The following is a 288,358-nucleotide window of genomic DNA, read 5'->3' on the forward strand; positions in this document are numbered from 1 at the left end:
TACGACCTTTTATATTCACCCAAATGTATTGTAAAGACGTGTTTTAGATGTAAAATAATGTGAACTTAACGATAAAAATATAAAAAGTATGATTAGTTCAATACAAATGACTTAAGACGATATTTAGCGGTTTCATCACCTGTATTTCAAAATTTTTTTACGACCTTTTATATTCACCCAAATGTATTGTAAATACGTGTTTTAGATGTAAAATAATGTGAACTTAACGATAAAAATATAAAAAGTATGATTAGTTCAATACAAATGACTTTAAACGATATTTAGCGGAATTATCACCATTTTTTACCCAATTTTTTCCCAAATTTTTTTTCTATTTTTTGTATTCATCCAAATGTATTGTAAACACGTGTTTTAGATGTAAAATAATGTGAACTTAACGTTAAAAATATAAAAAGTATGATTAGTTTAATAGAAATGACTTAAGACGATATTTAGCGGATTCATCACCTGTATTTCAAAATTTTTTTACGACCTTTTATATTCACCCAAATGTATTGTGAAGACGTGTTTTAGATGTAAAATAATGTGAACTTAACGATAAAAATATAAAAAGTATGATTAGTTCAATACAAATGACTTTAAACGATATTTAGCGGAATTATCACCATTTTTTACCAAATTTTTTCCCAAATTTTTTTTCTATTTTTTGTATTCACCCAAATGTATTGTAAATACGTGTTTTAGATGTAAAATAATGTGAACTTAACGATAAAAATATAAAAAGTATGATTAGTTCAATACAAATGACTTTAAATGATATTTAGCGGAATTATCACCATTTTTTACCCAATTTTTTCCCAAATTTTTTTTCTATTTTTTGTATTCATCCAAATGTATTGTAAACACGTGTTTTAGATGTAAAATAATGTGAACTTAACGTTAAAAATATAAAAAGTATGATTAGTTTAATAGAAATGACTTAAGACGATATTTAGCGGATTCATCACCTGTATTTCAAAATTTTTTTACGACCTTTTATATTCACCCAAATGTATTGTAAAGACGTGTTTTAGATGTAAAATAATGTGAACTTAACGATAAAAATATAAAAAGTATGATTAGTTCAATACAAATGACTTAAGATGATATTTAGCGGATTCATCACCTGTATTTCAAAATTTTTTTACGACCTTTTATATTCACCCAAATGTATTGTAAAGACTTGTTTTAGATGTAAAATAATGTGAACTTAACGATAAAAATATAAAAAGTATGATTAGTTCAATACAAATGACTTTAAACGATATTTAGCGGAATTATCACCATTTTTTACCAAATTTTTTCCCAAATTTTTTTTCTATTTTTTGTATTCACCCAAATGTATTGTAAATACGTGTTTTAGATGTAAAATAATTTGAACTTAACGATAAAAATATAAAAAGTATGATTAGTTCAATACAAATGACTTTAAACGATATTTAGCGGAATTATCACCATTTTTTACCCAATTTTTTCCCAAATTTTTTTTCTATTTTTTGTATTCACCCAAATGTATTGTAAACACGTGTTATAGATGTAAAATAATGTGAACTTAACGTTAAAAATATAAAAAGTATGATTAGTTTAATAGAAATGACTTAAGACGATATTTAGCGGATTCATCACCTGTATTTCAAAATTTTTTTACGACCTTTTATATTCACCCAAATGTATTGTAAAGACGTGTTTTAGATGTAAAATAATGTGAACTTAACGATAAAAATATAAAAAGTATGATTAGTTCAATACAAATGACTTTAAACGATATTTAGCGGAATTATCACCATTTTTTACCAAATTTTTTCCCAAATTTTTTTTCTATTTTTTGTATTCACCCAAATGTATTGTAAATACGTGTTTTAGATGTAAAATAATGTGAACTTAACGATAAAAATATAAAAAGTATGATTAGTTCAATACAAATGACTTTAAATGATATTTAGCGGAATTATCACCATTTTTTACCCAATTTTTTCCCAAATTTTTTTTCTATTTTTTGTATTCATCCAAATGTATTGTAAACACGTGTTTTAGATGTAAAATAATGTGAACTTAACGTTAAAAATATAAAAAGTATGATTAGTTTAATAGAAATGACTTAAGACGATATTTAGCGGATTCATCACCTGTATTTCAAAATTTTTTTACGACCTTTTATATTCACCCAAATGTATTGTAAAGACGTGTTTTAGATGTAAAATAATGTGAACTTAACGATAAAAATATAAAAAGTATGATTAGTTCAATACAAATGACTTAAGATGATATTTAGCGGATTCATCACCTGTATTTCAAAATTTTTTTACGACCTTTTATATTCACCCAAATGTATTGTAAAGACTTGTTTTAGATGTAAAATAATGTGAACTTAACGATAAAAATATAAAAAGTATGATTAGTTCAATACAAATGACTTTAAACGATATTTAGCGGAATTATCACCATTTTTTACCAAATTTTTTCCCAAATTTTTTTTCTATTTTTTGTATTCACCCAAATGTATTGTAAATACGTGTTTTAGATGTAAAATAATTTGAACTTAACGATAAAAATATAAAAAGTATGATTAGTTCAATACAAATGACTTTAAACGATATTTAGCGGAATTATCACCATTTTTTACCCAATTTTTTCCCAAATTTTTTTTCTATTTTTTGTATTCACCCAAATGTATTGTAAACACGTGTTTTAGATGTAAAATAATGTGAACTTAACGTTAAAAATATAAAAAGTATGATTAGTTTAATAGAAATGACTTAAGACGATATTTAGCGGATTCATCACCTGTATTTCAAAATTTTTTTACGACCTTTTATATTCACCCAAATGTATTGTAAAGACGTGTTTTAGATGTAAAATAATGTGAACTTAACGATAAAAATATAAAAAGTATGATTAGTTCAATACAAATGACTTTAAACGATATTTAGCGGAATTATCACCATTTTTTACCAAATTTTTTCCCAAATTTTTTTTCTATTTTTTGTATTCACCCAAATGTATTGTAAATACGTGTTTTAGATGTAAAATAATGTGAACTTAACGATAAAAATATAAAAAGTATGATTAGTTCAATACAAATGACTTTAAACGATATTTAGCGGAATTATCACCATTTTTTACCCAATTTTTTCCCAAATTTTTTTTCTATTTTTTGTATTCATACCAAATGTATTGTAAACACGTGTTTTAGATGTAAAATAATGTGAACTTAACGTTAAAAATATAAAAAGTATGATTAGTTTAATAGAAATGACTTAAGACGATATTTAGCGGATTCATCACCTGTATTTCAAAATTTTTTTACGACCTTTTATATTCACCCAAATGTATTGTAAAGACGTGTTTTAGATGTAAAATAATGTGAACTTAACGATAAAAATATAAAAAGTATGATTAGTTCAATACAAATGACTTTAAACGATATTTAGCGGAATTATCACCATTTTTTACCAAATTTTTTCCCAAATTTTTTTTCTATTTTTTGTATTCACCCAAATGTATTGTAAATACGTGTTTTAGATGTAAAATAATGTGAACTTAACGATAAAAATATAAAAAGTATGATTAGTTCAATACAAATGACTTTAAACGATATTTAGCGGAATTATCACCATTTTTTACCCAATTTTTTCCCAAATTTTTTTTCTATTTTTTGTATTCATCCAAATGTATTGTAAACACGTGTTTTAGATGTAAAATAATGTGAACTTAACGTTAAAAATATAAAAAGTATGATTAGTTTAATAGAAATGACTTAAGACGATATTTAGCGGATTCATCACCTGTATTTCAAAATTTTTTTACGAACTTTTATATTCACCCAAATGTATTGTAAAGACGTGTTTTAGATGTAAAATAATGTGAACTTAACGATAAAAATATAAAAAGTATGATTAGTTCAATACAAATGACTTAAGACGATATTTAGCGGTTTCATCACCTGTATTTCAAAATTTTTTTACGACCTTTTATATTCACCCAAATGTATTGTAAAGACGTGTTTTAGATGTAAAATAATGTGAACTTAACGATAAAAATATAAAAAGTATGATTAGTTCAATACAAATGACTTTAAACGATATTTAGCGGAATTATCACCATTTTTTACCAAATTTTTTCCCAAATTTTTTTTCTATTTTTTGTATTCACCCAAATGTATTGTAAATACGTGTTTTAGATGTAAAATAATGTGAACTTAACGATAAAAATATAAAAAGTATGATTAGTTCAATACAAATGACTTTAAACGATATTTGGCGGAATTATCACCATTTTTTACCAAATTTTTTTTCTATTTTTTGTATTCACCCAAATGTATTGTAAATACGTGTTTTAGATGTAAAATAATGTGAACTTAACGATAAAAATATAAAAAGTATGATTAGTTCAATACAAATGACTTTAAACGATATTTAGCGGAATTATCACCATTTTTTACACAATTTTTTCCCAAATTTTTTTTCTATTTTTTGTATTCATCCAAATGTATTGTAAACACGTGTTTTAGATGTAAAATAATGTGAACTTAACGTTAAAAATATAAAAAGTATGATTAGTTTAATAGAAATGACTTAAGACGATATTTAGCGGATTCATCACCTGTATTTCAAAATTTTTTTACGACCTTTTATATTCACCCAAATGTATTGTAAAGACGTGTTTTAGATGTAAAATAATGTGAACTTAACGATAAAAATATAAAAAGTATGATTAGTTCAATACAAATGACTTAAGACGATATTTAGCGGTTTCATCACCTGTATTTCAAAATTTTTTTACGACCTTTTATATTCACCCAAATGTATTGTAAAGACGTGTTTTAGATGTAAAATAATGTGAACTTAACGATAAAAATATAAAAAGTATGATTAGTTCAATACAAATGACTTTAAACGATATTTAGCGGATTCATCAGCTGTATTTCAAAATTTTTTTACGACCTTTTATATTCACCCAAATGTATTGTAAATACGTGTTTTAGATGTAAAATAATGTGAACTTAACGATAAAAATATAAAAAGTATGATTAGTTCAATACAAATGACTTTAAACGATATTTAGCGGAATTGTCACCATTTTTTACCCAATTTTTTCCCAAATTTTTTTTCTATTTTTTGTATTCACCCAAATGTATTGTAAACACGTGTTTTAGATGTAAAATAATGTGAACTTAACGTTAAAAATATAAAAAGTATGATTAGTTTAATAGAAATGACTTAAGACGATATTTAGCGGATTCATCAGCTGTATTTCAAAATTTTGTTACGACCTTTTATATTCACCCAAATGTATTGTAAATACGGGTTTTAGATGTAAAATAATGTGATCTTAACGATAAAAATATAAAAAGTATGAGTAGTTCAATACAAACGACTTTAAACGATATTTAGCGGAATTAACACCATTTTTTACCAAATTTTTTCCCAAATTTTTTTTCTATTTTTTGTATTCACCCAAATGTATTGTAAATACGTGTTTTAGATGTAAAATAATGTGAACTTAACGATAAAAATATAAAAAGTATGATTAGTTCAATACAAATGACTTTAAACGATATTTAGCGGAATTATCACCATTTTTTACCTAATTTTTTCCCAAATTTTTTTTCTATTTTTTGTATTCATCCAAATGTATTGTAAACACGTGTTTTAGATGTAAAATAATGTGAACTTAACGTTAAAAATATAAAAAGTATGATTAGTTTAATAGAAATGACTTAAGACGATATTTAGCGGATTCATCACCTGTATTTCAAAATTTTTTTACGACCTTTTATATTCACCCAAATGTATTGTAAAGACGTGTTTTAGATGTAAAATAATGTGAACTTAACGATAAAAATATAAAAAGTATGATTAGTTCAATACAAATGACTTTAAACGATATTTAGCGGAATTATCACCATTTTTTACCAAATTTTTTTTCTATTTTTTGTATTCACCCAAATGTATTGTAAATACGTGTTTTAGATGTAAAATAATGTGAACTTAACGATAAAAATATAAAAAGTATGATTAGTTCAATACAAATGACTTTAAACGATATTTAGCGGAATTATCACCATTTTTTACACAATTTTTTCCCAAATTTTTTTTCTATTTTTTGTATTCATCCAAATGTATTGTAAACACGTGTTTTAGATGTAAAATAATGTGAACTTAACGTTAAAAATATAAAAAGTATGATTAGTTTAATAGAAATGACTTAAGACGATATTTAGCGGATTCATCACCTGTATTTCAAAATTTTTTTACGACCTTTTATATTCACCCAAATGTATTGTAAAGACGTGTTTTAGATGTAAAATAATGTGAACTTAACGATAAAAATATAAAAAGTATGATTAGTTCAATACAAATGACTTAAGACGATATTTAGCGGTTTCATCACCTGTATTTCAAAATTTTTTTACGACCTTTTATATTCACCCAAATGTATTGTAAAGACGTGTTTTAGATGTAAAATAATGTGAACTTAACGATAAAAATATAAAAAGTATGATTAGTTCAATACAAATGACTTTAAACGATATTTAGCGGATTCATCAGCTGTATTTCAAAATTTTTTTACGACCTTTTATATTCACCCAAATGTATTGTAAATACGTGTTTTAGATGTAAAATAATGTGAACTTAACGATAAAAATATAAAAAGTATGATTAGTTCAATACAAATGACTTTAAACGATATTTAGCGGAATTGTCACAATTTTTTACCCAATTTTTTCCCAAATTTTTTTTCTATTTTTTGTATTCACCCAAATGTATTGTAAACACGTGTTTTAGATGTAAAATAATGTGAACTTAACGTTAAAAATATAAAAAGTATGATTAGTTTAATAGAAATGACTTAAGACGATATTTAGCGGATTCATCAGCTGTATTTCAAAATTTTGTTACGACCTTTTATATTCACCCAAATGTATTGTAAATACGGGTTTTAGATGTAAAATAATGTGATCTTAACGATAAAAATATAAAAAGTATGATTAGTTCAATACAAACGACTTTAAACGATATTTAGCGGAATTATCACCATTTTTTACCAAATTTTTTCCCAAATTTTTTTTCTATTTTTTGTATTCACCCAAATGTATTGTAAATACGTGTTTTAGATGTAAAATAATGTGAACTTAACGATAAAAATATAAAAAGTATGATTAGTTCAATACAAATGACTTTAAACGATATTTAGCGGAATTATCACCATTTTTTACCTAATTTTTTCCCAAATTTTTTTTCTATTTTTTGTATTCATCCAAATGTATTGTAAACACGTGTTTTAGATGTAAAATAATGTGAACTTAACGTTAAAAATATAAAAAGTATGATTAGTTTAATAGAAATGACTTAAGACGATATTTAGCGGATTCATCACCTGTATTTCAAAATTTTTTTACGACCTTTTATATTCACCCAAATGTATTGTAAAGACGTGTTTTAGATGTAAAATAATGTGAACTTAACGATAAAAATATAAAAAGTATGATTAGTTCAATACAAATGACTTTAAACGATATTTAGCGGAATTATCACCATTTTTTACCAAATTTTTTTTCTATTTTTTGTATTCACCCAAATGTATTGTAAATACGTGTTTTAGATGTAAAATAATGTGAACTTAACGATAAAAATATAAAAAGTATGATTAGTTCAATACAAATGACTTTAAACGATATTTAGCGGAATTATCACCATTTTTTACACAATTTTTTCCCAAATTTTTTTTCTATTTTTTGTATTCATATAAATGTATTGTAAACACGTGTTTTAGATGTAAAATAATGTGAACTTAACGTTAAAAATATAAAAAGTATGATTAGTTTAATAGAAATGACTTAAGACGATATTTAGCGGATTCATCACCTGTATTTCAAAATTTTTTTACGACCTTTTATATTCACCCAAATGTATTGTAAAGACGTGTTTTAGATGTAAAATAATGTGAACTTAACGATAAAAATATAAAAAGTATGATTAGTTCAATACAAATGACTTTAAACGATATTTAGCGGAATTATCACCATTTTTTACCAAATTTTTTCCCAAATTTTTTTTCTATTTTTTGTATTCACCCAAATGTATTGTAAATACGTGTTTTAGATGTAAAATAATGTGAACTTAACGATAAAAATATAAAAAGTATGATTAGTTCAATACAAATGACTTTAAACGATATTTAGCGGAATTATCACCATTTTTTACCAAATTTTTTTTCTATTTTTTTTCTATTTTTTGTATTCACCCAAATGTATTGTAAATACGTGTTTTAGATGTAAAATAATATGAACTTAACGATAAAAATATAAAAAGTATGATTAGTTCAATACAAATGACTTTAAACGATATTTAGCGGAATTATCACCATTTTTTACCAAATTTTTTTTCTATTTTTTGTATTCACCCAAATGTATTGGAAATACGTGTTTTAGATGTAAAATAATGTGAACTTAACGTTAAAAATATAAAAAGTATGATTAGTTTAATAGAAATGACTTAAGACGATATTTAGCGGATTCATCACCAGTATTTCAAAATTTTTTTACGACCTTTTATATTCACCCAAATGTATTGTAAAGACGTGTTTTAGATGTAAAATAATGTGAACTTAACGATAAAAATATAAAAAGTATGATTAGTTCAATACAAATGACTTTAAACGATATTTAGCGGAATTATCACCATTTTTTACCAAATTTTTTCCCAAATTTTTTTTCTATTTTTTGTATTCACCCAAATGTATTGTAAATACGTGTTTTAGATGTAAAATAATGTGAACTTAACGATAAAAATATAAAAAGTATGATTAGTTCAATACAAATGACTTTAAACGATATTTAGCGGAATTATCACCATTTTTTACCAAATTTTTTTTCTATTTTTTTTCTATTTTTTGTATTCACCCAAATGTATTGTAAATACGTGTTTTAGATGTAAAATAATATGAACTTAACGATAAAAATATAAAAAGTATGATTAGTTCAATACAAATGACTTTAAACGATATTTAGCGGAATTATCACCATTTTTTACCCAATTTTTTCCCAAATTTTATTTTTATTTTTTGTATTCACCCAAATGTATTGTAAACACGTGTTTTAGATGTAAAATAATGTGAACTTAACGTTAAAAATATAAAAAGTATGATTAGTTTAATAGAAATGACTTAAGACGATATTTAGCGGATTCATCACCTGTATTTCAAAATTTTTTTTCTATTTTTTGTATTCACCCAAATGTATTGTAAATACGTGTTTTAGATGTAAAATAATGTGAACTTAACGTTAAAAATATAAAAAGTATGATTAGTTTAATAGAAATGACTTAAGACGATATTTAGCGGATTCATCACCTGTATTTCAAAATGTTTTTACGACCTTTTATATTCACCCAAATGTATTGTAAAGACGTGTTTTAGATGTAAAATAATGTGAACTTAACGATAAAAATATAAAAAGTATGATTAGTTCAATACAAATGACTTTAAACGATATTTAGCGGAATTATCACCATTTTTTACCAAATTTTTTCCCAAATTTTTTTTCTATTTTTTGTATTCACCCAAATGTATTGTAAATACGTGTTTTAGATGTAAAATAATGTGAACTTAACGATAAAAATATAAAAAGTATGATTAGTTCAATACAAATGACTTTAAACGATATTTAGCGGAATTATCACCATTTTTTACCCAATTTTTTCCCAAATTTTTTTTCTATTTTTTGTATTCATCCAAATGTATTGTAAACACGTGTTTTACATGTAAAATAATGTGAACTTAACGATAAAAATATAAAAAGTATGATTAGTTCAATACAAATGACTTAAGACGATATTTAGCGGTTTCATCACCTGTATTTCAAAATTTTTTTACGACCTTTTATATTCACCCAAATGTATTGTAAAGACGTGTTTTAGATGTAAAATAATGTGAACTTAACGATAAAAATATAAAAAGTATGATTAATTCAATACAAATGACTTTAAACGATATTTAGCGGAATTATCACCATTTTTTACCAAATTTTTTTTCTATTTTTTGTATTCACCCAAATGTATTGTAAACACGTGTATTAGATGTAAAATAATGTGAACTTAACGTTAAAAATGTAAAAAGTATGATTAGTTTAATAGAAATGACTTAAGACGATATTTAGCGGATTCATCACCTGTATTTCAAAATTTTTTTACGACCTTTTATATTCACCCAAATTCATTGTAAAGACGTGTTTTAGATGTAAAATAATGTGAACTTAACGATAAAAATATAAAAAGTATGATTAGTTCAATACAAATGACTTTAAACGATATTTAGCGGAATTATCACCATTTTTTACCAAATTTTTTCCCAAATTTTTTTTCTATTTTTTGTATTCACCCAAATGTATTGTAAATACGTGTTTTAGATGTAAAATAATGTGAACTTAACGATAAAAATATAAAAAGTATGATTAGTTCAATACAAATGACTTTAAACGATATTTAGCGGAATTATCACCATTTTTTACCAAATTTTTTTTCTATTTTTTGTATTCACCCAAATGTATTGTAAACACGTGTTTTAGATGTAAAATAATGTGAACTTAACGTTAAAAATATAAAAAGTATGATTAGTTTAATAGAAATGACTTAAGACGATATTTAGCGGATTCATCACCTGTATTTCAAAATTTTTTTACGACCTTTTATATTCACCCAAATGTATTGTAAAGACGTGTTTTAGATGTAAAATAATGTGAACTTAACGATAAAAATATAAAAAGTATGATTAGTTCAATACAAATGACTTTAAACGATATTTAGCGGAATTATCACCATTTTTTACCAAATTTTTTCCCAAATTTTTTTTCTATTTTTTGTATTCACCCAAATGTATTGTAAACACGTGTTTTAGATGTAAAATAATGTGAACTTAACGTTAAAAATATAAAAAGTATGATTAGTTTAATAGAAATGACTTAAGACGATATTTAGCGGATTCATCACCTGTATTTCAAAATTTTTTTACGACCTTTTATATTCACCCAAATGTATTGTAAAGACGTTTTTTAGATGTAAAATAATGTGAACTTAACGATAAAAATATAAAAAGTATAATTAGTTCAATACAAATGACTTTAAACGATATTTAGCGGAATTATCACCATTTTTTACCAAATTTTTTCCCAAATTTTTTTTCTATTTTTTGTATTCACCCAAATGTATTGTAAATACGTGTTTTAGATGTAAAATAATGTGAACTTAACGATAAAAATATAAAAAGTATGATTAATTCAATACAAATGACTTTAAACGATATTTAGCGGAATTATCACCATTTTTTACCAAATTTTTTTTCTATTTTTTGTATTCACCCAAATGTATTGTAAACACGTGTATTAGATGTAAAATAATGTGAACTTAACGTTAAAAATGTAAAAAGTATGATTAGTTTAATAGAAATGACTTAAGACGATATTTAGCGGATTCATCACCTGTATTTCAAAATTTTTTTACGACCTTTTATATTCACCCAAATTCATTGTAAAGACGTGTTTTAGATGTAAAATAATGTGAACTTAACGATAAAAATATAAAAAGTATGATTAGTTCAATACAAATGACTTTAAACGATATTTAGCGGAATTATCACCATTTTTTACCAAATTTTTTCCCAAATTTTTTTTCTATTTTTTGTATTCACCCAAATGTATTGTAAATACGTGTTTTAGATGTAAAATAATGTGAACTTAACGATAAAAATATAAAAAGTATGATTAGTTCAATACAAATGACTTTAAACGATATTTAGCGGAATTATCACCATTTTTTACCAAATTTTTTTTTCTATTTTTTGTATTCACCCAAATGTATTGTAAACACGTGTTTTAGATGTAAAATAATGTGAACTTAACGTTAAAAATATAAAAAGTATGATTAGTTTAATAGAAATGACTTAAGACGATATTTAGCGGATTCATCACCTGTATTTCAAAATTTTTTTACGACCTTTTATATTCACCCAAATGTATTGTAAAGACGTGTTTTAGATGTAAAATTATGTGAACTTAACGATAAAAATATAAAAAGTATGATTAGTTCAATACAAATGACTTTAAACGATATTTAGCGGAATTATCACCATTTTTTACCCAATTTTTTCCCAAATTTTTTTTCTATTTTTTGTATTCACCCAAATGTATTGTAAACACGTGTTTTAGATGTAAAATAATGTGAACTTAACGTTAAAAATATAAAAAGTATGATTAGTTTAATAGAAATGACTTAAGACGATATTTAGCGGATTCATCACCTGTATTTCAAAATTTTTTTACGACCTTTTATATTCACCCAAATGTATTGTAAAGACGTGTGTTAGATGTAAAATAATGTGAACTTAACGATAAAAATATAAAAAGTATGATTAGTTCAATACAAATGACTTTAAACGATATTTAGCGGAATTATCACCATTTTTTACCAAATTTTTTCCCAAATTTTTTTTCTAATTTTTGTATTCACCCAAATGTATTGTAAATACGTGTTTTAGATGTAAAATAATGTGAACTTAACGATAAAAATGTAAAAAGTATGATTAGTTTAATAGAAATGACTTAAGACGATATTTAGCGGATTCATCACCTGTATTTCAAAATTTTTTTACGACCTTTTATATTCACCCAAATGTATTGTAAAGACGTGTTTTAGATGTAAAATAATGTGAACTTAACGTTAAAAATATAAAAAGTATGATTAGTTTAATAGAAATGACTTAGACGATATTTAGCGGATTCATCACCTGTATTTCAAAATTTTTTTACGACCTTTTATATTCACCCAAATGTATTGTAAAGACGTGTTTTAGATGTAAAATAATGTGAACTTAACGATAAAAATATAAAAAGTATGATTAGTTCAATAAAAATGACTTTAAACGATATTTAGCGGAATTATCACCATTTTTTACCAAATTTTTTCCCAAATTTTTTTTCTATTTTTTGTATTCACCCAAATGTATTGTAAATACGTGTTTTAGATGTAAAATAATGTGAACTTAACGATAACAATATAAAAAGTATGATTAGTTCAATACAAATGACTTTAAACGATATTTAGCGGAATTATCACCATTTTTTACCAAATTTTTTCCCAAATTTTTTTTCTAATTTTTGTATTCACCCAAATGTATTGTAAATACGTGTTTTAGATGTAAAATAATGTGAACTTAACGATAAAAATGTAAAAAGTATGATTAGTTTAATAGAAATGACTTAAGACGATATTTAGCGGATTCATCACCTGTATTTCAAAATTTTTTTACGACCTTTTATATTCACCCAAATGTATTGTAAAGACGTGTTTTAGATGTAAAATAATGTGAACTTAACGATAAAAATATAAAAAGTATGATTAGTTCAATAAAAATGACTTTAAACGATATTTAGCGGAATTATCACCATTTTTTACCAAATTTTTTCCCAAATTTTTTTTCTATTTTTTGTATTCACCCAAATGTATTGTAAATACGTGTTTTAGATGTAAAATAATGTGAACTTAACGATAAAAATATAAAAAGTATGATTAGTTCAATACAAATGAGTTTAAACGATATTTAGAGGAATTATCACCATTTTTTACCAAATTTTTTTTCTATTTTTTGTATTCACCCAAATGTATTGTAAACACGTGTTTTAGATGTAAAATAATGTGAACTTAACGTTAAAAATATGAAAAGTATGATTAGTTTAATAGAAATGACTTAAGACGATATTTAGCGGATTCATCACCTGTATTTCAAAATTTTTTTACGACCTTTTATATTCACCCAAATGTATTGTAAAGACGTGTTTTAGATGTAAAATTATGTGAACTTAATGATAAAAATATAAAAAGTATGATTAGTTCAATACAAATGACTTTAAACGATATTTAGCGGAATTATCACCATTTTTTACCCAATTTTTTCCCAAATTTTTTTTCTATTTTTTGTATTCACCCAAATGTATTGTAAATACGTGTTTTAGATGTAAAATAATGTGAACTTAACGATAAAAATATAAAAAGTATGATTAGTTCAATACAAATGAGTTTAAACGATATTTAGCGGAATTATCACCATTTTTTACCAAATTTTTTTTCTATTTTTTGTATTCACCCAAATGTATTGTAAACACGTGTTTTAGATGTAAAATATTGTGAACTTAACGTTAAAAATATAAAAAGTATGATTAGTTTAATAGAAATGACTTAAGACGATATTTAGCGGATTCATCACCTGTATTTCAAAATTTTTTTACGACCTTTTATATTCACCCAAATGTATTGTAAAGACGTGTTTTAGATGTAAAATAATGTGAACTTAACGATAAAAATATAAAAAGTATGATTAGTTCAATACAAATGACTTTAAACGATATTTAGCGGAATTATCACCATTTTTTACCAAATTTTTTCCCAAATTTTTTTTCTATTTTTTGTATTCACCCAAATGTATTGTAAATACGTGTTTTAGATGTAAAATAATGTGAACTTAACGATAAAAATATAAAAAGTATGATTAGTTCAATACAAATGACTTTAAACGATATTTAGCGGAATTATCACCATTTTTTACCAAATTTTTTCCCAAATTTTTTTTCTATTTTTTGTATTCATCCAAATGTATTGTAAACACGTGTTTTAGATGTAAAATAATGTGAACTTAACGTTAAAAATATAAAAAGTATGATTAGTTTAATAGAAATGACTTAAGACGATATTTAGCGGATTCATCACCTGTATTTCAAAATTTTTTTACGACCTTTTATATTCACCCAAATGTATTGTAAAGACGTGTTTTAGATGTAAAATAATGTGAACTTAACGATAAAAATATAAAAAGTATGATTAGTTCAATAAAAATGACTTTAAACGATATTTAGCGGAATTATCACCATTTTTTACCAAATTTTTTCCCAAATTTTTTTTCTATTTTTTGTATTCACCCAAATGTATTGTAAATACGTGTTTTAGATGTAAAATAATGTGAACTTAACGATAAAAATATAAAAAGTATGATTAGTTCAATACAAATGAGTTTAAACGATATTTAGAGGAATTATCACCATTTTTTACCAAATTTTTTTTCTATTTTTTGTATTCACCCAAATGTATTGTAAACACGTGTTTTAGATGTAAAATAATGTGAACTTAACGTTAAAAATATGAAAAGTATGATTAGTTTAATAGAAATGACTTAAGACGATATTTAGCGGATTCATCACCTGTATTTCAAAATTTTTTTACGACCTTTTATATTCACCCAAATGTATTGTAAAGACGTGTTTTAGATGTAAAATTATGTGAACTTAATGATAAAAATATAAAAAGTATGATTAGTTCAATACAAATGACTTTAAACGATATTTAGCGGAATTATCACCATTTTTTACCCAATTTTTTCCCAAATTTTTTTTCTATTTTTTGTATTCACCCAAATGTATTGTAAACACGTGTTTTAGATGTAAAATAATGTATACTTAACGTTAAAAATATAAAAAGTATGATTAGTTTAATAGAAATGACTTAAGACGATATTTAGCGGATTCATCACCTGTATTTCAAAATTTTTTTACGACCTTTTATATTCACCCAAATGTATTGTAAAGACGTGTTTTAGATGTAAAATAATGTGAACTTAACGATAAAAATATAAAAAGTATGATTAGTTCAATACAAATGACTTTAAACGATATTTAGCGGAATTATCACCATTTTTTACCAAATTTTTTCCCAAATTTTTTTTCTATTTTTTGTATTCACCCAAATGTATTGTAAACACGTGTTTTAGATGTAAAATAATGTGAACTTAACGTTAAAAATATAAAAAGTATGATTAGTTTAATAGAAATGACTTAAGACGATATTTAGCGGATTCATCACCTGTATTTCAAAATTTTTTTACGACCTTTTATATTCACCCAAATGTATTGTAAAGACGTTTTTTAGATGTAAAATAATGTGAACTTAACGATAAAAATATAAAAAGTATAATTAGTTCAATACAAATGACTTTAAACGATATTTAGCGGAATTATCACCATTTTTTACCAAATTTTTTCCCAAATTTTTTTTCTATTTTTTGTATTCACCCAAATGTATTGTAAATACGTGTTTTAGATGTAAAATAATGTGAACTTAACGATAAAAATATAAAAAGTATGATTAATTCAATACAAATGACTTTAAACGATATTTAGCGGAATTATCACCATTTTTTACCAAATTTTTTTTCTATTTTTTGTATTCACCCAAATGTATTGTAAACACGTGTATTAGATGTAAAATAATGTGAACTTAACGTTAAAAATGTAAAAAGTATGATTAGTTTAATAGAAATGACTTAAGACGATATTTAGCGGATTCATCACCTGTATTTCAAAATTTTTTTACGACCTTTTATATTCACCCAAATTCATTGTAAAGACGTGTTTTAGATGTAAAATAATGTGAACTTAACGATAAAAATATAAAAAGTATGATTAGTTCAATACAAATGACTTTAAACGATATTTAGCGGAATTATCACCATTTTTTACCAAATTTTTTCCCAAATTTTTTTTCTATTTTTTGTATTCACCCAAATGTATTGTAAATACGTGTTTTAGATGTAAAATAATGTGAACTTAACGATAAAAATATAAAAAGTATGATTAGTTCAATACAAATGACTTTAAACGATATTTAGCGGAATTATCACCATTTTTTACCAAATTTTTTTTTCTATTTTTTGTATTCACCCAAATGTATTGTAAACACGTGTTTTAGATGTAAAATAATGTGAACTTAACGTTAAAAATATAAAAAGTATGATTAGTTTAATAGAAATGACTTAAGACGATATTTAGCGGATTCATCACCTGTATTTCAAAATTTTTTTACGACCTTTTATATTCACCCAAATGTATTGTAAAGACGTGTTTTAGATGTAAAATTATGTGAACTTAACGATAAAAATATAAAAAGTATGATTAGTTCAATACAAATGACTTTAAACGATATTTAGCGGAATTATCACCATTTTTTACCCAATTTTTTCCCAAATTTTTTTTCTATTTTTTGTATTCACCCAAATGTATTGTAAACACGTGTTTTAGATGTAAAATAATGTGAACTTAACGTTAAAAATATAAAAAGTATGATTAGTTTAATAGAAATGACTTAAGACGATATTTAGCGGATTCATCACCTGTATTTCAAAATTTTTTTACGACCTTTTATATTCACCCAAATGTATTGTAAAGACGTGTGTTAGATGTAAAATAATGTGAACTTAACGATAAAAATATAAAAAGTATGATTAGTTCAATACAAATGACTTTAAACGATATTTAGCGGAATTATCACCATTTTTTACCAAATTTTTTCCCAAATTTTTTTTCTAATTTTTGTATTCACCCAAATGTATTGTAAATACGTGTTTTAGATGTAAAATAATGTGAACTTAACGATAAAAATGTAAAAAGTATGATTAGTTTAATAGAAATGACTTAAGACGATATTTAGCGGATTCATCACCTGTATTTCAAAATTTTTTTACGACCTTTTATATTCACCCAAATGTATTGTAAAGACGTGTTTTAGATGTAAAATAATGTGAACTTAACGTTAAAAATATAAAAAGTATGATTAGTTTAATAGAAATGACTTAGACGATATTTAGCGGATTCATCACCTGTATTTCAAAATTTTTTTACGACCTTTTATATTCACCCAAATGTATTGTAAAGACGTGTTTTAGATGTAAAATAATGTGAACTTAACGATAAAAATATAAAAAGTATGATTAGTTCAATAAAAATGACTTTAAACGATATTTAGCGGAATTATCACCATTTTTTACCAAATTTTTTCCCAAATTTTTTTTCTATTTTTTGTATTCACCCAAATGTATTGTAAATACGTGTTTTAGATGTAAAATAATGTGAACTTAACGATAACAATATAAAAAGTATGATTAGTTCAATACAAATGACTTTAAACGATATTTAGCGGAATTATCACCATTTTTTACCAAATTTTTTCCCAAATTTTTTTTCTAATTTTTGTATTCACCCAAATGTATTGTAAATACGTGTTTTAGATGTAAAATAATGTGAACTTAACGATAAAAATGTAAAAAGTATGATTAGTTTAATAGAAATGACTTAAGACGATATTTAGCGGATTCATCACCTGTATTTCAAAATTTTTTTACGACCTTTTATATTCACCCAAATGTATTGTAAAGACGTGTTTTAGATGTAAAATAATGTGAACTTAACGATAAAAATATAAAAAGTATGATTAGTTCAATAAAAATGACTTTAAACGATATTTAGCGGAATTATCACCATTTTTTACCAAATTTTTTCCCAAATTTTTTTTCTATTTTTTGTATTCACCCAAATGTATTGTAAATACGTGTTTTAGATGTAAAATAATGTGAACTTAACGATAAAAATATAAAAAGTATGATTAGTTCAATACAAATGAGTTTAAACGATATTTAGAGGAATTATCACCATTTTTTACCAAATTTTTTTTCTATTTTTTGTATTCACCCAAATGTATTGTAAACACGTGTTTTAGATGTAAAATAATGTGAACTTAACGTTAAAAATATGAAAAGTATGATTAGTTTAATAGAAATGACTTAAGACGATATTTAGCGGATTCATCACCTGTATTTCAAAATTTTTTTACGACCTTTTATATTCACCCAAATGTATTGTAAAGACGTGTTTTAGATGTAAAATTATGTGAACTTAATGATAAAAATATAAAAAGTATGATTAGTTCAATACAAATGACTTTAAACGATATTTAGCGGAATTATCACCATTTTTTACCCAATTTTTTCCCAAATTTTTTTTCTATTTTTTGTATTCACCCAAATGTATTGTAAATACGTGTTTTAGATGTAAAATAATGTGAACTTAACGATAAAAATATAAAAAGTATGATTAGTTCAATACAAATGAGTTTAAACGATATTTAGCGGAATTATCACCATTTTTTACCAAATTTTTTTTCTATTTTTTGTATTCACCCAAATGTATTGTAAACACGTGTTTTAGATGTAAAATATTGTGAACTTAACGTTAAAAATATAAAAAGTATGATTAGTTTAATAGAAATGACTTAAGACGATATTTAGCGGATTCATCACCTGTATTTCAAAATTTTTTTACGACCTTTTATATTCACCCAAATGTATTGTAAAGACGTGTTTTAGATGTAAAATAATGTGAACTTAACGATAAAAATATAAAAAGTATGATTAGTTCAATACAAATGACTTTAAACGATATTTAGCGGAATTATCACCATTTTTTACCAAATTTTTTCCCAAATTTTTTTTCTATTTTTTGTATTCACCCAAATGTATTGTAAATACGTGTTTTAGATGTAAAATAATGTGAACTTAACGATAAAAATATAAAAAGTATGATTAGTTCAATACAAATGACTTTAAACGATATTTAGCGGAATTATCACCATTTTTTACCAAATTTTTTCCCAAATTTTTTTTCTATTTTTTGTATTCATCCAAATGTATTGTAAACACGTGTTTTAGATGTAAAATAATGTGAACTTAACGTTAAAAATATAAAAAGTATGATTAGTTTAATAGAAATGACTTAAGACGATATTTAGCGGATTCATCACCTGTATTTCAAAATTTTTTTACGACCTTTTATATTCACCCAAATGTATTGTAAAGACGTGTTTTAGATGTAAAATAATGTGAACTTAACGATAAAAATATAAAAAGTATGATTAGTTCAATAAAAATGACTTTAAACGATATTTAGCGGAATTATCACCATTTTTTACCAAATTTTTTCCCAAATTTTTTTTCTATTTTTTGTATTCACCCAAATGTATTGTAAATACGTGTTTTAGATGTAAAATAATGTGAACTTAACGATAAAAATATAAAAAGTATGATTAGTTCAATACAAATGAGTTTAAACGATATTTAGAGGAATTATCACCATTTTTTACCAAATTTTTTTTCTATTTTTTGTATTCACCCAAATGTATTGTAAACACGTGTTTTAGATGTAAAATAATGTGAACTTAACGTTAAAAATATGAAAAGTATGATTAGTTTAATAGAAATGACTTAAGACGATATTTAGCGGATTCATCACCTGTATTTCAAAATTTTTTTACGACCTTTTATATTCACCCAAATGTATTGTAAAGACGTGTTTTAGATGTAAAATTATGTGAACTTAATGATAAAAATATAAAAAGTATGATTAGTTCAATACAAATGACTTTAAACGATATTTAGCGGAATTATCACCATTTTTTACCCAATTTTTTCCCAAATTTTTTTTCTATTTTTTGTATTCACCCAAATGTATTGTAAACACGTGTTTTAGATGTAAAATAATGTATACTTAACGTTAAAAATATAAAAAGTATGATTAGTTTAATAGAAATGACTTAAGACGATATTTAGCAGATTCATCACCTGTATTTCAAAATTTTTTTACGACCTTTTATATTCACCCAAATGTATTGTAAAGACGTGTGTTAGATGTAAAATAATGTGAACTTAACGGTAAAAATATAAAAAGTATGATTAGTTCAATACAAATGACTTTAAACGATATTTAGCGGAATTATCACCATTTTTTACCAAATTTTTTCCCAAATTTTTTTTCTAATTTTTGTATTCACCCAAATGTATTGTAAATACGTGTTTTAGATGTAATATAATGTGAACTTAACGATAAAAATGTAAAAAGTATGATTAGTTTAATAGAAATGACTTAAGACGATATTTAGCGGATTCATCACCTGTATTTCAAAATTTTTTTACGACCTTTTATATTCACCCAAATGTATTGTCAAGACGTGTTTTAGATGTAAAATAATGTGAACTTAACGATAAAAATATAAAAAGTATGATTAGTTCAATACAAATGACTTTAAACGATATTTAGCGGAATTATCACCATTTTTTACCCAATTTTTTCCCAAATTTTTTTTCTATTTTTTGTATTCACCCAAATGTATTGTAAACACGTGTTTTAGATGTAAAATAATGTGAACTTAACGTTAAAAATATAAAAAGTATGATTAGTTTAATAGAAATGACTTAGACGATATTTAGCGGATTCATCACCTGTATTTCAAAATTTTTTTACGACCTTTTATATTCACCCAAATGTATTGTAAAGACGTGTTTTAGATGTAAAATAATGTGAACTTAACGATAAAAATATAAAAAGTATGATTAGTTCAATACAAATGACTTTAAACGATATTTAGCGGAATTATCACCATTTTTTACCAAATTTTTTCCCAAATTTTTTTTCTATTTTTTGTATTCACCCAAATGTATTGTAAATACGTGTTTTAGATGTAAAATAATGTGAACTTAACGATAAAAATATAAAAAGTATGATTAGTTCAATACAAATGAGTTTAAACGATATTTAGCGGAATTATCACCATTTTTTACCAAATTTTTTTTCTATTTTTTGTATTCACCCAAATGTATTGTAAACACGTGTTTTAGATGTAAAATAATGTAAACTTAACGTTAAAAATATAAAAAGTATGATTAGTTTAATAGAAATGACTTAAGACGATATTTAGCGGATTCATCACCTGTATTTCAAAATTTTTTTACGACCTTTTATATTCACCCAAATGTATTGTAAAGACGTGTGTTAGATGTAAAATAATGTGAACTTAACGATAAAAATATAAAAAAGTATGATTAGTTCAATACAAATGACTTTAAACGATATTTAGCGGAATTATCACCATTTTTTACCAAATTTTTTCCCAAATTTTTTTTCTAATTTTTGTATTCACCCAAATGTATTGTAAATACGTGTTTTAGATGTAATATAATGTGAACTTAACGATAAAAATGTAAAAAGTATGATTAGTTTAATAGAAATGACTTAAGACGATATTTAGCGGATTCATCACCTGTATTTCAAAATTTTTTTACGACCTTTTATATTCACCCAAATGTATTGTAAAGACGTGTTTTAGATGTAAAATAATGTGAACTTAACGATAAAAATATAAAAAGTATGATTAGTTCAATACAAATGACTTTAAACGATATTTAGCGGAATTATCACCATTTTTTACCCAATTTTTTCCCAAATTTTTTTTCTATTTTTTGTATTCACCCAAATGTATTGTAAACACGTGTTTTAGATGTAAAATAATGTGAACTTAACGTTAAAAATATAAAAAGTATGATTAGTTTAATAGAAATGACTTAGACGATATTTAGCGGATTCATCACCTGTATTTCAAAATTTTTTTACGACCTTTTATATTCACCCAAATGTATTGTAAAGACGTGTTTTAGATGTAAAATAATGTGAACTTAACGATAAAAATATAAAAAGTATGATTAGTTCAATACAAATGACTTTAAACGATATTTAGCGGAATTATCACCATTTTTTACCAAATTTTTTCCCAAATTTTTTTTCTATTTTTTGTATTCACCCAAATGTATTGTAAATACGTGTTTTAGATGTAAAATAATGTGAACTTAACGATAAAAATATAAAAAGTATGATTAGTTCAATACAAATGAGTTTAAACGATATTTAGCGGAATTATCACCATTTTTTACCAAATTTTTTTTCTATTTTTTGTATTCACCCAAATGTATTGTAAACACGTGTTTTAGATGTAAAATAATGTGAACTTAACGTTAAAAATATAAAAAGTATGATTAGTTTAATAGAAATGACTTAAGACGATATTTAGCGGATTCATCACCTGTATTTCAAAATTTTTTTACGACCTTTTATATTCACCCAAATGTATTGTAAAGACGTGTTTTAGATGTAAAATTATGTGAACTTAATGATAAAAATATAAAAAGTATGATTAGTTCAATACAAATGACTTTAAACGATATTTAGCGGAATTATCACCATTTTTTACCCAATTTTTTCCCAAATTTTTTTTCTATTTTTTGTATTCACCCAAATGTATTGTAAACACGTGTTTTAGATGTAAAATAATGTGAACTTAACGTTAAAAATATAAAAAGTATGATTAGTTTAATAGAAATGACTTAAGACGATATTTAGCGGATTCATCACCTGTATTTCAAAATTTTTTTACGACCTTTTATATTCACCCATATGTATTGTAAAGACGTGTTTTAGATGTAAAATAATGTGAACTTAACGATAAAAATATAAAAAGTATGATTAGTTCAATACAAATGACTTTAAACGATATTTAGCGGAATTATCACCATTTTTTACCCAATTTTTTCCCAAATTTTTTTTCTATTTTTTGTATTCACCCAAATGTATTGTAAACACGTGTTTTAGATGTAAAATAATGTGAACTTAACGTTAAAAATATGAAAAGTATGATTAGTTTAATAGAAATGACTTAAGATGATATTTAGCGGATTCATCACCTGTATTTCAAAATTTTTTTACGACCTTTTATATTCACCCAAATGTATTGTAAAGACGTGTTTTAGATGTAAAATAATGTGAACTTAACGATAAAAATATAAAAAGTATGATTAGTTCAATACAAATGACTTTAAACGATATTTAGCGGAATTATCACCATTTTTTACCAAATTTTTTCCCAAATTTTTTTTCTATTTTTTGTATTCACCCAAATGTATTGTAAATACGTGTTTTAGATGTAAAATAATGTGAACTTAACGATAAAAATATAAAAAGTATGATTAGTTCAATACAAATGACTTTAAACGATATTTAGCGGAATTATCACCATTTTTTACCAAATTTTTTTTCTATTTTTTGTATTCACCCAAATGTATTGTAAACACGTGTTTTAGATGTAAAATAATTTGAACTTAACGTTAAAAATATAAAAAGTATGATTAGTTTAATAGAAATGACTTAAGACGATATTTAGCGGATTCATCACCTGTATTTCAAAATTTTTTTACGACCTTTTATATTCACCCAAATGTATTGTAAAGACGTGTGTTAGATGTAAAATAATGTGAACTTAACGATAAAAATATAAAAAGTATGATTAGTTCAATACAAATGACTTTAAACGATATTTAGCGGAATTATCACCATTTTTTACCAAATTTTTTTTCTATTTTTTGTATTCACCCAAATGTATTGTAAATACGTGTTTTAGATGTAAAATAATGTGAACTTAACGATAAAAATATAAAAAGTATGATTAGTTCAATACAAATGACTTTAAACGATATTTAGCGGAATTATCACCATTTTTTACCAAATTTTTTCCCAAATTTTTTTTCTAATTTTTGTATTCACCCAAATGTATTGTAAATACGTGTTTTAGATGTAAAATAATGTGAACTTAACGATAAAAATGTAAAAAGTATGATTAGTTTAATAGAAATGACTTAAGACGATATTTAGCGGATTCATCACCTGTATTTCAAAATTTTTTTACGACCTTTTATATTCACCCAAATGTATTGTAAAGACGTGTTTTAGATGTAAAATAATGTGAACTAAACGATAAAAATATAAAAAGTATGATTAGTTCAATACAAATGACTTTAAACGATATTTAGCGGAATTATCACCATTTTTTACCCAATTTTTTCCCAAATTTTTTTTCTATTTTTTGTATTCACCCAAATGTATTGTAAACACGTGTTTTAGATGTAAAATAATGTAAACTTAACGTTAAAAATATAAAAAGTATGATTAGTTTAATAGAAATGACTTAAGACGATATTTAGCGGATTCATCACCTGTATTTCAAAATTTTTTTACGACCTTTTATATTCACCCAAATGTATTGTAAAGACGTGTGTTAGATGTAAAATAATGTGAACTTAACGATAAAAATATAAAAAGTATGATTAGTTCAATACAAATGACTTTAAACGATATTTAGCGGAATTATCACCATTTTTTACCAAATTTTTTCCCAAATTTTTTTTCTAATTTTTGTATTCACCCAAATGTATTGTAAATACGTGTTTTAGATGTAATATAATGTGAACTTAACGATAAAAATGTAAAAAGTATGATTAGTTTAATAGAAATGACTTAAGACGATATTTAGCGGATTCATCACCTGTATTTCAAAATTTTTTTACGACCTTTTATATTCACCCAAATGTATTGTAAAGACGTGTTTTAGATGTAAAATAATGTGAACTTAACGATAAAAATATAAAAAGTATGATTAGTTCAATACAAATGACTTTAAACGATATTTAGCGGAATTATCACCATTTTTTACCCAATTTTTTCCCAAATTTTTTTTCTATTTTTTGTATTCACCCAAATGTATTGTAAACACGTGTTTTAGATGAAAAATAATGTGAACTTAACGTTAAAAATATAAAAAGTATGATTAGTTTAATAGAAATGACTTAGACGATATTTAGCGGATTCATCACCTGTATTTCAAAATTTTTTTACGACCTTTTATATTCACCCAAATGTATTGTAAAGACGTGTTTTAGATGTAAAATAATGTGAACTTAACGATAAAAATATAAAAAGTATGATTAGTTCAATACAAATGACTTTAAACGATATTTAGCGGAATTATCACCATTTTTTACCAAATTTTTTCCCAAATTTTTTTTCTATTTTTTGTATTCACCCAAATGTATTGTAAATACGTGTTTTAGATGTAAAATAATGTGAACTTAACGATAAAAATATAAAAAGTATGATTAGTTCAATACAAATGAGTTTAAACGATATTTAGCGGAATTATCACCATTTTTTACCAAATTTTTTTTCTATTTTTTGTATTCACCCAAATGTATTGTAAACACGTGTTTTAGATGTAAAATAATGTAAACTTAACGTTAAAAATATAAAAAGTATGATTAGTTTAATAGAAATGACTTAAGACGATATTTAGCGGATTCATCACCTGTATTTCAAAATTTTTTTACGACCTTTTATATTCACCCAAATGTATTGTAAAGACGTGTGTTAGATGTAAAATAATGTGAACTTAACGATAAAAATATAAAAAGTATGATTAGTTCAATACAAATGACTTTAAACGATATTTAGCGGAATTATCACCATTTTTTACCAAATTTTTTCCCAAATTTTTTTTCTAATTTTTGTATTCACCCAAATGTATTGTAAATACGTGTTTTAGATGTAATATAATGTGAACTTAACGATAAAAATGTAAAAAGTATGATTAGTTTAATAGAAATGACTTAAGACGATATTTAGCGGATTCATCACCTGTATTTCAAAATTTTTTTACGACCTTTTATATTCACCCAAATGTATTGTAAAGACGTGTTTTAGATGTAAAATAATGTGAACTTAACGATAAAAATATAAAAAGTATGATTAGTTCAATACAAATGACTTTAAACGATATTTAGCGGAATTATCACCATTTTTTACCCAATTTTTTCCCAAATTTTTTTTCTATTTTTTGTATTCACCCAAATGTATTGTAAACACGTGTTTTAGATGTAAAATAATGTGAACTTAACGTTAAAAATATAAAAAGTATGATTAGTTTAATAGAAATGACTTAGACGATATTTAGCGGATTCATCACCTGTATTTCAAAATTTTTTTACGACCTTTTATATTCACCCAAATGTATTGTAAAGACGTGTTTTAGATGTAAAATAATGTGAACTTAACGATAAAAATATAAAAAGTATGATTAGTTCAATACAAATGACTTTAAACGATATTTAGCGGAATTATCACCATTTTTTACCAAATTTTTTCCCAAATTTTTTTTCTATTTTTTGTATTCACCCAAATGTATTGTAAATACGTGTTTTAGATGTAAAATAATGTGAACTTAACGATAAAAATATAAAAAGTATGATTAGTTCAATACAAATGAGTTTAAACGATATTTAGCGGAATTATCACCATTTTTTACCAAATTTTTTTTCTATTTTTTGTATTCACCCAAATGTATTGTAAACACGTGTTTTAGATGTAAAATAATGTGAACTTAACGTTAAAAATATAAAAAGTATGATTAGTTTAATAGAAATGACTTAAGACGATATTTAGCGGATTCATCACCTGTATTTCAAAATTTTTTTACGACCTTTTATATTCACCCAAATGTATTGTAAAGACGTGTTTTAGATGTAAAATTATGTGAACTTAATGATAAAAATATAAAAAGTATGATTAGTTCAATACAAATGACTTTAAACGATATTTAGCGGAATTATCACCATTTTTTACCCAATTTTTTCCCAAATTTTTTTTCTATTTTTTGTATTCACCCAAATGTATTGTAAACACGTGTTTTAGATGTAAAATAATGTGAACTTAACGTTAAAAATATAAAAAGTATGATTAGTTTAATAGAAATGACTTAAGACGATATTTAGCGGATTCATCACCTGTATTTCAAAATTTTTTTACGACCTTTTATATTCACCCATATGTATTGTAAAGACGTGTTTTAGATGTAAAATAATGTGAACTTAACGATAAAAATATAAAAAGTATGATTAGTTCAATACAAATGACTTTAAACGATATTTAGCGGAATTATCACCATTTTTTACCCAATTTTTTCCCAAATTTTTTTTCTATTTTTTGTATTCACCCAAATGTATTGTAAACACGTGTTTTAGATGTAAAATAATGTGAACTTAACGTTAAAAATATGAAAAGTATGATTAGTTTAATAGAAATGACTTAAGATGATATTTAGCGGATTCATCACCTGTATTTCAAAATTTTTTTACGACCTTTTATATTCACCCAAATGTATTGTAAAGACGTGTTTTAGATGTAAAATAATGTGAACTTAACGATAAAAATATAAAAAGTATGATTAGTTCAATACAAATGACTTTAAACGATATTTAGCGGAATTATCACCATTTTTTACCAAATTTTTTCCCAAATTTTTTTTCTATTTTTTGTATTCACCCAAATGTATTGTAAATACGTGTTTTAGATGTAAAATAATGTGAACTTAACGATAAAAATATAAAAAGTATGATTAGTTCAATACAAATGACTTTAAACGATATTTAGCGGAATTATCACCATTTTTTACCAAATTTTTTTTCTATTTTTTGTATTCACCCAAATGTATTGTAAACACGTGTTTTAGATGTAAAATAATTTGAACTTAACGTTAAAAATATAAAAAGTATGATTAGTTTAATAGAAATGACTTAAGACGATATTTAGCGGATTCATCACCTGTATTTCAAAATTTTTTTACGACCTTTTATATTCACCCAAATGTATTGTAAAGACGTGTGTTAGATGTAAAATAATGTGAACTTAACGATAAAAATATAAAAAGTATGATTAGTTCAATACAAATGACTTTAAACGATATTTAGCGGAATTATCACCATTTTTTACCAAATTTTTTTTCTATTTTTTGTATTCACCCAAATGTATTGTAAATACGTGTTTTAGATGTAAAATAATGTGAACTTAACGATAAAAATATAAAAAGTATGATTAGTTCAATACAAATGACTTTAAACGATATTTAGCGGAATTATCACCATTTTTTACCAAATTTTTTCCCAAATTTTTTTTCTAATTTTTGTATTCACCCAAATGTATTGTAAATACGTGTTTTAGATGTAAAATAATGTGAACTTAACGATAAAAATGTAAAAAGTATGATTAGTTTAATAGAAATGACTTAAGACGATATTTAGCGGATTCATCACCTGTATTTCAAAATTTTTTTACGACCTTTTATATTCACCCAAATGTATTGTAAAGACGTGTTTTAGATGTAAAATAATGTGAACTTAACGATAAAAATATAAAAAGTATGATTAGTTCAATACAAATGACTTTAAACGATATTTAGCGGAATTATCACCATTTTTTACCCAATTTTTTCCCAAATTTTTTTTCTATTTTTTGTATTCACCCAAATGTATTGTAAACACGTGTTTTAGATGTAAAATAATGTGAACTTAACGTTAAAAATATAAAAAGTATGATTAGTTTAATAGAAATGACTTAGACGATATTTAGCGGATTCATCACCTGTATTTCAAAATTTTTTTACGACCTTTTATATTCACCCAAATGTATTGTAAAGACGTGTTTTAGATGTAAAATAATGTGAACTTAACGATAAAAATATAAAAAGTATGATTAGTTCAATACAAATGACTTTAAACGATATTTAGCGGAATTATCACCATTTTTTACCAAATTTTTTCCCAAATTTTTTTTCTATTTTTTGTATTCACCCAAATGTATTGTAAATACGTGTTTTAGATGTAAAATAATGTGAACTTAACGATAAAAATATAAAAAGTATGATTAGTTCAATACAAATGAGTTTAAACGATATTTAGCGGAATTATCACCATTTTTTACCAAATTTTTTTTCTATTTTTTGTATTCACCCAAATGTATTGTAAACACGTGTTTTAGATGTAAAATAATGTGAACTTAACGTTAAAAATATAAAAAGTATGATTAGTTTAATAGAAATGACTTAAGACGATATTTAGCGGATTCATCACCTGTATTTCAAAATTTTTTTACGACCTTTTATATTCACCCAAATGTATTGTAAAGACGTGTTTTAGATGTAAAATTATGTGAACTTAATGATAAAAATATAAAAAGTATGATTAGTTCAATACAAATGACTTTAAACGATATTTAGCGGAATTATCACCATTTTTTACCCAATTTTTTCCCAAATTTTTTTTCTATTTTTTGTATTCACCCAAATGTATTGTAAACACGTGTTTTAGATGTAAAATAATGTGAACTTAACGTTAAAAATATAAAAAGTATGATTAGTTTAATAGAAATGACTTAAGACGATATTTAGCGGATTCATCACCTGTATTTCAAAATTTTTTTACGACCTTTTATATTCACCCATATGTATTGTAAAGACGTGTTTTAGATGTAAAATAATGTGAACTTAACGATAAAAATATAAAAAGTATGATTAGTTCAATACAAATGACTTTAAACGATATTTAGCGGAATTATCACCATTTTTTACCCAATTTTTTCCCAAATTTTTTTTCTATTTTTTGTATTCACCCAAATGTATTGTAAACACGTGTTTTAGATGTAAAATAATGTGAACTTAACGTTAAAAATATGAAAAGTATGATTAGTTTAATAGAAATGACTTAAGATGATATTTAGCGGATTCATCACCTGTATTTCAAAATTTTTTTACGACCTTTTATATTCACCCAAATGTATTGTAAAGACGTGTTTTAGATGTAAAATAATGTGAACTTAACGATAAAAATATAAAAAGTATGATTAGTTCAATACAAATGACTTTAAACGATATTTAGCGGAATTATCACCATTTTTTACCAAATTTTTTCCCAAATTTTTTTTCTATTTTTTGTATTCACCCAAATGTATTGTAAATACGTGTTTTAGATGTAAAATAATGTGAACTTAACGATAAAAATATAAAAAGTATGATTAGTTCAATACAAATGACTTTAAACGATATTTAGCGGAATTATCACCATTTTTTACCAAATTTTTTTTATATTTTTTGTATTCACCCAAATGTATTGTAAACACGTGTTTTAGATGTAAAATAATTTGAACTTAACGTTAAAAATATAAAAAGTATGATTAGTTTAATAGAAATGACTTAAGACGATATTTAGCGGATTCATCACCTGTATTTCAAAATTTTTTTACGACCTTTTATATTCACCCAAATGTATTGTAAAGACGTGTGTTAGATGTAAAATAATGTGAACTTAACGATAAAAATATAAAAAGTATGATTAGTTCAATACAAATGACTTTAAACGATATTTAGCGGAATTATCACCATTTTTTACCAAATTTTTTTTCTATTTTTTGTATTCACCCAAATGTATTGTAAATACGTGTTTTAGATGTAAAATAATGTGAACTTAACGATAAAAATATAAAAAGTATGATTAGTTCAATACAAATGACTTTAAACGATATTTAGCGGAATTATCACCATTTTTTACCAAATTTTTTCCCAAATTTTTTTTCTAATTTTTGTATTCACCCAAATGTATTGTAAATACGTGTTTTAGATGTAAAATAATGTGAACTTAACGATAAAAATGTAAAAAGTATGATTAGTTTAATAGAAATGACTTAAGACGATATTTAGCGGATTCATCACCTGTATTTCAAAATTTTTTTACGACCTTTTATATTCACCCAAATGTATTGTAAAGACGTGTTTTAGATGTAAAATAATGTGAACTAAACGATAAAAATATAAAAAGTATGATTAGTTCAATACAAATGACTTTAAACGATATTTAGCGGAATTATCACCATTTTTTACCCAATTTTTTCCCAAATTTTTTTTCTATTTTTTGTATTCACCCAAATGTATTGTAAACACGTGTTTTAGATGTAAAATAATGTGAACTTAACGTTAAAAATATAAAAAGTATGATTAGTTTAATAGAAATGACTTAGACGATATTTAGCGGATTCATCACCTGTATTTCAAAATTTTTTTACGACCTTTTATATTCACCCAAATGTATTGTAAAGACGTGTTTTAGATGTAAAATAATGTGAACTTAACGATAAAAATATAAAAAGTATGATTAGTTCAATACAAATGACTTTAAACGATATTTAGCGGAATTATCACCATTTTTTACCAAATTTTTTCCCAAATTTTTTTTCTATTTTTTGTATTCACCCAAATGTATTGTAAATACGTGTTTTAGATGTAAAATAATGTGAACTTAACGATAAAAATATAAAAAGTATGATTAGTTCAATACAAATGAGTTTAAACGATATTTAGCGGAATTATCACCATTTTTTACCAAATTTTTTTTCTATTTTTTGTATTCACCCAAATGTATTGTAAACACGTGTTTTAGATGTAAAATAATGTGAACTTAACGTTAAAAATATAAAAAGTATGATTAGTTTAATAGAAATGACTTAAGACGATATTTAGCGGATTCATCACCTGTATTTCAAAATTTTTTTACGACCTTTTATATTCACCCAAATGTATTGTAAAGACGTGTTTTAGATGTAAAATTATGTGAACTTAATGATAAAAATATAAAAAGTATGATTAGTTCAATACAAATGACTTTAAACGATATTTAGCGGAATTATCACCATTTTTTACCCAATTTTTTCCCAAATTTTTTTTCTATTTTTTGTATTCACCCAAATGTATTGTAAACACGTGTTTTAGATGTAAAATAATGTGAACTTAACGTTAAAAATATAAAAAGTATGATTAGTTTAATAGAAATGACTTAAGACGATATTTAGCGGATTCATCACCTGTATTTCAAAATTTTTTTACGACCTTTTATATTCACCCATATGTATTGTAAAGACGTGTTTTAGATGTAAAATAATGTGAACTTAACGATAAAAATATAAAAAGTATGATTAGTTCAATACAAATGACTTTAAACGATATTTAGCGGAATTATCACCATTTTTTACCCAATTTTTTCCCAAATTTTTTTTCTATTTTTTGTATTCACCCAAATGTATTGTAAACACGTGTTTTAGATGTAAAATAATGTGAACTTAACGTTAAAAATATGAAAAGTATGATTAGTTTAATAGAAATGACTTAAGATGATATTTAGCGGATTCATCACCTGTATTTCAAAATTTTTTTACGACCTTTTATATTCACCCAAATGTATTGTAAAGACGTGTTTTAGATGTAAAATAATGTGAACTTAACGATAAAAATATAAAAAGTATGATTAGTTCAATACAAATGACTTTAAACGATATTTAGCGGAATTATCACCATTTTTTACCAAATTTTTTCCCAAATTTTTTTTCTATTTTTTGTATTCACCCAAATGTATTGTAAATACGTGTTTTAGATGTAAAATAATGTGAACTTAACGATAAAAATATAAAAAGTATGATTAGTTCAATACAAATGACTTTAAACGATATTTAGCGGAATTATCACCATTTTTTACCAAATTTTTTTTCTATTTTTTGTATTCACCCAAATGTATTGTAAACACGTGTTTTAGATGTAAAATAATTTGAACTTAACGTTAAAAATATAAAAAGTATGATTAGTTTAATAGAAATGACTTAAGACGATATTTAGCGGATTCATCACCTGTATTTCAAAATTTTTTTACGACCTTTTATATTCACCCAAATGTATTGTAAAGACGTGTGTTAGATGTAAAATAATGTGAACTTAACGATAAAAATATAAAAAGTATGATTAGTTCAATACAAATGACTTTAAACGATATTTAGCGGAATTATCACCATTTTTTACCAAATTTTTTTTCTATTTTTTGTATTCACCCAAATGTATTGTAAATACGTGTTTTAGATGTAAAATAATGTGAACTTAACGATAAAAATATAAAAAGTATGATTAGTTCAATACAAATGACTTTAAACGATATTTAGCGGAATTATCACCATTTTTTACCAAATTTTTTCCCAAATTTTTTTTCTAATTTTTGTATTCACCCAAATGTATTGTAAATACGTGTTTTAGATGTAAAATAATGTGAACTTAACGATAAAAATGTAAAAAGTATGATTAGTTTAATAGAAATGACTTAAGACGATATTTAGCGGATTCATCACCTGTATTTCAAAATTTTTTTACGACCTTTTATATTCACCCAAATGTATTGTAAAGACGTGTTTTAGATGTAAAATAATGTGAACTAAACGATAAAAATATAAAAAGTATGATTAGTTCAATACAAATGACTTTAAACGATATTTAGCGGAATTATCACCATTTTTTACCCAATTTTTTCCCAAATTTTTTTTCTATTTTTTGTATTCACCCAAATGTATTGTAAACACGTGTTTTAGATGTAAAATAATGTGAACTTAACGTTAAAAATATAAAAAGTATGATTAGTTTAATAGAAATGACTTAGACGATATTTAGCGGATTCATCACCTGTATTTCAAAATTTTTTTACGACCTTTTATATTCACCCAAATGTATTGTAAAGACGTGTTTTAGATGTAAAATAATGTGAACTTAACGATAAAAATATAAAAAGTATGATTAGTTCAATACAAATGACTTTAAACGATATTTAGCGGAATTATCACCATTTTTTACCAAATTTTTTCCCAAATTTTTTTTCTATTTTTTGTATTCACCCAAATGTATTGTAAATACGTGTTTTAGATGTAAAATAATGTGAACTTAACGATAAAAATATAAAAAGTATGATTAGTTCAATACAAATGAGTTTAAACGATATTTAGCGGAATTATCACCATTTTTTACCAAATTTTTTTTCTATTTTTTGTATTCACCCAAATGTATTGTAAACACGTGTTTTAGATGTAAAATAATGTGAACTTAACGTTAAAAATATAAAAAGTATGATTAGTTTAATAGAAATGACTTAAGACGATATTTAGCGGATTCATCACCTGTATTTCAAAATTTTTTTACGACCTTTTATATTCACCCAAATGTATTGTAAAGACGTGTTTTAGATGTAAAATTATGTGAACTTAATGATAAAAATATAAAAAGTATGATTAGTTCAATACAAATGACTTTAAACGATATTTAGCGGAATTATCACCATTTTTTACCCAATTTTTTCCCAAATTTTTTTTCTATTTTTTGTATTCACCCAAATGTATTGTAAACACGTGTTTTAGATGTAAAATAATGTAAACTTAACGTTAAAAATATAAAAAGTATGATTAGTTTAATAGAAATGACTTAAGACGATATTTAGCGGATTCATCACCTGTATTTCAAAATTTTTTTACGACCTTTTATATTCACCCAAATGTATTGTAAAGACGTGTGTTAGATGTAAAATAATGTGAACTTAACGATAAAAATATAAAAAGTATGATTAGTTCAATACAAATGACTTTAAACGATATTTAGCGGAATTATCACCATTTTTTACCAAATTTTTTTTCTATTTTTTGTATTCACCCAAATGTATTGTAAATACGTGTTTTAGATGTAAAATAATGTGAACTTAACGATAAAAATATAAAAAGTATGATTAGTTCAATACAAATGACTTTAAACGATATTTAGCGGAATTATCACCATTTTTTACCAAATTTTTTCCCAAATTTTTTTTCTAATTTTTGTATTCACCCAAATGTATTGTAAATACGTGTTTTAGATGTAAAATAATGTGAACTTAACGATAAAAATGTAAAAAGTATGATTAGTTTAATAGAAATGACTTAAGACGATATTTAGCGGATTCATCACCTGTATTTCAAAATTTTTTTACGACCTTTTATATTCACCCAAATGTATTGTAAAGACGTGTTTTAGATGTAAAATAATGTGAACTAAACGATAAAAATATAAAAAGTATGATTAGTTCAATACAAATGACTTTAAACGATATTTAGCGGAATTATCACCATTTTTTACCCAATTTTTTCCCAAATTTTTTTTCTATTTTTTGTATTCACCCAAATGTATTGTAAACACGTGTTTTAGATGTAAAATAATGTGAACTTAACGTTAAAAATATAAAAAGTATGATTAGTTTAATAGAAATGACTTAGACGATATTTAGCGGATTCATCACCTGTATTTCAAAATTTTTTTACGACCTTTTATATTCACCCAAATGTATTGTAAAGACGTGTTTTAGATGTAAAATAATGTGAACTTAACGATAAAAATATAAAAAGTATGATTAGTTCAATACAAATGAGTTTAAACGATATTTAGCGGAATTATCACCATTTTTTACCAAATTTTTTTTCTATTTTTTGTATTCACCCAAATGTATTGTAAACACGTGTTTTAGATGTAAAATAATGTGAACTTAACGATAAAAATATAAAAAGTATGATTAGTTCAATACAAATGACTTTAAACGATATTTAGCGGAATTATCACCATTTTTTACCAAATTTTTTCCCAAATTTTTTTTCTATTTTTTGTATTCACCCAAATGTATTGTAAATACGTGTTTTAGATGTAAAATAATGTGAACTTAACGATAAAAATATAAAAAGTATGATTAGTTCAATACAAATGAGTTTAAACGATATTTAGCGGAATTATCACCATTTTTTACCAAATTTTTTTTCTATTTTTTGTATTCACCCAAATGTATTGTAAACACGTGTTTTAGATGTAAAATAATGTGAACTTAACGTTAAAAATATAAAAAGTATGATTAGTTTAATAGAAATGACTTAAGACGATATTTAGCGGATTCATCACCTGTATTTCAAAATTTTTTTACGACCTTTTATATTCACCCAAATGTATTGTAAAGACGTGTTTTAGATGTAAAATTATGTGAACTTAATGATAAAAATATAAAAAGTATGATTAGTTCAATACAAATGACTTTAAACGATATTTAGCGGAATTATCACCATTTTTTACCCAATTTTTTCCCAAATTTTTTTTCTATTTTTTGTATTCACCCAAATGTATTGTAAACACGTGTTTTAGATGTAAAATAATGTGAACTTAACGATAAAAATATAAAAAGTATGATTAGTTCAATACAAATGACTTTAAACGATATTTAGCGGAATTATCACCATTTTTTACCAAATTTTTTTTCTATTTTTTGTATTCACCCAAATGTATTGTAAACACGTGTTTTAGATGTAAAATAATGTGAACTTAACGTTAAAAATATAAAAAGTATGATTAGTTTAATAGAAATGACTTAAGACGATATTTAGCGGATTCATCACCTGTATTTCAAAATTTTTTTACGACCTTTTATATTCACCCAAATGTATTGTAAAGACGTGTTTTAGATGTAAAATTATGTGAACTTAATGATAAAAATATAAAAAGTATGATTAGTTCAATACAAATGACTTTAAACGATATTTAGCGGAATTATCACCATTTTTTACCCAATTTTTTCCCAAATTTTTTTTCTATTTTTTGTATTCACCCAAATGTATTGTAAACACGTGTTTTAGATGTAAAATAATGTGAACTTAACGTTAAAAATATAAAAAGTATGATTAGTTTAATAGAAATGACTTAAGACGATATTTAGCGGATTCATCACCTGTATTTCAAAATTTTTTTACGACCTTTTATATTCACCCAAATGTATTGTAAAGACGTGTTTTAGATGTAAAATTATGTGAACTTAATGATAAAAATATAAAAAGTATGATTAGTTCAATACAAATGACTTTAAACGATATTTAGCGGAATTATCACCATTTTTTACCCAATTTTTTCCCAAATTTTTTTTCTATTTTTTGTATTCACCCAAATGTATTGTAAACACGTGTTTTAGATGTAAAATAATGTGAACTTAACGTTAAAAATATAAAAAGTATGATTAGTTTAATAGAAATGACTTAAGACGATATTTAGCGGATTCATCACCTGTATTTCAAAATTTTTTTACGACCTTTTATATTCACCCATATGTATTGTAAAGACGTGTTTTAGATGTAAAATAATGTGAACTTAACGATAAAAATATAAAAAGTATGATTAGTTCAATACAAATGACTTTAAACGATATTTAGCGGAATTATCACCATTTTTTACCCAATTTTTTCCCAAATTTTTTTTCTATTTTTTGTATTCACCCAAATGTATTGTAAACACGTGTTTTAGATGTAAAATAATGTGAACTTAACGTTAAAAATATGAAAAGTATGATTAGTTTAATAGAAATGACTTAAGATGATATTTAGCGGATTCATCACCTGTATTTCAAAATTTTTTTACGACCTTTTATATTCACCCAAATGTATTGTAAAGACGTGTTTTAGATGTAAAATAATGTGAACTTAACGATAAAAATATAAAAAGTATGATTAGTTCAATACAAATGACTTTAAACGATATTTAGCGGAATTATCACCATTTTTTACCAAATTTTTTCCCAAATTTTTTTTCTATTTTTTGTATTCACCCAAATGTATTGTAAATACGTGTTTTAGATGTAAAATAATGTGAACTTAACGATAAAAATATAAAAAGTATGATTAGTTCAATACAAATGACTTTAAACGATATTTAGCGGAATTATCACCATTTTTTACCAAATTTTTTTTCTATTTTTTGTATTCACCCAAATGTATTGTAAACACGTGTTTTAGATGTAAAATAATGTGAACTTAACGTTAAAAATATAAAAAGTATGATTAGTTTAATAGAAATGACTTAAGACGATATTTAGCGGATTCATCACCTGTATTTCAAAATTTTTTTACGACCTTTTATATTCACCCAAATGTATTGTAAAGACGTGTTTTAGATGTAAAATTATGTGAACTTAATGATAAAAATATAAAAAGTATGATTAGTTCAATACAAATGACTTTAAACGATATTTAGCGGAATTATCACCATTTTTTACCCAATTTTTTCCCAAATTTTTTTTCTATTTTTTGTATTCACCCAAATGTATTGTAAACACGTGTTTTAGATGTAAAATAATGTGAACTTAACGTTAAAAATATAAAAAGTATGATTAGTTTAATAGAAATGACTTAAGACGATATTTAGCGGATTCATCACCTGTATTTCAAAATTTTTTTACGACCTTTTATATTCACCCAAATGTATTGTAAAGACGTGTTTTAGATGTAAAATTATGTGAACTTAATGATAAAAATATAAAAAGTATGATTAGTTCAATACAAATGACTTTAAACGATATTTAGCGGAATTATCACCATTTTTTACCCAATTTTTTCCCAAATTTTTTTTCTATTTTTTGTATTCACCCAAATGTATTGTAAACACGTGTTTTAGATGTAAAATAATGTGAACTTAACGTTAAAAATATAAAAAGTATGATTAGTTTAATAGAAATGACTTAAGACGATATTTAGCGGATTCATCACCTGTATTTCAAAATTTTTTTACGACCTTTTATATTCACCCAAATGTATTGTAAAGACGTGTTTTAGATGTAAAATTATGTGAACTTAACGTTAAAAATATAAAAAGTATGATTAGTTTAATAGAAATGACTTAAGACGATATTTAGCGGATTCATCACCTGTATTTCAAAATTTTTTTACGACCTTTTATATTCACCCAAATGTATTGTAAAGACGTGTTTTAGATGTAAAATTATGTGAACTTAATGATAAAAATATAAAAAGTATGATTAGTTCAATACAAATGACTTTAAACGATATTTAGCGGAATTATCACCATTTTTTACCCAATTTTTTCCCAAATTTTTTTTCTATTTTTTGTATTCACCCAAATGTATTGTAAACACGTGTTTTAGATGTAAAATAATGTGAACTTAACGTTAAAAATATAAAAAGTATGATTAGTTTAATAGAAATGACTTAAGACGATATTTAGCGGATTCATCACCTGTATTTCAAAATTTTTTTACGACCTTTTATATTCACCCATATGTATTGTAAAGACGTGTTTTAGATGTAAAATAATGTGAACTTAACGATAAAAATATAAAAAGTATGATTAGTTCAATACAAATGACTTTAAACGATATTTAGCGGAATTATCACCATTTTTTACCCAATTTTTTCCCAAATTTTTTTTCTATTTTTTGTATTCACCCAAATGTATTGTAAACACGTGTTTTAGATGTAAAATAATGTGAACTTAACGTTAAAAATATGAAAAGTATGATTAGTTTAATAGAAATGACTTAAGATGATATTTAGCGGATTCATCACCTGTATTTCAAAATTTTTTTACGACCTTTTATATTCACCCAAATGTATTGTAAAGACGTGTTTTAGATGTAAAATAATGTGAACTTAACGATAAAAATATAAAAAGTATGATTAGTTCAATACAAATGACTTTAAACGATATTTAGCGGAATTATCACCATTTTTTACCAAATTTTTTCCCAAATTTTTTTTCTATTTTTTGTATTCACCCAAATGTATTGTAAATACGTGTTTTAGATGTAAAATAATGTGAACTTAACGATAAAAATATAAAAAGTATGATTAGTTCAATACAAATGACTTTAAACGATATTTAGCGGAATTATCACCATTTTTTACCAAATTTTTTTTCTATTTTTTGTATTCACCCAAATGTATTGTAAACACGTGTTTTAGATGTAAAATAATGTGAACTTAACGTTAAAAATATAAAAAGTATGATTAGTTTAATAGAAATGACTTAAGACGATATTTAGCGGATTCATCACCTGTATTTCAAAATTTTTTTACGACCTTTTATATTCACCCAAATGTATTGTAAAGACGTGTTTTAGATGTAAAATTATGTGAACTTAATGATAAAAATATAAAAAGTATGATTAGTTCAATACAAATGACTTTAAACGATATTTAGCGGAATTATCACCATTTTTTACCCAATTTTTTCCCAAATTTTTTTTCTATTTTTTGTATTCACCCAAATGTATTGTAAACACGTGTTTTAGATGTAAAATAATGTGAACTTAACGTTAAAAATATAAAAAGTATGATTAGTTTAATAGAAATGACTTAAGACGATATTTAGCGGATTCATCACCTGTATTTCAAAATTTTTTTACGACCTTTTATATTCACCCATATGTATTGTAAAGACGTGTTTTAGATGTAAAATAATGTGAACTTAACGATAAAAATATAAAAAGTATGATTAGTTCAATACAAATGACTTTAAACGATATTTAGCGGAATTATCACCATTTTTTACCCAATTTTTTCCCAAATTTTTTTTCTATTTTTTGTATTCACCCAAATGTATTGTAAACACGTGTTTTAGATGTAAAATAATGTGAACTTAACGTTAAAAATATGAAAAGTATGATTAGTTTAATAGAAATGACTTAAGATGATATTTAGCGGATTCATCACCTGTATTTCAAAATTTTTTTACGACCTTTTATATTCACCCAAATGTATTGTAAAGACGTGTTTTAGATGTAAAATAATGTGAACTTAACGATAAAAATATAAAAAGTATGATTAGTTCAATACAAATGACTTTAAACGATATTTAGCGGAATTATCACCATTTTTTACCAAATTTTTTCCCAAATTTTTTTTCTATTTTTTGTATTCACCCAAATGTATTGTAAATACGTGTTTTAGATGTAAAATAATGTGAACTTAACGATAAAAATATAAAAAGTATGATTAGTTCAATACAAATGACTTTAAACGATATTTAGCGGAATTATCACCATTTTTTACCAAATTTTTTTTCTATTTTTTGTATTCACCCAAATGTATTGTAAACACGTGTTTTAGATGTAAAATAATTTGAACTTAACGTTAAAAATATAAAAAGTATGATTAGTTTAATAGAAATGACTTAAGACGATATTTAGCGGATTCATCACCTGTATTTCAAAATTTTTTTACGACCTTTTATATTCACCCAAATGTATTGTAAAGACGTGTGTTAGATGTAAAATAATGTGAACTTAACGATAAAAATATAAAAAGTATGATTAGTTCAATACAAATGACTTTAAACGATATTTAGCGGAATTATCACCATTTTTTACCCAATTTTTTCCCAAATTTTTTTTCTATTTTTTGTATTCACCCAAATGTATTGTAAACACGTGTTTTAGATGTAAAATAATGTGAACTTAACGTTAAAAATATAAAAAGTATGATTAGTTTAATAGAAATGACTTAGACGATATTTAGCGGATTCATCACCTGTATTTCAAAATTTTTTTACGACCTTTTATATTCACCCAAATGTATTGTAAAGACGTGTTTTAGATGTAAAATAATGTGAACTTAACGATAAAAATATAAAAAGTATGATTAGTTCAATACAAATGACTTTAAACGATATTTAGCGGAATTATCACCATTTTTTACCAAATTTTTTCCCAAATTTTTTTTCTATTTTTTGTATTCACCCAAATGTATTGTAAATACGTGTTTTAGATGTAAAATAATGTGAACTTAACGATAAAAATATAAAAAGTATGATTAGTTCAATACAAATGAGTTTAAACGATATTTAGCGGAATTATCACCATTTTTTACCAAATTTTTTTTCTATTTTTTGTATTCACCCAAATGTATTGTAAACACGTGTTTTAGATGTAAAATAATGTGAACTTAACGTTAAAAATATAAAAAGTATGATTAGTTTAATAGAAATGACTTAAGACGATATTTAGCGGATTCATCACCTGTATTTCAAAATTTTTTTACGACCTTTTATATTCACCCAAATGTATTGTAAAGACGTGTTTTAGATGTAAAATTATGTGAACTTAATGATAAAAATATAAAAAGTATGATTAGTTCAATACAAATGACTTTAAACGATATTTAGCGGAATTATCACCATTTTTTACCCAATTTTTTCCCAAATTTTTTTTCTATTTTTTGTATTCACCCAAATGTATTGTAAACACGTGTTTTAGATGTAAAATAATGTGAACTTAACGTTAAAAATATAAAAAGTATGATTAGTTTAATAGAAATGACTTAAGACGATATTTAGCGGATTCATCACCTGTATTTCAAAATTTTTTTACGACCTTTTATATTCACCAAAATGTATTGTAAAGACGTGTTTTATATGTAAAATAATGTGAACTTAACGATAAAAATATAAAAAGTATGATTAGTTCAATACAAATGACTTTAAACGATATTTAGCGGAATTATCACCATTTTTTACCCAATTTTTTCCCAAATTTTTTTTCTATTTTTTGTATTCACCCAAATGTATTGTAAACACGTGTTTTAGATGTAAAATAATGTGAACTTAACGTTAAAAATATAAAAAGTATGATTAGTTTAATAGAAATGACTTAAGACGATATTTAGCGGATTCATCACCTGTATTTCAAAATTTTTTTACGACCTTTTATATTCACCCAAATGTATTGTAAAGACGTGTTTTAGATGTAAAATTATGTGAACTTAATGATAAAAATATAAAAAGTATGATTAGTTCAATACAAATGACTTTAAACGATATTTAGCGGAATTATCACCATTTTTTACCCAATTTTTTCCCAAATTTTTTTTCTATTTTTTGTATTCACCCAAATGTATTGTAAACACGTGTTTTAGATGTAAAATAATGTGAACTTAACGTTAAAAATATAAAAAGTATGATTAGTTTAATAGAAATGACTTAAGACGATATTTAGCGGATTCATCACCTGTATTTCAAAATTTTTTTACGACCTTTTATATTCACCCATATGTATTGTAAAGACGTGTTTTAGATGTAAAATAATGTGAACTTAACGATAAAAATATAAAAAGTATGATTAGTTCAATACAAATGACTTTAAACGATATTTAGCGGAATTATCACCATTTTTTACCCAATTTTTTCCCAAATTTTTTTTCTATTTTTTGTATTCACCCAAATGTATTGTAAACACGTGTTTTAGATGTAAAATAATGTGAACTTAACGTTAAAAATATGAAAAGTATGATTAGTTTAATAGAAATGACTTAAGATGATATTTAGCGGATTCATCACCTGTATTTCAAAATTTTTTTACGACCTTTTATATTCACCCAAATGTATTGTAAAGACGTGTTTTAGATGTAAAATAATGTGAACTTAACGATAAAAATATAAAAAGTATGATTAGTTCAATACAAATGACTTTAAACGATATTTAGCGGAATTATCACCATTTTTTACCAAATTTTTTCCCAAATTTTTTTTCTATTTTTTGTATTCACCCAAATGTATTGTAAATACGTGTTTTAGATGTAAAATAATGTGAACTTAACGATAAAAATATAAAAAGTATGATTAGTTCAATACAAATGACTTTAAACGATATTTAGCGGAATTATCACCATTTTTTACCAAATTTTTTTTCTATTTTTTGTATTCACCCAAATGTATTGTAAACACGTGTTTTAGATGTAAAATAATTTGAACTTAACGTTAAAAATATAAAAAGTATGATTAGTTTAATAGAAATGACTTAAGACGATATTTAGCGGATTCATCACCTGTATTTCAAAATTTTTTTACGACCTTTTATATTCACCCAAATGTATTGTAAAGACGTGTTTTAGATGTAAAATAATGTGAACTTAACGATAAAAATATAAAAAGTATGATTAGTTCAATACAAATGACTTTAAACGATATTTAGCGGAATTATCACCATTTTTTACCAAATTTTTTCCCAAATTTTTTTTCTATTTTTTGTATTCACCCAAATGTATTGTAAATACGTGTTTTAGATGTAAAATAATGTGAACTTAACGATAAAAATATAAAAAGTATGATTAGTTCAATACAAATGAGTTTAAACGATATTTAGCGGAATTATCACCATTTTTTACCAAATTTTTTTTCTATTTTTTGTATTCACCCAAATGTATTGTAAACACGTGTTTTAGATGTAAAATAATGTGAACTTAACGTTAAAAATATAAAAAGTATGATTAGTTTAATAGAAATGACTTAAGACGATATTTAGCGGATTCATCACCTGTATTTCAAAATTTTTTTACGACCTTTTATATTCACCCAAATGTATTGTAAAGACGTGTTTTAGATGTAAAATTATGTGAACTTAATGATAAAAATATAAAAAGTATGATTAGTTCAATACAAATGACTTTAAACGATATTTAGCGGAATTATCACCATTTTTTACCCAATTTTTTCCCAAATTTTTTTTCTATTTTTTGTATTCACCCAAATGTATTGTAAACACGTGTTTTAGATGTAAAATAATGTGTACTTAACGTTAAAAATATAAAAAGTATGATTAGTTTAATAGAAATGACTTAAGACGATATTTAGCGGATTCATCACCTGTATTTCAAAATTTTTTTACGACCTTTTATATTCACCAAAATGTATTGTAAAGACGTGTTTTATATGTAAAATAATGTGAACTTAACGATAAAAATATAAAAAGTATGATTAGTTCAATACAAATGACTTTAAACGATATTTAGCGGAATTATCACCATTTTTTACCCAATTTTTTCCCAAATTTTTTTTCTATTTTTTGTATTCACCCAAATGTATTGTAAACACGTGTTTTAGATGTAAAATAATGTGAACTTAACGTTAAAAATATGAAAAGTATGATTAGTTTAATAGAAATGACTTAAGATGATATTTAGCGGATTCATCACCTGTATTTCAAAATTTTTTTACGACCTTTTATATTCACCCAAATGTATTGTAAAGACGTGTTTTAGATGTAAAATAATGTGAACTTAACGATAAAAATATAAAAAGTATGATTAGTTCAATACAAATGACTTTAAACGATATTTAGCGGAATTATCACCATTTTTTACCAAATTTTTTCCCAAATTTTTTTTCTATTTTTTGTATTCACCCAAATGTATTGTAAATACGTGTTTTAGATGTAAAATAATGTGAACTTAACGATAAAAATATAAAAAGTATGATTAGTTCAATACAAATGAGTTTAAACGATATTTAGCGGAATTATCACCATTTTTTACCAAATTTTTTTTCTATTTTTTGTATTCACCCAAATGTATTGTAAACACGTGTTTTAGATGTAAAATAATGTGAACTTAACGTTAAAAATATAAAAAGTATGATTAGTTTAATAGAAATGACTTAAGACGATATTTAGCGGATTCATCACCTGTATTTCAAAATTTTTTTACGACCTTTTATATTCACCCAAATGTATTGTAAAGACGTGTTTTAGATGTAAAATTATGTGAACTTAATGATAAAAATATAAAAAGTATGATTAGTTCAATACAAATGACTTTAAACGATATTTAGCGGAATTATCACCATTTTTTACCCAATTTTTTCCCAAATTTTTTTTCTATTTTTTGTATTCACCCAAATGTATTGTAAACACGTGTTTTAGATGTAAAATAATGTGAACTTAACGTTAAAAATATAAAAAGTATGATTAGTTTAATAGAAATGACTTAAGACGATATTTAGCGGATTCATCACCTGTATTTCAAAATTTTTTTACGACCTTTTATATTCACCAAAATGTATTGTAAAGACGTGTTTTAGATGTAAAATAATGTGAACTTAACGATAAAAATATAAAAAGTATGATTAGTTCAATACAAATGACTTTAAACGATATTTAGCGGAATTATCACCATTTTTTACCCAATTTTTTCCCAAATTTTTTTTCTATTTTTTGTATTCACCCAAATGTATTGTAAACACGTGTTTTAGATGTAAAATAATGTGAACTTAACGTTAAAAATATGAAAAGTATGATTAGTTTAATAGAAATGACTTAAGATGATATTTAGCGGATTCATCACCTGTATTTCAAAATTTTTTTACGACCTTTTATATTCACCCAAATGTATTGTAAAGACGTGTTTTAGATGTAAAATAATGTGAACTTAACGATAAAAATATAAAAAGTATGATTAGTTCAATACAAATGACATTAAACGATATTTAGCGGAATTATCACCATTTCTTACCCAATTTTTTCCCAAATTTTTTTTCTATTTTTTGTATTCACCCAAATGTATTGTAAATACGTGTTTTAGATGTAAAATAATGTGAACTTAACGATAAAAATATAAAAAGTATGATTAGTTCAATACAAATGACTTTAAACGATATTTAGCGGAATTATCACCATTTTTTACCAAATTTTTTTTCTATTTTTTGTATTCACCCAAATGTATTGTAAACACGTGTTTTAGATGTAAAATAATTTGAACTTAACGTTAAAAATATAAAAAGTATGATTAGTTCAATACAAATGACTTTAAACGATATTTAGCGGAATTATCACCATTTTTTACCAAATTTTTTCCCAAATTTTTTTTCTAATTTTTGTATTCACCCAAATGTATTGTAAATACGTGTTTTAGATGTAATATAATGTGAACTTAACGATAAAAATGTAAAAAGTATGATTAGTTTAATAGAAATGACTTAAGACGATATTTAGCGGATTCATCACCTGTATTTCAAAATTTTTTTACGACCTTTTATATTCACCCAAATGTATTGTAAAGACGTGTTTTAGATGTAAAATTATGTGAACTTAACGATAAAAATATAAAAAGTATGATTAGTTCAATACAAATGACTTTAAACGATATTTAGCGGAATTATCACCATTTTTTACCCAATTTTTTCCCAAATATTTTTCTATTTTTTGTATTCACCCAAATGTATTGTAAACACGTGTTTTAGATGTAAAATAATGTGAACTTAACGTTAAAAATATAAAAAGTATGATTAGTTTAATAGAAATGACTTAAGACAATATTTAGCGGATTCATCACCTGTATTTCAAAATTTTTTTACGACCTTTTATATTCACCCAAATGTATTGTAAAGACGTGTGTTAGATGTAAAATAATGTGAACTTAACGATAAAAATATAAAAAGTATGATTAGTTCAATACAAATGACTTTAAACGATATTTAGCGGAATTATCACCATTTTTTACCAAATTTTTTCCCAAATTTTTTTTCTATTTTTTGTATTCACCCAAATGTATTGTAAATACGTGTTTTAGATGTAAAATAATGTGAACTTAACGATAAAAATATAAAAAGTATGATTAGTTCAATACAAATGACTTTAAACGATATTTAGCGGAATTATCACCATTTTTTACCCAATTTTTTCCCAAATTTTTTTTCTATTTTTTGTATTCACCCAAATGTATTGTAAACACGTGTTTTAGATGTAAAATAATGTGAACTTAACGTTAAAAATATAAAAAGTATGATTAGTTTAATAGAAATGACTTAAGACGATATTTAGCGGATTCATCACCTGTATTTCAAAATTTTTTTACGACCTTTTATATTCACCCAAATGTATTGTAAAGACGTGTTTTAGATGTAAAATAATGTGAACTTAACGATAAAAATATAAAAAGTATGATTAGTTCAATACAATTGACTTTAAACGATATTTAGCGGAATTATCACCATTTTTTACCAAATTTTTTCCCAAATTTTTTTTCTATTTTTTGTATTCACCCAAATGTATTGTAAATACGTGTTTTAGATGTAAAATAATGTGAACTTAACGATAAAAATATAAAAAGTATGATTAGTTCAATACAAATGACTTTAAACGATATTTAGCGGAATTATCACCATTTTTTACCAAATTTTTTTTCTATTTTTTGTATTCACCCAAATGTATTGTAAACACGTGTTTTAGATGTAAAATAATGTGAACTTAACGTTAAAAATATAAAAAGTATGATTAGTTTAATAGAAATGACTTAAGACGATATTTAGCGGATTCATCACCTGTATTTCAAAATTTTTTTACGACCTTTTATATTCACCCAAATGTATTGTAAAGACGTGTTTTAGATGTAAATTTATGTGAACTTAACGATAAAAATATAAAAAGTATGATTAGTTCAATACAAATGACTTTAAACGATATTTAGCGGAATTATCACCATTTTTTACCAAATTTTTTCCCAAATTTTTTTTCTATTTTTTGTATTCACCCAAATGTATTGTAAACACGTGTTTTAGATGTAAAATAATGTGAACTTAACGTTAAAAATATAAAAAGTATGATTAGTTTAATAGAAATGACTTAAGACGATATTTAGCGGATTCATCACCTGTATTTCAAAATTTTTTTACGACCTTTTATATTCACCCAAATGTATTGTAAAGACGTGTTTTAGATGTAAAATAATGTGAACTTAACGATAAAAATATAAAAAGTATGATTAGTTCAATACAAATGACTTTAAACGATATTTAGCGGAATTATCACCATTTTTTACCCAATTTTTTCCCAAATTTTTTTTCTATTTTTTGTATTCACCCAAATGTATTGTAAACACGTGTTTTAGATGTAAAATAATGTGAACTTAACGTTAAAAATATAAAAAGTATGATTAGTTTAATAGAAATGACTTAAGACGATATTTAGCGGATTCATCACCTGTATTTCAAAATTTTTTTACGACCTTTTATATTCACCCAAATGTATTGTAAAGACGTGTTTTAGATGTAAAATAATGTGAACTTAACGATAAAAATATAAAAAGTATGATTAGTTCAATACAAATGACTTTAAACGATATTTAGCGGAATTATCACCATTTTTTACCAAATTTTTTCCCAAATTTTTTTTCTATTTTTTGTATTCAACTAAATGTATTGTAAATACGTGTTTTAGATGTAAAATAATGTGAACTTAACGATAAAAATATAAAAAGTATGATTAGTTCAATACAAATGACTTTAAACGATATTTAGCGGAATTATCACCATTTTTTACCAAATTTTTTCCCAAATTTTTTTTCTATGTTTTGTATTCAACTAAATGTATTGTAAATACGTGTTTTAGATGTAAAATAATGTGAACTTAACGATAAAAATATAAAAAGTATGATTAGTTCAATACAAATGACTTTAAACGATATTTAGCGGAATTATCACCATTTTTTACCAAATTTTTTTTCTATTTTTTGTATTCACCCAAATGTATTGTAAACACGTGTATTAGATGTAAAATAATGTGAACTTAACGTTAAAAATGTAAAAAGTATGATTAGTTTAATAGAAATGACTTAAGACGATATTTAGCGGATTCATCACCTGTATTTCAAAATTTTTTTACGACCTTTTATATTCACCCAAATGTATTGTAAAGACGTGTTTTAGATGTAAAATAATGTGAAATTAACGATAAAAATATAAAAAGTATGATTAGTTCAATACAAATGACTTTAAACGATATTTAGCGGAATTATCACCATTTTTTACCAAATTTTTTCCCAAATTTTTTTTCTATTTTTTGTATTCACCCAAATGTATTGTAAATACGTGTTTTAGATGTAAAATAATGTGAACTTAACGATAAAAATATAAAAAGTATGATTAGTTCAATACAAATGACTTTAAACGATATTTAGCGGAATTATCACCATTTTTTACCAAATTTTTTTTCTATTTTTTGTATTCACCCAAATGTATTGTAAACACGTGTATTAGATGTAAAATAATGTGAACTTAACGTTAAAAATGTAAAAAGTATGATTAGTTTAATAGAAATGACTTAAGACGATATTTAGCGGATTCATCACCTGTATTTCAAAATTTTTTTACGACCTTTTATATTCACCCAAATGTATTGTAAAGACGTGTTTTAGATGTAAAATAATGTGAAATTAACGATAAAAATATAAAAAGTATGATTAGTTCAATACAAATGACTTTAAACGATATTTAGCGGAATTATCACCATTTTTTACCAAATTTTTTCCCAAATTTTTTTTCTATTTTTTGTATTCACCCAAATGTATTGTAAATACGTGTTTTAGATGTAAAATAATGTGAACTTAACGTTAAAAATATAAAAAGTATGATTAGTTTAATAGAAATGACTTAAGACGATATTTAGCGGATTCATCACCTGTATTTCAAAATTTTTTTACGACCTTTTATATTCACCCAAATGTATTGTAAAGACGTGTTTTAGATGTAAAATAATGTGAACTTAACGATAATAATTTAAAAAGTATGATTAGTTCAATACAAATGACATTAAACGATATTTAGCGGAATTATCACCATTTCTTACCCAATTTTTTCCCAAATTTTTTTTCTATTTTTTGTATTCACCCAAATGTATTGTAAATACGTGTTTTAGATGTAAAATAATGTGAACTTAACGATAAAAATATAAAAAGTATGATTAGTTCAATACAAATGACTTTAAACGATATTTAGCGGAATTATCACCATTTTTTACCAAATTTTTTCCCAAATTTTTTTTCTATTTTTTGTATTCACCCAAATGTATTGTAAATACGTGTTTTAGATGTAAAATAATGTGAACTTAACGATAAAAATATAAAAAGTATGATTAGTTCAATACAAATGACTTTAAACGATATTTAGCGGAATTATCACCATTTTTTACCAAATTTTTTTTCTATTTTTTGTATTCACCCAAATGTATTGTCAACACGTGTATTAGATGTAAAATAATGTGAACTTAACGTTAAAAATATAAAAAGTATTATTAGTTTAATAGAAATGACTTAAGACGATATTTAGCGGATTCATCACCTGTATTTCAAAATTTTTTTACGACCTTTTATATTCACCAAATGTATTGTAAAGACGTGTTTTAGATGTAAAATAATGTGAACTTAACGATAAAAATTTAAAAAGTATGATTAGTTCAATACAAATGACATTAAACGATATTTAGCGGAATTATCACAATTTTTTACCAAATTTTTTCCCAAATTTTTTTCTATTTTTTAAATTCACCCAAATGTATTGTAAATACGTGTTTTAGATGTAAAATAATGTGAACTTAACGATAAAAATATAAAAAGTATGATTAGTTCAATACAAATGACTTTAAACGATATTTTGCGGAATTATCACCATTTTTTACCAAATTTTTTCCCAAATTTTTTTTCTATTTTTTGTATTCACCCAAATGTATTGTAAACACGTGTTTTAGATGTAAAATAATGTGAACTTAACGTTAAAAATATAAAAAGTATGATTAGTTTAATAGAAATGACTTAAGACGATATTTAGCGGATTCATCACCTGTATTTCAAAATTTTTTTACGACCTTTTATATTCACCCAAATGTATTGTAAAGACGTGTTTTAGATGTAAAATAATGTGAACTTAACGATAAAAATATAAAAAGTATGATTAGTTCAATACAAATGACTTTAAACGATATTTAGCGGAATTATCACCATTTTTTACCAAATTTTTTCCCAAATTTTTTTTCTATTTTTTGTATTCACCCAAATGTATTGTAAATACGTGTTTTAGATGTAAAATAATGTGAATTTAACGATAAAAATATAAAAAGTATGATTAGTTCAATACAAATGACTTTAAACGATATTTAGCGGAATTATTACCATTTTTTACCAAATTTTTTTTCTATTTTTTGTATTCACCCAAATGTATTGTAAACACGTGTATTAGATGTAAAATAATGTGAACTTAACGTTAAAAATATAAAAAGTATGATTAGTTTAATAGAAATGACTTAAGACGATATTTAGCGGATTCATCACCTGTATTTCAAAATTTTTTTACGACCTTTTATATTCACCCAAATGTATTGTAAAGACGTGTTTTAGATGTAAAATAATGTGAACTTAACGATAAAAATATAAAAAGTATGATTAGTTCAATACAAATGACTTTAAACGATATTTAGCGGAATTATCACCATTTTTTACCCAATTTTTTCCCAAATTTTTTTTCTATTTTTTGTATTCACCCAAATGTATTGTAAACACGTGTTTTAGATGTAAAATAATGTGAACTTAACGTTAAAAATATAAAAAGTATGATTAGTTTAATAGAAATGACTTAAGACGATATTTAGCGGATTCATCACCTGTATTTCAAAATTTTTTTACGACCTTTTATATTCACCCAAATGTATTGTAAAGACGTGTTTTAGATGTAAAATAATGTGAAATTAACGATAAAAATATAAAAAGTATGATTAGTTCAATACAAATGACTTTAAACGATATTTAGCGGAATTATCACCATTTTTTACCAAATTTTTTCCCAAATTTTTTTTCTATTTTTTGTATTCACCCAAATGTATTGTAAACACGTGTATTAGATGTAAAATAATGTGAACTTAACGTTAAAAATATAAAAAGTATGATTAGTTTAATAGAAATGACTTAAGACGATATTTAGCGGATTCATCACCTGTATTTCAAAATTTTTTTACGACCTTTTATATTCACCCAAATGTATTGTAAAGACGTGTTTTAGATGTAAAATAATGTGAACTTAACGATAAAAATATAAAAAGTATGATTAGTTCAATACAAATGACTTTAAACGATATTTAGCGGAATTATCACCATTTTTTACCAAATTTTTTTTCTATTTTTTGTATTCACCCAAATGTATTGTAAACACGTGTATTAGATGTAAAATAATGTGAACTTAACGTTAAAAATGTAAAAAGTATGATTAGTTTAATAGAAATGACTTAAGACGATATTTAGCGGATTCATCACCTGTATTTCAAAATTTTTTTACGACCTTTTATATTCACCCAAATGTATTGTAAAGACGTGTTTTAGATGTAAAATAATGTGAAATTAACGATAAAAATATAAAAAGTATGATTAGTTCAATACAAATGACTTTAAACGATATTTAGCGGAATTATCACCATTTTTTACCAAATTTTTTCCCAAATTTTTTTTCTATTTTTTGTATTCACCCAAATGTATTGTAAATACGTGTTTTAGATGTAAAATAATGTGAACTTAACGATAAAAATATAAAAAGTATGATTAGTTCAATACAAATGACTTAAGACGATATTTAGCGGATTCATCACCTGTATTTCAAAATTTTTTTACGACCTTTTATATTCACCCAAATGTATTGTAAAGACGTGTTTTAGATGTAAAATAATGTGAAATTAACGATAAAAATATAAAAAGTATGATTAGTTCAATACAAATGACTTTAAACGATATTTAGCGGAATTATCACCATTTTTTACCAAATTTTTTCCCAAATTTTTTTTCTATTTTTTGTATTCACCCAAATGTATTGTAAACACGTGTATTAGATGTAAAATAATGTGAACTTAACGTTAAAAATATAAAAAGTATGATTAGTTTAATAGAAATGACTTAAGACGATATTTAGCGGATTCATCACCTGTATTTCAAAATTTTTTTACGACCTTTTATATTCACCCAAATGTATTGTAAAGACGTGTTTTAGATGTAAAATAATGTGAACTTAACGATAAAAATATAAAAAGTATGATTAGTTCAATACAAATGACTTTAAACGATATTTAGCGGAATTATCACCATTTCTTACCCAATTTTTTCCCAAATTTTTTTTCTATTTTTTGTATTCACCCAAATGTATTGTAAATACGTGTTTTAGATGTAAAATAATGTGAACTTAACGATAAAAATATAAAAAGTATGATTAGTTCAATACAAATGACTTTAAACGATATTTAGCGGAATTATCACCATTTTTTACCAAATTTTTTCCCAAATTTTTTTTCTATTTTTTGTATTCACCCAAATGTATTGTAAATACGTGTTTTAGATGTAAAATATTGTGAACTTAACGATAAAAATATAAAAAGTATGATTAGTTCAATACAAATGACTTTAAACGATATTTAGCGGAATTATCACCATTTTTTACCAAATTTTTTTTCTATTTTTTGTATTCACCCAAATGTATTGTAAACACGTGTATTAGATGTAAAATATTGTGAACTTAACGTTAAAAATGTAAAAAGTATGATTAGTTTAATAGAAATGACTTAAGACGATATTTAGCGGATTCATCACCTGTATTTCAAAATTTTTTTACGACCTTTTATATTCACCCAAATGTATTGTAAAGACGTGTTTTAGATGTAAAATAATGTGAAATTAACGATAAAAATATAAAAAGTATGATTAGTTCAATACAAATGACTTTAAACGATATTTAGCGGAATTATCACCATTTTTTACCAAATTTTTTCCCAAATTTTTTTTCTATTTTTTGTATTCACCCAAATGTATTGTAAATACGTGTTTTAGATGTAAAATAATGTGAACTTAACGATAAAAATATAAAAAGTATGATTAGTTCAATACAAATGACTTTAAACGATATTTAGCGGAATTATCACCATTTTTTACCAAATTTTTTCCCAAATTTTTTTTCTATTTTTTGTATTCACCCAAATGTATTGTAAATACGTGTTTTAGATGTAAAATATTGTGAACTTAACGATAAAAATATAAAAAGTATGATTAGTTCAATACAAATGACTTTAAACGATATTTAGCGGAATTATCACCATTTTTTACCAAATTTTTTTTCTATTTTTTGTATTCACCCAAATGTATTGTAAACACGTGTATTAGATGTAAAATAATGTGAACTTAACGTTAAAAATGTAAAAAGTATGATTAGTTTAATAGAAATGACTTAAGACGATATTTAGCGGATTCATCACCTGTATTTCAAAATTTTTTTACGACCTTTTATATTCACCCAAATGTATTGTAAAGACGTGTTTTAGATGTAAAATAATGTGAAATTAACGATAAAAATATAAAAAGTATGATTAGTTCAATACAAATGACTTTAAACGATATTTAGCGGAATTATCACCATTTTTTACCAAATTTTTTCCCAAATTTTTTTTCTATTTTTTGTATTCACCCAAATGTATTGTAAATACGTGTTTTAGATGTAAAATAATGTGAACTTAACGATAAAAATATAAAAAGTATGATTAGTTCAATACAAATGACTTTAAACGATATTTAGCGGAATTATCACCATTTTTTACCAAATTTTTTTTCTATTTTTTGTATTCACCCAAATGTATTGTAAACACGTGTATTAGATGTAAAATAATGTGAACTTAACGTTAAAAATGTAAAAAGTATGATTAGTTTAATAGAAATGACTTAAGACGATATTTAGCGGATTCATCACCTGTATTTCAAAATTTTTTTACGACCTTTTATATTCACCCAAATGTATTGTAAAGACGTGTTTTAGATGTAAAATAATGTGAAATTAACGATAAAAATATAAAAAGTATGATTAGTTCAATACAAATGACTTTAAACGATATTTAGCGGAATTATCACCATTTTTTACCAAATTTTTTCCCAAATTTTTTTTCTATTTTTTGTATTCACCCAAATGTATTGTAAATACGTGTTTTAGATGTAAAATAATGTGAACTTAACGTTAAAAATATAAAAAGTATGATTAGTTTAATAGAAATGACTTAAGACGATATTTAGCGGATTCATCACCTGTATTTCAAAATTTTTTTACGACCTTTTATATTCACCCAAATGTATTGTAAAGACGTGTTTTAGATGTAAAATAATGTGAACTTAACGATAATAATTTAAAAAGTATGATTAGTTCAATACAAATGACATTAAACGATATTTAGCGGAATTATCACCATTTCTTACCCAATTTTTTCCCAAATTTTTTTTCTATTTTTTGTATTCACCCAAATGTATTGTAAATACGTGTTTTAGATGTAAAATAATGTGAACTTAACGATAAAAATATAAAAAGTATGATTAGTTCAATACAAATGACTTTAAACGATATTTAGCGGAATTATCACCATTTTTTACCAAATTTTTTCCCAAATTTTTTTTCTATTTTTTGTATTCACCCAAATGTATTGTAAATACGTGTTTTAGATGTAAAATAATGTGAATTTAACGATAAAAATATAAAAAGTATGATTAGTTCAATACAAATGACTTTAAACGATATTTAGCGGAATTATTACCATTTTTTACCAAATTTTTTTTCTATTTTTTGTATTCACCCAAATGTATTGTAAACACGTGTATTAGATGTAAAATAATGTGAACTTAACGTTAAAAATATAAAAAGTATGATTAGTTTAATAGAAATGACTTAAGACGATATTTAGCGGATTCATCACCTGTATTTCAAAATTTTTTTACGACCTTTTATATTCACCCAAATGTATTGTAAAGACGTGTTTTAGATGTAAAATAATGTGAACTTAACGATAAAAATATAAAAAGTATGATTAGTTCAATACAAATGACTTTAAACGATATTTAGCGGAATTATCACCATTTTTTACCCAATTTTTTCCCAAATTTTTTTTCTATTTTTTGTATTCACCCAAATGTATTGTAAACACGTGTTTTAGATGTAAAATAATGTGAACTTAACGTTAAAAATATAAAAAGTATGATTAGTTTAATAGAAATGACTTAAGACGATATTTAGCGGATTCATCACCTGTATTTCAAAATTTTTTTACGACCTTTTATATTCACCCAAATGTATTGTAAAGACGTGTTTTAGATGTAAAATAATGTGAAATTAACGATAAAAATATAAAAAGTATGATTAGTTCAATACAAATGACTTTAAACGATATTTAGCGGAATTATCACCATTTTTTACCAAATTTTTTCCCAAATTTTTTTTCTATTTTTTGTATTCACCCAAATGTATTGTAAACACGTGTATTAGATGTAAAATAATGTGAACTTAACGTTAAAAATATAAAAAGTATGATTAGTTTAATAGAAATGACTTAAGACGATATTTAGCGGATTCATCACCTGTATTTCAAAATTTTTTTACGACCTTTTATATTCACCCAAATGTATTGTAAAGACGTGTTTTAGATGTAAAATAATGTGAAATTAACGATAAAAATATAAAAAGTATGATTAGTTCAATACAAATGACTTTAAACGATATTTAGCGGAATTATCACCATTTCTTACCCAATTTTTTCCCAAATTTTTTTTCTATTTTTTGTATTCACCCAAATGTATTGTAAATACGTGTTTTAGATGTAAAATAATGTGAACTTAACGATAAAAATATAAAAAGTATGATTAGTTCAATACAAATGACTTTAAACGATATTTAGCGGAATTATCACCATTTTTTACCAAATTTTTTCCCAAATTTTTTTTCTATTTTTTGTATTCACCCAAATGTATTGTAAATACGTGTTTTAGATGTAAAATATTGTGAACTTAACGATAAAAATATAAAAAGTATGATTAGTTCAATACAAATGACTTTAAACGATATTTAGCGGAATTATCACCATTTTTTACCAAATTTTTTTTCTATTTTTTGTATTCACCCAAATGTATTGTAAACACGTGTATTAGATGTAAAATAATGTGAACTTAACGTTAAAAATGTAAAAAGTATGATTAGTTTAATAGAAATGACTTAAGACGATATTTAGCGGATTCATCACCTGTATTTCAAAATTTTTTTACGACCTTTTATATTCACCCAAATGTATTGTAAAGACGTGTTTTAGATGTAAAATAATGTGAAATTAACGATAAAAATATAAAAAGTATGATTAGTTCAATACGAATGACTTTAAACGATATTTAGCGGAATTATCACCATTTTTTACCAAATTTTTTCCCAAATTTTTTTTCTATTTTTTGTATTCACCCAAATGTATTGTAAATACGTGTTTTAGATGTAAAATAATGTGAACTTAACGATAAAAATATAAAAAGTATGATTAGTTCAATACAAATGACTTTAAACGATATTTAGCGGAATTATCACCATTTTTTACCAAATTTTTTTTCTATTTTTTGTATTCACCCAAATGTATTGTAAACACGTGTATTAGATGTAAAATAATGTGAACTTAACGTTAAAAATGTAAAAAGTATGATTAGTTTAATAGAAATGACTTAAGACGATATTTAGCGGATTCATCACCTGTATTTCAAAATTTTTTTACGACCTTTTATATTCACCCAAATGTATTGTAAAGACGTGTTTTAGATGTAAAATAATGTGAAATTAACGATAAAAATATAAAAAGTATGATTAGTTCAATACAAATGACTTTAAACGATATTTAGCGGAATTATCACCATTTTTTACCAAATTTTTTCCCAAATTTTTTTTCTATTTTTTGTATTCACCCAAATGTATTGTAAATACGTGTTTTAGATGTAAAATAATGTGAACTTAACGTTAAAAATATAAAAAGTATGATTAGTTTAATAGAAATGACTTAAGACGATATTTAGCGGATTCATCACCTGTATTTCAAAATTTTTTTACGACCTTTTATATTCACCCAAATGTATTGTAAAGACGTGTTTTAGATGTAAAATAATGTGAACTTAACGATAATAATTTAAAAAGTATGATTAGTTCAATACAAATGACATTAAACGATATTTAGCGGAATTATCACCATTTCTTACCCAATTTTTTCCCAAATTTTTTTTCTATTTTTTGTATTCACCCAAATGTATTGTAAATACGTGTTTTAGATGTAAAATAATGTGAACTTAACGATAAAAATATAAAAAGTATGATTAGTTCAATACAAATGACTTTAAACGATATTTAGCGGAATTATCACCATTTTTTACCAAATTTTTTCCCAAATTTTTTTTCTATTTTTTGTATTCACCCAAATGTATTGTAAATACGTGTTTTAGATGTAAAATAATGTGAATTTAACGATAAAAATATAAAAAGTATGATTAGTTCAATACAAATGACTTTAAACGATATTTAGCGGAATTATTACCATTTTTTACCAAATTTTTTTTCTATTTTTTGTATTCACCCAAATGTATTGTAAACACGTGTATTAGATGTAAAATAATGTGAACTTAACGTTAAAAATATAAAAAGTATGATTAGTTTAATAGAAATGACTTAAGACGATATTTAGCGGATTCATCACCTGTATTTCAAAATTTTTTTACGACCTTTTATATTCACCCAAATGTATTGTAAAGACGTGTTTTAGATGTAAAATAATGTGAACTTAACGATAAAAATATAAAAAGTATGATTAGTTCAATACAAATGACTTTAAACGATATTTAGCGGAATTATCACCATTTTTTACCCAATTTTTTCCCAAATTTTTTTTCTATTTTTTGTATTCACCCAAATGTATTGTAAACACGTGTTTTAGATGTAAAATAATGTGAACTTAACGTTAAAAATATAAAAAGTATGATTAGTTTAATAGAAATGACTTAAGACGATATTTAGCGGATTCATCACCTGTATTTCAAAATTTTTTTACGACCTTTTATATTCACCCAAATGTATTGTAAAGACGTGTTTTAGATGTAAAATAATGTGAAATTAACGATAAAAATATAAAAAGTATGATTAGTTCAATACAAATGACTTTAAACGATATTTAGCGGAATTATCACCATTTTTTACCAAATTTTTTCCCAAATTTTTTTTCTATTTTTTGTATTCACCCAAATGTATTGTAAACACGTGTATTAGATGTAAAATAATGTGAACTTAACGTTAAAAATATAAAAAGTATGATTAGTTTAATAGAAATGACTTAAGACGATATTTAGCGGATTCATCACCTGTATTTCAAAATTTTTTTACGACCTTTTATATTCACCCAAATGTATTGTAAAGACGTGTTTTAGATGTAAAATAATGTGAACTTAACGATAAAAATATAAAAAGTATGATTAGTTCAATACAAATGACTTTAAACGATATTTAGCGGAATTATCACCATTTCTTACCCAATTTTTTCCCAAATTTTTTTTCTATTTTTTGTATTCACCCAAATGTATTGTAAATACGTGTTTTAGATGTAAAATAATGTGAACTTAACGATAAAAATATAAAAAGTATGATTAGTTCAATACAAATGACTTTAAACGATATTTAGCGGAATTATCACCATTTTTTACCAAATTTTTTCCCAAATTTTTTTTCTATTTTTTGTATTCACCCAAATGTATTGTAAATACGTGTTTTAGATGTAAAATATTGTGAACTTAACGATAAAAATATAAAAAGTATGATTAGTTCAATACAAATGACTTTAAACGATATTTAGCGGAATTATCACCATTTTTTACCAAATTTTTTTTCTATTTTTTGTATTCACCCAAATGTATTGTAAACACGTGTATTAGATGTAAAATAATGTGAACTTAACGTTAAAAATGTAAAAAGTATGATTAGTTTAATAGAAATGACTTAAGACGATATTTAGCGGATTCATCACCTGTATTTCAAAATTTTTTTACGACCTTTTATATTCACCCAAATGTATTGTAAAGACGTGTTTTAGATGTAAAATAATGTGAAATTAACGATAAAAATATAAAAAGTATGATTAGTTCAATACAAATGACTTTAAACGATATTTAGCGGAATTATCACCATTTTTTACCAAATTTTTTCCCAAATTTTTTTTCTATTTTTTGTATTCACCCAAATGTATTGTAAATACGTGTTTTAGATGTAAAATAATGTGAACTTAACGATAAAAATATAAAAAGTATGATTAGTTCAATACAAATGACTTTAAACGATATTTAGCGGAATTATCACCATTTTTTACCAAATTTTTTTTCTATTTTTTGTATTCACCCAAATGTATTGTAAACACGTGTATTAGATGTAAAATAATGTGAACTTAACGTTAAAAATGTAAAAAGTATGATTAGTTTAATAGAAATGACTTAAGACGATATTTAGCGGATTCATCACCTGTATATCAAAATTTTTTTACGACCTTTTATATTCACCCAAATGTATTGTAAAGACGTGTTTTAGATGTAAAATAATGTGAAATTAACGATAAAAATATAAAAAGTATGATTAGTTCAATACAAATGACTTTAAACGATATTTAGTGGAATTATCACCATTTTTTACCAAATTTTTTCCCAAATTTTTTTTCTATTTTTTGTATTCACCCAAATGTATTGTAAATACGTGTTTTAGATGTAAAATAATGTGAACTTAACGTTAAAAATATAAAAAGTATGATTAGTTTAATAGAAATGACTTAAGACGATATTTAGCGGATTCATCACCTGTATTTCAAAATTTTTTTACGACCTTTTATATTCACCCAAATGTATTGTAAAGACGTGTTTTAGATGTAAAATAATGTGAACTTAACGATAATAATTTAAAAAGTATGATTAGTTCAATACAAATGACATTAAACGATATTTAGCGGAATTATCACCATTTCTTACCCAATTTTTTCCCAAATTTTTTTTCTATTTTTTGTATTCACCCAAATGTATTGTAAATACGTGTTTTAGATGTAAAATAATGTGAACTTAACGATAAAAATATAAAAAGTATGATTAGTTCAATACAAATGACTTTAAACGATATTTAGCGGAATTATCACCATTTTTTACCAAATTTTTTCCCAAATTTTTTTTCTATTTTTTGTATTCACCCAAATGTATTGTAAATACGTGTTTTAGATGTAAAATATTGTGAACTTAACGATAAAAATATAAAAAGTATGATTAGTTCAATACAAATGACTTTAAACGATATTTAGCGGAATTATCACCATTTTTTACCAAATTTTTTTTCTATTTTTTGTATTCACCCAAATGTATTGTAAACACGTGTATTAGATGTAAAATAATGTGAACTTAACGTTAAAAATGTAAAAAGTATGATTAGTTTAATAGAAATGACTTAAGACGATATTTAGCGGATTCATCACCTGTATTTCAAAATTTTTTTACGACCTTTTATATTCACCCAAATGTATTGTAAAGACGTGTTTTAGATGTAAAATAATGTGAACTTAACGATAAAAATATAAAAAGTATGATTAGTTCAATACAAATGACTTTAAACGATATTTAGCGGAATTATCACCATTTTTTACCCAATTTTTTCCCAAATTTTTTTTCTATTTTTTGTATTCACCCAAATGTATTGTAAACACGTGTTTTAGATGTAAAATAATGTGAACTTAACGTTAAAAATATAAAAACTATGATTAGTTTAATAGAAATGACTTAAGACGATATTTAGCGGATTCATCACCTGTATTTCAAAATTTTTTTACGACCTTTTATATTCACCCAAATGTATTGTAAAGACGTGTTTTAGATGTAAAATAATGTGAAATTAACGATAAAAATATAAAAAGTATGATTAGTTCAATACAAATGACTTTAAACGATATTTAGCGGAATTATCACCATTTTTTACCAAATTTTTTCCCAAATTTTTTTTCTATTTTTTGTATTCACCCAAATGTATTGTAAACACGTGTATTAGATGTAAAATAATGTGAACTTAACGTTAAAAATATAAAAAGTATGATTAGTTTAATAGAAATGACTTAAGACGATATTTAGCGGATTCATCACCTGTATTTCAAAATTTTTTTACGACCTTTTATATTCACCCAAATGTATTGTAAAGACGTGTTTTAGATGTAAAATAATGTGAACTTAACGATAAAAATATAAAAAGTATGATTAGTTCAATACAAATGACTTTAAACGATATTTAGCGGAATTATCACCATTTCTTACCCAATTTTTTCCCAAATTTTTTTTCTATTTTTTGTATTCACCCAAATGTATTGTAAATACGTGTTTTAGATGTAAAATAATGTGAACTTAACGATAAAAATATAAAAAGTATGATTAGTTCAATACAAATGACTTTAAACGATATTTAGCGGAATTATCACCATTTTTTACCAAATTTTTTCCCAAATTTTTTTTCTATTTTTTGTATTCACCCAAATGTATTGTAAATACGTGTTTTAGATGTAAAATATTGTGAACTTAACGATAAAAATATAAAAAGTATGATTAGTTCAATACAAATGACTTTAAACGATATTTAGCGGAATTATCACCATTTTTTACCAAATTTTTTTTCTATTTTTTGTATTCACCCAAATGTATTGTAAACACGTGTATTAGATGTAAAATAATGTGAACTTAACGTTAAAAATGTAAAAAGTATGATTAGTTTAATAGAAATGACTTAAGACGATATTTAGCGGATTCATCACCTGTATTTCAAAATTTTTTTACGACCTTTTATATTCACCCAAATGTATTGTAAAGACGTGTTTTAGATGTAAAATAATGTGAAATTAACGATAAAAATATAAAAAGTATGATTAGTTCAATACAAATGACTTTAAACGATATTTAGCGGAATTATCACCATTTTTTACCAAATTTTTTCCCAAATTTTTTTTCTATTTTTTGTATTCACCCAAATGTATTGTAAATACGTGTTTTAGATGTAAAATAATGTGAACTTAACGATAAAAATATAAAAAGTATGATTAGTTCAATACAAATGACTTTAAACGATATTTAGCGGAATTATCACCATTTTTTACCAAATTTTTTTTCTATTTTTTGTATTCACCCAAATGTATTGTAAACACGTGTATTAGATGTAAAATAATGTGAACTTAACGTTAAAAATGTAAAAAGTATGATTAGTTTAATAGAAATGACTTAAGACGATATTTAGCGGATTCATCACCTGTATTTCAAAATTTTTTTACGACCTTTTATATTCACCCAAATGTATTGTAAAGACGTGTTTTAGATGTAAAATAATGTGAAATTAACGATAAAAATATAAAAAGTATGATTAGTTCAATACAAATGACTTTAAACGATATTTAGCGGAATTATCACCATTTTTTACCAAATTTTTTCCCAAATTTTTTTTCTATTTTTTGTATTCACCCAAATGTATTGTAAATACGTGTTTTAGATGTAAAATAATGTGAACTTAACGTTAAAAATATAAAAAGTATGATTAGTTTAATAGAAATGACTTAAGACGATATTTAGCGGATTCATCACCTGTATTTCAAAATTTTTTTACGACCTTTTATATTCACCCAAATGTATTGTAAAGACGTGTTTTAGATGTAAAATAATGTGAACTTAACGATAATAATTTAAAAAGTATGATTAGTTCAATACAAATGACATTAAACGATATTTAGCGGAATTATCACCATTTCTTACCCAATTTTTTCCCAAATTTTTTTTCTATTTTTTGTATTCACCCAAATGTATTGTAAATACGTGTTTTAGATGTAAAATAATGTGAACTTAACGATAAAAATATAAAAAGTATGATTAGTTCAATACAAATGACTTTAAACGATATTTAGCGGAATTATCACCATTTTTTACCAAATTTTTTCCCAAATTTTTTTTCTATTTTTTGTATTCACCCAAATGTATTGTAAATACGTGTTTTAGATGTAAAATAATGTGAATTTAACGATAAAAATATAAAAAGTATGATTAGTTCAATACAAATGACTTTAAACGATATTTAGCGGAATTATTACCATTTTTTACCAAATTTTTTTTCTATTTTTTGTATTCACCCAAATGTATTGTAAACACGTGTATTAGATGTAAAATAATGTGAACTTAACGTTAAAAATATAAAAAGTATGATTAGTTTAATAGAAATGACTTAAGACGATATTTAGCGGATTCATCACCTGTATTTCAAAATTTTTTTACGACCTTTTATATTCACCCAAATGTATTGTAAAGACGTGTTTTAGATGTAAAATAATGTGAACTTAACGATAAAAATATAAAAAGTATGATTAGTTCAATACAAATGACTTTAAACGATATTTAGCGGAATTATCACCATTTTTTACCCAATTTTTTCCCAAATTTTTTTTCTATTTTTTGTATTCACCCAAATGTATTGTAAACACGTGTTTTAGATGTAAAATAATGTGAACTTAACGTTAAAAATATAAAAAGTATGATTAGTTTAATAGAAATGACTTAAGACGATATTTAGCGGATTCATCACCTGTATTTCAAAATTTTTTTACGACCTTTTATATTCACCCAAATGTATTGTAAAGACGTGTTTTAGATGTAAAATAATGTGAAATTAACGATAAAAATATAAAAAGTATGATTAGTTCAATACAAATGACTTTAAACGATATTTAGCGGAATTATCACCATTTTTTACCAAATTTTTTCCCAAATTTTTTTTCTATTTTTTGTATTCACCCAAATGTATTGTAAACACGTGTATTAGATGTAAAATAATGTGAACTTAACGTTAAAAATATAAAAAGTATGATTAGTTTAATAGAAATGACTTAAGACGATATTTAGCGGATTCATCACCTGTATTTCAAAATTTTTTTACGACCTTTTATATTCACCCAAATGTATTGTAAAGACGTGTTTTAGATGTAAAATAATGTGAACTTAACGATAAAAATATAAAAAGTATGATTAGTTCAATACAAATGACTTTAAACGATATTTAGCGGAATTATCACCATTTCTTACCCAATTTTTTCCCAAATTTTTTTTCTATTTTTTGTATTCACCCAAATGTATTGTAAATACGTGTTTTAGATGTAAAATAATGTTAACTTAACGATAAAAATATAAAAAGTATGATTAGTTCAATACAAATGACTTTAAACGATATTTAGCGGAATTATCACCATTTTTTACCAAATTTTTTCCCAAATTTTTTTTCTATTTTTTGTATTCACCCAAATGTATTGTAAATACGTGTTTTAGATGTAAAATATTGTGAACTTAACGATAAAAATATAAAAAGTATGATTAGTTCAATACAAATGACTTTAAACGATATTTAGCGGAATTATCACCATTTTTTACCAAATTTTTTTTCTATTTTTTGTATTCACCCAAATGTATTGTAAACACGTGTATTAGATGTAAAATAATGTGAACTTAACGTTAAAAATATAAAAAGTATGATTAGTTTAATAGAAATGACTTAAGACGATATTTAGCGGATTCATCACCTGTATTTCAAAATTTTTTTACGACCTTTTATATTCACCCAAATGTATTGTAAAGACGTGTTTTAGATGTAAAATAATGTGAACTTAACGATAAAAATATAAAAAGTATGATTAGTTCAATACAAATGACTTTAAACGATATTTAGCGGAATTATCACCATTTTTTACCAAATTTTTTCCCAAATTTTTTTTCTATTTTTTGTATTCACCCAAATGTATTGTAAATACGTGTTTTAGATGTAAAATAATGTGAACTTAACGATAAAAATATAAAAAGTATGATTAGTTCAATACAAATGACTTTAAACGATATTTAGCGGAATTATTACCATTTTTTACCAAATTTTTTTTCTATTTTTTGTATTCACCCAAATGTATTGTAAACACGTGTATTAGATGTAAAATAATGTGAACTTAACGTTAAAAATATAAAAAGTATGATTAGTTTAATAGAAATGACTTAAGACGATATTTAGCGGATTCATCCCTGTATTTCAAAATTTTTTTACGACCTTTTATATTCACCCAAATGTATTGTAAAGACGTGTTTTAGATGTAAAATTATGTGAACTTAACGATAAAAATATAAAAAGTATGATTAGTTCAATACAAATGACTTTAAACGATATTTAGCGGAATTATCACCATTTTTTACCCAATTTTTTCCCAAATTTTTTTTCTATTTTTTGTATTCACCCAAATGTATTGTAAACACGTGTTTTAGATGTAAAATAATGTGAACTTAACGTTAAAAATATAAAAAGTATGATTAGTTTAATAGAAATGACTTAAGACGATATTTAGCGGATTCATCACCTGTATTTCAAAATTTTTTTACGACCTTTTATATTCACCTAAATGTATTGTAAAGACGTGTTTTAGATGTAAAATAATGTGAACTTAACGATAAAAATATAAAAAGTATGATTAGTTCAATACAAATGACTTTAAACGATATTTAGCGGAATTATCACCATTTTTTACCAAATTTTTTCCCAAATTTTTTTTCTATTTTTTGTATTCAACTAAATGTATTGTAAATACGTGTTTTAGATGTAAAATATTGTGAACTTAACGATAAAAATATAAAAAGTATGATTAGTTCAATACAAATGTCTTTAAACGATATTTAGCGGAATTATCACCATTTTTTACCAAATTTTTTTTCTATTTTTTGTATTCACCCAAATGTATTGTAAACACGTGTATTAGATGTAAAATAATGTGAACTTAACGTTAAAAATGTAAAAAGTATGATTAGTTTAATAGAAATGACTTAAGACGATATTTAGCGGATTCATCACCTGTATTTCAAAATTTTTTTACGACCTTTTATATTCACCCAAATGTATTGTAAAGACGTGTTTTAGATGTAAAATAATGTGAAATTAACGATAAAAATATAAAAAGTATGATTAGTTCAATACAAATGACTTTAAACGATATTTAGCGGAATTATCACCATTTTTTACCAAATTTTTTCCCCAATTTTTTTACGACCTTTTATATTCACCCAAATGTATTGTAAAGACGTGTTTTAGATGTAAAATAATGTGAACTTAGCGATAAAAATATAAAAAGTATGATTAGTTCAATACAAATGACTTTAAACGATATTTAGCGGAATTATCACCATTTTTTACCAAATTTTTTCCCAAATTTTTTTTCTATTTTTTGTATTCACCCAAATGTATTGTAAATACGTGTTTTAGATGTAAAATAATGTGAACTTAACGATAAAAATATAAAAAGTATGATTAGTTCAATACAAATGACTTTAAACGATATTTAGCGGAATTATCACCATTTTTTACCAAATTTTTTTTCTATTTTTTGTATTCACCCAAATGTATTGTAAACACGTGTATTAGATGTAAAATAATGTGAACTTAACGTTAAAAATGTAAAAAGTATGATTAGTTTAATAGAAATGACTTAAGACGATATTTAGCGGATTCATCACCTGTATTTCAAAATTTTTTTACGACCTTTTATATTCACCCAAATGTATTGTAAAGACGTGTTTTAGATGTAAAATAATGTGAAATTAACGATAAAAATATAAAAAGTATGATTAGTTCAATACAAATGACTTTAAACGATATTTAGCGGAATTATCACCATTTTTTACCAAATTTTTTCCCAAATTTTTTTTCTATTTTTTGTATTCACCCAAATGTATTGTAAATACGTGTTTTAGATGTAAAATAATGTGAACTTAACGTTAAAAATATAAAAAGTATGATTAGATTAATAGAAATTACTTAAGACGATATTTAGCGGATTCATCACCTGTATTTCAAAATTTTTTTACGACCTTTTATATTCACCCAAATGTATTGTAAAGACGTGTTTTAGATGTAAAATAATGTGAACTTAACGATAAAAATTTAAAAAGTATGATTAGTTCAATACAAATGACATTAAACGATATTTAGCGGAATTATCACAATTTTTTACCAAATTTTTTCCCAAATTTTTTTTCTATTTTTTGTATTCACCCAAATGTATTGTAAATACGTGTTTTAGATGTAAAATAATGTGAACTTAACGATAAAAATATAAAAAGTATGATTAGTTCAATACAAATGACTTTAAACGATATTTAGCGGAATTATCACCATTTTTTACCAAATTTTTTTTCTATTTTTTGTATTCACCCAAATGTATTGTCAACACGTGTATTAGATGTAAAATAATGTGAACTTAACGTTAAAAATATAAAAAGTATTATTAGTTTAATAGAAATGACTTAAGACGATATTTAGCGGATTCATCACCTGTATTTCAAAATTTTTTTACGACCTTTTATATTCACCAAATGTATTGTAAAGACGTGTTTTAGATGTAAAATAATGTGAACTTAACGATAAAAATTTAAAAAGTATGATTAGTTCAATACAAATGACATTAAACGATATTTAGCGGAATTATCACAATTTTTTACCAAATTTTTTCCCAAATTTTTTTCTATTTTTTAAATTCACCCAAATGTATTGTAAATACGTGTTTTAGATGTAAAATAATGTGAACTTAACGATAAAAATATAAAAAGTATGATTAGTTCAATACAAATGACTTTAAACGATATTTTGCGGAATTATCACCATTTTTTACCAAATTTTTTCCCAAATTTTTTTTCTATTTTTTGTATTCACCCAAATGTATTGTAAACACGTGTTTTAGATGTAAAATAATGTGAACTTAACGTTAAAAATATAAAAAGTATGATTAGTTTAATAGAAATGACTTAAGACGATATTTAGCGGATTCATCACCTGTATTTCAAAATTTTTTTACGACCTTTTATATTCACCCAAATGTATTGTAAAGACGTGTTTTAGATGTAAAATAATGTGAACTTAACGATAAAAATATAAAAAGTATGATTAGTTCAATACAAATGACTTTAAACGATATTTAGCGGAATTATCACCATTTTTTACCAAATTTTTTCCCAAATTTTTTTTCTATTTTTTGTATTCACCCAAATGTATTGTAAATACGTGTTTTAGATGTAAAATAATGTGAATTTAACGATAAAAATATAAAAAGTATGATTAGTTCAATACAAATGACTTTAAACGATATTTAGCGGAATTATTACCATTTTTTACCAAATTTTTTTTCTATTTTTTGTATTCACCCAAATGTATTGTAAACACGTGTATTAGATGTAAAATAATGTGAACTTAACGTTAAAAATATAAAAAGTATGATTAGTTTAATAGAAATGACTTAAGACGATATTTAGCGGATTCATCACCTGTATTTCAAAATTTTTTTACGACCTTTTATATTCACCCAAATGTATTGTAAAGACGTGTTTTAGATGTAAAATAATGTGAACTTAACGATAAAAATATAAAAAGTATGATTAGTTCAATACAAATGACTTTAAACGATATTTAGCGGAATTATCACCATTTTTTACCCAATTTTTTCCCAAATTTTTTTTCTATTTTTTGTATTCACCCAAATGTATTGTAAACACGTGTTTTAGATGTAAAATAATGTGAACTTAACGTTAAAAATATAAAAAGTATGATTAGTTTAATAGAAATGACTTAAGACGATATTTAGCGGATTCATCACCTGTATTTCAAAATTTTTTTACGACCTTTTATATTCACCCAAATGTATTGTAAAGACGTGTTTTAGATGTAAAATAATGTGAAATTAACGATAAAAATATAAAAAGTATGATTAGTTCAATACAAATGACTTTAAACGATATTTAGCGGAATTATCACAATTTTTTACCAAATTTTTTCCCAAATTTTTTTTCTATTTTTTGTATTCACCCAAATGTATTGTAAACACGTGTATTAGATGTAAAATAATGTGAACTTAACGTTAAAAATATAAAAAGTATGATTAGTTTAATAGAAATGACTTAAGACGATATTTAGCGGATTCATCACCTGTATTTCAAAATTTTTTTACGACCTTTTATATTCACCCAAATGTATTGTAAAGACGTGTTTTAGATGTAAAATAATGTGAACTTAACGATAAAAATATAAAAAGTATGATTAGTTCAATACAAATGACTTTAAACGATATTTAGCGGAATTATCACCATTTCTTACCCAATTTTTTCCCAAATTTTTTTTCTATTTTTTGTATTCACCCAAATGTATTGTAAATACGTGTTTTAGATGTAAAATAATGTGAACTTAACGATAAAAATATAAAAAGTATGATTAGTTCAATACAAATGACTTTAAACGATATTTAGCGGAATTATCACCATTTTTTACCAAATTTTTTCCCAAATTTTTTTTCTATTTTTTGTATTCACCCAAATGTATTGTAAATACGTGTTTTAGATGTAAAATATTGTGAACTTAACGATAAAAATATAAAAAGTATGATTAGTTCAATACAAATGACTTTAAACGATATTTAGCGGAATTATCACCATTTTTTACCAAATTTTTTTTCTATTTTTTGTATTCACCCAAATGTATTGTAAACACGTGTATTAGATGTAAAATAATGTGAACTTAACGTTAAAAATGTAAAAAGTATGATTAGTTTAATAGAAATGACTTAAGACGATATTTAGCGGATTCATCACCTGTATTTCAAAATTTTTTTACGACCTTTTATATTCACCCAAATGTATTGTAAAGACGTGTTTTAGATGTAAAATAATGTGAAATTAACGATAAAAATATAAAAAGTATGATTAGTTCAATACAAATGACTTTAAACGATATTTAGCGGAATTATCACCATTTTTTACCAAATTTTTTCCCAAATTTTTTTTCTATTTTTTGTATTCACCCAAATGTATTGTAAATACGTGTTTTAGATGTAAAATAATGTGAACTTAACGATAAAAATATAAAAAGTATGATTAGTTCAATACAAATGACTTTAAACGATATTTAGCGGAATTATCACCATTTTTTCCCAAATTTTTTTTCTATTTTTTGTATTCACCCAAATGTATTGTAAACACGTGTATTAGATGTAAAATAATGTGAACTTAACGTTAAAAATGTAAAAAGTATGATTAGTTTAATAGAAATGACTTAAGACGATATTTAGCGGATTCATCACCTGTATTTCAAAATTTTTTTACGACCTTTTATATTCACCCAAATGTATTGTAAAGACGTGTTTTAGATGTAAAATAATGTGAAATTAACGATAAAAATATAAAAAGTATGATTAGTTCAATACAAATGACTTTAAACGATATTTAGCGGAATTATCACCATTTTTTACCAAATTTTTTCCCAAATTTTTTTTCTATTTTTTGTATTCACCCAAATGTATTGTAAATACGTGTTTTAGATGTAAAATAATGTGAACTTAACGTTAAAAATATAAAAAGTATGATTAGTTTAATAGAAATGACTTAAGACGATATTTAGCGGATTCATCACCTGTATTTCAAAATTTTTTTACGACCTTTTATATTCACCCAAATGTATTGTAAAGACGTGTTTTAGATGTAAAATAATGTGAACTTAACGATAAAAATTTAAAAAGTATGATTAGTTCAATACAAATGACATTAAACGATATTTAGCGGAATTATCACAATTTTTTACCAAATTTTTTCCCAAATTTTTTTTCTATTTTTTAAATTCACCCAAATGTATTGTAAATACGTGTTTTAGATGTAAAATAATGTGAACTTAACGATAAAAATATAAAAAGTATGATTAGTTCAATACAAATGACTTTAAACGATATTTTGCGGAATTATCACCATTTTTTACCAAATTTTTTCCCAAATTTTTTTTCTATTTTTTGTATTCACCCAAATGTATTGTAAACACGTGTTTTAGATGTAAAATAATGTGAACTTAACGTTAAAAATATAAAAAGTATGATTAGTTCAATACAAATGACTTTAAACGATATTTAGCGGAATTATCACCATTTTTTACCAAATTTTTTCCCAAATTTTTTTTCTATTTTTTGTATTCACCCAAATGTATTGTAAATACGTTTTTTAGATGTAAAATAATGTGAACTTAACGATAAAAATATAAAAAGTATGATTAGTTCAATACAAATGACTTTAAACGATATTTAGCGGAATTATTACCATTTTTTACCAAATTTTTTTTCTATTTTTTGTATTCACCCAAATGTATTGTAAACACGTGTATTAGATGTAAAATAATGTGAACTTAACGTTAAAAATATAAAAAGTATGATTAGTTTAATAGAAATGACTTAAGACGATATTTAGCGGATTCATCACCTGTATTTCAAAATTTTTTTACGACCTTTTATATTCACCCAAATGTATTGTAAAGACGTGTTTTAGATGTAAAATTATGTGAACTTAACGATAAAAATATAAAAAGTATGATTAGTTCAATACAAATGACTTTAAACGATATTTAGCGGAATTATCACCATTTTTTACCCAATTTTTTCCCAAATTTTTTTTCTATTTTTTGTATTCACCCAAATGTATTGTAAACACGTGTTTTAGATGTAAAATAATGTGAACTTAACGTTAAAAATATAAAAAGTATGATTAGTTTAATAGAAATGACTTAAGACGATATTTAGCGGATTCATCACCTGTATTTCAAAATTTTTTTACGACCTTTTATATTCACCTAAATGTATTGTAAAGACGTGTTTTAGATGTAAAATAATGTGAACTTAACGATAAAAATATAAAAAGTATGATTAGTTCAATACAAATGACTTTAAACGATATTTAGCGGAATTATCACCATTTTTTACCAAATTTTTTCCCAAATTTTTTTTATATTTTTTGTATTCAACTAAATGTATTGTAAATACGTGTTTTAGATGTAAAATATTGTGAACTTAACGATAAAAATATAAAAAGTATGATTAGTTCAATACAAATGACTTTAAACGATATTTAGCGGAATTATCACCATTTTTTACCAAATTTTTTCCCAAATTTTTTTTCTATTTTTTGTATTCACCCAAATGTATTGTAAACACGTGTATTAGATGTAAAATAATGTGAACTTAACGTTAAAAATGTAAAAAGTATGATTAGTTTAATAGAAATGACTTAAGACGATATTTAGCGGATTCATCACCTGTATTTCAAAATTTTTTTACGACCTTTTATATTCACCCAAATGTATTGTAAAGACGTGTTTTAGATGTAAAATAATGTGAAATTAACGATAAAAATATAAAAAGTATGATTAGTTCAATACAAATGACTTTAAACGATATTTAGCGGAATTATCACCATTTTTTACCAAATTTTTTCCCCAATTTTTTTACGACCTTTTATATTCACCCAAATGTATTGTAAAGACGTGTTTTAGATGTAAAATAATGTGAACTTAGCGATAAAAATATAAAAAGTATGATTAGTTCAATACAAATGACTTTAAACGATATTTAGCGGAATTATCACCATTTTTTACCAAATTTTTTCCCAAATTTTTTTTCTATTTTTTGTATTCACCCAAATGTATTGTAAATACGTGTTTTAGATGTAAAATAATGTGAACTTAACGATAAAAATATAAAAAGTATGATTAGTTCAATACAAATGACTTTAAACGATATTTAGCGGAATTATCACCATTTTTTACCAAATTTTTTTTCTATTTTTTGTATTCACCCAAATGTATTGTAAACACGTGTATTAGATGTAAAATAATGTGAACTTAACGTTAAAAATGTAAAAAGTATGATTAGTTTAATAGAAATGACTTAAGACGATATTTAGCGGATTCATCACCTGTATTTCAAAATTTTTTTACGACCTTTTATATTCACCCAAATGTATTGTAAAGACGTGTTTTAGATGTAAAATAATGTGAAATTAACGATAAAAATATAAAAAGTATGATTAGTTCAATACAAATGACTTTAAACGATATTTAGCGGAATTATCACCATTTTTTACCAAATTTTTTCCCAAATTTTTTTTCTATTTTTTGTATTCACCCAAATGTATTGTAAATACGTGTTTTAGATGTAAAATAATGTGAACTTAACGTTAAAAATATAAAAAGTATGATTAGATTAATAGAAATGACTTAAGACGATATTTAGCGGATTCATCACCTGTATTTCAAAATTTTTTTACGACCTTTTATATTCACCCAAATGTATTGTAAAGACGTGTTTTAGATGTAAAATAATGTGAACTTAACGATAAAAATTTAAAAAGTATGATTAGTTCAATACAAATGACATTAAACGATATTTAGCGGAATTATCACAATTTTTTACCAAATTTTTTCCCAAATTTTTTTTCTACTTTTTAAATTCACCCAAATGTATTGTAAATACGTGTTTTAGATGTAAAATAATGTGAACTTAACGATAAAAATATAAAAAGTATGATTAGTTCAATACAAATGACTTTAAACGATATTTTGCGGAATTATCACCATTTTTTACCAAATTTTTTCCCAAATTTTTTTTCTATTTTTTGTATTCACCCAAATGTATTGTAAACACGTGTTTTAGATGTAAAATAATGTGAACTTAACGTTAAAAATATAAAAAGTATGATTAGTTTAATAGAAATGACTTAAGACGATATTTAGCGGATTCATCACCTGTATTTCAAAATTTTTTTACGACCTTTTATATTCACCCAAATGTATTGTAAAGACGTGTTTTAGATGTAAAATAATGTGAACTTAACGATAAAAATATAAAAAGTATGATTAGTTCAATACAAATGACTTTAAACGATATTTAGCGGAATTATCACCATTTTTTACCAAATTTTTTCCCAAATTTTTTTTCTATTTTTTGTATTCACCCAAATGTATTGTAAATACGTGTTTTAGATGTAAAATAATGTGAACTTAACGATAAAAATATAAAAAGTATGATTAGTTCAATACAAATGACTTTAAACGATATTTAGCGGAATTATTACCATTTTTTACCAAATTTTTTTTCTATTTTTTGTATTCACCCAAATGTATTGTAAACACGTGTATTAGATGTAAAATAATGTGAACTTAACGTTAAAAATATAAAAAGTATGATTAGTTTAATAGAAATGACTTAAGACGATATTTAGCGGATTCATCACCTGTATTTCAAAATTTTTTTACGACCTTTTATATTCACCCAAATGTATTGTAAAGACGTGTTTTAGATGTAAAATTATGTGAACTTAACGATAAAAATATAAAAAGTATGATTAGTTCAATACAAATGACTTTAAACGATATTTAGCGGAATTATCACCATTTTTTACCCAATTTTTTCCCAAATTTTTTTTCTATTTTTTGTATTCACCCAAATGTATTGTAAACACGTGTTTTAGATGTAAAATAATGTGAACTTAACGTTAAAAATATAAAAAGTATGATTAGTTTAATAGAAATGACTTAAGACGATATTTAGCGGATTCATCACCTGTATTTCAAAATTTTTTTACGACCTTTTATATTCACCCAAATGTATTGTAAAGACGTGTTTTAGATGTAAAATAATGTGAACTTAACGATAAAAATATAAAAAGTATGATTAGTTCAATACAAATGACTTTAAACGATATTTAGCGGAATTATCACCATTTTTTACCAAATTTTTTCCCAAATTTTTTTTCTATTTTTTGTATTCACCCAAATGTATTGTAAATACGTGTTTTAGATGTAAAATAATGTGAACTTAACGTTAAAAATATAAAAAGTATGATTAGATTAATAGAAATGACTTAAGACGATATTTAGCGGATTCATCACCTGTATTTCAAAATTTTTTTACGACCTTTTATATTCACCCAAATGTATTGTAAAGACGTGTTTTAGATGTAAAATAATGTGAACTTAACGATAAAAATTTAAAAAGTATGATTAGTTCAATACAAATGACATTAAACGATATTTAGCGGAATTATCACAATTTTTTACCAAATTTTTTCCCAAATTTTTTTTCTATTTTTTAAATTCACCCAAATGTATTGTAAATACGTGTTTTAGATGTAAAATAATGTGAACTTAACGATAAAAATATAAAAAGTATGATTAGTTCAATACAAATGACTTTAAACGATATTTTGCGGAATTATCACCATTTTTTACCAAATTTTTTCCCAAATTTTTTTTCTATTTTTTGTATTCACCCAAATGTATTGTAAACACGTGTTTTAGATGTAAAATAATGTGAACTTAACGTTAAAAATATAAAAAGTATGATTAGTTTAATAGAAATGACTTAAGACGATATTTAGCGGATTCATCACCTGTATTTCAAAATTTTTTTACGACCTTTTATATTCACCCAAATGTATTGTAAAGACGTGTTTTAGATGTAAAATAATGTGAACTTAACGATAAAAATATAAAAAGTATGATTAGTTCAATACAAATGACTTTAAACGATATTTAGCGGAATTATCACCATTTTTTACCAAATTTTTTCCCAAATTTTTTTTCTATTTTTTGTATTCACCCAAATGTATTGTAAATACGTGTTTTAGATGTAAAATAATGTGAACTTAACGATAAAAATATAAAAAGTATGATTAGTTCAATACAAATGACTTTAAACGATATTTAGCGGAATTATTACCATTTTTTACCAAATTTTTTTTCTATTTTTTGTATTCACCCAAATGTATTGTAAACACGTGTATTAGATGTAAAATAATGTGAACTTAACGTTAAAAATATAAAAAGTATGATTAGTTTAATAGAAATGACTTAAGACGATATTTAGCGGATTCATCACCTGTATTTCAAAATTTTTTTACGACCTTTTATATTCACCCAAATGTATTGTAAAGACGTGTTTTAGATGTAAAATTATGTGAACTTAACGATAAAAATATAAAAAGTATGATTAGTTCAATACAAATGACTTTAAACGATATTTAGCGGAATTATCACCATTTTTTACCCAATTTTTTCCCAAATTTTTTTTCTATTTTTTGTATTCACCCAAATGTATTGTAAACACGTGTTTTAGATGTAAAATAATGTGAACTTAACGTTAAAAATATAAAAAGTATGATTAGTTTAATAGAAATGACTTAAGACGATATTTAGCGGATTCATCACCTGTATTTCAAAATTTTTTTACGACCTTTTATATTCACCCAAATGTATTGTAAAGACGTGTTTTAGATGTAAAATAATGTGAAATTAACGATAAAAATATAAAAAGTATGATTAGTTCAATACAAATGACTTTAAACGATATTTAGCGGAATTATCACCATTTTTTACCAAATTTTTTCCCAAATTTTTTTTCTATTTTTTGTATTCACCCAAATGTATTGTAAATACTTGTTTTAGATGTAAAATAATGTGAACTTAACGTTAAAAATATAAAAAGTATGATTAGTTTAATAGAAATGACTTAAGACGATATTTAGCGGATTCATCACCTGTATTTCAAAATTTTTTTACGACCTTTTATATTCACCCAAATGTATTGTAAAGACGTGTTTTAGATGTAAAATAATGTGAACTTAACGATAAAAATTTAAAAAGTATGATTAGTTCAATACAAATGACTTTAAACGATATTTAGCGGAATTATCACCATTTCTTACCCAATTTTTTCCCAAATTTTTTTTCTATTTTTTGTATTCACCCAAATGTATTGTAAATACGTGTTTTAGATGTAAAATAATGTGAACTTAACGATAAAAATATAAAAAGTATGATTAGTTCAATACAAATGACTTTAAACGATATTTAGCGGAATTATCACCATTTTTTACCAAATTTTTTTTCTATTTTTTGTATTCACCCAAATGTATTGTAAACACGTGTATTAGATGTAAAATAATGTGAACTTAACGTTAAAAATGTAAAAAGTATGATTAGTTTAATAGAAATGACTTAAGACGATATTTAGCGGATTCATCACCTGTATTTCAAAATTTTTTTACGACCTTTTATATTCACCCAAATGTATTGTAAATACGTGTTTTAGATGTAAAATAATGTGAACTTAACGATAAAAATATAAAAAGTATGATTAGTTCAATACAAATGACTTTAAACGATATTTTGCGGAATTATCACCATTTTTTACCAAATTTTTTCCCAAATTTTTTTTCTATTTTTTGTATTCACCCAAATGTATTGTAAACACGTGTTTTAGATGTAAAATAATGTGAACTTAACGTTAAAAATATAAAAAGTATGATTAGTTTAATAAAAATGACTTAAGACGATATTTAGCGGATTCATCACCTGTATTTCAAAATTTTTTTACGACCTTTTATATTCACCCAAATGTATTGTAAAGACGTGTTTTAGATGTAAAATAATGTGAACTTAACGATAAAAATATAAAAAGTATGATTAGTTCAATACAAATGACTTTAAACGATATTTAGCGGAATTATCACCATTTTTTACCAAATTTTTTCCCAAATTTTTTTTCTATTTTTTGTATTCACCCAAATGTATTGTAAATACGTGTTTTAGATGTAAAATAATGTGAACTTAACGATAAAAATATAAAAAGTATGATTAGTTCAATACAAATGACTTTAAACGATATTTAGCGGAATTATTACCATTTTTTATCAAATTTTTTTTCTATTTTTTGTATTCACCCAAATGTATTGTAAACACGTGTATTAGATGTAAAATAATGTGAACTTAACGTTAAAAATATAAAAAGTATGATTAGTTTAATAGAAATGACTTAAGACGATATTTAGCGGATTCATCACCTGTATTTCAAAATTTTTTTACGACCTTTTATATTCACTCAAATGTATTGTAAAGACGTGTTTTAGATGTAAAATTATGTGATCTTAACGATAAAAATATAAAAAGTATGATTAGTTCAATACAAATGACTTTAAACGATATTTAGCGGAATTATCACCATTTTTTACCCAATTTTTTCCCAAATTTTTTTTCTATTTTTTGTATTCACCCAAATGTATTGTAAACACGTGTTTTAGATGTAAAATAATGTGAACTTAACGATAAAAATATAAAAAGTATGATTAGTTCAATACAAATGACTTTAAACGATATTTAGCGGAATTATCACCATTTTTTACCAAATTTTTTCCCAAATTTTTTTTCTATTTTTTGTATTCAACTAAATGTATTGTAAATACGTGTTTTAGATGTAAAATAATGTGAACTTAACAATAAAAATATAAAAAGTATGATTAGTTCAATACAAATGACTTTAAACGATATTTAGCGGAATTATCACCATTTTTTACCAAATTTTTTTTCTATTTTTTGTATTCACCCAAATGTATTGTAAACACGTGTATTAGATGTAAAATAATGTGAACTTAACGTTAAAAATGTAAAAAGTATGATTAGTTTAATAGAAATGACTTAAGACGATATTTAGCGGATTCATCACCTGTATTTCAAAATTTATTTACGACCTTTTATATTCACCCAAATGTATTGTAAAGACGTGTTTTAGATGTAAAATAATGTGAAATTAACGATAAAAATATAAAAAGTATGATTAGTTCAATACAAATGACTTTAAACGATATTTAGCGGAATTATCACCATTTTTTACCAAATTTTTTCCCAAATTTTTTTTCTATTTTTTGTATTCACCCAAATGTATTGTAAATACTTGTTTTAGATGTAAAATAATGTGAACTTAACGTTAAAAATATAAAAAGTATGATTAGTTTAATAGAAATGACTTAAGACGATATTTAGCGGATTCATCACCTGTATTTCAAAATTTTTTTACGACCTTTTATATTCACCCAAATGTATTGTAAAGACGTGTTTTAGATGTAAAATAATGTGAACTTAACGATAAAAATTTAAAAAGTATGATTAGTTCAATACAAATGACTTTAAACGATATTTAGCGGAATTATCACCATTTCTTACCCAATTTTTTCCCAAATTTTTTTTCTATTTTTTGTATTCACCCAAATGTATTGTAAATACGTGTTTTAGATGTAAAATAATGTGAACTTAACGATAAAAATATAAAAAGTATGATTAGTTCAATACAAATGACTTTAAACGATATTTAGCGGAATTATCACCATTTTTTACCAAATTTTTTCCCAAATTTTTTTTCTATTTTTTGTATTCACCCAAATGTATTGTAAATACGTGTTTTAGATGTAAAATAATGTGAACTTAACGATAAAAATATAAAAAGTATGATTAGTTCAATACAAATGACTTTAAACGATATTTAGCGGAATTATCACCATTTTTTACCAAATTTTTTTTCTATTTTTTGTATTCACCCAAATGTATTGTAAACACGTGTATTAGATGTAAAATAATGTGAACTTAACGTTAAAAATGTAAAAAGTATGATTAGTTTAATAGAAATGACTTAAGACGATATTTAGCGGATTCATCACCTGTATTTCAAAATTTTTTTACGACCTTTTATATTCACCCAAATGTATTGTAAAGACGTGTTTTAGATGTAAAATAATGTGAAATTAACGATAAAAATATAAAAAGTATGATTAGTTCAATACAAATGACTTTAAACGATATTTAGCGGAATTATCACCATTTTTTACCAAATTTTTTCCCAAATTTTTTTTCTATTTTTTGTATTCACCCAAATGTATTGTAAATACGTGTTTTAGATGTAAAATAATGTGAACTTAACGTTAAAAATATAAAAAGTATGATTAGTTTAATAGAAATGACTTAAGACGATATTTAGCGGATTCATCACCTGTATTTCAAAATTTTTTTACGACCTTTTATATTCACCCAAATGTATTGTAAAGACGTGTTTTAGATGTAAAATAATGTGAACTTAACGATAAAAATTTAAAAAGTATGATTAGTTCAATACAAATGACATTAAACGATATTTAGCGGAATTATCACAATTTTTTACCAAATTTTTTCCCAAATTTTTTTTCTATTTTTTAAATTCACCCAAATGTATTGTAAATACGTGTTTTAGATGTAAAATAATGTGAACTTAACGATAAAAATATAAAAAGTATGATTAGTTCAATACAAATGACTTTAAACGATATTTTGCGGAATTATCACCATTTTTTACCAAATTTTTTCCCAAATTTTTTTTCTATTTTTTGTATTCACCCAAATGTATTGTAAACACGTGTTTTAGATGTAAAATAATGTGAACTTAACGTTAAAAATATAAAAAGTATGATTAGTTTAATAGAAATGACTTAAGACGATATTTAGCGGATTCATCACCTGTATTTCAAAATTTTTTTACGACCTTTTATATTCACCCAAATGTATTGTAAAGACGTGTTTTAGATGTAAAATAATGTGAACTTAACGATAAAAATATAAAAAGTATGATTAGTTCAATACAAATGACTTTAAACGATATTTAGCGGAATTATCACCATTTTTTACCAAATTTTTTCCCAAATTTTTTTTCTATTTTTTGTATTCACCCAAATGTATTGTAAATACGTGTTTTAGATGTAAAATAATGTGAACTTAACGATAAAAATATAAAAAGTATGATTAGTTCAATACAAATGACTTTAAACGATATTTAGCGGAATTATTACCATTTTTTACCAAATTTTTTTTCTATTTTTTGTATTCACCCAAATGTATTGTAAACACGTGTATTAGATGTAAAATAATGTGAACTTAACGTTAAAAATATAAAAAGTATGATTAGTTTAATAGAAATGACTTAAGACGATATTTAGCGGATTCATCACCTGTATTTCAAAATTTTTTTACGACCTTTTATATTCACCCAAATGTATTGTAAAGACGTGTTTTAGATGTAAAATTATGTGAACTTAACGATAAAAATATAAAAAGTATGATTAGTTCAATACAAATGACTTTAAACGATATTTAGCGGAATTATCACCATTTTTTACCCAATTTTTTCCCAAATTTTTTTTCTATTTTTTGTATTCACCCAAATGTATTGTAAACACGTGTTTTAGATGTAAAATAATGTGAACTTAACGTTAAAAATATAAAAAGTATGATTAGTTTAATAGAAATGACTTAAGACGATATTTAGCGGATTCATCACCTGTATTTCAAAATTTTTTTACGACCTTTTATATTCACCCAAATGTATTGTAAAGACGTGTTTTAGATGTAAAATAATGTGAACTTAACGATAAAAATATAAAAAGTATGATTAGTTCAATACAAATGACTTTAAACGATATTTAGCGGAATTATCACCATTTTTTACCAAATTTTTTCCCAAATTTTTTTTCTATTTTTTGTATTCAACTAAATGTATTGTAAATACGTGTTTTAGATGTAAAATAATGTGAACTTAACGATAAAAATATAAAAAGTATGATTAGTTCAATACAAATGACTTTAAACGATATTTAGCGGAATTATCACCATTTTTTACCAAATTTTTTCCCAAATTTTTTTTCTATTTTTTGTATTCAACTAAATGTATTGTAAATACGTGTTTTAGATGTAAAATAATGTGAACTTAACGATAAAAATATAAAAAGTATGATTAGTTCAATACAAATGACTTTAAACGATATTTAGCGGAATTATCACCATTTTTTACCCAATTTTTTCCCAAATTTTTTTTCTATTTTTTGTATTCAACTAAATGTATTGTAAATACGTGTTTTAGATGTAAAATAATGTGAACTTAACAATAAAAATATAAAAAGTATGATTAGTTCAATACAAATGACTTTAAACGATATTTAGCGGAATTATCACCATTTTTTACCAAATTTTTTTTCTATTTTTTGTATTCACCCAAATGTATTGTAAACACGTGTATTAGATGTAAAATAATGTGAACTTAACGTTAAAAATGTAAAAAGTATGATTAGTTTAATAGAAATGACTTAAGACGATATTTAGCGGATTCATCACCTGTATTTCAAAATTTTTTTACGACCTTTTATATTCACCCAAATGTATTGTAAAGACGTGTTTTAGATGTAAAATAATGTGAAATTAACGATAAAAATATAAAAAGTATGATTAGTTCAATACAAATGACTTTAAACGATATTTAGCGGAATTATCACCATTTTTTACCAAATTTTTTCCCAAATTTTTTTTCTATTTTTTGTATTCACCCAAATGTATTGTAAATACTTGTTTTAGATGTAAAATAATGTGAACTTAACGTTAAAAATATAAAAAGTATGATTAGTTTAATAGAAATGACTTAAGACGATATTTAGCGGATTCATCACCTGTATTTCAAAATTTTTTTACGACCTTTTATATTCACCCAAATGTATTGTAAAGACGTGTTTTAGATGTAAAATAATGTGAACTTAACGATAAAAATTTAAAAAGTATGATTAGTTCAATACAAATGACTTTAAACGATATTTAGCGGAATTATCACCATTTCTTACCCAATTTTTTCCCAAATTTTTTTTCTATTTTTTGTATTCACCCAAATGTATTGTAAATACGTGTTTTAGATGTAAAATAATGTGAACTTAACGATAAAAATATAAAAAGTATGATTAGTTCAATACAAATGACTTTAAACGATATTTAGCGGAATTATCACCATTTTTTACCAAATTTTTTCCCAAATTTTTTTTCTATTTTTTGTATTCACCCAAATGTATTGTAAATACGTGTTTTAGATGTAAAATAATGTGAACTTAACGATAAAAATATAAAAAGTATGATTAGTTCAATACAAATGACTTTAAACGATATTTAGCGGAATTATTACCATTTTTTACCAAATTTTTTTTCTATTTTTTGTATTCACCCAAATGTATTGTAAACACGTGTATTAGATGTAAAATAATGTGAACTTAACGTTAAAAATATAAAAAGTATGATTAGTTCAATACAAATGACTTTAAACGATATTTAGCGGAATTATCACCATTTCTTACCCAATTTTTTCCCAAATTTTTTTTCTATTTTTTGTATTCACCCAAATGTATTGTAAATACGTGTTTTAGATGTAAAATAATGTGGACTTAACGATAAAAATATAAAAAGTATGATTAGTTCAATACAAATGACTTTAAACGATATTTAGCGGAATTATCACAATTTTTTACCAAATTTTTTCCCAAATTTTTTTTCTATTTTTTAAATTCACCCAAATGTATTGTAAATACGTGTTTTAGATGTAAAATAATGTGAACTTAACGATAAAAATATAAAAAGTATGATTAGTTCAATACAAATGACTTTAAACGATATTTTGCGGAATTATCACCATTTTTTACCAAATTTTTTCCCAAATTTTTTTTCTATTTTTTGTATTCACCCAAATGTATTGTAAACACGTGTTTTAGATGTAAAATAATGTGAACTTAACGTTAAAAATATAAAAAGTATGATTAGTTTAATAGAAATGACTTAAGACGATATTTAGCGGATTCATCACCTGTATTTCAAAATTTTTTTACGACCTTTTATATTCACCCAAATGTATTGTAAAGACGTGTTTTAGATGTAAAATAATGTGAACTTAACGATAAAAATATAAAAAGTATGATTAGTTCAATACAAATGACTTTAAACGATATTTAGCGGAATTATCACCATTTTTTACCAAATTTTTTCCCAAATTTTTTTTCTATTTTTTGTATTCACCCAAATGTATTGTAAATACGTGTTTTAGATGTAAAATAATGTGAACTTAACGATAAAAATATAAAAAGTATGATTAGTTCAATACAAATGACTTTAAACGATATTTAGCGGAATTATCACCATTTTTTACCCAATTTTTTCCCAAATTTTTTTTCTATTTTTTGTATTCACCCAAATGTATTGTAAACACGTGTTTTAGATGTAAAATAATGTGAACTTAACGTTAAAAATATAAAAAGTATGATTAGTTTAATAGAAATGACTTAAGACGATATTTAGCGGATTCATCACCTGTATTTCAAAATTTTTTTACGACCTTTTATATTCACCCAAATGTATTGTAAAGACGTGTTTTAGATGTAAAATAATGTGAACTTAACGATAAAAATATAAAAAGTATGATTAGTTCAATACAAATGACTTTAAACGATATTTAGCGGAATTATCACCATTTTTTACCAAATTTTTTCCCAAATTTTTTTTCTATTTTTTGTATTCAACTAAATGTATTGTAAATACGTGTTTTAGATGTAAAATAATGTGAACTTAACGATAAAAATATAAAAAGTATGATTAGTTCAATACAAATGACTTTAAACGATATTTAGCGGAATTATCACCATTTTTTACCCAATTTTTCCCAAATTTTTTTTCTATTTTTTGTATTCAACTAAATGTATTGTAAATACGTGTTTTAGATGTAAAATAATGTGAACTTAACAATAAAAATATAAAAAGTATGATTAGTTCAATACAAATGACTTTAAACGATATTTAGCGGAATTATCACCATTTTTTACCAAATTTTTTTTCTATTTTTTGTATTCACCCAAATGTATTGTAAACACGTGTATTAGATGTAAAATAATGTGAACTTAACGTTAAAAATGTAAAAAGTATGATTAGTTTAATAGAAATGACTTAAGACGATATTTAGCGGATTCATCACCTGTATTTCAAAATTTTTTTACGACCTTTTATATTCACCCAAATGTATTGTAAAGACGTGTTTTAGATGTAAAATAATGTGAAATTAACGATAAAAATATAAAAAGTATTATTAGTTCAATACAAATGACTTTAAACGATATTTAGCGGAATTATCACCATTTTTTACCAAATTTTTTCCCAAATTTTTTTTCTATTTTTTGTATTCACCCAAATGTATTGTAAATACTTGTTTTAGATGTAAAATAATGTGAACTTAACGTTAAAAATATAAAAAGTATGATTAGTTTAATAGAAATGACTTAAGACGATATTTAGCGGATTCATCACCTGTATTTCAAAATTTTTTTACGACCTTTTATATTCACCCAAATGTATTGTAAAGACGTGTTTTAGATGTAAAATAATGTGAACTTAACGATAAAAATTTAAAAAGTATGATTAGTTCAATACAAATGACTTTAAACGATATTTAGCGGAATTATCACCATTTTTTACCAAATTTTTTTTCTATTTTTTGTATTCACCCAAATGTATTGTAAACACGTGTATTAGATGTAAAATAATGTGAACTTAACGTTAAAAATGTAAAAAGTATGATTAGTTTAATAGAAATGACTTAAGACGATATTTAGCGGATTCATCACCTGTATTTCAAAATTTTTTTACGACCTTTTATATTCACCCAAATGTATTGTAAAGACGTGTTTTAGATGTAAAATAATGTGAAATTAACGATAAAAATATAAAAAGTATGATTAGTTCAATACAAATGACTTTAAACGATATTTAGCGGAATTATCACCATTTTTTACCAAATTTTTTCCCAAATTTTTTTTCTATTTTTTGTATTCACCCAAATGTATTGTAAATACGTGTTTTAGATGTAAAATAATGTGAACTTAACGTTAAAAATATAAAAAGTATGATTAGTTTAATAGAAATGACTTAAGACGATATTTAGCGGATTCATCACCTGTATTTCAAAATTTTTTTACGACCTTTTATATTCACCCAAATGTATTGTAAAGACGTGTTTTAGATGTAAAATAATGTGAACTTAACGATAAAAATATAAAAAGTATGATTAGTTCAATACAAATGACTTTAAACGATATTTAGCGGAATTATCACCATTTTTTACCAAATTTTTTCCCAAATTTTTTTTCTATTTTTTGTATTCACCCAAATGTATTGTAAATACGTGTTTTAGATGTAAAATAATGTGAACTTAACGTTAAAAATATAAAAAGTATGATTAGTTTAATAGAAATGACTTAAGACGATATTTAGCGGATTCATCACCTGTATTTCAAAATTTTTTTACGACCTTTTATATTCACCCAAATGTATTGTAAAGACGTGTTTTAGATGTAAAATAATGTGAACTTAACGATAAAAATATAAAAAGTATGATTAGTTCAATACAAATGACTTTAAACGATATTTAGCGGAATTATCACCATTTTTTACCAAATTTTTTCCCAAATTTTTTTTCTATTTTTTGTATTCAACTAAATGTATTGTAAATACGTGTTTTAGATGTAAAATAATGTGAACTTAACGATAAAAATATAAAAAGTATGATTAGTTCAATACAAATGACTTTAAACGATATTTAGCGGAATTATCACCATTTTTTACCCAATTTTTTCCCAAATTTTTTTTCTATTTTTTGTATTCAACTAAATGTATTGTAAATACGTGTTTTAGATGTAAAATAATGTGAACTTAACAATAAAAATATAAAAAGTATGATTAGTTCAATACAAATGACTTTAAACGATATTTAGCGGAATTATCACCATTTTTTACCAAATTTTTTTTCTATTTTTTGTATTCACCCAAATGTATTGTAAACACGTGTATTAGATGTAAAATAATGTGAACTTAACGTTAAAAATGTAAAAAGTATGATTAGTTTAATAGAAATGACTTAAGACGATATTTAGCGGATTCATCACCTGTATTTCAAAATTTTTTTACGACCTTTTATATTCACCCAAATGTATTGTAAAGACGTGTTTTAGATGTAAAATAATGTGAAATTAACGATAAAAATATAAAAAGTATTATTAGTTCAATACAAATGACTTTAAACGATATTTAGCGGAATTATCACCATTTTTTACCAAATTTTTTCCCAAATTTTTTTTCTATTTTTTGTATTCACCCAAATGTATTGTAAATACTTGTTTTAGATGTAAAATAATGTGAACTTAACGTTAAAAATATAAAAAGTATGATTAGTTTAATAGAAATGACTTAAGACGATATTTAGCGGATTCATCACCTGTATTTCAAAATTTTTTTACGACCTTTTATATTCACCCAAATGTATTGTAAAGACGTGTTTTAGATGTAAAATAATGTGAACTTAACGATAAAAATTTAAAAAGTATGATTAGTTCAATACAAATGACTTTAAACGATATTTAGCGGAATTATCACCATTTTTTACCAAATTTTTTCCCAAATTTTTTTTCTATTTTTTGTATTCAACTAAATGTATTGTAAATACGTGTTTTAGATGTAAAATAATGTGAACTTAACGATAAAAATATAAAAAGTATGATTACTTCAATACAAATGACTTTAAACGATATTTAGCGGAATTATCACCATTTTTTACCCAATTTTTTCCCAAATTTTTTTTCTATTTTTTGTATTCAACTAAATGTATTGTAAATACGTGTTTTAGATGTAAAATAATGTGAACTTAACAATAAAAATATAAAAAGTATGATTAGTTCAATACAAATGACTTTAAACGATATTTAGCGGAATTATCACCATTTTTTACCAAATTTTTTTTCTATTTTTTGTATTCACCCAAATGTATTGTAAACACGTGTATTAGATGTAAAATAATGTGAACTTAACGTTAAAAATGTAAAAAGTATGATTAGTTTAATAGAAATGACTTAAGACGATATTTAGCGGATTCATCACCTGTATTTCAAAATTTTTTTACGACCTTTTATATTCACCCAAATGTATTGTAAAGACGTGTTTTAGATGTAAAATAATGTGAAATTAACGATAAAAATATAAAAAGTATTATTAGTTCAATACAAATGACTTTAAACGATATTTAGCGGAATTATCACCATTTTTTACCAAATTTTTTCCCAAATTTTTTTTCTATTTTTTGTATTCACCCAAATGTATTGTAAATACGTGTTTTAGATGTAAAATAATGTGAACTTAACGTTAAAAATATAAAAAGTATGATTAGTTTAATAGAAATGACTTAAGACGATATTTAGCGGATTCATCACCTGTATTTCAAAATTTTTTTACGACCTTTTATATTCACCCAAATGTATTGTAAAGACGTGTTTTAGATGTAAAATAATGTGAACTTAACGATAAAAATATAAAAAGTATGATTAGTTCAATACAAATGACTTTAAACGATATTTAGCGGAATTATCACCATTTTTTACCAAATTTTTTCCCAAATTTTTTTTCTATTTTTTGTATTCACCCAAATGTATTGTAAATACGTGTTTTAGATGTAAAATAATGTGAACTTAACGATAAAAATATAAAAAGTATGATTAGTTCAATACAAATGACTTTAAACGATATTTAGCGGAATTATCACCATTTTTTACCCAATTTTTTCCCAAATTTTTTTTCTATTTTTTGTATTCACCCAAATGTATTGTAAACACGTGTTTTAGATGTAAAATAATGTGAACTTAACGTTAAAAATATAAAAAGTATGATTAGTTTAATAGAAATGACTTAAGACGATATTTAGCGGATTCATCACCTGTATTTCAAAATTTTTTTACGACCTTTTATATTCACCCAAATGTATTGTAAAGACGTGTTTTAGATGTAAAATAATGTGAACTTAACGATAAAAATTTAAAAAGTATGATTAGTTCAATACAAATGACTTTAAACGATATTTAGCGGAATTATCACCATTTCTTACCCAATTTTTTCCCAAATTTTTTTTCTATTTTTTGTATTCACCCAAATGTATTGTAAATACGTGTTTTAGATGTAAAATAATGTGAACTTAACGATAAAAATATAAAAAGTATGATTAGTTCAATACAAATGACTTTAAACGATATTTAGCGGAATTATCACCATTTTTTACCAAATTTTTTCCCAAATTTTTTTTCTATTTTTTGTATTCAACTAAATGTATTGTAAATACGTGTTTTAGATGTAAAATAATGTGAACTTAACGATAAAAATATAAAAAGTATGATTAGTTCAATACAAATGACTTTAAACGATATTTAGCGGAATTATCACCATTTTTTACCAAATTTTTTTTCTATTTTTTGTATTCACCCAAATGTATTGTAAACACGTGTATTAGATGTAAAATAATGTGAACTTAACGTTAAAAATGTAAAAAGTATGATTAGTTTAATAGAAATGACTTAAGACGATATTTAGCGGATTCATCACCTGTATTTCAAAATTTTTTTACGACCTTTTATATTCACCCAAATGTATTGTAAAGACGTGTTTTAGATGTAAAATAATGTGAAATTAACGATAAAAATATAAAAAGTATGATTAGTTCAATACAAATGACTTTAAACGATATTTAGCGGAATTATCACCATTTTTTACCAAATTTTTTCCCAAATTTTTTTTCTATTTTTTGTATTCACCCAAATGTATTGTAAATACGTGTTTTAGATGTAAAATAATGTGAACTTAACGATAAAAATATAAAAAGTATGATTAGTTCAATACAAATGACTTTAAACGATATTTAGCGGAATTATCACCATTTTTTACCCAATTTTTTCCCAAATTTTTTTTCTATTTTTTGTATTCACCCAAATGTATTGTAAACACGTGTTTTAGATGTAAAATAATGTGAACTTAACGATAAAAATATAAAAAGTATGATTAGTTCAATACAAATGACTTTAAACGATATTTAGCGGAATTATCACCATTTTTTACCAAATTTTTTCCCAAATTTTTTTTCTATTTTTTGTATTCACCCAAATGTATTGTAAATACGTGTTTTAGATGTAAAATAATGTGAACTTAACGATAAAAATATAAAAAGTATGATTAGTTCAATACAAATGACTTTAAACGATATTTAGCGGAATTATCACCATTTTTTACCCAATTTTTTCCCAAATTTTTTTTCTATTTTTTGTATTCACCCAAATGTATTGTAAACACGTGTTTTAGATGTAAAATAATGTGAACTTAACGTTAAAAATATAAAAAGTATGATTAGTTTAATAGAAATAACTTAAGACGATATTTAGCGGATTCATCACCTGTATTTCAAAATTTTTTTACGACCTTTTATATTCACCCAAATGTATTGTAAAGACGTGTTTTAGATGTAAAATAATGTGAACTTAACGATAAAAATATAAAAAGTATGATTAGTTCAATACAAATGACTTTAAACGATATTTAGCGGAATTATCACCATTTTTTACCAAATTTTTTCCCAAATTTTTTTTCTATTTTTTGTATTCAACTAAATGTATTGTAAATACGTGTTTTAGATGTAAAATAATGTGAACTTAACGATAAAAATATAAAAAGTATGATTAGTTCAATACAAATGACTTTAAACGATATTTAGCGGAATTATCACCATTTTTTACCCAATTTTTTCCCAAATTTTTTTTCTATTTTTTGTATTCAACTAAATGTATTGTAAATACGTGTTTTAGATGTAAAATAATGTGAACTTAACAATAAAAATATAAAAAGTATGATTAGTTCAATACAAATGACTTTAAACGATATTTAGCGGAATTATCACCATTTTTTACCAAATTTTTTTTCTATTTTTTGTATTCACCCAAATGTATTGTAAACACGTGTATTAGATGTAAAATAATGTGAACTTAACGTTAAAAATGTAAAAAGTATGATTAGTTTAATAGAAATGACTTAAGACGATATTTAGCGGATTCATCACCTGTATTTCAAAATTTTTTTACGACCTTTTATATTCACCCAAATGTATTGTAAAGACGTGTTTTAGATGTAAAATAATGTGAAATTAACGATAAAAATATAAAAAGTATGATTAGTTCAATACAAATGACTTTAAACGATATTTAGCGGAATTATCACCATTTTTTACCAAATTTTTTCCCAAATTTTTTTTCTATTTTTTGTATTCACCCAAATGTATTGTAAATACTTGTTTTAGATGTAAAATAATGTGAACTTAACGTTAAAAATATAAAAAGTATGATTAGTTTAATAGAAATGACTTAAGACGATATTTAGCGGATTCATCACCTGTATTTCAAAATTTTTTTACGACCTTTTATATTCACCCAAATGTATTGTAAAGACGTGTTTTAGATGTAAAATAATGTGAAATTAACGATAAAAATATAAAAAGTATTATTAGTTCAATACAAATGACTTTAAACGATATTTAGCGGAATTATCACCATTTTTTACCAAATTTTTTCCCAAATTTTTTTTCTATTTTTTGTATTCACCCAAATGTATTGTAAATACTTGTTTTAGATGTAAAATAATGTGAACTTAACGTTAAAAATATAAAAAGTATGATTAGTTTAATAGAAATGACTTAAGACGATATTTAGCGGATTCATCACCTGTATTTCAAAATTTTTTTACGACCTTTTATATTCACCCAAATGTATTGTAAAGACGTGTTTTAGATGTAAAATAATGTGAACTTAACGATAAAAATTTAAAAAGTATGATTAGTTCAATACAAATGACTTTAAACGATATTTAGCGGAATTATCACCATTTTTTACCAAATTTTTTTTCTATTTTTTGTATTCACCCAAATGTATTGTAAACACGTGTATTAGATGTAAAATAATGTGAACTTAACGTTAAAAATGTAAAAAGTATGATTAGTTTAATAGAAATGACTTAAGACGATATTTAGCGGATTCATCACCTGTATTTCAAAATTTTTTTACGACCTTTTATATTCACCCAAATGTATTGTAAAGACGTGTTTTAGATGTAAAATAATGTGAAATTAACGATAAAAATATAAAAAGTATGATTAGTTCAATACAAATGACTTTAAACGATATTTAGCGGAATTATCACCATTTTTTACCAAATTTTTTCCCAAATTTTTTTTCTATTTTTTGTATTCACCCAAATGTATTGTAAATACGTGTTTTAGATGTAAAATAATGTGAACTTAACGTTAAAAATATAAAAAGTATGATTAGTTTAATAGAAATGACTTAAGACGATATTTAGCGGATTCATCACCTGTATTTCAAAATTTTTTTACGACCTTTTATATTCACCCAAATGTATTGTAAAGACGTGTTTTAGATGTAAAATAATGTGAACTTAACGATAAAAATATAAAAAGTATGATTAGTTCAATACAAATGACTTTAAACGATATTTAGCGGAATTATCACCATTTTTTACCAAATTTTTTCCCAAATTTTTTTTCTATTTTTTGTATTCACCCAAATGTATTGTAAATACGTGTTTTAGATGTAAAATAATGTGAACTTAACGATAAAAATATAAAAAGTATGATTAGTTCAATACAAATGACTTTAAACGATATTTAGCGGAATTATCACCATTTTTTACCCAATTTTTTCCCAAATTTTTTTTCTATTTTTTGTATTCACCCAAATGTATTGTAAACACGTGTTTTAGATGTAAAATAATGTGAACTTAACGTTAAAAATATAAAAAGTATGATTAGTTTAATAGAAATGACTTAAGACGATATTTAGCGGATTCATCACCTGTATTTCAAAATTTTTTTACGACCTTTTATATTCACCCAAATGTATTGTAAAGACGTGTTTTAGATGTAAAATAATGTGAACTTAACGATAAAAATTTAAAAAGTATGATTAGTTCAATACAAATGACTTTAAACGATATTTAGCGGAATTATCACCATTTCTTACCCAATTTTTTCCCAAATTTTTTTTCTATTTTTTGTATTCACCCAAATGTATTGTAAATACGTGTTTTAGATGTAAAATAATGTGAACTTAACGATAAAAATATAAAAAGTATGATTAGTTCAATACAAATGACTTTAAACGATATTTAGCGGAATTATCACCATTTTTTACCAAATTTTTTCCCAAATTTTTTTTCTATTTTTTGTATTCAACTAAATGTATTGTAAATACGTGTTTTAGATGTAAAATAATGTGAACTTAACGATAAAAATATAAAAAGTATGATTAGTTCAATACAAATGACTTTAAACGATATTTAGCGGAATTATCACCATTTTTTACCAAATTTTTTTTCTATTTTTTGTATTCACCCAAATGTATTGTAAACACGTGTATTAGATGTAAAATAATGTGAACTTAACGTTAAAAATGTAAAAAGTATGATTAGTTTAATAGAAATGACTTAAGACGATATTTAGCGGATTCATCACCTGTATTTCAAAATTTTTTTACGACCTTTTATATTCACCCAAATGTATTGTAAAGACGTGTTTTAGATGTAAAATAATGTGAAATTAACGATAAAAATATAAAAAGTATGATTAGTTCAATACAAATGACTTTAAACGATATTTAGCGGAATTATCACCATTTTTTACCAAATTTTTTCCCAAATTTTTTTTCTATTTTTTGTATTCACCCAAATGTATTGTAAATACGTGTTTTAGATGTAAAATAATGTGAACTTAACGATAAAAATATAAAAAGTATGATTAGTTCAATACAAATGACTTTAAACGATATTTAGCGGAATTATCACCATTTTTTACCCAATTTTTTCCCAAATTTTTTTTCTATTTTTTGTATTCAACTAAATGTATTGTAAATACGTGTTTTAGATGTAAAATAATGTGAACTTAACAATAAAAATATAAAAAGTATGATTAGTTCAATACAAATGACTTTAAACGATATTTAGCGGAATTATCACCATTTTTTACCAAATTTTTTTTCTATTTTTTGTATTCACCCAAATGTATTGTAAACACGTGTATTAGATGTAAAATAATGTGAACTTAACGTTAAAAATGTAAAAAGTATGATTAGTTTAATAGAAATGACTTAAGACGATATTTAGCGGATTCATCACCTGTATTTCAAAATTTTTTTACGACCTTTTATATTCACCCAAATGTATTGTAAAGACGTGTTTTAGATGTAAAATAATGTGAAATTAACGATAAAAATATAAAAAGTATGATTAGTTCAATACAAATGACTTTAAACGATATTTAGCGGAATTATCACCATTTTTTACCAAATTTTTTCCCAAATTTTTTTTCTATTTTTTGTATTCACCCAAATGTATTGTAAATACGTGTTTTAGATGTAAAATAATGTGAACTTAACGTTAAAAATATAAAAAGTATGATTAGTTTAATAGAAATGACTTAAGACGATATTTAGCGGATTCATCACCTGTATTTCAAAATTTTTTTACGACCTTTTATATTCACCCAAATGTATTGTAAAGACGTGTTTTAGATGTAAAATAATGTGAAATTAACGATAAAAATATAAAAAGTATGATTAGTTCAATACAAATGACTTTAAACGATATTTAGCGGAATTATCACCATTTTTTACCAAATTTTTTCCCAAATTTTTTTTCTATTTTTTGTATTCACCCAAATGTATTGTAAATACTTGTTTTAGATGTAAAATAATGTGAACTTAACGTTAAAAATATAAAAAGTATGATTAGTTTAATAGAAATGACTTAAGACGATATTTAGCGGATTCATCACCTGTATTTCAAAATTTTTTTACGACCTTTTATATTCACCCAAATGTATTGTAAAGACGTGTTTTAGATGTAAAATAATGTGAAATTAACGATAAAAATATAAAAAGTATTATTAGTTCAATACAAATGACTTTAAACGATATTTAGCGGAATTATCACCATTTTTTACCAAATTTTTTCCCAAATTTTTTTTCTATTTTTTGTATTCACCCAAATGTATTGTAAATACTTGTTTTAGATGTAAAATAATGTGAACTTAACGTTAAAAATATAAAAAGTATGATTAGTTTAATAGAAATGACTTAAGACGATATTTAGCGGATTCATCACCTGTATTTCAAAATTTTTTTACGACCTTTTATATTCACCCAAATGTATTGTAAAGACGTGTTTTAGATGTAAAATAATGTGAACTTAACGATAAAAATTTAAAAAGTATGATTAGTTCAATACAAATGACTTTAAACGATATTTAGCGGAATTATCACCATTTTTTACCAAATTTTTTTTCTATTTTTTGTATTCACCCAAATGTATTGTAAACACGTGTATTAGATGTAAAATAATGTGAACTTAACGTTAAAAATGTAAAAAGTATGATTAGTTTAATAGAAATGACTTAAGACGATATTTAGCGGATTCATCACCTGTATTTCAAAATTTTTTTACGACCTTTTATATTCACCCAAATGTATTGTAAAGACGTGTTTTAGATGTAAAATAATGTGAAATTAACGATAAAAATATAAAAAGTATGATTAGTTCAATACAAATGACTTTAAACGATATTTAGCGGAATTATCACCATTTTTTACCAAATTTTTTCCCAAATTTTTTTTCTATTTTTTGTATTCACCCAAATGTATTGTAAATACGTGTTTTAGATGTAAAATAATGTGAACTTAACGTTAAAAATATAAAAAGTATGATTAGTTTAATAGAAATGACTTAAGACGATATTTAGCGGATTCATCACCTGTATTTCAAAATTTTTTTACGACCTTTTATATTCACCCAAATGTATTGTAAAGACGTGTTTTAGATGTAAAATAATGTGAACTTAACGATAAAAATATAAAAAGTATGATTAGTTCAATACAAATGACTTTAAACGATATTTAGCGGAATTATCACCATTTTTTACCAAATTTTTTCCCAAATTTTTTTTCTATTTTTTGTATTCACCCAAATGTATTGTAAATACGTGTTTTAGATGTAAAATAATGTGAACTTAACGATAAAAATATAAAAAGTATGATTAGTTCAATACAAATGACTTTAAACGATATTTAGCGGAATTATCACCATTTTTTACCCAATTTTTTCCCAAATTTTTTTTCTATTTTTTGTATTCACCCAAATGTATTGTAAACACGTGTTTTAGATGTAAAATAATGTGAACTTAACGTTAAAAATATAAAAAGTATGATTAGTTTAATAGAAATGACTTAAGACGATATTTAGCGGATTCATCACCTGTATTTCAAAATTTTTTTACGACCTTTTATATTCACCCAAATGTATTGTAAAGACGTGTTTTAGATGTAAAATAATGTGAACTTAACGATAAAAATTTAAAAAGTATGATTAGTTCAATACAAATGACTTTAAACGATATTTAGCGGAATTATCACCATTTCTTACCCAATTTTTTCCCAAATTTTTTTTCTATTTTTTGTATTCACCCAAATGTATTGTAAATACGTGTTTTAGATGTAAAATAATGTGAACTTAACGATAAAAATATAAAAAGTATGATTAGTTCAATACAAATGACTTTAAACGATATTTAGCGGAATTATCACCATTTTTTACCAAATTTTTTCCCAAATTTTTTTTCTATTTTTTGTATTCAACTAAATGTATTGTAAATACGTGTTTTAGATGTAAAATAATGTGAACTTAACGATAAAAATATAAAAAGTATGATTAGTTCAATACAAATGACTTTAAACGATATTTAGCGGAATTATCACCATTTTTTACCAAATTTTTTTTCTATTTTTTGTATTCACCCAAATGTATTGTAAACACGTGTATTAGATGTAAAATAATGTGAACTTAACGTTAAAAATGTAAAAAGTATGATTAGTTTAATAGAAATGACTTAAGACGATATTTAGCGGATTCATCACCTGTATTTCAAAATTTTTTTACGACCTTTTATATTCACCCAAATGTATTGTAAAGACGTGTTTTAGATGTAAAATAATGTGAAATTAACGATAAAAATATAAAAAGTATGATTAGTTCAATACAAATGACTTTAAACGATATTTAGCGGAATTATCACCATTTTTTACCAAATTTTTTCCCAAATTTTTTTTCTATTTTTTGTATTCACCCAAATGTATTGTAAATACGTGTTTTAGATGTAAAATAATGTGAACTTAACGATAAAAATATAAAAAGTATGATTAGTTCAATACAAATGACTTTAAACGATATTTAGCGGAATTATCACCATTTTTTACCCAATTTTTTCCCAAATTTTTTTTCTATTTTTTGTATTCAACTAAATGTATTGTAAATACGTGTTTTAGATGTAAAATAATGTGAACTTAACAATAAAAATATAAAAAGTATGATTAGTTCAATACAAATGACTTTAAACGATATTTAGCGGAATTATCACCATTTTTTACCAAATTTTTTTTCTATTTTTTGTATTCACCCAAATGTATTGTAAACACGTGTATTAGATGTAAAATAATGTGAACTTAACGTTAAAAATGTAAAAAGTATGATTAGTTTAATAGAAATGACTTAAGACGATATTTAGCGGATTCATCACCTGTATTTCAAAATTTTTTTACGACCTTTTATATTCACCCAAATGTATTGTAAAGACGTGTTTTAGATGTAAAATAATGTGAAATTAACGATAAAAATATAAAAAGTATGATTAGTTCAATACAAATGACTTTAAACGATATTTAGCGGAATTATCACCATTTTTTACCAAATTTTTTCCCAAATTTTTTTTCTATTTTTTGTATTCACCCAAATGTATTGTAAATACGTGTTTTAGATGTAAAATAATGTGAACTTAACGTTAAAAATATAAAAAGTATGATTAGTTTAATAGAAATGACTTAAGACGATATTTAGCGGATTCATCACCTGTATTTCAAAATTTTTTTACGACCTTTTATATTCACCCAAATGTATTGTAAAGACGTGTTTTAGATGTAAAATAATGTGAACTTAACGATAAAAATATAAAAAGTATGATTAGTTCAATACAAATGACTTTAAACGATATTTAGCGGAATTATCACCATTTTTTACCAAATTTTTTCCCAAATTTTTTTTCTATTTTTTGTATTCACCCAAATGTATTGTAAATACGTGTTTTAGATGTAAAATAATGTGAACTTAACGATAAAAATATAAAAAGTATGATTAGTTCAATACAAATGACTTTAAACGATATTTAGCGGAATTATCACCATTTTTTACCCAATTTTTTCCCAAATTTTTTTTCTATTTTTTGTATTCACCCAAATGTATTGTAAACACGTGTTTTAGATGTAAAATAATGTGAACTTAACGTTAAAAATATAAAAAGTATGATTAGTTTAATAGAAATGACTTAAGACGATATTTAGCGGATTCATCACCTGTATTTCAAAATTTTTTTACGACCTTTTATATTCACCCAAATGTATTGTAAAGACGTGTTTTAGATGTAAAATAATGTGAACTTAACGATAAAAATATAAAAAGTATGATTAGTTCAATACAAATGACTTTAAACGATATTTAGCGGAATTATCACCATTTTTTACCAAATTTTTTCCCAAATTTTTTTTCTATTTTTTGTATTCAACTAAATGTATTGTAAATACGTGTTTTAGATGTAAAATAATGTGAACTTAACGATAAAAATATAAAAAGTATGATTAGTTCAATACAAATGACTTTAAACGATATTTAGCGGAATTATCACCATTTTTTACCCAATTTTTTCCCAAATTTTTTTTCTATTTTTTGTATTCAACTAAATGTATTGTAAATACGTGTTTTAGATGTAAAATAATGTGAACTTAACAATAAAAATATAAAAAGTATGATTAGTTCAATACAAATGACTTTAAACGATATTTAGCGGAATTATCACCATTTTTTCCCAAATTTTTTCCCAAATTTTTTGTATTCACCCAAATGTATTGTAAAGACGTGTTTTAGATGTAAAATAATGTGAACTTAACGATAAAAATATAAAAAGTATGATTAGTTCAATACAAATGACTTTAAACGATATTTAGCGGAATTATCACCATTTTTTACCCAATTTTTTCCCAAATTTTTTTTCTATTTTTTGTATTCAACTAAATGTATTGTAAATACGTGTTTTAGATGTAAAATAATGTGAACTTAACAATAAAAATATAAAAAGTATGATTAGTTCAATACAAATGACTTTAAACGATATTTAGCGGAATTATCACCATTTTTTACCCAATTTTTTCCCAAATTTTTTTTCTATTTTTTGTATTCAACTAAATGTATTGTAAATACGTGTTTTAGATGTAAAATAATGTGAACTTAACAATAAAAATATAAAAAGTATGATTAGTTCAATACAAATGACTTTAAACGATATTTAGCGGAATTATCACCATTTTTTACCAAATTTTTTTTCTATTTTTTGTATTCACCCAAATGTATTGTAAACACGTGTATTAGATGTAAAATAATGTGAACTTAACGTTAAAAATGTAAAAAGTATGATTAGTTTAATAGAAATGACTTAAGACGATATTTAGCGGATTCATCACCTGTATTTCAAAATTTTTTTACGACCTTTTATATTCACCCAAATGTATTGTAAAGACGTGTTTTAGATGTAAAATAATGTGAAATTAACGATAAAAATATAAAAAGTATGATTAGTTCAATACAAATGACTTTAAACGATATTTAGCGGAATTATCACCATTTTTTACCAAATTTTTTCCCAAATTTTTTTTCTATTTTTTGTATTCACCCAAATGTATTGTAAATACGTGTTTTAGATGTAAAATAATGTGAACTTAACGTTAAAAATATAAAAAGTATGATTAGTTTAATAGAAATGACTTAAGACGATATTTAGCGGATTCATCACCTGTATTTCAAAATTTTTTTACGACCTTTTATATTCACCCAAATGTATTGTAAAGACGTGTTTTAGATGTAAAATAATGTGAACTTAACGATAAAAATTTAAAAAGTATGATTAGTTCAATACAAATGACATTAAACGATATTTAGCGGAATTATCACAATTTTTTACCAAATTTTTTCCCAAATTTTTTTTCTATTTTTTAAATTCACCCAAATGTATTGTAAATACGTGTTTTAGATGTAAAATAATGTGAACTTAACGATAAAAATATAAAAAGTATGATTAGTTCAATACAAATGACTTTAAACGATATTTTGCGGAATTATCACCATTTTTTACCAAATTTTTTCCCAAATTTTTTTTCTATTTTTTGTATTCACCCAAATGTATTGTAAACACGTGTTTTAGATGTAAAATAATGTGAACTTAACGTTAAAAATATAAAAAGTATGATTAGTTTAATAGAAATGACTTAAGACGATATTTAGCGGATTCATCACCTGTATTTCAAAATTTTTTTACGACCTTTTATATTCACCCAAATGTATTGTAAAGACGTGTTTTAGATGTAAAATAATGTGAACTTAACGATAAAAATATAAAAAGTATGATTAGTTCAATACAAATGACTTTAAACGATATTTAGCGGAATTATCACCATTTTTTACCAAATTTTTTCCCAAATTTTTTTTCTATTTTTTGTATTCACCCAAATGTATTGTAAATACGTGTTTTAGATGTAAAATAATGTGAACTTAACGATAAAAATATAAAAAGTATGATTAGTTCAATACAAATGACTTTAAACGATATTTAGCGGAATTATTACCATTTTTTACCAAATTTTTTTTCTATTTTTTGTATTCACCCAAATGTATTGTAAACACGTGTATTAGATGTAAAATAATGTGAACTTAACGTTAAAAATATAAAAAGTATGATTAGTTTAATAGAAATGACTTAAGACGATATTTAGCGGATTCATCACCTGTATTTCAAAATTTTTTTACGACCTTTTATATTCACCCAAATGTATTGTAAAGACGTGTTTTAGATGTAAAATTATGTGAACTTAACGATAAAAATATAAAAAGTATGATTAGTTCAATACAAATGAGTTTAAACGATATTTAGCGGAATTATCACCATTTTTTACCAAATTTTTTCCCAAATTTTTTTTCTATTTTTTGTATTCAACTAAATGTATTGTAAATACGTGTTTTAGATGTAAAATAATGTGAACTTAACGATAAAAATATAAAAAGTATGATTAGTTCAATACAAATGACTTTAAACGATATTTAGCGGAATTATCACCATTTTTTACCCAATTTTTTCCCAAATTTTTTTTCTATTTTTTGTATTCAACTAAATGTATTGTAAATACGTGTTTTAGATGTAAAATAATGTGAACTTAACAATAAAAATATAAAAAGTATGATTAGTTCAATACAAATGACTTTAAACGATATTTAGCGGAATTATCACCATTTTTTACCAAATTTTTTTTCTATTTTTTGTATTCACCCAAATGTATTGTAAACACGTGTATTAGATGTAAAATAATGTGAACTTAACGTTAAAAATGTAAAAAGTATGATTAGTTTAATAGAAATGACTTAAGACGATATTTAGCGGATTCATCACCTGTATTTCAAAATTTTTTTACGACCTTTTATATTCACCCAAATGTATTGTAAAGACGTGTTTTAGATGTAAAATAATGTGAAATTAACGATAAAAATATAAAAAGTATGATTAGTTCAATACAAATGACTTTAAACGATATTTAGCGGAATTATCACCATTTTTTACCAAATTTTTTCCCAAATTTTTTTTCTATTTTTTGTATTCACCCAAATGTATTGTAAATACTTGTTTTAGATGTAAAATAATGTGAACTTAACGTTAAAAATATAAAAAGTATGATTAGTTTAATAGAAATGACTTAAGACGATATTTAGCGGATTCATCACCTGTATTTCAAAATTTTTTTACGACCTTTTATATTCACCCAAATGTATTGTAAAGACGTGTTTTAGATGTAAAATAATGTGAACTTAACGATAAAAATTTAAAAAGTATGATTAGTTCAATACAAATGACTTTAAACGATATTTAGCGGAATTATCACCATTTCTTACCCAATTTTTTCCCAAATTTTTTTTCTATTTTTTGTATTCACCCAAATGTATTGTAAATACGTGTTTTAGATGTAAAATAATGTGAACTTAACGATAAAAATATAAAAAGTATGATTAGTTCAATACAAATGACTTTAAACGATATTTAGCGGAATTATCACCATTTTTTACCAAATTTTTTCCCAAATTTTTTTTCTATTTTTTGTATTCACCCAAATGTATTGTAAATACGTGTTTTAGATGTAAAATAATGTGAACTTAACGATAAAAATATAAAAAGTATGATTAGTTCAATACAAATGACTTTAAACGATATTTAGCGGAATTATCACCATTTTTTACCAAATTTTTTTTCTATTTTTTGTATTCACCCAAATGTATTGTAAACACGTGTATTAGATGTAAAATAATGTGAACTTAACGTTAAAAATGTAAAAAGTATGATTAGTTTAATAGAAATGACTTAAGACGATATTTAGCGGATTCATCAACTGTATTTCAAAATTTTTTTACGACCTTTTATATTCACCCAAATGTATTGTAAAGACGTGTTTTAGATGTAAAATAATGTGAAATTAACGATAAAAATATAAAAAGTATGATTAGTTCAATACAAATGACTTTAAACGATATTTAGCGGAATTATCACCATTTTTTACCAAATTTTTTCCCAAATTTTTTTTCTATTTTTTGTATTCACCCAAATGTATTGTAAATACGTGTTTTAGATGTAAAATAATGTGAACTTAACGTTAAAAATATAAAAAGTATGATTAGTTTAATAGAAATGACTTAAGACGATATTTAGCGGATTCATCACCTGTATTCCAAAATTTTTTTACGACCTTTTATATTCACCCAAATGTATTGTAAAGACGTGTTTTAGATGTAAAATAATGTGAACTTAACGATAAAAATTTAAAAAGTATGATTAGTTCAATACAAATGACATTAAACGATATTTAGCGGAATTATCACAATTTTTTACCAAATTTTTTCCCAAATTTTTTTTCTATTTTTTAAATTCACCCAAATGTATTGTAAATACGTGTTTTAGATGTAAAATAATGTGAACTTAACGATAAAAATATAAAAAGTATGATTAGTTCAATACAAATGACTTTAAACGATATTTTGCGGAATTATCACCATTTTTTACCAAATTTTTTCCCAAATTTATTTTCTATTTTTTGTATTCACCCAAATGTATTGTAAACACGTGTTTTAGATGTAAAATAATGTGAACATAACGTTAAAAATATAAAAAGTATGATTAGTTTAATAGAAATGACTTAAGACGATATTTAGCGGATTCATCAACTGTATTTCAAAATTTTTTTACGACCTTTTATATTCACCCAAATGTATTGTAAAGACGTGTTTTAGATGTAAAATAATGTGAAATTAACGATAAAAATATAAAAAGTATGATTAGTTCAATACAAATGACTTTAAACGATATTTAGCGGAATTATTACCATTTTTTACCAAATTTTTTTTCTATTTTTTGTATTCACCCAAATGTATTGTAAACACGTGTATTAGATGTAAAATAATGTGAACTTAACGTTAAAAATATAAAAAGTATGATTAGTTTAATAGAAATGACTTAAGACGATATTTAGCGGATTCATCACCTGTATTTCAAAATTTTTTTACGACCTTTTATATTCACCCAAATGTATTGTAAAGACGTGTTTTAGATGTAAAATTATGTGAACTTAACGATAAAAATATAAAAAGTATGATTAGTTCAATACAAATGAGTTTAAACGATATTTAGCGGAATTATCACCATTTTTTAACAAATTTTTTTTCTATTTTTTGTATTCACCCAAATGTATTGTAAATACTTGTTTTAGATGTAAAATAATGTGAACTTAACGTTAAAAATATAAAAAGTATGATTAGTTTAATAGAAATGACTTAAGACGATATTTAGCGGATTCATCACCTGTATTTCAAAATTTTTTTACGACCTTTTATATTCACCCAAATGTATTGTAAAGACGTGTTTTAGATGTAAAATAATGTGAACTTAACGATAAAAATTTAAAAAGTATGATTAGTTCAATACAAATGACTTTAAACGATATTTAGCGGAATTATCACCATTTCTTACCCAATTTTTTCCCAAATTTTTTTTCTATTTTTTGTATTCACCCAAATGTATTGTAAATACGTGTTTTAGATGTAAAATAATGTGAACTTAACGATAAAAATATAAAAAGTATGATTAGTTCAATACAAATGACTTTAAACGATATTTAGCGGAATTATCACCATTTTTTACCAAATTTTTTCCCAAATTTTTTTTCTATTTTTTGTATTCACCCAAATGTATTGTAAACACGTGTTTTAGATGTAAAATAATGTGAACATAACGTTAAAAATATAAAAAGTATGATTAGTTTAATAGAAATGACTTAAGACGATATTTAGCGGATTCATCAACTGTATTTCAAAATTTTTTTACGACCTTTTATATTCACCCAAATGTATTGTAAAGACGTGTTTTAGATGTAAAATAATGTGAAATTAACGATAAAAATATAAAAAGTATGATTAGTTCAATACAAATGACTTTAAACGATATTTAGCGGAATTATTACCATTTTTTACCAAATTTTTTTTCTATTTTTTGTATTCACCCAAATGTATTGTAAACACGTGTATTAGATGTAAAATAATGTGAACTTAACGTTAAAAATATAAAAAGTATGATTAGTTTAATAGAAATGACTTAAGACGATATTTAGCGGATTCATCACCTGTATTTCAAAATTTTTTTACGACCTTTTATATTCACCCAAATGTATTGTAAAGACGTGTTTTAGATGTAAAATTATGTGAACTTAACGATAAAAATATAAAAAGTATGATTAGTTCAATACAAATGAGTTTAAACGATATTTAGCGGAATTATCACCATTTTTTAACAAATTTTTTTTCTATTTTTTGTATTCACCCAAATGTATTGTAAATACTTGTTTTAGATGTAAAATAATGTGAACTTAACGTTAAAAATATAAAAAGTATGATTAGTTTAATAGAAATGACTTAAGACGATATTTAGCGGATTCATCACCTGTATTTCAAAATTTTTTTACGACCTTTTATATTCACCCAAATGTATTGTAAAGACGTGTTTTAGATGTAAAATAATGTGAACTTAACGATAAAAATTTAAAAAGTATGATTAGTTCAATACAAATGACTTTAAACGATATTTAGCGGAATTATCACCATTTCTTACCCAATTTTTTCCCAAATTTTTTTTCTATTTTTTGTATTCACCCAAATGTATTGTAAATACGTGTTTTAGATGTAAAATAATGTGAACTTAACGATAAAAATATAAAAAGTATGATTAGTTCAATACAAATGACTTTAAACGATATTTAGCGGAATTATCACCATTTTTTACCAAATTTTTTCCCAAATTTTTTTTCTATTTTTTGTATTCACCCAAATGTATTGTAAATACGTGTTTTAGATGTAAAATAATGTGAACTTAACGATAAAAATATAAAAAGTATGATTAGTTCAATACAAATGACTTTAAACGATATTTAGCGGAATTATCACCATTTTTTACCAAATTTTTTTTCTATTTTTTGTATTCACCCAAATGTATTGTAAACACGTGTATTAGATGTAAAATAATGTGAACTTAACGTTAAAAATGTAAAAAGTATGATTAGTTTAATAGAAATGACTTAAGACGATATTTAGCGGATTCATCAACTGTATTTCAAAATTTTTTTACGACCTTTTATATTCACCCAAATGTATTGTAAAGACGTGTTTTAGATGTAAAATAATGTGAAATTAACGATAAAAATATAAAAAGTATGATTAGTTCAATACAAATGACTTTAAACGATATTTAGCGGAATTATCACCATTTTTTACCAAATTTTTTCCCAAATTTTTTTTCTATTTTTTGTATTCACCCAAATGTATTGTAAATACGTGTTTTAGATGTAAAATAATGTGAACTTAACGTTAAAAATATAAAAAGTATGATTAGTTTAATAGAAATGACTTAAGACGATATTTAGCGGATTCATCACCTGTATTCCAAAATTTTTTTACGACCTTTTATATTCACCCAAATGTATTGTAAAGACGTGTTTTAGATGTAAAATAATGTGAACTTAACGATAAAAATTTAAAAAGTATGATTAGTTCAATACAAATGACATTAAACGATATTTAGCGGAATTATCACAATTTTTTACCAAATTTTTTCCCAAATTTTTTTTCTATTTTTTAAATTCACCCAAATGTATTGTAAATACGTGTTTTAGATGTAAAATAATGTGAACTTAACGATAAAAATATAAAAAGTATGATTAGTTCAATACAAATGACTTTAAACGATATTTTGCGGAATTATCACCATTTTTTACCAAATTTTTTCCCAAATTTATTTTCTATTTTTTGTATTCACCCAAATGTATTGTAAACACGTGTTTTAGATGTAAAATAATGTGAACATAACGTTAAAAATATAAAAAGTATGATTAGTTTAATAGAAATGACTTAAGACGATATTTAGCGGATTCATCAACTGTATTTCAAAATTTTTTTACGACCTTTTATATTCACCCAAATGTATTGTAAAGACGTGTTTTAGATGTAAAATAATGTGAAATTAACGATAAAAATATAAAAAGTATGATTAGTTCAATACAAATGACTTTAAACGATATTTAGCGGAATTATTACCATTTTTTACCAAATTTTTTTTCTATTTTTTGTATTCACCCAAATGTATTGTAAACACGTGTATTAGATGTAAAATAATGTGAACTTAACGTTAAAAATATAAAAAGTATGATTAGTTTAATAGAAATGACTTAAGACGATATTTAGCGGATTCATCACCTGTATTTCAAAATTTTTTTACGACCTTTTATATTCACCCAAATGTATTGTAAAGACGTGTTTTAGATGTAAAATTATGTGAACTTAACGATAAAAATATAAAAAGTATGATTAGTTCAATACAAATGAGTTTAAACGATATTTAGCGGAATTATCACCATTTTTTAACAAATTTTTTTTCTATTTTTTGTATTCACCCAAATGTATTGTAAACACGTGTTTTAGATGTAAAATAATGTGAACTTAACGTTAAAAATATAAAAAGTATGATTAGTTTAATAGAAATGACTTAAGACGATATTTAGCGGATTCATCACCTGTATTTCAAAATTTTTTTCGACCTTTTATATTCACCCAAATGTATTGTAAAGACGTGTTTTAGATGTAAAATAATGTGAACTTAACGATAAAAATATAAAAAGTATGATTAGTTCAATACAAATGACTTTAAACGATATTTAGCGGAATTATCACCATTTTTTACCAAATTTTTTCCCAAATTTTTTTTCTATTTTTTGTATTCAACTAAATGTATTGTAAATACGTGTTTTAGATGTAAAATAATGTGAACTTAACGATAAAAATATAAAAAGTATGATTAGTTCAATACAAATGACTTTAAACGATATTTAGCGGAATTATCACCATTTTTTACCCAATTTTTTCCCAAATTTTTTTTCTATTTTTTGTATTCAACTAAATGTATTGTAAATACGTGTTTTAGATGTAAAATAATGTGAACTTAACAATAAAAATATAAAAAGTATGATTAGTTCAATACAAATGACTTTAAACGATATTTAGCGGAATTATCACCATTTTTTACCAAATTTTTTTTCTATTTTTTGTATTCACCCAAATGTATTGTAAACACGTGTATTAGATGTAAAATAATGTGAACTTAACGTTAAAAATGTAAAAAGTATGATTAGTTTAATAGAAATGACTTAAGACGATATTTAGCGGATTCATCACCTGTATTTCAAAATTTTTTTACGACCTTTTATATTCACCCAAATGTATTGTAAAGACGTGTTTTAGATGTAAAATAATGTGAAATTAACGATAAAAATATAAAAAGTATGATTAGTTCAATACAAATGACTTTAAACGATATTTAGCGGAATTATCACCATTTTTTACCAAATTTTTTCCCAAATTTTTTTTCTATTTTTTGTATTCACCCAAATGTATTGTAAATACTTGTTTTAGATGTAAAATAATGTGAACTTAACGTTAAAAATATAAAAAGTATGATTAGTTTAATAGAAATGACTTAAGACGATATTTAGCGGATTCATCACCTGTATTTCAAAATTTTTTTACGACCTTTTATATTCACCCAAATGTATTGTAAAGACGTGTTTTAGATGTAAAATAATGTGAACTTAACGATAAAAATTTAAAAAGTATGATTAGTTCAATACAAATGACTTTAAACGATATTTAGCGGAATTATCACCATTTCTTACCCAATTTTTTCCCAAATTTTTTTTCTATTTTTTGTATTCACCCAAATGTATTGTAAATACGTGTTTTAGATGTAAAATAATGTGAACTTAACGATAAAAATATAAAAAGTATGATTAGTTCAATACAAATGACTTTAAACGATATTTAGCGGAATTATCACCATTTTTTACCAAATTTTTTCCCAAATTTTTTTTCTATTTTTTGTATTCACCCAAATGTATTGTAAATACGTGTTTTAGATGTAAAATAATGTGAACTTAACGATAAAAATATAAAAAGTATGATTAGTTCAATACAAATGACTTTAAACGATATTTAGCGGAATTATCACCATTTTTTACCAAATTTTTTTTCTATTTTTTGTATTCACCCAAATGTATTGTAAACACGTGTATTAGATGTAAAATAATGTGAACTTAACGTTAAAAATGTAAAAAGTATGATTAGTTTAATAGAAATGACTTAAGACGATATTTAGCGGATTCATCAACTGTATTTCAAAATTTTTTTACGACCTTTTATATTCACCCAAATGTATTGTAAAGACGTGTTTTAGATGTAAAATAATGTGAAATTAACGATAAAAATATAAAAAGTATGATTAGTTCAATACAAATGACTTTAAACGATATTTAGCGGAATTATCACCATTTTTTACCAAATTTTTTCCCAAATTTTTTTTCTATTTTTTGTATTCACCCAAATGTATTGTAAATACGTGTTTTAGATGTAAAATAATGTGAACTTAACGTTAAAAATATAAAAAGTATGATTAGTTTAATAGAAATGACTTAAGACGATATTTAGCGGATTCATCACCTGTATTCCAAAATTTTTTTACGACCTTTTATATTCACCCAAATGTATTGTAAAGACGTGTTTTAGATGTAAAATAATGTGAACTTAACGATAAAAATTTAAAAAGTATGATTAGTTCAATACAAATGACATTAAACGATATTTAGCGGAATTATCACAATTTTTTACCAAATTTTTTCCCAAATTTTTTTTCTATTTTTTAAATTCACCCAAATGTATTGTAAATACGTGTTTTAGATGTAAAATAATGTGAACTTAACGATAAAAATATAAAAAGTATGATTAGTTCAATACAAATGACTTTAAACGATATTTTGCGGAATTATCACCATTTTTTACCAAATTTTTTCCCAAATTTTTTTTCTATTTTTTGTATTCACCCAAATGTATTGTAAACACGTGTTTTAGATGTAAAATAATGTGAACATAACGTTAAAAATATAAAAAGTATGATTAGTTTAATAGAAATGACTTAAGACGATATTTAGCGGATTCATCAACTGTATTTCAAAATTTTTTTACGACCTTTTATATTCACCCAAATGTATTGTAAAGACGTGTTTTAGATGTAAAATAATGTGAAATTAACGATAAAAATATAAAAAGTATGATTAGTTCAATACAAATGACTTTAAACGATATTTAGCGGAATTATCACCATTTTTTACCAAATTTTTTCCCAAATTTATTTTCTATTTTTTGTATTCACCCAAATGTATTGTAAACACGTGTTTTAGATGTAAAATAATGTGAACATAACGTTAAAAATATAAAAAGTATGATTAGTTTAATAGAAATGACTTAAGACGATATTTAGCGGATTCATCAACTGTATTTCAAAATTTTTTTACGACCTTTTATATTCACCCAAATGTATTGTAAAGACGTGTTTTAGATGTAAAATAATGTGAAATTAACGATAAAAATATAAAAAGTATGATTAGTTCAATACAAATGACTTTAAACGATATTTAGCGGAATTATTACCATTTTTTACCAAATTTTTTTTCTATTTTTTGTATTCACCCAAATGTATTGTAAACACGTGTATTAGATGTAAAATAATGTGAACTTAACGTTAAAAATATAAAAAGTATGATTAGTTTAATAGAAATGACTTAAGACGATATTTAGCGGATTCATCACCTGTATTTCAAAATTTTTTTACGACCTTTTATATTCACCCAAATGTATTGTAAAGACGTGTTTTAGATGTAAAATTATGTGAACTTAACGATAAAAATATAAAAAGTATGATTAGTTCAATACAAATGAGTTTAAACGATATTTAGCGGAATTATCACCATTTTTTAACAAATTTTTTTTCTATTTTTTGTATTCACCCAAATGTATTGTAAACACGTGTTTTAGATGTAAAATAATGTGAACTTAACGTTAAAAATATAAAAAGTATGATTAGTTTAATAGAAATGACTTAAGACGATATTTAGCGGATTCATCACCTGTATTTCAAAATTTTTTTCGACCTTTTATATTCACCCAAATGTATTGTAAAGACGTGTTTTAGATGTAAAATAATGTGAACTTAACGATAAAAATATAAAAAGTATGATTAGTTCAATACAAATGACTTTAAACGATATTTAGCGGAATTATCACCATTTTTTACCAAATTTTTTCCCAAATTTTTTTTCTATTTTTTGTATTCAACTAAATGTATTGTAAATACGTGTTTTAGATGTAAAATAATGTGAACTTAACGATAAAAATATAAAAAGTATGATTAGTTCAATACAAATGACTTTAAACGATATTTAGCGGAATTATCACCATTTTTTACCCAATTTTTTCCCAAATTTTTTTTCTATTTTTTGTATTCAACTAAATGTATTGTAAATACGTGTTTTAGATGTAAAATAATGTGAACTTAACAATAAAAATATAAAAAGTATGATTAGTTCAATACAAATGACTTTAAACGATATTTAGCGGAATTATCACCATTTTTTACCAAATTTTTTTTCTATTTTTTGTATTCACCCAAATGTATTGTAAACACGTGTATTAGATGTAAAATAATGTGAACTTAACGTTAAAAATGTAAAAAGTATGATTAGTTTAATAGAAATGACTTAAGACGATATTTAGCGGATTCATCACCTGTATTTCAAAATTTTTTTACGACCTTTTATATTCACCCAAATGTATTGTAAAGACGTGTTTTAGATGTAAAATAATGTGAAATTAACGATAAAAATATAAAAAGTATGATTAGTTCAATACAAATGACTTTAAACGATATTTAGCGGAATTATCACCATTTTTTACCAAATTTTTTCCCAAATTTTTTTTCTATTTTTTGTATTCACCCAAATGTATTGTAAATACTTGTTTTAGATGTAAAATAATGTGAACTTAACGTTAAAAATATAAAAAGTATGATTAGTTTAATAGAAATGACTTAAGACGATATTTAGCGGATTCATCACCTGTATTTCAAAATTTTTTTACGACCTTTTATATTCACCCAAATGTATTGTAAAGACGTGTTTTAGATGTAAAATAATGTGAACTTAACGATAAAAATTTAAAAAGTATGATTAGTTCAATACAAATGACTTTAAACGATATTTAGCGGAATTATCACCATTTCTTACCCAATTTTTTCCCAAATTTTTTTTCTATTTTTTGTATTCACCCAAATGTATTGTAAATACGTGTTTTAGATGTAAAATAATGTGAACTTAACGATAAAAATATAAAAAGTATGATTAGTTCAATACAAATGACTTTAAACGATATTTAGCGGAATTATCACCATTTTTTACCAAATTTTTTCCCAAATTTTTTTTCTATTTTTTGTATTCACCCAAATGTATTGTAAATACGTGTTTTAGATGTAAAATAATGTGAACTTAACGATAAAAATATAAAAAGTATGATTAGTTCAATACAAATGACTTTAAACGATATTTAGCGGAATTATCACCATTTTTTACCAAATTTTTTTTCTATTTTTTGTATTCACCCAAATGTATTGTAAACACGTGTATTAGATGTAAAATAATGTGAACTTAACGTTAAAAATGTAAAAAGTATGATTAGTTTAATAGAAATGACTTAAGACGATATTTAGCGGATTCATCAACTGTATTTCAAAATTTTTTTACGACCTTTTATATTCACCCAAATGTATTGTAAAGACGTGTTTTAGATGTAAAATAATGTGAAATTAACGATAAAAATATAAAAAGTATGATTAGTTCAATACAAATGACTTTAAACGATATTTAGCGGAATTATCACCATTTTTTACCAAATTTTTTCCCAAATTTTTTTTCTATTTTTTGTATTCACCCAAATGTATTGTAAATACGTGTTTTAGATGTAAAATAATGTGAACTTAACGTTAAAAATATAAAAAGTATGATTAGTTTAATAGAAATGACTTAAGACGATATTTAGCGGATTCATCACCTGTATTCCAAAATTTTTTTACGACCTTTTATATTCACCCAAATGTATTGTAAAGACGTGTTTTAGATGTAAAATAATGTGAACTTAACGATAAAAATTTAAAAAGTATGATTAGTTCAATACAAATGACATTAAACGATATTTAGCGGAATTATCACAATTTTTTACCAAATTTTTTCCCAAATTTTTTTTCTATTTTTTAAATTCACCCAAATGTATTGTAAATACGTGTTTTAGATGTAAAATAATGTGAACTTAACGATAAAAATATAAAAAGTATGATTAGTTCAATACAAATGACTTTAAACGATATTTTGCGGAATTATCACCATTTTTTACCAAATTTTTTCCCAAATTTTTTTTCTATTTTTTGTATTCACCCAAATGTATTGTAAACACGTGTTTTAGATGTAAAATAATGTGAACATAACGTTAAAAATATAAAAAGTATGATTAGTTTAATAGAAATGACTTAAGACGATATTTAGCGGATTCATCAACTGTATTTCAAAATTTTTTTACGACCTTTTATATTCACCCAAATGTATTGTAAAGACGTGTTTTAGATGTAAAATAATGTGAAATTAACGATAAAAATATAAAAAGTATGATTAGTTCAATACAAATGACTTTAAACGATATTTAGCGGAATTATCACCATTTTTTACCAAATTTTTTCCCAAATTTTTTTTCTATTTTTTGTATTCACCCAAATGTATTGTAAATACGTGTTTTAGATGTAAAATAATGTGAACTTAACGTTAAAAATATAAAAAGTATGATTAGTTTAATAGAAATGACTTAAGACGATATTTAGCGGATTCATCACCTGTATTTCAAAATTTTTTTACGACCTTTTATATTCACCCAAATGTATTGTAAAGACGTGTTTTAGATGTAAAATAATGTGAACTTAACGATAAAAATTTAAAAAGTATGATTAGTTCAATACAAATGACATTAAACGATATTTAGCGGAATTATCACAATTTTTTACCAAATTTTTTCCCAAATTTTTTTTCTATTTTTTAAATTCACCCAAATGTATTGTAAATACGTGTTTTAGATGTAAAATAATGTGAACTTAACGATAAAAATATAAAAAGTATGATTAGTTCAATACAAATGACTTTAAACGATATTTTGCGGAATTATCACCATTTTTTACCAAATTTTTTCCCAAATTTTTTTTCTATTTTTTGTATTCACCCAAATGTATTGTAAACACGTGTTTTAGATGTAAAATAATGTGAACTTAACGTTAAAAATATAAAAAGTATGATTAGTTTAATAGAAATGACTTAAGACGATATTTAGCGGATTCATCACCTGTATTTCAAAATTTTTTTACGACCTTTTATATTCACCCAAATGTATTGTAAAGACGTGTTTTAGATGTAAAATAATGTGAACTTAACGATAAAAATTTAAAAAGTATGATTAGTTCAATACAAATGACATTAAACGATATTTAGCGGAATTATCACAATTTTTTACCAAATTTTTTCCCAAATTTTTTTTCTATTTTTTAAATTCACCCAAATGTATTGTAAATACGTGTTTTAGATGTAAAATAATGTGAACTTAACGATAAAAATATAAAAAGTATGATTAGTTCAATACAAATGACTTTAAACGATATTTTGCGGAATTATCACCATTTTTTACCAAATTTTCCCCAAATTTTTTTTCTATTTTTTGTATTCACCCAAATGTATTGTAAACACGTGTTTTAGATGTAAAATAATGTGAACTTAACGTTAAAAATATAAAAAGTATGATAAGTTTAATAGAAATGACTTAAGACGATATTTAGCGGATTCATCACCTGTATTTCAAAATTTTTTTACGACCTTTTATATTCACCCAAATGTATTGTAAAGACGTGTTTTAGATGTAAAATAATGTGAAATTAACGATAAAAATATAAAAAGTATGATTAGTTCAATACAAATGACTTTAAACGATATTTAGCGGAATTATCACCATTTTTTACCAAATTTTTTCCCAAATTTTTTTTCTATTTTTTGTATTCACCCAAATGTATTGTAAATACGTGTTTTAGATGTAAAATAATGTGAACTTAACGTTAAAAATATAAAAAGTATGATTAGTTTAATAGAAATGACTTAAGACGATATTTAGCGGATTCATCACCTGTATTTCAAAATTTTTTTACGACCTTTTATATTCACCCAAATGTATTGTAAAGACGTGTTTTAGATGTAAAATAATGTGAACTTAACGATAAAAATATAAAAAGTATGATTAGTTCAATACAAATGACTTTAAACGATATTTTGCGGAATTATCACCATTTTTTACCAAATTTTTTCCCAAATTTTTTTTCTATTTTTTGTATTCACCCAAATGTATTGTAAAGACGTGTTTTAGATGTAAAATAATGTGAAATTAACGATAAAAATATAAAAAGTATGATTAGTTCAATACAAATGACTTTAAACGATATTTAGCGGAATTATCACCATTTTTTACCAAATTTTTTCCCAAATTTTTTTTCTATTTTTGTATTCACCCAAATGTATTGTAAATACGTGTTTTAGATGTAAAATAATGTGAACTTAACGATAAAAATATAAAAAGTATGATTAGTTCAATACAAATGACTTTAAACGATATTTAGCGGAATTATCACCATTTTTTACCAAATTTTTTTTCTATTTTTTGTATTCACCCAAATGTATTGTAAACACGTGTATTAGATGTAAAATAATGTGAACTTAACGTTAAAAATGTAAAAAGTATGATTAGTTTAATAGAAATGACTTAAGACGATATTTAGCGGATTCATCACCTGTATTTCAAAATTTTTTTACGACCTTTTATATTCACCCAAATGTATTGTAAAGACGTGTTTTAGATGTAATATAATGTGAAATTAACGATAAAAATATAAAAAGTATGATTAGTTCAATACAAATGACTTTAAACGATATTTAGCGGAATTATCACCATTTTTTACCAAATTTTTTCCCAAATTTTTTTTCTATTTTTTGTATTCACCCAAATGTATTGTAAATACGTGTTTTAGATGTAAAATAATGTGAACTTAACGTTAAAAATATAAAAAGTATGATTAGTTTAATAGAAATGACTTAAGACGATATTTAGCGGATTCATCACCTGTATTTCAAAATTTTTTTACGACCTTTTATATTCACCCAAATGTATTGTAAAGACGTGTTTTAGATGTAAAATAATGTGAACTTAACGATAAAAATTTAAAAAGTATGATTAGTTCAATACAAATGACATTAAACGATATTTAGCGGAATTATCACAATTTTTTACCAAATTTTTTCCCAAATTTTTTTTCTATTTTTTAAATTCACCCAAATGTATTGTAAATACGTGTTTTAGATGTAAAATAATGTGAACTTAACGATAAAAATATAAAAAGTATCATTAGTTCAATACAAATGACTTTAAACGATATTTTGCGGAATTATCACCATTTTTTACCAAATTTTTTCCCAAATTTTTTTTCTATTTTTTGTATTCACCCAAATGTATTGTAAACACGTGTTTTAGATGTAAAATAATGTGAACTTAACGTTAAAAATATAAAAAGTATGATTAGTTTAATAGAAATGACTTAAGACGATATTTAGCGGATTCATCACCTGTATTTCAAAATTTTTTTACGACCTTTTATATTCACCCAAATGTATTGTAAAGACGTGTTTTAGATGTAAAATAATGTGAACTTAACGATAAAAATATAAAAAGTATGATTAGTTCAATACAAATGACTTTAAACGATATTTTTCGGAATTATCACCATTTTTTACCAAATTTTTTCCCAAATTTTTTTTCTATTTTTTGTATTCACCCAAATGTATTGTAAAGACGTGTTTTAGATGTAAAATAATGTGAAATTAACGATAAAAATATAAAAAGTATGATTAGTTCAATACAAATGACTTTAAACGATATTTAGCGGAATTATCACCATTTTTTACCAAATTTTTTCCCAAATTTTTTTTCTATTTTTTGTATTCACCCAAATGTATTGTAAATACTTGTTTTAGATGTAAAATAATGTGAACTTAACGTTAAAAATATAAAAAGTATGATTAGTTTAATAGAAATGACTTAAGACGATATTTAGCGGATTCATCACCTGTATTTCAAAATTTTTTTAAGACCTTTTATATTCACCCAAATGTATTGTAAAGACGTGTTTTAGATGTAAAATAATGTGAACTTAACGATAAAAATTTAAAAAGTATGATTAGTTCAATACAAATGACTTTAAACGATATTTAGCGGAATTATCACCATTTCTTACCCAATTTTTTCCCAAATTTTTTTTCTATTTTTTGTATTCACCCAAATGTATTGTAAATACGTGTTTTAGATGTAAAATAATGTGAACTTAACGATAAAAATATAAAAAGTATGATTAGTTCAATACAAATGACTTTAAACGATATTTAGCGGAATTATCACCATTTTTTACCAAATTTTTTTTCTATTTTTTGTATTCACCCAAGTGTATTGTAAACACGTGTATTAGATGTAAAATAATGTGAACTTAACGTTAAAAATGTAAAAAGTATGATTAGTTTAATAGAAATGACTTAAGACGATATTTAGCGGATTCATCACCTGTATTTCAAAATTTTTTTACGACCTTTTATATTCACCCAAATGTATTGTAAAGACGTGTTTTAGATGTAAAATAATGTGAAATTAACGATAAAAATATAAAAAGTATGATTAGTTCAATACAAATGACTTTAAACGATATTTAGCGGAATTATCACCATTTTTTACCAAATTTTTTCCCAAATTTTTTTTCTATTTTTTGTATTCACCCAAATGTATTGTAAATACTTGTTTTAGATGTAAAATAATGTGAACTTAACGTTAAAAATATAAAAAGTATGATTAGTTTAATAGAAATGACTTAAGACGATATTTAGCGGATTCATCACCTGTATTTCAAAATTTTTTTAAGACCTTTTATATTCACCCAAATGTATTGTAAAGACGTGTTTTAGATGTAAAATAATGTGAACTTAACGATAAAAATTTAAAAAGTATGATTAGTTCAATACAAATGACTTTAAACGATATTTAGCGGAATTATCACCATTTCTTACCCAATTTTTTCCCAAATTTTTTTTCTATTTTTTGTATTCACCCAAATGTATTGTAAATACGTGTTTTAGATGTAAAATAATGTGAACTTAACGATAAAAATATAAAAAGTATGATTAGTTCAATACAAATGACTTTAAACGATATTTAGCGGAATTATCACCATTTTTTACCAAATTTTTTTTCTATTATTTGTATTCACCCAAGTGTATTGTAAACACGTGTATTAGATGTAAAATAATGTGAACTTAACGTTAAAAATGTAAAAAGTATGATTAGTTTAATAGAAATGACTTAAGACGATATTTAGCGGATTCATCACCTGTATTTCAAAATTTTTTTACGACCTTTTATATTCACCCAAATGTATTGTAAAGACGTGTTTTAGATGTAAAATAATGTGAAATTAACGATAAAAATATAAAAAGTATGATTAGTTCAATACAAATGACTTTAAACGATATTTAGCGGAATTATCACCATTTTTTACCAAATTTTTTCCCAAATTTTTTTTCTATTTTTTGTATTCACCCAAATGTATTGTAAATACGTGTTTTAGATGTAAAATAATGTGAACTTAACGTTAAAAATATAAAAAGAATGATTAGTTTAATAGAAATGACTTAAGACGATATTTAGCGGATTCATCACCTGTATTTCAAAATTTTTTTACGACCTTTTATATTCACCCAAATGTATTGTAAAGACGTGTTTTAGATGTAAAATAATGTGAACTTAACGATAAAAATTTAAAAAGTATGATTAGTTCAATACAAATGACATTAAACGATATTTAGCGGAATTATCACAATTTTTTACCAAATTTTTTCCCAAATTTTTTTTCTATTTTTTAAATTCACCCAAATGTATTGTAAATACGTGTTTTAGATGTAAAATAATGTGAACTTAACGATAAAAATATAAAAAGTATGATTAGTTCAATACAAATGACTTTAAACGATATTTTGCGGAATTATCACCATTTTTTACCAAATTTTTTCCCAAATTTTTTTTCTATTTTTTGTATTCACCCAAATGTATTGTAAACACGTGTTTTAGATGTAAAATAATGTGAACTTAACGTTAAAAATATAAAAAATATGATTAGTTTAATAGAAATGACTTAAGACGATATTTAGCGGATTCATCACCTGTATTTCAAAATTTTTTTACGACCTTTTATATTCACCCAAATGTATTGTAAAGACGTGTTTTAGATGTAAAATAATGTGAACTTAACGATAAAAATATAAAAAGTATGATTAGTTCAATACAAATGACTTTAAACGATATTTTGCGGAATTATCACCATTTTTTACCAAATTTTTTCCCAAATTTTTTTTCTATTTTTTGTATTCACCCAAATGTATTGTAAACACGTGTTTTAGATGTAAAATAATGTGAACTTAACGTTAAAAATATAAAAAGTATGATTAGTTTAATAGAAATGACTTAAGACGATATTTAGCGGATTCATCACCTGTATTTCAAAATTTTTTTACGACCTTTTATATTCACCCAAATGTATTGTAAAGACGTGTTTTAGATGTAAAATAATGTGAACTTAACGATAAAAATTTAAAAAGTATGATTAGTTCAATACAAATGACATTAAACGATATTTAGCGGAATTATCACAATTTTTTACCAAATTTTTTCCCAAATTTTTTTTCTATTTTTTAAATTCACCCAAATGTATTGTAAATACGTGTTTTAGATGTAAAATAATGTGAACTTAACGATAAAAATATAAAAAGTATGATTAGTTCAATACAAATGACTTTAAACGATATTTAGCGGAATTATCACCATTTTTTACCAAATTTTTTCCCAAATTTTTTTTCTATTTTTTGTATTCACCCAAATGTATTGTAAACACGTGTTTTAGATGTAAAATAATGTGAACTTAACGTTAAAAATATAAAAAGTATGATTAGTTTAATAGAAATGACTTAAGACGATATTTAGCGGATTCATCACCTGTATTTCAAAATTTTTTTACGACCTTTTATATTCACCCAAATGTATTGTAAAGACGTGTTTTAGATGTAAAATAATGTGAACTTAACGATAAAAATTTAAAAAGTATGATTAGTTCAATACAAATGACTTTAAACGATATTTAGCGGAATTATCACCATTTTTTACCAAATTTTTTCCCAAATTTTTTTTCTATTTTTTGTATTCACCCAAATGTATTGTAAATACGTGTTTTAGATGTAAAATAATGTGAACTTAACGATAAAAATATAAAAAGTATGATTAGTTCAATACAAATGACTTTAAACGATATTTAGCGGAATTATTACAATTTTTTACCAAATTTTTTTTCTATTTTTTGTATTCACCCAAATGTATTGTAAACACGTGTATTAGATGTAAAATAATGTGAACTTAACGTTAAAAATATAAAAAGTATGATTAGTTTAATAGAAATGACTTAAGACGATATTTAGCGGATTCATCACCTGTATTTCAAAATTTTTTTACGACCTTTTATATTCACCCAAATGTATTGTAAAGACGTGTTTTAGATGTAAAATTATGTGAACTTAACGATAAAAATATAAAAAGTATGATTAGTTCAATACAAATGACTTTAAACGATATTTAGCGGAATTATCACCATTTTTTACCCAATTTTTTCCCAAATTTTTTTTCTATTTTTTGTATTCACCCAAATGTATTGTAAACACGTGTTTTAGATGTAAAATAATGTGAACTTAACGTTAAAAATATAAAAAGTATGATTAGTTTAATAGAAATGACTTAAGACGATATTTAGCGGATTCATCACCTGTATTTCAAAATTTTTTTAAGACCTTTTATATTCACCCAAATGTATTGTAAAGACGTGTTTTAGATGTAAAATAATGTGAACTTAACGATAAAAATTTAAAAAGTATGATTAGTTCAATACAAATGACTTTAAACGATATTTAGCGGAATTATCACCATTTCTTACCCAATTTTTTCCCAAATTTTTTTTCTATTTTTTGTATTCACCCAAATGTATTGTAAATACGTGTTTTAGATGTAAAATAATGTGAACTTAACGATAAAAATATAAAAAGTATGATTAGTTCAATACAAATGACTTTAAACGATATTTAGCGGAATTATTACAATTTTTTACCAAATTTTTTTTCTATTTTTTGTATTCACCCAAATGTATTGTAAACACGTGTATTAGATGTAAAATAATGTGAACTTAACGTTAAAAATATAAAAAGTATGATTAGTTTAATAGAAATGACTTAAGACGATATTTAGCGGATTCATCACCTGTATTTCAAAATTTTTTTACGACCTTTTATATTCACCCAAATGTATTGTAAAGACGTGTTTTAGATGTAAAATTATGTGAACTTAACGATAAAAATATAAAAAGTATGATTAGTTCAATACAAATGACTTTAAACGATATTTAGCGGAATTATCACCATTTTTTACCCAATTTTTTCCCAAATTTTTTTTCTATTTTTTGTATTCACCCAAATGTATTGTAAACACGTGTTTTAGATGTAAAATAATGTGAACTTAACGTTAAAAATATAAAAAGTATGATTAGTTTAATAGAAATGACTTAAGACGATATTTAGCGGATTCATCACCTGTATTTCAAAATTTTTTTACGACCTTTTATATTCACCCAAATGTATTGTAAAGACGTGTTTTAGATGTAAAATAATGTGAACTTAACGATAAAAATATAAAAAGTATGATTAGTTCAATACAAATGACTTAAGACGATATTTAGCGGATTCATCACCTGTATTTCAAAATTTTTTTACGACCTTTTATATTCACCCAAATGTATTGTAAAGACGTGTTTTAGATGTAAAATAATGTGAACTTAACGATAAAAATATAAAAAGTATGATTAGTTCAATACAAATGACTTAATACGATATTTAGCGGAATTATCACCATTTTTTACCAAATTTTTTCCCAAATTTTTTTTCTATTTTTTGTATTCACCCAAATGTATTGTAAATACGTGTTTTAGATGTAAAATAATGTGAATTTAACGATAAAAATATAAAAAGTATGATTAGTTCAATACAAATGACTTTAAACGATATTTAGCGGAATTATCACCATTTTTTACCCAATTTTTTCCCAAATTTTTTTTCTATTTTTTGTATTCACCCAAATGTATTGTAAACACGTGTTTTAGATGTAAAATAATGTGAACTTAACGTTAAAAATATAAAAAGTATGATTAGTTTAATAGAAATGACTTAAGACGATATTTAGCGGATTCATCACCTGTATTTCAAAATTTTTTTACGACCTTTTATATTCACCCAAATGTATTGTAAAGACGTGTTTTAGATGTAAAATAATGTGAACTTAACGATAAAAATATAAAAAGTATGATTAGTTCAATACAAATGACTTTAAACGATATTTAGCGGAATTATCACCATTTTTTACCAAATTTTTTCCCAAATTTTTTTTCTATTTTTTGTATTCACCCAAATGTATTGTAAATACGTGTTTTAGATGTAAAATAATGTGAACTTAACGATAAAAATATAAAAAGTATGATTAGTTCAATACAAATGACTTTAAACGATATTTAGCGGAATTATTACAATTTTTTACCAAATTTTTTTTCTATTTTTTGTATTCACCCAAATGTATTGTAAACACGTGTATTAGATGTAAAATAATGTGAACTTAACGTTAAAAATATAAAAAGTATGATTAGTTTAATAGAAATGACTTAAGACGATATTTAGCGGATTCATCACCTGTATTTCAAAATTTTTTTACGACCTTTTATATTCACCCAAATGTATTGTAAAGACGTGTTTTAGATGTAAAATTATGTGAACTTAACGATAAAAATATAAAAAGTATGATTAGTTCAATACAAATGACTTTAAACGATATTTAGCGGAATTATCACCATTTTTTACCCAATTTTTTCCCAAATTTTTTTTCTATTTTTTGTATTCACCCAAATGTATTGTAAACACGTGTTTTAGATGTAAAATAATGTGAACTTAACGTTAAAAATATAAAAAGTATGATTAGTTTAATAGAAATGACTTAAGACGATATTTAGCGGATTCATCACCTGTATTTCAAAATTTTTTTACGACCTTTTATATTCACCCAAATGTATTGTAAAGACGTGTTTTAGATGTAAAATAATGTGAACTTAACGATAAAAATATAAAAAGTATGATTAGTTCAATACAAATGACTTAAGACGATATTTAGCGGATTCATCACCTGTATTTCAAAATTTTTTTACGACCTTTTATATTCACCCAAATGTATTGTAAAGACGTGTTTTAGATGTAAAATAATGTGAACTTAACGATAAAAATATAAAAAGTATGATTAGTTCAATACAAATGACTTAATACGATATTTAGCGGAATTATCACCATTTTTTACCAAATTTTTTCCCAAATTTTTTTTCTATTTTTTGTATTCACCCAAATGTATTGTAAATACGTGTTTTAGATGTAAAATAATGTGAATTTAACGATAAAAATATAAAAAGTATGATTAGTTCAATACAAATGACTTTAAACGATATTTAGCGGAATTATCACCATTTTTTACCCAATTTTTTCCCAAATTTTTTTTCTATTTTTTGTATTCACCCAAATGTATTGTAAACACGTGTTTTAGATGTAAAATAATGTGAACTTAACGATAAAAATATAAAAAGTATGATTAGTTCAATACAAATGACTTTAAACGATATTTAGCGGAATTATCACCATTTTTTACCAAATTTTTTTTCTATTTTTTGTATTCACCCAAATGTATTGTAAACACGTGTTTTAGATGTAAAATAATGTGAAATTAACGTTAAAAATATAAAAAGTATGATTAGTTTAATAGAAATGACTTAAGACGATATTTAGCGGATTCATCACCTGTATTTCAAAATTTTTTTACGACCTTTTATATTCACCCAAATGTATTGTAAAGACGTGTTTTAGATGTAAAATAATGTGAACTTAACGATAAAAATATAAAAAGTATGATTAGTTCAATACAAATGACTGTATACGATATTTAGCGGAATTATCACCATTTTTTACCAAATTTTTTCCCAAATTTTTTTTCTATTTTTTGTATTCACCCAAATGTATTGTAAATACGTGTTTTAGATGTAAAATAATGTGAACTTAACGATAAAAATATAAAATGTATGATTAGTTCAATACAAATGACTTTAAACGATATTTAGCGGAATTATCACCATTTTTTACCAAATTTTTTTTCTATTTTTTGTATTCACCCAAATGTATTGTAAACACGTGTTTTAGATGTAAAATAATGTGAAATTAACGTTAAAAATATAAAAAGTATGATTAGTTTAATAGAAATGACTTAAGACGATATTTAGCGGATTCATCACCTGTATTTCAAAATTTTTTTACGACCTTTTATATTCACCCAAATGTATTGTAAAGACGTGTTTTAGATGTAAAATAATGTGAACTTAACGATAAAAATATAAAAAGTATGATTAGTTCAATACAAATGACTGTATACGATATTTAGCGGAATTATCACCATTTTTTACCAAATTTTTTCCCAAATTTTTTTTCTATTTTTTGTATTCACCCAAATGTATTGTAAAGACGTGTTTTAGATGTAAAATAATGTGAACTTAACGATAAAAATTTAAAAAGTATGATTAGTTCAATACAAATGACATTAAACGATATTTAGCGGAATTATCACAATTTTTTACCAAATTTTTTCCCAAATTTTTTTTCTATTTTTTAAATTCACCCAAATGTATTGTAAATACGTGTTTTAGATGTAAAATAATGTGAACTTAACGATAAAAATATAAAAAGTATGATTAGTTCAATACAAATGACTTTAAACGATATTTAGCGGAATTATCACCATTTTTTACCAAATTTTTTCCCAAATTTTTTTTCTATTTTTTGTATTCACCCAAATGTATTGTAAACACGTGTTTTAGATGTAAAATAATGTGAACTTAACGTTAAAAATATAAAAAGTATGATTAGTTTAATAGAAATGACTTAAGACGATATTTAGCGGATTCATCACCTGTATTTCAAAATTTTTTTACGACCTTTTATATTCACCCAAATGTATTGTAAAGACGTGTTTTAGATGTAAAATAATGTGAACTTAACGATAAAAATATAAAAAGTATGATTAGTTCAATACAAATGACTTTAAACGATATTTAGCGGAATTATCACCATTTTTTACCAAATTTTTTCCCAAATTTTTTTTCTATTTTTTGTATTCACCCAAATGTATTGTAAATACGTGTTTTAGATGTAAAATAATGTGAACTTAACGATAAAAATATAAAAAGTATGATTAGTTCAATACAAATGACTTTAAACGATATTTAGCGGAATTATTACAATTTTTTACCAAATTTTTTTTCTATTTTTTGTATTCACCCAAATGTATTGTAAACACGTGTATTAGATGTAAAATAATGTGAACTTAACGTTAAAAATATAAAAAGTATGATTAGTTTAATAGAAATGACTTAAGACGATATTTAGCGGATTCATCACCTGTATTTCAAAATTTTTTTACGACCTTTTATATTCACCCAAATGTATTGTAAAGACGTGTTTTAGATGTAAAATTATGTGAACTTAACGATAAAAATATAAAAAGTATGATTAGTTCAATACAAATGACTTTAAACGATATTTAGCGGAATTATCACCATTTTTTACCCAATTTTTTCCCAAATTTTTTTTCTATTTTTTGTATTCACCCAAATGTATTGTAAACACGTGTTTTAGATGTAAAATAATGTGAACTTAACGTTAAAAATATAAAAAGTATGATTAGTTTAATAGAAATGACTTAAGACGATATTTAGCGGATTCATCACCTGTATTTCAAAATTTTTTTACGACCTTTTATATTCACCCAAATGTATTGTAAAGACGTGTTTTAGATGTAAAATAATGTGAACTTAACGATAAAAATATAAAAAGTATGATTAGTTCAATACAAATGACTTAAGACGATATTTAGCGGATTCATCACCTGTATTTCAAAATTTTTTTACGACCTTTTATATTCACCCAAATGTATTGTAAAGACGTGTTTTAGATGTAAAATAATGTGAACTTAACGATAAAAATATAAAAAGTATGATTAGTTCAATACAAATGACTTTAAACGATATTTAGCGGAATTATCACCATTTTTTACCAAATTTTTTCCCAAATTTTTTTTCTATTTTTTGTATTCACCCAAATGTATTGTAAATACGTGTTTTAGATGTAAAATAATGTGAACTTAACGATAAAAATATAAAAAGTATGATTAGTTCAATTCAAATGACTTTAAACGATATTTAGCGGAATTATTACAATTTTTTACCAAATTTTTTTTCTATTTTTTTTCTATTTTTTGTATTCACCCAAATGTATTGTAAACACGTGTTTTAGATGTAAAATAATGTGAACTTAACGTTAAAAATATAAAAAGTATGATTAGTTTAATAGAAATGACTTAAGACGATATTTAGCGGATTCATCACCTGTATTTCAAAATTTTTTTACGACCTTTTATATTCACCCAAATGTATTGTAAAGACGTGTTTTAGATGTAAAATAATGTGAACTTAACGATAAAAATATAAAAAGTATGATTAGTTCAATACAAATGACTTTAAACGATATTTAGCGGAATTATCACCATTTTTTACCAAATTTTTTTTCTATTTTTTGTATTCACCCAAATGTATTGTAAACACGTGTTTTAGATGTAAAATAATGTGAAATTAACGTTAAAAATATAAAAAGTATGATTAGTTTAATAGAAATGACTTAAGACGATATTTAGCGGATTCATCACCTGTATTTCAAAATTTTTTTACGACCTTTTATATTCACCCAAATGTATTGTAAAGACGTGTTTTAGATGTAAAATAATGTGAACTTAACGATAAAAATATAAAAAGTATGATTAGTTCAATACAAATGACTGTATACGATATTTAGCGGAATTATCACCATTTTTTACCAAATTTTTTCCCAAATTTTTTTTCTATTTTTTGTATTCACCCAAATGTATTGTAAATACGTGTTTTAGATGTAAAATAATGTGAACTTAACGATAAAAATATAAAATGTATGATTAGTTCAATACAAATGACTTTAAACGATATTTAGCGGAATTATCACCATTTTTTACCAAATTTTTTTTCTATTTTTTGTATTCACCCAAATGTATTGTAAACACGTGTTTTAGATGTAAAATAATGTGAAATTAACGTTAAAAATATAAAAAGTATGATTAGTTTAATAGAAATGACTTAAGACGATATTTAGCGGATTCATCACCTGTATTTCAAAATTTTTTTACGACCTTTTATATTCACCCAAATGTATTGTAAAGACGTGTTTTAGATGTAAAATAATGTGAACTTAACGATAAAAATATAAAAAGTATGATTAGTTCAATACAAATGACTGTATACGATATTTAGCGGAATTATCACCATTTTTTACCAAATTTTTTCCCAAATTTTTTTTCTATTTTTTGTATTCACCCAAATGTATTGTAAAGACGTGTTTTAGATGTAAAATAATGTGAACTTAACGATAAAAATATAAAAAGTATGATTAGTTCAATACAAATGACTTTAAACGATATTTAGCGGAATTATCACCATTTTTTACCAAATTTTTTCCCAAATTTTTTTTCTATTTTTTGTATTCACCCAAATGTATTGTAAACACGTGTTTTAGATGTAAAATAATGTGAACTTAACGTTAAAAATATAAAAAGTATGATTAGTTTAATAGAAATGACTTAAGACGATATTTAGCGGATTCATCACCTGTATTTCAAAATTTTTTTACGACCTTTTATATTCACCCAAATGTATTGTAAAGACGTGTTTTAGATGTAAAATAATGTGAACTTAACGATAAAAATATAAAAAGTATGATTAGTTCAATACAAATGACTTTAAACGATATTTAGCGGAATTATCACCATTTTTTACCAAATTTTTTCCCAAATTTTTTTTCTATTTTTTGTATTCACCCAAATGTATTGTAAATACGTGTTTTAGATGTAAAATAATGTGAACTTAACGATAAAAATATAAAAAGTATGATTAGTTCAATACAAATGACTTTAAACGATATTTAGCGGAATTATTACAATTTTTTACCAAATTTTTTTTCTATTTTTTGTATTCACCCAAATGTATTGTAAACACGTGTATTAGATGTAAAATAATGTGAACTTAACGTTAAAAATATAAAAAGTATGATTAGTTTAATAGAAATGACTTAAGACGATATTTAGCGGATTCATCACCTGTATTTCAAAATTTTTTTACGACCTTTTATATTCACCCAAATGTATTGTAAAGACGTGTTTTAGATGTAAAATTATGTGAACTTAACGATAAAAATATAAAAAGTATGATTAGTTCAATACAAATGACTTTAAACGATATTTAGCGGAATTATCACCATTTTTTACCCAATTTTTTCCCAAATTTTTTTTCTATTTTTTGTATTCACCCAAATGTATTGTAAACACGTGTTTTAGATGTAAAATAATGTGAACTTAACGTTAAAAATATAAAAAGTATGATTAGTTTAATAGAAATGACTTAAGACGATATTTAGCGGATTCATCACCTGTATTTCAAAATTTTTTTACGACCTTTTATATTCACCCAAATGTATTGTAAAGACGTGTTTTAGATGTAAAATAATGTGAACTTAACGATAAAAATATAAAAAGTATGATTAGTTCAATACAAATGACTTAAGACGATATTTAGCGGATTCATCACCTGTATTTCAAAATTTTTTTACGACCTTTTATATTCACCCAAATGTATTGTAAAGACGTGTTTTAGATGTAAAATAATGTGAACTTAACGATAAAAATATAAAAAGTATGATTAGTTCAATACAAATGACTTAATACGATATTTAGCGGAATTATCACCATTTTTTACCAAATTTTTTCCCAAATTTTTTTTCTATTTTTTGTATTCACCCAAATGTATTGTAAATACGTGTTTTAGATGTAAAATAATGTGAATTTAACGATAAAAATATAAAAAGTATGATTAGTTCAATACAAATGACTTTAAACGATATTTAGCGGAATTATCACCATTTTTTACCCAATTTTTTCCCAAATTTTTTTTCTATTTTTTGTATTCACCCAAATGTATTGTAAACACGTGTTTTAGATGTAAAATAATGTGAACTTAACGTTAAAAATATAAAAAGTATGATTAGTTTAATAGAAATGACTTAAGACGATATTTAGCGGATTCATCACCTGTATTTCAAAATTTTTTTACGACCTTTTATATTCACCCAAATGTATTGTAAAGACGTGTTTTAGATGTAAAATAATGTGAACTTAACGATAAAAATATAAAAAGTATGATTAGTTCAATACAAATGACTTTAAACGATATTTAGCGGAATTATCACCATTTTTTACCAAATTTTTTCCCAAATTTTTTTTCTATTTTTTGTATTCACCCAAATGTATTGTAAATACGTGTTTTAGATGTAAAATAATGTGAACTTAACGATAAAAATATAAAAAGTATGATTAGTTCAATACAAATGACTTTAAACGATATTTAGCGGAATTATTACAATTTTTTACCAAATTTTTTTTCTATTTTTTGTATTCACCCAAATGTATTGTAAACACGTGTATTAGATGTAAAATAATGTGAACTTAACGTTAAAAATATAAAAAGTATGATTAGTTTAATAGAAATGACTTAAGACGATATTTAGCGGATTCATCACCTGTATTTCAAAATTTTTTTACGACCTTTTATATTCACCCAAATGTATTGTAAAGACGTGTTTTAGATGTAAAATTATGTGAACTTAACGATAAAAATATAAAAAGTATGATTAGTTCAATACAAATGACTTTAAACGATATTTAGCGGAATTATCACCATTTTTTACCCAATTTTTTCCCAAATTTTTTTTCTATTTTTTGTATTCACCCAAATGTATTGTAAACACGTGTTTTAGATGTAAAATAATGTGAACTTAACGTTAAAAATATAAAAAGTATGATTAGTTTAATAGAAATGACTTAAGACGATATTTAGCGGATTCATCACCTGTATTTCAAAATTTTTTTACGACCTTTTATATTCACCCAAATGTATTGTAAAGACGTGTTTTAGATGTAAAATAATGTGAACTTAACGATAAAAATATAAAAAGTATGATTAGTTCAATACAAATGACTTAAGACGATATTTAGCGGATTCATCACCTGTATTTCAAAATTTTTTTACGACCTTTTATATTCACCCAAATGTATTGTAAAGACGTGTTTTAGATGTAAAATAATGTGAACTTAACGATAAAAATATAAAAAGTATGATTAGTTCAATACAAATGACTTAATACGATATTTAGCGGAATTATCACCATTTTTTACCAAATTTTTTCCCAAATTTTTTTTCTATTTTTTGTATTCACCCAAATGTATTGTAAATACGTGTTTTAGATGTAAAATAATGTGAATTTAACGATAAAAATATAAAAAGTATGATTAGTTCAATACAAATGACTTTAAACGATATTTAGCGGAATTATCACCATTTTTTACCCAATTTTTTCCCAAATTTTTTTTCTATTTTTTGTATTCACCCAAATGTATTGTAAACACGTGTTTTAGATGTAAAATAATGTGAACTTAACGATAAAAATATAAAAAGTATGATTAGTTCAATACAAATGACTTTAAACGATATTTAGCGGAATTATCACCATTTTTTACCAAATTTTTTTTCTATTTTTTGTATTCACCCAAATGTATTGTAAACACGTGTTTTAGATGTAAAATAATGTGAAATTAACGTTAAAAATATAAAAAGTATGATTAGTTTAATAGAAATGACTTAAGACGATATTTAGCGGATTCATCACCTGTATTTCAAAATTTTTTTACGACCTTTTATATTCACCCAAATGTATTGTAAAGACGTGTTTTAGATGTAAAATAATGTGAACTTAACGATAAAAATATAAAAAGTATGATTAGTTCAATACAAATGACTGTATACGATATTTAGCGGAATTATCACCATTTTTTACCAAATTTTTTCCCAAATTTTTTTTCTATTTTTTGTATTCACCCAAATGTATTGTAAATACGTGTTTTAGATGTAAAATAATGTGAACTTAACGATAAAAATATAAAATGTATGATTAGTTCAATACAAATGACTTTAAACGATATTTAGCGGAATTATCACCATTTTTTACCAAATTTTTTTTCTATTTTTTGTATTCACCCAAATGTATTGTAAACACGTGTTTTAGATGTAAAATAATGTGAAATTAACGTTAAAAATATAAAAAGTATGATTAGTTTAATAGAAATGACTTAAGACGATATTTAGCGGATTCATCACCTGTATTTCAAAATTTTTTTACGACCTTTTATATTCACCCAAATGTATTGTAAAGACGTGTTTTAGATGTAAAATAATGTGAACTTAACGATAAAAATATAAAAAGTATGATTAGTTCAATACAAATGACTGTATACGATATTTAGCGGAATTATCACCATTTTTTACCAAATTTTTTCCCAAATTTTTTTTCTATTTTTTGTATTCACCCAAATGTATTGTAAAGACGTGTTTTAGATGTAAAATAATGTGAACTTAACGATAAAAATTTAAAAAGTATGATTAGTTCAATACAAATGACATTAAACGATATTTAGCGGAATTATCACAATTTTTTACCAAATTTTTTCCCAAATTTTTTTTCTATTTTTTAAATTCACCCAAATGTATTGTAAATACGTGTTTTAGATGTAAAATAATGTGAACTTAACGATAAAAATATAAAAAGTATGATTAGTTCAATACAAATGACTTTAAACGATATTTAGCGGAATTATCACCATTTTTTACCAAATTTTTTCCCAAATTTTTTTTCTATTTTTTGTATTCACCCAAATGTATTGTAAACACGTGTTTTAGATGTAAAATAATGTGAACTTAACGTTAAAAATATAAAAAGTATGATTAGTTTAATAGAAATGACTTAAGACGATATTTAGCGGATTCATCACCTGTATTTCAAAATTTTTTTACGACCTTTTATATTCACCCAAATGTATTGTAAAGACGTGTTTTAGATGTAAAATAATGTGAACTTAACGATAAAAATATAAAAAGTATGATTAGTTCAATACAAATGACTTTAAACGATATTTAGCGGAATTATCACCATTTTTTACCAAATTTTTTCCCAAATTTTTTTTCTATTTTTTGTATTCACCCAAATGTATTGTAAATACGTGTTTTAGATGTAAAATAATGTGAACTTAACGATAAAAATATAAAAAGTATGATTAGTTCAATACAAATGACTTTAAACGATATTTAGCGGAATTATTACAATTTTTTACCAAATTTTTTTTCTATTTTTTGTATTCACCCAAATGTATTGTAAACACGTGTATTAGATGTAAAATAATGTGAACTTAACGTTAAAAATATAAAAAGTATGATTAGTTTAATAGAAATGACTTAAGACGATATTTAGCGGATTCATCACCTGTATTTCAAAATTTTTTTACGACCTTTTATATTCACCCAAATGTATTGTAAAGACGTGTTTTAGATGTAAAATTATGTGAACTTAACGATAAAAATATAAAAAGTATGATTAGTTCAATACAAATGACTTTAAACGATATTTAGCGGAATTATCACCATTTTTTACCCAATTTTTTCCCAAATTTTTTTTCTATTTTTTGTATTCACCCAAATGTATTGTAAACACGTGTTTTAGATGTAAAATAATGTGAACTTAACGTTAAAAATATAAAAAGTATGATTAGTTTAATAGAAATGACTTAAGACGATATTTAGCGGATTCATCACCTGTATTTCAAAATTTTTTTACGACCTTTTATATTCACCCAAATGTATTGTAAAGACGTGTTTTAGATGTAAAATAATGTGAACTTAACGATAAAAATATAAAAAGTATGATTAGTTCAATACAAATGACTTAAGACGATATTTAGCGGATTCATCACCTGTATTTCAAAATTTTTTTACGACCTTTTATATTCACCCAAATGTATTGTAAAGACGTGTTTTAGATGTAAAATAATGTGAACTTAACGATAAAAATATAAAAAGTATGATTAGTTCAATACAAATGACTTTAAACGATATTTAGCGGAATTATCACCATTTTTTACCAAATTTTTTCCCAAATTTTTTTTCTATTTTTTGTATTCACCCAAATGTATTGTAAATACGTGTTTTAGATGTAAAATAATGTGAACTTAACGATAAAAATATAAAAAGTATGATTAGTTCAATTCAAATGACTTTAAACGATATTTAGCGGAATTATTACAATTTTTTACCAAATTTTTTTTCTATTTTTTTTCTATTTTTTGTATTCACCCAAATGTATTGTAAACACGTGTTTTAGATGTAAAATAATGTGAACTTAACGTTAAAAATATAAAAAGTATGATTAGTTTAATAGAAATGACTTAAGACGATATTTAGCGGATTCATCACCTGTATTTCAAAATTTTTTTACGACCTTTTATATTCACCCAAATGTATTGTAAAGACGTGTTTTAGATGTAAAATAATGTGAACTTAACGATAAAAATATAAAAAGTATGATTAGTTCAATACAAATGACTTTAAACGATATTTAGCGGAATTATCACCATTTTTTACCAAATTTTTTTTCTATTTTTTGTATTCACCCAAATGTATTGTAAACACGTGTTTTAGATGTAAAATAATGTGAAATTAACGTTAAAAATATAAAAAGTATGATTAGTTTAATAGAAATGACTTAAGACGATATTTAGCGGATTCATCACCTGTATTTCAAAATTTTTTTACGACCTTTTATATTCACCCAAATGTATTGTAAAGACGTGTTTTAGATGTAAAATAATGTGAACTTAACGATAAAAATATAAAAAGTATGATTAGTTCAATACAAATGACTGTATACGATATTTAGCGGAATTATCACCATTTTTTACCAAATTTTTTCCCAAATTTTTTTTCTATTTTTTGTATTCACCCAAATGTATTGTAAATACGTGTTTTAGATGTAAAATAATGTGAACTTAACGATAAAAATATAAAATGTATGATTAGTTCAATACAAATGACTTTAAACGATATTTAGCGGAATTATCACCATTTTTTACCAAATTTTTTTTCTATTTTTTGTATTCACCCAAATGTATTGTAAACACGTGTTTTAGATGTAAAATAATGTGAAATTAACGTTAAAAATATAAAAAGTATGATTAGTTTAATAGAAATGACTTAAGACGATATTTAGCGGATTCATCACCTGTATTTCAAAATTTTTTTACGACCTTTTATATTCACCCAAATGTATTGTAAAGACGTGTTTTAGATGTAAAATAATGTGAACTTAACGATAAAAATATAAAAAGTATGATTAGTTCAATACAAATGACTGTATACGATATTTAGCGGAATTATCACCATTTTTTACCAAATTTTTTCCCAAATTTTTTTTCTATTTTTTGTATTCACCCAAATGTATTGTAAAGACGTGTTTTAGATGTAAAATAATGTGAACTTAACGATAAAAATTTAAAAAGTATGATTAGTTCAATACAAATGACATTAAACGATATTTAGCGGAATTATCACAATTTTTTACCAAATTTTTTCCCAAATTTTTTTTCTATTTTTTAAATTCACCCAAATGTATTGTAAATACGTGTTTTAGATGTAAAATAATGTGAACTTAACGATAAAAATATAAAAAGTATGATTAGTTCAATACAAATGACTTTAAACGATATTTAGCGGAATTATCACCATTTTTTACCAAATTTTTTCCCAAATTTTTTTTCTATTTTTTGTATTCACCCAAATGTATTGTAAACACGTGTTTTAGATGTAAAATAATGTGAACTTAACGTTAAAAATATAAAAAGTATGATTAGTTTAATAGAAATGACTTAAGACGATATTTAGCGGATTCATCACCTGTATTTCAAAATTTTTTTACGACCTTTTATATTCACCCAAATGTATTGTAAAGACGTGTTTTAGATGTAAAATAATGTGAACTTAACGATAAAAATATAAAAAGTATGATTAGTTCAATACAAATGACTTTAAACGATATTTAGCGGAATTATCACCATTTTTTACCAAATTTTTTCCCAAATTTTTTTTCTATTTTTTGTATTCACCCAAATGTATTGTAAATACGTGTTTTAGATGTAAAATAATGTGAACTTAACGATAAAAATATAAAAAGTATGATTAGTTCAATACAAATGACTTTAAACGATATTTAGCGGAATTATTACAATTTTTTACCAAATTTTTTTTCTATTTTTTGTATTCACCCAAATGTATTGTAAACACGTGTATTAGATGTAAAATAATGTGAACTTAACGTTAAAAATATAAAAAGTATGATTAGTTTAATAGAAATGACTTAAGACGATATTTAGCGGATTCATCACCTGTATTTCAAAATTTTTTTACGACCTTTTATATTCACCCAAATGTATTGTAAAGACGTGTTTTAGATGTAAAATTATGTGAACTTAACGATAAAAATATAAAAAGTATGATTAGTTCAATACAAATGACTTTAAACGATATTTAGCGGAATTATCACCATTTTTTACCCAATTTTTTCCCAAATTTTTTTTCTATTTTTTGTATTCACCCAAATGTATTGTAAACACGTGTTTTAGATGTAAAATAATGTGAACTTAACGTTAAAAATATAAAAAGTATGATTAGTTTAATAGAAATGACTTAAGACGATATTTAGCGGATTCATCACCTGTATTTCAAAATTTTTTTACGACCTTTTATATTCACCCAAATGTATTGTAAAGACGTGTTTTAGATGTAAAATAATGTGAACTTAACGATAAAAATATAAAAAGTATGATTAGTTCAATACAAATGACTTAAGACGATATTTAGCGGATTCATCACCTGTATTTCAAAATTTTTTTACGACCTTTTATATTCACCCAAATGTATTGTAAAGACGTGTTTTAGATGTAAAATAATGTGAACTTAACGATAAAAATATAAAAAGTATGATTAGTTCAATACAAATGACTTAATACGATATTTAGCGGAATTATCACCATTTTTTACCAAATTTTTTCCCAAATTTTTTTTCTATTTTTTGTATTCACCCAAATGTATTGTAAATACGTGTTTTAGATGTAAAATAATGTGAATTTAACGATAAAAATATAAAAAGTATGATTAGTTCAATACAAATGACTTTAAACGATATTTAGCGGAATTATCACCATTTTTTACCCAATTTTTTCCCAAATTTTTTTTCTATTTTTTGTATTCACCCAAATGTATTGTAAACACGTGTTTTAGATGTAAAATAATGTGAACTTAACGATAAAAATATAAAAAGTATGATTAGTTCAATACAAATGACTTTAAACGATATTTAGCGGAATTATCACCATTTTTTACCAAATTTTTTTTCTATTTTTTGTATTCACCCAAATGTATTGTAAACACGTGTTTTAGATGTAAAATAATGTGAAATTAACGTTAAAAATATAAAAAGTATGATTAGTTTAATAGAAATGACTTAAGACGATATTTAGCGGATTCATCACCTGTATTTCAAAATTTTTTTACGACCTTTTATATTCACCCAAATGTATTGTAAAGACGTGTTTTAGATGTAAAATAATGTGAACTTAACGATAAAAATATAAAAAGTATGATTAGTTCAATACAAATGACTGTATACGATATTTAGCGGAATTATCACCATTTTTTACCAAATTTTTTCCCAAATTTTTTTTCTATTTTTTGTATTCACCCAAATGTATTGTAAAGACGTGTTTTAGATGTAAAATAATGTGAACTTAACGATAAAAATTTAAAAAGTATGATTAGTTCAATACAAATGACATTAAACGATATTTAGCGGAATTATCACAATTTTTTACCAAATTTTTTCCCAAATTTTTTTTCTATTTTTTAAATTCACCCAAATGTATTGTAAATACGTGTTTTAGATGTAAAATAATGTGAACTTAACGATAAAAATATAAAAAGTATGATTAGTTCAATACAAATGACTTTAAACGATATTTAGCGGAATTATCACCATTTTTTACCAAATTTTTTCCCAAATTTTTTTTCTATTTTTTGTATTCACCCAAATGTATTGTAAACACGTGTTTTAGATGTAAAATAATGTGAACTTAACGTTAAAAATATAAAAAGTATGATTAGTTTAATAGAAATGACTTAAGACGATATTTAGCGGATTCATCACCTGTATTTCAAAATTTTTTTACGACCTTTTATATTCACCCAAATGTATTGTAAAGACGTGTTTTAGATGTAAAATAATGTGAACTTAACGATAAAAATATAAAAAGTATGATTAGTTCAATACAAATGACTTTAAACGATATTTAGCGGAATTATCACCATTTTTTACCAAATTTTTTCCCAAATTTTTTTTCTATTTTTTGTATTCACCCAAATGTATTGTAAATACGTGTTTTAGATGTAAAATAATGTGAACTTAACGATAAAAATATAAAAAGTATGATTAGTTCAATACAAATGACTTTAAACGATATTTAGCGGAATTATTACAATTTTTTACCAAATTTTTTTTCTATTTTTTGTATTCACCCAAATGTATTGTAAACACGTGTATTAGATGTAAAATAATGTGAACTTAACGTTAAAAATATAAAAAGTATGATTAGTTTAATAGAAATGACTTAAGACGATATTTAGCGGATTCATCACCTGTATTTCAAAATTTTTTTACGACCTTTTATATTCACCCAAATGTATTGTAAAGACGTGTTTTAGATGTAAAATTATGTGAACTTAACGATAAAAATATAAAAAGTATGATTAGTTCAATACAAATGACTTTAAACGATATTTAGCGGAATTATCACCATTTTTTACCCAATTTTTTCCCAAATTTTTTTTCTATTTTTTGTATTCACCCAAATGTATTGTAAACACGTGTTTTAGATGTAAAATAATGTGAACTTAACGTTAAAAATATAAAAAGTATGATAAGTTTAATAGAAATGACTTAAGACGATATTTAGCGGATTCATCACCTGTATTTCAAAATTTTTTTACGACCTTTTATATTCACCCAAATGTATTGTAAAGACGTGTTTTAGATGTAAAATAATGTGAACTTAACGATAAAAATATAAAAAGTATGATTAGTTCAATACAAATGACTTAAGACGATATTTAGCGGATTCATCACCTGTATTTCAAAATTTTTTTACGACCTTTTATATTCACCCAAATGTATTGTAAAGACGTGTTTTAGATGTAAAATAATGTGAACTTAACGATAAAAATATAAAAAGTATGATTAGTTCAATACAAATGACTTAATACGATATTTAGCGGAATTATCACCATTTTTTACCAAATTTTTTCCCAAATTTTTTTTCTATTTTTTGTATTCACCCAAATGTATTGTAAATACGTGTTTTAGATGTAAAATAATGTGAATTTAACGATAAAAATATAAAAAGTATGATTAGTTCAATACAAATGACTTTAAACGATATTTAGCGGAATTATCACCATTTTTTACCCAATTTTTTCCCAAATTTTTTTTCTATTTTTTGTATTCACCCAAATGTATTGTAAACACGTGTTTTAGATGTAAAATAATGTGAACTTAACGATAAAAATATAAAAAGTATGATTAGTTCAATACAAATGACTTTAAACGATATTTAGCGGAATTATCACCATTTTTTACCAAATTTTTTTTCTATTTTTTGTATTCACCCAAATGTATTGTAAACACGTGTTTTAGATGTAAAATAATGTGAAATTAACGTTAAAAATATAAAAAGTATGATTAGTTTAATAGAAATGACTTAAGACGATATTTAGCGGATTCATCACCTGTATTTCAAAATTTTTTTACGACCTTTTATATTCACCCAAATGTATTGTAAAGACGTGTTTTAGATGTAAAATAATGTGAACTTAACGATAAAAATATAAAAAGTATGATTAGTTCAATACAAATGACTGTATACGATATTTAGCGGAATTATCACCATTTTTTACCAAATTTTTTCCCAAATTTTTTTTCTATTTTTTGTATTCACCCAAATGTATTGTAAATACGTGTTTTAGATGTAAAATAATGTGAACTTAACGATAAAAATATAAAATGTATGATTAGTTCAATACAAATGACTTTAAACGATATTTAGCGGAATTATCACCATTTTTTACCAAATTTTTTTTCTATTTTTTGTATTCACCCAAATGTATTGTAAACACGTGTTTTAGATGTAAAATAATGTGAAATTAACGTTAAAAATATAAAAAGTATGATTAGTTTAATAGAAATGACTTAAGACGATATTTAGCGGATTCATCACCTGTATTTCAAAATTTTTTTACGACCTTTTATATTCACCCAAATGTATTGTAAAGACGTGTTTTAGATGTAAAATAATGTGAACTTAACGATAAAAATATAAAAAGTATGATTAGTTCAATACAAATGACTGTATACGATATTTAGCGGAATTATCACCATTTTTTACCAAATTTTTTCCCAAATTTTTTTTCTATTTTTTGTATTCACCCAAATGTATTGTAAAGACGTGTTTTAGATGTAAAATAATGTGAACTTAACGATAAAAATTTAAAAAGTATGATTAGTTCAATACAAATGACATTAAACGATATTTAGCGGAATTATCACAATTTTTTACCAAATTTTTTCCCAAATTTTTTTTCTATTTTTTAAATTCACCCAAATGTATTGTAAATACGTGTTTTAGATGTAAAATAATGTGAACTTAACGATAAAAATATAAAAAGTATGATTAGTTTAATAGAAATGACTTAAGACGATATTTAGCGGATTCATCACCTGTATTTCAAAATTTTTTTACGACCTTTTATATTCACCCAAATGTATTGTAAAGACGTGTTTTAGATGTAAAATAATGTGAACTTAACGATAAAAATATAAAAAGTATGATTAGTTCAATACAAATGACTTTAAACGATATTTAGCGGAATTATCACCATTTTTTACCAAATTTTTTTTCTATTTTTTGTATTCACCCAAATGTATTGTAAACACGTGTTTTAGATGTAAAATAATGTGAAATTAACGTTAAAAATATAAAAAGTATGATTAGTTTAATAGAAATGACTTAAGACGATATTTAGCGGATTCATCACCTGTATTTCAAAATTTTTTTACGACCTTTTATATTCACCCAAATGTATTGTAAAGACGTGTTTTAGATGTAAAATAATGTGAACTTAACGATAAAAATATAAAAAGTATGATTAGTTCAATACAAATGACTGTATACGATATTTAGCGGAATTATCACCATTTTTTACCAAATTTTTTCCCAAATTTTTTTTCTATTTTTTGTATTCACCCAAATGTATTGTAAATACGTGTTTTAGATGTAAAATAATGTGAACTTAACGATAAAAATATAAAATGTATGATTAGTTCAATACAAATGACTTTAAACGATATTTAGCGGAATTATCACCATTTTTTACCAAATTTTTTTTCTATTTTTTGTATTCACCCAAATGTATTGTAAACACGTGTTTTAGATGTAAAATAATGTGAAATTAACGTTAAAAATATAAAAAGTATGATTAGTTTAATAGAAATGACTTAAGACGATATTTAGCGGATTCATCACCTGTATTTCAAAATTTTTTTACGACCTTTTATATTCACCCAAATGTATTGTAAAGACGTGTTTTAGATGTAAAATAATGTGAACTTAACGATAAAAATATAAAAAGTATGATTAGTTCAATACAAATGACTGTATACGATATTTAGCGGAATTATCACCATTTTTTACCAAATTTTTTCCCAAATTTTTTTTCTATTTTTTGTATTCACCCAAATGTATTGTAAATACGTGTTTTAGATGTAAAATAATGTGAACTTAACGATAAAAATATAAAATGTATGATTAGTTCAATACAAATGACTTTAAACGATATTTAGCGGAATTATCACAATTTTTTACCAAATTTTTTTTCTATTTTTTGTATTCACCCAAATGTATTGTAAACACGTGTATTAGATGTAAAATAATGTGAACTTAACGTTAAAAATGTAAAAAGTATGATTAGTTTAATAGAAATGACTTAAGACGATATTTAGCGGATTCATCACCTGTATTTCAAAATTTTTTTACGACCTTTTATATTCACCCAAATGTATTGTAAAGACGTGTTTTAGATGTAAAATAATGTGAAATTAACGATAAAAATATAAAAAGTATGATTAGTTCAATACAAATGACTTTAAACGATATTTAGCGGAATTATCACCATTTTTTACCAAATTTTTTCCCAAATTTTTTTTCTATTTTTTGTATTCACCCAAATGTATTGTAAACACGTGTTTTAGATGTAAAATAATGTGAACTTAACGTTAAAAATATAAAAAGTATGATTAGTTTAATAGAAATGACTTAAGACGATATTTAGCGGATTCATCACCTGTATTTCAAAATTTTTTTACGACCTTTTATATTCACCCAAATGTATTGTAAAGACGTGTTTTAGATGTAAAATAATGTGAACTTAACGATAAAAATTTAAAAAGTATGATTAGTTCAATACAAATGACTTTAAACGATATTTAGCGGAATTATCACCATTTTTTACCCAATTTTTTCCCAAATTTTTTTTCTATTTTTTGTATTCACCCAAATGTATTGTAAATTCGTGTTTTAGATGTAAAATAATGTGAACTTAACGATAAAAATATAAAAAGTATGATTAGTTCAATACAAATGACTTTAAACGATATTTAGCGGAATTATCACCATTTTTTACCAAATTTTTTTTCTATTTTTTGTATTCACCCAAATGTATTGTAAACACGTGTTTTAGATGTAAAATAATGTGAAATTAACGTTAAAAATATAAAAAGTATGATTAGTTTAATAGAAATGACTTAAGACGATATTTAGCGGATTCATCGCCTGTATTTCAAAATTTTTTTACGACCTTTTATATTCACCCAAATGTATTGTAAAGACGTGTTTTAGATGTAAAATAATGTGAACTTAACGATAAAAATATAAAAAGTATGATTAGTTCAATACAAATGACTTTAAACGATATTTAGCGGAATTATCACCATTTTTTACCCAATTTTTTCCCAAATTTTTTTTCTATTTTTTGTATTCACCCAAATGTATTGTAAACACGTGTTTTAGATGTAAAATAATGTGAACTTAACGTTAAAAATATAAAAAGTATGATTAGTTTAATAGAAATGACTTAAGACGATATTTAGCGGATTCATCACCTGTATTTCAAAATTTTTTTACGACCTTTTATATTCACCCAAATGTATTGTAAAGACGTGTTTTAGATGTAAAATAATGTGAACTTAACGATAAAAATATAAAAAGTATGATTAGTTCAATACAAATGACTTAATACGATATTTAGCGGAATTATCACCATTTTTTACCAAATTTTTTCCCAAATTTTTTTTCTATTTTTTGTATTCACCCAAATGTATTGTAAATACGTGTTTTAGATGTAAAATAATGTGAATTTAACGATAAAAATATAAAAAGTATGATTAGTTCAATACAAATGACTTTAAACGATATTTAGCGGAATTATCACCATTTTTTACCCAATTTTTTCCCTAATTTTTTTTCTATTTTTTGTATTCACCCAAATGTATTGTAAACACGTGTTTTAGATGTAAAATAATGTGAACTTAACGTTAAAAATATAAAAAGTATGATTAGTTTAATAGAAATGACTTAAGACGATATTTAGCGGATTCATCACCTGTATTTCAAAATTTTTTTACGACCTTTTATATTCACCCAAATGTATTGTAAAGACGTGTTTTAGATGTAAAATAATGTGAACTTAACGATAAAAATATAAAAAGTATGATTAGTTCAATACAAATGACTTTAAACGATATTTAGCGGAATTATCACCATTTTTTACCAAATTTTTTTTCTATTTTTTGTATTCACCCAAATGTATTGTAAACACGTGTTTTAGATGTAAAATAATGTGAAATTAACGTTAAAAATATAAAAAGTATGATTAGTTTAATAGAAATGACTTAAGACGATATTTAGCGGATTCATCACCTGTATTTCAAAATTTTTTTACGACCTTTTATATTCACCCAAATGTATTGTAAAGACGTGTTTTAGATGTAAAATAATGTGAACTTAACGATAAAAATATAAAAAGTATGATTAATTCAATACAAATGACTGTATACGATATTTAGCGGAATTATCACCATTTTTTACCAAATTTTTTCCCAAATTTTTTTTCTATTTTTTGTATTCACCCAAATGTATTGTAAATACGTGTTTTAGATGTAAAATAATGTGAACTTAACGATAAAAATATAAAAAGTATGATTAGTTCAATACAAATGACTTTAAACGATATTTAGCGGAATTATCACCATTTTTTACCAAATTTTTTCCCAAATTTTTTTTCTATTTTTTGTATTCACCCAAATGTATTGTAAACACGTGTATTAGATGTAAAATAATGTGAACTTAACGTTAAAAATGTAAAAAGTATGATTAGTTTAATAGAAATGACTTAAGACGATATTTAGCGGATTCATCACCTGTATTTCAAAATTTTTTTACGACCTTTTATATTCACCCAAATGTATTGTAAAGACGTGTTTTAGATGTAAAATAATGTGAAATTAACGATAAAAATATAAAAAGTATGATTAGTTCAATACAAATGACTTTAAACGATATTTAGCGGAATTATCACCATTTTTTACCAAATTTTTTCCCAAATTTTTTTTCTATTTTTTGTATTCACCCAAATGTATTGTAAATACGTGTTTTAGATGTAAAATAATGTGAACTTAACGATAAAAATATAAAATGTATGATTAGTTCAATACAAATGACTTTAAACGATATTTAGCGGAATTATCACCATTTTTTACCAAATTTTTTTTCTATTTTTTGTATTCACCCAAATGTATTGTAAACACGTGTTTTAGATGTAAAATAATGTGAAATTAACGTTAAAAATATAAAAAGTATGATTAGTTTAATAGAAATGACTTAAGACGATATTTAGCGGATTCATCACCTGTATTTCAAAATTTTTTTACGACCTTTTATATTCACCCAAATGTATTGTAAAGACGTGTTTTAGATGTAAAATAATGTGAACTTAACGATAAAAATATAAAAAGTATGATTAGTTCAATACAAATGACTGTATACGATATTTAGCGGAATTATCACCATTTTTTACCAAATTTTTTCCCAAATTTTTTTTCTATTTTTTGTATTCACCCAAATGTATTGTAAATACGTGTTTTAGATGTAAAATAATGTGAACTTAACGATAAAAATATAAAATGTATGATTAGTTCAATACAAATGACTTTAAACGATATTTAGCGGAATTATCACAATTTTTTACCAAATTTTTTTTCTATTTTTTGTATTCACCCAAATGTATTGTAAACACGTGTATTAGATGTAAAATAATGTGAACTTAACGTTAAAAATGTAAAAAGTATGATTAGTTTAATAGAAATGACTTAAGACGATATTTAGCGGATTCATCACCTGTATTTCAAAATTTTTTTACGACCTTTTATATTCACCCAAATGTATTGTAAAGACGTGTTTTAGATGTAAAATAATGTGAAATTAACGATAAAAATATAAAAAGTATGATTAGTTCAATACAAATGACTTTAAACGATATTTAGCGGAATTATCACCATTTTTTACCAAATTTTTTCCCAAATTTTTTTTCTATTTTTTGTATTCACCCAAATGTATTGTAAACACGTGTTTTAGATGTAAAATAATGTGAACTTAACGTTAAAAATATAAAAAGTATGATTAGTTTAATAGAAATGACTTAAGACGATATTTAGCGGATTCATCACCTGTATTTCAAAATTTTTTTACGACCTTTTATATTCACCCAAATGTATTGTAAAGACGTGTTTTAGATGTAAAATAATGTGAACTTAACGATAAAAATTTAAAAAGTATGATTAGTTCAATACAAATGACTTTAAACGATATTTAGCGGAATTATCACCATTTTTTACCCAATTTTTTCCCAAATTTTTTTTCTATTTTTTGTATTCACCCAAATGTATTGTAAATTCGTGTTTTAGATGTAAAATAATGTGAACTTAACGATAAAAATATAAAAAGTATGATTAGTTCAATACAAATGACTTTAAACGATATTTAGCGGAATTATCACCATTTTTTACCAAATTTTTTTTCTATTTTTTGTATTCACCCAAATGTATTGTAAACACGTGTTTTAGATGTAAAATAATGTGAAATTAACGTTAAAAATATAAAAAGTATGATTAGTTTAATAGAAATGACTTAAGACGATATTTAGCGGATTCATCGCCTGTATTTCAAAATTTTTTTACGACCTTTTATATTCACCCAAATGTATTGTAAAGACGTGTTTTAGATGTAAAATAATGTGAACTTAACGATAAAAATATAAAAAGTATGATTAGTTCAATACAAATGACTTTAAACGATATTTAGCGGAATTATCACCATTTTTTACCCAATTTTTTCCCAAATTTTTTTTCTATTTTTTGTATTCACCCAAATGTATTGTAAACACGTGTTTTAGATGTAAAATAATGTGAACTTAACGTTAAAAATATAAAAAGTATGATTAGTTTAATAGAAATGACTTAAGACGATATTTAGCGGATTCATCACCTGTATTTCAAAATTTTTTTACGACCTTTTATATTCACCCAAATGTATTGTAAAGACGTGTTTTAGATGTAAAATAATGTGAACTTAACGATAAAAATATAAAAAGTATGATTAGTTCAATACAAATGACTTAATACGATATTTAGCGGAATTATCACCATTTTTTACCAAATTTTTTCCCAAATTTTTTTTCTATTTTTTGTATTCACCCAAATGTATTGTAAATACGTGTTTTAGATGTAAAATAATGTGAATTTAACGATAAAAATATAAAAAGTATGATTAGTTCAATACAAATGACTTTAAACGATATTTAGCGGAATTATCACCATTTTTTACCCAATTTTTTCCCTAATTTTTTTTCTATTTTTTGTATTCACCCAAATGTATTGTAAACACGTGTTTTAGATGTAAAATAATGTGAACTTAACGTTAAAAATATAAAAAGTATGATTAGTTTAATAGAAATGACTTAAGACGATATTTAGCGGATTCATCACCTGTATTTCAAAATTTTTTTACGACCTTTTATATTCACCCAAATGTATTGTAAAGACGTGTTTTAGATGTAAAATAATGTGAACTTAACGATAAAAATATAAAAAGTATGATTAGTTCAATACAAATGACTTTAAACGATATTTAGCGGAATTATCACCATTTTTTACCAAATTTTTTTTCTATTTTTTGTATTCACCCAAATGTATTGTAAACACGTGTTTTAGATGTAAAATAATGTGAAATTAACGTTAAAAATATAAAAAGTATGATTAGTTTAATAGAAATGACTTAAGACGATATTTAGCGGATTCATCACCTGTATTTCAAAATTTTTTTACGACCTTTTATATTCACCCAAATGTATTGTAAAGACGTGTTTTAGATGTAAAATAATGTGAACTTAACGATAAAAATATAAAAAGTATGATTAGTTCAATACAAATGACTGTATACGATATTTAGCGGAATTATCACCATTTTTTACCAAATTTTTTCCCAAATTTTTTTTCTATTTTTTGTATTCACCCAAATGTATTGTAAATACGTGTTTTAGATGTAAAATAATGTGAACTTAACGATAAAAATATAAAAAGTATGATTAGTTCAATACAAATGACTTTAAACGATATTTAGCGGAATTATCACCATTTTTTACCAAATTTTTTCCCAAATTTTTTTTCTATTTTTTGTATTCACCCAAATGTATTGTAAACACGTGTATTAGATGTAAAATAATGTGAACTTAACGTTAAAAATGTAAAAAGTATGATTAGTTTAATAGAAATGACTTAAGACGATATTTAGCGGATTCATCACCTGTATTTCAAAATTTTTTTACGACCTTTTATATTCACCCAAATGTATTGTAAAGACGTGTTTTAGATGTAAAATAATGTGAAATTAACGATAAAAATATAAAAAGTATGATTAGTTCAATACAAATGACTTTAAACGATATTTAGCGGAATTATCACCATTTTTTACCAAATTTTTTCCCAAATTTTTTTTCTATTTTTTGTATTCACCCAAATGTATTGTAAACACGTGTTTTAGATGTAAAATAATGTGAACTTAACGTTAAAAATATAAAAAGTATGATTAGTTTAATAGAAATGACTTAAGACGATATTTAGCGGATTCATCACCTGTATTTCAAAATTTTTTTACGACCTTTTATATTCACCCAAATGTATTGTAAAGACGTGTTTTAGATGTAAAATAATGTGAACTTAACGATAAAAATTTAAAAAGTATGATTAGTTCAATACAAATGACTTTAAACGATATTTAGCGGAATTATCACCATTTTTTACCAAATTTTTTTTCTATTTTTTGTATTCACCCAAATGTATTGTAAACACGTGTTTTAGATGTAAAATAATGTGAAATTAACGTTAAAAATATAAAAAGTATGATTAGTTTAATAGAAATGACTTAAGACGATATTTAGCGGATTCATCACCTGTATTTCAAAATTTTTTTACGACCTTTTATATTCACCCAAATGTATTGTAAAGACGTGTTTTAGATGTAAAATAATGTGAACTTAACGATAAAAATATAAAAAGTATGATTAGTTCAATACAAATGACTGTATACGATATTTAGCGGAATTATCACCATTTTTTACCAAATTTTTTCCCAAATTTTTTTTCTATTTTTTGTATTCACCCAAATGTATTGTAAATACGTGTTTTAGATGTAAAATAATGTGAACTTAACGATAAAAATATAAAATGTATGATTAGTTCAATACAAATGACTTTAAACGATATTTAGCGGAATTATCACCATTTTTTACCAAATTTTTTCCCAAATTTTTTTTCTATTTTTTGTATTCACCCAAATGTATTGTAAACACGTGTATTAGATGTAAAATAATGTGAACTTAACGTTAAAAATGTAAAAAGTATGATTAGTTTAATAGAAATGACTTAAGACGATATTTAGCGGATTCATCACCTGTATTTCAAAATTTTTTTACGACCTTTTATATTCACCCAAATGTATTGTAAAGACGTGTTTTAGATGTAAAATAATGTGAAATTAACGATAAAAATATAAAAAGTATGATTAGTTCAATACAAATGACTTTAAACGATATTTAGCGGAATTATCACCATTTTTTACCAAATTTTTTCCCAAATTTTTTTTCTATTTTTTGTATTCACCCAAATGTATTGTAAACACGTGTTTTAGATGTAAAATAATGTGAACTTAACGTTAAAAATATAAAAAGTATGATTAGTTTAATAGAAATGACTTAAGACGATATTTAGCGGATTCATCACCTGTATTTCAAAATTTTTTTACGACCTTTTATATTCACCCAAATGTATTGTAAAGACGTGTTTTAGATGTAAAATAATGTGAACTTAACGATAAAAATTTAAAAAGTATGATTAGTTCAATACAAATGACTTTAAACGATATTTAGCGGAATTATCACCATTTTTTACCCAATTTTTTCCCAAATTTTTTTTCTATTTTTTGTATTCACCCAAATGTATTGTAAATTCGTGTTTTAGATGTAAAATAATGTGAACTTAACGATAAAAATATAAAAAGTATGATTAGTTCAATACAAATGACTTTAAACGATATTTAGCGGAATTATCACCATTTTTTACCAAATTTTTTTTCTATTTTTTGTATTCACCCAAATGTATTGTAAACACGTGTTTTAGATGTAAAATAATGTGAAATTAACGTTAAAAATATAAAAAGTATGATTAGTTTAATAGAAATGACTTAAGACGATATTTAGCGGATTCATCACCTGTATTTCAAAATTTTTTTACGACCTTTTATATTCACCCAAATGTATTGTAAAGACGTGTTTTAGATGTAAAATAATGTGAACTTAACGATAAAAATATAAAAAGTATGATTAGTTCAATACAAATGACTTTAAACGATATTTAGCGGAATTATCACCATTTTTTACCAAATTTTTTCCCAAATTTTTTTTCTATTTTTTGTATTCACCCAAATGTATTGTAAACACGTGTATTAGATGTAAAATAATGTGAACTTAACGTTAAAAATATAAAAAGTATGATTAGTTTAATAGAAATGACTTAAGACGATATTTAGCGGATTCATCACCTGTATTTCAAAATTTTTTTACGACCTTTTATATTCACCCAAATGTATTGTAAAGACGTGTTTTAGATGTAAAATTATGTGAACTTAACGATAAAAATATAAAAAGTATGATTAGTTCAATACAAATGACTTTAAACGATATTTAGCGGAATTATCACCATTTTTTACCCAATTTTTTCCCAAATTTTTTTTCTATTTTTTGTATTCACCCAAATGTATTGTAAATACGTGTTTTAGATGTAAAATAATGTGAACTTAACGTTAAAAATATAAAAAGTATGATTAGTTTAATAGAAATGACTTAAGACGATATTTAGCGGATTCATCACCTGTATTTCAAAATTTTTTTACGACCTTTTATATTCACCCAAATGTATTGTAAAGACGTGTTTTAGATGTAAAATAATGTGAAATTAACGATAAAAATATAAAAAGTATGATTAGTTCAATACAAATGACTTTAAACGATATTTAGCGGAATTATCACCATTTTTTACCGAATTTTTTCACAAATTTTTTTTCTATTTTTTGTATTCACCCAAATGTATTGTAAATACGTGTTTTAGATGTAAAATAATGTGAGCTTAACGATAAAAATATAAAAAGTATGATTAGTTCAATACGAATGACTTTAAACGATATTTAGCGGAATTATTACCATTTTTTACCAAATTTTTTTTCTATTTTTTGTATTCACCCAAATGTATTGTAAACACGTGTATTAGATGTAAAATAATGTGAACTTAACGTTAAAAATATAAAAAGTATGATTAGTTTAATAGAAATGACTTAAGACGATATTTAGCGGATTCATCACCTGTATTTCAAAATTTTTTTACGACCTTTTATATTCACCCAAATGTATTGTAAAGACGTGTTTTAGATGTAAAATAATGTGAACTTAACGATAAAAATTTAAAAAGTATGATTAGTTCAATACAAATGACTTTAAACGATATTTAGCGGAATTATCACCATTTTTTACCCAATTTTTTCCCAAATTTTTTGTATTCACCCAAATGTATTGTAAATACGTGTTTTAGATGTAAAATAATGTGAACTTAACGATAAAAATATAAAAAGTATGATTAGTTCAATACGAATGACTTTAAACGATATTTAGCGGAATTATTACCATTTTTTACCAAATTTTTTTTCTATTTTTTGTATTCACCCAAATGTATTGTAAATACGAGTTTTAGATGTAAAATATTGTGAACTTAACGTTAAAAATATAAAAAGTATGATTAGTTTAATAGAAATGACTTAAGACGATATTTAGCGGATTCATCACCTGTATTTCAAAATTTTTTTACGACCTTTTATATTCACCCAAATGTATTGTAAAGACATGTTTTAGATGTAAAATAATGTGAACTTAACGATAAAAATTTAAAAAGTATGATTAGTTCAATACAAATGACTTTAAACGATATTTAGCGGAATTATCACCATTTTTTACCCAATTTTTTCCCAAATTTTTTTTCTATTTTTTGTATTCACCCAAATATATTGTAAATACGTGTTTTAGATGTAAAATAATGTGAACTTAACGATAAAAATATAAAAAGTATGATTAGTTCAATACAAATGACTTTAAACGATATTTAGCGGAATTATCACCATTTTTTACCAAATTTTTTCACAAATTTTTTTTCTATTTTTTGTATTCACCCAAATGTATTGTAAATACGTGTTTTAGATGTAAAATAATGTGAACTTAACGATAAAAATATAAAAAGTATGATTAGTTCAATACGAATGACTTTAAACGATATTTAGCGGAATTATTACCATTTTTTACCAAATTTTTTTTCTATTTTTTGTATTCACCAAAATATATATTGTAAATACGTGTTTTAGATGTAAAATAATGTGAACTTAACGATAAAAATATAAAAAGTATGATTAGTTCAATACAAATGACTTTAAACGATATTTAGCGGAATTATCACCATTTTTTAACCAATTTTTTCCCAAATTTTTTTTCTATTTTTTGTATTCACCCAAATGTATTGTAAACACGTGTTTTAGATGTAAATTAATGTGAACTTAACGTTAAAAATATAAAAAGTATGATTAGTTTAATAGAAATGACTTAAGACGATATTTAGCGGATTCATCACCTGTATTTCAAAATTTTTTTACGACCTTTTATATTCACTCAAATGTATTGTAAAGACGTGTTTTAGATGTAAAATAATGTGAACTTAACGATAAAATTATAAAAAGTATGATTAGTTCAATACAAATGACTTTAAACGATATTTAGCGGAATTATCACCATTTTTTACCAAATTTTTTCCCAAATTTTTTTTCTATTTTTTGTATTCACCCAAACGTATTGTAAATACGTGTTTTAGATGTAAAATAATGTGAACTTAACGATAAAAATATAAAAAGTATGATTAGTTCAATACAAATGACTTTAAACGATATTTAGCGGAATTATCACCATTTTTTACCAAATTTTTTTTCTATTTTTTGTATTCACCCAAATATATTGTAAATACGTGTTTTAGATTTAAAATAATGTGAACTTAACGATAAAAATATAAAAAGTATGATTAGTTTAATACAAATGACTTTAAACGATATTTAGCGGAATTATCACCATTTTTTACCCAATTTTTTCCCAAATTTTTTTTCTATTTTTTGTATTCACCCAAATATATTGTAAATACGTGTTTTAGATGTAAAATAATGTGAACTTAACGATAAAAATATAAAAAGTATGATTAGTTCAATACAAATGACTTTAAACGATATTTAGCGGAATTATCACCATTTTTTACCAAATTTTTTTTCTATTTTTTGTATTCACCCAAATGTATTGTAAACACGTGTTTTAGATGTAAAATAATGTGAAATTAACGTTAAAAATATAAAAAGTATGATTAGTTTAATAGAAATGACTTAAGACGATATTTAGCGGATTCATCACCTGTATTTCAAAATTTTTTTACGACCTTTTATATTCACCCAAATGTATTGTAAAGACGTGTTTTAGATGTAAAATAATGTGAACTTAACGATAAAAATATAAAAAGTATGATTAGTTCAATACAAATGACTTTAAACGATATTTAGCGGAATTATCACCATTTTTTACCAAATTTTTTCCCAAATTTTTTTTCTATTTTTTGTATTCACCCAAATGTATTGTAAACACGTGTATTAGATGTAAAATAATGTGAACTTAACGTTAAAAATATAAAAAGTATGATTAGTTTAATAGAAATGACTTAAGACGATATTTAGCGGATTCATCACCTGTATTTCAAAATTTTTTTACGACCTTTTATATTCACCCAAATGTATTGTAAAGACGTGTTTTAGATGTAAAATTATGTGAACTTAACGATAAAAATATAAAAAGTATGATTAGTTCAATACAAATGACTTTAAACGATATTTAGCGGAATTATCACCATTTTTTACCCAATTTTTTCCCAAATTTTTTTTCTATTTTTTGAATTCACCCAAATGTATTGTAAATACGTGTTTTAGATGTAAAATAATGTGAACTTAACGTTAAAAATATAAAAAGTATGATTAGTTTAATAGAAATGACTTAAGACGATATTTAGCGGATTCATCACCTGTATTTCAAAATTTTTTTACGACCTTTTATATTCACCCAAATGTATTGTAAAGACGTGTTTTAGATGTAAAATAATGTGAAATTAACGATAAAAATATAAAAAGTATGATTAGTTCAATACAAATGACTTTAAACGATATTTAGCGGAATTATCACCATTTTTTACCGAATTTTTTCACAAATTTTTTTTCTATTTTTTGTATTCACCCAAATGTATTGTAAATACGTGTTTTAGATGTAAAATAATGTGAGCTTAACGATAAAAATATAAAAAGTATGATTAGTTCAATACGAATGACTTAAGACGATATTTAGCGGATTCATCACCTGTATTTCAAAATTTTTTTACGACCTTTTATATTCACCCAAATGTATTGTAAAGACGTGTTTTAGATGTAAAATAATGTGAAATTAACGATAAAAATATAAAAAGTATGATTAGTTCAATACAAATGACTTTAAACGATATTTAGCGGAATTATCACCATTTTTTACCGAATTTTTTCACAAATTTTTTTTCTATTTTTTGTATTCACCCAAATGTATTGTAAATACGTGTTTTAGATGTAAAATAATGTGAGCTTAACGATAAAAATATAAAAAGTATGATTAGTTCAATACGAATGACTTTAAACGATATTTAGCGGAATTATTACCATTTTTTACCAAATTTTTTTTCTATTTTTTGTATTCACCCAAATGTATTGTAAACACGTGTATTAGATGTAAAATAATGTGAACTTAACGTTAAAAATATAAAAAGTATGATTAGTTTAATAGAAATGACTTAAGACGATATTTAGCGGATTCATCACCTGTATTTCAAAATTTTTTTACGACCTTTTATATTCACCCAAATGTATTGTAAAGACGTGTTTTAGATGTAAAATAATGTGAACTTAACGATAAAAATTTAAAAAGTATGATTAGTTCAATACAAATGACTTTAAACGATATTTAGCGGAATTATCACCATTTTTTACCCAATTTTTTCCCAAATTTTTTGTATTCACCCAAATGTATTGTAAATACGTGTTTTAGATGTAAAATAATGTGAACTTAACGATAAAAATATAAAAAGTATGATTAGTTCAATACGAATGACTTTAAACGATATTTAGCGGAATTATTACCATTTTTTACCAAATTTTTTTTCTATTTTTTGTATTCACCCAAATGTATTGTAAATACGAGTTTTAGATGTAAAATATTGTGAACTTAACGTTAAAAATATAAAAAGTATGATTAGTTTAATAGAAATGACTTAAGACGATATTTAGCGGATTCATCACCTGTATTTCAAAATTTTTTTACGACCTTTTATATTCACCCAAATGTATTGTAAAGACATGTTTTAGATGTAAAATAATGTGAACTTAACGATAAAAATTTAAAAAGTATGATTAGTTCAATACAAATGACTTTAAACGATATTTAGCGGAATTATCACCATTTTTTACCCAATTTTTTCCCAAATTTTTTTTCTATTTTTTGTATTCACCCAAATATATTGTAAATACGTGTTTTAGATGTAAAATAATGTGAACTTAACGATAAAAATATAAAAAGTATGATTAGTTCAATACAAATGACTTTAAACGATATTTAGCGGAATTATCACCATTTTTTACCAAATTTTTTCACAAATTTTTTTTCTATTTTTTGTATTCACCCAAATGTATTGTAAATACGTGTTTTAGATGTAAAATAATGTGAACTTAACGATAAAAATATAAAAAGTATGATTAGTTCAATACGAATGACTTTAAACGATATTTAGCGGAATTATTACCATTTTTTACCAAATTTTTTTTCTATTTTTTGTATTCACCAAAATATATATTGTAAATACGTGTTTTAGATGTAAAATAATGTGAACTTAACGATAAAAATATAAAAAGTATGATTAGTTCAATACAAATGACTTTAAACGATATTTAGCGGAATTATCACCATTTTTTAACCAATTTTTTCCCAAATTTTTTTTCTATTTTTTGTATTCACCCAAATGTATTGTAAACACGTGTTTTAGATGTAAATTAATGTGAACTTAACGTTAAAAATATAAAAAGTATGATTAGTTTAATAGAAATGACTTAAGACGATATTTAGCGGATTCATCACCTGTATTTCAAAATTTTTTTACGACCTTTTATATTCACTCAAATGTATTGTAAAGACGTGTTTTAGATGTAAAATAATGTGAACTTAACGATAAAATTATAAAAAGTATGATTAGTTCAATACAAATGACTTTAAACGATATTTAGCGGAATTATCACCATTTTTTACCAAATTTTTTCCCAAATTTTTTTTCTATTTTTTGTATTCACCCAAACGTATTGTAAATACGTGTTTTAGATGTAAAATAATGTGAACTTAACGATAAAAATATAAAAAGTATGATTAGTTCAATACAAATGACTTTAAACGATATTTAGCGGAATTATCACCATTTTTTACCAAATTTTTTTTCTATTTTTTGTATTCACCCAAATATATTGTAAATACGTGTTTTAGATTTAAAATAATGTGAACTTAACGATAAAAATATAAAAAGTATGATTAGTTTAATACAAATGACTTTAAACGATATTTAGCGGAATTATCACCATTTTTTACCCAATTTTTTCCCAAATTTTTTTTCTATTTTTTGTATTCACCCAAATATATTGTAAATACGTGTTTTAGATGTAAAATAATGTGAACTTAACGATAAAAATATAAAAAGTATGATTAGTTCAATACAAATGACTTTAAACGATATTTAGCGGAATTATCACCATTTTTTACCCAATTTTTTCCCAAATTTTTTTTCTATTTTTTGTATTCACCCAAATGTATTGTAAACACGTGTTTTAGATGTAAAATAATGTGAACTTAACGTTAAAAATATAAAAAGTATGATTAGTTTAATAGAAATGACTTTAAACGATATTTAGCGGAATTATTACCATTTTTTACCAAATTTTTTTTCTATTTTTTGTATTCACCCAAATATATTGTAAATACGTGTTTTAGATGTAAAATAATGTGAACTTAACGATAAAAATATAAAAAGTATGATTAGTTCAATACAAATGACTTTAAACGATATTTAGCGGAATTATCACCATTTTTTAACCAATTTTTTCCTAAATTTTTTTTCTATTTTTTGTATTCACCCAAATGTATTGTAAACACGTGTTTTAGATGTAAAATAATGTGAACTTAACGTTAAAAATATAAAAAGTATGATTAGTTTAATAGAAATGACTTAAGACGATATTTAGCGGATTCATCACCTGTATTTCAAAATTTTTTTACGACATTTTATATTCACCCAAATGTATTGTAAAGACGTGTTTTAGATGTAAAATAATGTGAACTTAACGATAAAAATATAAAAAGTATGATTAGTTCAATACAAATGACTTTAAACGATATTTAGCGGAATTATCACAATTTTTTACCAAATTTTTTCCCAAATTTTTTTTCTATTTTTTGTATTCACCCAAATGTATTGTAAATACGTGTTTTAGATGTAAAATAATGTGAAATTAACGATAAAAATATAAAAAGTATGATTAGTTCAATACAAATGACTTTAAACGATATTTAGCGGAATTATCACCATTTTTTACCAAATTTTTTCCCAAATTTTTTTTCCATTTTTTGTATTCACCCAAATGTATTGTAAATACGTGTTTTAGATGTAAAATAATGTGAACTTAACGATAAAAATATAAAAAGTATGATTAGTTTAATAGAAATGACTTAAGACGATATTTAGCGGATTCATCACCTGTATTTCAAAATTTTTTTACGACCTTTTATATTCACCCAAATGTATTGTAAAGACGTTTTTTAGATGTAAAATAATGTGAACTTAACGATAAAAATTTAAAAAGTATGATTAGTTCAATACAAATGACTTTAAACGATATTTAGCGGAATTATCACCATTTTTTACCAAATTTTTTTTCTATTTTTTGTATTCACCCAAATGTATTGTAAACACGTGTTTTAGATGTAAAATAATGTGAACTTAACGTTAAAAATATAAAAAGTATGATTAGTTTAATAGAAATGACTTAAGACGATATTTAGCGGATTCATCACCTGTATTTCAAAATTTTTTTACGACCTTTTATATTCACCCAAATGTATTGTAAAGACGTTTTTTAGATGTAAAATAATGTGAACTTAACGATAAAAATATAAAAAGTATGATTAGTTCAATACAAATGACTTTAAACGATATTTAGCGGAATTATCACCATTTTTTACCAAATTTTTTCCCAAATTTTTTTTCTATTTTTTGTATTCACCCAAATGTATTGTAAATACGTGTTTTAGATGTAAAATAATGTGAACTTAACGATAAAAATATAAAAAGTATGATTAGTTCAATACAAATGACTTTAAACGATATTTAGCGGAATTATCACCATTTTTTACCAAATTTTTTTTCTATTTTTTGTATTCACCCAAATGTATTGTAAACTAGTGTATTAGATGTAAAATAATGTGAACTTAACGTTAAAAATGTAAAAAAGTATGATTAGTTTAATAGAAATGACTTAAGACGATATTTAGCGGATTCATCACCTGTATTTCAAAATTTTTTTACGACCTTTTATATTCACCCAAATGTATTGTAAAGACGTGTTTTAGATGTAAAATAATGTGAAATTAACGATAAAAATATAAAAAGTATGATTAGTTCAATACAAATGACTTTAAACGATATTTAGCGGAATTATCACCATTTTTTACCAAATTTTTTCCCAAATTTTTTTTCCATTTTTTGTATTCACCCAAATGTATTGTAAATACGTGTTTTAGATGTAAAATAATGTGAACTTAACGATAAAAATATAAAAAGTATGATTAGTTCAATACAAATGACTTTAAACGATATTTTGCGGAATTATCACCATTTTTTACCAAATTTTTTCCCAAATTTTTTTTCTATTTTTTGTATTCACCCAAATGTATTGTAAACACGTGTTTTAGATGTAAAATAATGTGAACTTAACGTTAAAAATATAAAAAGTATGATTAGTTTAATAGAAATGACTTAAGACGATATTTAGCGGATTCATCACCTGTATTTCAAAATTTTTTTACGACCTTTTATATTCACCCAAATGTATTGTAAAGACGTTTTTTAGATGTAAAATAATGTGAACTTAACGATAAAAATTTAAAAAGTATGATTAGTTCAATACAAATGACTTTAAACGATATTTAGCGGAATTATCACCATTTTTTACCCAATTTTTTCCCAAATTTTTTTTCTATTTTTTGTATTCACCCAAATATATTGTAAATACGTGTTTTAGATGTAAAATAATGTGAACTTAACGATAAAAATATAAAAAGTATGATTAGTTCAATACAAATGACTTTAAACGATATTTAGCGGAATTATCACCATTTTTTAACCAATTTTTTCCCAAATTTTTTTTCTATTTTTTGTATTCACCCAAATGTATTGTAAACACGTGTTTTAGATGTAAAATAATGTGAACTTAACGTTAAAAATATAAAAAGTATGATTAGTTTAATAGAAATGACTTAAGACGATATTTAGCGGATTCATCACCTGTATTTCAAAATTTTTTTACGACCTTTTATATTCACCCAAATGTATTGTAAAGACGTGTTTTAGATGTAAAATAATGTGAACTTATCGATAAAAATATAAAAAGTATGATTAGTTCAATACAAATGACTTTAAACGATATTTAGCGGAATTATCACCATTTTTTACCAAATTTTTTCCCAAATTTTTTTTCTATTTTTTGTATTCACCCAAACGTATTGTAAATACGTGTTTTAGATGTAAAATAATGTGAACTTAACGATAAAAATATAAAAAGTATGATTAGTTCAATACAAATGACTTTAAACGATATTTAGCGGAATTATCACCATTTTTTACCAAATTTTTTTTCTATTTTTTGTATTCACCCAAATATATTGTAAATACGTGTTTTAGATGTAAAATAATGTGAACTTAACGATAAAAATATAAAAAGTATGATTAGTTTAATACAAATGACTTTAAACGATATTTAGCGGAATTATCACCATTTTTTACCCAATTTTTTCCCAAATTTTTTTTCTATTTTTTGTATTCACCCAAATATATTGTAAATACGTGTTTTAGATGTAAAATAATGTGAACTTAACGATAAAAATATAAAAAGTATGATTAGTTCAATACAAATGACTTTAAACGATATTTAGCGGAATTATCACCATTTTTTACCCAATTTTTTCCCAAATTTTTTTTCTATTTTTTGTATTCACCCAAATGTATTGTAAACACGTGTTTTAGATGTAAAATAATGTGAACTAAACGTTAAAAATATAAAAAGTATGATTAGTTTAATAGAAATGACTTAAGACGATATTTAGCGGATTCATCACCTGTATTTCAAAATTTTTTTACGACCTTTTATATTCACCAAAATGTATTGTAAAGACGTGTTTTAGATGTAAAATAATGTGAAATTAACGATAAAAATATAAAAAGTATGATTAGTTCAATACAAATGACTTTAAACGATATTTAGCGGAATTATCACCATTTTTTACCAAATTTTTTCCCAAATTTTTTTTCCATTTTTTGTATTCACCCAAATGTATTGTAAATACGTGTTTTAGATGTAAAATAATGTGAACTTAACGTTAAATATATAAAAAGTATGATTAGTTTAATAGAAATGACTTACGACGATATTTAGCGGATTCATCACCTGTATTTCAAAATTTTTTTACGACCTTTTATATTCACCCAAATGTATTGTAAAGACGTGTTTTAGATGTAAAATAATGTGAACTTAACGATAAAAATTTAAAAAGTATGATTAGTTCAATACAAATGACTTTAAACGATATTTAGCGGAATTATCACCATTTTTTACCCAATTTTTTCCCAAATTTTTTTTCTATTTTTTGTATTCACCCAAATATATTGTAAATACGTGTTTTAGATGTAAAATAATGTGAACTTAACGATAAAAATATAAAAAGTATGATTAGTTCAATACAAATGACTTTAAACGATATTTAGCGGAATTATCACAATTTTTTACCAAATTTTTTCACAAATTTTTTTTCTATTTTTTGTATTCACCCAAATGTATTGTAAATACGTGTTTTAGATGTAAAATAATGTGAACTTAACGATAAAAATATAAAAAGTATGATTAGTTCAATACGAATGACTTTAAACGATATTTAGCGGAATTATTACCATTTTTTACCAAATTTTTTTTCTATTTTTTGTATTCACCCAAATATATTGTAAATACGTGTTTTAGATGTAAAATAATGTGAACTTAACGATAAAAATATAAAAAGTATGATTAGTTCAATACAAATGACTTTAAACGATATTTAGCGGAATTATCACCATTTTTTACCAAATTTTTTCCCCAATTTTTTTTCTATTTTTTGTATTCTCCCAAATGTATTGTCAATACGTGTTTTAGATGTAAAATAATGTGAACTTAACGATAAAAATATAAAAAGTATGATTAGTTCAATACAAATGACTTTAGACGATATTTAACGGAATTATTACCATTTTTTACCAAATTTTTTTTCTATTTTTTGTATTCACCCAAATGTATTGTAAACACGTGTTTTAGATGTAAAATAATGTGAACTTAACGTTAAAAATATAAAAAGTATGATTAGTTTAATAGAAATGACTTACGACGATATTTAGCGGATTCATCACCTGTATTTCAAAGTTTTTTTACGACCTTTTATATTCACCCAAATGTATTGTAAAGACGTGTTTTAGATGTAAAATAATGTGAACTTAACGATAAAAATATAAAAAGTATGATTAGTTCAATACAAATGACTTTAAACGATATTTAGCGGAATTATCACAATTTTTTACCAAATTTTTTCCCAAATTTTTTTTCTATTTTTTGTATTCACCCAAATGTATTGTAAATACGTGTTTTAGATGTAAAATAATGTGAACTTAACGATAAAAATATAAAAAGTATGATTAGTTCAATACAAATGACTTTAAACGATATTTAGCGGAATTATCACCATTTTTTACCAAATTTTTTTTCTATTTTTTGTATTCACCCAAATGTATTGTATACTAGTGTATTAGATGTAAAATAATGTGAACTTAACGTTAAAAATGTAAAAAGTATGATTAGTTTAATAGAAATGACTTAAGACGATATTTAGCGGATTCATCACCTGTATTTCAAAATTTTTTTACGACCTTTTATATTCACCCAAATGTATTGTTAAGACGTGTTTTAGATGTAAAATAATGTGAAATTAACGATAAAAATATAAAAAGTATGATTAGTTCAATACAAATGACTTTAAACGATATTTAGCGGAATTATCACCATTTTTTACCAAATTTTTTCCCAAATTTTTTTTCCATTTTTTGTATTCACCCAAATGTATTGTAAATACGTGTTTTAAATGTAAAATAATGTGAACTTAACGATAAAAATATAAAAAGTATGATTAGTTCAATACAAATGACTTTAAACGATATTTTGCGGAATTATCACCATTTTTTACCAAATTTTTTCCCAAATTTTTTTTCTATTTTTTGTATTCACCCAAATATATTGTAAATACGTGTTTTAGATGTAAAATAATGTGAACTTAATGATAAAAATATAAAAAGTATGATTAGTTCAATACAAATGACTTTAAACGATATTTAGCGGAATTATTACCATTTTTTACCAAATTTTTTTTCTATTTTTTGTATTCACCCAAATGTATTGTAAATACGTGTTTTAGATGTAAAATAATGTGAACTTAACGATAAAAATATAAAAAGTATGATTAGTTCAATACAAATGACTTTAAACGATATTTTGCGGAATTATCACCATTTTTTACCAAATTTTTTCCCAAATTTTTTTTCTATTTTTTGTATTCACCCAAATGTATTGTAAACACGTGTTTTAGATGTAAAATAATGTGAACTTAACGTTAAAAATATAAAAAGTATGATTAGTTTAATAGAAATGACTTAAGACGATATTTAGCGGATTCATCACCTGTATTTCAAAATTTTTTTACGACCTTTTATATTCACCCAAATGTATTGTAAAGACGTGTTTTAGATGTAAAATAATGTGAACTTAACGATAAAAATATAAAAAGTATGATTAGTTCAATACAAATGACTTTAAACGATATTTAGCGGAATTATCACCATTTTTTACCCAATTTTTTCCCAAATTTTTTTTCTATTTTTTGTATTCACCCAAATGTATTGTAAACACGTGTTTTAGATGTAAAATAATGTGAACTAAACGTTAAAAATATAAAAAGTATGATTAGTTTAATAGAAATGACTTAAGACGATATTTAGCGGATTCATCACCTGTATTTCAAAATTTTTTTACGACCTTTTATATTCACCAAAATGTATTGTAAAGACGTGTTTTAGATGTAAAATAATGTGAAATTAACGATAAAAATATAAAAAGTATGATTAGTTCAATACAAATGACTTTAAACGATATTTAGCGGAATTATCACCATTTTTTACCAAATTTTTTCCCAAATTTTTTTTCCATTTTTTGTATTCACCCAAATGTATTGTAAATACGTGTTTTAGATGTAAAATAATGTGAACTTAACGTTAAAAATATAAAAAGTATGATTAGTTTAATAGAAATGACTTACGACGATATTTAGCGGATTCATCACCTGTATTTCAAAATTTTTTTACGACCTTTTATATTCACCCAAATGTATTGTAAAGACGTGTTTTAGATGTAAAATAATGTGAACTTAACGATAAAAATTTAAAAAGTATGATTAGTTCAATACAAATGACTTTAAACGATATTTAGCGGAATTATCACCATTTTTTACCCAATTTTTTCCCAAATTTTTTTTCTATTTTTTGTATTCACCCAAATATATTGTAAATACGTGTTTTAGATGTAAAATAATGTGAACTTAACGATAAAAATATAAAAAGTATGATTAGTTCAATACAAATGACTTTAAACGATATTTAGCGGAATTATCACAATTTTTTACCAAATTTTTTCACAAATTTTTTTTCTATTTTTTGTATTCACCCAAATGTATTGTAAATACGTGTTTTAGATGTAAAATAATGTGAACTTAACGATAAAAATATAAAAAGTATGATTAGTTCAATACGAATGACTTTAAACGATATTTAGCGGAATTATTACCATTTTTTACCAAATTTTTTTTCTATTTTTTGTATTCACCCAAATATATTGTAAATACGTGTTTTAGATGTAAAATAATGTGAACTTAACGATAAAAATATAAAAAGTATGATTAGTTCAATACAAATGACTTTAAACGATATTTAGCGGAATTATCACCATTTTTTACCAAATTTTTTCCCCAATTTTTTTTCTATTTTTTGTATTCTCCCAAATGTATTGTCAATACGTGTTTTAGATGTAAAATAATGTGAACTTAACGATAAAAATATAAAAAGTATGATTAGTTCAATACAAATGACTTTAGACGATATTTAACGGAATTATTACCATTTTTTACCAAATTTTTTTTCTATTTTTTGTATTCACCCAAATGTATTGTAAACACGTGTTTTAGATGTAAAATAATGTGAACTTAACGTTAAAAATATAAAAAGTATGATTAGTTTAATAGAAATGACTTACGACGATATTTAGCGGATTCATCACCTGTATTTCAAAGTTTTTTTACGACCTTTTATATTCACCCAAATGTATTGTAAAGACGTGTTTTAGATGTAAAATAATGTGAACTTAACGATAAAAATATAAAAAGTATGATTAGTTCAATACAAATGACTTTAAACGATATTTAGCGGAATTATCACAATTTTTTACCAAATTTTTTCCCAAATTTTTTTTCTATTTTTTGTATTCACCCAAATGTATTGTAAATACGTGTTTTAGATGTAAAATAATGTGAACTTAACGATAAAAATATAAAAAGTATGATTAGTTCAATACAAATGACTTTAAACGATATTTAGCGGAATTATCACCATTTTTTACCAAATTTTTTTTCTATTTTTTGTATTCACCCAAATGTATTGTATACTAGTGTATTAGATGTAAAATAATGTGAACTTAACGTTAAAAATGTAAAAAGTATGATTAGTTTAATAGAAATGACTTAAGACGATATTTAGCGGATTCATCACCTGTATTTCAAAATTTTTTTACGACCTTTTATATTCACCCAAATGTATTGTTAAGACGTGTTTTAGATGTAAAATAATGTGAAATTAACGATAAAAATATAAAAAGTATGATTAGTTCAATACAAATGACTTTAAACGATATTTAGCGGAATTATCACCATTTTTTACCAAATTTTTTCCCAAATTTTTTTTCCATTTTTTGTATTCACCCAAATGTATTGTAAATACGTGTTTTAAATGTAAAATAATGTGAACTTAACGATAAAAATATAAAAAGTATGATTAGTTCAATACAAATGACTTTAAACGATATTTTGCGGAATTATCACCATTTTTTACCAAATTTTTTCCCAAATTTTTTTTCTATTTTTTGTATTCACCCAAATATATTGTAAATACGTGTTTTAGATGTAAAATAATGTGAACTTAATGATAAAAATATAAAAAGTATGATTAGTTCAATACAAATGACTTTAAACGATATTTAGCGGAATTATTACCATTTTTTACCAAATTTTTTTTCTATTTTTTGTATTCACCCAAATGTATTGTAAATACGTGTTTTAGATGTAAAATAATGTGAACTTAACGATAAAAATATAAAAAGTATGATTAGTTCAATACAAATGACTTTAAACGATATTTTGCGGAATTATCACCATTTTTTACCAAATTTTTTCCCAAATTTTTTTTCTATTTTTTGTATTCACCCAAATGTATTGTAAACACGTGTTTTAGATGTAAAATAATGTGAACTTAACGTTAAAAATATAAAAAGTATGATTAGTTTAATAGAAATGACTTAAGACGATATTTAGCGGATTCATCACCTGTATTTCAAAATTTTTTTACGACCTTTTATATTCACCCAAATGTATTGTAAAGACGTTTTTTAGATGTAAAATAATGTGAACTTAACGATAAAAATATAAAAAGTATGATTAGTTCAATACAAATGACTTTAAACGATATTTAGCGGAATTATCACCATTTTTTACCAAATTTTTTCCCAAATTTTTTTTCTATTTTTTGTATTCACCCAAATGTATTGTAAATACGTGTTTTAGATGTAAAATAATGTGAACTTAACGATAAAAATATAAAAAGTATGATTAGTTCAATACAAATGACTTTAAACGATATTTTGCGGAATTATCACCATTTTTTACCAAATTTTTTTTCTATTTTTTGTATTCACCCAAATGTATTGTAAACACGTGTTTTAGATGTAAAATAATGTGAACTTAACGTTAAAAATATAAAAAGTATGATTAGTTTAATAGAAATGACTTAAGACGATATTTAGCGGATTCATCACCTGTATTTCAAAATTTTTTTACGACCTTTTATATTCACCCAAATGTATTGTAAAGACGTTTTTTAGATGTAAAATAATGTGAACTTAACGATAAAAATATAAAAAGTATGATTAGTTCAATACAAATGACTTTAAACGATATTTAGCGGAATTATCACCATTTTTTACCAAATTTTTTCCCAAATTTTTTTTCTATTTTTTGTATTCACCCAAATGTATTGTAAATACGTGTTTTAGATGTAAAATAATGTGAACTTAACGATAAAAATATAAAAAGTATGATTAGTTCAATACAAATGACTTTAAACGATATTTAGCGGAATTATCACCATTTTTTACCAAATTTTTTTTCTATTTTTTGTATTCACCCAAATGTATTGTAAACACGTGTTTTAGATGTAAAATAATGTGAACTTAACGTTAAAAATATAAAAAGTATGATTAGTTTAATAGAAATGACTTAAGACGATATTTAGCGGATTCATCACCTGTATTTCAAAATTTTTTTACGACCTTTTATATTCACCCAAATGTATTGTAAAGACGTGTTTTAGATGTAAAATTATGTGAACTTAACGATAAAAATATAAAAAGTATGATTAGTTCAATACAAATGACTTTAAACGATATTTAGCGGAATTATCACCATTTTTTACCCAATTTTTTTTCTATTTTTTGTATTCACCCAAATGTATTGTAAATACGTGTTTTAGATGTAAAATAATGTGAACTTAACGTTAAAAATATAAAAAGTATGATTAGTTTAATAGAAATGACTTAAGACGATATTTAGCGGATTCATCACCTGTATTTCAAAATTTTTTTACGACCTTTTATATTCACCCAAATGTATTGTAATGACGTGTTTTAGATGTAAAATAATGTGAACTTAACGATAAAAATATAAAAAGTATGATTAGTTCAATACAAATGACTTAAGACGATATTTAGCGGATTCATCACCTGTATTTCAAAATTTTTTTACGACCTTTTATATTCACCCAAATGTATTGTAAAGACGTGTTTTAGATGTAAAATAATGTGAACTTAACGATAAAAATATAAAAAGTATGATTAGTTCAATACAAATGACTTTAAACGATATTTAGCGGAATTATCACCATTTTTTACCAAATTTTTTCCCAAATTTTTTTTCTATTTTTTGTATTCACCCAAATGTATTGTAAATACGTGTTTTAGATGTAAAATAATGTGAACTTAACGATAAAAATATAAAAAGTATGATTAGTTCAATACAAATGACTTTAAACGATATTTAGCGGAATTATCACCATTTTTTACCAAATTTTTTTTCTATTTTTTGTATTCACCCAAATGTATTGTAAATACGTGTTTTAGATGTAAAATAATGTGAACTTAACGTTAAAAATATAAAAAGTATGATTAGTTTAATAGAAATGACTTACGACGATATTTAGCGGATTCATCACCTGTATTTCAAAATTTTTTTACGACCTTTTATATTCACCCAAATGTATTGTAAAGACGTGTTTTAGATGTAAAATAATGTGAACTTAACGATAAAAATTTAAAAAGTATGATTAGTTCAATACAAATGACTTTAAACGATATTTAGCGGAATTATCACCATTTTTTACCCAATTTTTTCCCAAATTTTTTTTCTATTTTTTGTATTCACCCAAATGTATTGTAAATACGTGTTTTAGATGTAAAATAATGTGAACTTAACGATAAAAATATAAAAAGTATGATTAGTTCAATACAAATGACTTTAAACGATATTTAGCGGAATTATCACCATTTTTTACCAAATTTTTTTTCTATTTTTTGTATTCACCCAAATGTATTGTAAACACGTGTTTTAGATGTAAAATAATGTGAACTTAACGTTAAAAATATAAAAAGTATGATTAGTTTAATAGAAATGACTTAAGACGATATTTAGCGGATTCATCACCTGTATTTCAAAATTTTTTTACGACCTTTTATATTCACCCAAATGTATTGTAAAGACGTGTTTTAGATGTAAAATTATGTGAACTTAACGATAAAAATATAAAAAGTATGATTAGTTCAATACAAATGACTTTAAACGATATTTAGCGGAATTATCACCATTTTTTACCCAATTTTTTTTCTATTTTTTGTATTCACCCAAATGTATTGTAAATACGTGTTTTAGATGTAAAATAATGTGAACTTAACGTTAAAAATATAAAAAGTATGATTAGTTTAATAGAAATGACTTAAGACGATATTTAGCGGATTCATCACCTGTATTTCAAAATTTTTTTACGACCTTTTATATTCACCCAAATGTATTGTAATGACGTGTTTTAGATGTAAAATAATGTGAACTTAACGATAAAAATATAAAAAGTATGATTAGTTCAATACAAATGACTTAAGACGATATTTAGCGGATTCATCACCTGTATTTCAAAATTTTTTTACGACCTTTTATATTCACCCAAATGTATTGTAAAGACGTGTTTTAGATGTAAAATAATGTGAACTTAACGATAAAAATATAAAAAGTATGATTAGTTCAATACAAATGACTTTAAACGATATTTAGCGGAATTATCACCATTTTTTACCAAATTTTTTCCCAAATTTTTTTTCTATTTTTTGTATTCACCCAAATGTATTGTAAATACGTGTTTTAGATGTAAAATAATGTGAACTTAACGATAAAAATATAAAAAGTATGATTAGTTCAATACAAATGACTTTAAACGATATTTAGCGGAATTATCACCATTTTTTACCAAATTTTTTTTCTATTTTTTGTATTCACCCAAATGTATTGTAAATACGTGTTTTAGATGTAAAATAATGTGAACTTAACGTTAAAAATATAAAAAGTATGATTAGTTTAATAGAAATGACTTACGACGATATTTAGCGGATTCATCACCTGTATTTCAAAATTTTTTTACGACCTTTTATATTCACCCAAATGTATTGTAAAGACGTGTTTTAGATGTAAAATAATGTGAACTTAACGATAAAAATTTAAAAAGTATGATTAGTTCAATACAAATGACTTTAAACGATATTTAGCGGAATTATCACCATTTTTTACCCAATTTTTTCCCAAATTTTTTTTCTATTTTTTGTATTCACCCATATATATTGTAAATACGTGTTTTAGATGTAAAATAATGTGAACTTAACGATAAAAATATAAAAAGTATGATTAGTTCAATACAAATGACTTTAAACGATATTTAGCGGAATTATCACAATTTTTTACCAAATTTTTTCACAAATTTTTTTTCTATTTTTTGTATTCACCCAAATGTATTGTAAATACGTGTTTTAGATGTAAAATAATGTGAACTTAACGATAAAAATATAAAAAGTATGATTAGTTCAATACGAATGACTTTAAACGATATTTAGCGGAATTATTACCATTTTTTACCAAATTTTTTTTCTATTTTTTGTATTCACCCAAATATATTGTAAATACGTGTTTTAGATGTAAAATAATGTGAACTTAACGATAAAAATATAAAATGTATGATTAGTTCAATACAAATGACTTTAAACGATATTTAGCGGAATTATCACCATTTTTTACCAAATTTTTTCCCCAATTTTTTTTCTATTTTTTGTATTCACCCAAATGTATTGTCAATACGTGTTTTAGATGTAAAATAATGTGAACTTAACGATAAAAATATAAAAAGTATGATTAGTTCAATACAAATGACTTTAGACGATATTTAACGGAATTATTACCATTTTTTACCAAATTTTTTTTCTATTTTTTGTATTCACCCAAATGTATTGTAAACACGTGTTTTAGATGTAAAATAATGTGAACTTAACGTTAAAAATATAAAAAGTATGATTAGTTTAATAGAAATGACTTACGACGATATTTAGCGGATTCATCACCTGTATTTCAAAGTTTTTTTACGACCTTTTATATTCACCCAAATGTATTGTAAAGACGTGTTTTAGATGTAAAATAATGTGAACTTAACGATAAAAATTTAAAAAGTATGATTAGTTCAATACAAATGACTTTAAACGATATTTAGCGGAATTATCACCATTTTTTACCCAATTTTTTCCCAAATTTTTTTTCTATTTTTTGTATTCACCCAAATATATTGTAAATACGTGTTTTAGATGTAAAATAATGTGAACTTAACGATAAAAATATAAAAAGTATGATTAGTTCAATACAAATGACTTTAAACGATATTTAGCGGAATTATCACAATTTTTTACCAAATTTTTTCACAAATTTTTTTTCTATTTTTTGTATTCACCCAAATGTATTGTAAATACGTGTTTTAGATGTAAAATAATGTGAACTTAACGATAAAAATATAAAAAGTATGATTAGTTCAATACGAATGACTTTAAACGATATTTAGCGGAATTATTACCATTTTTTACCAAATTTTTTTTCTATTTTTTGTATTCACCCAAATATATTGTAAATACGTGTTTTAGATGTAAAATAATGTGAACTTAACGATAAAAATATAAAATGTATGATTAGTTCAATACAAATGACTTTAAACGATATTTAGCGGAATTATCACCATTTTTTACCAAATTTTTTCCCCAATTTTTTTTCTATTTTTTGTATTCACCCAAATGTATTGTCAATACGTGTTTTAGATGTAAAATAATGTGAACTTAACGATAAAAATATAAAAAGTATGATTAGTTCAATACAAATGACTTTAGACGATATTTAACGGAATTATTACCATTTTTTACCAAATTTTTTTTCTATTTTTTGTATTCACCCAAATGTATTGTAAACACGTGTTTTAGATGTAAAATAATGTGAACTTAACGTTAAAAATATAAAAAGTATGATTAGTTTAATAGAAATGACTTACGACGATATTTAGCGGATTCATCACCTGTATTTCAAACTTTTTTTACGACCTTTTATATTCACCCAAATGTATTGTAAAGACGTGTTTTAGATGTAAAATAATGTGAACTTAACGATAAAAATATAAAAAGTATGATTAGTTCAATACAAATGACTTTAAACGATATTTAGCGGAATTATCACCATTTTTTACCAAATTTTTTCCCAAATTTTTTTTCCATTTTTTGTATTCACCCAAATGTATTGTAAATACGTGTTTTAAATGTAAAATAATGTGAACTTAACGATAAAAATATAAAAAGTATGATTAGTTCAATACAAATGACTTTAAACGATATTTTGCGGAATTATCACCATTTTTTACCAAATTTTTTCCCAAATTTTTTTTCTATTTTTTGTATTCACCCAAATATATTGTAAATACGTGTTTTAGATGTAAAATAATGTGAACTTAACGATAAAAATATAAAAAGTATGATTAGTTCAATACAAATGACTTTAAACGATATTTAGCGGAATTATTACCATTTTTTACCAAATTTTTTTTCTATTTTTTGTATTCACCCAAATGTATTGTAAATACGTGTTTTAGATGTAAAATAATGTGAACTTAACGATAAAAATATAAAAAGTATGATTAGTTCAATACAAATGACTTTAAACGATATTTTGCGGAATTATCACCATTTTTTACCAAATTTTTTCCCAAATTTTTTTTCTATTTTTTGTATTCACCCAAATGTATTGTAAACACGTGTTTTAGATGTAAAATAATGTGAACTTAACGTTAAAAATATAAAAAGTATGATTAGTTTAATAGAAATGACTTAAGACGATATTTAGCGGATTCATCACCTGTATTTCAAAATTTTTTTACGACCTTTTATATTCACCCAAATGTATTGTAAAGACGTGTTTTAGATGTAAAATAATGTGAACTTAACGATAAAAATATAAAAAGTATGATTAGTTCAATACAAATGACTTAAGACGATATTTAGCGGATTCATCACCTGTATTTCAAAATTTTTTTACGACCTTTTATATTCACCCAAATGTATTGTAAAGACGTGTTTTAGATGTAAAATAATGTGAACTTAACGATAAAAATATAAAATGTATGATTAGTTCAATACAAATGACTTTAAACGATATTTAGCGGAATTATCACCATTTTTTACCAAATTTTTTCCCCAATTTTTTTTCTATTTTTTGTATTCACCCAAATGTATTGTCAATACGTGTTTTAGATGTAAAATAATGTGAACTTAACGATAAAAATATAAAAAGTATGATTAGTTCAATACAAATGACTTTAGACGATATTTAACGGAATTATTACCATTTTTTACCAAATTTTTTTTCTATTTTTTGTATTCACCCAAATGTATTGTAAACACGTGTTTTAGATGTAAAATAATGTGAACTTAACGTTAAAAATATAAAAAGTATGATTAGTTTAATAGAAATGACTTACGACGATATTTAGCGGATTCATCACCTGTATTTCAAAGTTTTTTTACGACCTTTTATATTCACCCAAATGTATTGTAAAGACGTGTTTTAGATGTAAAATAATGTGAACTTAACGATAAAAATATAAAAAGTATGATTAGTTCAATACAAATGACTTTAAACGATATTTAGCGGAATTATCACAATTTTTTACCAAATTTTTTCCCAAATTTTTTTTCTATTTTTTGTATTCACCCAAATGTATTGTAAATACGTGTTTTAGATGTAAAATAATGTGAACTTAACGATAAAAATATAAAAAGTATGATTAGTTCAATACAAATGACTTTAAACGATATTTAGCGGAATTATCACCATTTTTTACCAAATTTTTTTTCTATTTTTTGTATTCACCCAAATGTATTGTAAACTAGTGTATTAGATGTAAAATAATGTGAACTTAACGTTAAAAATGTAAAAAGTATGATTAGTTTAATAGAAATGACTTAAGACGATATTTAGCGGATTCATCACCTGTATTTCAAAATTTTTTTACGACCTTTTATATTCACCCAAATGTATTGTAAAGACGTGTTTTAGATGTAAAATAATGTGAAATTAACGATAAAAATATAAAAAGTATGATTAGTTCAATACAAATGACTTTAAACGATATTTAGCGGAATTATCACCATTTTTTACCAAATTTTTTCCCAAATTTTTTTTCCATTTTTTGTATTCACCCAAATGTATTGTAAATACGTGTTTTAAATGTAAAATAATGTGAACTTAACGATAAAAATATAAAAAGTATGATTAGTTCAATACAAATGACTTTAAACGATATTTTGCGGAATTATCACCATTTTTTACCAAATTTTTTCCCAAATTTTTTTTCTATTTTTTGTATTCACCCAAATATATTGTAAATACGTGTTTTAGATGTAAAATAATGTGAACTTAACGATAAAAATATAAAAAGTATGATTAGTTCAATACAAATGACTTTAAACGATATTTAGCGGAATTATTACCATTTTTTACCAAATTTTTTTTCTATTTTTTGTATTCACCCAAATGTATTGTAAATACGTATTTTAGATGTAAAATAATGTGAACTTAACGATAAAAATATAAAAAGTATGATTAGTTCAATACAAATGACTTTAAACGATATTTTGCGGAATTATCACCATTTTTTACCAAATTTTTTCCCAAATTTTTTTTCTATTTTTTGTATTCACCCAAATGTATTGTAAACACGTGTTTTAGATGTAAAATAATGTGAACTTAACGTTAAAAATATAAAAAGTATGATTAGTTTAATAGAAATGACTTAAGACGATATTTAGCGGATTCATCACCTGTATTTCAAAATTTTTTTACGACCTTTTATATTCACCCAAATGTATTGTAAAGACGTTTTTTAGATGTAAAATAATGTGAACTTAACGATAAAAATATAAAAAGTATGATTAGTTCAATACAAATGACTTTAAACGATATTTAGCGGAATTATCACCATTTTTTACCAAATTTTTTCCCAAATTTTTTTTCTATTTTTTGTATTCACCCAAATGTATTGTAAATACGTGTTTTAGATGTAAAATAATGTGAACTTAACGATAAAAATATAAAAAGTATGATTAGTTCAATACAAATGACTTTAAACGATATTTAGCGGAATTATCACCATTTTTTACCAAATTTTTTTTCTATTTTTTGTATTCACCCAAATGTATTGTAAACACGTGTTTTAGATGTAAAATAATGTGAACTTAACGTTAAAAATATAAAAAGTATGATTAGTTTAATAGAAATGACTTAAGACGATATTTAGCGGATTCATCACCTGTATTTCAAAATTTTTTTACGACCTTTTATATTCACCCAAATGTATTGTAAAGACGTGTTTTAGATGTAAAATTATGTGAACTTAACGATAAAAATATAAAAAGTATGATTAGTTCAATACAAATGACTTTAAACGATATTTAGCGGAATTATCACCATTTTTTACCCAATTTTTTCCCAAATTTTTTTTCTATTTTTTGTATTCACCCAAATGTATTGTAAATACGTGTTTTAAATGTAAAATAATGTGAACTTAACGATAAAAATATAAAAAGTATGATTAGTTCAATACAAATGACTTTAAACGATATTTTGCGGAATTATCACCATTTTTTACCAAATTTTTTCCCAAATTTTTTTTCTATTTTTTGTATTCACCCAAATATATTGTAAATACGTGTTTTAGATGTAAAATAATGTGAACTTAACGATAAAAATATAAAAAGTATGATTAGTTCGATACAAATGACTTTAAACGATATTTAGCGGAATTATTACCATTTTTTACCAAATTTTTTTTCTATTTTTTGTATTCACCCAAATGTATTGTAAATACGTGTTTTAGATGTAAAATAATGTGAACTTAACGATAAAAATATAAAAAGTATGATTAGTTCAATACAAATGACTTTAAACGATATTTTGCGGAATTATCACCATTTTTTACCAAATTTTTTCCCAAATTTTTTTTCTATTTTTTGTATTCACCCAAATGTATTGTAAACACGTGTTTTAGATGTAAAATAATGTGAACTTAACGTTAAAAATATAAAAAGTATGATTAGTTTAATAGAAATGACTTAAGACGATATTTAGCGGATTCATCACCTGTATTTCAAAATTTTTTTACGACCTTTTATATTCACCCAAATGTATTGTAAAGACGTTTTTTAGATGTAGAATAATGTGAACTTAACGATAAAAATATAAAAAGTATGATTAGTTCAATACAAATGACTTTAAACGATATTTAGCGGAATTATCACCATTTTTTACCAAATTTTTTCCCAAATTTTTTTTCTATTTTTTGTATTCACCCAAATGTATTGTAAATACGTGTTTTAGATGTAAAATAATGTGAACTTAACGATAAAAATATAAAAAGTATGATTAGTTCAATACAAATGACTTTAGACGATATTTAACGGAATTATTACCATTTTTTACCAAATTTTTTTTCTATTTTTTGTATTCACCCAAATGTATTGTAAACTAGTGTATTAGATGTAAAATAATGTGAACTTAACGTTAAAAATGTAAAAAGTATGATTAGTTTAATAGAAATGACTTAAGACGATATTTAGCGGATTCATCACCTGTATTTCAAAATTTTTTTACGACCTTTTATATTCACCCAAATGTATTGTAAAGACGTGTTATAGATGTAAAATAATGTGAAATTAACGATAAAAATATAAAAAGTATGATTAGTTCAATACAAATGACTTTAAACGATATTTAGCGGAATTATCACCATTTTTTACCAAATTTTTTCCCAAATTTTTTTTCCATTTTTTGTATTCACCCAAATGTATTGTAAATACGTGTTTTAAATGTAAAATAATGTGAACTTAACGATAAAAATATAAAAAGTATGATTAGTTCAATACAAATGACTTTAAATGATATTTTGCGGAATTATCACCATTTTTTACCAAATTTTTTCCCAAATTTTTTTTCTATTTTTTGTATTCACCCAAATATATTGTAAATACGTGTTTTAGATGTAAAATAATGTGAACTTAACGATAAAAATATAAAAAGTATGATTAGTTCAATACAAATGACTTTAAACGATATTTAGCGGAATTATTACCATTTTTTACCAAATTTTTTTTCTATTTTTTGTATTCACCCAAATGTATTGTAAATACGTGTTTTAGATGTAAAATAATGTGAACTTAACGATAAAAATATAAAAAGTATGATTAGTTCAATACAAATGACTTTAAACGATATTTTGCGGAATTATCACCATTTTTTACCAAATTTTTTTTCTATTTTTTGTATTCACCCAAATGTATTGTAAATACGTGTTTTAGATGTAAAATAATGTGAACTTAACGATAAAAATATAAAAAGTATGATTAGTTCAATACAAATGACTTTAAACGATATTTTGCGGAATTATCACCATTTTTTACCAAATTTTTTCCCAAATTTTTTTTCTATTTTTTGTATTCACCCAAATGTATTGTAAACACGTGTTTTAGATGTAAAATAATGTGAACTTAACGTTAAAAATATAAAAAGTATGATTAGTTTAATAGAAATGACTTAAGACGATATTTAGCGGATTCATCACCTGTATTTCAAAATTTTTTTACGACCTTTTATATTCACCCAAATGTATTGTAAAGACGTTTTTTAGATGTAAAATAATGTGAACTTAACGATAAAAATATAAAAAGTATGATTAGTTCAATACAAATGACTTTAAACGATATTTAGCGGAATTATCACCATTTTTTACCAAATTTTTTCCCAAATTTTTTTTCTATTTTTTGTATTCACCCAAATGTATTGTAAATACGTGTTTTAGATGTAAAATAATGTGAACTTAACGATAAAAATATAAAAAGTATGATTAGTTCAATACAAATGACTTTAAACGATATTTAGCGGAATTATCACCATTTTTTACCAAATTTTTTTTCTATTTTTTGTATTCACCCAAATGTATTGTAAACACGTGTTTTAGATGTAAAATAATGTGAACTTAACGTTAAAAATATAAAAAGTATGATTAGTTTAATAGAAATGACTTAAGACGATATTTAGCGGATTCATCACCTGTATTTCAAAATTTTTTTACGACCTTTTATATTCACCCAAATGTATTGTAAAGACGTTTTTTAGATGTAAAATAATGTGAACTTAACGATAAAAATATAAAAAGTATGATTAGTTCAATACAAATGACTTTAAACGATATTTAGCGGAATTATCACCATTTTTTACCAAATTTTTTCCCAAATTTTTTTTCTATTTTTTGTATTCACCCAAATGTATTGTAAATACGTGTTTTAGATGTAAAATAATGTGAACTTAACGATAAAAATATAAAAAGTATGATTAGTTCAATACAAATGACTTTAAACGATATTTTGCGGAATTATCACCATTTTTTACCAAATTTTTTTTCTATTTTTTGTATTCACCCAAATGTATTGTAAACACGTGTTTTAGATGTAAAATAATGTGAACTTAACGTTAAAAATATAAAAAGTATGATTAGTTTAATAGAAATGACTTAAGACGATATTTAGCGGATTCATCACCTGTATTTCAAAATTTTTTTACGACCTTTTATATTCACCCAAATGTATTGTAAAGACGTTTTTTAGATGTAAAATAATGTGAACTTAACGATAAAAATATAAAAAGTATGATTAGTTCAATACAAATGACTTTAAACGATATTTAGCGGAATTATCACCATTTTTTACCAAATTTTTTCCCAAATTTTTTTTCTATTTTTTGTATTCACCCAAATGTATTGTAAATACGTGTTTTAGATGTAAAATAATGTGAACTTAACGATAAAAATATAAAAAGTATGATTAGTTCAATACAAATGACTTTAAACGATATTTAGCGGAATTATCACCATTTTTTACCAAATTTTTTTTCTATTTTTTGTATTCACCCAAATGTATTGTAAACACGTGTTTTAGATGTAAAATAATGTGAACTTAACGTTAAAAATATAAAAAGTATGATTAGTTTAATAGAAATGACTTAAGACGATATTTAGCGGATTCATCACCTGTATTTCAAAATTTTTTTACGACCTTTTATATTCACCCAAATGTATTGTAAAGACGTGTTTTAGATGTAAAATTATGTGAACTTAACGATAAAAATATAAAAAGTATGATTAGTTCAATACAAATGACTTTAAACGATATTTAGCGGAATTATCACCATTTTTTACCCAATTTTTTTTCTATTTTTTGTATTCACCCAAATGTATTGTAAATACGTGTTTTAGATGTAAAATAATGTGAACTTAACGTTAAAAATATAAAAAGTATGATTAGTTTAATAGAAATGACTTAAGACGATATTTAGCGGATTCATCACCTGTATTTCAAAATTTTTTTACGACCTTTTATATTCACCCAAATGTATTGTAATGACGTGTTTTAGATGTAAAATAATGTGAACTTAACGATAAAAATATAAAAAGTATGATTAGTTCAATACAAATGACTTAAGACGATATTTAGCGGATTCATCACCTGTATTTCAAAATTTTTTTACGACCTTTTATATTCACCCAAATGTATTGTAAAGACGTGTTTTAGATGTAAAATAATGTGAACTTAACGATAAAAATATAAAAAGTATGATTAGTTCAATACAAATGACTTTAAACGATATTTAGCGGAATTATCACCATTTTTTACCAAATTTTTTCCCAAATTTTTTTTCTATTTTTTGTATTCACCCAAATGTATTGTAAATACGTGTTTTAGATGTAAAATAATGTGAACTTAACGATAAAAATATAAAAAGTATGATTAGTTCAATACAAATGACTTTAAACGATATTTAGCGGAATTATCACCATTTTTTACCAAATTTTTTTTCTATTTTTTGTATTCACCCAAATGTATTGTAAATACGTGTTTTAGATGTAAAATAATGTGAACTTAACGTTAAAAATATAAAAAGTATGATTAGTTTAATAGAAATGACTTACGACGATATTTAGCGGATTCATCACCTGTATTTCAAAATTTTTTTACGACCTTTTATATTCACCCAAATGTATTGTAAAGACGTGTTTTAGATGTAAAATAATGTGAACTTAACGATAAAAATTTAAAAAGTATGATTAGTTCAATACAAATGACTTTAAACGATATTTAGCGGAATTATCACCATTTTTTACCCAATTTTTTCCCAAATTTTTTTTCTATTTTTTGTATTCACCCATATATATTGTAAATACGTGTTTTAGATGTAAAATAATGTGAACTTAACGATAAAAATATAAAAAGTATGATTAGTTCAATACAAATGACTTTAAACGATATTTAGCGGAATTATCACAATTTTTTACCAAATTTTTTCACAAATTTTTTTTCTATTTTTTGTATTCACCCAAATGTATTGTAAATACGTGTTTTAGATGTAAAATAATGTGAACTTAACGATAAAAATATAAAAAGTATGATTAGTTCAATACGAATGACTTTAAACGATATTTAGCGGAATTATTACCATTTTTTACCAAATTTTTTTTCTATTTTTTGTATTCACCCAAATATATTGTAAATACGTGTTTTAGATGTAAAATAATGTGAACTTAACGATAAAAATATAAAATGTATGATTAGTTCAATACAAATGACTTTAAACGATATTTAGCGGAATTATCACCATTTTTTACCAAATTTTTTCCCCAATTTTTTTTCTATTTTTTGTATTCACCCAAATGTATTGTCAATACGTGTTTTAGATGTAAAATAATGTGAACTTAACGATAAAAATATAAAAAGTATGATTAGTTCAATACAAATGACTTTAGACGATATTTAACGGAATTATTACCATTTTTTACCAAATTTTTTTTCTATTTTTTGTATTCACCCAAATGTATTGTAAACACGTGTTTTAGATGTAAAATAATGTGAACTTAACGTTAAAAATATAAAAAGTATGATTAGTTTAATAGAAATGACTTACGACGATATTTAGCGGATTCATCACCTGTATTTCAAAGTTTTTTTACGACCTTTTATATTCACCCAAATGTATTGTAAAGACGTGTTTTAGATGTAAAATAATGTGAACTTAACGATAAAAATTTAAAAAGTATGATTAGTTCAATACAAATGACTTTAAACGATATTTAGCGGAATTATCACCATTTTTTACCCAATTTTTTCCCAAATTTTTTTTCTATTTTTTGTATTCACCCAAATATATTGTAAATACGTGTTTTAGATGTAAAATAATGTGAACTTAACGATAAAAATATAAAAAGTATGATTAGTTCAATACAAATGACTTTAAACGATATTTAGCGGAATTATCACAATTTTTTACCAAATTTTTTCACAAATTTTTTTTCTATTTTTTGTATTCACCCAAATGTATTGTAAATACGTGTTTTAGATGTAAAATAATGTGAACTTAACGATAAAAATATAAAAAGTATGATTAGTTCAATACGAATGACTTTAAACGATATTTAGCGGAATTATTACCATTTTTTACCAAATTTTTTTTCTATTTTTTGTATTCACCCAAATATATTGTAAATACGTGTTTTAGATGTAAAATAATGTGAACTTAACGATAAAAATATAAAATGTATGATTAGTTCAATACAAATGACTTTAAACGATATTTAGCGGAATTATCACCATTTTTTACCAAATTTTTTCCCCAATTTTTTTTCTATTTTTTGTATTCACCCAAATGTATTGTCAATACGTGTTTTAGATGTAAAATAATGTGAACTTAACGATAAAAATATAAAAAGTATGATTAGTTCAATACAAATGACTTTAGACGATATTTAACGGAATTATTACCATTTTTTACCAAATTTTTTTTCTATTTTTTGTATTCACCCAAATGTATTGTAAACACGTGTTTTAGATGTAAAATAATGTGAACTTAACGTTAAAAATATAAAAAGTATGATTAGTTTAATAGAAATGACTTACGACGATATTTAGCGGATTCATCACCTGTATTTCAAACTTTTTTTACGACCTTTTATATTCACCCAAATGTATTGTAAAGACGTGTTTTAGATGTAAAATAATGTGAACTTAACGATAAAAATATAAAAAGTATGATTAGTTCAATACAAATGACTTTAAACGATATTTAGCGGAATTATCACCATTTTTTACCAAATTTTTTCCCAAATTTTTTTTCCATTTTTTGTATTCACCCAAATGTATTGTAAATACGTGTTTTAAATGTAAAATAATGTGAACTTAACGATAAAAATATAAAAAGTATGATTAGTTCAATACAAATGACTTTAAACGATATTTTGCGGAATTATCACCATTTTTTACCAAATTTTTTCCCAAATTTTTTTTCTATTTTTTGTATTCACCCAAATATATTGTAAATACGTGTTTTAGATGTAAAATAATGTGAACTTAACGATAAAAATATAAAAAGTATGATTAGTTCAATACAAATGACTTTAAACGATATTTAGCGGAATTATTACCATTTTTTACCAAATTTTTTTTCTATTTTTTGTATTCACCCAAATGTATTGTAAATACGTGTTTTAGATGTAAAATAATGTGAACTTAACGATAAAAATATAAAAAGTATGATTAGTTCAATACAAATGACTTTAAACGATATTTTGCGGAATTATCACCATTTTTTACCAAATTTTTTCCCAAATTTTTTTTCTATTTTTTGTATTCACCCAAATGTATTGTAAACACGTGTTTTAGATGTAAAATAATGTGAACTTAACGTTAAAAATATAAAAAGTATGATTAGTTTAATAGAAATGACTTAAGACGATATTTAGCGGATTCATCACCTGTATTTCAAAATTTTTTTACGACCTTTTATATTCACCCAAATGTATTGTAAAGACGTGTTTTAGATGTAAAATAATGTGAACTTAACGATAAAAATATAAAAAGTATGATTAGTTCAATACAAATGACTTAAGACGATATTTAGCGGATTCATCACCTGTATTTCAAAATTTTTTTACGACCTTTTATATTCACCCAAATGTATTGTAAAGACGTGTTTTAGATGTAAAATAATGTGAACTTAACGATAAAAATATAAAATGTATGATTAGTTCAATACAAATGACTTTAAACGATATTTAGCGGAATTATCACCATTTTTTACCAAATTTTTTCCCCAATTTTTTTTCTATTTTTTGTATTCACCCAAATGTATTGTCAATACGTGTTTTAGATGTAAAATAATGTGAACTTAACGATAAAAATATAAAAAGTATGATTAGTTCAATACAAATGACTTTAGACGATATTTAACGGAATTATTACCATTTTTTACCAAATTTTTTTTCTATTTTTTGTATTCACCCAAATGTATTGTAAACACGTGTTTTAGATGTAAAATAATGTGAACTTAACGTTAAAAATATAAAAAGTATGATTAGTTTAATAGAAATGACTTACGACGATATTTAGCGGATTCATCACCTGTATTTCAAAGTTTTTTTACGACCTTTTATATTCACCCAAATGTATTGTAAAGACGTGTTTTAGATGTAAAATAATGTGAACTTAACGATAAAAATATAAAAAGTATGATTAGTTCAATACAAATGACTTTAAACGATATTTAGCGGAATTATCACAATTTTTTACCAAATTTTTTCCCAAATTTTTTTTCTATTTTTTGTATTCACCCAAATGTATTGTAAATACGTGTTTTAGATGTAAAATAATGTTAACTTAACGATAAAAATATAAAAAGTATGATTAGTTCAATACAAATGACTTTAAACGATATTTAGCGGAATTATCACCATTTTTTACCAAATTTTTTTTCTATTTTTTGTATTCACCCAAATGTATTGTAAACTAGTGTATTAGATGTAAAATAATGTGAACTTAACGTTAAAAATGTAAAAAGTATGATTAGTTTAATAGAAATGACTTAAGACGATATTTAGCGGATTCATCACCTGTATTTCAAAATTTTTTTACGACCTTTTATATTCACCCAAATGTATTGTAAAGACGTGTTTTAGATGTAAAATAATGTGAAATTAACGATAAAAATATAAAAAGTATGATTAGTTCAATACAAATGACTTTAAACGATATTTAGCGGAATTATCACCATTTTTTACCAAATTTTTTCCCAAATTTTTTTTCCATTTTTTGTATTCACCCAAATGTATTGTAAATACGTGTTTTAAATGTAAAATAATGTGAACTTAACGATAAAAATATAAAAAGTATGATTAGTTCAATACAAATGACTTTAAACGATATTTTGCGGAATTATCACCATTTTTTACCAAATTTTTTCCCAAATTTTTTTTCTATTTTTTGTATTCACCCAAATATATTGTAAATACGTGTTTTAGATGTAAAATAATGTGAACTTAACGATAAAAATATAAAAAGTATGATTAGTTCAATACAAATGACTTTAAACGATATTTAGCGGAATTATTACCATTTTTTACCAAATTTTTTTTCTATTTTTTGTATTCACCCAAATGTATTGTAAATACGTATTTTAGATGTAAAATAATGTGAACTTAACGATAAAAATATAAAAAGTATGATTAGTTCAATACAAATGACTTTAAACGATATTTTGCGGAATTATCACCATTTTTTACCAAATTTTTTCCCAAATTTTTTTTCTATTTTTTGTATTCACCCAAATGTATTGTAAACACGTGTTTTAGATGTAAAATAATGTGAACTTAACGTTAAAAATATAAAAAGTATGATTAGTTTAATAGAAATGACTTAAGACGATATTTAGCGGATTCATCACCTGTATTTCAAAATTTTTTTACGACCTTTTATATTCACCCAAATGTATTGTAAAGACGTTTTTTAGATGTAAAATAATGTGAACTTAACGATAAAAATATAAAAAGTATGATTAGTTCAATACAAATGACTTTAAACGATATTTAGCGGAATTATCACCATTTTTTACCAAATTTTTTCCCAAATTTTTTTTCTATTTTTTGTATTCACCCAAATGTATTGTAAATACGTGTTTTAGATGTAAAATAATGTGAACTTAACGATAAAAATATAAAAAGTATGATTAGTTCAATACAAATGACTTTAAACGATATTTAGCGGAATTATCACCATTTTTTACCAAATTTTTTTTCTATTTTTTGTATTCACCCAAATGTATTGTAAACACGTGTTTTAGATGTAAAATAATGTGAACTTAACGTTAAAAATATAAAAAGTATGATTAGTTTAATAGAAATGACTTAAGACGATATTTAGCGGATTCATCACCTGTATTTCAAAATTTTTTTACGACCTTTTATATTCACCCAAATGTATTGTAAAGACGTGTTTTAGATGTAAAATTATGTGAACTTAACGATAAAAATATAAAAAGTATGATTAGTTCAATACAAATGACTTTAAACGATATTTAGCGGAATTATCACCATTTTTTACCCAATTTTTTCCCAAATTTTTTTTCTATTTTTTGTATTCACCCAAATGTATTGTAAATACGTGTTTTAAATGTAAAATAATGTGAACTTAACGATAAAAATATAAAAAGTATGATTAGTTCAATACAAATGACTTTAAACGATATTTTGCGGAATTATCACCATTTTTTACCAAATTTTTTCCCAAATTTTTTTTCTATTTTTTGTATTCACCCAAATATATTGTAAATACGTGTTTTAGATGTAAAATAATGTGAACTTAACGATAAAAATATAAAAAGTATGATTAGTTCGATACAAATGACTTTAAACGATATTTAGCGGAATTATTACCATTTTTTACCAAATTTTTTTTCTATTTTTTGTATTCACCCAAATGTATTGTAAATACGTGTTTTAGATGTAAAATAATGTGAACTTAACGATAAAAATATAAAAAGTATGATTAGTTCAATACAAATGACTTTAAACGATATTTTGCGGAATTATCACCATTTTTTACCAAATTTTTTCCCAAATTTTTTTTCTATTTTTTGTATTCACCCAAATGTATTGTAAACACGTGTTTTAGATGTAAAATAATGTGAACTTAACGTTAAAAATATAAAAAGTATGATTAGTTTAATAGAAATGACTTAAGACGATATTTAGCGGATTCATCACCTGTATTTCAAAATTTTTTTACGACCTTTTATATTCACCCAAATGTATTGTAAAGACGTTTTTTAGATGTAGAATAATGTGAACTTAACGATAAAAATATAAAAAGTATGATTAGTTCAATACAAATGACTTTAAACGATATTTAGCGGAATTATCACCATTTTTTACCAAATTTTTTCCCAAATTTTTTTTCTATTTTTTGTATTCACCCAAATGTATTGTAAATACGTGTTTTAGATGTAAAATAATGTGAACTTAACGATAAAAATATAAAAAGTATGATTAGTTCAATACAAATGACTTTAGACGATATTTAACGGAATTATTACCATTTTTTACCAAATTTTTTTTCTATTTTTTGTATTCACCCAAATGTATTGTAAACTAGTGTATTAGATGTAAAATAATGTGAACTTAACGTTAAAAATGTAAAAAGTATGATTAGTTTAATAGAAATGACTTAAGACGATATTTAGCGGATTCATCACCTGTATTTCAAAATTTTTTTACGACCTTTTATATTCACCCAAATGTATTGTAAAGACGTGTTTTAGATGTAAAATAATGTGAAATTAACGATAAAAATATAAAAAGTATGATTAGTTCAATACAAATGACTTTAAACGATATTTAGCGGAATTATCACCATTTTTTACCAAATTTTTTCCCAAATTTTTTTTCCATTTTTTGTATTCACCCAAATGTATTGTAAATACGTGTTTTAAATGTAAAATAATGTGAACTTAACGATAAAAATATAAAAAGTATGATTAGTTCAATACAAATGACTTTAAATGATATTTTGCGGAATTATCACCATTTTTTACCAAATTTTTTCCCAAATTTTTTTTCTATTTTTTGTATTCACCCAAATATATTGTAAATACGTGTTTTAGATGTAAAATAATGTGAACTTAACGATAAAAATATAAAAAGTATGATTAGTTCAATACAAATGACTTTAAACGATATTTAGCGGAATTATTACCATTTTTTACCAAATTTTTTTTCTATTTTTTGTATTCACCCAAATGTATTGTAAATACGTGTTTTAGATGTAAAATAATGTGAACTTAACGATAAAAATATAAAAAGTATGATTAGTTCAATACAAATGACTTTAAACGATATTTTGCGGAATTATCACCATTTTTTACCAAATTTTTTCCCAAATTTTTTTTCTATTTTTTGTATTCACCCAAATGTATTGTAAACACGTGTTTTAGATGTAAAATAATGTGAACTTAACGTTAAAAATATAAAAAGTATGATTAGTTTAATAGAAATTACTTAAGACGATATTTAGCGGATTCATCACCTGTATTTCAAAATTTTTTTACGACCTTTTATATTCACCCAAATGTATTGTAAAGACGTTTTTTAGATGTAAAATAATGTGAACTTAACGATAAAAATATAAAAAGTATGATTAGTTCAATACAAATGACTTTAAACGATATTTAGCGGAATTATCACCATTTTTTACCAAATTTTTTCCCAAATTTTTTTTCTATTTTTTGTATTCACCCAAATGTATTGTAAATACGTGTTTTAGATGTAAAATAATGTGAACTTAACGATAAAAATATAAAAAGTATGATTAGTTCAATACAAATGACTTTAAACGATATTTAGCGGAATTATCACCATTTTTTACCAAATTTTTTTTCTATTTTTTGTATTCACCCAAATGTATTGTAAACACGTGTTTTAGATGTAAAATAATGTGAACTTAACGTTAAAAATATAAAAAGTATGATTAGTTTAATAGAAATGACTTAAGACGATATTTAGCGGATTCATCACCTGTATTTCAAAATTTTTTTACGACCTTTTATATTCACCCAAATGTATTGTAAAGACGTGTTTTAGATGTAAAATTATGTGAACTTAACGATAAAAATATAAAAAGTATGATTAGTTCAATACAAATGACTTTAAACGATATTTAGCGGAATTATCACCATTTTTTACCCAATTTTTTCCCAAATTTTTTTTCTATTTTTTGTATTCACCCAAATGTATTGTAAATACGTGTTTTAAATGTAAAATAATGTGAACTTAACGATAAAAATATAAAAAGTATGATTAGTTCAATACAAATGACTTTAAACGATATTTTGCGGAATTATCACCATTTTTTACCAAATTTTTTCCCAAATTTTTTTTCTATTTTTTGTATTCACCCAAATATATTGTAAATACGTGTTTTAGATGTAAAATAATGTGAACTTAACGATAAAAATATAAAAAGTATGATTAGTTCGATACAAATGACTTTAAACGATATTTAGCGGAATTATTACCATTTTTTACCAAATTTTTTTTCTATTTTTTGTATTCACCCAAATGTATTGTAAATACGTGTTTTAGATGTAAAATAATGTGAACTTAACGATAAAAATATAAAAAGTATGATTAGTTCAATACAAATGACTTTAAACGATATTTTGCGGAATTATCACCATTTTTTACCAAATTTTTTCCCAAATTTTTTTTCTATTTTTTGTATTCACCCAAATGTATTGTAAACACGTGTTTTAGATGTAAAATAATGTGAACTTAACGTTAAAAATATAAAAAGTATGATTAGTTTAATAGAAATGACTTAAGACGATATTTAGCGGATTCATCACCTGTATTTCAAAATTTTTTTACGACCTTTTATATTCAACCAAATGTATTGTAAAGACGTTTTTTAGATGTAGAATAATGTGAACTTAACGATAAAAATATAAAAAGTATGATTAGTTCAATACAAATGACTTTAAACGATATTTAGCGGAATTATCACCATTTTTTACCAAATTTTTTTCTATTTTTTGTATTCACCCAAATGTATTGTAAAGACGTGTTTTAGATGTAAAATAATGTGAAATTAACGATAAAAATATAAAAAGTATGATTAGTTCAATACAAATGACTTTAAACGATATTTAGCGGAATTATCACCATTTTTTACCAAATTTTTTCCCAAATTTTTTTTCCATTTTTTGTATTCACCCAAATGTATTGTAAATACGTGTTTTAAATGTAAAATAATGTGAACTTAACGATAAAAATATAAAAAGTGTGATTAGTTCAATACAAATGACTTTAAATGATATTTTGCGGAATTATCACCATTTTTTACCAAATTTTTTCCCAAATTTTTTTTCTATTTTTTGTATTCACCCAAATATATTGTAAATACGTGTTTTAGATGTAAAATAATGTGAACTTAACGATAAAAATATAAAAAGTATGATTAGTTCAATACAAATGACTTTAAACGATATTTAGCGGAATTATTACCATTTTTTACCAAATTTTTTTTCTATTTTTTGTATTCACCCAAATGTATTGTAAATACGTGTTTTAGATGTAAAATAATGTGAACTTAACGATAAAAATATAAAAAGTATGATTAGTTCAATACAAATGACTTTAAACGATATTTTGCGGAATTATCACCATTTTTTACCAAATTTTTTCCCAAATTTTTTTTCTATTTTTTGTATTCACCCAAATGTATTGTAAACACGTGTTTTAGATGTAAAATAATGTGAACTTAACGTTAAAAATATAAAAAGTATGATTAGTTTAATAGAAATGACTTAAGACGATATTTAGCGGATTCATCACCTGTATTTCAAAATTTTTTTACGACCTTTTATATTCACCCAAATGTATTGTAAAGACGTTTTTTAGATGTAGAATAATGTGAACTTAACGATAAAAATATAAAAAGTATGATTAGTTCAATACAAATGACTTTAAACGATATTTAGCGGAATTATCACCATTTTTTACCAAATTTTTTCCCAAATTTTTTTTCTATTTTTTGTATTCACCCAAATGTATTGTAAATACGTGTTTTAGATGTAAAATAATGTGAACTTAACGATAAAAATATAAAAAGTATGATTAGTTCAATACAAATGACTTTAGACGATATTTAACGGAATTATTACCATTTTTTACCAAATTTTTTTTCTATTTTTTGTATTCACCCAAATGTATTGTAAACTAGTGTATTAGATGTAAAATAATGTGAACTTAACGTTAAAAATGTAAAAAGTATGATTAGTTTAATAGAAATGACTTAAGACGATATTTAGCGGATTCATCACCTGTATTTCAAAATTTTTTTACGACCTTTTATATTCACCCAAATGTATTGTAAAGACGTGTTTTAGATGTAAAATAATGTGAAATTAACGATAAAAATATAAAAAGTATGATTAGTTCAATACAAATGACTTTAAACGATATTTAGCGGAATTATCACCATTTTTTACCAAATTTTTTCCCAAATTTTTTTTCCATTTTTTGTATTCACCCAAATGTATTGTAAATACGTGTTTTAAATGTAAAATAATGTGAACTTAACGATAAAAATATAAAAAGTATGATTAGTTCAATACAAATGACTTTAAATGATATTTTGCGGAATTATCACCATTTTTTACCAAATTTTTTCCCAAATTTTTTTTCTATTTTTTGTATTCACCCAAATATATTGTAAATACGTGTTTTAGATGTAAAATAATGTGAACTTAACGATAAAAATATAAAAAGTATGATTAGTTCAATACAAATGACTTTAAACGATATTTAGCGGAATTATTACCATTTTTTACCAAATTTTTTTTCTATTTTTTGTATTCACCCAAATGTATTGTAAATACGTGTTTTAGATGTAAAATAATGTGAACTTAACGATAAAAATATAAAAAGTATGATTAGTTCAATACAAATGACTTTAAACGATATTTTGCGGAATTATCACCATTTTTTACCAAATTTTTTCCCAAATTTTTTTTCTATTTTTTGTATTCACCCAAATGTATTGTAAACACGTGTTTTAGATGTAAAATAATGTGAACTTAACGTTAAAAATATAAAAAGTATGATTAGTTTAATAGAAATTACTTAAGACGATATTTAGCGGATTCATCACCTGTATTTCAAAATTTTTTTACGACCTTTTATATTCACCCAAATGTATTGTAAAGACGTTTTTTAGATGTAAAATAATGTGAACTTAACGATAAAAATATAAAAAGTATGATTAGTTCAATACAAATGACTTTAAACGATATTTAGCGGAATTATCACCATTTTTTACCAAATTTTTTCCCAAATTTTTTTTCTATTTTTTGTATTCACCCAAATGTATTGTAAATACGTGTTTTAGATGTAAAATAATGTGAACTTAACGATAAAAATATAAAAAGTATGATTAGTTCAATACAAATGACTTTAAACGATATTTAGCGGAATTATCACCATTTTTTACCAAATTTTTTTTCTATTTTTTGTATTCACCCAAATGTATTGTAAACACGTGTTTTAGATGTAAAATAATGTGAACTTAACGTTAAAAATATAAAAAGTATGATTAGTTTAATAGAAATGACTTAAGACGATATTTAGCGGATTCATCACCTGTATTTCAAAATTTTTTTACGACCTTTTATATTCACCCAAATGTATTGTAAAGACGTGTTTTAGATGTAAAATTATGTGAACTTAACGATAAAAATATAAAAAGTATGATTAGTTCAATACAAATGACTTTAAACGATATTTAGCGGAATTATCACCATTTTTTACCCAATTTTTTCCCAAATTTTTTTTCTATTTTTTGTATTCACCCAAATGTATTGTAAATACGTGTTTTAAATGTAAAATAATGTGAACTTAACGATAAAAATATAAAAAGTATGATTAGTTCAATACAAATGACTTTAAACGATATTTTGCGGAATTATCACCATTTTTTACCAAATTTTTTCCCAAATTTTTTTTCTATTTTTTGTATTCACCCAAATATATTGTAAATACGTGTTTTAGATGTAAAATAATGTGAACTTAACGATAAAAATATAAAAAGTATGATTAGTTCGATACAAATGACTTTAAACGATATTTAGCGGAATTATTACCATTTTTTACCAAATTTTTTTTCTATTTTTTGTATTCACCCAAATGTATTGTAAATACGTGTTTTAGATGTAAAATAATGTGAACTTAACGATAAAAATATAAAAAGTATGATTAGTTCAATACAAATGACTTTAAACGATATTTTGCGGAATTATCACCATTTTTTACCAAATTTTTTCCCAAATTTTTTTTCTATTTTTTGTATTCACCCAAATGTATTGTAAACACGTGTTTTAGATGTAAAATAATGTGAACTTAACGTTAAAAATATAAAAAGTATGATTAGTTTAATAGAAATGACTTAAGACGATATTTAGCGGATTCATCACCTGTATTTCAAAATTTTTTTACGACCTTTTATATTCAACCAAATGTATTGTAAAGACGTTTTTTAGATGTAGAATAATGTGAACTTAACGATAAAAATATAAAAAGTATGATTAGTTCAATACAAATGACTTTAAACGATATTTAGCGGAATTATCACCATTTTTTACCAAATTTTTTTCTATTTTTTGTATTCACCCAAATGTATTGTAAAGACGTGTTTTAGATGTAAAATAATGTGAAATTAACGATAAAAATATAAAAAGTATGATTAGTTCAATACAAATGACTTTAAACGATATTTAGCGGAATTATCACCATTTTTTACCAAATTTTTTCCCAAATTTTTTTTCCATTTTTTGTATTCACCCAAATGTATTGTAAATACGTGTTTTAAATGTAAAATAATGTGAACTTAACGATAAAAATATAAAAAGTATGATTAGTTCAATACAAATGACTTTAAATGATATTTTGCGGAATTATCACCATTTTTTACCAAATTTTTTCCCAAATTTTTTTTCTATTTTTTGTATTCACCCAAATATATTGTAAATACGTGTTTTAGATGTAAAATAATGTGAACTTAACGATAAAAATATAAAAAGTATGATTAGTTCAATACAAATGACTTTAAACGATATTTAGCGGAATTATTACCATTTTTTACCAAATTTTTTTTCTATTTTTTGTATTCACCCAAATGTATTGTAAATACGTGTTTTAGATGTAAAATAATGTGAACTTAACGATAAAAATATAAAAAGTATGATTAGTTCAATACAAATGACTTTAAACGATATTTTGCGGAATTATCACCATTTTTTACCAAATTTTTTCCCAAATTTTTTTTCTATTTTTTGTATTCACCCAAATGTATTGTAAACACGTGTTTTAGATGTAAAATAATGTGAACTTAACGTTAAAAATATAAAAAGTATGATTAGTTTAATAGAAATGACTTAAGACGATATTTAGCGGATTCATCACCTGTATTTCAAAATTTTTTTACGACCTTTTATATTCACCCAAATGTATTGTAGAGACGTTTTTTAGATGTAAAATAATGTGAACTTAACGATAAAAATATAAAAAGTATGATTAGTTCAATACAAATGACTTTAAACGATATTTAGCGGAATTATCACCATTTTTTACCAAATTTTTTCCCAAATTTTTTTTCTATTTTTTGTATTCACCCAAATGTATTGTAAATACGTGTTTTAGATGTAAAATAATGTGAACTTAACGATAAAAATATAAAAAGTATGATTAGTTCAATACAAATGACTTTAAACGATATTTAGCGGAATTATCACCATTTTTTACCAAATTTTTTTTCTATTTTTTGTATTCACCCAAATGTATTGTAAACACGTGTTTTAGATGTAAAATAATGTGAACTTAACGTTAAAAATATAAAAAGTATGATTAGTTTAATAGAAATGACTTAAGACGATATTTAGCGGATTCATCACCTGTATTTCAAAATTTTTTTACGACCTTTTATATTCACCCAAATGTATTGTAAAGACGTGTTTTAGATGTAAAATTATGTGAACTTAACGATAAAAATATAAAAAGTATGATTAGTTCAATACAAATGACTTTAAACGATATTTAGCGGAATTATCACCATTTTTTACCCAATTTTTTCCCAAATTTTTTTTCTATTTTTTGTATTCACCCAAATGTATTGTAAATACGTGTTTTAAATGTAAAATAATGTGAACTTAACGATAAAAATATAAAAAGTATGATTAGTTCAATACAAATGACTTTAAACGATATTTTGCGGAATTATCACCATTTTTTACCAAATTTTTTCCCAAATTTTTTTTCTATTTTTTGTATTCACCCAAATATATTGTAAATACGTGTTTTAGATGTAAAATAATGTGAACTTAACGTTAAAAATATAAAAAGTATGATTAGTTTAATAGAAATGACTTAAGACGATATTTAGCGGATTCATCACCTGTATTTCAAAATTTTTTTACGACCTTTTATATTCACCCAAATGTATTGTAAAGACGTGTTTTAGATGTAAAATTATGTGAACTTAACGATAAAAATATAAAAAGTATGATTAGTTCAATACAAATGAATTTAAACGATATTTAGCGGAATTATCACCATTTTTTACCCAATTTTTTCCCAAATTTTTTTTCTATTTTTTGTATTCACCCAAATGTATTGTAAATACGTGTTTTAGATGTAAAATTTTGTGAACTTAACGATAAAAATATAAAAAATATGATTAGTTCAATACAAATGACTTTAAACGATATTTAGCGGAATTATCACCATTTTTTACCCAATTTTTTTTCTATTTTTTGTATTCACCCAAATGTATTGTAAATACGTGTTTTAGATGTAAAATAATGTGAACTTAACGTTAAAAATATAAAAAGTATGATTAGTTTAATAGAAATGACTTAAGACGATATTTAGCGGATTCATCACCTGTATTTCAAAATTTTTTTACGACCTTTTATATTCACCCAAATGTATTGTAATGACGTGTTTTAGATGTAAAATAATGTGAACTTAACGATAAAAATATAAAAAGTATGATTAGTTCAATACAAATGACTTAAGACGATATTTAGCGGATTCATCACCTGTATTTCAAAATTTTTTTACGACCTTTTATATTCACCCAAATGTATTGTAAAGACGTGTTTTAGATGTAAAATAATGTGAACTTAACGATAAAAATATAAAAAGTATGATTAGTTCAATACAAATGACTTTAAACGATATTTAGCGGAATTATCACCATTTTTTACCAAATTTTTTCCCAAAATTTTTTTCTATTTTTTGTATTCACCCAAATGTATTGTAAATACGTGTTTTAGATGTAAAATAATGTGAAATTAACGATAAAAATATAAAAAGTATGATTAGTTCAATACAAATGACTTTAAACGATATTTAGCGGAATTATCACCATTTTTTACCAAATTTTTTTTCTATTTTTTGTATTCACCCAAATGTATTGTAAACACGTGTTTTAGATGTAAAATAATGTGAACTTAACGTTAAAAATATAAAAAGTATGATTAGTTTAATAGAAATGACTTAAGACGATATTTAGCGGATTCATCACCTGTATTTCAAAATTTTTTTACGACCTTTTATATTCACCCAAATGTATTGTAAAGACGTGTTTTAGATGTAAAATTATGTGAACTTAACGATAAAAATATTAAAAGTATGATTAGTTCAATACAAATGACTTTAAACGATATTTAGCGGAATTATCACCATTTTTTACCCAATTTTTTCCCAAATTTTTTTTCTATTTTTTGTATTCACCCAAATGTATTGTAAATACGTGTTTTAGATGTAAAATTTTGTGAACTTAACGATAAAAATATAAAAAGTATGATTAGTTCAATACAAATGACTTTAAACGATATTTAGCGGAATTATCACCATTTTTTACCCAATTTTTTTTCTATTTTTTGTATTCACCCAAATGTATTGTAAATACGTGTTTTAGATGTAAAATAATGTGAACTTAACGTTAAAAATATAAAAAGTATGATTAGTTTAATAGAAATGACTTAAGACGATATTTAGCGGATTCATCACCTGTATTTCAAAATTTTTTTACGACCTTTTATATTCACCCAAATGTATTGTAAAGACGTGTTTTAGATGTAAAATAATGTGAACTTAACGATAAAAATATAAAAAGTATGATTAGTTCAATACAAATGACTTTAAACGATATTTAGCGGAATTATTACCATTTTTTACCAAATTTTTTTTCTATTTTTTGTATTCACCCAAATGTATTGTAAATACGTGTTTTAGATGTAAAATAATGTGAACTTAACGATAAAAATATAAAAAGTATGATTAGTTCAATACAAATGACTTTAAACGATATTTTGCGGAATTATCACCATTTTTTACCAAATTTTTTCCCAAATTTTTTTTCTATTTTTTGTATTCACCCAAATTTATTGTAAACACGTGTTTTAGATGTAAAATAATGTGAACTTAACGTTAAAAATATAAAAAGTATGATTAGTTTAATAGAAATGACTTAAGACGATATTTAGCGGATTCATCACCTGTATTTCAAAATTTTTTTACGACCTTTTATATTCACCCAAATGTATTGTAAAGACGTTTTTTAGATGTAAAATAATGTGAACTTAACGATAAAAATATAAAAAGTATGATTAGTTCAATACAAATGACTTTAAACGATATTTAGCGGAATTATCACCATTTTTTACCAAATTTTTTCCCAAATTTTTTTTCTATTTTTTGTATTCACCCAAATGTATTGTAAATACGTGTTTTAGATGTAAAATAATGTGAACTTAACGATAAAAATATAAAAAGTATGATTAGTTCAATACAAATGACTTTAAACGATATTTAGCGGAATTATCACCATTTTTTACCAAATTTTTTTTCTATTTTTTGTATTCACCCAAATGTATTGTAAACACGTGTTTTAGATGTAAAATAATGTGAACTTAACGTTAAAAATATAAAAAGTATGATTAGTTTAATAGAAATGACTTAAGACGATATTTAGCGGATTCATCACCTGTATTTCAAAATTTTTTTACGACCTTTTATATTCACCCAAATGTATTGTAAAGACGTGTTTTAGATGTAAAATTATGTGAACTTAACGATAAAAATATAAAAAGTATGATTAGTTCAATACAAATGACTTTAATCGATATTTAGCGGAATTATCACCATTTTTTACCCAATTTTTTCCCAAATTTTTTTTCTATTTTTTGTATTCACCCAAATGTATTGTAAATACGTGTTTTAAATGTAAAATAATGTGAACTTAACGATAAAAATATAAAAAGTATGATTAGTTCAATACAAATGACTTTAAACGATATTTTGCGGAATTATCACCATTTTTTACCAAATTTTTTCCCAAATTTTTTTTCTATTTTTTGTATTCACCCAAATATATTGTAAATACGTGTTTTAGATGTAAAATAATGTGAACTTAACGATAAAAATATAAAAAGTATGATTAGTTCAATACAAATGACTTTAAACGATATTTAGCGGAATTATTACCATTTTTTACCAAATTTTTTTTCTATTTTTTGTATTCACCCAAATGTATTGTAAATACGTGTTTTAGATGTAAAATAATGTGAACTTAACGATAAAAATATAAAAAGTATGATTAGTTCAATACAAATGACTTTAAACGATATTTTGCGGAATTATCACCATTTTTTACCAAATTTTTTCCCAAATTTTTTTTCTATTTTTTGTATTCACCCAAATGTATTGTAAACACGTGTTTTAGATGTAAAATAATGTGAACTTAACGTTAAAAATATAAAAAGTATGATTAGTTTAATAGAAATGACTTAAGACGATATTTAGCGGATTCATCACCTGTATTTCAAAATTTTTTTACGACCTTTTATATTCACCCAAATGTATTGTAAAGACGTTTTTTAGATGTAGAATAATGTGAACTTAACGATAAAAATATAAAAAGTATGATTAGTTCAATACAAATGACTTTAAACGATATTTAGCGGAATTATCACCATTTTTTACCAAATTTTTTCCCAAATTTTTTTTCTATTTTTTGTATTCACCCAAATGTATTGTAAATACGTGTTTTAGATGTAAAATAATGTGAACTTAACGATAAAAATATAAAAAGTATGATTAGTTCAATACAAATGACTTTAAACGATATTTAGCGGAATTATCACCATTTTTTACCAAATTTTTTCCCAAATTTTTTTTCTATTTTTTGTATTCACCCAAATGTATTGTAAATACGTGTTTTAGATGTAAAATAATGTGAACTTAACGATAAAAATATAAAAAGTATGATTAGTTCAATACAAATGACTTTAAACGATATTTAGCGGAATTATCACCATTTTTTACCCAATTTTTTCCCAAATTTTTTTTCTATTTTTTGTATTCACCCAAATGTATTGTAAATACGTGTTTTAGATGTAAAATTTTGTGAACTTAACGATAAAAATATAAAAAGTATGATTAGTTCAATACAAATGACTTTAAACGATATTTAGCGGAATTATCACCATTTTTTACCCAATTTTTTTTCTATTTTTTGTATTCACCCAAATGTATTGTAAATACGTGTTTTAGATGTAAAATAATGTGAACTTAACGTTAAAAATATAAAAAGTATGATTAGTTTAATAGAAATGACTTAAGACGATATTTAGCGGATTCATCACCTGTATTTCAAAATTTTTTTACGACCTTTTATATTCACCCAAATGTATTGTAATGACGTGTTTTAGATGTAAAATAATGTGAACTTAACGATAAAAATATAAAAAGTATGATTAGTTCAATACAAATGACTTAAGACGATATTTAGCGGATTCATCACCTGTATTTCAAAATTTTTTTACGACCTTTTATATTCACCCAAATGTATTGTAAAGACGTGTTTTAGATGTAAAATAATGTGAACTTAACGATAAAAATATAAAAAGTATGATTAGTTCAATACAAATGACTTTAAACGATATTTAGCGGAATTATCACCATTTTTTACCAAATTTTTTCCCAAATTTTTTTTCTATTTTTTGTATTCACCCAAATGTATTGTAAATACGTGTTTTAGATGTAAAATAATGTGAACTTAACGATAAAAATATAAAAAGTATGATTAGTTCAATACAAATGACTTTAAACGATATTTAGCGGAATTATCACCATTTTTTACCAAATTTTTTTTCTATTTTTTGTATTCACCCAAATGTATTGTAAATACGTGTTTTAGATGTAAAATAATGTGAACTTAACGATAAAAATATAAAAAGTATGATTAGTTCAATACAAATGACTTTAAACGATATTTAGCGGAATTATCACCATTTTTTACCAAATTTTTTCCCAAATTTTTTTTCTATTTTTTGTATTCACCCAAATGTATTGTAAATACGTGTTTTAGATGTAAAATAATGTGAACTTAACGATAAAAATATAAAAAGTATGATTAGTTCAATACAAATGACTTTAAACGATATTTAGCGGAATTATCACCATTTTTTACCCAATTTTTTCCCAAATTTTTTTTCTATTTTTTGTATTCACCCAAATGTATTGTAAATACGTGTTTTAGATGTAAAATTTTGTGAACTTAACGATAAAAATATAAAAAGTATGATTAGTTCAATACAAATGACTTTAAACGATATTTAGCGGAATTATCACCATTTTTTACCCAATTTTTTTTCTATTTTTTGTATTCACCCAAATGTATTGTAAATACGTGTTTTAGATGTAAAATAATGTGAACTTAACGTTAAAAATATAAAAAGTATGATTAGTTTAATAGAAATGACTTAAGACGATATTTAGCGGATTCATCACCTGTATTTCAAAATTTTTTTACGACCTTTTATATTCACCCAAATGTATTGTAATGACGTGTTTTAGATGTAAAATAATGTGAACTTAACGATAAAAATATAAAAAGTATGATTAGTTCAATACAAATGACTTAAGACGATATTTAGCGGATTCATCACCTGTATTTCAAAATTTTTTTACGACCTTTTATATTCACCCAAATGTATTGTAAAGACGTGTTTTAGATGTAAAATAATGTGAACTTAACGATAAAAATATAAAAAGTATGATTAGTTCAATACAAATGACTTTAAACGATATTTAGCGGAATTATCACCATTTTTTACCAAATTTTTTCCCAAATTTTTTTTCTATTTTTTGTATTCACCCAAATGTATTGTAAATACGTGTTTTAGATGTAAAATAATGTGAACTTAACGATAAAAATATAAAAAGTATGATTAGTTCAATACAAATGACTTTAAACGATATTTAGCGGAATTATCACCATTTTTTACCAAATTTTTTTTCTATTTTTTGTATTCACCCAAATGTATTGTAAACTAGTGTATTAGATGTAAAATAATGTGAACTTAACGTTAAAAATGTAAAAAGTATGATTAGTTTAATAGAAATGACTTAAGACGATATTTAGCGGATTCATCACCTGTATTTCAAAATTTTTTTACGACCTTTTATATTCACCCAAATGTATTGTAAAGACGTGTTTTAGATGTAAAATAATGTGAAATTAACGATAAAAATATAAAAAGTATGATTAGTTCAATACAAATGACTTTAAACGATATTTAGCGGAATTATCACCATTTTTTACCAAATTTTTTTTCTATTTTTTGTATTCACCCAAATGTATTGTAAACACGTGTTTTAGATGTAAAATAATGTGAACTTAACGTTAAAAATATAAAAAGTATGATTAGTTTAATAGAAATGACTTAAGACGATATTTAGCGGATTCATCACCTGTATTTCAAAATTTTTTTACGACCTTTTATATTCACCCAAATGTATTGTAAAGACGTGTTTTAGATGTAAAATTATGTGAACTTAACGATAAAAATATAAAAAGTATGATTAGTTCAATACAAATGACTTTAAACGATATTTAGCGGAATTATCACCATTTTTTACCCAATTTTTTCCCAAATTTTTTTTCTATTTTTTGTATTCACCCAAATGTATTGTAAATACGTGTTTTAGATGTAAAATTTTGTGAACTTAACGATAAAAATATAAAAAGTATGATTAGTTCAATACAAATGACTTTAAACGATATTTAGCGGAATTATCACCATTTTTTACCCAATTTTTTTTCTATTTTTTGTATTCACCCAAATGTATTGTAAATACGTGTTTTAGATGTAAAATAATGTGAACTTAACGTTAAAAATATAAAAAGTATGATTAGTTTAATAGAAATGACTTAAGACGATATTTAGCGGATTCATCACCTGTATTTCAAAATTTTTTTACGACCTTTTATATTCACCCAAATGTATTGTAATGACGTGTTTTAGATGTAAAATAATGTGAACTTAACGATAAAAATATAAAAAGTATGATTAGTTCAATACAAATGACTTAAGACGATATTTAGCGGATTCATCACCTGTATTTCAAAATTTTTTTACGACCTTTTATATTCACCCAAATGTATTGTAAAGACGTGTTTTAGATGTAAAATAATGTGAACTTAACGATAAAAATATAAAAAGTATGATTAGTTCAATACAAATGACTTTAAACGATATTTAGCGGAATTATCACCATTTTTTACCAAATTTTTTCCCAAATTTTTTTTCTATTTTTTGTATTCACCCAAATGTATTGTAAATACGTGTTTTAGATGTAAAATAATGTGAACTTAACGATAAAAATATAAAAAGTATGATTAGTTCAATACAAATGACTTTAAACGATATTTAGCGGAATTATCACCATTTTTTACCAAATTTTTTTTCTATTTTTTGTACTCACCCAAATGTATTGTAAACTAGTGTATTAGATGTAAAATAAAGTGAACTTAACGTTAAAAATGTAAAAAGTATGATTAGTTTAATAGAAATGACTTAAGACGATATTTAGCGGATTCATCACCTGTATTTCAAAATTTTTTTACGACCTTTTATATTCACCCAAATGTATTGTAAAGACGTGTTTTAGATGTAAAATAATGTGAAATTAACGATAAAAATATAAAAAGTATGATTAGTTCAATACAAATGACTTTAAACGATATTTTGAGGAATTATCACCATTTTTTACCAAATTTTTTCCCAAATTTTTTTTCCATTTTTTGTATTCACCCAAATGTATTGTAAATACGTGTTTTAGATGTAAAATAATGTGAACTTAACGATAAAAATATAAAAAGTATGATTAGTTCAATACAAATGACTTTAAACGATATTTTGCGGAATTATCACCATTTTTTACCAAATTTTTTCCCAAATTTTTTTTCTATTTTTTGTATTCACCCAAATGTATTGTAAACACGTGTTTTAGATGTAAAATAATGTGAAATTAACGATAAAAATATAAAAAGTATGATTAGTTCAATACAAATGACTTTAAACGATATTTAGCGGAATTATCACCATTTTTTACCAAATTTTTTCCCAAATTTTTTTTCCATTTTTTGTATTCACCCAAATGTATTGTAAATACGTGTTTTAGATGTAAAATAATGTGAACTTAACGATAAAAATATAAAAAGTATGATTAGTTCAATACAAATGACTTTAAACGATATTTTGCGGAATTATCACCATTTTTTCCCAAAATTTTTTTTCTATTTTTTGTATTCACCCAAATGTATTGTAAACACGTGTTTTAGATGTAAAATAATGTGAACTTAACGTTAAAAATATAAAAAGTATGATTAGTTTAATAGAAATGACTTAAGACGATATTTAGCGGATTCATCACCTGTATTTCAAAATTTTTTTACGACCTTTTATATTCACCCAAATGTATTGTAAAGACGTGTAATAGATGTAAAATAATGTGAAATTAACGATAAAAATATAAAAAGTATGATTAGTTCAATACAAATGACTTTAAACGATATTTAGCGGAATTATCACCATTTTTTACCAAATTTTTTTTCTATTTTTTGTATTCACCCAAATGTATTGTAAACACGTGTTTTAGATGTAAAATAATGTGAACTTAACGTTAAAAATATAAAAAGTATGATTAGTTTAATAGAAATGACTTAAGACGATATTTAGCGGATTCATCACCTGTATTTCAAAATTTTTTTACGACCTTTTATATTCACCCAAATGTATTGTAAATACGTGTTTTAGATGTAAAATAATGTGAACTTAACGATAAAAATATAAAAAGTATGATTAGTTCAATACAAATGACTTTAAACGATATTTTGCGGAATTATCACCATTTTTTACCAAATTTTTTCCCAAATTTTTTTTCTATTTTTTGTATTCACCCAAATGTATTGTAAACACGTGTTTTAGATGTAAAATAATGTGAACTTAACGTTAAAAATATAAAAAGTATGATTAGTTTAATAGAAATGACTTAAGACGATATTTAGCGGATTCATCACCTGTATTTCAAAATTTTTTTACGACCTTTTATATTCACCCAAATGTATTGTAAAGACGTTTTTTAGATGTAGAATAATGTGAACTTAACGATAAAAATATAAAAAGTATGATTAGTTCAATACAAATGACTTTAAACGATATTTAGCGGAATTATCACCATTTTTTACCAAATTTTTTCCCAAATTTTTTTTCTATTTTTTGTATTCACCCAAATGTATTGTAAATACGTGTTTTAGATGTAAAATAATGTGAACTTAACGATAAAAATATAAAAAGTATGATTAGTTCAATACAAATGACTTTAAACGATATTTAGCGGAATTATCACCATTTTTTACCCAATTTTTTCCCAAATTTTTTTTCTATTTTTTGTATTCACCCAAATGTATTGTAAATACGTGTTTTAGATGTAAAATTTTGTGAACTTAACGATAAAAATATAAAAAGTATGATTAGTTCAATACAAATGACTTTAAACGATATTTAGCGGAATTATCACCATTTTTTACCCAATTTTTTTTCTATTTTTTGTATTCACCCAAATGTATTGTAAATACGTGTTTTAGATGTAAAATAATGTGAACTTAACGTTAAAAATATAAAAAGTATGATTAGTTTAATAGAAATGACTTAAGACGATATTTAGCGGATTCATCACCTGTATTTCAAAATTTTTTTACGACCTTTTATATTCACCCAAATGTATTGTAATGACGTGTTTTAGATGTAAAATAATGTGAACTTAACGATAAAAATATAAAAAGTATGATTAGTTCAATACAAATGACTTAAGACGATATTTAGCGGATTCATCACCTGTATTTCAAAATTTTTTTACGACCTTTTATATTCACCCAAATGTATTGTAAAGACGTGTTTTAGATGTAAAATAATGTGAACTTAACGATAAAAATATAAAAAGTATGATTAGTTCAATACAAATGACTTTAAACGATATTTAGCGGAATTATCAGCATTTTTTACCCAATTTTTTTTTCTATTTTTTGTATTCACCCAAATGTATTGTAAACACGTGTTTTAGATGTAAAATAATGTGAACTTAACGTTAAAAATATAAAAAGTATGATTAGTTCAATACAAATGACTTTAAACGATATTTAGCGGAATTATCACCATTTTTTACCCAATTTTTTCCCAAATTTTTTTTCTATTTTTTGTATTCACCCAAATGTATTGTAAATACGTGTTTTAGATGTAAAATAATGTGAACTTAACGATAAAAATATAAAAAGTATGATTAGTTCAATACAAATGACTTTAAACGATATTTAGCGGAATTATCACCATTTTTTACCCAATTTTTTCCCAAATTTTTTTTCTATTTTTTGTATTCACCCAAATGTATTGTAAATACGTGTTTTAGATGTAAAATAATGTGAACTTAACGATAAAAATATAAAAAGTATGATTAGTTCAATACAAATGACTTTAAACGATATTTAGCGGAATTATCACCATTTTTTACCAAATTTTTTCCCAAATTTTTTTTCTATTTTTTGTATTCACCCAAATGTATTGAAAATACGTGTTTTAGATGTAAAATAATGTGAACTTAACGATAAAAATATAAAAAGTATGATTAGTTCAATACAAATGACTTTAAACGATATTTAGCGGAATTATCACCATTTTTTACCAAATTTTTTTTCTATTTTTTGTATTCACCCAAATGTATTGTAAATACGTGTTTTAGATGTAAAATAATGTGAACTTAACGATAAAAATATAAAAAGTATGATTAGTTCAATACAAATGAATTTAAACGATATTTAGCGGAATTATCACCATTTTTTACCCAATTTTTTCCCAAATTTTTTTTCTATTTTTTGTATTCACCCAAATGTATTGTAAATACGTGTTTTAGATGTAAAATAATGTGAACTTAACGATAAAAATATAAAAAGTATGATTAGTTCAATACAAATGACTTTAAACGATATTTAGCGGAATTATCACCATTTTTTACCAAATTTTTTCCCAAATTTTTTTTCTATTTTTTGTATTCACTCAAATGTATTGAAAATACGTGTTTTAGATGTAAAATAATGTGAACTTAACGATAAAAATATAAAAAGTATGATTAGTTCAATACAAATGACTTTAAACGATATTTAGCGGAATTATCACCATTTTTTACCAAATTTTTTTTCTATTTTTTGTATTCACCCAAATGTATTGTAAACACGTGTTTTAGATGTAAAATAATGTGAACTTAACGTTAAAAATATAAAAAGTATGATTAGTTTAATAGAAATGACTTAAGACGATATTTAGCGGATTCATCACCTGTATTTCTAAATTTTTTTACGACCTTTTATATTCACCCAAATGTATTGTAAATACGTGTTTTAGATGTAAAATAATGTGAACTTAACGATAAAAATATAAAAAGTATGATTAGTTCAATACAAATGACTTTAAACGATATTTTGCGGAATTATCACCATTTTTTACCAAATTTTTTCCCAAATTTTTTTTCTATTTTTTGTATTCACCCAAATGTATTGTAAACACGTGTTTTAGATGTAAAATAATGTGAACTTAACGTTAAAAATATAAAAAGTATGATTAGTTTAATAGAAATGACTTAAGACGATATTTAGCGGATTCATCACCTGTATTTCAAAATTTTTTTACGACCTTTTATATTCACCCAAATGTATTGTAAAGACGTTTTTTAGATGTAGAATAATGTGAACTTAACGATAAAAATATAAAAAGTATGATTAGTTCAATACAAATGACTTTAAACGATATTTAGCGGAATTATCACCATTTTTTACCAAATTTTTTCCCAAATTTTTTTTCTATTTTTTGTATTCACCCAAATGTATTGTAAATACGTGTTTTAGATGTAAAATAATGTGAACTTAACGATAAAAATATAAAAAGTATGATTAGTTCAATACAAATGACTTTAAACGATATTTAGCGGAATTATCACCATTTTTTACCAAATTTTTTCCCAAATTTTTTTTCTATTTTTTGTATTCACCCAAATGTATTGTAAATACGTGTTTTAGATGTAAAATAATGTGAACTTAACGATAAAAATATAAAAAGTATGATTAGTTCAATACAAATGACTTTAAACGATATTTAGCGGAATTATCACCATTTTTTACCCAATTTTTTCCCAAATTTTTTTTCTATTTTTTGTATTCACCCAAATGTATTGTAAATACGTGTTTTAGATGTAAAATTTTGTGAACTTAACGATAAAAATATAAAAAGTATGATTAGTTCAATACAAATGACTTTAAACGATATTTAGCGGAATTATCACCATTTTTTACCCAATTTTTTTTCTATTTTTTGTATTCACCCAAATGTATTGTAAATACGTGTTTTAGATGTAAAATAATGTGAACTTAACGTTAAAAATATAAAAAGTATGATTAGTTTAATAGAAATGACTTAAGACGATATTTAGCGGATTCATCACCTGTATTTCAAAATTTTTTTACGACCTTTTATATTCACCCAAATGTATTGTAATGACGTGTTTTAGATGTAAAATAATGTGAACTTAACGATAAAAATATAAAAAGTATGATTAGTTCAATACAAATGACTTAAGACGATATTTAGCGGATTCATCACCTGTATTTCAAAATTTTTTTACGACCTTTTATATTCACCCAAATGTATTGTAAAGACGTGTTTTAGATGTAAAATAATGTGAACTTAACGATAAAAATATAAAAAGTATGATTAGTTCAATACAAATGACTTTAAACGATATTTAGCGGAATTATCACCATTTTTTACCAAATTTTTTCCCAAATTTTTTTTCTATTTTTTGTATTCACCCAAATGTATTGTAAATACGTGTTTTAGATGTAAAATAATGTGAACTTAACGATAAAAATATAAAAAGTATGATTAGTTCAATACAAATGACTTTAAACGATATTTAGCGGAATTATCACCATTTTTTACCAAATTTTTTTTCTATTTTTTGTACTCACCCAAATGTATTGTAAACTAGTGTATTAGATGTAAAATAAAGTGAACTTAACGTTAAAAATGTAAAAAGTATGATTAGTTTAATAGAAATGACTTAAGACGATATTTAGCGGATTCATCACCTGTATTTCAAAATTTTTTTACGACCTTTTATATTCACCCAAATGTATTGTAAAGACGTGTTTTAGATGTAAAATAATGTGAAATTAACGATAAAAATATAAAAAGTATGATTAGTTCAATACAAATGACTTTAAACGATATTTAGAGGAATTATCACCATTTTTTACCAAATTTTTTCCCAAATTTTTTTTCCATTTTTTGTATTCACCCAAATGTATTGTAAATACGTGTTTTAGATGTAAAATAATGTGAACTTAACGATAAAAATATAAAAAGTATGATTAGTTCAATACAAATGACTTTAAACGATATTTTGCGGAATTATCACCATTTTTTACCAAATTTTTTCCCAAATTTTTTTTCTATTTTTTGTATTCACCCAAATGTATTGTAAACACGTGTTTTAGATGTAAAATAATGTGAAATTAACGATAAAAATATAAAAAGTATGATTAGTTCAATACAAATGACTTTAAACGATATTTAGCGGAATTATCACCATTTTTTACCAAATTTTTTCCCAAATTTTTTTTCCATTTTTTGTATTCACCCAAATGTATTGTAAATACGTGTTTTAGATGTAAAATAATGTGAACTTAACGATAAAAATATAAAAAGTATGATTAGTTCAATACAAATGACTTTAAACGATATTTTGCGGAATTATCACCATTTTTTACCAAATTTTTTCCCAAAATTTTTTTTCTATTTTTTGTATTCACCCAAATGTATTGTAAACACGTGTTTTAGATGTAAAATAATGTGAACTTAACGTTAAAAATATAAAAAGTATGATTAGTTTAATAGAAATGACTTAAGACGATATTTAGCGGATTCATCACCTGTATTTCAAAATTTTTTTACGACCTTTTATATTCACCCAAATGTATTGTAAAGACGTGTAATAGATGTAAAATAATGTGAAATTAACGATAAAAATATAAAAAGTATGATTAGTTCAATACAAATGACTTTAAACGATATTTAGCGGAATTATCACCATTTTTTACCAAATTTTTTTTCTATTTTTTGTATTCACCCAAATGTATTGTAAACACGTGTTTTAGATGTAAAATAATGTGAACTTAACGTTAAAAATATAAAAAGTATGATTAGTTTAATAGAAATGACTTAAGACGATATTTAGCGGATTCATCACCTGTATTTCAAAATTTTTTTACGACCTTTTATATTCACCCAAATGTATTGTAAATACGTGTTTTAGATGTAAAATAATGTGAACTTAACGATAAAAATATAAAAAGTATGATTAGTTCAATACAAATGACTTTAAACGATATTTTGCGGAATTATCACCATTTTTTACCAAATTTTTTCCCAAATTTTTTTTCTATTTTTTGTATTCACCCAAATGTATTGTAAACACGTGTTTTAGATGTAAAATAATGTGAACTTAACGTTAAAAATATAAAAAGTATGATTAGTTTAATAGAAATGACTTAAGACGATATTTAGCGGATTCATCACCTGTATTTCAAAATTTTTTTACGACCTTTTATATTCACCCAAATGTATTGTAAAGACGTTTTTTAGATGTAGAATAATGTGAACTTAACGATAAAAATATAAAAAGTATGATTAGTTCAATACAAATGACTTTAAACGATATTTAGCGGAATTATCACCATTTTTTACCAAATTTTTTCCCAAATTTTTTTTCTATTTTTTGTATTCACCCAAATGTATTGTAAATACGTGTTTTAGATGTAAAATAATGTGAACTTAACGATAAAAATATAAAAAGTATGATTAGTTCAATACAAATGACTTTAAACGATATTTAGCGGAATTATCACCATTTTTTACCAAATTTTTTCCCAAATTTTTTTTCTATTTTTTGTATTCACCCAAATGTATTGTAAATACGTGTTTTAGATGTAAAATAATGTGAACTTAACGATAAAAATATAAAAAGTATGATTAGTTCAATACAAATGACTTTAAACGATATTTAGCGGAATTATCACCATTTTTTACCCAATTTTTTCCCAAATTTTTTTTCTATTTTTTGTATTCACCCAAATGTATTGTAAATACGTGTTTTAGATGTAAAATTTTGTGAACTTAACGATAAAAATATAAAAAGTATGATTAGTTCAATACAAATGACTTTAAACGATATTTAGCGGAATTATCACCATTTTTTACCCAATTTTTTTTCTATTTTTTGTATTCACCCAAATGTATTGTAAATACGTGTTTTAGATGTAAAATAATGTGAACTTAACGTTAAAAATATAAAAAGTATGATTAGTTTAATAGAAATGACTTAAGACGATATTTAGCGGATTCATCACCTGTATTTCAAAATTTTTTTACGACCTTTTATATTCACCCAAATGTATTGTAATGACGTGTTTTAGATGTAAAATAATGTGAACTTAACGATAAAAATATAAAAAGTATGATTAGTTCAATACAAATGACTTAAGACGATATTTAGCGGATTCATCACCTGTATTTCAAAATTTTTTTACGACCTTTTATATTCACCCAAATGTATTGTAAAGACGTGTTTTAGATGTAAAATAATGTGAACTTAACGATAAAAATATAAAAAGTATGATTAGTTCAATACAAATGACTTTAAACGATATTTAGCGGAATTATCACCATTTTTTACCAAATTTTTTCCCAAATTTTTTTTCTATTTTTTGTATTCACCCAAATGTATTGTAAATACGTGTTTTAGATGTAAAATAATGTGAACTTAACGATAAAAATATAAAAAGTATGATTAGTTCAATACAAATGACTTTAAACGATATTTAGCGGAATTATCACCATTTTTTACCAAATTTTTTTTCTATTTTTTGTACTCACCCAAATGTATTGTAAACTAGTGTATTAGATGTAAAATAATGTGAACTTAACGATAAAAATATAAAAAGTATGATTAGTTCAATACAAATGACTTAAGACGATATTTAGCGGATTCATCACCTGTATTTCAAAATTTTTTTACGACCTTTTATATTCACCCAAATGTATTGTAAAGACGTGTTTTAGATGTAAAATAATGTGAACTTAACGATAAAAATATAAAAAGTATGATTAGTTCAATACAAATGACTTTAAACGATATTTAGCGGAATTATCACCATTTTTTACCAAATTTTTTCCCAAATTTTTTTTCTATTTTTTGTATTCACCCAAATGTATTGTAAATACGTGTTTTAGATGTAAAATAATGTGAACTTAACGATAAAAATATAAAAAGTATGATTAGTTCAATACAAATGACTTTAAACGATATTTAGCGGAATTATCACCATTTTTTACCAAATTTTTTTTCTATTTTTTGTATTCACCCAAATGTATTGTAAACTAGTGTATTAGATGTAAAATAATGTGAACTTAACGTTAAAAATGTAAAAAGTATGATTAGTTTAATAGAAATGACTTAAGACGATATTTAGCGGATTCATCACCTGTATTTCAAAATTTTTTTACGACCTTTTATATTCACCCAAATGTATTGTAAAGACGTGTTTTAGATGTAAAATAATGTGAAATTAACGATAAAAATATAAAAAGTATGATTAGTTCAATACAAATGACTTTAAACGATATTTAGCGGAATTATCACCATTTTTTACCAAATTTTTTTTCTATTTTTTGTATTCACCCAAATGTATTGTAAACACGTGTTTTAGATGTAAAATAATGTGAACTTAACGTTAAAAATATAAAAAGTATGATTAGTTTAATAGAAATGACTTAAGACGATATTTAGCGGATTCATCACCTGTATTTCAAAATTTTTTTACGACCTTTTATATTCACCCAAATGTATTGTAAAGACGTGTTTTAGATGTAAAATTATGTGAACTTAACGATAAAAATATAAAAAGTATGATTAGTTCAATACAAATGACTTTAAACGATATTTAGCGGAATTATCACCATTTTTTACCCAATTTTTTCCCAAATTTTTTTTCTATTTTTTGTATTCACCCAAATGTATTGTAAATACGTGTTTTAGATGTAAAATTTTGTGAACTTAACGATAAAAATATAAAAAGTATGATTAGTTCAATACAAATGACTTTAAACGATATTTAGCGGAATTATCACCATTTTTTACCCAATTTTTTTTCTATTTTTTGTATTCACCCAAATGTATTGTAAATACGTGTTTTAGATGTAAAATAATGTGAACTTAACGTTAAAAATATAAAAAGTATGATTAGTTTAATAGAAATGACTTAAGACGATATTTAGCGGATTCATCACCTGTATTTCAAAATTTTTTTACGACCTTTTATATTCACCCAAATGTATTGTAATGACGTGTTTTAGATGTAAAATAATGTGAACTTAACGATAAAAATATAAAAAGTATGATTAGTTCAATACAAATGACTTAAGACGATATTTAGCGGATTCATCACCTGTATTTCAAAATTTTTTTACGACCTTTTATATTCACCCAAATGTATTGTAAAGACGTGTTTTAGATGTAAAATAATGTGAACTTAACGATAAAAATATAAAAAGTATGATTAGTTCAATACAAATGACTTTAAACGATATTTAGCGGAATTATCACCATTTTTTACCAAATTTTTTCCCAAATTTTTTTTCTATTTTTTGTATTCACCCAAATGTATTGTAAATACGTGTTTTAGATGTAAAATAATGTGAACTTAACGATAAAAATATAAAAAGTATGATTAGTTCAATACAAATGACTTTAAACGATATTTAGCGGAATTATCACCATTTTTTACCAAATTTTTTTTCTATTTTTTGTACTCACCCAAATGTATTGTAAACTAGTGTATTAGATGTAAAATAAAGTGAACTTAACGTTAAAAATGTAAAAAGTATGATTAGTTTAATAGAAATGACTTAAGACGATATTTAGCGGATTCATCACCTGTATTTCAAAATTTTTTTACGACCTTTTATATTCACCCAAATGTATTGTAAAGACGTGTTTTAGATGTAAAATAATGTGAAATTAACGATAAAAATATAAAAAGTATGATTAGTTCAATACAAATGACTTTAAACGATATTTAGAGGAATTATCACCATTTTTTACCAAATTTTTTCCCAAATTTTTTTTCCATTTTTTGTATTCACCCAAATGTATTGTAAATACGTGTTTTAGATGTAAAATAATGTGAACTTAACGATAAAAATATAAAAAGTATGATTAGTTCAATACAAATGACTTTAAACGATATTTTGCGGAATTATCACCATTTTTTACCAAATTTTTTCCCAAATTTTTTTTCTATTTTTTGTATTCACCCAAATGTATTGTAAACACGTGTTTTAGATGTAAAATAATGTGAAATTAACGATAAAAATATAAAAAGTATGATTAGTTCAATACAAATGACTTTAAACGATATTTAGCGGAATTATCACCATTTTTTACCAAATTTTTTCCCAAATTTTTTTTCCATTTTTTGTATTCACCCAAATGTATTGTAAATACGTGTTTTAGATGTAAAATAATGTGAACTTAACGATAAAAATATAAAAAGTATGATTAGTTCAATACAAATGACTTTAAACGATATTTTGCGGAATTATCACCATTTTTTACCAAATTTTTTCCCAAAATTTTTTTTCTATTTTTTGTATTCACCCAAATGTATTGTAAACACGTGTTTTAGATGTAAAATAATGTGAACTTAACGTTAAAAATATAAAAAGTATGATTAGTTTAATAGAAATGACTTAAGACGATATTTAGCGGATTCATCACCTGTATTTCAAAATTTTTTTACGACCTTTTATATTCACCCAAATGTATTGTAAAGACGTGTAATAGATGTAAAATAATGTGAAATTAACGATAAAAATATAAAAAGTATGATTAGTTCAATACAAATGACTTTAAACGATATTTAGCGGAATTATCACCATTTTTTACCAAATTTTTTTTCTATTTTTTGTATTCACCCAAATGTATTGTAATGACGTGTTTTAGATGTAAAATAATGTGAACTTAACGATAAAAATATAAAAAGTATGATTAGTTCAATACAAATGACTTAAGACGATATTTAGCGGATTCATCACCTGTATTTCAAAATTTTTTTACGACCTTTTATATTCACCCAAATGTATTGTAAAGACGTGTTTTAGATGTAAAATAATGTGAACTTAACGATAAAAATATAAAAAGTATGATTAGTTCAATACAAATGACTTTAAACGATATTTAGCGGAATTATCACCATTTTTTACCAAATTTTTTCCCAAATTTTTTTTCTATTTTTTGTATTCACCCAAATGTATTGTAAATACGTGTTTTAGATGTAAAATAATGTGAACTTAACGATAAAAATATAAAAAGTATGATTAGTTCAATACAAATGACTTTAAACGATATTTAGCGGAATTATCACCATTTTTTACCAAATTTTTTTTCTATTTTTTGTATTCACCCAAATGTATTGTAAACTAGTGTATTAGATGTAAAATAAAGTGAACTTAACGTTAAAAATGTAAAAAGTATGATTAGTTTAATAGAAATGACTTAAGACGATATTTAGCGGATTCATCACCTGTATTTCAAAATTTTTTTACGACCTTTTATATTCACCCAAATGTATTGTAAAGACGTGTTTTAGATGTAAAATAATGTGAAATTAACGATAAAAATATAAAAAGTATGATTAGTTCAATACAAATGACTTTAAACGATATTTAGAGGAATTATCACCATTTTTTACCAAATTTTTTCCCAAATTTTTTTTCCATTTTTTGTATTCACCCAAATGTATTGTAAATACGTGTTTTAGATGTAAAATAATGTGAACTTAACGATAAAAATATAAAAAGTATGATTAGTTCAATACAAATGACTTTAAACGATATTTTGCGGAATTATCACCATTTTTTACCAAATTTTTTCCCAAATTTTTTTTCTATTTTTTGTATTCACCCAAATGTATTGTAAACACGTGTTTTAGATGTAAAATAATGTGAACTTAACGTTAAAAATATAAAAAGTATGATTAGTTTAATAGAAATGACTTAAGACGATATTTAGCGGATTCATCACCTGTATTTCAAAATTTTTTTACGACCTTTTATATTCACCCAAATGTATTGTAAAGACGTTTTTTAGATGTAAAATAATGTGAACTTAACGATAAAAATATAAAAAGTATGATTAGTTCAATACAAATGACTTTAAACGATATTTAGCGGAATTATCACCATTTTTTACCAAATTTTTTCCCAAATTTTTTTTCTATTTTTTGTATTCACCCAAATGTATTGTAAATACGTGTTTTAGATGTAAAATAATGTGAACTTAACGATAAAAATATAAAAAGTATGATTAGTTCAATACAAATGACTTTAAACGATATTTAGCGGAATTATCACCATTTTTTACCAAATTTTTTTTCTATTTTTTTTATTCACCCAAATGTATTGTAAACACGTGTTTTAGATGTAAAATAATGTGAACTTAACGTTAAAAATATAAAAAGTATGATTAATTTAATAGAAATGACTTAAGACGATATTTAGCGGATTCATCACCTGTATTTCAAAATTTTTTTACGACCTTTTATATTCACCCAAATGTATTGTAAAGACGTGTTTTAGATGTAAAATTATGTGAACTTAACGATAAAAATATAAAAAGTATGATTAGTTCAATACAAATGACTTTAAACGATATTTAGCGGAATTATCACCATTTTTTACCCAATTTTTTCCCAAATTTTTTTTCTATTTTTTGTATTCACCCAAATGTATTATAAATACGTGTTTTAGATGTAAAATTTTGTGAACTTAACGATAAAAATATAAAAAGTATGATTAGTTCAATACAAATGACTTTAAACGATATTTAGCGGAATTATCACCATTTTTTACCCAATTTTTTTTCTATTTTTTGTATTCACCCAAATGTATTGTAAATACGTGTTTTAGATGTAAAATAATGTGAACTTAACGTTAAAAATATAAAAAGTATGATTAGTTTAATAGAAATGACTTAAGACGATATTTAGCGGATTCATCACCTGTATTTCAAAATTTTTTTACGACCTTTTATATTCACCCAAATGTATTGTAAAGACGTGTTTTAGATGTAAAATAATGTGAACTTAACGATAAAAATATAAAAAGTATGATTAGTTCAATACAAATGACTTTAAACGATATTTAGCGGAATTATCACCATTTTTTACCAAATTTTTTCCCAAATTTTTTTTCTATTTTTTGTATTCACCCAAATGTATTGTAAATACGTGTTTTAGATGTAAAATAATGTGAACTTAACGATAAAAATATAAAAAGTATGATTAGTTCAATACAAATGACTTTAAACGATATTTAGCGGAATTATCACCATTTTTTACCAAATTTTTTTTCTATTTTTTGTATTCACCCAAATGTATTGTAAACTAGTGTATTAGATGTAAAATAAAGTGAACTTAACGTTAAAAATGTAAAAAGTATGATTAGTTTAATAGAAATGACTTAAGACGATATTTAGCGGATTCATCACCTGTATTTCAAAATTTTTTTACGACCTTTTATATTCACCCAAATGTATTGTAAAGACGTGTTTTAGATGTAAAATAATGTGAAATTAACGATAAAAATATAAAAAGTATGATTAGTTCAATACAAATGACTTTAAACGATATTTAGAGGAATTATCACCATTTTTTACCAAATTTTTTCCCAAATTTTTTTTCCATTTTTTGTATTCACCCAAATATATTGTAAATACGTGTTTTAGATGTAAAATAATGTGAACTTAACGATAAAAATATAAAAAGTATGATTAGTTCAATACAAATGACTTTAAACGATATTTTGCGGAATTATCACCATTTTTTACCAAATTTTTTCCCAAATTTTTTTTCTATTTTTTGTATTCACCCAAATGTATTGTAAACACGTGTTTTAGATGTAAAATAATGTGAACTTTACGTTAAAAATATAAAAAGTATGATTAGTTTAATAGAAATGACTTAAGACGATATTTAGCGGATTCATCACCTGTATTTCAAAATTTTTTTACGACCTTTTATATTCACCCAAATGTATTGTAAAGACGTTTTTTAGATGTAAAATAATGTGAACTTAACGATAAAAATATAAAAAGTATGATTAGTTCAATACAAATGACTTTAAACGATATTTAGCGGAATTATCACCATTTTTTACCAAATTTTTTCCCAAATTTTTTTTCTATTTTTTGTATTCACCCAAATGTATTGTAAATACGTGTTTTAGATGTAAAATAATGTGAACTTAACGATAAAAATATAAAAAGTATGATTAGTTCAATACAAATGACTTTAAACGATATTTAGCGGAATTATCACCATTTTTTACCAAATTTTTTTTCTATTTTTTGTATTCACCCAAATGTATTGTAAACTAGTGTATTAGATGTAACATAATGTGAACTTAACGTTAAAAATGTAAAAAGTATGATTAGTTTAATAGAAATGACTTAAGACGATATTTAGCGGATTCATCACCTGTATTTCAAAATTTTTTTACGACCTTTTATATTCACCCAAATGTATTGTAAAGACGTGTTTTAGATGTAAAATAATGTGAAATTAACGATAAAAATATAAAAAGTATGATTAGTTCAATACAAATGACTTTAAACGATATTTAGCGGAATTATCACCATTTTTTACCAAATTTTTTCCCAAATTTTTTTTCCATTTTTTGTATTCACCCAAATGTATTGTAAATACGTGTTTTAGATGTAAAATAATGTGAACTTAACGATAAAAATATAAAAAGTATGATTAGTTCAATACAAATGACTTTAAACGATATTTTGCGGAATTATCACCATTTTTTACCAAATTTTTTCCCAAATTTTTTTTCTATTTTTTGTATTCACCCAAATGTATTGTAAACACGTGTTTTAGATGTAAAATAATGTGAACTTAACGTTAAAAATATAAAAAGTATGATTAGTTTAATAGAAATGACTTAAGACGATATTTAGCGGATTCATCACCTGTATTTCAAAATTTTTTTACGACCTTTTATATTCACCCAAATGTATTGTAAAGACGTTTTTTAGATGTAAAATAATGTGAACTTAACGATAAAAATATAAAAAGTATGATTAGTTCAATACAAATGACTTTAAACGATATTTAGCGGAATTATCACCATTTTTTACCAAATTTTTTCCCAAATTTTTTTTCTATTTTTTGTATTCACCCAAATGTATTGTAAATCCGTGTTTTAGATGTAAAATAATGTGAACTTAACGATAAAAATATAAAAAGTATGATTAGTTCAATACAAATGACTTTAAACGATATTTAGCGGAATTATCACCATTTTTTACCCAATTTTTTTTCTATTTTTTTTATTCACCCAAATGTATTGTAAACACGTGTTTTAGATATAAAATAATGTGAACTTAACGTTAAAAATATAAAAAGTATGATTAATTTAATAGAAATGACTTAAGACGATATTTAGCGGATTCATCACCTGTATTTCAAAATTTTTTTACGACCTTTTATATTCACCCAAATGTATTGTAAAGACGTGTTTTAGATGTAAAATTATGTGAACTTAACGATAAAAATATAAAAAGTATGATTAGTTCAATACAAATGACTTTAAACGATATTTAGCGGAATTATCACCATTTTTTACCCAATTTTTTCCCAAATTTTTTTTCTATTTTTTGTATTCACCCAAATGTATTGTAAATACGTGTTTTAGATGTAAAATTTTGTGAACTTAACGATAAAAATATAAAAAGTATGATTAGTTCAATACAAATGACTTTAAACGATATTTAGCGGAATTATCACCATTTTTTACCCAATTTTTTTTCTATTTTTTGTATTCACCCAAATGTATTGTAAATACGTGTTTTAGATGTAAAATAATGTGAACTTAACGTTAAAAATATAAAAAGTATGATTAGTTTAATAGAAATGACTTAAGACGATATTTAGCGGATTCATCACCTGTATTTCAAAATTTTTTTACGACCTTTTATATTCACCCAAATGTATTGTAAAGACGTGTTTTAGATGTAAAATAATGTGAACTTAACGATAAAAATATAAAAAGTATGATTAGTTCAATACAAATGACTTTAAACGATATTTAGCGGAATTATCACCATTTTTTACCAAATTTTTTCCCAAATTTTTTTTCTATTTTTTGTATTCACCCAAATGTATTGTAAATACGTGTTTTAGATGTAAAATAATGTGAACTTAACGATAAAAATATAAAAAGTATGATTAGTTCAATACAAATGACTTTAAACGATATTTAGCGGAATTATCACCATTTTTTACCAAATTTTTTTTCTATTTTTTGTATTCACCCAAATGTATTGTAAACTAGTGTATTAGATGTAAAATAAAGTGAACTTAACGTTAAAAATGTAAAAAGTATGATTAGTTTAATAGAAATGACTTAAGACGATATTTAGCGGATTCATCACCTGTATTTCAAAATTTTTTTACGACCTTTTATATTCACCCAAATGTATTGTAAAGACGTGTTTTAGATGTAAAATAATGTGAAATTAACGATAAAAATATAAAAAGTATGATTAGTTCAATACAAATGACTTTAAACGATATTTAGAGGAATTATCACCATTTTTTACCAAATTTTTTCCCAAATTTTTTTTCCATTTTTTGTATTCACCCAAATGTATTGTAAATACGTGTTTTAGATGTAAAATAATGTGAACTTAACGATAAAAATATAAAAAGTATGATTAGTTCAATACAAATGACTTTAAACGATATTTTGCGGAATTATCACCATTTTTTACCAAATTTTTTCCCAAATTTTTTTTCTATTTTTTGTATTCACCCAAATGTATTGTAAACACGTGTTTTAGATGTAAAATAATGTGAACTTAACGTTAAAAATATAAAAAGTATGATTAGTTTAATAGAAATGACTTAAGACGATATTTAGCGGATTCATCACCTGTATTTCAAAATTTTTTTACGACCTTTTATATTCACCCAAATGTATTGTAAAGACGTTTTTTAGATGTAAAATAATGTGAACTTAACGATAAAAATATAAAAAGTATGATTAGTTCAATACAAATGACTTTAAACGATATTTAGCGGAATTATCACCATTTTTTACCAAATTTTTTCCCAAATTTTTTTTCTATTTTTTGTATTCACCCAAATGTATTGTAAATACGTGTTTTAGATGTAAAATAATGTGAACTTAACGATAAAAATATAAAAAGTATGATTAGTTCAATACAAATGACTTTAAACGATATTTTGCGGAATTATCACCATTTTTTACCAAATTTTTTCCCAAATTTTTTTTCTATTTTTTGTATTCACCCAAATGTATTGTAAACACGTGTTTTAGATGTAAAATAATGTGAACTTAACGTTAAAAATATAAAAAGTATGATTAGTTTAATAGAAATGACTTAAGACGATATTTAGCGGATTCATCACCTGTATTTCAAAATTTTTTTACGACCTTTTATATTCACCCAAATGTATTGTAAAGACGTTTTTTAGATGTAAAATAATGTGAACTTAACGATAAAAATATAAAAAGTATGATTAGTTCAATACAAATGACTTTAAACGATATTTAGCGGAATTATCACCATTTTTTACCAAATTTTTTCCCAAATTTTTTTTCTATTTTTTGTATTCACCCAAATGTATTGTAAATACGTGTTTTAGATGTAAAATAATGTGAACTTAACGATAAAAATATAAAAAGTATGATTAGTTCAATACAAATGACTTTAAACGATATTTAGCGGAATTATCACCATTTTTTACCAAATTTTTTTTCTATTTTTTTTATTCACCCAAATGTATTGTAAACACGTGTTTTAGATGTAAAATAATGTGAACTTAACGTTAAAAATATAAAAAGTATGATTAATTTAATAGAAATGACTTAAGACGATATTTAGCGGATTCATCACCTGTATTTCAAAATTTTTTTACGACCTTTTATATTCACCCAAATGTATTGTAAAGACGTGTTTTAGATGTAAAATTATGTGAACTTAACGATAAAAATATAAAAAGTATGATTAGTTCAATACAAATGACTTTAAACGATATTTAGCGGAATTATCACCATTTTTTACCCAATTTTTTCCCAAATTTTTTTTCTATTTTTTGTATTCACCCAAATGTATTGTAAATACGTGTTTTAGATGTAAAATTTTGTGAACTTAACGATAAAAATATAAAAAGTATGATTAGTTCAATACAAATGACTTTAAACGATATTTAGCGGAATTATCACCATTTTTTACCCAATTTTTTTTCTATTTTTTGTATTCACCCAAATGTATTGTAAATACGTGTTTTAGATGTAAAATAATGTGAACTTAACGTTAAAAATATAAAAAGTATGATTAGTTTAATAGAAATGACTTAAGACGATATTTAGCGGATTCATCACCTGTATTTCAAAATTTTTTTACGACCTTTTATATTCACCCAAATGTATTGTAAAGACGTGTTTTAGATGTAAAATAATGTGAACTTAACGATAAAAATATAAAAAGTATGATTAGTTCAATACAAATGACTTTAAACGATATTTAGCGGAATTATCACCATTTTTTACCAAATTTTTTTTCTATTTTTTGTATTCACCCAAATGTATTGTAAACTAGTGTATTAGATGTAAAATAATGTGAACTTAACGTTAAAAATGTAAAAAGTATGATTAGTTTAATAGAAATGACTTAAGACGATATTTAGCGGATTCATCACCTGTATTTCAAAATTTTTTTACGACCTTTTATATTCACCCAAATGTATTGTAAAGACGTGTTTTAGATGTAAAATAATGTGAAATTAACGATAAAAATATAAAAAGTATGATTAGTTCAATACAAATGACTTTAAACGATATTTAGCGGAATTATCACCATTTTTTACCAAATTTTTTCCCAAATTTTTTTTCCATTTTTTGTATTCACCCAAATGTATTGTAAATACGTGTTTTAGATGTAAAATAATGTGAACTTAACGATAAAAATATAAAAAGTATGATTAGTTCAATACAAATGACTTTAAACGATATTTTGCGGAATTATCACCATTTTTTACCAAATTTTTTCCCAAATTTTTTTTCTATTTTTTGTATTCACCCAAATGTATTGTAAACACGTGTTTTAGATGTAAAATAATGTGAACTTAACGTTAAAAATATAAAAAGTATGATTAGTTTAATAGAAATGACTTAAGACGATATTTAGCGGATTCATCACCTGTATTTCAAAATTTTTTTACGACCTTTTATATTCACCCAAATGTATTGTAAAGACGTTTTTTAGATGTAAAATAATGTGAACTTAACGATAAAAATATAAAAAGTATGATTAGTTCAATACAAATGACTTTAAACGATATTTAGCGGAATTATCACCATTTTTTACCAAATTTTTTCCCAAATTTTTTTTCTATTTTTTGTATTCACCCAAATGTATTGTAAATACGTGTTTTAGATGTAAAATAATGTGAACTTAACGATAAAAATATAAAAAGTATGATTAGTTCAATACAAATGACTTTAAACGATATTTAGCGGAATTATCACCATTTTTTACCAAATTTTTTTTCTATTTTTTTTATTCACCCAAATGTATTGTAAACACGTGTTTTAGATGTAAAATAATGTGAACTTAACGTTAAAAATATAAAAAGTATGATTAATTTAATAGAAATGACTTAAGACGATATTTAGCGGATTCATCACCTGTATTTCAAAATTTTTTTACGACCTTTTATATTCACCCAAATGTATTGTAAAGACGTGTTTTAGATGTAAAATTATGTGAACTTAACGATAAAAATATAAAAAGTATGATTAGTTCAATACAAATGACTTTAAACGATATTTAGCGGAATTATCACCATTTTTTACCCAATTTTTTCCCAAATTTTTTTTCTATTTTTTGTATTCACCCAAATGTATTGTAAATACGTGTTTTAGATGTAAAATTTTGTGAACTTAACGATAAAAATATAAAAAGTATGATTAGTTCAATACAAATGACTTTAAACGATATTTAGCGGAATTATCACCATTTTTTACCCAATTTTTTTTCTATTTTTTGTATTCACCCAAATGTATTGTAAATACGTGTTTTAGATGTAAAATAAAGTGAACTTAACGTTAAAAATATAAAAAGTATGATTAGTTTAATAGAAATGACTTAAGACGATATTTAGCGGATTCATCACCTGTATTTCAAAATTTTTTTACGACCTTTTATATTCACCCAAATGTATTGTAAAGACGTGTTTTAGATGTAAAATAATGTGAACTTAACGATAAAAATATAAAAAGTATGATTAGTTCAATACAAATGACTTTAAACGATATTTAGCGGAATTATCACCATTTTTTACCAAATTTTTTCCCAAATTTTTTTTCTATTTTTTGTATTCACCCAAATGTATTGTAAATACGTGTTTTAGATGTAAAATAATGTGAACTTAACGATAAAAATATAAAAAGTATGATTAGTTCAATACAAATGACTTTAAACGATATTTAGCGGAATTATCACCATTTTTTACCAAATTTTTTTTCTATTTTTTGTATTCACCCAAATGTATTGTAAACTAGTGTATTAGATGTAAAATAAAGTGAACTTAACGTTAAAAATGTAAAAAGTATGATTAGTTTAATAGAAATGACTTAAGACGATATTTAGCGGATTCATCACCTGTATTTCAAAATTTTTTTACGACCTTTTATATTCACCCAAATGTATTGTAAAGACGTGTTTTAGATGTAAAATAATGTGAAATTAACGATAAAAATATAAAAAGTATGATTAGTTCAATACAAATGACTTTAAACGATATTTAGAGGAATTATCACCATTTTTTACCAAATTTTTTCCCAAATTTTTTTTCCATTTTTTGTATTCACCCAAATGTATTGTAAATACGTGTTTTAGATGTAAAATAATGTGAACTTAACGATAAAAATATAAAAAGTATGATTAGTTCAATACAAATGACTTTAAACGATATTTTGCGGAATTATCACCATTTTTTACCAAATTTTTTCCCAAATTTTTTTTCTATTTTTTGTATTCACCCAAATGTATTGTAAACACGTGTTTTAGATGTAAAATAATGTGAACTTAACGTTAAAAATATAAAAAGTATGATTAGTTTAATAGAAATGACTTAAGACGATATTTAGCGGATTCATCACCTGTATTTCAAAATTTTTTTACGACCTTTTATATTCACCCAAATGTATTGTAAAGACGTTTTTTAGATGTAAAATAATGTGAACTTAACGATAAAAATATAAAAAGTATGATTAGTTCAATACAAATGACTTTAAACGATATTTAGCGGAATTATCACCATTTTTTACCAAATTTTTTCCCAAATTTTTTTTCTATTTTTTGTATTCACCCAAATGTATTGTAAATACGTGTTTTAGATGTAAAATAATGTGAACTTAACGATAAAAATATAAAAAGTATGATTAGTTCAATACAAATGACTTTAAACGATATTTAGCGGAATTATCACCATTTTTTACCAAATTTTTTTTCTATTTTTTGTATTCACCCAAATGTATTGTAAACTAGTGTATTAGATGTAAAATAATGTGAACTTAACGTTAAAAATGTAAAAAGTATGATTAGTTTAATAGAAATGACTTAAGACGATATTTAGCGGATTCATCACCTGTATTTCAAAATTTTTTTACGACCTTTTATATTCACCCAAATGTATTGTAAAGACGTGTTTTAGATGTAAAATAATGTGAAATTAACGATAAAAATATAAAAAGTATGATTAGTTCAATACAAATGACTTTAAACGATATTTAGCGGAATTATCACCATTTTTTACCAAATTTTTTCCCAAATTTTTTTTCCATTTTTTGTATTCACCCAAATGTATTGTAAATACGTGTTTTAGATGTAAAATAATGTGAACTTAACGATAAAAATATAAAAAGTATGATTAGTTCAATACAAATGACTTTAAACGATATTTTGCGGAATTATCACCATTTTTTACCAAATTTTTTCCCAAATTTTTTTTCTATTTTTTGTATTCACCCAAATGTATTGTAAACACGTGTTTTAGATGTAAAATAATGTGAACTTAACGTTAAAAATATAAAAAGTATGATTAGTTTAATAGAAATGACTTAAGACGATATTTAGCGGATTCATCACCTGTATTTCAAAATTTTTTTACGACCTTTTATATTCACCCAAATGTATTGTAAAGACGTTTTTTAGATGTAAAATAATGTGAACTTAACGATAAAAATATAAAAAGTATGATTAGTTCAATACAAATGACTTTAAACGATATTTAGCGGAATTATCACCATTTTTTACCAAATTTTTTCCCAAATTTTTTTTCTATTTTTTGTATTCACCCAAATGTATTGTAAACACGTGTTTTAGATGTAAAATAATGTGAACTTAACGTTAAAAATATAAAAAGTATGATTAATTTAATAGAAATGACTTAAGACGATATTTAGCGGAATTATCACCATTTTTTACCAAATTTTTTTTCTATTTTTTTTATTCACCCAAATGTATTGTAAACACGTGTTTTAGATGTAAAATAATGTGAACTTAACGTTAAAAATATAAAAAGTATGATTAATTTAATAGAAATGACTTAAGACGATATTTAGCGGATTCATCACCTGTATTTCAAAATTTTTTTACGACCTTTTATATTCACCCAAATGTATTGTAAAGACGTGTTTTAGATGTAAAATTATGTGAACTTAACGATAAAAATATAAAAAGTATGATTAGTTCAATACAAATGACTTTAAACGATATTTAGCGGAATTATCACCATTTTTTACCCAATTTTTTCCCAAATTTTTTTTCTATTTTTTGTATTCACCCAAATGTATTGTAAATACGTGTTTTAGATGTAAAATTTTGTGAACTTAACGATAAAAATATAAAAAGTATGATTAGTTCAATACAAATGACTTTAAACGATATTTAGCGGAATTATCACCATTTTTTACCCAATTTTTTTTCTATTTTTTGTATTCACCCAAATGTATTGTAAATACGTGTTTTAGATGTAAAATAAAGTGAACTTAACGTTAAAAATATAAAAAGTATGATTAGTTTAATAGAAATGACTTAAGACGATATTTAGCGGATTCATCACCTGTATTTCAAAATTTTTTTACGACCTTTTATATTCACCCAAATGTATTGTAAAGACGTGTTTTAGATGTAAAATAATGTGAACTTAACGATAAAAATATAAAAAGTATGATTAGTTCAATACAAATGACTTTAAACGATATTTAGCGGAATTATCACCATTTTTTACCAAATTTTTTCCCAAATTTTTTTTCTATTTTTTGTATTCACCCAAATGTATTGTAAATACGTGTTTTAGATGTAAAATAATGTGAACTTAACGATAAAAATATAAAAAGTATGATTAGTTCAATACAAATGACTTTAAACGATATTTAGCGGAATTATCACCATTTTTTACCAAATTTTTTTTCTATTTTTTGTATTCACCCAAATGTATTGTAAACTAGTGTATTAGATGTAAAATAAAGTGAACTTAACGTTAAAAATGTAAAAAGTATGATTAGTTTAATAGAAATGACTTAAGACGATATTTAGCGGATTCATCACCTGTATTTCAAAATTTTTTTACGACCTTTTATATTCACCCAAATGTATTGTAAAGACGTGTTTTAGATGTAAAATAATGTGAAATTAACGATAAAAATATAAAAAGTATGATTAGTTCAATACAAATGACTTTAAACGATATTTAGAGGAATTATCACCATTTTTTACCAAATTTTTTCCCAAATTTTTTTTCCATTTTTTGTATTCACCCAAATGTATTGTAAATACGTGTTTTAGATGTAAAATAATGTGAACTTAACGATAAAAATATAAAAAGTATGATTAGTTCAATACAAATGACTTTAAACGATATTTTGCGGAATTATCACCATTTTTTACCAAATTTTTTCCCAAATTTTTTTTCTATTTTTTGTATTCACCCAAATGTATTGTAAACACGTGTTTTAGATGTAAAATAATGTGAACTTAACGTTAAAAATATAAAAAGTATGATTAGTTTAATAGAAATGACTTAAGACGATATTTAGCGGATTCATCACCTGTATTTCAAAATTTTTTTACGACCTTTTATATTCACCCAAATGTATTGTAAAGACGTTTTTTAGATGTAAAATAATGTGAACTTAACGATAAAAATATAAAAAGTATGATTAGTTCAATACAAATGACTTTAAACGATATTTAGCGGAATTATCACCATTTTTTACCAAATTTTTTCCCAAATTTTTTTTCTATTTTTTGTATTCACCCAAATGTATTGTAAATACGTGTTTTAGATGTAAAATAATGTGAACTTAACGATAAAAATATAAAAAGTATGATTAGTTCAATACAAATGACTTTAAACGATATTTAGCGGAATTATCACCATTTTTTACCAAATTTTTTTTCTATTTTTTGTATTCACCCAAATGTATTGTAAACTAGTGTATTAGATGTAAAATAATGTGAACTTAACGTTAAAAATGTAAAAAGTATGATTAGTTTAATAGAAATGACTTAAGACGATATTTAGCGGATTCATCACCTGTATTTCAAAATTTTTTTACGACCTTTTATATTCACCCAAATGTATTGTAAAGACGTGTTTTAGATGTAAAATAATGTGAAATTAACGATAAAAATATAAAAAGTATGATTAGTTCAATACAAATGACTTTAAACGATATTTAGCGGAATTATCACCATTTTTTACCAAATTTTTTCCCAAATTTTTTTTCCATTTTTTGTATTCACCCAAATGTATTGTAAATACGTGTTTTAGATGTAAAATAATGTGAACTTAACGATAAAAATATAAAAAGTATGATTAGTTCAATACAAATGACTTTAAACGATATTTTGCGGAATTATCACCATTTTTTACCAAATTTTTTCCCAAATTTTTTTTCTATTTTTTGTATTCACCCAAATGTATTGTAAACACGTGTTTTAGATGTAAAATAATGTGAACTTAACGTTAAAAATATAAAAAGTATGATTAGTTTAATAGAAATGACTTAAGACGATATTTAGCGGATTCATCACCTGTATTTCAAAATTTTTTTACGACCTTTTATATTCACCCAAATGTATTGTAAAGACGTTTTTTAGATGTAAAATAATGTGAACTTAACGATAAAAATATAAAAAGTATGATTAGTTCAATACAAATGACTTTAAACGATATTTAGCGGAATTATCACCATTTTTTACCAAATTTTTTCCCAAATTTTTTTTCTATTTTTTGTATTCACCCAAATGTATTGTAAATACGTGTTTTAGATGTAAAATAATGTGAACTTAACGATAAAAATATAAAAAGTATGATTAGTTCAATACAAATGACTTTAAACGATATTTAGCGGAATTATCACCATTTTTTACCAAATTTTTTTTCTATTTTTTTTATTCACCCAAATGTATTGTAAACACGTGTTTTAGATGTAAAATAATGTGAACTTAACGTTAAAAATATAAAAAGTATGATTAATTTAATAGAAATGACTTAAGACGATATTTAGCGGATTCATCACCTGTATTTCAAAATTTTTTTACGACCTTTTATATTCACCCAAATGTATTGTAAAGACGTGTTTTAGATGTAAAATTATGTGAACTTAACGATAAAAATATAAAAAGTATGATTAGTTCAATACAAATGACTTTAAACGATATTTAGCGGAATTATCACCATTTTTTACCCAATTTTTTCCCAAATTTTTTTTCTATTTTTTGTATTCACCCAAATGTATTGTAAATACGTGTTTTAGATGTAAAATTTTGTGAACTTAACGATAAAAATATAAAAAGTATGATTAGTTCAATACAAATGACTTTAAACGATATTTAGAGGAATTATCACCATTTTTTACCAAATTTTTTCCCAAATTTTTTTTCCATTTTTTGTATTCACCCAAATGTATTGTAAATACGTGTTTTAGATGTAAAATAATGTGAACTTAACGATAAAAATATAAAAAGTATGATTAGTTCAATACAAATGACTTTAAACGATATTTAGCGGAATTATCACCATTTTTTACCCAATTTTTTCCCAAATTTTTTTTCTATTTTTTGTATTCACCCAAATGTATTGTAAATACGTGTTTTAGATGTAAAATTTTGTGAACTTAACGATAAAAATATAAAAAGTATGATTAGTTCAATACAAATGACTTTAAACGATATTTAGCGGAATTATCACCATTTTTTACCAAATTTTTTCCCAAATTTTTTTTCCATTTTTTGTATTCACCCAAATGTATTGTAAATACGTGTTTTAGATGTAAAATAATGTGAACTTAACGATAAAAATATAAAAAGTATGATTAGTTCAATACAAATGACTTTAAACGATATTTTGCGGAATTATCACCATTTTTTACCAAATTTTTTCCCAAATTTTTTTTCTATTTTTTGTATTCACCCAAATGTATTGTAAACACGTGTTTTAGATGTAAAATAATGTGAACTTAACGTTAAAAATATAAAAAGTATGATTAGTTTAATAGAAATGACTTAAGACGATATTTAGCGGATTCATCACCTGTATTTCAAAATTTTTTTACGACCTTTTATATTCACCCAAATGTATTGTAAAGACGTTTTTTAGATGTAAAATAATGTGAACTTAACGATAAAAATATAAAAAGTATGATTAGTTCAATACAAATGACTTTAAACGATATTTAGCGGAATTATCACCATTTTTTACCAAATTTTTTCCCAAATTTTTTTTCTATTTTTTGTATTCACCCAAATGTATTGTAAATACGTGTTTTAGATGTAAAATAATGTGAACTTAACGATAAAAATATAAAAAGTATGATTAGTTCAATACAAATGACTTTAAACGATATTTAGCGGAATTATCACCATTTTTTACCAAATTTTTTTTCTATTTTTTTTATTCACCCAAATGTATTGTAAACACGTGTTTTAGATGTAAAATAATGTGAACTTAACGTTAAAAATATAAAAAGTATGATTAATTTAATAGAAATGACTTAAGACGATATTTAGCGGATTCATCACCTGTATTTCAAAATTTTTTTACGACCTTTTATATTCACCCAAATGTATTGTAAAGACGTGTTTTAGATGTAAAATTATGTGAACTTAACGATAAAAATATAAAAAGTATGATTAGTTCAATACAAATGACTTTAAACGATATTTAGCGGAATTATCACCATTTTTTACCCAATTTTTTCCCAAATTTTTTTTCTATTTTTTGTATTCACCCAAATGTATTGTAAATACGTGTTTTAGATGTAAAATTTTGTGAACTTAACGATAAAAATATAAAAAGTATGATTAGTTCAATACAAATGACTTTAAACGATATTTAGAGGAATTATCACCATTTTTTACCAAATTTTTTCCCAAATTTTTTTTCCATTTTTTGTATTCACCCAAATGTATTGTAAATACGTGTTTTAGATGTAAAATAATGTGAACTTAACGATAAAAATATAAAAAGTATGATTAGTTCAATACAAATGACTTTAAACGATATTTAGCGGAATTATCACCATTTTTTACCAAATTTTTTTTCTATTTTTTTTATTCACCCAAATGTATTGTAAACACGTGTTTTAGATGTAAAATAATGTGAACTTAACGTTAAAAATATAAAAAGTATGATTAATTTAATAGAAATGACTTAAGACGATATTTAGCGGATTCATCACCTGTATTTCAAAATTTTTTTACGACCTTTTATATTCACCCAAATGTATTGTAAAGACGTGTTTTAGATGTAAAATTATGTGAACTTAACGATAAAAATATAAAAAGTATGATTAGTTCAATACAAATGACTTTAAACGATATTTAGCGGAATTATCACCATTTTTTACCCAATTTTTTCCCAAATTTTTTTTCTATTTTTTGTATTCACCCAAATGTATTGTAAATACGTGTTTTAGATGTAAAATTTTGTGAACTTAACGATAAAAATATAAAAAGTATGATTAGTTCAATACAAATGACTTTATACGATATTTAGAGGAATTATCACCATTTTTTACCAAATTTTTTCCCAAATTTTTTTTCCATTTTTTGTATTCACCCAAATGTATTGTAAATACGTGTTTTAGATGTAAAATAATGTGAACTTAACGATAAAAATATAAAAAGTATGATTAGTTCAATACAAATGACTTTAAACGATATTTTGCGGAATTATCACCATTTTTTACCAAATTTTTTCCCAAATTTTTTTTCTATTTTTTGTATTCACCCAAATGTATTGTAAACACGTGTTTTAGATGTAAAATAATGTGAACTTAACGTTAAAAATATAAAAAGTATGATTAGTTTAATAGAAATGACTTAAGACGATATTTAGCGGATTCATCACCTGTATTTCAAAATTTTTTTACGACCTTTTATATTCACCCAAATGTATTGTAAAGACGTTTTTTAGATGTAAAATAATGTGAACTTAACGATAAAAATATAAAAAGTATGATTAGTTCAATACAAATGACTTTAAACGATATTTAGCGGAATTATCACCATTTTTTACCAAATTTTTTCCCAAATTTTTTTTCTATTTTTTGTATTCACCCAAATGTATTGTAAATACGTGTTTTAGATGTAAAATAATGTGAACTTAACGATAAAAATATAAAAAGTATGATTAGTTCAATACAAATGACTTTAAACGATATTTAGCGGAATTATCACCATTTTTTACCAAATTTTTTTTCTATTTTTTTTATTCACCCAAATGTATTGTAAACACGTGTTTTAGATGTAAAATAATGTGAACTTAACGTTAAAAATATAAAAAGTATGATTAATTTAATAGAAATGACTTAAGACGATATTTAGCGGATTCATCACCTGTATTTCAAAATTTTTTTACGACCTTTTATATTCACCCAAATGTATTGTAAAGACGTGTTTTAGATGTAAAATTATGTGAACTTAACGATAAAAATATAAAAAGTATGATTAGTTCAATACAAATGACTTTAAACGATATTTAGCGGAATTATCACCATTTTTTACCCAATTTTTTCCCAAATTTTTTTTCTATTTTTTGTATTCACCCAAATGTATTGTAAATACGTGTTTTAGATGTAAAATTTTGTGAACTTAACGATAAAAATATAAAAAGTATGATTAGTTCAATACAAATGACTTTAAACGATATTTAGAGGAATTATCACCATTTTTTACCAAATTTTTTCCCAAATTTTTTTTCCATTTTTTGTATTCACCCAAATGTATTGTAAATACGTGTTTTAGATGTAAATAATGTGAACTTAACGATAAAAATATAAAAAGTATGATTAGTTCAATACAAATGACTTTAAACGATATTTAGCGGAATTATCACCATTTTTTACCCAATTTTTTCCCAAATTTTTTTTCTATTTTTTGTATTCACCCAAATGTATTGTAAATACGTGTTTTAGATGTAAAATTTTGTGAACTTAACGATAAAAATATAAAAAGTATGATTAGTTCAATACAAATGACTTTAAACGATATTTAGCGGAATTATCACCATTTTTTACCAAATTTTTTCCCAAATTTTTTTTCCATTTTTTGTATTCACCCAAATGTATTGTAAATACGTGTTTTAGATGTAAAATAATGTGAACTTAACGATAAAAATATAAAAAGTATGATTAGTTCAATACAAATGACTTTAAACGATATTTTGCGGAATTATCACCATTTTTTACCAAATTTTTTCCCAAATTTTTTTTCTATTTTTTGTATTCACCCAAATGTATTGTAAACACGTGTTTTAGATGTAAAATAATGTGAACTTAACGTTAAAAATATAAAAAGTATGATTAGTTTAATAGAAATGACTTAAGACGATATTTAGCGGATTCATCACCTGTATTTCAAAATTTTTTTACGACCTTTTATATTCACCCAAATGTATTGTAAAGACGTTTTTTAGATGTAAAATAATGTGAACTTAACGATAAAAATATAAAAAGTATGATTAGTTCAATACAAATGACTTTAAACGATATTTAGCGGAATTATCACCATTTTTTACCAAATTTTTTCCCAAATTTTTTTTCTATTTTTTGTATTCACCCAAATGTATTGTAAATACGTGTTTTAGATGTAAAATAATGTGAACTTAACGATAAAAATATAAAAAGTATGATTAGTTCAATACAAATGACTTTAAACGATATTTAGCGGAATTATCACCATTTTTTACCAAATTTTTTTTCTATTTTTTTTATTCACCCAAATGTATTGTAAACACGTGTTTTAGATGTAAAATAATGTGAACTTAACGTTAAAAATATAAAAAGTATGATTAATTTAATAGAAATGACTTAAGACGATATTTAGCGGATTCATCACCTGTATTTCAAAATTTTTTTACGACCTTTTATATTCACCCAAATGTATTGTAAAGACGTGTTTTAGATGTAAAATTATGTGAACTTAACGATAAAAATATAAAAAGTATGATTAGTTCAATACAAATGACTTTAAACGATATTTAGCGGAATTATCACCATTTTTTACCCAATTTTTTCCCAAATTTTTTTTCTATTTTTTGTATTCACCCAAATGTATTGTAAATACGTGTTTTAGATGTAAAATTTTGTGAACTTAACGATAAAAATATAAAAAGTATGATTAGTTCAATACAAATGACTTTAAACGATATTTAGAGGAATTATCACCATTTTTTACCAAATTTTTTCCCAAATTTTTTTTCCATTTTTTGTATTCACCCAAATGTATTGTAAATACGTGTTTTAGATGTAAAATAATGTGAACTTAACGATAAAAATATAAAAAGTATGATTAGTTCAATACAAATGACTTTAAACGATATTTAGCGGAATTATCACCATTTTTTACCAAATTTTTTTTCTATTTTTTTTATTCACCCAAATGTATTGTAAACACGTGTTTTAGATGTAAAATAATGTGAACTTAACGTTAAAAATATAAAAAGTATGATTAATTTAATAGAAATGACTTAAGACGATATTTAGCGGATTCATCACCTGTATTTCAAAATTTTTTTACGACCTTTTATATTCACCCAAATGTATTGTAAAGACGTGTTTTAGATGTAAAATTATGTGAACTTAACGATAAAAATATAAAAAGTATGATTAGTTCAATACAAATGACTTTAAACGATATTTAGCGGAATTATCACCATTTTTTACCCAATTTTTTCCCAAATTTTTTTTCTATTTTTTGTATTCACCCAAATGTATTGTAAATACGTGTTTTAGATGTAAAATTTTGTGAACTTAACGATAAAAATATAAAAAGTATGATTAGTTCAATACAAATGACTTTATACGATATTTAGAGGAATTATCACCATTTTTTACCAAATTTTTTCCCAAATTTTTTTTCCATTTTTTGTATTCACCCAAATGTATTGTAAATACGTGTTTTAGATGTAAAATAATGTGAACTTAACGATAAAAATATAAAAAGTATGATTAGTTCAATACAAATGACTTTAAACGATATTTTGCGGAATTATCACCATTTTTTACCAAATTTTTTCCCAAATTTTTTTTCTATTTTTTGTATTCACCCAAATGTATTGTAAACACGTGTTTTAGATGTAAAATAATGTGAACTTAACGTTAAAAATATAAAAAGTATGATTAGTTTAATAGAAATGACTTAAGACGATATTTAGCGGATTCATCACCTGTATTTCAAAATTTTTTTACGACCTTTTATATTCACCCAAATGTATTGTAAAGACGTTTTTTAGATGTAAAATAATGTGAACTTAACGATAAAAATATAAAAAGTATGATTAGTTCAATACAAATGACTTTAAACGATATTTAGCGGAATTATCACCATTTTTTACCAAATTTTTTCCCAAATTTTTTTTCTATTTTTTGTATTCACCCAAATGTATTGTAAATACGTGTTTTAGATGTAAAATAATGTGAACTTAACGATAAAAATATAAAAAGTATGATTAGTTCAATACAAATGACTTTAAACGATATTTAGCGGAATTATCACCATTTTTTACCAAATTTTTTTTCTATTTTTTGTATTCACCCAAATGTATTGTAAACTAGTGTATTAGATGTAAAATAATGTGAACTTAACGTTAAAAATGTAAAAAGTATGATTAGTTTAATAGAAATGACTTAAGACGATATTTAGCGGATTCATCACCTGTATTTCAAAATTTTTTTACGACCTTTTATATTCACCCAAATGTATTGTAAAGACGTGTTTTAGATGTAAAATAATGTGAAATTAACGATAAAAATATAAAAAGTATGATTAGTTCAATACAAATGACTTTAAACGATATTTAGCGGAATTATCACCATTTTTTACCAAATTTTTTCCCAAATTTTTTTTCCATTTTTTGTATTCACCCAAATGTATTGTAAATACGTGTTTTAGATGTAAAATAATGTGAACTTAACGATAAAAATATAAAAAGTATGATTAGTTCAATACAAATGACTTTAAACGATATTTTGCGGAATTATCACCATTTTTTACCAAATTTTTTCCCAAATTTTTTTTCTATTTTTTGTATTCACCCAAATGTATTGTAAACACGTGTTTTAGATGTAAAATAATGTGAACTTAACGTTAAAAATATAAAAAGTATGATTAGTTTAATAGAAATGACTTAAGACGATATTTAGCGGATTCATCACCTGTATTTCAAAATTTTTTTACGACCTTTTATATTCACCCAAATGTATTGTAAAGACGTTTTTTAGATGTAAAATAATGTGAACTTAACGATAAAAATATAAAAAGTATGATTAGTTCAATACAAATGACTTTAAACGATATTTAGCGGAATTATCACCATTTTTTACCAAATTTTTTCCCAAATTTTTTTTCTATTTTTTGTATTCACCCAAATGTATTGTAAATACGTGTTTTAGATGTAAAATAATGTGAACTTAACGATAAAAATATAAAAAGTATGATTAGTTCAATACAAATGACTTTAAACGATATTTAGCGGAATTATCACCATTTTTTACCAAATTTTTTTTCTATTTTTTTTATTCACCCAAATGTATTGTAAACACGTGTTTTAGATGTAAAATAATGTGAACTTAACGTTAAAAATATAAAAAGTATGATTAATTTAATAGAAATGACTTAAGACGATATTTAGCGGATTCATCACCTGTATTTCAAAATTTTTTTACGACCTTTTATATTCACCCAAATGTATTGTAAAGACGTGTTTTAGATGTAAAATTATGTGAACTTAACGATAAAAATATAAAAAGTATGATTAGTTCAATACAAATGACTTTAAACGATATTTAGCGGAATTATCACCATTTTTTACCCAATTTTTTCCCAAATTTTTTTTCTATTTTTTGTATTCACCCAAATGTATTGTAAATACGTGTTTTAGATGTAAAATTTTGTGAACTTAACGATAAAAATATAAAAAGTATGATTAGTTCAATACAAATGACTTTAAACGATATTTAGAGGAATTATCACCATTTTTTACCAAATTTTTTCCCAAATTTTTTTTCCATTTTTTGTATTCACCCAAATGTATTGTAAATACGTGTTTTAGATGTAAAATAATGTGAACTTAACGATAAAAATATAAAAAGTATGATTAGTTCAATACAAATGACTTTAAACGATATTTAGCGGAATTATCACCATTTTTTACCCAATTTTTTCCCAAATTTTTTTTCTATTTTTTGTATTCACCCAAATGTATTGTAAATACGTGTTTTAGATGTAAAATTTTGTGAACTTAACGATAAAAATATAAAAAGTATGATTAGTTCAATACAAATGACTTTAAACGATATTTAGCGGAATTATCACCATTTTTTACCAAATTTTTTCCCAAATTTTTTTTCCATTTTTTGTATTCACCCAAATGTATTGTAAATACGTGTTTTAGATGTAAAATAATGTGAACTTAACGATAAAAATATAAAAAGTATGATTAGTTCAATACAAATGACTTTAAACGATATTTTGCGGAATTATCACCATTTTTTACCAAATTTTTTCCCAAATTTTTTTTCTATTTTTTGTATTCACCCAAATGTATTGTAAACACGTGTTTTAGATGTAAAATAATGTGAACTTAACGTTAAAAATATAAAAAGTATGATTAGTTTAATAGAAATGACTTAAGACGATATTTAGCGGATTCATCACCTGTATTTCAAAATTTTTTTACGACCTTTTATATTCACCCAAATGTATTGTAAAGACGTTTTTTAGATGTAAAATAATGTGAACTTAACGATAAAAATATAAAAAGTATGATTAGTTCAATACAAATGACTTTAAACGATATTTAGCGGAATTATCACCATTTTTTACCAAATTTTTTCCCAAATTTTTTTTCTATTTTTTGTATTCACCCAAATGTATTGTAAATACGTGTTTTAGATGTAAAATAATGTGAACTTAACGATAAAAATATAAAAAGTATGATTAGTTCAATACAAATGACTTTAAACGATATTTAGCGGAATTATCACCATTTTTTACCAAATTTTTTTTCTATTTTTTTTATTCACCCAAATGTATTGTAAACACGTGTTTTAGATGTAAAATAATGTGAACTTAACGTTAAAAATATAAAAAGTATGATTAATTTAATAGAAATGACTTAAGACGATATTTAGCGGATTCATCACCTGTATTTCAAAATTTTTTTACGACCTTTTATATTCACCCAAATGTATTGTAAAGACGTGTTTTAGATGTAAAATTATGTGAACTTAACGATAAAAATATAAAAAGTATGATTAGTTCAATACAAATGACTTTAAACGATATTTAGCGGAATTATCACCATTTTTTACCCAATTTTTTCCCAAATTTTTTTTCTATTTTTTGTATTCACCCAAATGTATTGTAAATACGTGTTTTAGATGTAAAATTTTGTGAACTTAACGATAAAAATATAAAAAGTATGATTAGTTCAATACAAATGACTTTAAACGATATTTAGAGGAATTATCACCATTTTTTACCAAATTTTTTCCCAAATTTTTTTTCCATTTTTTGTATTCACCCAAATGTATTGTAAATACGTGTTTTAGATGTAAAATAATGTGAACTTAACGATAAAAATATAAAAAGTATGATTAGTTCAATACAAATGACTTTAAACGATATTTAGCGGAATTATCACCATTTTTTACCAAATTTTTTTTCTATTTTTTTTATTCACCCAAATGTATTGTAAACACGTGTTTTAGATGTAAAATAATGTGAACTTAACGTTAAAAATATAAAAAGTATGATTAATTTAATAGAAATGACTTAAGACGATATTTAGCGGATTCATCACCTGTATTTCAAAATTTTTTTACGACCTTTTATATTCACCCAAATGTATTGTAAAGACGTGTTTTAGATGTAAAATTATGTGAACTTAACGATAAAAATATAAAAAGTATGATTAGTTCAATACAAATGACTTTAAACGATATTTAGCGGAATTATCACCATTTTTTACCCAATTTTTTCCCAAATTTTTTTTCTATTTTTTGTATTCACCCAAATGTATTGTAAATACGTGTTTTAGATGTAAAATTTTGTGAACTTAACGATAAAAATATAAAAAGTATGATTAGTTCAATACAAATGACTTTATACGATATTTAGAGGAATTATCACCATTTTTTACCAAATTTTTTCCCAAATTTTTTTTCCATTTTTTGTATTCACCCAAATGTATTGTAAATACGTGTTTTAGATGTAAAATAATGTGAACTTAACGATAAAAATATAAAAAGTATGATTAGTTCAATACAAATGACTTTAAACGATATTTTGCGGAATTATCACCATTTTTTACCAAATTTTTTCCCAAATTTTTTTTCTATTTTTTGTATTCACCCAAATGTATTGTAAACACGTGTTTTAGATGTAAAATAATGTGAACTTAACGTTAAAAATATAAAAAGTATGATTAGTTTAATAGAAATGACTTAAGACGATATTTAGCGGATTCATCACCTGTATTTCAAAATTTTTTTACGACCTTTTATATTCACCCAAATGTATTGTAAAGACGTTTTTTAGATGTAAAATAATGTGAACTTAACGATAAAAATATAAAAAGTATGATTAGTTCAATACAAATGACTTTAAACGATATTTAGCGGAATTATCACCATTTTTTACCAAATTTTTTCCCAAATTTTTTTTCTATTTTTTGTATTCACCCAAATGTATTGTAAATACGTGTTTTAGATGTAAAATAATGTGAACTTAACGATAAAAATATAAAAAGTATGATTAGTTCAATACAAATGACTTTAAACGATATTTAGCGGAATTATCACCATTTTTTACCAAATTTTTTTTCTATTTTTTGTATTCACCCAAATGTATTGTAAACTAGTGTATTAGATGTAAAATAATGTGAACTTAACGTTAAAAATGTAAAAAGTATGATTAGTTTAATAGAAATGACTTAAGACGATATTTAGCGGATTCATCACCTGTATTTCAAAATTTTTTTACGACCTTTTATATTCACCCAAATGTATTGTAAAGACGTGTTTTAGATGTAAAATAATGTGAAATTAACGATAAAAATATAAAAAGTATGATTAGTTCAATACAAATGACTTTAAACGATATTTAGCGGAATTATCACCATTTTTTACCAAATTTTTTCCCAAATTTTTTTTCCATTTTTTGTATTCACCCAAATGTATTGTAAATACGTGTTTTAGATGTAAAATAATGTGAACTTAACGATAAAAATATAAAAAGTATGATTAGTTCAATACAAATGACTTTAAACGATATTTTGCGGAATTATCACCATTTTTTACCAAATTTTTTCCCAAATTTTTTTTCTATTTTTTGTATTCACCCAAATGTATTGTAAACACGTGTTTTAGATGTAAAATAATGTGAACTTAACGTTAAAAATATAAAAAGTATGATTAGTTTAATAGAAATGACTTAAGACGATATTTAGCGGATTCATCACCTGTATTTCAAAATTTTTTTACGACCTTTTATATTCACCCAAATGTATTGTAAAGACGTTTTTTAGATGTAAAATAATGTGAACTTAACGATAAAAATATAAAAAGTATGATTAGTTCAATACAAATGACTTTAAACGATATTTAGCGGAATTATCACCATTTTTTACCAAATTTTTTCCCAAATTTTTTTTCTATTTTTTGTATTCACCCAAATGTATTGTAAATACGTGTTTTAGATGTAAAATAATGTGAACTTAACGATAAAAATATAAAAAGTATGATTAGTTCAATACAAATGACTTTAAACGATATTTAGCGGAATTATCACCATTTTTTACCAAATTTTTTTTCTATTTTTTTTATTCACCCAAATGTATTGTAAACACGTGTTTTAGATGTAAAATAATGTGAACTTAACGTTAAAAATATAAAAAGTATGATTAATTTAATAGAAATGACTTAAGACGATATTTAGCGGATTCATCACCTGTATTTCAAAATTTTTTTACGACCTTTTATATTCACCCAAATGTATTGTAAAGACGTGTTTTAGATGTAAAATTATGTGAACTTAACGATAAAAATATAAAAAGTATGATTAGTTCAATACAAATGACTTTAAACGATATTTAGCGGAATTATCACCATTTTTTACCCAATTTTTTCCCAAATTTTTTTTCTATTTTTTGTATTCACCCAAATGTATTGTAAATACGTGTTTTAGATGTAAAATTTTGTGAACTTAACGATAAAAATATAAAAAGTATGATTAGTTCAATACAAATGACTTTAAACGATATTTAGCGGAATTATCACCATTTTTTACCCAATTTTTTTTCTATTTTTTGTATTCACCCAAATGTATTGTAAATACGTGTTTTAGATGTAAAATAATGTGAACTTAACGTTAAAAATATAAAAAGTATGATTAGTTTAATAGAAATGACTTAAGACGATATTTAGCGGATTCATCACCTGTATTTCAAAATTTTTTTACGACCTTTTATATTCACCCAAATGTATTGTAATGACGTGTTTTAGATGTAAAATAATGTGAACTTAACGATAAAAATATAAAAAGTATGATTAGTTCAATACAAATGACTTAAGACGATATTTAGCGGATTCATCACCTGTATTTCAAAATTTTTTTACGACCTTTTATATTCACCCAAATGTATTGTAAAGACGTGTTTTAGATGTAAAATAATGTGAACTTAACGATAAAAATATAAAAAGTATGATTAGTTCAATACAAATGACTTTAAACGATATTTAGCGGAATTATCACCATTTTTTAACAAATTTTTTTTCTATTTTTTGTATTCACCCAAATGTATTGTAAACACGTGTTTTAGATGTAAAATAATGTGAACTTAACGTTAAAAATATAAAAAGTATGATTAGTTTAATAGAAATGACTTAAGACGATATTTAGCGGATTCATCACCTGTATTTCAAAATTTTTTTACGACCCTTTATATTCACCCAAATGTATTGTAAAGACGTGTTTTATATGTAAAATTATGTGAACTTAACGATAAAAATATAAAAAGTATGATTAGTTCAATACAAATGACTTTAAACGATATTTAGCGGAATTATCACCATTTTTTACCAAATTTTTTCCCAAATTTTTTTTCTATTTTTTGTATTCACCCAAATGTATTGTAAACACGTGTTTTAGATGTAAAATAATGTGAACTTAACGTTAAAAATGTAAAAAGTATGATTAGTTTAATAGAAATGACTTAAGACGATATTTAGCGGATTCATCACCTGTATTTCAAAATTTTTTTACGACCTTTTATATTCACCCAAATGTATTGTAAAGACGTGTTTTAGATGTAAAATAATGTGAAATTAACGATAAAAATATAAAAAGTATGATTAGTTCAATACAAATGACTTTAAACGATATTTAGCGGAATTATCACCATTTTTTACCAAATTTTTTCCCAAATTTTTTTTCCATTTTTTGTATTCACCCAAATGTATTGTAAATACGTGTTTTAGATGTAAAATAATGTGAACTTAACGATAAAAATATAAAAAGTATGATTAGTTCAATACAAATGACTTTAAACGATATTTTGCGGAATTATCACCATTTTTTACCAAATTTTTTCCCAAATTTTTTTTCTATTTTTTGTATTCACCCAAATGTATTGTAAACACGTGTTTTAGATGTAAAATAATGTGAACTTAACGTTAAAAATATAAAAAGTATGATTAGTTTAATAGAAATGACTTAAGACGATATTTAGCGGATTCATCACCTGTATTTCAAAATTTTTTTACGACCTTTTATATTCACCCAAATGTATTGTAAAGACGTTTTTTAGATGTAAAATAATGTGAACTTAACGATAAAAATATAAAAAGTATGATTAGTTCAATACAAATGACTTTAAACGATATTTAGCGGAATTATCACCATTTTTTACCAAATTTTTTCCCAAATTTTTTTTCTATTTTTTGTATTCACCCAAATGTATTGTAAATACGTGTTTTAGATGTAAAATAATGTGAACTTAACGATAAAAATATAAAAAGTATGATTAGTTCAATACAAATGACTTTAAACGATATTTAGCGGAATTATCACCATTTTTTACCAAATTTTTTTTCTATTTTTTTTATTCACCCAAATGTATTGTAAACACGTGTTTTAGATGTAAAATAATGTGAACTTAACGTTAAAAATATAAAAAGTATGATTAATTTAATAGAAATGACTTAAGACGATATTTAGCGGATTCATCACCTGTATTTCAAAATTTTTTTACGACCTTTTATATTCACCCAAATGTATTGTAAAGACGTGTTTTAGATGTAAAATTATGTGAACTTAACGATAAAAATATAAAAAGTATGATTAGTTCAATACAAATGACTTTAAACGATATTTAGCGGAATTATCACCATTTTTTACCCAATTTTTTCCCAAATTTTTTTTCTATTTTTTGTATTCACCCAAATGTATTGTAAATACGTGTTTTAGATGTAAAATTTTGTGAACTTAACGATAAAAATATAAAAAGTATGATTAGTTCAATACAAATGACTTTAAACGATATTTAGCGGAATTATCACCATTTTTTACCCAATTTTTTTTCTATTTTTTGTATTCACCCAAATGTATTGTAAATACGTGTTTTAGATGTAAAATAATGTGAACTTAACGTTAAAAATATAAAAAGTATGATTAGTTTAATAGAAATGACTTAAGACGATATTTAGCGGATTCATCACCTGTATTTCAAAATTTTTTTACGACCTTTTATATTCACCCAAATGTATTGTAATGACGTGTTTTAGATGTAAAATAATGTGAACTTAACGATAAAAATATAAAAAGTATGATTAGTTCAATACAAATGACTTAAGACGATATTTAGCGGATTCATCACCTGTATTTCAAAATTTTTTTACGACCTTTTATATTCACCCAAATGTATTGTAAAGACGTGTTTTAGATGTAAAATAATGTGAACTTAACGATAAAAATATAAAAAGTATGATTAGTTCAATACAAATGACTTTAAACGATATTTAGCGGAATTATCACCATTTTTTAACAAATTTTTTTTCTATTTTTTGTATTCACCCAAATGTATTGTAAACACGTGTTTTAGATGTAAAATAATGTGAACTTAACGTTAAAAATATAAAAAGTATGATTAGTTTAATAGAAATGACTTAAGACGATATTTAGCGGATTCATCACCTGTATTTCAAAATTTTTTTACGACCCTTTATATTCACCCAAATGTATTGTAAAGACGTGTTTTATATGTAAAATTATGTGAACTTAACGATAAAAATATAAAAAGTATGATTAGTTCAATACAAATGACTTTAAACGATATTTAGCGGAATTATCACCATTTTTTACCCAATTTTTTCCCAAATTTTTTTTCCTATTTTTTGTATTCACCCAAATGTATTGTAAATACGTGTTTTAGATGTAAAATAATGTGAACTTAACGTTAAAAATATAAAAAGTATGATTAGTTTAATAGAAATGACTTAAGACGATATTTAGCGGATTCATCACCTGTATTTCAAAATTTTTTTACGACCTTTTATATTCACCCAAATGTATTGTAAAGACGTGTTTTAGATGTAAAATAATGTGAACTTAACGATAAAAATTTAAAAAGTATGATTAGTTCAATACAAATGACTTTAAACGATATTTAGCGGAATTATCACCATTTTTTACCCAATTTTTTCCCAAATTTTTTTTCTATTTTTTGTATTCACCCAAATATATTGTAAATACGTGTTTTAGATGTAAAATAATGTGAACTTAACGATAAAAATATAAAAAGTATGATTAGTTCAATACAAATGACTTTAAACGATATTTTGCGGAATTATCACCATTTTTTACCAAATTTTTTCCCAAATTTTTTTTCTATTTTTTTTATTCACCCAAATATATTGTAAATACGTGTTTTAGATGTAAAATAATGTGAACTTAACGATAAAAATATAAAAAGTATGATTAGTTCAATACAAATGACTTTAAACGATATTTAGCGGAATTATCACCATTTTTTACCAAATTTTTTCACAAATTTTTTTTCTATTTTTTGTATTCACCCAAATGTATTGTAAATACGTGTTTTAGATGTAAAATAATGTGAACTTAACGATAAAAATATAAAAAGTATGATTAGTTCAATACGAATGACTTTAAACGATATTTAGCGGAATTATTACCATTTTTTACCAAATTTTTTTTCTATTTTTTGTATTCACCCAAATATATTGTAAATACGTGTTTTAGATGTAAAATAATGTGAACTTAACGATAAAAATATAAAAAGTATGATTAGTTCAATACAAATGACTTTAAACGATATTTAGCGGAATTATCACCATTTTTTACCCAATTTTTTCCCAAATTTTTTTTCTATTTTTTGTATTCACCCAAATGTATTGTAAACACGTGTTTTAGATGTTAAATAATGTGAACTTAACGTTAAAAATATAAAAAGTATGATTAGTTTAATAGAAATGACTTAAGACGATATTTAGCGGATTCATCACCTGTATTTCAAAATTTTTTTACGACCTTTTATATTCACCCAAATGTATTGTAAAGACGTGTTTTAGATGTAAAATAATGTGAACTTAACGATAAAAATATAAAAAGTATGATTAGTACAATACAAATGACTTTAAACGATATTTAGCGGAATTATCACAATTTTTTACCAAATTTTTTCCCAAATTTTTTTTCTATTTTTTGTATTCACCCAAATGTATTGTAAATACGTGTTTTAGATGTAAAATAATGTGAACTTAACGATAAAAATATAAAAAGTATGATTAGTTCAATACAAATGACTTTAAACGATATTTAGCGGAATTATCACCATTTTTTACCAAATTTTTTTTCTATTTTTTGTATTCACCCAAATGTATTGTAAACTAGTGTATTAGATGTAAAATAATGTGAACTTAACGTTAAAAATGTAAAAAGTATGATTAGTTTAATAGAAATGACTTAAGACGATATTTAGCGGATTCATCACCTGTATTTCAAAATTTTTTTACGACCTTTTATATTCACCCAAATGTATTGTAAAGACGTGTTTTAGATGTAAAATAATGTGAAATTAACGATAAAAATATAAAAAGTATGATTAGTTCAATACAAATGACGTTAAACGATATTTTGCGGAATTATCACCATTTTTTACCAAATTTTTTCCCAAATTTTTTTTCTATTTTTTGTATTCACCCAAATGTATTTTAAACACGTGTTTTAGATGTAAAATAATGTGAACTTAACGTTAAAAATATAAAAAGTATGATTAGTTTAATAGAAATGACTTAAGACGATATTTAGCGGATTCATCACCTGTATTTCAAAATTTTTTTACGACCTTTTATATTCACCCAAATGTATTGTAAAGACGTTTTTTAGATGTAAAATAATGTGAACTTAACGATAAAAATATAAAAAGTATGATTAGTTCAATACAAATGACTTTAAACGATATTTAGCGGAATTATCACCATTTTTTACCAAATTTTTTCCCAAATTTTTTTTCTATTTTTTGTATTCACCCAAATGTATTGTAAATACGTGTTTTAGATGTAAAATAATGTGAACTTAACGATAAAAATATAAAAAGTATGATTAGTTCAATACAAATGACTTTAAACGATATTTAGCGGAATTATCACCATTTTTTACCAAATTTTTTTTCTATTTTTTGTATTCAACCAAATGTATTGTAAACACGTGTTTTAGATGTAAAATAATGTGAACTTAACGTTAAAAATATAAAAAGTATGATTAGTTTAATAGAAATGACTTAAGACGATATTTAGCGGATTCATCACCTGTATTTCAAAATTTTTTTACGACCTTTTATATTCACCCAAATGTATTGTAAAGACGTGTTTTAGATGTAAAATTATGTGAACTTAACGATAAAAATATAAAAAGTATGATTAGTTCAATACAAATGACTTTAAACGATATTTAGCGGAATTATCACCATTTTTTACCCAATTTTTTCCCAAATTTTTTTTCTATTTTTTGTATTCACCCAAATGTATTGTAAATACGTGTTTTAGATGTAAAATTTTGTGAACTTAACGATAAAAATATAAAAAGTATGATTAGTTCAATACAAATGACTTTAAACGATATTTAGCGGAATTATCACCATTTTTTACCCAATTTTTTTTCTATTTTTTGTATTCACCCAAATGTATTGTAAATACGTGTTTTAGATGTAAAATAATGTGAACTTAACGTTAAAAATATAAAAAGTATGATTAGTTTAATAGAAATGACTTAAGACGATATTTAGCGGATTCATCACCTGTATTTCAAAATTTTTTTACGACCTTTTATATTCACCCAAATGTATTGTAATGACGTGTTTTAGATGTAAAATAATGTGAACTTAACGATAAAAATATAAAAAGTATGATTAGTTCAATACAAATGACTTAAGACGATATTTAGCGGATTCATCACCTGTATTTCAAAATTTTTTTACGACCTTTTATATTCACCCAAATGTATTGTAAAGACGTGTTTTAGATGTAAAATAATGTGAACTTAACGATAAAAATATAAAAAGTATGATTAGTTCAATACAAATGACTTTAAACGATATTTAGCGGAATTATCACAATTTTTTACCAAATTTTTTCCCAAATTTTTTTTCTATTTTTTGTATTCACCCAAATGTATTGTAAATACGTGTTTTAGATGTAAAATAATGTGAACTTAACGATAAAAATATAAAAAGTATGATTAGTTCAATACAAATGACTTTAAACGATATTTAGCGGAATTATCACCATTTTTTACCAAATTTTTTTTCTATTTTTTGTATTCACCCAAATGTATTGTAAACTAGTGTATTAGATGTAAAATAATGTGAACTTAACGTTAAAAATGTAAAAAGTATGATTAGTTTAATAGAAATGACTTAAGACGATATTTAGCGGATTCATCACCTGTATTTCAAAATTTTTTTACGACCTTTTATATTCACCCAAATGTATTGTAAAGACGTGTTTTAGATGTAAAATAATGTGAAATTAACGATAAAAATATAAAAAGTATGATTAGTTCAATACAAATGACGTTAAACGATATTTTGCGGAATTATCACCATTTTTTACCAAATTTTTTCCCAAATTTTTTTTCTATTTTTTGTATTCACCCAAATGTATTTTAAACACGTGTTTTAGATGTAAAATAATGTGAACTTAACGTTAAAAATATAAAAAGTATGATTAGTTTAATAGAAATGACTTAAGACGATATTTAGCGGATTCATCACCTGTATTTCAAAATTTTTTTACGACCTTTTATATTCACCCAAATGTATTGTAAAGACGTTTTTTAGATGTAAAATAATGTGAACTTAACGATAAAAATATAAAAAGTATGATTAGTTCAATACAAATGACTTTAAACGATATTTAGCGGAATTATCACCATTTTTTACCAAATTTTTTCCCAAATTTTTTTTCTATTTTTTGTATTCACCCAAATGTATTGTAAATACGTGTTTTAGATGTAAAATAATGTGAACTTAACGATAAAAATATAAAAAGTATGATTAGTTCAATACAAATGACTTTAAACGATATTTAGCGGAATTATCACCATTTTTTACCAAATTTTTTTTCTATTTTTTGTATTCACCCAAATTTATTGTAAACACGTGTTTTAGATGTAAAATAATGTGAACTTAACGTTAATAATATAAAAAGTATGATTAGTTTAATAGAAATGACTTAAGACGATATTTAGCGGATTAATCACCTGTATTTCAAAATTTTTTTACGACCTTTTATATTCACCCAAATGTATTGTAAAGACGTGTTTTAGATGTAAAATTATGTGAACTTAACGATAAAAATATAAAAAGTATGATTAGTTCAATACAAATGACTTTAAACGATATTTAGCGGAATTATCACCATTTTTTACCCAATTTTTTCCCAAATTTTTTTTCTATTTTTTGTATTCACCCAAATGTATTGTAAATACGTGTTTTAGATGTAAAATTTTGTGAACTTAACGATAAAAATATAAAAAGTATGATTAGTTCAATACAAATGACTTTAAACGATATTTAGCGGAATTATCACCATTTTTTACCCAATTTTTTTTCTATTTTTTGTATTCACCCAAATGTATTGTAAATACGTGTTTTAGATGTAAAATAATGTGAACTTAACGTTAAAAATATAAAAAGTATGATTAGTTTAATAGAAATGACTTAAGACGATATTTAGCGGATTCATCACCTGTATTTCAAAATTTTTTTACGACCTTTTATATTCACCCAAATGTATTGTAATGACGTGTTTTAGATGTAAAATAATGTGAACTTAACGATAAAAATATAAAAAGTATGATTAGTTCAATACAAATGACTTAAGACGATATTTAGCGGATTCATCACCTGTATTTCAAAATTTTTTTACGACCTTTTATATTCACCCAAATGTATTGTAAAGACGTGTTTTAGATGTAAAATAATGTGAACTTAACGATAAAAATATAAAAAGTATGATTAGTTCAATACAAATGACTTTAAACGATATTTAGCGGAATTATCACAATTTTTTACCAAATTTTTTCCCAAATTTTTTTTCTATTTTTTGTATTCACCCAAATGTATTGTAAATACGTGTTTTAGATGTAAAATAATGTGAACTTAACGATAAAAATATAAAAAGTATGATTAGTTCAATACAAATGACTTTAAACGATATTTAGCGGAATTATCACCATTTTTTACCAAATTTTTTTTCTATTTTTTGTATTCACCCAAATGTATTGTAAACTAGTGTATTAGATGTAAAATAATGTGAACTTAACGTTAAAAATGTAAAAAGTATGATTAGTTTAATAGAAATGACTTAAGACGATATTTAGCGGATTCATCACCTGTATTTCAAAATTTTTTTACGACCTTTTATATTCACCCAAATGTATTGTAAAGACGTGTTTTAGATGTAAAATAATGTGAAATTAACGATAAAAATATAAAAAGTATGATTAGTTCAATACAAATGACGTTAAACGATATTTTGCGGAATTATCACCATTTTTTACCAAATTTTTTCCCAAATTTTTTTTCTATTTTTTGTATTCACCCAAATGTATTTTAAACACGTGTTTTAGATGTAAAATAATGTGAACTTAACGTTAAAAATATAAAAAGTATGATTAGTTTAATAGAAATGACTTAAGACGATATTTAGCGGATTCATCACCTGTATTTCAAAATTTTTTTACGACCTTTTATATTCACCCAAATGTATTGTAAAGACGTTTTTTAGATGTAAAATAATGTGAACTTAACGATAAAAATATAAAAAGTATGATTAGTTCAATACAAATGACTTTAAACGATATTTAGCGGAATTATCACCATTTTTTACCCAATTTTTTCCCAAATTTTTTTTCCTATTTTTTGTATTCACCCAAATGTATTGTAAATACGTGTTTTAGATGTAAAATAATGTGAACTTAACGTTAAAAATATAAAAAGTATGATTAGTTTAATAGAAATGACTAAAGACGATATTTAGCGGATTCATCACCTGTATTTCAAAATTTTTTTACGACCTTTTATATTCACCCAAATGTAATGTAAAGGCGTTTTTTAGATGTAAAATAATGTGAACTTAACGTTAAAAATATAAAGAGTATGATTAGTTCAATACAAATGACTTTAAACGATATTTAGCGGAATTATCACCATTTTTTACGAAATTTTTTCCCCAATTTTTTTTCTATTTTTTGTATTCACCCAAATGTATTGTAAACACGTGTTTTAGATGTAAAATAATGTGAACTTAACGTTAAAAATATAAAGAGTATGATTAGTTCAATACAAATGACTTTAGACGATATTTAACGGAATTATTACCATTTTTTACCAAATTTTTTTTCTATTTTTTGTATTCACCCAAATGTATTGTAAACACGTGTTTTAGATGTAAAATAATGTGAACTTAACGTTAAAAATATAAAAAGTATGATTAGTTTAATAGAAATGACTTACGACGATATTTAGCGGATTCATCACCTGTATTTCAAAATTTTTTTACGACCTTTTATATTCACCCAAATGTATTGTAAAGACGTGTTTTAGATGTAAAATAATGTGAACTTAACGATAAAAATATAAAAAGTATGATTAGTTCAATACAAATGACTTTAAACGATATTTAGCGGAATTATCACCATTTTTTAACAAATTTTTTTTCTATTTTTTGTATTCACCCAAATGTATTGTAAACACGTGTTTTAGATGTAAAATAATGTGAACTTAACGTTAAAAATACAAAAAGTATGATTAGTTTAATAGAAATGACTTAAGACGATATTTAGCGGATTCATCACCTGTATTTCAAAATTTTTTTACGACCCTTTATATTCACCCAAATGTATTGTAAAGACGTGTTTTAGATGTAAAATTATGTGAACTTAACGATAAAAATATAAAAAGTATGATTAGTTCAATACAAATTACTTTAAACGATATTTAGCGGAATTATCACCATTTTTTACCCAATTTTTTCCCAAATTTTTTTTCCTATTTTTTGTATTCACCCAAATGTATTGTAAATACGTGTTTTAGATGTAAAATAATGTGAACTTAACGTTAAAAATATAAAAAGTATGATTAGTTTAATAGAAATGACTTAAGACGATATTTAGCGGATTCATCACCTGTATTTCAAAATTTTTTTACGACCTTTTATATTCACCCAAATGTATTGTAAAGACGTGTTTTAGATGTAAAATAATGTGAACTTAACGATAAAAATTTAAAAAGTATGATTAGTTCAATACAAATGACTTTAAACGATATTTAGCGGAATTATCACCATTTTTTACCCAATTTTTTCCCAAATTTTTTTTCTATTTTTTGTATTCACCCAAATATATTGTAAATACGTGTTTTAGATGTAAAATAATGTGAACTTAACGATAAAAATATAAAAAGTATGATTAGTTCAATACAAATGACTTTAAACGATATTTAGCGGAATTATCACCATTTTTTACCAAATTTTTTCCCCAATTTTTTTACGACCTTTTATATTCACCCAAATGTATTGTAAAGACGTGTTTTAGATGTAAAATAATGTGAACTTAGCGATAAAAATATAAAAAGTATGATTAGTTCAATACAAATGACTTTAAACGATATTTAGCTGAATTATCACCATTTTTTACCAAATTTTTTCCCAAATTTTTTTTCTATTTTTTGTATTCACCCAAATGTATTGTAAATACGTGTTTTAGATGTAAAATAATGTGAACTTAACGTTAAAAATATAAAAAGTATGATTAGTTTAATAGAAATGACTTACGACGATATTTAGCGGATTCATCACCTGTATTTCAAAATTTTTTTACGACCTTTTATATTCACCCAAATGTATTGTAAAGACGTGTTTTAGATGTAAAATAATGTGAACTTAACGATAAAAATATAAAAAGTATGATTAGTTCAATACAAATGACTTTAAACGATATTTAGCGGAATTATCACCGTTTTTTAACAAATTTTTTTTCTATTTTTTGTATTCACCCAAATGTATTGTAAACACGTGTTTTAGATGTAAAATAATGTGAACTTAACGTTAAAAATATAAAAAGTATGATTAGTTTAATAGAAATGACTTAAGACGATATTTAGCGGATTCATCACCTGTATTTCAAAATTTTTTTACGACCCTTTATATTCACCCAAATGTATTGTAAAGACGTGTTTTAGACGTAAAATTATGTGAACTTAACGATAAAAATATAAAAAGTATGATTAGTTCAATACAAATGACTTTAAACGATATTTAGCGGAATTATCACCATTTTTTACCCAATTTTTTCCCAAATTTTTTTTCCTATTTTTTGTATTCACCCAAATGTATTGTAAATACGTGTTTTAGATGTAAAATAATGTGAACTTAACGTTAAAAATATAAAAAGTATGATTAGTTTAATAGAAATGACTTAAGACGATATTTAGCGGATTCATCACCTGTATTTCAAAATTTTTTTACGACCTTTTATATTCACCCAAATGTATTGTAAAGACGTGTTTTAGATGTAAAATAATGTGAACTTAACGATAAAAATTTAAAAAGTATGATTAGTTCAATACAAATGACTTTAAACGATATTTAGCGGAATTATCACCATTTTTTACCCAATTTTTTCCCAAATTTTTTTTCTATTTTTTGTATTCACCCAAATATATTGTAAATACGTGTTTTAGATGTAAAATAATGTGAACTTAACGATAAAAATATAAAAAGTATGATTAGTTCAATACAAATGACTTTAAACGATATTTAGCGGAATTATCACCATTTTTTACCAAATTTTTTTTCTATTTTTTGTATTCACCCAAATGTATTGTAAACTAGTGTATTAGATGTAAAATAATGTGAACTTAACGTTAAAAATGTAAAAAGTATGATTAGTTTAATAGAAATGACTTAAGACGATATTTAGCGGATTCATCACCTGTATTTCAAAATTTTTTTACGACCTTTTATATTCACCCAAATGTATTGTAAAGACGTGTTTTAGATGTAAAATAATGTGAAATTAACGATAAAAATATAAAAAGTATGATTAGTTCAATACAAATGACGTTAAACGATATTTTGCGGAATTATCACCATTTTTTACCAAATTTTTTCCCAAATTTTTTTTCTATTTTTTGTATTCACCCAAATGTATTTTAAACACGTGTTTTAGATGTAAAATAATGTGAACTTAACGTTAAAAATATAAAAAGTATGATTAGTTTAATAGAAATGACTTAAGACGATATTTAGCGGATTCATCACCTGTATTTCAAAATTTTTTTACGACCTTTTATATTCACCCAAATGTATTGTAAAGACGTTTTTTAGATGTAAAATAATGTGAACTTAACGATAAAAATATAAAAAGTATGATTAGTTCAATACAAATGACTTTAAACGATATTTAGCGGAATTATCACCATTTTTTACCCAATTTTTTCCCAAATTTTTTTTCCTATTTTTTGTATTCACCCAAATGTATTGTAAATACGTGTTTTAGATGTAAAATAATGTGAACTTAACGTTAAAAATATAAAAAGTATGATTAGTTTAATAGAAATGACTAAAGACGATATTTAGCGGATTCATCACCTGTATTTCAAAATTTTTTTACGACCTTTTATATTCACCCAAATGTAATGTAAAGGCGTTTTTTAGATGTAAAATAATTTGAACTTAACGTTAAAAATATAAAGAGTATGATTAGTTCAATACAAATGACTTTAAACGATATTTAGCGGAATTATCACCATTTTTTACGAAATTTTTTCCCCAATTTTTTTTCTATTTTTTGTATTCACCCAAATGTATTGTAAACACGTGTTTTAGATGTAAAATAATGTGAACTTAACGTTAAAAATATAAAGAGTATGATTAGTTCAATACAAATGACTTTAGACGATATTTAACGGAATTATTACCATTTTTTACCAAATTTTTTTTCTATTTTTTGTATTCACCCAAATGTATTGTAAACACGTGTTTTAGATGTAAAATAATGTGAACTTAACGTTAAAAATATAAAAAGTATGATTAGTTTAATAGAAATGACTTACGACGATATTTAGCGGATTCATCACCTGTATTTCAAAATTTATTTACGACCTTTTATATTCACCCAAATGTATTGTAAAGACGTGTTTTAGATGTAAAATAATGTGAACTTAACGATAAAAATATAAAAAGTATGATTAGTTCAATACAAATGACTTTAAACGATATTTAGCGGAATTATCACCATTTTTTACCCAATTTTTTCCCAAATTTTTTTTCCTATTTTTTGTATTCACCCAAATGTATTGTAAATACGTGTTTTAGATGTAAAATAATGTGAACTTAACGTTAAAAATATAAAAAGTATGATTAGTTTAATAGAAATGACTTAAGACGATATTTAGCGGATTCATCACCAGTATTTCAAAATTTTTTTACGACCTTTTATATTCACCCAAATGTATTGTAAAGACGTGTTTTAGATGTAAAATAATGTGAACTTAACGATAAAAATTTAAAAAGTATGATTAGTTCAATACAAATGACTTTAAACGATATTTAGCGGAATTATCACCATTTTTTACCCAATTTTTTCCCAAATTTTTTTTCTATTTTTTGTATTCACCCAAATATATTGTAAATACGTGTTTTAGATGTAAAATAATGTGAACTTAACGATAAAAATATAAAAAGTATGATTAGTTCAATACAAATGACTTTAAACGATATTTAGCGGAATTATCACCATTTTTTACCAAATTTTTTCCCCAATTTTTTTACGACCTTTTATATTCACCCAAATGTATTGTAAAGACGTGTTTTAGATGTAAAATAATGTGAACTTAGCGATAAAAATATAAAAAGTATGATTAGTTCAATACAAATGACTTTAAACGATATTTAGCGGAATTATCACCATTTTTTACCAAATTTTTTCCCAAATTTTTTTTCTATTTTTTGTATTCACCCAAATGTATTGTAAATACGTGTTTTAGATGTAAAATAATGTGAACTTAACGTTAAAAATATAAAAAGTATGATTAGTTTAATAGAAATGACTTACGACGATATTTAGCGGATTCATCACCTGTATTTCAAAATTTTTTTACGACCTTTTATATTCACCCAAATGTATTGTAAAGACGTGTTTTAGATGTAAAATAATGTGAACTTAACGATAAAAATATAAAAAGTATGATTAGTTCAATACAAATGACTTTAAACGATATTTAGCGGAATTATCACCGTTTTTTAACAAATTTTTTTTCTATTTTTTGTATTCACCCAAATGTATTGTAAACACGTGTTTTAGATGTAAAATAATGTGAACTTAACGTTAAAAATATAAAAAGTATGATTAGTTTAATAGAAATGACTTAAGACGATATTTAGCGGATTCATCACCTGTATTTCAAAATTTTTTTACGACCCTTTATATTCACCCAAATGTATTGTAAAGACGTGTTTTAGACGTAAAATTATGTGAACTTAACGATAAAAATATAAAAAGTATGATTAGTTCAATACAAATGACTTTAAACGATATTTAGCGGAATTATCACCATTTTTTACCCAATTTTTTCCCAAATTTTTTTTCCTATTTTTTGTATTCACCCAAATGTATTGTAAATACGTGTTTTAGATGTAAAATAATGTGAACTTAACGTTAAAAATATAAAAAGTATGATTAGTTTAATAGAAATGACTTAAGACGATATTTAGCGGATTCATCACCTGTATTTCAAAATTTTTTTACGACCTTTTATATTCACCCAAATGTATTGTAAAGACGTGTTTTAGATGTAAAATAATGTGAACTTAACGATAAAAATTTAAAAAGTATGATTAGTTCAATACAAATGACTTTAAACGATATTTAGCGGAATTATCACCATTTTTTACCCAATTTTTTCCCAAATTTTTTTTCTATTTTTTGTATTCACCCAAATATATTGTAAATACGTGTTTTAGATGTAAAATAATGTGAACTTAACGATAAAAATATAAAAAGTATGATTAGTTCAATACAAATGACTTTAAACGATATTTAGCGGAATTATCACCATTTTTTACCAAATTTTTTCCCCAATTTTTTTACGACCTTTTATATTCACCCAAATGTATTGTAAAGACGTGTTTTAGATGTAAAATAATGTGAACTTAGCGATAAAAATATAAAAAGTATGATTAGTTCAATACAAATGACTTTAAACGATATTTAGCGGAATTATCACCATTTTTTACCAAATTTTTTCCCAAATTTTTTTTCTATTTTTTGTATTCACCCAAATGTATTGTAAATACGTGTTTTAGATGTAAAATAATGTGAAATTAACGATAAAAATATAAAAAGTATGATTAGTTCAATACAAATGACTTTAAACGATATTTAGCGGAATTATCACCATTTTTTACCAAATTTTTTTTCTATTTTTTGTATTCACCCAAATGTATTGTAAACACGTGTATTAGATGTAAAATAATGTGAACTTAACGTTAAAAATGTAAAAAGTATGATTAGTTTAATAGAAATGACTTAAGACGATATTTAGCGGATTCATCACCTGTATTTCAAAATTTTTTTACGACCTTTTATATTCACCAAAATGTATTCTAAAGACGTGTTTTAGATGTAAAATAATGTGAAATTAACGATAAAAATATAAAAAGTATGATTAGTTCAATACAAATGACTTTAAACGATATTTAGCGGAATTATCACCATTTTTTACCAAATTTTTTCCCAAATTTTTTTTCCATTTTTTGTATTCACCCAAATGTATTGTAAATACGTGTTTTAGATGTAAAATAATGTGAACTTAACGTTAAAAATATAAAAAGTATGATTAGTTTAATAGAAATGACTTACGACGATATTTAGCGGATTCATCACCTGTATTTCAAAATTTTTTTACGACCTTTTATATTCACCCAAATGTATTGTAAAGACGTGTTTTAGATGTAAAATAATGTGAACTTAACGATAAAAATATAAAAAGTATGATTAGTTCAATACAAATGACTTTAAACGATATTTAGCGGAATTATCACCATTTTTTAACAAATTTTTTTTCTATTTTTTGTATTCACCCAAATGTATTGTAAACACGTGTTTTAGATGTAAAATAATGTGAACTTAACGTTAAAAATATAAAAAGTATGATTAGTTCAATACAAATGACTTTAAACGATATTTAGCGGAATTATCACCATTTTTTACCCAATTTTTTCCCAAATTTTTTTTCCTATTTTTTGTATTCACCCAAATGTATTGTAAATACGTGTTTTAGATGTAAAATAATGTGAACTTAACGTTAAAAATATAAAAAGTATGATTAGTTTAATAGAAATGACTTAAGACGATATTTAGCGGATTCATCACCTGTATTTCAAAATTTTTTTACGACCTTTTATATTCACCCAAATGTATTGTAAAGACGTGTTTTAGATGTAAAATAATGTGAACTTAACGATAAAAATTTAAAAAGTATGATTAGTTCAATACAAATGACTTTAAACGATATTTAGCGGAATTATCACCATTTTTTACCCAATTTTTTCCCAAATTTTTTTTCTATTTTTTGTATTCACCCAAATATATTGTAAATACGTGTTTTAGATGTAAAATAATGTGAACTTAACGATAAAAATATAAAAAGTATGATTAGTTCAATACAAATGACTTTAAACGATATTTAGCGGAATTATCACCATTTTTTACCAAATTTTTTCCCCAATTTTTTTACGACCTTTTATATTCACCTAAATGTATTGTAAAGACGTGTTTTAGATGTAAAATAATGTGAACTTAACGATAAAAATATAAAAAGTATGATTAGTTCAATACAAATGACTTTAAACGATATTTAGCGGAATTATCACCATTTTTTACCAAATTTTTTCCCAAATTTTTTTTCTATTTTTTGTATTCAGACAAATGTATTGTAAACACGTGTTTTAGATGTTAAATAATGTGAACTTAACGTTAAAAATATAAAAAGTATGATTAGTTTAATAGAAATGACTTAAGACGATATTTAGCGGATTCATCACCTGTATTTCAAAATTTTTTTACGACCTTTTATATTCACCCAAATGTATTGTAAAGACGTGTTTTAGATGTAAAATAATGTGAACTTAACGATAAAAATATAAAAAGTATGATTAGTTCAATACAAATGACTTTAAACGATATTTAGCGGAATTATCACCATTTTTTACCAAATTTTTTCCCAAATTTTTTTTCTATTTTTTGTATTCAGACAAATGTATTGTAAACACGTGTTTTAGATGTAAAATAATGTGAACTTAACGTTAAAAATATAAAAAGTATGATTAGTTTAATAGAAATGACTTAAGACGATATTTAGCGGATTCATCACCCGTATTTCAAAATTTTTTTACGACCTTTTATATTCACCCAAATGTATTGTAAAGACGTGTTTTAGATGTAAAATAATGTGAACTTAACGTTAAAAATATAAAAAGTATGATTAGTTTAATATAAATGACTTAAGACGATATTTAGCGGATTCATCACCTGTATTTCAATATTTTTTTACGACCTTTTATATTCACCCAAATGTATTGTAAAGACGTGTTTTAGATGTAAAATAATGTGAACTTAACGATAAATATATAAAAAGTATGATTAGTTCAATACAAATGACTTTAAACGATATTTAGCGGAATTATCACCATTTTTTAACAAATTTTTTTTTTTTTTTTGTATTCACCCAAATGTATTGTAAACATGTGTTTTAGATGTAAAATAATGTGAACTTAACGTTAAAAATATAAAAAGTATGATTAGTTTAATAGAAATGACTTAAGACGATATTTAGCGGATTCATCACCTGTATTTCAAAATTTTTTTACGACCTTTTATATTCACCCAAATGTATTGTAAAGACGTGTTTTAGATGTAAAATTATGTGAACTTAACGATAAAAATATAAAAAGTATGATTAGTTCAATACAAATGACTTTAAACGATATTTAGCGGAATTATCACCATTTTTTACCCAATTTTTTCCCAAATTTTTTTTCTATTTTTTGTATTCACCCAAATGTATTGTAAACACGTGTTTTAGATGTAAAATAATGTGAACTTAACGTTAAAAATGTAGAAAGTATGATTAGTTTAATAGAAATGACTTAAGACGATATTTAGCGGATTCATCACCTGTATTTCAAAATTTTTTTACGACCTTTTATATTCACCCAAATGTATTGTAAAGACGTGTTTTAGATGTAAAATAATGTGAACTTAACGATAAAAATATAAAAAGTATGATTAGTTCAATACAAATGACTTTAAACGATATTTAGCGGAATTATCACCATTTTTTACCAAATTTTTTCCCAAATTTTTTTTCTATTTTTTGTATTCACCCAAATGTATTGTAAATACGTGTTTTAGATGTAAAATAATGTGAACTTAACGATAAAAATATAAAAAGTATGATTAGTTTAATAGAAATGACTTAAGACGATATTTAGCGGATTCATCACCTGTATTTCAAAATTTTTTTACGACCTTTTATATTCACCCAAATGTATTGTAAAGACGTGTTTTAGATGTAAAATAATGTGAAATTAACGATAAAAATTTAAAAAGTATGATTAGTTCAATACAAATGACTTTAAACGATATTTAGCGGAATTAACACCATTTTTTACCCAATTTTTTCCCAAATTTTTTTTCTATTTTTTGTATTCACCCAAATGTATTGTAAATACGTGTTTTAGATGTAAAATAATGTGAACTTAACGATAAAAATATAAAAAGTATGATTAGTTCAATACAAATGACTTTAAACGATATTTTGCGGAATTATCACCATTTTTTACCAAATTTTTTCCCAAATTTTTTTTCTATTTTTTGTATTCACCCAAATGTATTGTAAATACGTGTTTTAGATGTAAAATAATGTGAACTTAACGTTAAAAATATAAAAAGTATGATTAGTTTAATAGAAATGACTTAAGACGATATTTAGCGGATTCATCACCTGTATTTCAAAATTTTTTTACGACCTTTTATATTCACCCAAATGTATTGTAAAGACGTGTTTTAGATGTAAAATAATTTTGAACTTAACGATAAAAATATAAAAAGTATGATTAGTTCAATACAAATGACTTTAAACGATATTTAGCGGAATTATCACCATTTTTTACCAAATTTTTTCCCAAATTTTTTTTCTATTTTTTGTATTCACCCAAATGTATTTTAAATACGTGTTTTAGATGTAAAATAATGTGAACTTAACGATAAAAATATAAAAAGTATGATTAGTTCAATACAAATGACTTTAAACGATATTTAGCGGAATTATCACCATTTTTTACCAAATTTTTTCCCAAATTTTTTTTCTATTTTTTGTATTCACCCAAATGTATTGTAAATACGTGTTTTAGATGTAAAATAATGTGAACTTAACGTTAAAAATATAAAAAGTATGATTAGTTTAATAGAAATGACTTGAGACGATATTTAGCGGATTCATCACCTGTATTTCAAAATTTTTTTACGACCTTTTATATTCACCCAAATGTATTGTAAAGACGTGTTTTAGATGTAAAATAATTTTGAACTTAACGATAAAAATATAAAAAGTATGATTAGTTCAATACAAATGACTTTAAAAGATATTTAGCGGAATTATCACCATTTTTTACCAAATTTTTTCCCAAATTTTTTTTCTATTTTTTGTATTCACCCAAATGTATTTTAAATATGTGTTTTAGATGTAAAATAATGTGAACTTAACGATAAAAATATAAAAAGTATGATTAGTTCAATACAAATGACTTTAAAAGATATTTAGCGGAATTATCACCATTTTTTACCAAATTTTTTTTCTATTTTTTGTATTCACCCAAATGTATTGTAAATACGTGTTTTAGATGTAAAATAATGTGAACTTAACGATAAAAATATAAAAAGTATGATTAGTTCAATACAAATGACTTTAAACGATATTTAGCGGAATTATCACCATTTTTTACCAAATTTTTTCCCAAATTTTTTTTCTATTTTTTGTATTCACCCAAATGTATTGTAAATACGTGTTTTAGATGTAAAATAATGTGAACTTAACGATAAAAATATAAAAAGTATGATTAGTTCAATACAAATGACTTTAAACGATATTTAGCGGAATTATCACCATTTTTTACCCAATTTTTTCCCAAATTTTTTTTCTATTTTTTGTATTCACCCAAATGTATTGTAAACACGTGTTTTAGATGTAAAATAATGTGAACTTAACGTTAAAAATATAAAAAGTATGCTTAGTTTAATAGAAATGACTTAAGACGATATTTAGCGGATTCATCACCTGTATTTCAAAATTTTTTTACGACCTTTTATATTCACCCAAATGTATTGTAAAGACGTGTTTTAGATGTAAAATAATGTGAACTTAACGATAAAAATATAAAAAGTATGATTAGTTCAATACAAATGACTTTAAACGATATTTAGCAGAATTATCACCATTTTTTACCAAATTTTTTCCCAAATTTTTTTTCTATTTTTTGTATTCACCCAAATGTATTGTAAATACGTGTTTTAGATGTAAAATAATGTGAACTTAACGATAAAAATATAAAAAGTATGATTAGTTCAATACAAATGACTTTAAACGATATTTAGCGGAATTATCACCATTTTTTACCAAATTTTTTTTCTATTTTTTGTATTCACCCAAATGTATTGTAAACACGTGTTTTAGATGTAAAATAATGTGAACTTAACGTTAAAAATATAAAAAGTATGATTAGTTTAATAGAAATGACTTAAGACGATATTTAGCGGATTCATCACCTGTATTTCAAAATTTTTTTACGACCTTTTATATTCACCCAAATGTATTGTAAAGACGTGTTTTAGATGTAAAATAATATGAACTTAACGATAAAAATATAAAAAGTATGATTAGTTCAATACAAATGACTTTAAACGATATTTAGCTGAATTATCACCATTTTTTACCCAATTTTTTCCCAAATTTTTTTTCTATTTTTTGTATTCACCCAACTGTATTGTAAATACGTGTTTTAGATGTAAAATAATGTGAACTTAACGATAAAAATATAAAAAGTATGATTAGTTCAATACAAATGACTTTAAACGATATTTAGCGGAATTATCACCATTTTTTACCAAATTTTTTTTCTATTTTTTGTATTCACCCAAATGTATTGTAAATACGTGTTTTAGATGTAAAATAATGTGAACTTAACGATAAAAATATAAAAAGTATGATTAGTTCAATACAAATGACTTTAAACGATATTTAGCGGAATTATCACCATTTTTTACCATATTTTTTTTCTATTTTTTGTATTCACCCAAATGTATTGTAAACACGTGTTTTAGATGTAAAATAATGTGAACTTAACGTTAAAAATATAAAAAGTATGATTAGTTTAATAGAAATGACTTAAGACGATATTTAGCGGATTCATCACCTGTATTTCAAAATTTTTTTACGACCTTTTATATTCACCAAAATGTATTGTAAAGACGTGTTTTAGATGTAAAATAATGTGAAATTAACGATAAAAATATAAAAAGTATGATTAGTTCAATACAAATGACTTTAAACGATATTTAGCGGAATTATCACCATTTTTTACCAAATTTTTTCCCAAATTTTTTTTCCATTTTTTGTATTCACCCAAATGTATTGTAAATACGTGTTTTAGATGTAAAATAATGTGAACTTAACGTTAAAAATATAAAAAGTATGATTAGTTTAATAGAAATGACTTACGACGATATTTAGCGGATTCATCACCTGTATTTCAAAATTTTTTTACGACCTTTTATATTCACCCAAATGTATTGTAAAGACGTGTTTTAGATGTAAAATAATGTGAACTTAACGATAAAAATATAAAAAGTATGATTAGTTCAATACAAATGACTTTAAACGATATTTAGCGGAATTATCACCATTTTTTAACAAATTTTTTTTCTATTTTTTGTATTCACCCAAATGTATTGTAAACACGTGTTTTAGATGTAAAATAATGTGAACTTAACGTTAAAAATATAAAAAGTATGATTAGTTCAATACAAATGACTTTAAACGATATTTAGCGGAATTATCACCATTTTTTACCCAATTTTTTCCCAAATTTTTTTTCCTATTTTTTGTATTCACCCAAATGTATTGTAAATACGTGTTTTAGATGTAAAATAATGTGAACTTAACGTTAAAAATATAAAAAGTATGATTAGTTTAATAGAAATGACTTAAGACGATATTTAGCGGATTCATCACCTGTATTTCAAAATTTTTTTACGACCTTTTATATTCACCCAAATGTATTGTAAAGACGTGTTTTAGATGTAAAATAATGTGAACTTAACGATAAAAATTTAAAAAGTATGATTAGTTCAATACAAATGACTTTAAACGATATTTAGCGGAATTATCACCATTTTTTACCCAATTTTTTCCCAAATTTTTTTTCTATTTTTTGTATTCACCCAAATATATTGTAAATACGTGTTTTAGATGTAAAATAATGTGAACTTAACGATAAAAATATAAAAAGTATGATTAGTTCAATACAAATGACTTTAAACGATATTTAGCGGAATTATCACCATTTTTTACCAAATTTTTTCCCCAATTTTTTTACGACCTTTTATATTCACCTAAATGTATTGTAAAGACGTGTTTTAGATGTAAAATAATGTGAACTTAACGATAAAAATATAAAAAGTATGATTAGTTCAATACAAATGACTTTAAACGATATTTAGCGGAATTATCACCATTTTTTACCAAATTTTTTCCCAAATTTTTTTTCTATTTTTTGTATTCAGACAAATGTATTGTAAACACGTGTTTTAGATGTTAAATAATGTGAACTTAACGTTAAAAATATAAAAAGTATGATTAGTTTAATAGAAATGACTTAAGACGATATTTAGCGGATTCATCACCTGTATTTCAAAATTTTTTTACGACCTTTTATATTCACCCAAATGTATTGTAAAGACGTGTTTTAGATGTAAAATAATGTGAACTTAACGATAAAAATATAAAAAGTATGATTAGTTCAATACAAATGACTTTAAACGATATTTAGCGGAATTATCACCATTTTTTACCAAATTTTTTCCCAAATTTTTTTTCTATTTTTTGTATTCAGACAAATGTATTGTAAACACGTGTTTTAGATGTAAAATAATGTGAACTTAACGTTAAAAATATAAAAAGTATGATTAGTTTAATAGAAATGACTTAAGACGATATTTAGCGGATTCATCACCCGTATTTCAAAATTTTTTTACGACCTTTTATATTCACCCAAATGTATTGTAAAGACGTGTTTTAGATGTAAAATAATGTGAACTTAACGTTAAAAATATAAAAAGTATGATTAGTTTAATATAAATGACTTAAGACGATATTTAGCGGATTCATCACCTGTATTTCAATATTTTTTTACGACCTTTTATATTCACCCAAATGTATTGTAAAGACGTGTTTTAGATGTAAAATAATGTGAACTTAACGATAAATATATAAAAAGTATGATTAGTTCAATACAAATGACTTTAAACGATATTTAGCGGAATTATCACCATTTTTTAACAAATTTTTTTTCTATTTTTTGTATTCACCCAAATGTATTGTAAACATGTGTTTTAGATGTAAAATAATGTGAACTTAACGTTAAAAATATAAAAAGTATGATTAGTTTAATAGAAATGACTTAAGACGATATTTAGCGGATTCATCACCTGTATTTCAAAATTTTTTTACGACCTTTTATATTCACCCAAATGTATTGTAAAGACGTGTTTTAGATGTAAAATTATGTGAACTTAACGATAAAAATATAAAAAGTATGATTAGTTCAATACAAATGACTTTAAACGATATTTAGCGGAATTATCACCATTTTTTACCCAATTTTTTCCCAAATTTTTTTTCTATTTTTTGTATTCACCCAAATGTATTGTAAACACGTGTTTTAGATGTAAAATAATGTGAACTTAACGTTAAAAATGTAGAAAGTATGATTAGTTTAATAGAAATGACTTAAGACGATATTTAGCGGATTCATCACCTGTATTTCAAAATTTTTTTACGACCTTTTATATTCACCCAAATGTATTGTAAAGACGTGTTTTAGATGTAAAATAATGTGAACTTAACGATAAAAATATAAAAAGTATGATTAGTTCAATACAAATGACTTTAAACGATATTTAGCGGAATTATCACCATTTTTTACCAAATTTTTTCCCAAATTTTTTTTCTATTTTTTGTATTCACCCAAATGTATTGTAAATACGTGTTTTAGATGTAAAATAATGTGAACTTAACGATAAAAATATAAAAAGTATGATTAGTTTAATAGAAATGACTTAAGACGATATTTAGCGGATTCATCACCTGTATTTCAAAATTTTTTTACGACCTTTTATATTCACCCAAATGTATTGTAAAGACGTGTTTTAGATGTAAAATAATGTGAAATTAACGATAAAAATTTAAAAAGTATGATTAGTTCAATACAAATGACTTTAAACGATATTTAGCGGAATTAACACCATTTTTTACCCAATTTTTTCCCAAATTTTTTTTCTATTTTTTGTATTCACCCAAATGTATTGTAAATACGTGTTTTAGATGTAAAATAATGTGAACTTAACGATAAAAATATAAAAAGTATGATTAGTTTAATAGAAATGACTTAAGACGATATTTAGCGGATTCATCACCTGTATTTCAAAATTTTTTTACGACCTTTTATATTCACCCAAATGTATTGTAAAGACGTGTTTTAGATGTAAAATAATGTGAAATTAACGATAAAAATTTAAAAAGTATGATTAGTTCAATACAAATGACTTTAAACGATATTTAGCGGAATTAACACCATTTTTTACCCAATTTTTTCCCAAATTTTTTTTCTATTTTTTGTATTCACCCAAATGTATTGTAAATACGTGTTTTAGATGTAAAATAATGTGAACTTAACGATAAAAATATAAAAAGTATGATTAGTTCAATACAAATGACTTTAAACGATATTTTGCGGAATTATCACCATTTTTTACCAAATTTTTTCCCAAATTTTTTTTCTATTTTTTGTATTCACCCAAATGTATTGTAAATACGTGTTTTAGATGTAAAATAATGTGAACTTAACGTTAAAAATATAAAAAGTATGATTAGTTTAATAGAAATGACTTAAGACGATATTTAGCGGATTCATCACCTGTATTTCAAAATTTTTTTACGACCTTTTATATTCACCCAAATGTATTGTAAAGACGTGTTTTAGATGTAAAATAATTTTGAACTTAACGATAAAAATATAAAAAGTATGATTAGTTCAATACAAATGACTTTAAACGATATTTAGCGGAATTATCACCATTTTTTACCAAATTTTTTCCCAAATTTTTTTTCTATTTTTTGTATTCACCCAAATGTATTTTAAATACGTGTTTTAGATGTAAAATAATGTGAACTTAACGATAAAAATATAAAAAGTATGATTAGTTCAATACAAATGACTTTAAACGATATTTAGCGGAATTATCACCATTTTTTACCAAATTTTTTCCCAAATTTTTTTTCTATTTTTTGTATTCACCCAAATGTATTGTAAATACGTGTTTTAGATGTAAAATAATGTGAACTTAACGTTAAAAATATAAAAAGTATGATTAGTTTAATAGAAATGACTTAAGACGATATTTAGCGGATTCATCACCTGTATTTCAAAATTTTTTTACGACCTTTTATATTCACCCAAATGTATTGTAAAGACGTGTTTTAGATGTAAAATAATTTTGAACTTAACGATAAAAATATAAAAAGTATGATTAGTTCAATACAAATGACTTTAAAAGATATTTAGCGGAATTATCACCATTTTTTACCAAATTTTTTCCCAAATTTTTTTTCTATTTTTTGTATTCACCCAAATGTATTTTAAATATGTGTTTTAGATGTAAAATAATGTGAACTTAACGATAAAAATATAAAAAGTATGATTAGTTCAATACAAATGACTTTAAAAGATATTTAGCGGAATTATCACCATTTTTTACCAAATTTTTTTTCTATTTTTTGTATTCACCCAAATGTATTGTAAATACGTGTTTTAGATGTAAAATAATGTGAACTTAACGATAAAAATATAAAAAGTATGATTAGTTCAATACAAATGACTTTAAACGATATTTAGCGGAATTATCACCATTTTTTACCAAATTTTTTCCCAAATTTTTTTTCTATTTTTTGTATTCACCCAAATGTATTGTAAATACGTGTTTTAGATGTAAAATAATGTGAACTTAACGATAAAAATATAAAAAGTATGATTAGTTCAATACAAATGACTTTAAACGATATTTAGCGGAATTATCACCATTTTTTACCCAATTTTTTCCCAAATTTTTTTTCTATTTTTTGTATTCACCCAAATGTATTGTAAACACGTGTTTTAGATGTAAAATAATGTGAACTTAACGTTAAAAATATAAAAAGTATGCTTAGTTTAATAGAAATGACTTAAGACGATATTTAGCGGATTCATCACCTGTATTTCAAAATTTTTTTACGACCTTTTATATTCACCCAAATGTATTGTAAAGACGTGTTTTAGATGTAAAATAATGTGAACTTAACGATAAAAATATAAAAAGTATGATTAGTTCAATACAAATGACTTTAAACGATATTTAGCGGAATTATCACCATTTTTTACCAAATTTTTTCCCAAATTTTTTTTCTATTTTTTGTATTCACCCAAATGTATTGTAAATACGTGTTTTAGATGTAAAATAATGTGAACTTAACGATAAAAATATAAAAAGTATGATTAGTTCAATACAAATGACTTTAAACGATATTTAGCGGAATTATCACCATTTTTTACCAAATTTTTTTTCTATTTTTTGTATTCACCCAAATGTATTGTAAACACGTGTTTTAGATGTAAAATAATGTGAACTTAACGTTAAAAATATAAAAAGTATGATTAGTTTAATAGAAATGACTTAAGACGATATTTAGCGGATTCATCACCTGTATTTCAAAATTTTTTTACGACCTTTTATATTCACCCAAATGTATTGTAAAGACGTGTTTTAGATGTAAAATAATATGAACTTAACGATAAAAATATAAAAAGTATGATTAGTTCAATACAAATGACTTTAAACGATATTTAGCTGAATTATCACCATTTTTTACCCAATTTTTTCCCAAATTTTTTTTCTATTTTTTGTATTCACCCAACTGTATTGTAAATACGTGTTTTAGATGTAAAATAATGTGAACTTAACGATAAAAATATAAAAAGTATGATTAGTTCAATACAAATGACTTTAAACGATATTTAGCGGAATTATCACCATTTTTTACCAAATTTTTTTTCTATTTTTTGTATTCACCCAAATGTATTGTAAATACGTGTTTTAGATGTAAAATAATGTGAACTTAACGATAAAAATATAAAAAGTATGATTAGTTCAATACAAATGACTTTAAACGATATTTAGCGGAATTATCACCATTTTTTACCATATTTTTTTTCTATTTTTTGTATTCACCCAAATGTATTGTAAACACGTGTTTTAGATGTAAAATAATGTGAACTTAACGTTAAAAATATAAAAAGTATGATTAGTTTAATAGAAATGACTTAAGACGATATTTAGCGGATTCATCACCTGTATTTCAAAATTTTTTTACGACCTTTTATATTCACCCAAATGTATTGTAAAGACGTGTTTTAGATGTAAAATAATTTTGAACTTAACGATAAAAATATAAAAAGTATGATTAGTTCAATACAAATGACTTTAAACGATATTTAGCGGAATTATCACCATTTTTTACCAAATTTTTTCCCAAATTTTTTTTCTATTTTTTGTATTCACCCAAATGTATTTTAAATACGTGTTTTAGATGTAAAATAATGTGAACTTAACGATAAAAATATAAAAAGTATGATTAGTTCAATACAAATGACTTTAAAAGATATTTAACGGAATTATCACCATTTTTTACCAAATTTTTTTTCTATTTTTTTTATTCACCCAAATGTATTGTAAATACGTGTTTTAGATGTAAAATAATGCGAACTTAACGATAAAAATATAAAAAGTATGATTAGTTCAATACAAATGACTTTAAACGATATTTAGCGGAATTATCACCATTTTTTACCACATTTTTTCCCAAATTTTTTTTCTATTTTTTGTATTCACCCAAATGTATTGTAAATACGTGTTTTAGATGTAAAATAATGTGAACTTAACGATAAAAATATAAAAAGTATGATTAGTTCAATACAAATGACTTTAAACGATATTTAGCGGAATTATCACCATTTTTTACCATATTTTTTTTCTATTTTTTGTATTCACCCAAATGTATTGTAAACACGTGTTTTAGATGTAAAATAATGTGAACTTAACGTTAAAAATATAAAAAGTATGATTAGTTTAATAGAAATGACTTAAGACGATATTTAGCGGATTCATCACCTGTATTTCAAAATTTTTTTACGACCTTTTATATTCACCCAAATGTATTGTAAATACGTGTTTTAGATGTAAAATAATGTGAACATAACGATAAAAATATAAAAAGTATGATTAGTTCAATACAAATGACTTTAAACGATATTTAGCGGAATTATCACCATTTTTTACCCAATTTTTTCCCAAATTTTTTTTCTATTTTTTGTATTCACCCAAATGTATTGTAAACACGTGTTTTAGATGTAAAATAATGTGAACTTAACGTTAAAAATATAAAAAGTATGCTTAGTTTAATAGAAATGACTTAAGACGATATTTAGCGGATTCATCACCTGTATTTCAAAATTTTTTTACGACCTTTTATATTCACCCAAATGTATTGTAAAGACGTGTTTTAGATGTAAAATAATGTGAACTTAACGATAAAAATATAAAAAGTATGATTAGTTCAATACAAATGACTTTAAAAGATATTTAACGGAATTATCACCATTTTTTACCAAATTTTTTTTCTATTTTTTGTATTCACCCAAATGTATTGTAAATACGTGTTTTAGATGTAAAATAATGTGAACTTAACGATAAAAATATAAAAAGTATGATTAGTTCAATACAAATGACTTTAAACGATATTTAGCGGAATTATCACCATTTTTTACCAAATTTTTTTTCTATTTTTTGTATTCACCCAAATGTATTGTAAATACGTGTTTAAGATGTAAAATAATGTGAACTTAACGATAAAAATATAAAAAGTATGATTAGTTCAATACAAATGACTTTAAAAGATATTTAACGGAATTATCACCATTTTTTACCAAATTTTTTTTCTATTTTTTTTATTCACCCAAATGTATTGTAAATACGTGTTTTAGATGTAAAATAATGCGAACTTAACGATAAAAATATAAAAAGTATGATTAGTTCAATACAAATGACTTTAAACGATATTTAGCGGAATTATCACCATTTTTTACCACATTTTTTCCCAAATTTTTTTTCTATTTTTTGTATTCACCCAAATGTATTGTAAATACGTGTTTTAGATGTAAAATAATGTGAACTTAACGATAAAAATATAAAAAGTATGATTAGTTCAATACAAATGACTTTAAACGATATTTAGCGGAATTATCACCATTTTTTACCATATTTTTTTTCTATTTTTTGTATTCACCCAAATGTATTGTAAACACGTGTTTTAGATGTAAAATAATGTGAACTTAACGTTAAAAATATAAAAAGTATGATTAGTTTAATAGAAATGACTTAAGACGATATTTAGCGGATTCATCACCTGTATTTCAAAATTTTTTTACGACCTTTTATATTCACCCAAATGTATTGTAAATACGTGTTTTAGATGTAAAATAATGTGAACATAACGATAAAAATATAAAAAGTATGATTAGTTCAATACAAATGACTTTAAACGATATTTAGCGGAATTATCACCATTTTTTACCCAATTTTTTCCCAAATTTTTTTTCTATTTTTTGTATTCACCCAAATGTATTGTAAACACGTGTTTTAGATGTAAAATAATGTGAACTTAACGTTAAAAATATAAAAAGTATGCTTAGTTTAATAGAAATGACTTAAGACGATATTTAGCGGATTCATCACCTGTATTTCAAAATTTTTTTACGACCTTTTATATTCACCCAAATGTATTGTAAAGACGTGTTTTAGATGTAAAATAATGTGAACTTAACGATAAAAATATAAAAAGTATGATTAGTTCAATACAAATGACTTTAAAAGATATTTAACGGAATTATCACCATTTTTTACCAAATTTTTTTTCTATTTTTTGTATTCACCCAAATGTATTGTAAATACGTGTTTTAGATGTAAAATAATGTGAACTTAACGATAAAAATATAAAAAGTATGATTAGTTCAATACAAATGACTTTAAACGATATTTAGCGGAATTATCACCATTTTTTACCAAATTTTTTATCTATTTTTTGTATTCACCCAAATGTATTGTAAATACGTGTTTTAGATGTAAAATAATGTGATCTTAACGATAAAAATATAAAAAGTATGATTAGTTCAATACAAATGACTTTAAACGATATTTAGCGGAATTATCACCATTTTTTACCCAATTTTTTCCCAAATTTTTTTTCTATTTTTTGTATTCACCCAAATGTATTGTAAACACGTGTTTTAGATGTAAAATAATGTGAACATAACGTTAAAAATATAAAAAGTATGATTAGTTTAATAGAAATGACTTAAGACGATATTTAGCGGATTCATCACCTGTATTTCAAAATTTTTTTACGACCTTTTATATTCACCCAAATGTATTGTAAAGACGTTTTATAGATGTAAAATAATGTGAACTTAACGATAAAAATATAAAAAGTATGATTAGTTCAATACAAATGACTTTAAACGATATTTAGCGGAATTATCACCATTTTTTACCAAATTTTTTCCCAAATTTTTTATCTATTTTTTGTATTCACCCAAATGTATTGTAAATACGTGTTTTAGATGTAAAATAATGTGAACTTAACGATAAAAATATAAAAAGTATGATTAGTTCAATACAAATGACTTTAAACGATATTTAGCGGAATTATCACCATTTTTTACCCAATTTTTTCCCAAATTTTTTTTCTATTTTTTGTATTCACCCAAATGTATTGTAAATACGTGTTTTAGATGTAAAATAATGTGAACTTAACGATAAAAATATAAAAAGTATGATTAGTTCAATACAAATGACTTTAAACGATATTTAGCGGAATTATCACCATTTTTTACCAAATTTTTTCCCAAATTTTTTATCTATTTTTTGTATTCACCCAAATGTATTGTAAATACGTGTTTTAGATGTAAAATAATGTGAACTTAACGATAAAAATATAAAAAGTATGATTAGTTTAATAGAAATGACTTAAGACGATATTTAGCGGATTCATCACCTGTATTTCAAAATTTTTTTACGACCTTTTATATTCACCCAAGTGTATTGTAAAGACGTGTTTTAGATGTAAAATAATTTTGAACTTAACGATAAAAATATAAAAAGTATGATTAGTTCAATACAAATGACTTTAAACGATATTTAGCGGAATTATCACCATTTTTTACCAAATTTTTTCCCAAATTTTTTTTCTATTTTTTTTATTCACCCAAATGTATTTTAAATACGTGTTTTAGATGTAAAATAATGTGAACTTAACGATAAAAATATAAAAAGTATGATTAGTTCAATACAAATGACTTTAAACGATATTTAGCGGAATTATCACCATTTTTTACCAAATTTTTTTTCTATTTTTTGTATTCACCCAAATGTATTGTAAATACGTGTTTTAGATGTAAAATAATGTGAACTTAACGATAAAAATATAAAAAGTATGATTAGTTCAATACAAATGACTTTAAACGATATTTAGCGGAATTATCACCATTTTTTACCAAATTTTTTTTCTATTTTTTGTATTCACCCAAATGTATTGTAAATACGTGTTTAAGATGTAAAATAATGTGAACTTAACGATAAAAATATAAAAAGTATGATTAGTTCAATACAAATGACTTTAAAAGATATTTAACGGAATTATCACCATTTTTTACCAAATTTTTTTTCTATTTTTTTTATTCACCCAAATGTATTGTAAATACGTGTTTTAGATGTAAAATAATGCGAACTTAACGATAAAAATATAAAAAGTATGATTAGTTCAATACAAATGACTTTAAACGATATTTAGCGGAATTATCACCATTTTTTACCACATTTTTTCCCAAATTTTTTTTCTATTTTTTGTATTCACCCAAATGTATTGTAAATACGTGTTTTAGATGTAAAATAATGTGAACTTAACGATAAAAATATAAAAAGTATGATTAGTTCAATACAAATGACTTTAAACGATATTTAGCGGAATTATCACCATTTTTTACCATATTTTTTTTCTATTTTTTGTATTCACCCAAATGTATTGTAAACACGTGTTTTAGATGTAAAATAATGTGAACTTAACGTTAAAAATATAAAAAGTATGATTAGTTTAATAGAAATGACTTAAGACGATATTTAGCGGATTCATCACCTGTATTTCAAAATTTTTTTACGACCTTTTATATTCACCCAAATGTATTGTAAATACGTGTTTTAGATGTAAAATAATGTGAACATAACGATAAAAATATAAAAAGTATGATTAGTTCAATACAAATGACTTTAAACGATATTTAGCGGAATTATCACCATTTTTTACCCAATTTTTTCCCAAATTTTTTTTCTATTTTTTGTATTCACCCAAATGTATTGTAAACACGTGTTTTAGATGTAAAATAATGTGAACTTAACGTTAAAAATATAAAAAGTATGCTTAGTTTAATAGAAATGACTTAAGACGATATTTAGCGGATTCATCACCTGTATTTCAAAATTTTTTTACGACCTTTTATATTCACCCAAATGTATTGTAAAGACGTGTTTTAGATGTAAAATAATGTGAACTTAACGATAAAAATATAAAAAGTATGATTAGTTCAATACAAATGACTTTAAAAGATATTTAACGGAATTATCACCATTTTTTACCAAATTTTTTTTCTATTTTTTGTATTCACCCAAATGTATTGTAAATACGTGTTTTAGATGTAAAATAATGTGAACTTAACGATAAAAATATAAAAAGTATGATTAGTTCAATACAAATGACTTTAAACGATATTTAGCGGAATTATCACCATTTTTTACCAAATTTTTTATCTATTTTTTGTATTCACCCAAATGTATTGTAAATACGTGTTTTAGATGTAAAATAATGTGATCTTAACGATAAAAATATAAAAAGTATGATTAGTTCAATACAAATGACTTTAAACGATATTTAGCGGAATTATCACCATTTTTTACCCAATTTTTTCCCAAATTTTTTTTCTATTTTTTGTATTCACCCAAATGTATTGTAAACACGTGTTTTAGATGTAAAATAATGTGAACATAACGTTAAAAATATAAAAAGTATGATTAGTTTAATAGAAATGACTTAAGACGATATTTAGCGGATTCATCACCTGTATTTCAAAATTTTTTTACGACCTTTTATATTCACCCAAATGTATTGTAAAGACGTTTTATAGATGTAAAATAATGTGAACTTAACGATAAAAATATAAAAAGTATGATTAGTTCAATACAAATGACTTTAAACGATATTTAGCGGAATTATCACCATTTTTTACCAAATTTTTTCCCAAATTTTTTATCTATTTTTTGTATTCACCCAAATGTATTGTAAATACGTGTTTTAGATGTAAAATAATGTGAACTTAACGATAAAAATATAAAAAGTATGATTAGTTCAATACAAATGACTTTAAACGATATTTAGCGGAATTATCACCATTTTTTACCCAATTTTTTCCCAAATTTTTTTTCTATTTTTTGTATTCACCCAAATGTATTGTAAATACGTGTTTTAGATGTAAAATAATGTGAACTTAACGATAAAAATATAAAAAGTATGATTAGTTCAATACAAATGACTTTAAACGATATTTAGCGGAATTATCACCATTTTTTACCAAATTTTTTCCCAAATTTTTTATCTATTTTTTGTATTCACCCAAATGTATTGTAAATACGTGTTTTAGATGTAAAATAATGTGAACTTAACGATAAAAATATAAAAAGTATGATTAGTTTAATAGAAATGACTTAAGACGATATTTAGCGGATTCATCACCTGTATTTCAAAATTTTTTTACGACCTTTTATATTCACCCAAGTGTATTGTAAAGACGTGTTTTAGATGTAAAATAATTTTGAACTTAACGATAAAAATATAAAAAGTATGATTAGTTCAATACAAATGACTTTAAACGATATTTAGCGGAATTATCACCATTTTTTACCAAATTTTTTCCCAAATTTTTTTTCTATTTTTTTTATTCACCCAAATGTATTTTAAATACGTGTTTTAGATGTAAAATAATGTGAACTTAACGATAAAAATATAAAAAGTATGATTAGTTCAATACAAATGACTTTAAACGATATTTAGCGGAATTATCACCATTTTTTACCAAATTTTTTTTCTATTTTTTGTATTCACCCAAATGTATTGTAAATACGTGTTTTAGATGTAAAATAATGTGAACTTAACGATAAAAATATAAAAAGTATGATTAGTTCAATACAAATGACTTTAAACGATATTTAGCGGAATTATCACCAATTTTTACCAAATTTTTTCCCAAATTTTTTTTCTATTTTTTGTATTCACCCAAATGTATTGTAAATACGTGTTTTAGATGTAAAATAATTTGAACTTAACGATAAAAATATAAAAAGTATGATTAGTTCAATACAAATGACTTTAAACGATATTTAGCGGAATTATCACCATTTTTTACCAAATTTTTTCCCAAATTTTTTATCTATTTTTTGTATTCACCCAAATGTATTGTAAATACGTGTTTTAGATGTAAAATAATGTGAACTTAACGATAAAAATATAAAAAGTATGATTAGTTCAATACAAATGACTTTAAACGATAGTTAGCGGAATTATCACCATTTTTTACCAAATTTTTTCCCAAATTTTTTTTCTATTTTTTGTATTCACCCAAATGTATTGTAAATACGTGTTTTAGATGTAAAATAATGTGAACTTAACGATAAAAATATAAAAAGTATGATTAGTTCAATACAAATGACTTTAAACGATATTTAGCGGAATTATCACCATTTTTTACCAAATTTTTTTTCTATTTTTTGTATTCACCCAAATGTATTGTAAATACGTGTTTAAGATGTAAAATAATGTGAACTTAACGATAAAAATATAAAAAGTATGATTAGTTCAATACAAATGACTTTAAACGATATTTAGCGGAATTATCACCATTTTTTACCAAATTTTTTATCTATTTTTTGTATTCACCCAAATGTATTGTAAATACGTGTTTTAGATGTAAAATAATGTGATCTTAACGATAAAAATATAAAAAGTATGATTAGTTCAATACAAATGACTTTAAACGATATTTAGCGGAATTATCACCATTTTTTACCCAATTTTTTCCCAAATTTTTTTTCTATTTTTTGTATTCACCCAAATGTATTGTAAACACGTGTTTTAGATGTAAAATAATGTGAACATAACGTTAAAAATATAAAAAGTATGATTAGTTTAATAGAAATGACTTAAGACGATATTTAGCGGATTCATCACCTGTATTTCAAAATTTTTTTACGACCTTTTATATTCACCCAAATGTATTGTAAAGACGTTTTATAGATGTAAAATAATGTGAACTTAACGATAAAAATATAAAAAGTATGATTAGTTCAATACAAATGACTTTAAACGATATTTAGCGGAATTATCACCATTTTTTACCAAATTTTTTCCCAAATTTTTTATCTATTTTTTGTATTCACCCAAATGTATTGTAAATACGTGTTTTAGATGTAAAATAATGTGAACTTAACGATAAAAATATAAAAAGTATGATTAGTTCAATACAAATGACTTTAAACGATATTTAGCGGAATTATCACCATTTTTTACCAAATTTTTTTTCTATTTTTTGTATTCACCCAAATGTATTGTAAACACGTGTTTTAGATGTAAAATAATGTGAACTTAACGTTAAAAATATAAAAAGTATGATTAGTTTAATAGAAATGACTTAAGACGATATTTAGCGGATTCATCACCTGTATTTCAAAATTTTTTTACGACCTTTTATATTCACCCAAATGTATTGTAAAGACGTGTTTTAGATGTAAAATAATATGAACTTAACGATAAAAATATAAAAAGTATGATTAGTTCAATACAAATGACTTTAAACGATATTTAGCGGAATTATCACCATTTTTTACCCAATTTTTTCCCAAATTTTTTTTCTATTTTTTGTATTCACCCAAATGTATTGTAAATACGTGTTTTAGATGTAAAATAATGTGAACTTAACGATAAAAATATAAAAAGTATGATTAGTTCAATACAAATGACTTTAAACGATATTTAGCGGAATTATCACCATTTTTTACCAAATTTTTTCCCAAATTTTTTATCTATTTTTTGTATTCACCCAAATGTATTGTAAATACGCGTTTTAGATGTAAAATAATGTGAACTTAACGATAAAAATATAAAAAGTATGATTAGTTCAATACAAATGACTTTAAACGATATTTAGCGGAATTATCACCATTTTTTACCCAATTTTTTCCCAAATTTTTTTTCTATTTTTTGTATTCACCCAAATGTATTGTAAACACGTGTTTTAGATGTAAAATAATGTGAACTTAACGTTAAAAATATAAAGAGTATGATTAGTTTAATAGAAATGACTTAAGACGATATTTAGCGGATTCATCACCTGTATTTCAAAATTTTTTTACGACCTTTTATATTCACCCAAATGTATTGTAAAGACGTGTTATAGATGTAAAATAATGTGAACTTAACGATAAAAATATAAAAAGTATGATTAGTTCAATACAAATGACTTTAAACGATATTTAGCGGAATTATCACCATTTTTTACCAAATTTTTTCCCAAATTTTTTATCTATTTTTTGTATTCACCCAAATGTATTGTAAATACGTGTTTTAGATGTAAAATAATGTGAACTTAACGATAAAAATATAAAAAGTATGATTAGTTCAATACAAATGACTTTAAACGATATTTAGCGGAATTATCACCATTTTTTACCAAATTTTTTCCCAAATTTTTTATCTATTTTTTGTATTCACCCAAATGTATTGTAAATACGTGTTTTAGATGTAAAATAATGTGAACTTAACGATAAAAATATAAAAAGTATGATTAGTTCAATACAAATGACTTTAAACGATATTTAGCGGAATTATCACCATTTTTTACCAAATTTTTTTTCTATTTTTTGTATTCACCCAAATGTATTGTAAACACGTGTTTTAGATGTAAAATAATGTGAACTTAACGTTAAAAATATAAAAAGTATGATTAGTTTAATAGAAATGACTTAAGACGATATTTAGCGGATTCATCACCTGTATTTCAAAATTTTTTTACGACCTTTTATATTCACCCAAATGTATTGTAAAGACGTGTTTTAGATGTAAAATAATATGAACTTAACGATAAAAATATAAAAAGTATGATTAGTTCAATACAAATGACTTTAAACGATATTTAGCGGAATTATCACCATTTTTTACCCAATTTTTTCCCAAATTTTTTTTCTATTTTTTGTATTCACCCAAATGTATTGTAAATACGTGTTTTAGATGTAAAATAATGTGAACTTAACGATAAAAATATAAAAAGTATGATTAGTTCAATACAAATGACTTTAAACGATATTTAGCGGAATTATCACCATTTTTTACCAAATTTTTTCCCAAATTTTTTATCTATTTTTTGTATTCACCCAAATGTATTGTAAATACGTGTTTTAGATGTAAAATAATGTGAACTTAACGATAAAAATATAAAAAGTATGATTAGTTCAATACAAATGACTTTAAACGATATTTAGCGGAATTATCACCATTTTTTACCCAATTTTTTCCCAAATTTTTTTTCTATTTTTTGTATTCACCCAAATGTATTGTAAACACGTGTTTTAGATGTAAAATAATGTGAAATTAACGTTAAAAATATAAAAAGTATGATTAGTTTAATAGAAATGACTTAAGACGATATTTAGCGGATTCATCACCTGTATTTCAAAATTTTTTTACGACCTTTTATATTCACCCAAATGTATTGTAAAGACGTGTTATAGATGTAAAATAATGTGAACTTAACGATAAAAATATAAAAAGTATGATTAGTTTAATAGAAATGACTTAAGACGATATTTAGCGGATTCATCACTTGTATTTCAAAATTTTTTTACGACCTTTTATATTCACCCAAATGTATTGTAAAGACGTGTTTTAGATGTAAAATAATATGAACTTAACGATAAAAATATAAAAAGTATGATTAGTTCAATACAAATGACTTTAAACGATATTTAGCGGAATTATCACCATTTTTTACCAAATTTTTTCCCAAATTTTTTATCTATTTTTTGTATTCACCCAAATGTATTTTAAATACGTGTTTTAGATGTAAAATAATGTGAACTTAACGATAAAAATATAAAAAGTATGATTAGTTCAATACAAATGACTTTAAACGATATTTAGCGGAATTATCACCATTTTTTACCAAATTTTTTCCCAAATTTTTTATCTATTTTTTGTATTCACCCAAATGTATTGTAAATACGTGTTTTAGATGTAAAATAATGTGAACTTAACGATAAAAATATAAAAAGTATGATTAGTTCAATACAAATGACTTTAAACGATATTTAGCGGAATTATCACCATTTTTTACCAAATTTTTTTTCTATTTTTTGTATTCACCCAAATGTATTGTAAACACGTGTTTTAGATGTAAAATAATGTGAACTTAACGTTAAAAATATAAAAAGTATGATTAGTTTAATAGAAATGACTTAAGACGATATTTAGCGGATTCATCACTTGTATTTCAAAATTTTTTTACGACCTTTTATATTCACCCAAATGTATTGTAAAGACGTGTTTTAGATGTAAAATAATATGAACTTAACGATAAAAATATAAAAAGTATGATTAGTTCAATACAAATGACTTTAAACGATATTTAGCGGAATTATCACCATTTTTTACCCAATTTTTTCCCAAATTTTTTTTCTATTTTTTGTATTCACCCAAATGTATTGTAAATACGTGTTTTAGATGTAAAATAATGTGAACTTAACGATAAAAATATAAAAAGTATGATTAGTTCAATACAAATGACTTTAAACGATATTTAGCGGAATTATCACCATTTTTTACCAAATTTTTTCCCAAATTTTTTATCTATTTTTTGTATTCACCCAAATGTATTGTAAATACGTGTTTTAGATGTAAAATAATGTGAACTTAACGATAAAAATATAAAAAGTATGATTAGTTCAATACAAATGACTTTAAACGATATTTAGCGGAATTATCACCATTTTTTACCCAATTTTTTCCCAAATTTTTTTTCTATTTTTTGTATTCACCCAAATGTATTGTAAACACGTGTTTTAGATGTAAAATAATGTGAACATAACGTTAAAAATATAAAAAGTATGATTAGTTTAATAGAAATGACTTAAGACGATATTTAGCGGATTCATCACCTGTATTTCAAAATTTTTTTACGACCTTTTATATTCACCCAAATGTATTGTAAAGACGTGTTTTAGATGTAAAATAATGTGAACTTAACGATAAAAATATAAAAAGTATGATTAGTTCCATACAAATGACTTTAAACGATAGTTAGCGGAATTATCACCATTTTTTACCAAATTTTTTCCCAAATTTTTTTTCTATTTTTTGTATTCACCCAAATGTATTGTAAATACGTGTTTTAGATGTAAAATAATGTGAACTTAACGATAAAAATATAAAAAGTATGATTAGTTCAATACAAATGACTTTAAACGATATTTAGCGGAATTATCACCATTTTTTACCCAATTTTTTCCCAAATTTTTTTTCTATTTTTTGTATTCACCCAAATGTATTGTAAATACGTGTTTTAGATGTAAAATAATGTGAACTTAACGATAAAAATATAAAAAGTATGATTAGTTCAATACAAATGACTTTAAACGATATTTAGCGGAATTATCACCATTTTTTACCAAATTTTTTTTCTATTTTTTGTATTCACCCAAATGTATTGTAAATACGTGTTTTAGATGTAAAATAATGTGAACTTAACGATAAAAATATAAAAAGTATGATTAGTTCAATACAAATGACTTTAAACGATATTTAGCGGAATTATCACCATTTTTTACCAAATTTTTTATCTATTTTTTGTATTCACCCAAATGTATTGTAAATACGTGTTTTAGATGTAAAATAATGTGACCTTAACGATAAAAATATAAAAAGTATGATTAGTTCAATACAAATGACTTTAAACGATATTTAGCGGAATTATCACCATTTTTTACCCAATTTTTTCCCAAATTTTTTTTCTATTTTTTGTATTCACCTAAATGTATTGTAAACACGTGTTTTAGATGTAAAATAATGTGAACATAACGTTAAAAATATAAAAAGTATGATTAGTTTAATAGAAATGACTTAAGACGATATTTAGCGGATTCATCACTTGTATTTCAAAATTTTTTTACGACCTTTTATATTCACCCAAATGTATTGTAAAGACGTGTTTTAGATGTAAAATAATATGAACTTAACGATAAAAATATAAAAAGTATGATTAGTTCAATACAAATGACTTTAAACGATATTTAGCGGAATTATCACCATTTTTTACCCAATTTTTTCCCAAATTTTTTTTCTATTTTTTGTATTCACCCAAATGTATTGTAAATACGTGTTTTAGATGTAAAATAATGTGAACTTAACGATAAAAATATAAAAAGTATGATTAGTTCAATACAAATGACTTTAAACGATATTTAGCGGAATTATCACCATTTTTTACCAAATTTTTTCCCAAATTTTTTATCTATTTTTTGTATTCACCCAAATGTATTGTAAATACGTGTTTTAGATGTAAAATAATGTGAACTTAACGATAAAAATATAAAAAGTATGATTAGTTCAATACAAATGACTTTAAACGATATTTAGCGGAATTATCACCATTTTTTACCCAATTTTTTCCCAAATTTTTTTTCTATTTTTTGTATTCACCCAAATGTATTGTAAACACGTGTTTTAGATGTAAAATAATGTGAACATAACGTTAAAAATATAAAAAGTATGATTAGTTTAATAGAAATGACTTAAGACGATATTTAGCGGATTCATCACCTGTATTTCAAAATTTTTTTACGACCTTTTATATTCACCCAAATGTATTGTAAAGACGTGTTTTAGATGTAAAATAATGTGAACTTAACGATAAAAATATAAAAAGTATGATTAGTTCCATACAAATGACTTTAAACGATAGTTAGCGGAATTATCACCATTTTTTACCAAATTTTTTCCCAAATTTTTTTTCTATTTTTTGTATTCACCCAAATGTATTGTAAATACGTGTTTTAGATGTAAAATAATGTGAACTTAACGATAAAAATATAAAAAGTATGATTAGTTCAATACAAATGACTTTAAACGATATTTAGCGGAATTATCACCATTTTTTACCAAATTTTTTTTCTATTTTTTGTATTCACCCAAATGTATTGTAAATACGTGTTTTAGATGTAAAATAATGTGAACTTAACGATAAAAATATAAAAAGTATGATTAGTTCAATACAAATGACTTTAAACGATATTTAGCGGAATTATCACCATTTTTTACCAAATTTTTTATCTATTTTTTGTATTCACCCAAATGTATTGTAAATACGTGTTTTAGATGTAAAATAATGTGACCTTAACGATAAAAATATAAAAAGTATGATTAGTTCAATACAAATGACTTTAAACGATATTTAGCGGAATTATCACCATTTTTTACCCAATTTTTTCCCAAATTTTTTTTCTATTTTTTGTATTCACCTAAATGTATTGTAAACACGTGTTTTAGATGTAAAATAATGTGAACATAACGTTAAAAATATAAAAAGTATGATTAGTTTAATAGAAATGACTTAAGACGATATTTAGCGGATTCATCACTTGTATTTCAAAATTTTTTTACGACCTTTTATATTCACCCAAATGTATTGTAAAGACGTGTTTTAGATGTAAAATAATATGAACTTAACGATAAAAATATAAAAAGTATGATTAGTTCAATACAAATGACTTTAAACGATATTTAGCGGAATTATCACCATTTTTTACCAAATTTTTTCCCAAATTTTTTATCTATTTTTTGTATTCACCCAAATGTATTGTAAATACGTGTTTTAGATGTAAAATAATGTGAACTTAACGATAAAAATATAAAAAGTATGATTAGTTCAATACAAATGACTTTAAACGATATTTAGCGGAATTATCACCATTTTTTACCCAATTTTTTCCCAAATTTTTTTTCTATTTTTTGTATTCACCCAAATGTATTGTAAACACGTGTTTTAGATGTAAAATAATGTGAACATAACGTTAAAAATATAAAAAGTATGATTAGTTTAATAGAAATGACTTAAGACGATATTTAGCGGATTCATCACCTGTATTTCAAAATTTTTTTACGACCTTTTATATTCACCCAAATGTATTGTAAAGACGTGTTTTAGATGTAAAATAATGTGAACTTAACGATAAAAATATAAAAAGTATGATTAGTTCCATACAAATGACTTTAAACGATAGTTAGCGGAATTATCACCATTTTTTACCAAATTTTTTCCCAAATTTTTTTTCTATTTTTTGTATTCACCCAAATGTATTGTAAATACGTGTTTTAGATGTAAAATAATGTGAACTTAACGATAAAAATATAAAAAGTATGATTAGTTCAATACAAATGACTTTAAACGATATTTAGCGGAATTATCACCATTTTTTACCCAATTTTTTCCCAAATTTTTTTTCTATTTTTTGTATTCACCCAAATGTATTGTAAATACGTGTTTTAGATGTAAAATAATGTGAACTTAACGATAAAAATATAAAAAGTATGATTAGTTCAATACAAATGACTTTAAACGATATTTAGCGGAATTATCACCATTTTTTACCAAATTTTTTTTCTATTTTTTGTATTCACCCAAATGTATTGTAAATACGTGTTTTAGATGTAAAATAATGTGAACTTAACGATAAAAATATAAAAAGTATGATTAGTTCAATACAAATGACTTTAAACGATATTTAGCGGAATTATCACCATTTTTTACCAAATTTTTTATCTATTTTTTGTATTCACCCAAATGTATTGTAAATACGTGTTTTAGATGTAAAATAATGTGAACTTAACGATAAAAATATAAAAAGTATGATTAGTTCAATACAAATGACTTTAAACGATATTTAGCGGAATTATCACCATTTTTTACCCAATTTTTTCCTAAATTTTTTTTCTATTTTTTGTATTCACCCAAATGTATTAAAAACACGTGTTTTAGATGTAAAATAATGTGAACATAACGTTAAAAATATAAAAAGTATGATTAGTTTAATAGAAATGACTTAAGACGATATTTAGCGGATTCATCACCTGTATTTCAAAATTTTTTTACGACCTTTTATATTCACCCAAATGTATTGTAAAGACGTGTTTTAGATGTAAAATAATGTGAACTTAACGATAAAAATATAAAAAGTATGATTAGTTCCATACAAATGACTTTAAACGATAGTTAGCGGAATTATCACCATTTTTTACCAAATTTTTTCCCAAATTTTTTTTCTATTTTTTGTATTCACCCAAATGTATTGTAAATACGTGTTTTAGATGTAAAATAATGTGAACTTAACGATAAAAATATAAAAAGTATGATTAGTTCAATACAAATGACTTTAAACGATATTTAGCGGAATTATCACCATTTTTTACCCAATTTTTTCCCAAATTTTTTTTCTATTTTTTGTATTCACCCAAATGTATTGTAAATACGTGTTTTAGATGTAAAATAATGTGAACTTAACGATAAAAATATAAAAAGTATGATTAGTTCAATACAAATGACTTTAAACGATATTTAGCGGAATTATCACCATTTTTTACCAAATTTTTTTTCTATTTTTTGTATTCACCCAAATGTATTGTAAATACGTGTTTTAGATGTAAAATAATGTGAACTTAACGATAAAAATATAAAAAGTATGATTAGTTCAATACAAATGACTTTAAACGATATTTAGCGGAATTATCACCATTTTTTACCAAATTTTTTATCTATTTTTTGTATTCACCCAAATGTATTGTAAATACGTGTTTTAGATGTAAAATAATGTGACCTTAACGATAAAAATATAAAAAGTATGATTAGTTCAATACAAATGACTTTAAACGATATTTAGCGGAATTATCACCATTTTTTACCCAATTTTTTCCCAAATTTTTTTTCTATTTTTTGTATTCACCTAAATGTATTGTAAACACGTGTTTTAGATGTAAAATAATGTGAACATAACGTTAAAAATATAAAAAGTATGATTAGTTTAATAGAAATGACTTAAGACGATATTTAGCGGATTCATCACTTGTATTTCAAAATTTTTTTACGACCTTTTATATTCACCCAAATGTATTGTAAAGACGTGTTTTAGATGTAAAATAATATGAACTTAACGATAAAAATATAAAAAGTATGATTAGTTCAATACAAATGACTTTAAACGATATTTAGCGGAATTATCACCATTTTTTACCCAATTTTTTCCCAAATTTTTTTTCTATTTTTTGTATTCACCCAAATGTATTGTAAATACGTGTTTTAGATGTAAAATAATGTGAACTTAACGATAAAAATATAAAAAGTATGATTAGTTCAATACAAATGACTTTAAACGATATTTAGCGGAATTATCACCATTTTTTACCAAATTTTTTCCCAAATTTTTTATCTATTTTTTGTATTCACCCAAATGTATTGTAAATACGTGTTTTAGATGTAAAATAATGTGAACTTAACGATAAAAATATAAAAAGTATGATTAGTTCAATACAAATGACTTTAAACGATATTTAGCGGAATTATCACCATTTTTTACCCAATTTTTTCCCAAATTTTTTTTCTATTTTTTGTATTCACCCAAATGTATTGTAAACACGTGTTTTAGATGTAAAATAATGTGAACATAACGTTAAAAATATAAAAAGTATGATTAGTTTAATAGAAATGACTTAAGACGATATTTAGCGGATTCATCACCTGTATTTCAAAATTTTTTTACGACCTTTTATATTCACCCAAATGTATTGTAAAGACGTGTTTTAGATGTAAAATAATGTGAACTTAACGATAAAAATATAAAAAGTATGATTAGTTCCATACAAATGACTTTAAACGATAGTTAGCGGAATTATCACCATTTTTTACCAAATTTTTTCCCAAATTTTTTTTCTATTTTTTGTATTCACCCAAATGTATTGTAAATACGTGTTTTAGATGTAAAATAATGTGAACTTAACGATAAAAATATAAAAAGTATGATTAGTTCAATACAAATGACTTTAAACGATATTTAGCGGAATTATCACCATTTTTTACCAAATTTTTTATCTATTTTTTGTATTCACCCAAATGTATTGTAAATACGTGTTTTAGATGTAAAATAATGTGACCTTAACGATAAAAATATAAAAAGTATGATTAGTTCAATACAAATGACTTTAAACGATATTTAGCGGAATTATCACCATTTTTTACCCAATTTTTTCCCAAATTTTTTTTCTATTTTTTGTATTCACCTAAATGTATTGTAAACACGTGTTTTAGATGTAAAATAATGTGAACATAACGTTAAAAATATAAAAAGTATGATTAGTTTAATAGAAATGACTTAAGACGATATTTAGCGGATTCATCACTTGTATTTCAAAATTTTTTTACGACCTTTTATATTCACCCAAATGTATTGTAAAGACGTGTTTTAGATGTAAAATAATATGAACTTAACGATAAAAATATAAAAAGTATGATTAGTTCAATACAAATGACTTTAAACGATATTTAGCGGAATTATCACCATTTTTTACCCAATTTTTTCCCAAATTTTTTTTCTATTTTTTGTATTCACCCAAATGTATTGTAAATACGTGTTTTAGATGTAAAATAATGTGAACTTAACGATAAAAATATAAAAAGTATGATTAGTTCAATACAAATGACTTTAAACGATATTTAGCGGAATTATCACCATTTTTTACCAAATTTTTTCCCAAATTTTTTATCTATTTTTTGTATTCACCCAAATGTATTGTAAATACGTGTTTTAGATGTAAAATAATGTGACCTTAACGATAAAAATATAAAAAGTATGATTAGTTCAATACAAATGACTTTAAACGATATTTAGCGGAATTATCACCATTTTTTACCCAATTTTTTCCCAAATTTTTTTTCTATTTTTTGTATTCACCTAAATGTATTGTAAACACGTGTTTTAGATGTAAAATAATGTGAACATAACGTTAAAAATATAAAAAGTATGATTAGTTTAATAGAAATGACTTAAGACGATATTTAGCGGATTCATCACTTGTATTTCAAAATTTTTTTACGACCTTTTATATTCACCCAAATGTATTGTAAAGACGTGTTTTAGATGTAAAATAATATGAACTTAACGATAAAAATATAAAAAGTATGATTAGTTCAATACAAATGACTTTAAACGATATTTAGCGGAATTATCACCATTTTTTACCCAATTTTTTCCCAAATTTTTTTTCTATTTTTTGTATTCACCCAAATGTATTGTAAATACGTGTTTTAGATGTAAAATAATGTGAACTTAACGATAAAAATATAAAAAGTATGATTAGTTCAATACAAATGACTTTAAACGATATTTAGCGGAATTATCACCATTTTTTACCAAATTTTTTCCCAAATTTTTTATCTATTTTTTGTATTCACCCAAATGTATTGTAAATACGTGTTTTAGATGTAAAATAATGTGAACTTAACGATAAAAATATAAAAAGTATGATTAGTTCAATACAAATGACTTTAAACGATATTTAGCGGAATTATCACCATTTTTTACCCAATTTTTTCCCAAATTTTTTTTCTATTTTTTGTATTCACCCAAATGTATTGTAAACACGTGTTTTAGATGTAAAATAATGTGAACATAACGTTAAAAATATAAAAAGTATGATTAGTTTAATAGAAATGACTTAAGACGATATTTAGCGGATTCATCACCTGTATTTCAAAATTTTTTTACGACCTTTTATATTCACCCAAATGTATTGTAAAGACGTGTTTTAGATGTAAAATAATGTGAACTTAACGATAAAAATATAAAAAGTATGATTAGTTCCATACAAATGACTTTAAACGATAGTTAGCGGAATTATCACCATTTTTTACCAAATTTTTTCCCAAATTTTTTTTCTATTTTTTGTATTCACCCAAATGTATTGTAAATACGTGTTTTAGATGTAAAATAATGTGAACTTAACGATAAAAATATAAAAAGTATGATTAGTTCAATACAAATGACTTTAAACGATATTTAGCGGAATTATCACCATTTTTTACCAAATTTTTTTTCTATTTTTTGTATTCACCCAAATGTATTGTAAATACGTGTTTTAGATGTAAAATAATGTGAACTTAACGATAAAAATATAAAAAGTATGATTAGTTCAATACAAATGACTTTAAACGATATTTAGCGGAATTATCACCATTTTTTACCAAATTTTTTATCTATTTTTTGTATTCACCCAAATGTATTGTAAATACGTGTTTTAGATGTAAAATAATGTGACCTTAACGATAAAAATATAAAAAGTATGATTAGTTCAATACAAATGACTTTAAACGATATTTAGCGGAATTATCACCATTTTTTACCCAATTTTTTCCCAAATTTTTTTTCTATTTTTTGTATTCACCTAAATGTATTGTAAACACGTGTTTTAGATGTAAAATAATGTGAACATAACGTTAAAAATATAAAAAGTATGATTAGTTTAATAGAAATGACTTAAGACGATATTTAGCGGATTCATCACTTGTATTTCAAAATTTTTTTACGACCTTTTATATTCACCCAAATGTATTGTAAAGACGTGTTTTAGATGTAAAATAATATGAACTTAACGATAAAAATATAAAAAGTATGATTAGTTCAATACAAATGACTTTAAACGATATTTAGCGGAATTATCACCATTTTTTACCAAATTTTTTCCCAAATTTTTTATCTATTTTTTGTATTCACCCAAATGTATTGTAAATACGTGTTTTAGATGTAAAATAATGTGAACTTAACGATAAAAATATAAAAAGTATGATTAGTTCAATACAAATGACTTTAAACGATATTTAGCGGAATTATCACCATTTTTTACCCAATTTTTTCCCAAATTTTTTTTCTATTTTTTGT

The sequence above is a fragment of the Diuraphis noxia genome, unplaced genomic scaffold, assembly GCF_037042655.1.
Source record: "Diuraphis noxia isolate RWA-SAM2 unplaced genomic scaffold, SU_Dnox_SAM2 contig0008, whole genome shotgun sequence".
Classification (NCBI taxonomy): Eukaryota; Metazoa; Arthropoda; class Insecta; order Hemiptera; family Aphididae; genus Diuraphis; species Diuraphis noxia.